This window comes from Pezoporus flaviventris, unplaced genomic scaffold, assembly GCF_033815535.1.
Source record: "Pezoporus flaviventris isolate CSIRO_AGI_PZ_B2104156 unplaced genomic scaffold, CSIRO_AGI_Pfla_v1 ptg000083l, whole genome shotgun sequence".
NCBI lineage: Eukaryota > Metazoa > Chordata > Aves > Psittaciformes > Psittacidae > Pezoporus > Pezoporus flaviventris.
The window spans coordinates 2,843,164-3,131,521 of record NW_026892631.1 but is presented as its reverse complement, the minus strand read 5'-3'; the positions used below and the strand labels follow the sequence as shown (position 1 = coordinate 3,131,521).

The window sequence follows — 288,358 nt, the reverse complement described above, 5'->3', positions numbered from 1 at the left end:
TGTGTTTTGAAAGGTATATGTTGCTCTGTTCCCTTTACCTTGGACAGGCCAACGATACTTGTTCCATCTGGGTTTTCAACAATCACTAGCATTTGTTTCACCTTGCTTGCAAGGCTCCACTGGCAAGTGCAACTATTTCCTTTTGTGGAGAACCTGTGTAATATTTCCAGGATCAACTTTATCTGTCTTTTTAAGGAGCTAAATGCCATGCAGAAGGGGAGGAAAGCTCTCTTCTGAAATTGTGTGAACTTTACCATGTGGGTGGCCACGTCAATCCAGGCCCCTTACTCATAAGGGTTTTGAGTTTAGCCTTATTTGCTGGTTTGGCTTTGTTACTGCTGTGCTGGGGTGGTGATGCAGCAGGCCATAGCCCAGAGCAGATCCCCAGACTCCTTTCTTCTCATGGCTCATCACTTCCTGCAGCTTAAGCCAGGTATGAGCAAAAGCTCATATTTGAATTCCATATTTGAATCGCCAGCTCTGAAAGGGGCTGCCTCAGATTCAGAGGTGTCCATCCCTTGAACCAAATGCAGAAAGAGGCAGGCATTGCAGGAGCTCTGAAGGTCACTTTCCTGGCTGTTTACCTGCCTTATGTTTGCTGAGGTGCTTTTGCCATCAGCGACTGTGACTGAAAGTGGGAAAGCTGCTTTGCCTTCAGACCCTGTCATTCCAATCCATTCCTGTTGTGGGAGAAGAGGCCCAAAACCTTCTGGACGATGGAGTGGTGCAGCACGTGTGGTCAACCTGCCACTGATTCTTGAGTACTGTGAAGGGAGAGGCTTTGCTTTCTCCCTCTAATGCTGTTCTGGTTAAAGAGCGTAGATCCCCATTGGGAGACAAGGGATAAGAAAGCAAGTGAATGGAAATGGGTGCAGCCGGGAGTTCTCAGACCTCAGATGAATGCCCAGACCAACCTGAGGTATATACAAGGGTGTGCGCTGAGCTGGGGGTGGTGGGAGTGCAGGAATGCCATGCTCCAGAAGGAAGGCTTTAAATCTGTTTCCCAAACTCAGGCAGAAAAGCAAAAGAAGCTTGGTGTTTATTTACCTTTCTACCTCACTATTTTGAGGTAAAATCCAATCTGTCTTGCAGAAGTAGCAGACTCTTATTTCTCAAAAGCCCTTCTGCATAAGTGCGTGAGAGAAGGGAGCTTGTTGGCATTCATACCGTTAATTACTCAAATGCAGATTTATGGAGAAAGGCAGTTATGCATTGATTAAATTGCACATCAGTGAAAAGCAGGTGAGCATCTCCTCACCCAACCAGTAGCACTGACTTATCGAATGTGTCTTGGTAAGTTAATTTAGACGACTATAGAAAACTACTGTCATTTGCACTGCAACAGCCTGTTATAAAAGAGTATTCACCGGCAGAGAGGTGAAGCCAGAAGTAATTTGATCTTTGCAAGCATCTGTTTGGATGATTATTGCTGATTAAATTTATTAACAACCACTGGGGAGCACACAACTCACACATCGGATTTACCTTGTGTGGGACGAGCGCTGTGGCAAATCTCTGTCTGAACTTGGAGCAGGAAAATGAAACCCCATAAATCTGGGTGTCGTTTGTTTCTTAGGGTTCACAACAGGTTCTCAGCAAACTGTTAAAAGCACTGGGTTTTTCTCTTTTAGCAGGGGAGGCAGAGAAAACTCTTTCAACTCAGAAGTTTCACAGCCTGCCCTTGGTTTTTGTAACATGTTGTGCTTGTACCCAGGGAGGAGCTGGAGACAGGAGAATTACTGACCCTGAAGAGGGTAATGATGAACTGTGAGTGGTCAGTGCAGTCTGATTCATCTACAGCCTTTATGTCTATCTATGGGAAGATCTGAGGACATCAGATGCTACACTCACCCAATAATGCCAGTTATTTGTTAAGGAGCAGATTCGTCACCATCAGTATGATTAGCAGCCTCCGAAATGAGATCAGGGCTTCATTGTCAAGATAAAGCATGTATCCCTGACCTGCCCAAGCTGAAAAGGACAGAGTAACATACATTTTTCAAATTGCAACCATATTTTTCTACAGTCTTGGTACAAATGCACAGTAAATCCTAGCCTGCTCAGACAGGTTTGAACCAGCTCTAGTTATACATGTGTGGCTATAAAGATCAGTTATGTGTGTACCTCTTGCTGTTAGAAGATCAGTTATGTGTGTATTCTCTCCCACCCCTGGCCAGCAAAGTTACTGGCAAAGCTCTCCAATTATGCCATACAGGTTACACAAATGTAAGTCCTGCTTCATGTAAACACTCTTACTCAGTGCCATGTCCAAAGAGGAAGACCTTAGGCCACAGGACTTGCAATCTGAGTAGATCAAGTGGGATGGTAGAGGTGCAAAGAGTGTTTTTCTTCAGGAGATGCAGTGGCTGTGGGATGCAGCAAGGACCCCCTCAGTACCCCAGTGCCTTGAGACACACAACCTGTCATTTACAGGCATGATTTCTTTGGTGCTTGAGGGATGGGCCAAAGCAGCAGCACTGTGCCACTTCCAGGAGCTGTGATGGAGAGGAAGTCTGCAGTTTTCTGCTACCTTTGGGGCATAGCAGGGCATGCCTGGCATTCAGCAGGAGCTTGGCATATGCCACTCACTGTGTGAACATGAAGAGAATATTCTTTGTGCCATAGTGAGGTAAGGGGGATAACAGCACTAACACAGCTGATCCCTGGTTTTCTAGCCTGCATGCTTTCCTTTGTATTTGGCCTTTATTGACGGGAATCGTTCACAAGGATGCTTTGGTTTGGCTTGTAACCTCCCCTCTTACTGGCATTTTTAAGAGATTTGTTAAACGGAACAAGGTTGCCTGCTGCTTGTGGCATGCTTTGTTCTTTCTCTTTTTTCCTTTACTTCTTAGGGCTGTTTGGTGTTTGGCTCTGTGTAATGCCAGATTTTGATTGTTCTCCAAGTTGCTTGGTGGAAGCTTGAAGATGTTGCTGGCCGTTTGGCTGCTTGGTTGTTTTATTGTCCCGTGTCTCAGTTTCCAACTTATTCCTGGGTTGTGTAGCACCTCTCACATATTCACAATATGTTTGCAAAGAAACAAGAAATTGGATATCCAAACTCCAGACTGGCTTATCTTGAGTGCTTAGGCAATGTGGATGTGGGCGCTTTGATTACCTCATCCCCTTTTAAAAGAAGCTGAGATCCCAGTCTCTGTCAGTCCTGCATCTGCCTCCTGGAACTGGCACAAGGACTCTCCGCCTCCCCTCTGACCATGGAGCTATGGTACCCAGAGATGCACCATGAATGTGTCTCCCCTGTGTCACAGCACCTGGGGCCAAAAGGAGGTTTCAGTAGTGTTTTGAGAGGGGGTAGGACCAGAGACACCATGTTCCCTTCTCTGTTAGTTCTTCTGTAGAGAGTGACATTTTGAAACAAACGAGTGGCAAATGCTTACATGATAAACTGATAAATTAAGGGCCCAAATCATCCTTCTCCCATTTCCACAGGGAAAGGCTTCAAAGTTGGTTTTGTAAGAGAGGCAGGGCATTCCCCAGCTGCCCTGGTAGAGTACACACCTGGAGCTGTGCCCTTCCTTATGGGTGACATCAGCCTGAGTGTTTGCCTGAGCAAGGCAATGCATTTATGTGACATACTGAAGAAAGTGAAATGTGCTCTCTGCAGGCAACCTCGTGCTGTAAAACCTGGGAGAACTTGAATGCTTCTCCTGCCCTGCAGTAAATGATATACTGCAGTCATTTTCCACGGTGAGGGAATTGCTAACCTAGTAGAGCCACCACTGATGTTAGCAAGCGTGAAGTTATTCTCCGTATGCATGTACTCGGTTAGCATGTCCCCTAATTTATTATCTGCTGGGGTGAGCTAGTCAAATTACAAGGGCATCACTATGAAAGCAGCAGCATCATCGGTTAGGTTATGTGTCCTTGGCCCTGCAACCAAGTTCAAGCTAACAAGGAGCTCAGGCTGAGCTGCGTATTCTCGCTCTATATATGTGTGGCTGGCTTAACTGCCTAATAACCGGGCTGCTGCTTTCTGTGTGCTGCAAGTCTGCTCAGAGCTGCAGCTGCAGCCTTTCTGTGCCTGTTTCAGCACTGCCAGCCACCTTAAGTGTCCCAATGGAGTCCTGTGTTTGTGCTTTCCTTTATTAATCTCATAGTCTTCTGAAGGAAAGACTGTTCATTTGTTTGCTTGCTTTTTCTGTAGACAAACAATACCCTTCTCCTCCTCCAAATACCACAAATAACCCTCTTCTCCTGTAACCCCAAATCCACCCCTGAACTCCCTCCTTTCAAATCACAGGGGGAATGAACTGCCTTGGGAAGTAGTTTGAATGAGGATTTCAGGATGGCCCATTAAAGATGCGGAAGAATCCTCAAATCTGGACTGGAATGAGGCTTCTGTTTCTCCTATGTAACTGAAGTTTAGTTGTAGAGTTCTGTCCTAAGTCCTGGTCTGCCCCTCCAGGATGGTATCAACCTGGTAAGTGCAAATAGTAAGTCCTGTGCAGGAATCAGGGATCCTTGGTTTGTATCAGAGGGAAAGGGACAGTGTTACATTGCTCAGATCCCACTGACTTGCAGGGAAGTTGTGCATTTGATGCAGCAGAGCCTGTAGCTTGTCACTCACACACATGAGCCCAGGTGGCTGAGGTGAAGCCTATGAAGATGTAGATGGCAAAAGATTTGTTAAAGTATCACATGGCAAGTGTGTATTATGTGTCTCGCTGTTCTGCTGGTGAAGGAGCCAGAAGATGAAGTCCTTAGGGATCAGTTACTGTATGTGTAACCCTTCTGCCAAGCCATGACTGGCAGCAACAGGAGCCAGATTCAGATTTTACCCCATCCAAAGACCCTGTGCTCAGGGGACTGATTTTCCTGGCACAAACAATTGCCTGGAGAAGCAGAAGGCAGAGGCAACAGGAGAGTGTCCAAATATATTCTTTTTTCCTGAAGAATGTCTAAATTATAAAGTTTAAACCAAGTCCCTCTTCCCCCTGCTTCCTCCCACTGGCAATCTCATTCCTGTGCCCTTGTTCTGGAGGGCTTTGGAGTTTTCTCTCTTTCCCTGCACCTTGGAAGAGTTGGATGAAAAAATGGAGCTGACCAGCTCAGGCTTCCCTACACTAACTGCAAACTGATGTCTGCTCCATAGAATCATAGACTGGTTTGGGTTGGAAAGGACCTAAAGATCATCCAGTTCCAACCCCCTGCCATGGACAAGGCTCTTTGTTAAAAAAAAAAAAAAAAAATGCAGTAAACCCCCGAAAATGTACATAAAATAAATGTCTTACAAGACCTGGATTTATTTCCCTCCCTCCTGAAACTGAGAGGTTGCTTTTTCTCCAGGCCCATTGCAGTCAGTTGGGTTGAACATTGCCCACGACAGCGAGGCAGCCTCTGCCCTGTGGTGAAGGTGATTGCAGGCACCCATACAAACTCCATAGTAGGAGGCAGATGCAGAGACCCCCAGGCAAAAAGGTGTCAAGGATGGTGGCAGAAACAAAAGCAAAGGTGATGCCCTTCAGGAGGAAGGCTTTGCTAAGCTTTGTTCTCTGTGCTTTAAGAAGAGAGAGAAGTAAGGATAAGATGCAGAAACATCTATGAAACACTTATAGTAAGAAACCAAGAAAAAGCCTAAAAGTAGCTTTTGGCAGCAGATTCCCTCTGGTGTATGGAGAAGCAGGACGTTCCATCTTGTCCCCACATTCTTCAAAGGTTTTACTGCTTTCAGTTTGTCTTCATACCTGGGATGATTTTAATGGTGTTGGCATGCAGATGGAGAATGTGTTCTCTTGGTATTCAAAACAGTCCCAAAGGGACAGGGGTGGAAAGGAAGAGAGATGCTGTGAGAGCAGAGCTCAGCTGAGCTGAGATTAAGCAGAAGGGAAAGGGGAGTTGAGTGGGGGGGGGAGAAAGGGAGAGGGGAAAAGCCAGGGAGATGTACGGAGATGCGGGGCTGGCTTTTGTGAGTGCCTTTTTGGGTCCCCAAATCCATCCTAGTGATGAGCACAGCTGGCTTTGTTGGCTCAGCATCAGTAGTAGGTACAGAGTCAGGCCCCAGCTCCCTTTATCCTATTTGTGGTACTGATCATTTGGGATAGTTTTAAAGGCAAGCAGTTCTTGAATTCATACATTTTATTGTTGTCCTTTTTCATCTTTCAGAGACAAAGAAAAACATAGTCTGGAAAGTGAGCATACCTAAAATCAGCCTTTGATTGCTCCCTGCGTGACTGTGCTGTGCAAGTTCCTACATCAGGTGCTCAGTGGTACCTCCTGGCTGCGTGAGATAGAGTTTGGTGGCAGTGCTTTGGCTGGGTCAGGGATGTAACCCTGCAGGCATTTAACATTCTCAAAGCTTGATTAACACTGAAGGGAAAACTGAGGTGCTTTAGCTCACTTCTCATGCATCAAATGCGTGTAAACACGCCGTGAATGCACAAAGAAGAATAGTATCAGTGATGTAACACTGAGGCATTGGTTCACTGACTCTCCAGTGTTATTCAACACATCTTCCTCAGCAGAACGATGTTACTGAAATGGGATTTTATTAAAAGCCAGCAGCTCAGTGTATTGTTCAGCATTCAGAGCAACATCTCCATTTCTTTTCTAATGCCGTGGTGCTGAAAGCACATCCCATTTCAAAAGCAAATGTTTAACTACAAATGTAATTTGGGAGAAAATAATTCTCTCTTTATTTTTTTGGCCTTTCTGAAATCTGCTCAAAGTGTGCACGTAAGCAGAGTACCCTTTCTTGCAGGGATTTAAGTCTTTCTTTCAAAGGAGCTGCATAACAAAGTTGTTGGAGTGATTTCTCCCCAGCTATTCTACTCAGTGGTTCCTAATTACCCTCAGCATTTGAAAGGTGAATGGTACTCTTATATAATCAACATTAATAATTCAGCTTAGCCCAAGAAAGCTTATTGCAGCTAGTCCTTTGATGCCAGAAAACCTCTACTAAAACATTCATTCTCAATTTAATTCATAAGCTCCTAATAAAGCCAGTCCAGGCGAAATCCTTTAACTTGGCTCCTGTGGTTAAAAATGTAGCTGAAATGATTTCAGGCGGTAAACAGGTATTGTGAATTTTAGGAGAAATTTACTTTTCAGCTGTGTTTCTGGTCCTCAGGATTGCCTTTTTTTCTTGGGTGAATAGAAGATTCCCTAAAAATTAGGTGTATGCAAACACACTTTCTTCTTCCTTTTTTTCTGATGCCTTCTTTCCCTCTAACTGCCCTCTCTGGTGGCAGTGATGCTGTGTGATCAGCGTAAATGGAGGCGAGCAGCCATGATGTTCCTTATAGCACAAGTGTGAAGGGCCACACAAGATTTCCAGAGTCACTTTCCATCACATTGAGCCACCACAACCTGCTGTTAGAGAGTCAACATGCTTACTGGAAGATAATGATCTTGTGCTGTTTTATTAATGGTAGTAACAGGAAGAACACAGTTTTGACAGTTTTGCCAGACCTGCCTATCAAAACTGCCGTGTAGAGAAACTCCAAAACCCAGACATATTTTACTAGCCTCCATGATAGAGATGACTTTCCATAGGAATGAGTTTTCTCAGGTCTGATGGTGACATGCAGATATGTAGGCGTTACCTAAGCACGGTCCCTGCAATCTGGTATGAACAGAGATCCTCCGAAAGCAGTTATTTCTTTGACACCACTGTGCTTTCTAAAAGCAGCTACTAGAGGCAGGTGAATGGATTTCTGTCAGCCACATGTCCAAGTTTTCCTGTTTTGATGTATTTCCTTATAGTGTAGCTCATTTCAAAGGGACGAAGGTGGGCATTTGTCTTCTGAGGGCAAAAGAGGGCGCTGGTGATGTGGCAGAAAGGTGAGGCTGGCAAGATGGAGTCTTTAAAGGTCCAATTGCCCGTTTGCAGCTGGGCCCATATGTCAGGCATACCTGTGTCTTAGAGATTCTCACTGTCTAAAGAAAGAGAAATAGCTCACTTATCTCATTGTCCTGTATGATTGTGACTGAGAATTCAAAAGTTAAGAGAGCCAAGGGATATATTTACTGTTTGAGCACCTGCAAAAATACCCCAACTCCAACCTAAACAACCTAAGCAAGAAAACCATCGCATGGAACATTTCTAAAGGGAAAACAAAAAAAGATAAGATGTCTCTGCTTGAAATACCTAATGTGTTTTGTGGGAGTGCCATCAATTCTTAAAGGTATCGTAAAGCTCAGCTCACCTTATCTGTGGAAAATGAGAGTTCTGGTGAACGTTTCTTCACACTTTCCATTTCAAGACTCATAATTACATATTCTGCCCTAGTGGTTGAGAGAAGTCATTTCTAATAGGTAGAAACACCCTCTTTGCATTTCTCAGCTTTTCCATCTCTGGATGGGCATCATATTTGCAAACCCCGTAGGTGCATCAGAAAGATCACTGGGTGTCAAGTGCTTTGATACATCAGGATGTGAAACGCTGCAGAGCAAAATGCTTTGATTTTTTTTCTTCTTGTTTGTGTAATATATCCATGAGTATTCTTGCTTTTGTGTAAGCAGATTTCTTGGAGTCTGTCAGAGCTTAAAATAAGGTAGTGCTTCTTTCAGACTTGATGGTTTGCCTGCCTTCAGAAATTTGTGACTGCATGCCTGGGGATTGAAAAGCATTTGACTGATTTTAAGGAAATGGTACTTTTATGATCTGTGAAAATGATCATTGTAGAGTTAAAAATGAGGACAGACAGCTGATGCTTGGGTTTCCAGCTAAGGTAAACCTGCATGGCTTGGCACAAACCAGGCACTCCTGGAGTCCATGGGTTGGAGACCCATCTTCTACAGACTGCTTAATACCCCATGTTTGGTGCTGCCCATCTCCTCCATGTGTTCTGCACTGTTGTGTTTTAATTCTTTGATAGGTTTTGAAGTGGGGCAGTTGGCCAACTGAACCATTTACCTCGTCTGCTTGGAAGTGGCTGTTTGTATTGTCTCTAGCAAGATGGAAACCAGATGAGAAAAGGCTGGAGCTAGACCCTCCACCCCACTGGCGGCTGGCACCTCTCTCCCTGCCTCAGCAGAGAGCTGCTGACATAGCCAGGGAGGGATGGTCTTGTACAGCTTTTCATAGCTCATCTTGCAGAGAAGGAAAGGCCTGGGGTTGTTTTGAGACAAGGGAATCCTGTCTCAAAGGGAGTCTCCAGACAATGAGACTCACTTGGCCCAGCTACTTCTTTTTATTGCAACAGTTGTTACGAAGTTTTTGAGAGTAGCAGCCCAGGTATTAAATATTGGTGTGTTTTTTTTATTTTTAAAGAAGTCTAGAAAACTTCTTTGGAACAAAATATTTATTTTATATATATATGTATATAATGGAGTTCATTTCATGTTTGTCTATTCAGCATTATGCTTCATTAGCTGTAGGCTTGTCATATGATGACGTGTAATCAATCAGTCGTGCCATTTGTGGATATTCTGCACATGAAGCCAGATTTCTTTGTTTTAGTGCCTGGTATGCACTTTTCAGTACAGCACTGAACCATAGATGAGACCAGTTGTTAGTCTCTGAGATATCTGCCTGCTCAGGAAACCGTGTGAAGGAAACAAACGGCCTTCTTAATTAGAAGGCTGTGGCTGCTCCTGATTTGAATGACTAAATATTCTTTTTCTCTCAAGTTAATATGTTATTACTCGCATGAGAAGTCTGATTGTTGTCAGGGGGAATTACTAGTTAGTGCTGTGTGGGAGGACCCGGCAGGAAAACCTGTGGTTATCTTTGGTTGCCATTGTCAAGGAATAGTCTTTACAGAGGTTGGGTGGCCTTGAGGGCTGCCATGTGGGAAGGGGGCAGTGTGGTGTAAATCATTCCTTATAGGTACTTCTTGCGAATGATTTCGCAAGGATGCTGGAGAGGGACTCTTCATCAGGGACTGTAGTGACAGGACAAGGGGTAACAGATTTAAACTGAAACAGGGGAAGTTCAGGTTAGATATAAGGAGGAAGTTCTTTCCTGTTAGGGTGCTGAGGCACTGGAACAGGTTGCCCAAAGAAGTGGTGAATGCTCCATCCCTGGCAGTGTCCAAGGCCAGGTTGGACAGAGGTTTGGGCGACATGGTCTAGTGTGAGGCATCTCTACCCATGGCAGGGGGGTGGAACTGGATGATCTTAAGGTCCTTTCCAACCCAAACCATTCTAGGATTCTGTGATTTATTATTGGTATGACTCTTGGGAAAAGAAATGTGCAGCCTAGATTTCAAGAGGAAAGAGAGAAGAATTGTAAGGTTAGATGGAGAAATGATGTAAATTAGGAAAATTGCTGTTAACTCCAGGAAATCTGTCTGACCCCTGAAAGAGGTGCTATTTCTACCTGCTGCTTTCCCCTGTGAATTTATTTCTCTGAGTACACAACTTTTTTGAGGGCTGGAAAAGATGAGTGTGCATCAGGAAGGAAGCTGTGGAGCTCCCTGCAATAGTCAAATCCAAAGGTAATTGTTAGCTCTGCATGAACACGAGCTGCTCTGGAGCCTGTGCTTCATACCAGTTCTTAGTGGCCAAGAGCAGCTGTGCATAGGCAGAAAATGCACACAGTGCCACAGCCAGTAGCCCAGCTATGTGGGTAGTCAGTCACCAGCTCAGAGAGAGCTGCTCCTCCTCTTCTCCCATGTAGCTGCATTCTAGCATCTTGTGACTTCCTCTTTGTGCATATAACAGTTAATGATTTTGTTAAATCCAACTGGAGATGCATTGAGTCCTCACTGCTCAAGGGTCATATGATGTTGAGAAAAATGCCAGCAATTTTGCTGCTGGAGAACGGGGCTATGAAATACAGTGTTATCATCTGAAGCACATAGCCCCACTATTTTGTTTTCTATCTGTGTCCATGTACACGTGACCTCTTTTGACTTTGAAGCGCAGCTGAACAGAGAAATTAATTTGCTTCTATTTGAATTTCAGTCGTGCCTACAGAGAAAGAATCTCTTTGGGATGAACTTGTAAGCAGTCACTACCTAAACCATACAAAGGTTGAGTGGAATCAGGTACATAGATGGAATTGCTCAAAGTCATAGGAAAGAGGTAAGATAGGAAAGGTTTCCTGAGTTTTATAACTGCTAGGCCATCATGCCTCCTTAATGTGAGTCATGTTTTCTGTAGCCGGGTCTTATGCTCTCTTTAGTCTGTGAGGACAAGCTACAAATTGGATGGCAAGGACTTGAGCAGGGGTCTCACACATTCCATGCAGCTGGTCTTGTGACACACTGGTCCTTGATCCCCTTAGCCAAGTAGCATCCAGTTTAGCCATGCTCCAGCCATTTGGTGCATGTGTACCACCACACTGGTGAGTATAACACAGGGATATCTCTTACATGTGGGGAAGAAGGGAAAACACAGGGACATGAGATGGGATGTTGATTAAAACCTTGATTCAGGGTCCCTGGGTTCTTTCTTTTTAACTCTAGTATGGTATTTACACCTGTGGGCGGGTGGAAATGGCAGCTCCTTCTGTTAAACTGCAGCTTAAGCCTGCTAGTTTTGATAAATCATTGGTGTCCACAGTGACAGATAGATGCAGGAGTAATCCTAGCAATGACATCCACACTGCTGTCCGTCTGAATGAGGGAAAAGCTCTCTTTTAGTCATAATTACATTAGTTTACACAGGAGCTCTGTTGTTTACAGAGTAACCATTGCTCCATCTGAACAAAAAACTGGCAAATGTTGTAGCGTGAGCATGTCATGGAGACCAGAAGATGTCAGAGTTGGGATGAAAGGACATCTGTGTATCTCACGGATATGTGCTCCCACACCATTTTCCCTAGCATTTGGCCAACTCTATTGATTTGAGCTGACTACAAGTGAATGGGACGAAGTTTTTGGCTCTCACTGTGTGCATTTTGCTCAGCTCCACTGGGAAAGCTTCTAAGACCTATTTGCTGCTAATCATTCTCAAGCAAGGAATGAATGGGAAAGTATCTTACTAGAATGATTTACTGTTCATCGTGCATGGTAAATGGAGTTATTCACTGGCAGTCACACATCTCTGGCTAATCCTCTTGAAGGTCACTCGTACCAGTCACCAGTCTCTCATCACAGCTACTACAGTGGGGAACAACGTGTTGAAGATAGGGAGCTGTTTAAAGAAGTGGGATCAGATCTATCCACCAGTCTGAGTTTGTTCTTCACCCTGATTCCTACACCTCACATCACCAAGGACTAGTAAAGGGAAGACCAGAAACAGATGAAAATGTAATAACACTGAGTTATTAAATCACCTCAGCCCACAAGAAAGGAGCTGTCAGTGTTAATTGGTCTCTGGGGAAGCTGGAGCAGAACAGTTTGTTCTGAGATGTCCTTTCTTGCCCAGATATTACACTAACCAGGTTGCAGGGCATCTGCAATGTTTTCCTCTTGGTACAAACCCATCTGACTGTAAGAGAACTGGATTGCAGCATGTTGTTAGCATTTTTATTATGTCCTATGTCAAGTTCTTCAAAAAATCCCCCAGTTTTGTTGTGTAATTTCCTTCCTCAGTTCCAGAGCCAGATAACACCAGAAGAGAGTAACAGAGTGATCTCACTGATGAGAAACATCTAAAGAAATCAGGCTATTGTAATGACTCGGAGGGTACTTGAGCACTGTTATCTTCGTGGGACTAAAAGAGACTTTAACTGTGTTCCTCTCGCAGCTACAGCAGAGTCTGCTGGTGGCTCTGTTCCCTGCCTGAGTGGGTCTGAGCACCACATAAAGGACTAAATGTCAACAGATCATTTGCACTGTACTAAAAATATACTTTTGTGTTTCAACCTAAGGCAGCCCACACTGCATCACAAACCTAAGGGCATAATGCTTGTCAAGGGGTGGCTGAGGTCTTCAAGCGCAGGAATGAGAGCTGTGGATAGCGAGTAACATGTTGTTCCAGCTTGACAAGGTTTTTCATCTGATGCGGACAGGTACAGAGCTGCTAGGAAAGGCAGTATTTCTTTCCCCTTTCCCATAGGTGTGAGACGGTCATACCACCTGAAAGGCAGAAAGTGATTAAAGAGAAACTGAGGGACTTGCCATCCCGATCTTTCTTTCTGCCTCCCTTTATTGCTTTAGATAATCACTCAGTTTTGATTCATTGCTTCTGGGCCTCGTCTTGCTTCTTCAGTGTCTCTGCAAAGGCCAGTCTTAACTGACTGGCTTGCTGCCATGGTTAGGGCTTGATCTTTTGCCTTCTCCCAACAGCTGGGCCGGGTATTGATCCCATTATTCTGAAAGGTGCTGATCTTAATTAAAGATACTGAATATTCCTGCTTGACAGCAGGCCACTGCTGAGATACACTGACAAGGAAAGTGGAGTAAATGGTATCTATTTACAGCATGCACAGTGCCTTGGTCTTTATACAGCTTCACTGATAGCACTCCTGTTGTCTGTGGGGCCAGAAGCTCAGCCTCTTCACAAGGGTGAACCTAAAGCTCTGGCACTCCTTGAAACACTCTGGTTATCCGCTTCTTTTCACTCTGGATTCAGAGCAACTCTGGATGAGTTATCCGTTTCAGGAGCCTTGATATAATTCCATTCTGTACTTCAGAAATTAAGTACAGGGGTGTTGGCTGGTGTGTCTTAGGGAGGAGGATTGAGTGAGTCTACCTTGAGAGAAGTAAAAAATGTACATGCAAGGAACATCAGTCTTGCAGAGGTGCTTTATGCACAAAATTACCCTCTTTGGGTTAAAATCAGTGCCCACAGTATATCCTTTTCCCCAGTTATCTCCTGTGGTGACTGCAGTCCTGGGCCACACCATGGTGGTTACTGACTTGCCCACCTCCTGTCCATGTGTTTGTGTACTGAGCGTTGTACTGGTGCGCCCAAAATGCAGGCAAATTTCAAAGGGCCCATGTTGCTGCTCTGCAGCAAAGCCATCTGAGGGTTTATTTTTGGCAGGCTGTTAATATATAAAAGGACATTAAAAATACAGGTCAGAGTACAGCAGTACCCACTCCTGCTCTTCTCTGCTGGGCTTAGTGGAGTGATGCTAATCCAGCCTCTTTCTCCTTCCCTTCCAGCATTCCATTTCAAAACCTGTTTCACATGCTTTCAGGTTGTAGGGATGTGGGAGTTTGGTTTGCTGCTTTGCAGCTCTGAAAACTGAGACCCTCCTCAGAACCAGAACCAGAACCGAAGCCCCCTCCTTTGTTTCCTCCCACAGACCCCTGTTTTTGGCAATGGGGAACAAACCAAAAGGAGCTCAATGCCACGAGTGCTGCTGCACACACAGACGTTGACTGTGATGTCAGCCAAGCTGATGCTGCAGCTGTGTTTCAGAGGCTTAGCACGCTGTTATCAGGGTCCAGCAGGCAAACAGCACCCTGAACTTGGCTGCTGCTCAGCTCCAGCTCTAAAATCCTCTTTCTCACCTACCTCCAAGTTAAAACAATAGAAGCTGCCTGAGGAGTGCAGGTGGGTATAACCCATAAGTGAAGGAGATGAGGAGTTTGGAAGTAGGCTAGACTATTTCTTCTTACAATGCTTAATTGCCCTCTAGAAACAATATTATGTTAAGTTGTTATGTTAAGTCACCTCAGTGTGTTCATCTTCCCCATGGCACCTGGCTCATCCTTTAGTGGCACTGTCCTTTCTTCTCCCTTTGCCACACCATGCCATTGCTGCTTCATTTGCCATCATAAATACATCTAAGCTGTGCCACTGGTGGGTTTCACATGGGTCACACCAGCTTTCCTCATATATCCTTGATTACTCAAGGCGTGCTGCTGGGGCTTGTTTTCTTTCCAGACCTATGGCCAGTTGGTGTCTTTGTGATGCTGTGACAGAGAGAAAAGGGCTCCGTACACGTCAAAATAGGGCCCATCTTTCCCTTCTGCCCCACATCTGCTCAGCCTCATCCTGCCAGTCTTGCTCAGACAGCTCTCTTTTTCTTATGGCCATCTCCTCTCTCTCTGAAAGTCCCTTATCACATGGTATTTTATTATAGAGAGGACAAGGTGAAGGAGAGAGTGAATTTAAAGTCAGCATTATACCAGACTTTGGTAGGAGGGATGATGAGAAGAGCCCAGGTGGAAGGAAAATGCAGGGCAAAGGGACGGAGAGGGAAAGGGAGAACATAATTGTAACCTGCCACAGCAGTGACAGATAGCAAAATCAAGCACAGTCAGGCTTCCAGTCCAGCCAGTTATTCTGCCAGTAGAGACATGAGAGCAACTAATACCATCTTTTGCCCCAGGGGGTTTTCCCCTTATTTGTAACACCATTACTGAGAGAGACACGACACTGTAGAACAACTAACTGCTTGCTTAGAGTCAGGAGGAAGGATTGGTGAGCTGCTTTGAGAAGGAGGAAGGGTCCTGAAGTGGGATGTGAAAAACATGGGGGGTTTTTAGCCTGAGTGGAGGAAAAATGTGATTGAAAGTATCTGAAGTGGACACAATAACTAGTTCAAGATAATGATGTTGAAAGAGACACTATGTTTCTCCATGTGATTTCTGTAATGATGGAAGCAAATCCATGCCCAGCCCTGGAATCTCTTACTTAGAAACCTTCCAAATCATCAATTACTGACAATATTCTTGGTTTTTCTTATTTTAATACTGAATGGTTAGGTTTTGCTTCATTCCCTTCTTTCTTTTCATGGCAGAATAATCTAGATTTTCCATACATTAAATTTTCATTTACTTACAGTATTATTTCATTTACTTAAACTATTATTTACTTAAGATGAATAAAGAAATTTCTCTGCAAATTTCAGGATGGTAACTGAGAGCCTCTGATGTGTATTTGGAGCAGGGAGGAGTCAAGAATATTCCAGATATTCCCCAGACTCCAGGCAGGATAAAATGCCAGATTAACAATGTACTGGGGATGTTAATGGAGAAGCTGGAGAGTGAAGACAAGCCTTGTGCTCGTTTCTAACACTGTTTGGGCCTTTATAAAACACTTTGTGCACATTTGAATTCCTCTAGGATGTCGTAGCCGGTGTCATTCTTACTAAAGGCTGGATCTGTTGACCACATGAGGCCGTGGGGCAGTCAGACCACCCATGGCTGTGTCATTTTCAATCACTTTATTATTTACCAGAGGGTAAATTTTACCATACGAGCATGTAGAAAGTTCATTCTTCTGCAGACAATTCTACAACTGTCTCTTTACAGAAATGATCCTAGTTCTCAAGTTATTTGTTCATATTTGAAACGATGCTGTACAAGAAGACATTGAGTACCAGCTCAGTTGTTCAGTGGCTGATGAACCCCCCTAAGTCAGTACAAAACCATTCATAAGTTAGAATGGGCTACATTCCAGTATCTGAAGGGGGCCTACATGGATGCTGAAGAGGGACTCTTCATCAGCGACTGTAGTGATAGGACAAGGGGTAATGGCTTCAAATTTAAATAGGGGAAGTTCAGGTTAGATATAAGGAGGAAGTTCTTTGCTGTGAGGGTGGTGAGGCCCGGGCACAGGATGCCCAGAGAAGCTGTGAATGCTCCATCCCTGGCAGTGTTCAAGGCCAGGCTGGACAAAGCCTTGGGTGACATGGGTTAGTGTGAGGTGTCCCTGCCCATGGCAGGGGGGTTGGAACTGGATGATCTTAAGGTCCTTTCCAACCCTAACTATTCTATGATTCTGTGATTCAACTGTCCTATGATTTTGTGATTTTATGTAAGAAAACTAAGAGCAATACAAGAAAACAAGTTCCACACAAGTTTCCTGTGCTGCAGAGAGGATGCATGTCTAGCCCAGATTTTCATGTCATGTACAGTTTGAGGCTTTTCTTACATATCCAGGCTGAAGCTTGATTGTGCAAATGCCGAGCTTCAGCAGCTCTGAAAGGCTCCTGATGGACTTGAAGCCCAGGCAGAGCACACTGGGAGATGGGGTGCTTTTTTCTCAACATTTTCCAAAGTTACAACATCTGCTTTGAATGCTCAGCTTTAAGTACTTTTCATGACAGAGTCCAAGAGACCACCCAGAATAGCCACCAGCCCAGTGGTTAGGAAACTCATTTGGTTCTGGTGTGACTCTTTTTCTCCTTTCTGGTTTGGAGAAGAAATTCAGCCTGAAGCTGGAAGGATTTGATCACATTCTATTGTGACAAGAAGCATTGTACACCCAGCATCGACATGAAGAAGGGGCGTCTTGGGTTGTAATGATGGTGTTGCTTTTTCTGCAGGGGATGAAAAAGTCTTACCAACAGTATTTGAAGCATCGTAACTCTGCTGCAAGAGACAGTATGTGAATGTTCTCGTTTAGTGATTGTAGATCACATTTGCTCCCAGATGTTAGTGACCTGTTTATTAGAAACAGCTGATTCTGGAAACCAAGCCACTTGCAAGATGACCAAATTCATACAGTGAATCCACAGTGCAGAAAGTTAATCACTGTGGTCTGAGATGTGGCAATTGGGCTGGGCTTCCTCTCTGCACAGTTGCTGCTCCTTAATGGAAGAATGGGAAGAGGAATTAACATCAACGTTATGCTCAAGTGCAGTTTTATGGTCCATAGTCCCATATAGTGGGAGAAATCAAATGGAATGGACCATTACCAGGATCTATAAGGAGCAGTTGCATGTTGTGATGGAGATGAGCCGAACTGGTCCCTGTGTTGTTCATCCCTTTCTCTAGCTTCCCTCCCTGTAAATCACTGCTGCACACGTTTTACTCTTACCCAACACATACGGAAATAATTACTCAGCTTTGGAAGAGAAGTGTTTCCCGTGATAAACCAATTCTCTCGTGGTACTTAAGCGCTGTGGAAAATTGACAACAAATAGACTCTGACAGGATTAAGGGTCCCTGGTGAGGGATTGGGTGGAATCTTGGGAGGCACCTGCAGCATTCCCCCCTCTGGCACCGCAGTGGCTCATCCAGGCTGCCCGACCGCCTGCTTTCCCGTGTGAAGCAGCATAAAGCAGCTTTGCAAAGCAGAGTAGTCACTGTGAGAGGCTGGAGGGACTTGCCATGCACCAGCCAGTGTCAAAGCAGGGTCACTGGTGGCTGTGGCTGTGCCTGTGCAGGGTGGGATGTTGGCCAGCCTTGCTAGACAGGAATAGTGCTTTGGAGTCTAATTAAAATAAATGCTGTTGAGTTGTGCTTTCTATACCTGTAGCAGAGACAGATATTCTTATTTTTACATTCTGTGGCAGAGTGCTGGGAATCTGTAGGTAACCATACATGAAAAGCAATGAGACTGTGTGCAAGGAGTCTAATTTCATCATTGTCCAGTGGAGGCCACAAGGATGATTAGGGGTCTGGACCATCTCTCTTATCAGGAGGGACTATGGGAGCTGGGTCTGGTTAGTCTAGAGAACAGCAGACTGGGAAGGGATCTCATCAATGCAGATCAATACCCCAAAGGAGAGTGCCAGGAGGATGGTGCCAGACTCTTTTCAGGGGTGCCCAATGACAGGATGAGGAGTAGTGGCCATAAACTGAAACACAAGTTTCACCTCAACACGAAGAAGTACTTTACACTGAGGGTGGCAGAGCACTGGAACAGGCTGCTCAGAGGGGTTGTGGAGTTTCCCTTTCTGGAGACATTCCAAACCCAGCACGGACATGTTCCTGTGTAACCTGCTCTGGGTGGCCATGCCTTGGGCTGGATGATCTGCAGAGGTCCCTTCCCAATTTAATGGTACAAGCCCTTACGCCCTGCCTTATGTACTTGTGTCCAAGCTTCTTTAAGCAGCAGTGCTAGATTTTGGGTTTTTAAGCCTTTTTTCCCCTTCTCTCCTCAAACACTGCTCTCTTCCACAGCGGAACCCCACTGCTTGTGTTGGCCATGTATCCTTTATGCAGTGAGACAGGCTGTAATGAAATTTATTAGACAGCATTATAGAGTGGGTCATTCCCTTGGTAGTTTTGAGTTCATACAACCAAGCAAGAGCCGGAAGGCAGTGGCACCATACACAGCTTAATGGCAGCCACCTGGACCCACTAATCGCTAGCCGCATGGGCTTTCAAGGAAATAAAGGCTTGTCACCAGTTGTGACAAGCCAAGGTGGTTGAGGTCAGCAGTGCTGGAAAACACTGCCTTGCTCAGCCCTGGCTATTGGCAGCACCTCAATGCTGTGGCGTGTGACCACGGGCAGCAAGCTGCTTGATCCCACTAGAGCTTCCTGCTGGTACCAAGTAAGATTCTGCATGTTGTGGGCTTGTTATGATGCCAAAGTTTGTAAACCTGTTGGTGCATCCAGGCTGTTTTATCCTGGGAGGGAAAACCCAGTGAAATGACTTTGTCCTCTGCAGTGGTTATCTCAACCCAAGCTCTACTCATTTTGAGTGGGTTTTACCCCTGTGTCTGCAGCTGAAGAGGTCCTTGAATGCCATCAGTAAGTGTTGTTGGAGGGTTTCTTCCCTGTAGTCCATTTGGGCCTGCTGAGCAAAACTGGAACAGGCAGCATGATGTCCAAGGAGTTATTGTGTGTGATGGCTTTGAGGTATAAATCCCTATTACAAACAATTTTCTACTTGTTTCTGAAGGTTTAAAGCTTTAAAAGCTTAAGGCTTGTTGCTGTTGTAACTGGACACGTGGCTAATGTCTCACAAAGCTGGCACATAAAATTACATCTGTAGAGACTTCACCTGCTGAGCCTGTATTTCAGATGTTTAGTGTAAACTACTAGGGCATATGCAGGCAAATCTGCACCTTTGTTTCCTTTCAGCAGTGTGCCAAATGAATGCATTTTAGTGTGCTTTGTAGGAACTGTGGTCTCTCACTTCTGCCAAGCAGATTTTGGTTTGCTTTCCTTGCTCTGTAATGCTTCTGTCTTGTTTTAGTAGCAAACCAAAGTCATCTTGGGTATAGACAGCTCAGTACGTATAGGCTGGGAGTTGATAAAGCTGCCAGGTTTTCCTGGGATTGGTTATCACTGGATTTTGAAGTTTGTTATGGAGGGATGCTAATAATAACTTTAAAAAGCTGTTCTTACTAACCAGCGGCTTTTGCTGCTACCTGTGAGGGCTGGAGAGGCCCTGATGGCAGCAAGGCTGCTCTGAGGGTCCCAAGTTTGTGGTTCCTCCATGATCCAACCCTTATTTAAGTGATAATAATAACATTCAGAAAATCCTGCAAGCTGTCAGTGGGGAGGATTAAGTCTGGTGTTTGGGCCTTGTTCTCTGGTGTCTAAACATAGTGTTTCCTGGGACTGTGTCCTGTCATTGATGGCTTTTCTGGGATCTGATAAGGGTTGACCTTGCTTTGCCTTTGGTTCAGTGAAGGCTAAGTGTTGCTTCCTCCCTCGAATGTAGCTTTTCCTATGGAAGCCATAGGGGCTTAGTGTTTCTGGCAGCATCTCACTTGGTTATAAATATTTAATGGGTTCAAGGCTGGCTGTGGGCAATGTAAAATGTGTTCAAGACTGACTCAATACAAATACACAGAAATTGAAAATATGGGAAATAACAATAAAAATGACATTGAGGTGCTATTAGTGCCAATGGGAGGTGATACCTGGGGGTCATTGGTACCTTTGGGATCTCACGCACTGCTTAAGTCCCAGCAGACATACATTTGCCTCTGTAGTGAGGAGCTGGATCTGCTGGTGTTGGCCCTGAAATCTGCTGTAAGGTAACTGAAATATATGTGAGGGTGCCTTGAAGCTCTTATCAGGTCTTGAATCTCATTAGTCCTTGTTGGGGAGTGATCCAAGAAAGCCGTAATGATGAAGGGATTTTGCTCTTGACATGGAGAAACACTTCATGTTAGGTATGTTAGATTTCTTAAGTGAATGCAATGGTGCTTATAACCCTCCATCCCTCTAGACATCTAGTAGGAGCTGTCCATGAGTGGGTTTCTGGAACCAAACCCTTCAACAGGGAGGGGAAAAACTGCTGGCATCATCCCTGTGCATGAAAAGTGAAGCTCAGGAGAGCTGAGTAGGAGATATCACAGACATGTTGATGGATCTGTGTGGCTTTAGTAAAAACCCCACCAAACTAACTTGCAAGAATTCAGATAAGGGCCACAAACCCAGGGCTGGGGTTTAAGAGGATGCCTTCTGATGGTGAAATCAGGAGCTCAGCCCTGGCAAGAGGAGCAGAGGTGAAGGGGAAGTCTGAAGAAAGTGATGGCTGGTAACTGAGGAGAAAGCCATGAGGAAAAGGTAGAACAGGGGTCCGCACCTGGCAGCCAAATTCAGCAAACAAAGTGGACATTGGGCACAAAGAGATAAGAAAGTAATTCGCCATTTGGATGAGCTGCCCTGGAAATTGAGGACATTTTATCTTATTCCAATCTACCTGCCTATCTAGAGGATGAATTTTCACCTAATCTGTCCTTCGAGATCAAAATCTGTCAGTAAAAGCTAAAAACTTGTAGGCTTGAGGTAAATGCCACTAGCTCACAGCAACTGGATTGTTGCAGGCAGTTATTCCATAACAGCATCACCTCTCTTCTGCCGTTTACTTTGGATGCTTTGCCATCCAAAGTTTGGTTCATGTTAGGATATTTATGGACCGCAGAGAGAGAAAATGCTGCTGTGTTTTTAGATCTGACTGCCCTCTGTGTTGACGGGGTGATACCGTTTGTACTGACACCGAATGGAGTTTCGGCCAGCTCAATAGATTTCTGCCAAAAATCTGTTGTTATGAATTACAAGCTTGTGGCCTTATGGTCAAACTTCTAATTGCAACAGCACAGGTTTTAGGAGTGCTTTGCATCTTAAGTCCTTATGTCTGGAGGAGAGGGAAATGCAGGCCAGGACAGGTCAATTCATCATGTAGTTCTTGCTTCTCTTCCCAAAAGAGAAATTGGAGAACTGAGAACATGTTAACATCTGCAGAGTGTTTCTGGTTTTGTTTTTTCTTGCTTTGGAAGTCGATGTTCACTGAAATCTAACAGAAACTCTTTTCCAGTAAAACTTTAATTTTGGGGTTTGTAAACCCTTCATTTAACTGGAGATGAGGATTTCTGGTTTAATAGCTTTATCTGAGGAAAGTGTTAGACTGCTGGTTTGTGGTTTGGGGGTGTATCTGGGTCTTGGGAATGGAGAAATCTGATTTTTTGATTGCTTTATTTCCAGTTGTCATTTTAATTGCTGGCAAATTATACACATTTTTATCAAGGCTTACCCCCTGAAATAATACTCTATCTCCCTTATGGAAAGGGCCCACTAAGCAGACTGTCTCAGCATAGACTACTGGTTCTGTAGTGCTGAAAAGTTACTCTGCAGGATTTTGTTGCATTTTCACAAAACTGGAATAAAATATGTCAAAGCACTGATCTGTTTTGCTCTCGGAATGGGTTTACTTGAATTCTGTTTTCCCCTCATTTAATCAGAAAAGAGATGATAACAACTCAGAGTACATCAAAATCTGTCATACCATACAGTCTGGAAAAAGCATAAACAAGAGGGCAATTAAGTAGCCCTGGCTTTTTAAGAGTAATTTGGCAAGAAAGCTTACTTAGATAGAGAACACAGGGTTTATGGTGTTGAATTCAAATGGCCTCAGTGCCACATGTGATGATTCAGCCTCAGCAGGCTGCTGCTCTTCTTTAAGAGTAGTATTCTTGGGTGATGCCCTTTTGGTTATGTCCCTTTGTTATGGCAGTGGCAGTGTTGATAAAGATCATATGAAGTCCATGGGTAGATTTGAACAGTGTGCATCTACTAGCCTTTGGGAAAGCTGCCTACCTTCATGCAGTCATGCAGGACTGTGAGAAAAGACAGGGCATGCAGGTAAGCCATAGCCCTGGAGAAAAGGGTTTGTGTGTATCAGGCTCTGGCTTCAGATAAAATATCCTCCTCCTTCTGTTGAGGTTCCCTTCCTCAGTGTGGGCTTCCTCAGCAAGGAAACAGGCCACCATAAACCTCATGCATTCCCAATTTCAGATGGTGGCAGGTGGTGGAATAAACGATGGAGCTAATGGAGCCCACGGTTAGAAATAGCCATGCTGTTTCCTCGCATGGCTTGGCAGGGATGAGTTAGCCCTCAGTCAAGAGGAATCAAATTAGATTGTAAAATACTGAAGCAAATAAGCTGAGATTACACAGCCTTTCCCCAAAATGACCTTTCCTGTGTTATACACTGTTGTTGCCCTTGGACCTCCTTCCCATCTACCTGCTGAGGAGCCCCCTCCATCAAGGGCTGGCATCAGAGCTGTTAACCATCGACCTGGGTGCCTGCCAGCAGTCCATCACTCCTCCACAGGCCATTAGCTGCCCAGAAATCCCAGCCTCAGGCTGTCCTTCCTGGTACAGTGAAGAACAGCTGTAAGCACAGCCTGACCTTAAATCACAACCAAAAGCCTCATCACAGCTTCAAACCAGCCGTGAGGGGAGAGGCCTGGGTGATGGATCCATCCTCCGCTACCAAGTTAATGCAGGGGCTCTCTGTCCTTTGAGTTTCAGTTAGTGCCTCTGTGTGTTGTGTAACAAGATGCTAATGCCCTATTAGAAATGACGAGGGGGTGGTAGCAATGCTGGTTGGAAAAACACGCCATTAGGAAAGGCTGACAGCAGCCAGTGACAAACCACAGCGGGCGGCATGTTTAGCAACCTGGGCTCCCCGCTGTGCAAAGAGGTTAAGAGGAAAGAGAGAGATCATTCATAAAAGAGCAAGAAGGTCTTACTTGCTGGTAAGTCATTTCTGTCACGCTGCTTCACACAGAGTGTGCCAGAGAGCAAACCCAAACCACAGTGGAAACAATAAGTGAGTGTGTGGGACTGTGCAGGACAGGTAGTAATTACTCTGTGTTCCTCACTCCACTTAGCTCCGCTTCTGAGGAACATGCACGTCTAGTAAAAATGCAATTAATACCTTTAGGTTTACTAGTTAACTGTATTAAGTGCCAGAGATACACACTGAATGAGTAGGTGTTTTCTATTCATTTATTTGAGCAGGGATTGCAGGGGGTTTTGCAGGAAGGCCATAGTTAGCAACTGTGTTTGAGATCACAGCATAAGCCTGGGAGAAAACATCTTCAGTCCCATTGCTGTACTTGCTTTTTCTCTTCTGATGAGGTTTGACTGCTAAGTCACAGCCTTTGTCTCCTATTCTGAAAGCTATTTGTTTATGGTCATGCTCCTTCATACCCTGTGTTTTTTGGTAACTTGGAGGTGGCAAAAGCTCCAGGCTTACTGAAGCAGCTCTCTTGGTGGCTGTAACATCTGAGGCTCAAACCCATAGTTGTCACAGCTAGAGCCCATCTCTAGAGCACTCTGTGCAGTGAGGGTGGTTAGAAATGTCTCTTTCAGGATGTGCATTATGATTTTTGTCTTGAACCACCTATTGAATGATGAATCTTTTATGTGCTGAGTTGCCTGTGGAGGTCCCTTTGTGGCATGGGGTAAATGGAGCAGGGCATTTCCTTACTACACCCACCAGAAGGCTCTAGAAAATACCTCAAAGAGCAAGTTAGGAAGTGGCATGTTGCTTAGCATTAAGGTGTGGTAGGATGCTACCCTTCAGGTGAGCAAAAAGTCGTTATTGTTGTAAAGGAAGAGACTTGTGTAGAACACTCACAGTTCTGCCATCTCTGCGTGTCCTGGTTGGTTAAAGTTCCCCCATAGCACATATGGAAAACTTCAGGAAGGCAGCAGCCAGCCCCGACAGTGGTGTCCCTCTTCAGTACGGATGTATTTGACTGTATTTATGGTTCAGGCTTCTTTTGTGTTACCCTAATACAGTTAGCATCTCTATTTCTGCTTCCAGTGCCTTTGTGGGTTTTTTCAATCCACTTACACTCCCCTTGGTCCTGCTCTTAGTTCACCTCCCTTGAAGCAGAGATTTGCCCTTGGATACTGCTTGACCTGCTTTGCCAAGGTGCTTATCTTCTGCAATGCAGATACCAAACTTCAGTTTAATGTTTCCCCAGGCAGTTTGTTGGCTGAGGCAGCACATGGGGAGGTTCCTTGGGGAGGTGCATTTGCCTTCCCTGATCCCTCCAGATATTTGGAGACCAAGTTGAGGAGTGGAGATCAGACCAGGAGGTACATGGAGGAGGGAGAAACAGCAACTTCTGCATCAGCAACAGGCCTCCTGCTTTGTGAGACTTGACTTGGATTCATGGGGATATTTATTACTGGTGAAAAGAAAGCCCAAAAGAACTTGATTTTTCTGCTCTCAGGCTGAAAAATCCCATTTGCATCCTGTGGTGACTTTGAACTGGTAGGAGAGCCTCTTATTTGATGAGGCCTGTCTGTGAAAGCCAGCAGTCAAATCCTTGCAGGAGCCTTTAGCTCCACACAGTGTATATAACCCCTGTTCCACAATATTGCTTCTCCTCATGGGGAAAGGTTACAGTGAAATGATAGTAAATGATATGGCATGTCTGCAAACTATTAGTTTGAGGGGCATTTGTTTCCATTCTGATTGCTACTCCATCACTCAGCACTGGCACTGTACAATTCCTGTTTCTTTTACTGCTCTTATGATGGGGGAGCTCAGACCAGCAGCCAAGGCCGATGCCAAGAGCATCTCATCAAATCTAGTCATGCAGATCCCTGTCCATGGGTTGGGCAAACCACAGAGTGTTTCAGGGCTGCAGCAAAACTGGACTCATTGTCCTCTTCCTGCCTTTAATAGCAGCTAGAAGAAATGGATCCCCAGATGCATTGCCTCTGCAGGTGCACCACTCCTCCACCCTCATCCCCTTCCCTTCTTGCAGGACATTAATGATGGCCCAAGCACAATATCTATGCTGTAAGGCTGCTTTTCCCAATTATTCCCCCCTCCATAGTGTCTGCAGTCGCTGAGGGGATGCTGGGATGCCTGGGCAAGCAAGACTTTCTTGGTCTGTTGACTAGAGAGAGGAAAGGTGTGTCCTTCCTTTGAGTCTTGCAGCACTTTAAATACACAGTTCCGAGTTTATCTCATTGCTTTAAAACGTGTGTTTACATTGTCCTAAATGCATTTTTTGAGGCAGTGAAGGGTGGCTCTGTGCTATTGCTTAGGAGACCCATGACAATTGTAGAGGTTGCCTTCCGTTTCAGCCAGTGAGAATGCATCATCTTACCCAAAAAGCTTTTGAAGCAGCTCCAACACCAGGTCGGTGCCGAGTCTTCTGTGCATCCCAGTGTGATACAGGACATAGGAGAAAGGATGAGCATTCACCCTTGCTGGTAGGTAACTATTTTGCTCACAGGTTGTTGTGCTTCAACCCTAGCTGGGGTTCAGTGCCACACAGACATTCACTCCTCCTCTGCAGTGGGGTGTAGGGAGAGAACCAGAAGCCAAAACCCCACCAGTGTGGCAGGACAGAGCTGTGCTTGTCCAGAGCACAGGAGGAGGCAGGATCTGGCCAGACGGCACTGACCTAGCATGCTGTTTCCCAACCTCACTGTTGGTCCCCATAGGAGGGAACTGATCTGGATGCCACTGAGCAGATCAGTGTGTGACAGACTGGAGGTGAGAAAGGATGTGCCCAGCTCTCGGCTGTGCTTGTGACGCACATTTTGCCTAACCACAACTGCTTTGTTCTAAAGGCCACTGTCGCAGTTTTAACCTGGTCTGTTCACAGCCTTTTCTGCTGACATAGCCATCTGGATGCTATTGTCTGTGCTCTGCCCCAGCCTTAGCTGCTTTACACCCTCCTGCTTCTCTCCAAATGGTGGCAAGAAGAATTTGGTGGTGAAAAGGGCACCATGGCAGAGCTAGGAGCTCCAGAGTTCTGAGTGACAAGGCCATGTGTGTTGGTTGTCCTTAGTGTTTTCCTGAGGAAGATGCCAAATAGAGGAGAAATCCTTGTTGGCTGGTGTTGCTCCTGGGGAGGAGCAGCTCCTGAGTCTGTCTTGGTAAGCCGAGTGAGTGTCAGTGATTTGGGAAAGGGTGTCTCTGTTGCAAAAGTGTGATGGCCCAGCAGTAGAACATCATATGCATTCATTTTTCTGCTGCAAACAAATTCGCTAGCTGCAGAAGTGTTGTCTCTTTCCCCCTACCACCCATCATCACCTCCACAGATCTTTTCAAGCCCTTGCAATAAGGGGTTCTTAAGCAAACTCCTCTTCTGGCCTTTCACATCCTTCCAGCAAGGCAGCCTCACAGCACCCCTGCAAGCACCTGGGAGTGACAAACTGCTGCTGTGTGAGGCTGGTCAGGAAGAGGATGATGCCCTCCAGGAGAGAAATAATCAAGGGGCTTGGGAATAAAAACCAAATCCACCCTTTGCATAAGAATTCTTTTATCTTCAGAACATTATTCTATCTTTTACATTGGTTTGCTTTACAAGAGTGGAGGATGCATTGACTTCACTGAATTGACTTTGGCTTCTGTAGAAGGAGCAGAACAACTGTCAGCTTGGGCCCCATGCATGCAACTGTACTATAGAAGTGTTGTTGCTTGTGTTAGAAGATCACTGCTTCAGGGTACCAAGAGAAACGCCATCCCTTCTCCAAGCAAAATGCTACAGGAAAAGCCAGCAATCATAGCTGCAGCTGCTGGAGAGCTATCCGCAGGCTGCATGTGAAAGAGAAGCACCAACCTGTCAGCCTCACTTTGTAGCACAGCTTTCCAAATGTTGGAGTTGTGATGTGCACATACGGTATCTCACCTCCAATAAAACCATATCTGGAGCCTGGAGCAAGGTGTAAAAGTTGTAATTGCCAGACTTGCTATTCATAGAAGTATGGTAATGCCATATAATGATGCTCAAAAATATTTCTACACACAAAACACTTAATGACCTTGTGATACAGTTTTATGCTTTAAGGCATATTTTATGTTAAAGACATGTACTTCTAGAGAAAGAACTTGGCATGCTTTTCAGATCCATAAACATAAGAGCTCTCGGACAAAGTACATGAGCCCGTGCTGTCTGCCTCGACATTCATATCTTTCATCTGTTGCACTTTGCCAAATTCATTTGTTGCCTTTTGCTGTCAGTGGAGATAAACCAGTGCTGATTTAGTGCACAATATTTATTCCTTTTTTTCAGCCTTGTGCTGTGGAGCCGCATGCTCTGCCCAGATAAACCAACACCCACCTTAGTCACTGGCCCAGGCAGCTATGGAATAAGCCAGTTGCTGTTGTGCCGGGAATTACACTGTCCTGCACCCATACCATGTTTGGCCTCTGCAATTAGACAGCGAGGCATGAATTTAGCTATTAGCTATGAATATATAGCATTAGCTATGAAGTTGCTATTATCAATGCTTATTCTGCTGACAGCAGTGTTTTATGACATAGGCGTAGGTGTTTCCTGCAGCCCCATGTGAGAACATGCAGGCTGGTTTCCATTCTGGTTTAACATTTAGGTTGGGATTACACAGAACTGCAGAAGCAGCAAGGTGTGATCTAGTGCCTGGGCTCCTGAAAAGCCTCAAAGATAAGGTGCTTTCAAACCCCCCAAGTAGACATTAAAATCAAAACAACAAAACGCAACCTTGCCCAAGCCACCTTTGTGTCTCCACACAAGGAGGAAGGCTCAGGTTTGGTTGATTGCCAAATCCAATGGGAAAAAAAAAATCATTTTTTTAAATATGAAATCTCTTTGCTATGGAAAAATACTTCAGTCTAGTCATTCTTTTTGTTCAGCTATTGTGAAAGAAGACCCCTGAGAGGTGGAGAATAATTTCCATTCCATTAGGGAGATGGGGAGGCTGGAGCGTGGACAGAGGGAGCCAGCATTCTCCACGGTCACAGAGCAGCCAAAGCTGCACTTGGAGAGCAGACCCAGTCCTCTTGAATTCTGTTTTCTTGCTCTTTTTTGTTTTAATGTTTTCTGTCACTTCCCAAATCATTTCAATCCCGTCCTGCTACTTCAGCAGAGCTAGAAAAAACAAGGAGATGGGGAAGGTGTTATAGATGCCAGGTGGAATCATCCATGTCTTCCTTTCAGATGCAGCTCATAGATGGTGTAGGAAGAAAGGTGTCTTCTCCTTCTATTTTCAAGGTGTTTATGTGTTTTGCTTGTAGCTATAAGGGGCTGGCTGAGGCCAAGTGAGCCTGGGGATGGGGTGGTTGCTCTCGCAGCCACTTAGGGATGTGTTTAGGCTCTGTGCCTGGTTCCTCAGCTCCACTTCTAGTGCAGTTCAGATGAGAACTGTGTAGTCAGAAACAGGCATCGACTCCAACACGTCTTGTATCTGACAGGTTTCGGCAGTGGATGTGTGAACTGGGATGAGGTTTTCCATAACAGGAATGGGTTTCCCCCAGTATGAAAATACATCCATAGTGACTATATACTTGCCCTGAGCTGACTGTTGCTGTCATCCCAGGGATAGGGATAAAAATATGGCTGGGTGGCATTTTAGTGTGAACAGTTAGTTATAAAAAGAAAGAAAGAAACAAGCAAACAAAAGCAACAAGGGGGTTGGGAGAGCAAGAGGAAAAGAAGCCCCAACTCAAACTGCAGGGAATGGGAAGCAATTCCAGGTCAGGCAGATGACTTTGCTAGTCAAATGTGGAAAGCTGTTTGTGTGGAGTTTCTCTTGGGAAAGTTCAAGCATTTTATTTCAGACTTTTAAGCAAAACTCTTTTGTTTCTCAATGGCTTTTGTTCAGGAGTTGAGCTAATTGCAGTTACAATGTAAAAGGGAAAAAGGGCTGGTAGGGATGGAGAAAAATGATGGAGCCAAGAGTGAGGAGTGCGGAGGGGCTGGTAAGAGCAGTGTTATTTTAGGTCAAGAGTAGTATAAGTTGGGTCTTCAGGTTTGTTTTTTTACTGGCTCTTCCACCAAAATGCCCTATTTTGCACTAATATAGACTGTAGCGATCTTGATTCAGAGATGATTTGTACAATGGAGTGTTTGTCAGAGGAAAATGAGAAAATCTTTGACATCCCTGCCTCACGCTAGGGCATCGCCTGACTCCAGTGTGGAAGATGATGGATGTTTCTTCCTGTAGCTTCTTGGAAATGAATTTTCCACTGTCTGCCTTGTATCTGATGAGGTCTCTGATGTGATACAAGAACACATCAAAGGCTTTTTCAGGCTCTTAGTTAAACGTTCAGGCTGGGCAAATATTGCTCTTGATTAGCTAATTTTAATTCCATATTTATATATATGTAAATACACCTATAAAAATATCTTAATATAAAATTATTAATAACTTACACTATTATTTTAATTAATCTAGCTATATTTTTTTTTGTATGTACATATATGAAAAACGACAAGTTCCCCTCCCAGGCATGGGAAACCAGTACTTTTGCCTTTGGTTCAGTTTGAATGTATGGCAGTTACTGAGGTGGCTGCTCCTTACATCCATACACAGATAAATGGATCGTGTTGTCTTTGCCCTCCCAGTTTTGAAATTGATTTGCAGAATTCCACTTTCTAATCTTCCCCTTAATCCAAGCTCATCCTTCTGTCTCAGGCCAGCTCCTGATTCTTTGAATGATCAAGTAGGTTTCCTCTCTTTGTTCCCCTGCTAAAAATACAAGCAGTTCAACAAAGCTGCAGTTACTGTTTTCCTGTCATCACGTCCTTCTCTTTATCAAGCCTTCAGATCAAGTGTGGGTATTCAGATGTGATGAAGGCGCTGCTTTGTGAGTTTACCCTTTTGGTTTGGTGGAAGTTGGGTAGGGAAAAACCTAAGAAAACTCCAAAAAAAGGAAAAAAACAATACTGACATAATATTAACAAGCTTTTTATTTAATAATATGTTGTTTGGGGTTTTTTAAAATCAGAAATCTGAACTTCTGGAGCTTTTTATTTCTCACGATGATGAAACTTAGCTCTCTGGGAAGCAGTTCCTCCTCGGTGCAGCTGTTTAATTTGCCTGTCTCAGCCTTTTAATAATGTTACTGCATCCTAATTGGAAGTCACTTGAAGGCAAGCAAGGTTTTGATTGTGATTGATTTAATAGATCGTTGTTGTAGCTGGTCTTGAGAAATCTATCTTGTTCTGGAATGAAGTTATAAATAGGCCCTGCTGTGTACTGCTGATCCTTGGCGGGTGTGGAGGTACAGTCCTAAGGATTTAATCTTGCCCCATTGTAACATGTGATGAATTATCCTGCACATTGGGTGCTGTTGTGGGGGAAACTGCAATGGTTTCTTCTGTGAGGCAGGGGGACCACAATGCCAGGAGCTGCTGCTTCTCTACCTGCAACCTGCTGTGGTGGGGCTCCAGGGAGCTGCAGCCCCATCTTTCACCGGGGGTGGGATTTGCTTAGCTGGGGTAAACCCATTTATAGTGCAGTCAGGACCCCCCAAAGAAGGTACCTTGACAGATGGGTTTAGCTGATGTTCTCCCCCTCCAGGCCTTTTGGCACTTTATATTGCATCTGTGGTTTCCCTGGGACAGCTTCCACCAGCAGCAATGAATTTGGGTCTAAATCAGTGTAGAAAGGGTCAGAATTTGGCCTTATCTCTATATGTAGAAATTAAATAGGAGTTACTCAGCTTCTCTTTCTTCACACCCTACTGGAGCACAAACCAGTCCTGAACTGCATTAGTTTATAACTGGCCTCTGAATACTGTCCAGATGCATAATGTGCTCTTTGATGGGCTCACATAAGACCAAGGTGTATTTTCAGCAGCCCCATCACTGATTCAGGAGCAATGAATATTAAAATGTCAATCAGTTTCTTTTAATTATGCCTGGAGCAACCTGGGAGAGCTGCTGATTTCGCTTTGAGAATGCTGTCACTCTTTGACAGGTCAGAAAGAAGCCTGTGCCTGTGGGATGCCTGACCTGCAAAAGCACCAAGGTGAGGGCAGGCTTGTTGGAATAAAGCTGTCTCTTACCCTGCTGTATCTTATTGCTCCTGGCCAAACCAGGAACAGCAACACGGGACCTGCTGTTTCAGTGATGTAAACCATTGCCTGATATCATAAGCATGGTGTTCATGAGCTAGCTGCTTTAGCATCATATGAGACTCATTGTATTTTCTTTTCCAAGCAAGTGAGCTTTGCCTTCTCCATGATTGGAGAGTATAAATAAGTTGTGTGAAGAACCTGGCTCTTACCTGCAGAAAGTGTTAAGGAACACGTCCTCGTCCATGGGAGCTTGAGTGGCTGTGAATTTGAGCTGTGAGATTGAGCTCTGTGTCTGAGCTGTGATGCACTTTGTGCTGGCAGATGCAAGGAGATTTCCCTTGTACACATGATGAATTTAACTGCTTGGTTACACATCACTTGTACTCATTCCTCTCCCAGCTGTTACAGGGCTCTCATGCTGTGCCAGTGGTACCAGCGTACTTCTCCATCATCCCTTTGGAGACACTCACATCTGTCTCTCCCCCTGTTGTGTTAGCTATTGACTCATTTGTAATGGCAGTAAATGAGAAATGCAGAGTGCTGAGTCACGTGGTAGTGATAACAGAAATGTCATTTGTGCTGAACAAATTAACACTGTGCTGCCTTTAACATGATGACTGAGATGACTGACCTCCTGTGCAGAGGTCTCTCAAAGACAGCGAGTGTTCTGCATGCTGACATTGCCTCCTTCCCCTAAAGCGTGTCTTACAGCATCAGCTTACTGCCTGGCTTCCTGAGGTGGTCATAACCAGCTATGCCAGGAGCTGGCCACCTCTGCAGCATCCATGCTGCCCTCCTCTGCCATCTCAGTGGTCTTTGTTGCCCTGGAGTTAAGTTGCAGGGTGAATTGCAGGACTCTGTGCTCATCCTTCTGTTCAGATGCAGGGGGATGGTGGAAAGATGCTGTAAGATTACCAGCAGCAGTATAGCTTGTTTGCTGTGCAGAACACTGGCAGGCTTCAGATGCTCACCGTTAGCTTGGTGCAGATGCAGTGTCTCAGAACATTGATCTGTGTCCTTGGGCATGGGGGTAGTGTCACGTCTGGTCCAGTTTGTTCCCTGGTACTAGATAATCAGATGACTCATGATGGAGAGCTGATTTTCCAGCTAGAGGGCTGGGATACTTAGCCATGGACCATCCTTAGTAACATAGCTTCAGCAGAGCTCCAGCTGCTTGCTTGGAGCCACAGTGACTCAGTCAGTGTGTACTGATCATGCAAGCAGAGCCAGCAGCTTCTGCATGACACAGGTGTCCATGAGGATACTTGGGATGTGCGGATGTAGAGGGCAGGAGAGCAGGGAACGTGGTGCCATAGTACTTGGGGTTTGCTGTGAGTGGTCAGGGAGCAGGTGAACATGGAAAAGGTCAGGACAAGGGTAATGTGTACCCATACTGAGAGAAGCATGACCTCAGGTAAGGTGCAGGGCTTAGTGCTGGAGTGGGCAGACCTTGTCCAGGCACAGGAAATGCAGATCAAGCGCAGTTCATTAGACCTGGTGAAATGGGAGGTGAAAAACTGATGCCTCTAAGGACAGGAGCTGGCTAGTCAGAATGGATGCAGCAGAGATGCAACTGTGGTGTGGCATAAGGGCCAGGCTGTGGCTGCCCCAGCACGTTCAGGGGCAGGTGGCACATGGAGAGCTCCTGGGGGCACTGCAGTGGGGCTGAGAGTGAAGAAGTGGCGTATGCTGTTGATCCTGGTAGCTCTTTCTCCCTTTTTGTGGGTCTCTGTTACGCTTGTTTAGCTGATGGATTGTAAACTGTCCTCTGGGCTGGGATGTGGCTTGGTGAAGGAGCCATTGCTGTGGCTCAGTCCCCTTCATTGGGTTCAGGTGCAAGAGAACACTTGGTGGGTTTGCTCTCTCCATCCGTGCTGAGAAACCAGGCTGGTGTTTGAAGCTCATGCAAACAGTAAACATGGAAATGGCCCATGTAGGTATTCATAGAGAGGAAATGACACTGGAAAGAAGCCTCTGCAAATGGTCTGAGTGCCAGAATGTGCACATGAACCAGGGGACGCTTAAGGCAGACTGAAATGAAGAGCTTGTTCCTCTTGTGCTTGCCTGACTCATGAAACCATTCCCTAAATCTGATGCAAGTGCTTTCATACTGTGTATTTGTCAGTAGCAAAACCAAAATCTGTAGCTTCTAGTTAAACAAGTCAAGATCTTTCTGCTTCTCCAAGCTTTAACCTCCTTTGCCAGAGACACCCTTCACATGCTGGGTCACCACCACATGTTGTGCAAGCACCTGAGCTTCAGGAGCATCCTCTGATCCCAGGGCCTTTAAGAATGCAAAATCCCTGAAGGTCTTTCAGTCAAAACTATTTATTCCTTTTTTCCTTTCATTTTTACCCAAGCTTATTTTGCAGTTACGGGCTGTGACTTTCAGCATGGCTGTGCCCTGGATTGCCCAGTGCTGGGGGGAGGTTTTCTACATGAATTGCTCTGTATAAATAAACCCGTGACAACAGTGATGAAAAATGCAGACTTTTGCTGTAAAAGTGCATCAGCTACTTCTTATTCTTAAAGAATTCCTCCACCAAATCATCACAAATCATTATGCCTTCCTCATTTTTGTGTTGTCTGACAACAATATTTTTTTTATAGAGACAAAAAGAAGATGCACAGAAAAAAAGCAATAACTATACAGGATTCTGAAAGTCTGTTGAGCAATTGCCCTCTGGAAGGAATAACTTTACAGCATATGCACATGAGTTTTAACTCTTGGCTGCCATTTAAACTATGTTAGTGTATCGGGTGTCACTTTGGCTTCTTTTGCTGGGTCCTACGATGCTGATAATTTGCTCTTATCTTCCCATGGTGTATATCAGTGCAAGCCACTTCACTGCACCACGGTGCCCTAGAGCCAAAGGCAAAACCTGAGGAGGATGGGAGGATGTTAGGCTGAGGCTAGAAATGAAGGTGTGTTGTTAGTGCCTTGGGGCTAAGAGAGGTAGATGTAGAGCAGGATCCTGGTGCCAAGTACAGTACCCAGCACGAAAAGAGGGTCCCCATGACCACAGCCTGGTTGAAGGGGAAACAGCTTCAGCCAGGCTACCCTTGTCTAACAGGTCTAGCACATCACAAGCTGCTAGGTGAGGGTTTGGTATTACTACAGCACACTGTCTTTCCACACTTGGGGTCTGAGAATGCTTTATGGGTGCTTGGGAAGAGGTGTTTATGCCTTGCCTTGGTGCAGCCATTCTTCATCAGCCCTGTTTCAGTACCCAGAGGATGCCATCAAACCGTGTGGTTCCTCTGTTCAAGCTGCTGCAAGATTTACTAGCTCTTCAGCTGCTGTTAATAACGATGCATTTGTCATGTGCTGTTTAATTAGCATGGAGCATGAATCACAATAAAGGAGAGGAAGAGAACCGAGGTAAATGTCAGTTGATACACCAACAACGTGGCTGTGAACATAAAATACATCTGTGTACTAGCCACACAATACCAAGGTCCCTATTAACATAGCATATGGCTGAATAAGCATTGGGAGAGCAAGGCTGCACTGATGCTGCCTTTTCCCTGTGGGCACAAAGAGCAATGGATTACCTGACCTTTGAGGAATAGTGATTTTTTTCCCCTCCAGACTTGACACCTGCACAGCATTTGATACCCGTTATCACTGAAGAATAAATCAAGAGCACAATGCCTGTCTTGCAAAAGCCAAGCCAAGGGCAAATCCTGCTGTTGTCTTCATTGATGTGTGTTGGCAGTGTTCGACTCTGGCTGGAGTTGTGTAATAAGCTTGTTTAATTTGCTTGCTGCATAGCTTTCAAAGTGATAACTGTATTGAAATGGCCAGGGTTTGGTTAATACCGATGGGCTTGTTGTTCTTAAGTACTGGTTTGGGATAGAGCTGCCCTAAGAGGTGCATGTCAAACCTGTGTTACCCACTGGGCTTGCTGCTGGCCAGCTGTGTGGTCAGGGAATGATGCTCCGCAGGCAAAGATGAGCCAACATTACATCCCTGTGTTTCAGAGATGATGGGATGAGCAGAGCTCCCTGGTGTCACATGGCAGATCTGTGGCAGCCGTCCTCTGAATCCCATGGAATTCCAGGTGATTTTTCCATGGTTGTTTGCTGTCCAGGCACCTGGCAAGTGATGGGAATGGCTTAGTGGCTTGTACTTTGAAACTTGTCACTGTGTGGGGAGCTGACAGCACACAGGTCAGGCCTCGTGGCTGTGACAGATGGTGGGTCCCTTTCCAAAATGTCAGTTCATTGGTTCAGCAGCTGAGGATGTGTCAATTCAGTACTAAAAAAACAAATAGAGGAATTTACCCCAAAACTGCCCAGGTGAGAGTTGTGTTGATGAGCTTTTCGGTGCCATTGACCTGTGTGTGAGCTGTCTGCCCTCAGTTTGACTGCATATGGACATTGTAGGGTTTGCAGAGAGGCTGAATTTGCATATGAAGAAAGTATAACAAAGCTGCTGCCTCGCTGCATGTTTTAATGGGCATTAGAAAGCGTTGCCTTTTAAAATGACAGACAAATGCTGTGAGTAAACTAGCAGTATTCAGAAAGGCACCTGTCTGAGTAAATGAGACTTGAATGTTTCTCAGAGTATCCAACCATGCCAATCTTCTCTTACAATTAGTGCACTGCTGTACTTAAGGCACAGTGGTAAATGACAGAGGAGGAGTGTCAGGAGTCAGAAGGCCAAATCCTGCTGTTCTCTCTTAGCCCTAACACTGCAGCCACTTACCTCAGTACAGTTATTCCCTGGATCAGCTTCATGCTGTGTGATTGGAGATTTCTGTGATGTGCCACCAACTCAGTGAGGAAGTAGGAGTGACTTAACTGGGATGCCCACTGTGCTACTCCCTTAACAGGTCAGTATACGCTAAGCAGACCAGTGCTTGCTTTCTGGCTCTCTCAGCAAAAGGACAACATGCTGAGGTTATTTTTCTCATTGTTTAGCCTTGCTGAACAATAGAATCATAAAATTATAGAGTGGTTTGGGTTGGAAAGGACCTTAAGATCATCCAGTTCCAACCTCTGCCATGGGCAAGGACACCTCACACTAGATGATATTGCCCAAGGACCTGTCCAACCTGGCCTTGAACACTGAAAGACCTTAAGCTTATGCTGGTGTAAATCTGGTGGTGCTATCTGGTGTCAGAGAGGCTGTGTTAACTCATTGCCCACTTAGCCTTGCCCTTTGCAGGCGTAGCTCTCGGGTCATGCTTCTCTATCCTGACACCTCTTTCCACAAACCATGTAGGAGCACAGCCCTCCCAAAGGTATCTGTCAAACCTGGTTGAAGTCAGCCAGTGGGGAGGGTAGGAGAAAAAGATCAGACTGTTACCTGTGTGCACATGGGGTACAATGGCAAAACCCTCATGTCTTACAAAGCCAGTAGGCACCATGTGTGAAGAAAGGTAGCACCCCTCGCCCCTGTGAAGTCTCTGTGCACCTAGCTCCCTTGCGGGCATGTGGAAATCTGTCCTAACTCAGCTATTCAAAGCGAAACATAAGGGTCACCTCAGTCTTGGGTTGAGTTCCTGCTGTGTCCTGAACAGAGGCAGGGCTCTTTCCCAAGGCCTTCCAAATTGTGAGCACCCACAGCCATGGGGTTTTGCTTGTGGGCCACACAGGGAAGCAGGGTTGTCTGTCTCCTGAGGGTGTGCCTGAGCAATGTTATGGGTCATTTTCCTTGTTTTGGGATGCGATGTGACCAGGGAGCTCAGCAGGTGGTGCTGGGATGGAGCTCCTGGCGCAGCTCCCACCCTGCCACATGATGTTTTGCCTTTGTGCTGTGATGCTGATGGGACACCTGATGCTTTGAGGCGATGTTCTCTGCAGGTTGCGATGTTGGCGGTAAACACTGAACCCAGGCTGAATAGTCCAAATGCTGTAGCACACTGCAGAGCACTCAAAAAATGACATCATGTGTGAAGCAGTGGCCAAACTGGGGAAGTTAGACTTTGCTTTTGGCAGGCAAAGAAGGCACCAAGACAAAGCACAGAAATGAGCTTTTGAAGAGTTTTCTATGCAAGACTGGCTGGGTAGGATCCTCTCATTTGCTTATACTTGATGTATTAAATAAGCTGATATTAGGATGAAATTGCTTGCTTCTCTGCATCGTGTTCTGGTCCTTCTAATGCCGTCAGTAGTGGGAGAAGAAAAGAGCTCCATCCTAAGTCCTTCATCTAGGCTGTGTGGTCTCCTCTGCAGGGGCAGGCTGGCACTGTCCTGCCTGCTGCTCTGTGCGCATGTAGTGACTTGCTGATGGATGTCACACAGAGCTCTGTTCACAGCTTGGGGCTGCTAAATTCTGCCCCTGAGGACCCCACAGTGGGCCAAAATTACCAGAGAGTAGGTGACTTACAGCCTCCTCTTGCCTCTACTTCTTTAGTGAGCACCCAACAGCAAGCCAGAGGCAGATGCAACCTATCCCTCTCTTCTAAGAGAAAGAGTTTTTTATTATTAATGTGAATTTTTCATGCATTGTCTCTCATGCAGAAGAAGTTTGGGTATGTTTTTTTAGAAAGCTTTCTTCCTAAACCTCTGTGGTATTAATCAGGCACAAAGAAAAAGCTTTCAAAGATAAATAGTGGATGGGAGGTGGGAGAGGGCATGCATTTCAGGTGACAGATTCCTGGGCCCTGATGTGTCATAGAATCATAGAATAGTTAGGGTTGGAAGGACCTTAAGATCATGTAGTTCCAACCGCCCTGCCATGGGCAGGGACCACCCAAGACCTCATCCAACCTGGTCTTGAACACTGCCAGGGATGGAGCATTCACAACCTCCCTGGGCAACCCATTCCAGTGCCTCACCACCCTAACAGGAAAGAATTTCCTCCTTATATCCAATCTAAACTTCCCCTGTTTAAGTTTTAACCCGTTACCCCTTGTCCTATCACTACAGTCCCTAATGAAGAGTCCCTCCCCAGCATCCCTATAGGCCCCCTTCAGATACTGGAAGGATGCAATGAGGTGTCTACACAGTCTTCTCTTCTCCAGACTGAACAGTCCCAACTTTCTCAGCCTAATCATATTTAGTGGTGGTGCATTTCTTTCTTGGTAATTGTGGTTTTTCACATGCTTTCTTTTCCTATATAGTTCCATTTAACTATCATTATTCATCACGGCTTGTGAACATGCAAACCGCATAATGGATTCTGTTGAACAACACCAGGCATACGGCTAAATGCTCGCATTCTGTCATTGCCATAACCCATTTTCATACAGTTCTTCCACACGTTTCTTCTTTTCTGCTGTGCAAGAGATGTGGAGCAGGGAGCGCATGTGCTCTTTCTGGTTCAGGAGCCATGTAACACATTAGTGGATGCTGAAGAATGCTTGGTGCCTAGTGACTTGTAACAAAGATTGCCAAGGCCCTGAGGACCATGGAAGTGCTTGGCCTCAGCGTCCCCTCTTCTCAACCCAGCCAACAAGTGGCTGGGTTTAGTGTGTAGTTGACAAAGCAAAGGCAAGCAGCCTCTGGGGTCCAGAGGAGTCCCCAGCCCTTAATGCTGAGTTTCCCAGATGAACTAGAGGGGAGATGGGTTTTTAAGCCCACGATCCCCACAAGAGGCTTTGCAATGTGTCGGGACTTGTATGTCCATTCTGGTTTCCAAGCTCTGCTTTGATGCCATTGAGCTATGGCACAGCACAGGGCCCTTCCCTACTTATTTTTCACCAGTCCAGGAAGCATCTTTATGAATTTTTGAATATGGTATAAGTAAAACCATTCTTGTGCAAAACAGACCTAAACCAAGGTGAAAAGATAGAGAGGACAGCCATGCAGATGGAGAAGGGTGTGGAATGCTCCACCCACTTCTCTAAGTTACAACTTGCAGTTCACATATGTAAACCCCAGTGAAAGAAAAACTGAGCTGTGTGAGAAGCCAGAAGTGGGCTCTAGCCTAAAGCACAGAGTCTGTAACAATGCTGATGCTTTAGCAGAGCCAAGTAACAGGCCATGTAAAACCCAAGCAAACAAAATTCAAATAAAAGGAAGGAAAGTCTCTGTTGTGTGCAGACTGTCAGTGTCCACTGTACCACAGCTGTTGGGTGCTATAAACCTGCCAAAATGTGTGCTTGAATCATAGAATCAACTAGGTTAGAAAAGACCTTTCAGCTCATCAAGTCCAACCATTACCCCAGCACTGCCAAGGCCACCACTAACCCATGTCACTGAGGGCCTCATCTACAGGGTGAACACTTCCAGGGATGATTCCCCTACTGCCCTCACAAGAGTTGATGCTTTGCTGGGTAGATGTTTATGTTGGGGATTGTATGTGGGATATGTTGCTGTTAAAAATGAAACAACCTTCAACAACACTGGGAAAACATAAAAAACAACCCCAAACAAAAATACCTCTTTTTTCATAAAAATTACATTCCCTCCTTTCTTTACTGTCTTTTGTATGGCCATGCCAAAAGCTCTGCCGTGACTCATTTCTGCCCATGGGAACATTTAAGTGAATACATGGAGTCTGACAAAGCCACAGTGAGAAAGCACGTAAGGGTGGTGGTGTGATAAGTGATGTGGTGACCTCCCATCTCTCACACTGGTCCCAGTTTGTCATTCAGCGTTAAAGACTAGCTCCAGATTGTCCTTGATTTCCTGGGAATCCCTCTGGACTGGCCATAAATCCTCCTGGAATGTTGTGGGTGGGTGGAGGGAGGACTCTGACAAGGATATACATTACTGCAGGGAAAAAAACCTAGGAGACAAAATTAGCACTACATTTAGACACCCCAGAAGGGCTTCACAAATTCAAATGACCATCTTCCCACGCTGCAGGCTCTCTTTAGCTTGTGATCACAGGCGTGGTAAGTGAGATGTACTGTACTTATAGTGGTTGTGGCCACTCTGCATCTTTGGTGCTACAGCTAAGGCTTGAAAGCTGAAGAACTTACTGAAGTGTCTCACAAATGGCATAACTGTTAAGAGGTTCTTGTTCTTAAGCTGAGAATTTACATATTTTAATAAAAAGGACATAAAAAGAAGTACATTGATGTTGGCAGGGTTGAGCAACCACCTGTCTATGAGTGTAACTTACATTTTTGCTCATTTGCTGGGCCTTTGCATTAAGCAGGCACTCTTGAGCTTAAAGACTGCTAAAGTCACTGATGTGTTCCCCATAGTACTCCTCTTCCAGGCTCTCTCTTCAAGCCTTTTCTTTCATGCCAGAGGAAAAATGAAGCAGATACTCCGAGGCTGAAGAAGGTGCTTAAGAATCTCCATGCTGATGGGGTTGTACCTGTGGAAAGTGGCTTCAAAGGGAGCTTTGGGGCTCCCATCCCTCATCCAGGGGGTGCAGCCAACCCTGCCCAGTCAGGCAGGAGAAGGGATCATGGAGCCACCACTCTGTTCCTGGACCAGTGGCCTTGGGAGGACAGTTGGTGAGCTTGTAAAGTGCCTGGGACCTCTGTAGGGGCAGCACTGTTGGAACCAGTTGTGGCTCAGCCACCAAGACCTGAAGTCTCCTTTTGGCACAGCATTTTCCTTGCCCTTTTGCCTGATTCACCCATGGTCCCCATGGCCATCACAGCCATGCTGCCAGTGGGGCTGCCAGCATGGCTCACATGGGTGCCAGGGCATGGTAGTGAGGAAAACCCACACCCCTCCTCAAGGCAGCGGTTGTAAGAGAGAGCTCATCTCCTTTATCTCTCTGTTAGCTTCCCAAGCAGCCTTGCCTGTTTTAAAAGCAGTTTAAAACAGTTTATAGTCTGCATAAAAAAAAGAAATTGAAAACACGGTGAGTGCAGAGGCTGTAATCTGACACATTTCCTTGGGTTTGTGAAGGTACCTGTGAAAACACCCATCCTAAAGCGAGCCAAACACTGTCCTGTCCTCCTGCAGAGTTTCTTACAGGATAAGAGGTATCTTGGGGGCAGCTGTGCCTCTGAAGCAAGTCCTCTGTAAGGACTTCTCTCAAAACAGACAAACAAACAAAACCTCATCCTTTTTATGTTACAGGGAGGTGAGGGGAAAGGATAGCTCCCTAGCCAATATGGGGGATGCGGGAACCCGACAGCGCTCATGCTTCCTTAACCATTACTCCCATGAAAGCCCGACACAGTGTGACTGCTCTTGAAGACAGCCAAGCACGTTTTCATGGCAATGCTGCCCTAGTTAAAAGTAATGGTGTAAAGCTGTGCGTTGAACTGAAGAGCTCAGGATTATTTTGGGGTTTATCTGGCTTTTTGCTTTTTATGGTTTTGTGGATCATACAGCAAATTTAGTTTGACTACTCAGTAACTATAAGCAGGCCTGTAGGAATTGTACTGTTTGGCTGTGTTGACTGTATTTCAGAGTGACTTGCAAATCCCGTCTTTAAAATACTGATGGAGAGTAAATATCCACAGATATTCTTAACTAATGCTTTCCCAGTGTTTGTGCCAGGACTGTGTTGCAGCTCGTTTGCAAGAACTCGAAGCAAAGTGCTCCCATTCTTCAGACTGTTCTTCTTAAGTGTCATAGATCTTTGTTTCCTCCTTTCACTCCGCACCTTAACCTGTATCTTGTTCTCCCTTTGAGTCAAACATGGTTCTTTTCACACCACACAACTGCCATACTGCCATCGGGTGACTTTGTTTCTCATATTTGCTCCAATGAGTAGCTGACACCTAATGCATGGTGCTGCTTCACAGGTATTGCGCAATAAATGCAAATGTAGCTCAGAGGTCAAAGCAAAGTGAGGTTCTAATGGCATAAATCGATAGACCCTAGGAGGTATGTGGCATGTGTTATAACTCCAGAATCTTTTATTTCTACTTCATGAGTTTCTGAGCAATAATGATAGCAATCATTTTGGAGATTTCCTCTCCCAGGTTAGGCTAATACCATTTCAGACATGGTACTGCAGATCAGGACAACAGGTTTTAAAAGGGGGTGGGTGTAGATCTGGGGGATGTTTGAGTTAAGAAAAAGGTCTTATTTTATCCTGCAGAAGTATTTGCACCAGCCCCAGAGGAACTCTTCTCCTTGCTCACAACTTGCATGCAGCCTGGTTGCAGTGGTGTCATGTCACACGTCAGAAGTGTGCTGGGCACTGGATGGAAGCACTGACACGGAGGTGGTGTCAGGCTGGCCTTCTAGGGACCAGGAGCAGCTTCCCAGTGTTTGCTTGTGATGTGCTTCAGATATGGTGACCTTCTGCTCCAGGCTATTCTCTGGGTGAAACCTGGTGCTGCCCAAGCTGAGGATGCACCCTTTGGTACCGTAAGATGGACAGTGCTGTATAGTCTCAACTGTTATGTGGTCTATGCTGATGTGCAAGATTGGAGCCTTTGCTTGTGATCAGGCACACATTCACTAGTGCAGGGAAGCCACGCTGGGGGCACTGTTGGTGGGTAAGAGTTGTCTCCCTTTCTTCAAGCTGAAGGACAGAGGAGCTGTGCCTTGTGGGGACCGTCTAGCCCAGTATTTGGTTCCTGACAGTAGCAAAAAGAGAGGCTGTTTAAAGAGAGCAAGAGCTGGCTGCTGTTCACATTCCCACCCCCTGTACCCTCCCAACAGTTGGGTTAAAGCTATTGAGTCTATTGATCCCTTTAGGACCTAATACTGATTTCTTGGCTTTGAAGCAAGCCTCGGGTACCTGGGACAATAAAGACATCATTCCGCACAGTCACAGCATGAGTGGCTGGTCTTGAGCTCTCTGACGCAGAAGCCAGAGCCACGTATTTGCATTCAGAGCTCGCATCTTATTCACGTTAAGTGTAACCTCACAGCAAGTGGTATCGGTGTTAACAATCCACTTCTTTCTCCCACATTAAGTAGCTGACAAGTCCTCCTGCTGGTCTTTCGGGGGAAATAGAAGAGATTAAGCTTTAAGTATTTTAAAATAACGAAGTCTTGGAACATATGAGAGGTGGCAGCATTATTGCCGTGCATGGATTCAGCTGATGTGAAGGAGTAGGCTAGCGGCTTTGGTCTGGGAGGTGGCAAGGGGTGAGACAAGTGTTGTTTGCAAGCACTTGTGAAGAGGGAACTGGCATAGCTCCTGCTGTTGCATATCTCCTGCCTGATGAATGAAACTGCTTACAAATATTTGTCATCCTTATGCCACATTCCCACCTCCTACACTCATTCCTGGGGCTCTTCTCTCCTTTACAGAGAGGGTCCATAAGCCATCCAGGGGGCTGCAGCAGTTCACTGAGTGCAGAGCTTGAGGTAGCCTCTGTAAGCAACACTGCTTAAAAGGCTGGCTTGGGTGTTTAGGGGAGCAGAGGGGTGCAGTTTGCTGATATGTTTGTCATCCAGGACAAGGGTTTACGTAAACAAACAACAAACACAAAGAAACATTTGCTCAGGACTTGAGTGCTGGTTGCTCCTCGGGGACCTCGATGTAAGCAGTGGTTTAGTGTTCCCAGAGAGAGCTGAGGTGTGTAGCTCAAGTTTAGAGCAGAGTAGAGAGTTAAAGGCTCTTTGGGATTCAAGCAGTAGGTTATGCTGCGTGCACAGGCACAGCCTTTCTACATACTTGTTAAATCAACAGGGACTAGAAATGGTAACATCGTTTTTGTAAGTCGTGTATGTTTGTTTCTTTAATCTTCTTTATTCAGGCCTGATCGGAAGGACCCTTTTAGGCTGCCTTTGATTTTCCCTGGTTTTGGATTACCTTTGTAATGCTCTGTGCAATGGGGACCAGAGGTTGCATGGGATCCATGAATCTGCTAGAGGCCCCACTGTGCACATGTGAATAAATGTGTAGTGAAAGCCCACCAGAAGTTCCAAAAGCTGATAATTGGAAGGGGATTCTCAGGGAACCTTGGGAATCCTGTTACCCTTCCCTGGCTGAGAGCAACCAGTGATGCCAGTATACATAGGAGGTCTGTCACAAATCTGTGGCTTAGCCATAGTTATCCTGAGCCTCATCTTCATTTGGAGAAGAAGGATTACTTTGCATATTGTCAGCCTTACTGCCTGCCCCAACTAACTCTGGGCTCTCACATCCTGAACAACTACCATCTAACGAGTCCTGCTCATGTTAATCTATATAATGGGAATAGGGGAGGGTTTCTCATCAGGACTTCTTAGCAGATTAAGTTTTCTGCTCCAGGGTGTTTCTGATCAAGTGGTAAAAAAGGAAATATACTAAGGAAAGATGGAATCAAGAAAAGGAGAGGAAAAAGACTTCTAAAATGCCTACTATAAACAAATCACAAAATCAGTTTTTCCGCCTCACAGATTACACTCCACTGTTATGAGGGATGAGTTATTCATGGCCTTGTCTGATCCTTATTTCACGCCCTGTGTGGTATGGTTGTACATGTCAAAATGCAAGCTGATTAGCATCTGTGTTCAAACTAGGAGAACTTGGAACCATTCTGAATAGTCTTTTATTTGAAAAGAAAAAGATAGCTGCTGTCCGTTTTCTTCCCTGAATCTCACGATACTGGTAAAGTTAACACAAAGCATCACTGAACAATATACTGATTTATTCTGGTGGAGAATGTAACCCTAGGCATTGTCATACTGCGGATACTGGAATACAAGGCAAGCTAACTGTCACCACTTTGAGGAGTGTTAATGAGGAGGCACAACCAGAAGAAGTAAACAGAGACAAATAGTGTAGGATTTCCCTTTCTGGAAACAAGAATCATCACTCACTGATGGTCCACAGAATTGGCTGAGCTCCTTGGGTTGGCTCAGCTCCTTGTCTCCAGCTGCTAAACTACATTCAGAACAGATTAAAAAGACATTACAGATGTTCCTTATGTTACTCTCCATATAAACAATGGCTTTTCCAGTTTGGTAATGAGAAGCTGCAGATGACACAAAGATTGGTAGAGGGGCAAGTGCTGAAGCTCTGGAGAAAGGTGATCCTCTTTTGCAGAGGAGTTGGACTTCCAAGTGAGGTTTTGTTGTAGGCTAATGGAGTTGGAATGCTCCGATTTGGAATGAAATTCATAACTTCTTATATTTCCCATGCAGGAAGACGAGGGTGAAGACCCCTGGAAGACCTGTGGCTCCCATTTCTCCAATTTTGTGCCTGGTTTCTATTACAGTTTTGTTGAAAATGAACTGTTTTCCCAAAACATTTGGGTTAGGGAAACTCCAAGGAAAATTCCAGTTCAACACTTTTTTTTTTTTCCCTCTGACTAGCACTGGTAAATTATGCTAAGGATTTTTCAGCTATGCTGAGCAGTGGGAATCGCTTTCTCAGTATGCCCCAAACAAAGTAAATATACTTACAGCCATTTCCACAGTAATGAACATGGAGAAATGCAAGCAAGGCTTATAGAATGAATAATGAGATCATAGAAAGCAGTAACCCTTAAAAGGATTTAGGGGTCTTCCATTTTTCCCATTTTAAAAATGCGGGCTATCTTTCCCCCTTTCCAGTCAGCAGGAACGCCACCAGAGTGCCACAACTTCTCAACTGTGATTGATAATGGCTTGGCAACTACTTCTGCCAGTTCCTTCAGGACACTTGGATGCATCTTGTCAAATCCCATGGACTTGTGCACCTTGAGGTTCCTTAGATGATCCTGAGTCTGATCCTCTACAGCAGGTAGCTCATTCTCCCAGTCCCTGCATTTGCCTTCTGTGACTTGGGCAGTGTGGCTGGAGCACTTGCTGGTGAAGACTGAGACAAAAAAGCCATTGAGTACCTCGGTCTTCCACATGTCCCAGGTGACCAGGTCTCCCATTTCCTTGCAGAGGGAGCTCACATTTTCCCTAGTCTTCCTTTTATCACCCATGTACCTGTAGAAGCTTTTCTTGTTGCCCTTGATGTCCCTGGCCAGATTTAATTCTGTTGAGCTTTAGCTTTCCTAACCTGATCCCTGGCTTCTCAAACAATTTCTCTGTATTCCTCCCAGGCTACCAGTCCTTGCTTTCACTCTCTGTAGGCCTCCTTTTTGTGGGTGAGTTTGTCCAGGAGCTCCTTGTTCATCCACACAGGCATCATTGACATAGAGAGTGGCACCCCTTCCTCATCAACCACGCCTGTCCTTCCTGAAAAGCCTGTATCTTTCCATTCCAACACTCCAGTCATAGAGAACCATGTATTCATGATGCCAGTAAGTTTTTAGCCATGCAGGTGTGCCCTTGTCTCTAACTCCTCTTGCTTATTCTTGTTTATTCTTGTTTATTGAGTTTTTCCTTGTCCTGGCAGCATTAGTTGATAATACTGGTGGGCACAACAGTGAAACAGTCTGGTTGTGTTGATCTCCTTTAAAGAAAATGTGCTGAAAAAGATGGTCAGAAAAAAATGTAGGAAATGATCCTTGTGTTTGGACAAAATATTGTTCAAAAAGACTTTGAAGAACTCATCACACTTCATTTATCAAAAAATAATATCTAGACGTTCCTTGGCTATGATGGAATACCCAATACACGGGAAATACAGCAGTTAATGAATCTAAAAGGATATTGAATTTAGTAGGAAAAACCCTATAGCAGAAACCGCTGACTGAGAGCCGAAGCCATTTGAACTAAAAATTAAGGGATGTTTTTACTGGTCTGTGTTGATCAATCACTGGGAAAATTGTTAATGGCAACAGTGGATTCTCATCTCTGGATGTCTTCATAAGAAGACAGGTTATATTTTAGGAAATGAATATATACCAGTTCGTACAGATTAGTGGGTTTAGCAGAAGAATATGTAAGTGAATCTGAAGGAACTGTAATGGTTTACAGGCTAGCCTAGGAATGGGATATGGGTGCCAGAGGGGTTGCAGCATTGTCCCTGTAGTGCCGAACCTGATGTTGCATGGTGCTGAGCAGCCTCTTGTCAGTGTCACAACAGGAAGGGGCCACTTCTAAAACAGTGGGAACAAACCTGATTTTTGTGTAGCCTCAGTACACACCAGACCTGCTTTTGCTGGTAAGCTTCCATATTCTGATCACAAGCTTCCATCACTGCTGGTTAAACAGCAGTCAGGAAGGCACATCAAGGATAGATGGTATTGGGTGATGGAGATTTAGCCCCTGTGACCTTGAGACTTGCAAATGAGCTATCACAAGTCAGGGAAAGTGCCTCTGCCTCTTGGGGAAAGGGCATAGATGGCATTGGTTTATGTCTCTTGATAACTTGCCAATATGTTTTATTGACAGTAGCCTCACAATGAGGTCAGTCAATCAATTTCCATATTTCCAGCATATTTACAAGAAATGCCTTAAAGCACTTTCCGAAAATACAGATGTCCCTGTGAAATCTTTACATAAACAAGAGGGCTGGAGAGGGAGTAGTCAATACAGGTTTTATATATGTATCAATATGTCATATTATACATTGTCTGTAAATGGATAGTCAGATTTTATATAATATGTGTAACCTTATAAAACACATACCATTGTAATGGAATCCTCTACTTGCCCTTTTTTTTCCCCCATCATTGTGTAAATGCTGGACTGCCCAAATCCCACTTATTCCTGGCTGGAGAAAGCAGTGGAGCTCTTTCTTCTCAAACCTCCTGATCATGATGCAGTAAACCGGCTTGTTTTCAAAATGCTATTCAAATGGACAAACTGAGGCATCAGACTAATATGCAGTAGAAAGGTTTAGATTCAAATTCTCTGTAGAGTGGTACTATGGTGGGTCTTTAACCAAGGCAACATCTGGGGACATCAGCCAACTGGGACTGTCATGCAGGAGTTAAACGGGAAACCAAAGAAAGAGCATTGGGGTCAGAGACAGTATGACTCTGTTTCTTGTGTGGTCTTGGTAATATCTATCATTGTGCATATCCAGATCTCTGAAAGATGCAGGAGATAATTGAGCACTATGTAACGGCAGAGAGCTGAATCATAAATTCTATGCTCAGTCAAGCATTGCTTAGTTTCTGTCTGAGTTTCATTTCCAGCAATTGCTAGACAGTCAAGATTGAACTCCAGACAAGCAGAGGTAGGACCTGGAGTGCATCAAGAATTATGTGTTAGTCATGAGAATTACAGCATGATCTATTATTAGAGTATCAGAAATAGCCCTCTGAAGTAAGGAAGAAGCTGAAAAGCATAGGAACAAGACCTGAGAAGGACCTCACCATGTCAAAATTAAAGGAAAAGAGGACTCTTCCCTTGGGGCAAATAAGTTTTTAGGGGCATGGCTTAGTGTGGACTTGGCAGTGGTAGGTTTACAGCTGACTTGATGATCTTAAATGTCTTTTTCCAACCTGAATGATTCTATGATTCTGTTCTATGAATGCTGCCTCACAAATAGGAAGGCTGTCCTATGTCCAGACATCTCTGCATTGCCTACCTCCTTCAAGGGCCTTCTTGGCCCTGACCTTCCCCCTCTCCAAGTGGGTTGGCTGCGGGTGAGTTTCCTAACCCTGAGCTGAGCTGGAGGCCCTCAGCTGCCTTTGTCTGGGAGTACTTCCTTAGCCTGCTGTTGCCCTTGGTCCTGCCTGACCAAGTGATCCTGACCCCTGGACTCAAATTTCTAGCTTGACCTTGGAGCTGCCTTGTCACTGTGGACTGGCTTGGTGGTCTGGACTCTCTGCAGACCTTGGTTACAACTTCTGGATAATAGCTAGCAGGGCTTGGAGTCTTGCGTGTTGTCTTGGTACTGTTGGCCTCAGAGGATGGGCGGCACACTGCATGTGCAGGATCTTCCAGCACAGTGGCACGTACAACAGCAGCAATGCATGAGGACACGTTGGAGTTGTTGTGAAATCACCAGCTCTGCCACTGCTCAGCACACTGCCTCCAGAGCTCCTTCCCAATTTATCTCATTCATGGTCTGTACCTCTCCAAAACTCACTTCTCATTCTAACGTGTGAAACGTTTTGGTGGCGCTTAATTTGGGCCTGCAGCATCACTGTTAAGTCTTTGTCATTGAAGGTCAGATAGAAAACCTTTGAGTTAAGCAGTCTTTGAGTGTTTAGTCACGCACAAGTGTTACCCAGCAGGACATTCCAAAACTGAAGACTGGCCCAGCACAGTGAACTTCTGTGGTGTACCTTTGTCATTTGGAACAGTGCACTCAATTGTGGAGTTGCATGTTTGTGTTTTGGGGTGTTTGGTTTGGGTTTGGGGTTTTCTTTTGAAGTGGAAAACACTACAAACCTATGGGCCTTCTTAATTACAGGGACTTGGGAATTGATTTTTTGACAATTTTTGCCTTGGAATGGGCCAGAAGTCAGCCAAGGGTTTATGGGTCAAGGTTAGCAAACAGTCTAATATGGGTACTCTTGTGGATCTCTGCTGTGGACCTCCTGAATAAGAAGTAATAGATGAGGCCTTCAAACAGCTGAAGGAAACTTCACATTCATAGGCCCTCAGGGGAGACCCAACCCAATATCTGGTAGAATAGGAGATTAGAATACAGGAGAATAACAGGAAAAGGATAAGATAACAGATGAGCTTGAGTGGCCACATTGCCTTCTACACTGAGTTGACTAGCTTTATGTACAAGCAGAAAACTTTAAATGCTTGGGTTTTTCTCTTATTTTATTTGTAAGGGTAGTCAAGCACTGGCACAGGTTGCCCAGAGGGGTTGTAGAGTCTCCATCCTTTGAGATACTCAAAACCCAACTGGACACAGTCTCAGGCAACCTGCTCTAATTGGCCCGGCTTGAGCTGGGGCATTGACTAGATGATCTGAAGAGGTTTCTTTCAACTTACTTAAACAGTTCTGTGTGAATTTATGCACCCTATTTTGATATTACAACTTGATTGTGATTGCAACAATTGATATTGTAGATTTTGCAACTGAAGAACCTCTCAATCCGTGTTGCACCAGTCAGCAGCAACTATGACTTAAATAAAAAAAGGTCATTTTCTAAAGCTATGATACAAATTGCATTGAAGTCATTCAGAAGTCCCACTGATTTCAAAAGGCTTTGGCTTAATTCCAATACTCCTCATTTAAATAACTATCTAAATGGCCTGATTTTCACGAATATAGGGAATGCAGCTGCTCCAGAGGGCTCCACTTGGCTTTGATCAGGCTCTAATTAGTTGGACTTGTTAAAATGCTTCTAAAAAGTTGGAAAATTTGTGGGTTTGTGTTTTTTTTTCCCTCCTCACAGTCAACAAACTGAGTAATTCCTGGAGGGGTTTTGTTTAAACCTTCCCCAGAGCTCAACCTTTTATATAAAATATTATTATAGAATACAACTTTGAGTATGAAAAATCGCCAGCATGGTGTAGAGACTGATCTGTAATCATAGGCTTTGGTGTCTCAGGCTTCTAAGGGCAAAATTCTGGGGTAAAGAGTGTTAGAAGGTATCGTCCAACAAATCTGTCCCATTGTCAGAAACCAGAGATGGAAATTACAAGATTGGGAAGGAAGCATTGGGTCTCCCTTTCCTACTAGTGGCAGCTCTGTGTGGTAGACAGTAACTCCAGTGATGAATGGGTTTGCCTTCTACTTAGTCATTTACTGCAGGATGTATGAATGATGATGTTTCTGAAAAGGACTGGTAATATAATATCTGAGGGTGGCTAGAGATCTGAGATTTGTTATTGAAAAACTGAAATGGGAATGCTGAAGCTGTTTTCTGAACGCTGAGAAGCTGAGAAGCCACAGGGAAAGTGATAGCAGTGACATTCCGGTGACATGTTCATCAGCTATTGTCATACCTTATTAAAATCATTGAATTAAATACCCTCAACAATTAGGCCAGTTATTAACATCTTCTGAATGTGTGAATCTTATTCTTAAAGAAGTTCACTGAGGGAAGTGTTATGTGTGAATTACTATCAAAATGTGTGTAATTTCTGTATAAATTATTTTGTCTTTTCTACAACTGAAATTATCCATCTGTTAAATGGTTATAATAAAACCCAAGCCTTTAGCTCACAGGGATATATTGGTATTAGCCATACTGCAGTTCCTGTGAAGAGCTCAACGTAAGTACAAGATGTTATGTTTTCTTTATAATACTTTACAAACCTATATTCTCTTTCAAATTATTATCACATCTTAAGACTGATATAGCCAACCTATGTGGTGTACATTTCTAATCTGGAAGTATTAGTAAGCATGGCTTTATCTGTATTTCTTTCCTATCTGCCACAAAAGCAAGAAGAAACTCTGATTGATGCATGTGACTATGAGGAAAGACAAAGGGGAAATATCCAGCCTGGTTAAATGTGAACTAGAAATATCAAACCAGACAGCTAGCTAAGCAGATAGGCAGATAAAAAAGATAGGGATGACCACGGAAATACACTGAGAGTTATACTTAGCTCAACTGGGAAAAGGCACTGAAGAAGTAAAGTCCCTCTTGAAGATATCTGAACGTGTAAGAAGTAGCATGAGATAAAGGATAGAAAGGTACACCTGCCCACTGTTTATTCTCCTAGTGAAAATTCAGGGTATAAAGATAACCTTAAGATAAATACTTTTGTTTTCCTGCTGTAATAACAGTAAGTGGAAGTAATAACAAGTGCCAGAAGAGACAAAGGTTGGTTCTTTAAATGGTCAAGCCAGACTGGCTGTGACCAGAAGGGACCCGTTAGAAAGATGGTGAGCAACAGCAAATGCTTCCTCTTCTCTAGAGACCACTGTCACTACAGAACCATGCTGATACCCCAGAGCAAATAACGTGCCTGCAACCTACCCTGAACCTGCGTGCAGCAACACAGTGGAACTCAATGTACTTTGTTGGCATGGTTTGAGAAATAACTTCCTCGAGTGAAAGCATATTCTATGAAACAAATTGTTCTTGACAGAAAAAGGCAAAATTCCGGCATTCATCATTTCCACCGTTGTAAACCCCAGTGAAGCTATAGATGTTTCAGATTTACATGAATGTAAAAGAGGGAAAGATTCAGACCATAAACTGCACATTTCTGGCTCACAGATTTTCAGCTTGTTCAGAAGGCGCAGATGCAGTGACTGATAAAACCAAAGCCTACGCTTTCTTGCTTCGCTATGCAGGAGGGGAAGTGGTTTTTCATCTAAAATGCGATGCCACAAAGAACTAACTTTTTCCATGTCTGAGTTATACAATGCTCTTTGTAGCCAGATCTTGGCACCCATCAAAATATGACTAATAAAAAGACTGCACTGGAAGAGATGTGTGCAGGATCCAGCTACAAAACGGAAGTCACCTTCATCTTAGTGTGGGTATTCCTTATCAGGCTGCTTCTGGGTTTCTTAATAGGGGGCCTTATTTATCCTCTCTACATGGTTTTAACTGCTGACTTGGTGCAGAAGCAAGATAACTGCTACATAAAGTAGCTATCAGTATCTTTAGCTGCAATGTAAACCTGAATCCATGGGGTACCTACCTGCTGCTATAAATGCCCATGCTTCATTGCATCCATTCACCCCAGTGGAATGGGTGCATGCAGTCTGGGGAGGGAGCCATAGAGAAGAGATTGCTGGGGGCTCTAGAACCAGTGTGCTTATAGCAGTCCCCAGCTGCTGTGTGTTCTTGCTTCTGATCCTCCTGGAGTGATGTCTTCTTGCCACATATTGTGATGGACTGGAGAAATTGTGCTCTTTCAGCTTCTGGTCTGACACAACCACTTAGAGGGACTGTGGCTAAACTGTGGGGCAGAAATGCTCTGCTGGTCCCCCATAAACCCGGCTGGAGTATGCTGAAGCTGCCTTCTGGCCTATGTTGATTGGTTTTCTTTCACATATTAACTAGGCTGTAGAGATGAGGAAGGAGAGAAAACCCTACATAGCTGTCCTCCTTCCAGCATGGAGTTGGGTCATCCGTGGTCCTGCAAGCTCCCAGGTCCTAAAGTTTAGATAAGGCCAAAAAGTAGCTAATACTGAAGTCTTTCATTTAGTTGTATTTAGTTACTGAAAACGCATGAGGTCTAATTTTAATTGCAAGTAAGGCCATATTGCACTAACCTGAAGAGGTAAAGGTACCTCTTAATGGTATAAATTAATTTCAGTTTTAAAGCACTGCTTTAATTCATTCTTTAGTGTTGAAGAGTGAAATATAATTGCATTGGCTTCTTGTTATCACTGCTGATATATTCAGACCATCTATGTGCATGCTGGCATATCTTGGCAATGGCTAGAGAGCATTAGTGCATGCAGCAGAGCTGTGGAGCTGACCTGAGGCTTCCAGAGGGCACCAGAATTAGGGTTTTTTCTCTGACATCATTTAAATGATTGTTCAGTTGATGTCTTAAAAGAGAAAGTTTTGAAAGATGCAAGTGGAAACTTTCTAAAAGCAAAAATCCCCTGAAGCCCCACGCACTGTTTCTCAGGATGCCTAGATAGCTTCCTGTTCTGACACTAGCCTGCTGAAACAAGGCGCTCTAAGAGTTCTCTTCCAGTTTCCCTTGATTACCCCAGCACTTACAGGGGTCTGGTGATGTTGGGTTTTCGAAGTGCTTTAAGATCCCTGATGAAAGGTGCTGTATAAATGCACCTTTTCTTACACAGGAAGAATATGATCTGCTAGGACTATGTGCGTGTGTACAGATTTATCTAATTGCCATGCCTTGGCTGCACATCTGGGAGGTAACAAAAGATGATTTCCATTCTGTGCTACTGGGCAGGGCTGGGAGAGCAGGTAGCATCATCTCACTGTATATATATATACACATACATATATTTCTGTATGACATGAAGAGCACTTCTTGTATGAAGAGCACTTCATGCATGACATGAAGAGCACCACTGTGTGTGGTGTCATCTCTGTGTGCCACTGTAACTGGTCTGCCGTAGCATCAGGGGGTTCTTCCAGCTGCATGGAAATATGTAGAAGTGATATGTATTCCATATGTACAGTTCTAGCTGAAAGCAACCCAATGGAATCAGCAGTACTGGTCATGGTCTGAGTGTGTGCATCAGATCTTCATGTATCAGAGAATGATCTAGAGGAGATGGGGAAAGACAAAGCAGTGGGGGGACAAGGGAATTGCTTAGGTGCCTTTTTCAGTTCTGAGTTTCTGTAATCAAGAGTCCTAAGGGTTCCTAAATGTCTGCTGATATTCAGCTTTAAGGAAGTCAGCGTAGTGGGATGCATAAGCTGAGGACTAAGTTTCTTTCCATTGCTCTAGGGGTGAGTGTGACCATGGAAAATGCACAGTCCAAGGACGTAAAGGGTGTAAAATACATCTACTTACATGCAAGAGGTTTCTCATCAGACTCTTCTCTGTTCCCCAGATTTCAGTTGACTATGTAGTAGATAAAAGTGTACGAAAGAAGCCATCAGTCCTAGATTATCATCTTCTTGCAGGGAAAGCATGAGCACAGATTTAGGAGGTAGACTACAGTTAACCACATCAATGAGCAAAAAGTCCCCTTGCTTATGCTAACAGAAAGATCATGCTTAGCATCTTACTTGATAAAGCACATTTCACTAGGTGTGTTTTCTGTTTGTCTTTACAAAGGATGTAGGGCCTTGAACATGTTGCTAAGGAAGCCCCATCCTGCTGCTGCAGGATGTGGTCCTTGTGCCCTTTCAAGCTGGGGTGGGAAGGCACAGGCCTGAGTCTCCTGGGAGTGGGTCAGCTGCTGGATCATGGGTTCTCCAAAGTCCTTTGGCTTTGGGTGCTCTGATAATTTTGCTGTTTGCAAATTTTTGTGTCCTTGATCCTAAATATAATGGTCTTTATAACATCTGGCATGTGTAATGTGCTGTACATAGAATGCAAGAATCATTTGCTTTTCTGCACTGGCAAGCAGCCTTCCCTTAGGATGGAGGGACTGTTATTTAGCAGCCCATAGAAATACATACAGCAGCTGGAAAAGAAGTAAATAAGGAAACAGGAAGCAAAGCTCTTCCAAGAACTGAAGAGGCAGGACTATTATTCAGCACTTAGTGATGCTCTCTATCCTTCAGGATGCTCTCGTGGGGTCTTCTGAAACGAGGCTAGCCTTGTAATATGGCATTTTTAGCTGTAGCACCTGATTTCTTTCAAGCTGGCACCACACCTCTACTATGGAAAGAGATTCAGCCAGGCAACTAAACTTGTGCTTCCTTCTGAGCTACCAATACATTTTGTTAGAAACAACCAGTCACTCACAATCCTTCTACAACAGCTGCAGTTTCTCCTCTCAGCCTCACACACTGTGCCATTATAAATAGATTGTCATATTGCTTGCAGCACTGAGTTGCTTTCTGCATTCCCAGTCCCTGGGTGGACTGATTGACTTGGGAAACCTGCCATTTTGGTGGCCCTCCAGGAAAAGCGATTACTTATTTTTGCTTCTAAATCACCTACCCAGGATGAAGCTACAGATGCAGTGTTCTCCAAACAACTGGGAGAAGTTTCACAATCGCTTGCCCTTGTTCTCATGGAGGGCTGCAACCTACCAGATGTCTGCTGGAAGTACAACACCGCAGAGAGGAAACAGTCCAGGAGGTTCTCGGAGGGTGTGGAAGATAACTCCCTAACCCAGCTGGTGAGTGAGCCAACTAGGGGAGATGCGTGGCTGGATTTGGTGTTCGCAAACAGAGAAGGACAGGTCGGTGACGTGATGGTTGGAGGCCGTCTTGGGCAAAGCGATCAGGAAATGACTGAATTTTCTATCCCTGGTGAGGTCAGGAAGAAGGTCAACAAAACTGCTACCTTGCCCTTCTGGAGGGATGACTTTGGCCTGTATAAGGTGCTGGTTGAGAGTCCCTTGGGAAACAGTACTTATGGACAGAGGGGTCCAGGAAGGCTGGATGCTCTTCAAGAATGAAATGCTCAAGGTGCAGGAGCAGGTGGTCCCTATGTCCCAAAAATCAAACTAGTGGGCAAGAGACCAGGCTGGCTGAACAGGGAGATAGTGCTTGTTCTTGGGAAAAAAGAGAATCTCTCACCTGTGGAACACGGGACAGTCACCCCACGAGGAGTACAAGGATGGATGGTGTGACTATTAAAGAGCAAAGGGTAATCAGGTCCTGAAACGTGGCTCCCAGGAAAGTGGTGGAGTCACCATCCCTGGAAGCGCTCACAAACTGTGTAGATGAAGCCCTCAGTGACATGGTTTAGTGGTGAGCTTGGCAGTCCTGGGGGAATGGTTGGACTTGATGTTCTTAAAGGTCTTTTCCTATCTAGTTGATTCTGTGATTCTATGATCCGTTGCCAAACCTGTGTAAGTATGTTACCATTAAAAAGTCAGCATTTAACCACAATTACCATAAAGAGGTATTTGATATGACAGTTGTTTCCTGTTGTGTTATATTTCTCAGTACACAAAGAGCAAATGAATGGTTTTAATTAGAGGAGGGGGGCCTTCCTAGCTGTATCTGCGCTGCTTTGAACACACAATGCATTCTTGCTTCTTTAACCAATACAGTGATTTAGGATTTAAAAGCACAGGCCACAAGAAAACCCCAAACCAACAGAAGGGTACCTGTTACAGAACTGGGGTGAGTCCCAGCATAGAACAAGATCACCATAATGACCTGATCCAACCTTAACTGAATCAGTGAAAACCTCCCCATTGAGATGAATGGGCTTTGTTTCATACCTAACCCTTTATAACCTTTCCAAGGTAAACCTATGTGCCTCATGCCTAGCCCTGCAAAACAGGGCACTTTGTGTTGTGTGGTTCTTAATGAGGCAATGTCTGCTGCATTTTAATAGCATCCTCTTAGGCATTGGCCCAGATCAGCGCTCTATCAGTGGCTGTTTATACACTTAACATTGAGTGCTCATTGATTAAAACCCAAACACAGCTTCACAAGCAGGGACCAGTCCGTCCTGACCAGGCACCAGCCTGATGTCCCCTCCATGCTCATTCTCTCCCTCTTTTTATCTAGTGCCTTGAATGGTGAATTTTTTACTTCATGGTGACAGAGCTCCAACGGAAGAGGTGGAGAGCTCCTCTTATCTCTATTTCCCTTCTTCACCAATACTGTTTCTAATCTGGACTGCATTTGGCAATTAAATGCCCCATGAGAAGGCAGGCAATAGGCTGACATGCTATAAAAATGCAGTTATACAAAGGCTAGGGCAGGAGGTGACATCCCTAAAGTTTCATTTTGGAGAGATGATGACCATAGGAGAGGACCTGCTGGATTCATCCCTCAAGGAAAGTGGAAAATGAAGGAGACCTCTAGTTTACAGCTGAGGCTTAGGGTGGATATTAGTAGGTTCCCTAGGGAAACTCTAGCTCTCATCATGCAGAGACTTTCTGATGAACCTGATAAACTTGGGGTCCAACGGGGATCTCATGAACATGTGTTCCTCTAGGGCTCGGTGGCAGGTAGAGGCTCTGGTTTGGATGCTCCTCCTCTGCTAAAATGCTTTATTGAAATGAAACCTAAATCCAGAGACCTCAAAGTGGTTTTGGGGGTGGGTAAATAGAATAATTCTGTTTATTTCACAACTTTGGATGAGGTAGGCAGGATTTCTAAATATAGCCATATGTCTAGTACCAGGCAGGGAAGCCTTTAGTGTTTTCCCCCACAGTGATTAAACAGGTAGGTGCTTGAGGCTTTCAGTGAAGATTAACCTGAATCCCACTGAGTATTTATCTGTACCTTAAGGTATATGAGAAATCTGAGAATCCAGCCTCGGGGGATTTGCCCAGAACCCAACAGAAGGCAGGTTTCGGATCTGGTAACAGAATATGGCTTTCCTCATCTGCTGCTTGCTCCATGAGCACTGATGGGCTTTAGCTCTGCTGCTTCTCTTGTCCACTCCTTCATGAGGGGTCTTGTTTGACCTGTATTTTAACAGTGGATTATAGACAGCAGGCTTATACTTTGTGAATGAACGTAAAGGAATAAGGGGCAGAAAGCATTCATAGTAGATGCTTACAAAGAAAGTATAGATATACCTATTGCTTTGATACAAATAAGAATTTAAAGTTACTTAATAGGCCAAGTACCATTTTACATCTGGCCTGTGGAGTGTTTTAGCAGGCTCAGCCTGTTTAGATTGAGCAGATACTTACTGCATACTAATCAGAATACTTACTGATTTAGCACATTTGATGTTTTTCATCTAGCTAATAGGAATCTCTTTAGTTGTTCTTTTCCTCCATAAATACTTTTCCTAATGTCCAGTGCTCTTTTTTTAATATGCAAGTCCTCTCTCCTGAATCCGAAGAGCAAAATTAAATAGGATGCTTAAGATATCACTTATAAATAAATAGCTCTACACTATTAAAAGCAGCTGGCTAGTAAGTACTGTAAAATCAGCATCTTTTTGTGATTTCAACCAAAGCATAAATGATCTTCATGGCTGGGAGTACCATCAAATCCAGGTCTGGGATAATTTAAGTGCAGAGATCCTAGAGTTTGTTCCAAAACCAAGGGAAAAAGAGATCACAAATCATTGCGTATCTGCTGTATTTTTCCTGCACTACCCTATTGCTGAGCTGCAGCACCTTATCAGCACTTCCTTCTGTCATTCCCTATTGCCAGACACCTACAAAATGCCTGCAAAGCCTTTGACATGGAGTAGGAAAGATGATGCCTGTCTCCAAGTTATGAAGATCATTTACAATCCAAATATTTGAAGATGTTGCTAGTTATATGGTAACCAGGACCTGTGTAACTCAATGCTTTAATTAAAGGTTTCTGTTGACTGAGGCATGGGTGATAGCTGATTTGAAAGCTATTGCTGCAGCTAAGTTTTATCTGCCTCTAAAACTGACGCCAGAAAACATGTAATTCAGAGTAAATATACATTTTAAAAAGCAAGTTGCTGGCTGGTTGCTGTGCAAATGCAATCAGCTATTGGTAAGCTGGCATGATGGGAGGAGTATCTCTGGTGGGGTAAACTGCACCCTAGGAGAAAGCCAGCTTCTTGCATTTTCTTTCATTTTATGGCTCTCAGTGGTTTTAATCTCTCCCAGCACTCTTTATCCACAGAAAATGCCATCTGAACAACTCTCTGTGGGTTCTTCACAGCTTCTGACATCCTCTGTGGTTTGGCCAACATTGCTGCCAGTGGTATTGGATTTGGAGGCTTGATTATTTGTGTTAGTGAGAATCAATGTGGGCAAGTAGGTAATGAAGGACTTGGGTTGGCAGTGCAAGGGAATCAGCTCAAACCTTCTCATTTTTCTTGTTCCCAATAAATGTGAGCAGAAATCTTCCCTGAGGGGGATTTTGAGAAGGCATCAGCTGCTCTGGAGATGAATCCAAACCTCTGGACCTTTTGAGGTTTGCCCATCACTTCTTACAATCAGGAAAGAAATGCATGACTCTGTGAGGAAGGTATTTTAAGCTTATTTTCTTTAATCTTCTGGGGTTTGTGGCTGTGACTCCCCTGAGGTCATACAGATATTTTTAAATGAATTCTCACTGCTTGAGTAACAGGGAAATAACATCTCGGTTTTCAACTTCTGTATTTTTCAGCTTTATAACTTTGGGCACTCCTCAAGTGAAGCTGAAACCTTGGGGCTGTTTCAAGAGTCCTTTTGTATTTACATTAATAACAAACCTTCCCTCTTGAAGAACATTTGCCATACTTTAAATGTTTATTGTTCAGCTGGGCCAGCTAACAGCTGTATTGAGCAAAGCCTCATGTGACAAGCAGTGCATTCCTGGGTGATTATAGTATACTGACGACGACTGTTTAATGTGTACATTGTGGTAGTGTCTGCGCAGCCTGAAGCACAGCTAAGGGGAACAAAAAGGAACCCTTTGCAATCTGAGCATGAAGTCATTACATAGGGATATAAGAAGCAACGGAGAGGTTGTTGCACCCCTGGTAAAATGTCTTTTGTCCCTCCTTGCATTGAATTTGTACCTATTTTCTGACTGGAGAGCGCTCAGCCTGGGCATGTGCCTGCCTCAGCATGGAGGCTTTGGGGCTGTTTTCCCCAGAGATGGCTCAGATGTTGTCTCCAAACCACATTTGCATCAGAAAAGGGAATCCCAAGTGTTGTGGGAGTACATCAGCACTGGGGGGGGGGGGGGGGGCGGCAGCAGGGAGCGATGGTGATCATTAGGACATACTCGGTTTGTTCTGATCAGTGCTGGTCAGACTGCACTGATTTGATGAGACAAAGGTATTTGTATTTCATTTCAACCTGCTCTTATTCTCACTCAGCCTATTTACATTGAAGGGAATGATAATATTAAAACACATCAAAGACAGCAGCACTGTATATTGTGGTATCATTGTAGAAGTGAGGTATTTCCACACTTATTTTACGATCATTTCTAGCTAGCAGGAAAAGTTAAAAATTGGATTTTGGGGGGTTATCATGACACAAACTTGGAAACATTGGAGGTGACTACAGCTTCCTAGCTAACTTGAATGTGTCCTTGAGTTCACATCGTTTCTTGCTCTGTCTCATGCCAGATACCAATGTCTGAAAAAATACATTTCCAGACCAAAAAAGTGGGGGGAAGCTATGGTTTGTCTCCTCATTTCTTCCTCGTTAGCTACCTCTGCCATGGTGAAGATGAAAGCATTTGGAGCAGATCAGTTCTCAGCTTTCCTAATAATAGAAATCTTTAGTCATCCATAGTGTTTAGATTGTTGCCCTGCCACGAGCTACTGTCTTACTAATGTCATCCAACAAGAGAGAGTGAATTACTTCAACTTCTTAATAAAAATAGTGTTAGTGCTTGGGATTGTTTCAGACGTGTCCTGTTTGGATGGATTTCTGTGCTAAGAACAACTTTTCTTCCTTAGCCCCAAAGCTAAAATGGAAGAAAGGGCTACATACCTATGATTGTCTTTTAGCAATTCCCAAATAAAGAAGGAAATTATAGTCAGGCAGGCCTTTTAAATGGATTCAGGAATCTCATCCGGACTTGTCTTGTGTGAGAGCCCTTTGCTTCCCTAGCCCTCTGTGGTGGACAAACTGGCTGTCCTCCTCAGTGGGACAAATCATAATCACAAATGTGGTTCAAGCTGACAGCTAACTTCTTTAAAAGGGGCTTTATAAAACGGCTGTACGAGGATGAACATTTCCAGTGAGGCCACAGAATGGTAAGGGAGATTTTGATCTGAAATTAGCTCCTCCTGATTAACTTTCATGCAGCAGGCTGTCGTGGTGCCGCCGAGAGTCTTCCTGTTAAAAAGGCTTATTTCAGGGGCAGAATAATGAATGTGTTGCAAAATGCCTGCTTTGGCAAGATTTTCAGTGTAAATTTGATGGCTCAAAATGATCAGGTATGATTCTTTTGAATTAAGCGTTGTCAGTATCCTGCTACCCTATCTTTGCAGGATATTGAAGGTTTTAAACATTGTCATGGTCCTATTTTTGTTAGGAAATGGGGAAATAAGGCTTTGGAGGCTGTCATGCTAGGCAGAAATTTGGTGCAGGTTTTGGTTTCCTTTTTGTTTCCTACTTTCTACAAACCAAAATATTCCTTAAAGGACTGTTTTAGTTCATTTAACACTAAAAAAAGTTTCAGTTTGGAGAGAATAATGTCTCAAAACCCTCGATCATGTCGTGCCTAATCAACTCAAAGAATTGATTTTTCCTGGGAGCAGTTACGTCAAGTTCTTTGGGATAAGCTGTTAACCATGGTACAGCTCAGCTCCTTGAACCCAAGAGGAATAAATCTCTCCCACTTTGCGTACAGCACTTGGTCTCTTGTCTGCTAGCATCTATGGGCTTCTACTCATTACCTTTGATTTAAGAGGGGATCTGTTTGGTGCTTCTCTGCTTTTTTCCTTCTTTACCTGAAGTGGTGACTTCTTATCGGGGACAGTGGGGAATGAGGTACAGTTTTTTCCTGAATAGCTTTCCTTTCCTGTTACTATCTAGGCATAATTAGCCCAGCAGGATCAAAGGCATGGCCATTTGTGTTTCCCAGTTGAGCAGGATGGAGCTCTTAATGGCAGGGAGGTGGTTGCCCATGAAACTGCAGAGCAGGGAGACAAGAGATGGAAATGGCTGTGAGCTGAAAATTACTCTATGAGGACATTGAGGTTTGGAAGAAAGATTTCAGATCTTTCACCAACTGTGAGATGGTTTAGAGAGAAATGAATTCATCAGGTCTTTGGCTGAGTGAGAAAATGCTCCATGGCAGTGGAGCCACAAGACTCTGAACCCTGGGGAAGGGAGCAGGGAAGCCTTTGCATCCCTGGCGCATTGATGCTGGATGTCCATTGGGATGCTCCAGCGCATCCTCCCCGAGGCTGCTGCAGGGGAGGCACAGCCACAGTGGAGTCTCCGCTCTGCACTGACCTTGCCCCATGGATACTGGAGCCTGTGTCTATTTTCTATGTGTAGTATTTAGGGGGAAGTGTGGTATGTTCATGGGAAGTGGCTGAAAATGAACTGGCTAAATCTGCTTGGACCTGCAATATATTTCAACACTGACCTTTGATCTGCCACTGTCTCGTGTGTTCCTTTCTCAGAGACTTCCAGTCTCACATTGATTTTAAGACACAGACAGTGGGCCTTGGGCAAACGTTCACTGGAAATTGGGAGGAGGCTTTAACAAACTCAGTGCAGCAGAAGCACTCTCACAATGGTAGCTTTTGAAAAGCCTTTCCCAGGGCAGTTGCAGCAAATCTGGAGCACGCCCTGATTTCCTTCACTTGAGATGCTGGCTCCGAGGCATGTTGTGCCATGTGAATTCTCTTCTGCATTTCAGAATGTCTGCTCCTGGGGTCTGGGAATGAATTTGGGAGCGCATCCAAAAAGTGGTGGTGGGTGTGTGTCACAGCTAGTGGGTGGAAATCCATGTCAAACTGGGGGGTATGAAGAAGAGGCAATGCCAATGCACACCCTAGATCCCATGTGGAAGGAAGGGAGATTTGTTTCCACAGGGTGCGTCAAGATGCTGACCCAGATCCACAGTGGTGGGTTTTACACACTGCTGACTGCGCAGGCAGCAGCTCAGCAGGAAACAGCCTGTACAGCACCAACGTCTCAGCACATCCCTTCCAGGGTGGTGAATGGAGAACCTGGAAGTCCTTGCAGCTTGACGGCTGGATTGGGAATTGCTTCTAACTTCCCATCCACTTCCCCTCTATAATTACTACTAGCCGTGGGATCTTGCCTCAAGGTCAGCTGCACCTTTAGGCAAGATGGTGAGCAGGTGGTTGTAGTGGGTAAGCCCAAGATCCCACCTCAATCACCAAAATCAGCAGGGTTATAGCAGTGTGGTGGTGGTATCATGCACACTACTGCGGGGCTGGCTGCAGGTGTGCCCAACTGCCTGTGCACTGCCTCGATCAGAGTTCACCCCTTTCACTTGCATCCTCATTAGTTGCTAGATGGCCAGTAAATGACTAGTGTTAGTGTTTCCCCACCATCAGTCATGTAAAACTGCCAGTGTTATTTTATGACTGATGCGGCTCTGATAAAGGAAATGGTGCTATTAAAGCACCCACATGATGCAGAATTTGGTCTGACCTAGAGCTTATTTAATAAAAGCTTTGTCTGTTGAGTTGCTTCCGCTTTCTGCTCAAGTTACAGGACCACAGCCTCCTTTCATTTTCACTTACCTTCAGAAATCCAAGCTCAGACCTGTGGGAAGCACCAGAGAAAAGGCTGGACTTCCTGCTATGGCAAGTCTAAAGTGTAACTCAGTCTTGCTGAGACCCATTTCCACTGTCATGGACTTACGCTTCCCGTTTTTTGTCCCCTTTTCTCCCGTTAGAAAGCGGGAATTATTGTACTGGCTGATCTCATCAAAGTATTAAATAGCTCAAGGAGTTGAGGCTTAGAAAGAGCTTGGAGAGGGGCAGCATCATGTAGTGCTCAGAAGCTGCATTCATGCCATCACTCAGCAAGACCCCACAGGGAAGGACACAGCAGTTTGGGTTCTTGCTCAGCCCTCTTCCCCAGGATTTGGAGGGATACTCTCAGCAGTTTGCAAGCCCTTAGGTCTGTGGGTGTGCCTGCACACATGGCCATGGGGCAGAAGTTCTCAGGCTGTTTCAGTTTTTTCAGCTCCCACTTTGATAAGGCAGCAAGAGGAGAGCCTGTGGTGCAGCTCCTTGCAGTGGGCATCAGAAACGCCACCGCTCCTCTAGTTTTGGCAAATGAGTCGTGATTGATGTTGTCCTAAGTGAAAATTGCTTCTCCTTATGTCCCATTAGATGCTGCGATGGAAAGCTTCCTGCAGATCCACTTCTGTAGCAACTTGGCCAAGGAGGAGTTGGGTCCCTGACGACGCAGGGCAGTGTCAGGCTGGCAGCAGGGGCCTGGGTTTTGGCACCACTATGGGTCCTCATCCATGGATGAGGTCACATCGTTTTAACCCTTCGTGAGGGCGGGAGGCAGCTCCCCTTGATACTGAAGGCCAGCACATTAGTGCTGCGTGATGCCAGCCGCGTGTCTGCCCTCAAACATCCTCATCGTGGCTGCCAGCATTGATTTCATTGAAGGGAAGCCCTCAGTTTATCAGGCCAAGCTCCTTTTTGTGCCAAGGTCTGCTTGGCACAGGGTAGAGGGGCATTTATCAGGGACTGTAGCTATGCCTGAGGTTTGCTGGTAGTTTTTAAAGCTGGTCTGTGAATGGTCATGACATCCACTTGGTGGCTGCAGCTACCAGGTCACCCAGGAGGGACCTGGTCACATCAGGACATGGAGGGCTGCAAGTGCTCCTTCCACCCAGCCCAGTGAGATGAGGGAATGATCCTGCCAGCACTGTGCTGGTGAAGGCCACCTCTCCATAGCAGAGAACTTAGCGTGGTCCCCGTGGCCAGGATATGTCCCCTTTACCTGGCTCAGGCTGCAGAAGGGCTTGGGAGCATGGTGAAGAGCTGAGTCTGATGCATGTGAATCTATTGCTTGCTGCCTCTTTGGTCTGATCTTCCCCCTGCCCCTGGTAGGACAATAAATACCATCTGAGGCATGTCTGATTCTTCACTATCATTCTCAGCCTGTACTTCTTTCTTTATCTGTTTGCCCAAAAATAACCTCTGCCTTCTCTCCTTTCCAAACGTTGTTCATGCAGGATGAAGGACTGGCCTTGCAGTGCGCATGTAGCAGAGTGAAGCACACAGCTTGGGTTTTGTCCATAGACAAAAGGGGTTGAGCTGCAGTAAAAAGGGGATTTCCAGAGGCAGGTTCAGCTGCAGCTACTGGGGATTTTCCAAGAAGGATGACCCAAAGCGGAACCTTGTGTAGACCTCATGGCATCTGTTTGGCTAGGTTGCATTGCATGGCCTGTGTATCATAAGGCACTGCAGGAAAAAGTTAGTGTTCTGGATTTAGTGTTGTTTTCTTCTCAGGTAGATTTCTTCCTTTTATTGCCCTCTTTGGTATGCTCGCTCGTGGTTGCTCGATGCTGGTGCAAAGAGATGACTGAAGCGCTGATGTAGAAATGTCCTGTGTGAAAACAGGGATAAGTAGAGAGGGGCCACATCCTCACCAGGAGATAAATGGGTGCAGAGTCTCTGCCTACAAATGCAGGCACCCCTGTTTTTATGCTGCTCTAAAGACCTGTCTTGGGGAAAGTCAGCTGAGCTACGGAGCTAATGTACTTGCTAGGGAAAGTGATGAGAGATGCATCTGCATGTCCCTGCCACCTCCCACTTGCTTTAATGGACTGTTCTCTGGGCTGGAGGACATCTGATGGACTCAGAGGTTGTTCCTCTGTAGGTGAACCTTCCCCAAGGTGACTGTTCAGGCCAGGAAGGCTCAGGCATAGGGTGTCCCAAGACCATGACGACATCAGGGAGGTGTTGTGGGACTAGCAGGAGTTTTACTCTGGATATAAGGGGGAAGATGTGACAAGAGCCTGGGTGATGCAAGCACTGCAAGACTCTTGCACGTCTGGTGCATCATGTATCAGGAAGCACTGAGCTTTGTAGACAGCTTTATTAATATCTCCCAGATAAGGATGGGCTGTGGTGGTGATTGCAGGTAAATCCCACTCCTCTGGGTGGCTGGGAGCCCTTGTCATGCTTTCAGATTCACATTAGATGTAGCTGAAACCTTAGGTGAGACAGAGGTGCCGCATGGACCTCGTGCTGGGTCTCTACATGACAGGGAACTCTGTGAGCCTGAAGAGTCCATGTGGATCAGCTACATGCAGGATGTGGAAGGAGGTTTGGAGGAGGATGTGAAGTGAGTATTGGTTTATGCTGAGCTTTAAGTACTCAAGGAAACTTTGCAATTAAAGAACAGACCTGTCAGCGCTCCACCCCCCTGGTTTCTGTGCACCCATGCATATAAATCTATATATAAAGAGTTATTTTAGAAGGCCGCTTACTCATCTGCCATCCTCCAAGTCTCATTCATTCAGGAGGGTGCTGCTGGTCCTGGTGTTCTGGTAAGCAGTAATTCAGTAATGCGGGCCACACAGTGCTAACAAAGCGTCACTTGAAAGTCAAGATTATAGCCAGGCTTCTGGCATGGCAATCCATAGAACGGTTAGGGTTGGAAAGGACCTCCACATCACCTAGTTCCAACTGCAGCATGACTGTTGGTAACATTTCCTTTTTGCCTTGCTCCTGCGTGGTGTTCAGTTCTTCCATTCAGGTGGAGACCAGTGGCAAATCTGTGGTATCTCCAGTAGGGCCAGGGTGTTTATTTCATTGCCAGACCTGGAGGACAGATTCTTGAATTCTGTGCACCACTCACGCACCATTGAATAATCCTTGTAATTATTTTCCCAGGTCTTGTCTTCTCAGGATACACATATCCTGAGCAGATACTAATGGCACATGTAAGCTGGAGGCAATGGCTCTGTCCTTGGTTCATCACAAATGCTCAAGACATGTGCTTATGTGGAGTGAAGCCTTCAATTAGTAGGTTATTACCTACCAGTAGGTCTGGTAGTAATAGCAAAATACCTTCTTTGGGGTTAGTAAAGGGATTTCTTGATAGCTTCCACTCTCCCTTTGTAATTAAGGGCATGTCCCAAGTGGCATAAAGATGGAGGACTCCCTTGAGGTCACTGGGGCTATTCTGACCAGCATGACAGGGGACAGTGGCCTCATTGTTACCGTTGGCCTTGGTTACTCATTTTTTCAGGTTTCCGCTCAGAGTTACTCATACCAGTTTTTCATATGGGCTATGTGTGGTGACTAAGCAGGGTTGGATGAGTCTAACATAGTTCTTTATACTAACACGTGTTGTTATTTTTAATGTACTGATTTATGAATAGTGTATATATTGGGGGAGACAGAGTATTTTACTATATATAGAAATCTCTCCTAATACCACATCAACTTTCAGGCTTACTATTTTCCATGCAGCTATATAGAATTGGATTTAATGCTCCACAGGGCTATGCAAAATCATGCACCAAGGAAACTGGGAGGCAAAAAAGGTTTTTAAATGCACTGTGATATTTAGCTCCTGATGTTGGTGCAGAAAGGAGCATCCTGAGACATTTGGCAGCACTCACAGTCCCAAGAAATACCATCCCTGGTCTCCCCGCTGTCGGAGGGTATGCATTACTTACTGATGGGTTATCATGCTCCTCTGACAGTCCATCAGCATAGAAGTGTATGAATCCTTTGGTTTTTTCTGCCAACAGAGAGATATCTTTGGAGGAAAACAAAACTAAACTGGCTGATTTGGGCAAGTAGATCTCAGCTGAAAAGTTGAGAGACCTCTATCCTGCCTATGCATTTATAGTTACCCATAGCCTACGCTCAGATCCTTTCTCTAAGCAACGGGCTGAAGGGGTGATGGAGCTGTGGTACTGCACCACCAAGAAGGTATTTTACAGCAGAAGGAGTGTTCTTGAAATCTCTCAGGACCCAGGGGATACTGCAGTGTCCATAGGACATCACCATGTTTTGTAGCATATTCACCTGACTGCTGTTAAACCGTGGCACTGTGAAGCCCTTAAGTACACGTTATACCCTCTATTGGTGGGGGCACTTCATCAAAACCTCTCTTCCACTGCCCCAGAAGGGTTAGGTATAGTTCTATATTATTTATCTATATCTATAGGTATATATCTAGTATTATCTATTATCTATAGTATTTTCTATATTATATATAGAAAATCCTCTCTCTGGGAGCTGGCAGGGTGTGAGCTGCATGCGGGTTGGAGGGGAGTACTGAAAGTATTCACTTCTTATATGCTGCACCACTTTTCCAGTGAGGCGTCCCTGCCCATAGGTTGGAACTGGATGACCTTAAGGTCCCTTCCAACACAAATCCATTCTGTGATCCTATAAATTATTACCTCACTGCCAGTTTTAATTTATAAATGGTTAAACCTCATGAATCACCTTTTGTTTCCCTTTTCCATAATGTGGTAGTGAATGTTTTTCCTTTAAAGTGTTTCCTGTGCTGCAAAGGTCTGACCATGAGTGATTGGCTCCAGTCAGTACCATCCTGAATGGCTGCAAATTGTGGAACATTGTCCCTTGATGGAGATGAGTGAGCTCATTTTGGGACCAGAAGGTGACTCTTCTTGTAGGCATTTTTTGTCATTAGCACGGGAATAAAGTCACAGAGGAGCAGGAAGGATCCCGTAATGGGAAAGATCAAACCAGAAGATTAGGAAATGGCTCACTGAAACCCGCCTGAGATTATCACAGCCCTTTTCACTTGGCTAACAGGCACGTGAAGTTAGGTCACCAGATTTTTACAGTGCTTCTCACAGTGTGGGAGCATCCCAGAGAAATCAGGAGGCACCAATGTGTGAGGAGGAATAACACTCTGTTTTACACTGGGCATCATTAACACGTGGAAGTTCCTTTTAGAGGGGTTAGGAGGCAAGCAGGATCAAGAGAGTGAATGAAACACTTAAAGGGCTAATGAGACTGCTCCTAACAACTCTGTTAGAAGGAATCACAAGCACTAATGAGTCGCCCTTAGGATCGGTTGCCAAGGCTTGGATAGCGTAGCTGTGCCTTGGCTGTCCACTGAGGGGTTCATTCTGCTGAATCTATTTGCTCTCAGAGGCTCATTATCAGTATCAGAGGGTCACTGGGATTGCCTGCAACACCAACGTGTTTGTATAGCGTGGAGGGGATCACCAAAATCAGTGTGTGTGTTGGTTGTTTGCACACATATACACAGCGTGTAAATTGAAACTATTTAAAATGCATCGTTGTTCAGACCTAACTGAGTTTTATGGCTGAGAAGTCTGAAGGCATGACATTGTCAAGGAGAAAAGTTGCATTTATCACCTTTTTGCTTGCAGGCTTCATTTTATATACTGACCTCAGCAAATACAGTAAAGAAGACAGCAGTATCAAGGAAAAAACTGAAAACAAAGCCTCCCAGCTGCTTACCCATGCATGTTCCCAAATCCTGCGCTGAGCTAGGGTTGAATTTTGCAAGACCTTTTCTTTCTAATAGGCTGAACAAGCATTCAGGTTAAAACAACCTCCTTTCCCCTTCCTGCTCTCTGCACTGTGTAAGATACACCAAAATTTGCAGTTGAAACTAAAATCTCTGACCTTTTCCTGATATCCGTGTTTCTTTGGAATACCTTAGTGGAATATGCATGTCCCAGTCCTCTGAGCTAGAGGTTCCTGCTGTTGCCCAGGAGGCCAGGCTGCAGGACATCTATGCAGCCAGGATGACAGCATGTTTGGAAGCTCCTATCACTCTCCTGAGCCCAAGCTGAAGTTTTATTTACACTAAGTTTGCCAGAATAGCATTAGTCATGAATGAAATATCCATAAGATCACACAGCGGCCTTCCTAAGCTTTTATTTCATCTGTTTTTAAAGGATGCATAATTTTACACCACAGTGCAGTCTTCTAAGAAATGCTGTGGATGACTTATATTTGCAGTGACAAATGGAACAGATGAAGAGATCCGTTGTTTATTGTCTGCCCAGTTGCACACATCCTTCGCCTGACGAAGCAATTCCTTATGTGTGTATTAAGTGCTAATTGTTTGTATTTGCTCGGGGTGGGGGGGACACATTGCTCACTCCCCTGACATTTACAATTACTAAGTTGGTGGTATCTAAATCAAAAGCCCAAAGGGGTGCTGATTTTGTTAAAACTATAGGTGGGGACATCACTGTTTCCTTCATGAGGAGCAGAGTTATCCCTATTACAGGCACCCTGTGCTACCTGAGCCCCTCCTGGGAACTAAGGTGTGGTTCAATAGGGGACCAGTGGACAGGACAAAACCCCAGGATGCTTGGGAGCTGCAGGACCCCTGTTCTCTTCTGTGCTTGACACCCTGATGACAGAGCAGCTGGAGGATGAGGGCAGAGGAGAAGCAGTGCTCAGGCAGTGTTTGGGATTAGAAATGCGTTCCCTGGCAGGGAAAGCTTTGGTGATTCATTATCAGAGCCTCCATGGGGCTGAAACAATTTTGCTGCACATTTCTCAGTCCCTGTTCTGCTCGTCCTGCAGATAACTAGGTGACAGGCAAAGACTCTGGAGAAAAAATAATGTTAGAGGCGAGGTAGAGCATCACAGCAGCAGCTGGCAGAGCTGCTGAGATAAGGGCTTGTGATGATTCCCATTACCCTTTGTTCGAGTGCTTACAGTTCACCCATTAAAATTAGTTTGTAGCTAAAAGCTGACATTGAGTTGTTCGTCTCCAACACTGGACGCACACAAGGTAAAGTTTTTAGAGTGTAAGTTCCCTATTCTTGACAAAATTTACCATAAATAGATTTGCCCCCATCTATTAGCTCTGCATAGACTTACGGATGCAGCTTGCGGATACCTGGCATAGAGCTACAAGGGAAATTATGCAGGTGTGGCCCCAGAATTTATTCTCTGCTCTCAGAATGGGCAGGCTGAGCGCATAACACATCCTAGAGCTTCTCCATGTGTGCCAGAGGGAGCAGCACACAAGCACACTGGTGTGCTCAGCTGTGCCTAATGGGACATGCAGCCAAGCTGAGCTGTGACAGTTGCTGGTCCTTGTTTAGCCTTGATGCCAAAAATAATTTATTAAATTTTATTTTTTTACCATAAGTTTCAATCCTTTACATTTTCATTTTTAGAACCTGTTTAGTCAATGATCTGTGCCCTTAAAAGGGTAATGAAACTCCAGTTCCCATCCCTTTCTGCCCTCCAACAGCCCCCGGGGCAGTGCCGCTGCTGCAAATAGAGGCAGAATCATGATGTAAGGCAGCCCATGTGGGCACGGAAGTACATCTTCAGTAATACATCAGGAAAAGTCCCTTCGGAGTGTTTATTTCTGAAGAGGTCATTCTGCACTGTAGGAAGTAAAGAAATAGAGAAGATAAATCTTCCTGAACATGCGCTGTGCCTGTACAGACAGGCAGGGATGTGGTAGCCACTGTTGTCAGCGCATATGTTTACTGCAATGCCTCTGGAAATACCTCTTGGAAGAGCTGTTCTTCCTTAGTGAATTTCCGTGGTGTTTCTGAAGCACTGTTTTTACCTGATAGCTGCTTATTGGAAAGATAGACTGGGGCCAGGATGTGGAGGGGAACTGGGATATCTTACCCCAGGTGAAGGGTGTAATCCTCTCTTTGGGATGGAGAAGAACCAAAAAGGATCAGGGAGATGGTGAGAGAGTTTTCTGAAAGGGATCGTAACTGCCTCTTGCTGAACATGAATTCCACAATGGATGTAGGCTCAGCACACCCATATCTGTTGCCCCACCTGAAGACCGTGATCTACTCCCAGCTCCTACAGGGGCTGCGTGACCGTGACTTATTTAGCACTCACTAAGAAAGAATCTTACACTTCATTCTATCATCACCTTTTATTTTTACACTCCTTTGATTAACATCATGAGTAATTACTCGCTGTGTTGACTCTGCATCTCCTTGTAGATGCAGATAAGCAGTGGACAGGGCGCTGACTCAGAGCAGGGGAGTGATCCGGGGGCAGTGTCTAATTTAGGCAGCCACAGTTGGGTGCCTCATCCGGGTGGTTTGGGTGCCTCAGCCACACGGTATTGCTGCCTAGAAAGGAAGAGGACTAAAATCCTCAATGAAAGTCCCTTGGTAGGATTCAGAGCGGTCCCAGTGATACCTGGAGTGATGGTGTTCGCCATAGTATTGCTGCATCTGGCAGAGGGTGAAAAAAAGCTGTTATTTACTTTCTTGCTGGCCAGATGGGCTTAGTCATAGCTGAAAACTACTTTAATCAGACTAATAGTAAATGTACTTGCTCAGCCAGGAGAAACCCTTCTCTCTGAGGAAATCCGCTTGACTTGTCTGATGCACCACAAATGATTAGCATGGCTTAGAAATATTTGCACAGTGCTCTGTCATGGTGTACAGGTGAATGTTTTACTTGCCTTTGCTATCAAACCTTTCTCTTCTGCTAGGTTACAGCCACTTACACTGGCTTCCAGGGTGCTTCAAGGCTGAGTCACCACCTCGTAAATAACATACAAAGCCCTGCAAGTTTACTGTATCTTTATTATTAGGTCTGTGCAATTAGTGGCCTTATTTTGGAGAAGAGGGAGGGGAAGCAGTGTTCTTTAAGCATGTTTATAAAAGCAAAACTCAGCGGGGCTTTAGGAAGAAGAGCAGAATGTGGAAACACTGGTAAAAAACACACCCAGGCATTGTTTATGCCGTCAGCCATTCCTAGTATGTTGCTGCTGATGCAGGATTCACAAAGAACTGAAATTCAGATGTCTTGGAACACTCTTACTGGTTTGATCTGGGGGATGAGAGACATCTGCCCTGGATTTTTCTTTCTGGGTCTGCTCTTCACCCTTTTATGTCCTAAACAGTCTGGTTTTAAGACACCTGGGATCTCTGTACCAGCAGTGACCCCCCCTTTGGATGGGGTCTTGTCTCTCAGATGGTTGCTCTGGAGCCCATAGGGCCAATTCCAGAGTATGGCACCATCTGACTGGCTTGCAGAGTGCTGGGTCCTATTTTCCTCACCTCATGCACTGGTCAGTGTGCTACTAATGCTGTGAGGACACACAAGGTCCATTGCTATGAGCTCACTCTAAACTGTTCTTCAGTGGCGAGGAAGGAGGCCAGCCTAGGGGCTGGTGGGGTTGTTGCCATGTGGGTGATGTGGGCAGTGCTGAAATATGGTGGACTGGCACTACCACTGCTTTCATCTGGAATGATTCTTTCCAGCCAGAGCTCAAAGGATGACCATGTGTTACAGCAAAAGGCCACCATGGTGAAGTGATGGAGCAATATGGTGTTGTGTGCTAGTGATCCTTATAATAGTGAGCCTGTCCCACACCTCCCTGAATCCACAAGTTCAGATGCTGCTTTGAGAATGTGAAGGGGACTGTGATTAAAGCTTGCCCATCCAGTTCCTAATATCTGCAGTTTGTTGCTGTGGAGAGAAACAAGGGCTGAGCTCATCAAAGCCACCAGCAGACACAAGTGAAGCTATGGTGATGCTCTTTGAGAGAATTCCTCAGCAGAGCCACATAACTGTGGCATGAATGTCTCACTGGGAGATGTTTTCCCAATACACAGCACCTGCTGCAGGGTGAGGTGCTTCCAGAATCTGGAGCCAGGGCCACTGCTTGCTGGTAGGGATTTGGTAGCCATGTGGCTTCCTAGTGAGAATGGGATATGTATAAAGGCTCAAGGAGCTCATTAGAGGTGAGGAGAACTGCAGGAATTGGACTGAAATAAGAAGGAGACTGGTTAGCTGTATGCCAAATTGCTTTCAGCAGGTGGCAGTGAGGAAAATGATTATTGGTCCAGCCAGCAAATGAATCTCTCAAGGAGGTATGTAAGTAGATGGTAGGTGTGGTGATAATTCTCAGTGGGCTGAGGAAGCAAGCCCACAGTGTGCAATCTCCGCTGCTGACATCTCTTGTGTGAGTCCCTTTACTGTGGTTTCACAATCCATCCGTTGCAGGATCAGCGTGGGAAAACAGAAGTTGTAAGTAATGCCTGGGCCATTAATATTAATCCTAAATAAACTGGGTTTCATTTTTAGGGCCTTGCCATGTAAGAGAAGGGCACTGCCATTCCTATTAGGAGCAGCCAGCCTAACCCCAGCGTGGGTAATCTACCTCCTAAGCAAATACAAGCATTTTGCGCAAGATCTGTATTTATGGCCAAACACTGCTTGCTGTATTCCCACAAGTGGACACAAAGAAGCCAGCTTCCTCTTCTCTCTTGGTTACATCACATTTTTTTTCTTTCTACCAAGTGCGGTGCGAGTCTCTTAGGAAGTCCCTCAATCCCATGAGCCAACTGAGCAGGATTTGCCTTAAAATCTTTATCAATTGCAAGCATCAATTACACTGATTAGCTGATTATACTGTCTCGCTGCTCTGTTACTGATTTGTGTGTTGAGTGTAGTCTGCCTGCTCAAAGTTTGGTCGCAAGCACAAACCGCAGAGGCAGGCTCACCCAGTAAGAGCTGAATTGATCTGTAGTTTTCTCCTACTGTCTTTAACCCTCAATGTCCTTCCTTCATCTCCCAGTGTTTTTTTTCACCTCAGAAGAGGGGATACCTGAACCACAGTGAGAGAATGTGCTGTTGCCCTTGGTACAATAGCTTTCTAGAGGTTTAGCAAGGCCAGTGCTTGGCACTGAAAAGCATTAGTGACCTCCCAGGAAAGAACTTGGCACATTCAACCTGTGAGCTGGTGTCCCCTCCATCACCTCCCCTGCAGGGAGTAGCAGGGGCTTGGCCTCCTGCACCCACTGTGGGAAGTCCCATCACCCACTGTGGTCAATGGGATGAAACTAAGGGGGATCCCAGGCATGTTGTGGGATCAAACCGGAGCTGTGCGAGCAGAAGGAAGCCAGGAGTGGTTTTCCAATGGGAGGGAGGCTCTGTGGAGCCAGGATATGCTTTTATTAAACTGTTATCCCTTTCAAGGGGGAAATCTCTGCAGTGAAAGCTGCATAAACTTGCATGGGGCTCACTTTGGTACAATGGAGTGGCATGGGGAGCACCCTCTGTAGTTAAACTGGTTTGTTTTATCAGCGTAAGGGAGATGGTGAGTGCAGTTACTGCTCACTGCCCCAGGGAAGCAGAGGAGGAGGGAGACAAGCTTGTCCTGTAACAAAGAGCACTTTGAGATGAAAGTCTGGAGACCATTCATGTGAATTCCACTTTCCCTGTTTCCTGACTTTGGCTGCACAGGAGTGACCAACCATGGCGGGAAGCATGGGATTTGTGAAACAGCCAGAGGGTGCTGAGGAGCCTCTGCTGTACCTGGGTTGCCCTGTGCTGGTGATAAAGCAAGCTGTGGCTTGTGCTGTGGTAGTCATAAGTAGAACAAGGTCAACTGCCTATTTCAGTCAACGTGACAGAAATAGAGTTGATCTCAATAAGATCCCAGCTCTTTCTTCCCTCTAAGTTCCAGTTTCAGGATTTCTGTTACCAAGCTGAGGATGAGGCCATTTTGGCATGGAGGGCAAGTTGCTTGAAGCCCAGGCATGAAGACAAGTGTTGCTTGAAGATGTACTTTGAGAAATGAGTCTCTAGCCCATGAAGAGAACCTATGTGGTTCATGAGTTGTTCCCATCCAGTCACAGGTGTGGCTATGCAGAAGCAGCAAGGGTCATACCAGGACCTGTTCTTCCTTTCTGTTGGTGGCCACACTAAAGGAGGGAGGTTGTTGGGCTGAACCATCGAGTCTGTATGAGCAACTGTTCTCAGGTTCATGAGTCTGCACATCCACTAAACTGCAAAAACTGTGGCTTTGTGCGGAGCCTCCCTGCCTGCTGCCAAGGAATATTGATGCTCCTTTCATTGGAGGCAAGATGCTGACAGCTCCATCGAATACAGAGGGAAATAGGGTGGGGTGGAAGCTGGCACTGAATACTAATCTAAATGAGCAGCAACCTCCAATACAATGCCTCTGCTGTAAACAGATTAGTTAGGATGTTCTCTTAGGATAAACATTTGGAGTGGTTTTATGATCACTCAATTAGTTTCCTCCGAAACACTTGAGTGCCAAAACGCAGCACTGATGACTGGTATGCTTTACCTGCATGTGTGTGTCCTCCAGCCCCTGGGCTGGAAGCAGGGATGGGACCCCAGGTTGAACTGACAAGTGTGCCGTGTTGTTCATGCCCCTGAGAAAGGCTGGTGCAGGCTCAGGTGGTGTTTGAGCAAAGGAATGAAGCTGATGGTTTCCCTGAACGGGTGAAGCTCTTCTGCTCACCACTGCCCCTCTGCTGCTTTGGCACAAGGGCAAAGGCAAGAACTGACCTGGTGTGAGGAGAGGAAGAGGGGTTCATACCTCTTCTACTGGTTCTTGTCTTGGTGAGATGAGCTCCCCATGTCCGGCACACAGCTGGAGGTGACTCAGGCACAAAATGATGGGTTGAAAAGTTGCTTGCAAACCTGGGCTGCTAGTACTGGTTATTTGGGCTGTGATTTGACCGGTAATCAGGTACTCATGGCAGTGAGTGGGGCTGGTAAGAGCTCAGCTCTCCTAGAAGTGTATCTGCTGTTTAGCAGGGCTTCATCAGGCTGTGTAGCATTCAGAGCCCTGACCTACAGAGCCTGACTGGTGTTTGAAGCCGAGCAGGACCAAAACTGAGGTCTGGGTGGAAGGTCTGATGTGAAAGCTTGCTCTGGAAGACAAGAACCTTCTCACGTAAGACAAGAGCTGCCCTTCATGAAGAGGGGCCTTACAGGGACCTGCTGAAGCAGCTACAGTGACAGTTTAAACAAGCATCTCTGAAGATCTGTTCTGGTACACTTCCAAGTGTGTATAAGCCATAAAGGTCATATTGTTGTCCTGCTTCACATCCTGCTTCCCCTTTGTTCTTGGGTGTGGAGGCAGAAATAAGCAAGACGGTATTCTCACCCCTGTGGGACAGAGGGAGCCGCATTTGCCCATGGAAGATGGACGGAGAGCACGCAAAAGACAAGAGCTGTCATTTCTGGCAGGCCCACAGCTGTCCTCCCTGGCACAGGAGGCTTTGCAGGGCTCAGGTTTGCCCAGAAGCCCACCTACAGCATCTCTCACCAGGGGCCTGGAAGGACCACCAGAAGCCTCCTGTCCCACAGTCTGAGCTGCAGCATGCCCTCACCTACCCTGTGCATGTCCATCTGCAGTTCCCAGCCTGCCCGGACAGGACAATCGGATATTCGCCCCTGGGAAGGAGACCTTGTACCAGCATGCTCTCAATGTGTCGATAGGGCAGTTTGGGTGCTATGAGAGCAGTGTTTGGCCGAGCTGGCTGTCAATACCACTGCTGCTTTCTCAGCTCACAGTTACTGTCAGGGCAGCAATTATTCATGCGCTTATTTTCCAATAGAGCTGGTGAGTAATTCACCTTCCCTGATCTCTTTGTGAAGCCAGGAAGAGCTAGGCTTTATGACCCCAAACTGCTGAACAGAGCTGTAAGAGTGACTCCAGCTGGGCTTCTCGCTCTGCTCCCCATCACTGGTGTCTTCCCCTTTGGCTCTCCTAAGGAGAGACAGGGTGAGGGATCTCACCAGTCTCTAAGAAAAGGAAGTTAGACCATGTCTGGCCTGAACACAGTTTATGAATAAAGACCTTCAGTAAGAAGTTCCCTTTTTCTTTTCACACTCTTACCTCTCCCCTCCCTGGCCCTCATGTCCCCTCCTGTGCGCCACATGTGTGATGCTTGTCCCTTCCTTTTAACATAGAATCACAGAATGGTTTGGATTGGAAAGGACCTGAAGATCATCCAGTTCCAACCCCCTGCCATGGGCAGGGACACCTCACACTAGACCATATTGCCCGAGGTCCTGCCCAACCTGGCCTTGAACACTGCCAGGTATGGGGCAGACACAGCTTCTCCGGGCACCCTGTGCCAGTGCTTCAATACCTTTACAGTAAAGAACTTCTTCCTTATATCTAATCTGAACTTCCCTTGTGTAAGTTTAAACCCATTACCCCTTGTCCTATTACTAAATGCTCCTGGTGTTGCTGTGTGCTGGTGGTATGGGAGCTCCAGGAGCACACCTGAGGACTTCTTGTGACTGGAGTCTGTTCTGCTCCCTATGGTACATGAACCCTAAAGAGTTTGGCAACTGTGCTCACCCAACAGGGAAATCATAAGAATAAAAGGACTGTAAAACAAACGGTCTACGTGTGTTCCTGGCCGGGCTGCAGCCAGGGGTGTCTTGAAGCTTAAATACAAATGAGCAAGTTGAACCCAGGCAGGTTTGGAAAGCTAGCCAACTTTACTGAAGCAAACTCTTATTTAACCATTCCCTTGTTGCTTTCAAGGTGGCATATACTGCCAGGTAAGTGGAAGTATGTTTATTTTGGAGCCCTGGGTAAATGCCATGTAGAGGAATGAAAATGTCAATCTGTAGCTGCATTTGTTTAATGGAATTATATAAACAAGGCTGTGAGGACAGATCATCTTCTCACTTGAGGGCCATGTCCTGAAGGTGTTGAACCACTTCCCACTTCTCCCAGCATGCAGCCATCCCCAGGCTGTGCTGGCACAAGGGTCACAGGGTGCTCGCAGGGCATTCCCCTGGGTTAGCTTGGAGTTACAGTGCCATAGCTATTGTGTTTTAATTTCTCACCTTTTATTTTATAGCAGCTTCCTTGCAGGCACTAAACCATAAAAAGCAAGCAGGAGTGCAGGGATGCATCTTTATATTTACTACTGCATCTCATTTTCCATATAAACTCATTTTGTGCACAGTTTTAAACCCACCCCCTTCTTCAGAAGATGAACAGTTTGTCTAAAAGGGGTTATGTTTCCTCATGTGCTAGAGGATCAGGTAAGAGGAAAGTTTGTGTTTCACAGAGGAAGGCTGATGCGGTGCATTAAAACCTACCGAGAATAAGAGTGCTTAAAAAAAAGACAATGGGCGAGCTTAAGTAGTTAACAGATACTTCACTGGGAGGGGAGATCTGCTTTTAGTCAGTGCCTGTGATACCTGCTGAAGTGCAAGATACTGGTTTGCAATTTAAGAACCGTGCTGGTTAGCACCTTTGCTTTCCCTAGGTTTCCCAGTTTTCTGTTCCACGGTGTAAGCTGTTGTGTAGCTTTGGGCAAGTCATTCAACCTCTTGCTTCCCATTTCTGCCGGTAAAAACGGGAACTTTCTTTGCTCTGTTTAAATCTCACTCTCAGGAGGGGCAGGCCACTGTCTTTTATTGTTGTTCCACAGGCTGTTGTGCTCAACGCCTACCTTTGGTCGTTACTCTGCTCCTAAAATTAAAGTAATACTACTAATGATAAGGTGGTGCTGACAGCAGGGGTGCCTAGTCCAGAGCATGCGGTGGTCATGGTGGAGTGATTCACCATCTCATACATGGGGTCAAATGCTTTCTCTACACATCACTTTGAAGGAGATTCCAATGTTTAGGACAGTAGATTTCCCTCTGTTCAGACATGGGGTGCATGCTGTACATGGCTGTGTTGGTGAAGGTAATCATATATATATATATATAAAATCTTTTTGTCATCCTAAACAAGAGAAAAGGCCCCTGATTGTAAAGCAGAAGATAAGAATGGTCGATGTGAAATACATCTTTCAATAACAAGGGACTCTTTGGTTTGAGAGCACTTAAAGGATGTCTGTGCTACTGGCGAGAATGTTGATGTCTTCTTTTCCACATCTGTTAAATATTCAGCACATGTTTTCAGCAATCTTTACCCTTTCTGCGAGGCTGAACGGGTTTGATTGGATTTCATGCAATTAGTATACTGTGAGGATTTGCTTCCATTCGGAGATGATTTCTCTTTGTCTGCTTGTGGTTTTCTGCAAATAACTGAGCAAGTGCACCCTGATGGCAAAAGCATTTGAGGAAAATGGAAGTCAAAATCCAGTGTGGGAAATGGGAATTTAACTGAGATCTGTCAGCTTTCATTGTAAGAATTCCTGTATGCTTTTCAGAAAACAGAAGTTTAGCTGTTAGGGTATAGATAAGTCGTGTCTCTTATGGGCGTTAAATCACAGAAAGCAAAAGCATTTAGAAAGCTGTTCATTGGATATGCTCAAGCAAAAAAAGAAATCACAGTGAGTTGTGGTTTTTGAGAGCAGGAAAAAGGCCAATCTTATGTCATAGGCTAATAAAATGTATTAAAGATGAAGTCAGTGAAAGTTCTGCAGGAAATCCTCTGAAACTGGGGATGAATAGTAACTTGTAGTCAACATTCTTAGAGAAATAGAAAGTTAAGTCAAATACGAGACAAAAATCACATTTGGCCTCCCTTTGTATTGCAAGAAAACTTGGCAAAGGCTGAGTATCCTTCAGAAGGGAGCACTGCTTGCCTTGGGTGAGCTCTGCACGGCTGCTCTGCAAGGTGAGCCCCTCCATAAACAAGTCACAAACCAGTTCCTCAGCACACTGTTAGTACTGAGAAATTTGGTCAGAAAGCAGAAGATGGCTAAATCAATGATTCCAAGTGTTTTCTAGCACATGTTTGCTTTAGGACACATCTAGCTTTGGGAGGACGCCCAAACACAGAAACATCTTTTCCAGCTCCCCTGGTTGGGAGGACCATTTCAGGTGGTGAATTGAACACAAGCCCATGGGGAGCTCCTTCCCCAAGCCCAAGCATGGCTTGAAAGGGCTGTTTTGAGAGAAGCATGAGCTAACCCTTCTCTCTGTAGTGAGCCCAGTGCCAACCTCAGCAATCCATGGACAAAGAGGAATAGAGAGCATGGAAATGTGGTGTCTCATGTTGACACCTCTAGGGAAATGAACCATGCTTGTGGGGAGAGTCCGACACCAGTGCATTTCTCCATCAATCTGTTTGCTGTCTCCCTGTTATGTAGCAATTTCACACTGGTATGAGAAGCCTGATTTGCCTTTATGCTGGGTATCATGGTGACTTAACATTCTATAAGCTTTCAAAAGGCAGTATCTCCAGACTGTGGTCTTTACTGGTGTGAAGATGAAGCCACTCCGTGACTGACTTGCTCCAAGTCTTTGCCTTCATGTTTGCTCTCAGTGGGAGCAGGAGGTGAAGCTGTTGCATATGAGAGCCTTCCCCTGGCTCCCCTTTCCTCTCCAGCATGCAGCAGAACTGATGCCCTGCTGGGGCATTGCAGCACTGGAAACCGAAAGCCTCAGTTTGTGCTGGATGAGGCACTGTCCGGCAGGGAACATTTAGTTTGAGGGATGGCTGTGAGGAAGACCCAACTTGCTGTTTAGTAACATGCTTGTTAGAACTGTTCATCAAAAAATCAAATATTCAATGCTTCTGAAAACTTGCTATCTGTTTTCATGGGATCTTTTTACTCAGAGTTGCTGAATGCTGATATTACTGCATTCTACGCTTTTTTTTTGTAAGAGTCCCCATTGGTTTGGTTGACACAGCTTGAAAATCCCACTTGAAAGATGAATTCTCCAGGTATGCCTCAGAACCAAAATGTTTGGAAGCTAATTTAGACTCTTATCATCCTGCCAACATCTTACCTGCTTTAGCTCCACTGTTCCTCTTTTAGCTCAAAAGGTTTGCATTTGCTGTTGTAGGTGAAACTCTCTGGCATACCCTCCATCAGGCAGGACATGGTGGGACACATCACTCTGGCAATGCCAATTGCCTGTCTCTGACTTGGTGAATTGATATTAATGGATTGATACATGATAGCATGTGGTTGCTGAACCAGGAAGTGCTCAAATAGATTGCACAATGGAGAAGGAAGAGGTGCAGAAATCTTGCACTGCTGCTGCCATGTACCCTCCTAGTGTTTGCTGAGTTAATCCATACGGCTGGAAAATCAATTTTCAGCTTTTGCCTTGTAGTGTATCTGTAGCATGGGTGAGACCTCATTATTATTTCACCCAGGTCAAGGTTTGAGAGAAAGGATGAAAGGGATTTATACTTGTCCTCATAACAGGTCCCTAATCTTGTCCTCAGGCCTGTGTTGCTTCCCTTTTTACACTGGGAGAGTCCAGTCTAACCAGCTCATGATCTTTGCCAGACAAGGATGGACTGGCAGCATGGATTTGATCTGAATTCGCGTAACACGGAGCAACTGCATCCATCTGTACAATGGAGAAGTCAGGCAGGTGGAGACCTACAGACCTGGCCAGCCCTGAGCTGCATGTAAGAGGCGTCTGCTACCCATCCCATGACTTAGAGCTGCTGTGCAGGGAGGTTAATTGTTCTGTACTTAAAATGTCTTGCGCAGGCTTATTTGTGGAAGTCGTTTTCTATCGAAAGTATCTGTGTAAGCTTGTTTTTGCTAGAGGATGGCTCAGAAAAGCCTCTGAACAGCAACCTCCTTGATGTGACACCACTTGTACAGCACCAAAGTGCTTATTGTGGGGCTGGGGGGGGGGGGACAGTCCTCTGTCCCGCAGTGCCCAGCACTCCGGGGGCAAGGGCTTTGCTCTCCCTGCCCTGCTTCGAAGGCGGTCGATGGAACACGTTTTGCCTGCGGTAAACGCTGTCCCCGGGCTCTGTGCGCCTGCAGTGGTTCTATCAGTGCCCCGAGAGGCTTTCGGCGGTGGCGTGGCTCGGGTCAGTGACCCGAGCGCTGGCGGCTCTGTGCCGCTCCGCCCTGCGGAGCCGGGGGACGGCTCCCTCCGTCAGCGCTTGAACAGCCCCCGACCTGCGGGGGGCGCTGCCGCTGCCTGTCAACGAGGGAACCAGCCGCCGCCGCTCCTCATTGGCTGCCGATGACATCACCGGGCGGCACAGCCCCGCCTCTAGCCCCGCCCCTCCGCCTCGCCTCCGCGCTGCCATTGGCGGGCGGCGCCGCCCGTCACCGTTAGGCCCCGCCCCTCCGCCGGGCCGTACATTTACGCGGTAGCAAAAGAGAAAGTAAGGAGGATGGTGCGGGCCGTGCGCGGCGGCGGGCGGGAGGCGCAGCTCTGGCGGCAGCCACCGCAGCCACAGCCGCGACGGACCGGGCCCCAGCGCGCCCCGCCGGTGAGTGCGGCAGGGGGCGAGCGGAGCGGCGGGGACCAGCGGCCGCGGCGTGGAACTTGGGTTTCACCGTGCGCTGCTCGTCGCGTCCCTCCGGCCGGTAGCGGAGCCGGGATGCGTCCCTCGGTTGTGCAGTTGTGTTAGATGCAGAGGCGCTCCTGGTGTGTGTCCATCTGTTTTCTAAGCAGCGGGAAGGGCGAGGGGAAAACGGGATGGGAAACCTCCCCGCTCGGCTCCTCGAAGCTCCCTCCGCAGCTCGCCGATCGCGGCGTCTCTCGCTGCCCCGAGAGCGGAGGTTGCTTCGGGGCCGCCCCGCTACGGGGTGTTGCTGGGCAGGATGGGGTGTCTCCGTGCCCCGTATCAGCGGGGCTGGATGGGGAGCGGGCCAGTGTCCGCCCGCTGTTGGGGATTTGGCGGAGTTCGGGAAGTTGGTGCTGGGATGTTTTCCAGCGGGAGCCGCCGCTGCTCCAAAAGTTGCCGGAGAAGGGGAGACAGTGCCTGGGCTTTCTTGGGTTGTGTGGCTCTTGCCGTCCTGCTTCCTGCCCGGGTGGAAAAGGGGGTTTTAATCCCGTGTGCTGTCTCTTATTAAAGGTTGGGCAGGCTGTGACCTTGCTGGGGCGCAGGGAACCCCTCTTTCTAGAAGCTGTGAGATGTGCTGGGGAGGAGGGAACGAGTTTCTCTGGGACTGATGGAGAACAGCCTTCCTGGAGCTGGGGGCTTAACTGAGGCTGGATTAACCCCTAACAGGGGGATGGAAGCTTTACTTTCTGTAAAGAACTCCAGAACCTAAATTTCCCGTTTTCTCCTGGGTGTTTTTTGTTTAGCTCTATGTTTTCAAGTTTGTAACCGACTCTGACAACTTATTCACCAGCTAGTTTTATTCCACCTTGGTGGAAAATTTGCATATCACCACTGACACATTCCATTCCTATGCGTTTCTCCCAGTTGTAGAGTCAGCCCTGTGGTTGCTTCCCTTGCAGTAAGCGGGGGAACAAGAGAACGTGCCTCTCTGTCATTATCAGTTGCATGCCTTGCTTGCAGCCTGGGGTTTCAGAATAGCTCAGCACCATTTGCATGTAGACAAATGCCTCCTCCTGGGTGTAGCTGCACAGCCCAGGCTTAGGAGTGTGTATTCTGCATGCCATGTGCATGCATACAGATAGCTCAAGTATTTGCTGTAGGATTGGAAAAAGGGTTTTGGTAACTGCTGTGAGCTGGTAGCTGTCAGAGGGGTTGGTCGGTTGTTACCTGCGGATGAGGGGTGTTGGTAAAGTAAGTTGCTGTATATGAGGGCTTATGTGATTTCATGATCTGCTTTCATCACCTTTTTCTTCTTCCCATTCCCCCTCCCTTTTCTCTTTTTCAGGGTGATCTTGAGTTCTTCTTAACTTGCTAGTGCTCAGCCTCCTCATGCCTCCATCTCCTTTAGACGACAGGGTAGTAGTGGCACTTTCAAGGCCAGTGAGACCTCAGGATCTCAACCTTTGTTTAGACTCTAGCTATCTTGAATCTGCCTCTTCTGCCAGTGAGAGCCACTCCAGTCTGCTCGGCACAGCTGTCGTGTCCCTAAAGACTGCTAATCTCACGTATATGCCCTCATCTAACGGCTCTGCACGCTCCCTGAGTTGTGGATGCAGCAGTGCCAGCTGCTGCACTGTGGCAACGTACGACAAGGACGCTCAGGCCCAAACTCAAGCGAGCACCAGCAGCGCCGGAGCCTCCACTGCCTGCCCTGCCAACCAAATGGTCAACAGCAATGAGAACGCTGGCAGCTTGAGCCCGCTGGGCAGCGTGGGGAGCCCGGTCTCGGGCTCCACCAAACAACTCGCTAGCATCAAAATCATTTACCCCAACGACCTGGCGAAGAAGATGACCAAATGCAGCAAGAGCCACCAGCAGAGCCAAGGGCCTGTCATCATTGACTGCAGGCCATTCATGGAGTATAATAAGAGCCACATTCAAGGGGCTGTCCATATTAACTGTTCTGACAAGATCAGCCGGAGAAGGCTTCAGCAGGGCAAGATCACCGTCTTGGACTTGATCTCCTGCCGGGAAGGCAAGGACTCCTTCAAGAGGATCTTTTCCAAAGAAATCATAGTCTATGATGAGAATACCAATGAGCCAAGCAGAGTAATGCCTTCCCAGCCACTCCACATAGTGCTGGAGTCACTCAAGCGAGAAGGCAAGGAACCCCTAGTCCTAAAAGGTAATCTTCCTCTTTGCCCACCTGTAGTGGTTCCCTTTGCAGTGCGTGTCTTCTGGTGTTAGCCTTGCTGATGGTTGAGCTTTGAAAGCTTGTGTTTACCTCTAGAAAGGCCTGCATGCCTCGAGCCACCAGTGGCAAAGCAAATGCTTTCCATGGATAAATCATGGAGCCAGTAGCAGGGAGATACTTGCTTTTCTCAGTTGTCCTTGAGTAGCAGAGGGGGTGGGAGCTGAAAGGAGGAGGAAACGTGCTTCCTGGTGTCTGTCTGTGCAGACAAAGAATTCCCCCCCCCCATGTTTGCTCTGAGTATTTATAACCCAAGGGGCAGAGGTCCAGGAGGGTATATTTCTCTTTTAGCTTGTCAGACTGACCTTTACTTAGCAACCTTATTTTAGTCCATATAAAACTGGACTCATAGGTGCTGGAGATGAACAGTGGGAGAGTAGTAGAAGGGAGGAGGAAGGAGTCAGGAAGCCACTTGGTCTGAGGCATTGCATCATGGACCAGTCAGCAAAACCTGGGGAATACTCAAGTCTTGTTTTGGTGGTATGGGGTCAGAATAATGGACAGAGAGAGATAATTCATCTAAAAAGTGATCTGAAAGTGTTGTGTGTACACTTATGTGTGCGTATATGTCTTTTCCTGTAAAGACTCCTGTTTTAATGTGGTGTTTGGTCTGTCCTTTAATGCTCTGGGGGAAACAAGCCCATTCAGGCAGCATCCAAAGACACTTCCCCTTTTTCACTTTATTCTGTAGCTCCTGTTTATAACAATGCTGCCCTCTAGATTGAATCTCTTTTCCCCTGGGTGTTTATGCCATTCAGAGGCGTGCGTGGTTGGCAGAGACTGGCTGTGGCACTGGAAAACTATGGGAGGTTAAGGTCCCTTCCAACCCAAACCAATCTGTGATTCTATGATTTGTTGATTGAGCTCTTTCTCTCTTTCCAGCTCTTACTGTATTTAATTCACTCAGTTTTTCTGTTCCAGGCTGCACAATGTGGCAAGAGAATTGATCAGGCTGATACTTGATCCCCATTTCTCATAGCTTTATAGGCGCTAAGGGTCCTGTGAGATACTCCTCTGTGTGTATCTTGTGGAAGCTTAAAATTGCACTGAGCTTTATCTTTGCTCCCAGTAAGTATATTTTGATTCTGGGCTTGCTTTAATAATTGTTAGGAGTTCCCAGTGTGCTCTTATTGAGTCATGATGGTGCCCTTCATCCATAAAAGAGGGAGAGGAGGTTCTTTGCAGTGTGAGGTTACCGCTGAAGTCCTGCATTTCTGGTGATAATCATTCTGTTGTACAGCCTTTGCCACCAGGTGTATGGTTGTAGTCTGTGAACCTTCCTATCCTTAGAAAAGTGAGTTTCTGAAGGTGTTTTTCCTGTGTTTCTCTGAAAACACTGGAACTTGTGTAGACCTCAAACTGTCAGTTATTTCCTAAAGTCAGATCCTGGCTGAGATGGAGCTGCAGAGCTGTTGTTGGGCAGAACATTGCTGTTGGGCCTGTAGGCAGGCTGTGGGCAGCCCCTTCTCCCACCACCCACCACTGGGTTTAACAGAGTCCTTGCGGGATTGCTTGGGCCGTTTTTGGTTTTCAACCCTGAGAAATGTTAGGATCTGCCTCAAAGACCTGCTTAGCAGGAATCCCTTCCCCAAACCGTTCTGCTGACACATACGGATGAGAATACAACCAAACCCTTTGCTTTTTGGATTTAGTTCTTGGCTGGGTCAGAGCAGGCTTCATCTCTGGAAGCATGGAGAGAATAGCATCCCTGTCACCTTAACCCTCCTCCCCTCTTTTGGAGCGGGGCTCCCTCTGAGGTTGGATGGAATTGAGCGCAGTACAGAGCAGCATTTAGGAAGGCTGTGGTGAAGTTTCCAAGCTGAGGAGCAGTGCTGGAAGTGCTCATTGTTTGGTTTCACTTGTCAGATAGGGTTTTTTCCATCATGCTTCAGCACACGCCTGGGTTCAGGCTCCGAAATGAAGCCGGGGGTAGCTGGGGAGCCCTCTTTGCTTCTGTTATTTCCAGCGCTTTCTCTCACTCACTGCAATCTGGTCCTAATTTATTGCCAGCCCATCTGATCCCCCCCTGTGTTGTGTTTGCAAACACTGGTTGCTAGCCTGCCTGTCCAAGTTTATGTCCCCCTGATCCGGTGCCACCTTCTCCATGTTTGGTGCTGCCTGTCAGCCCCGTTGCCGTTTGGGGTGAATCCGATCGACAAAGCCAAGGGTTGAGTTACAGCATGCTGAGGGGAGCGATGTGGCCCCATGTGCATTTTGGGTTTGGGTGCCTGTGTCTTTTTAAGCAGCAGAGAAACCCTGCGCTGCTTCCAAAGGCCAGGCTGTGATCTACAGATAAATGTATGTATGGGGCACCTTACTAGGCTCAAGTTAAAGAGAGGTGGCCTGATTTATTTTTAATGTAGTAGACCAGTATATAAACTAGCACTGTGAAAAGAGAACATTGGGGTTTTATGTATGCTGTGGTATGGGGGTATTTTAAGACCTGTGTTCCTCCCTTCCTATCCTGTGTGTCTCTGGCTGTTTCCTTTATCATGGAGTGCTTTTTTTGTCATAAATAAAATATTTCCGTAATTCTGATTTAAGCTCCTTAGAAGCAAAGATTTGCTCATTTCTTTGTTCACAGCCAATAGCACTTGAAGCAAGCATAAACCCCCTATTTAAATACACGAAGAAACAAACATCTATTTCACAGTGCTGCTAAATGGGCTGCAGCAGGCTAAGCTGTCAAGGCCGAAGCTGCTGCTCCTCAGTCTGTTTGGATACAAAACAGGAAGAAGGCAAGTTTTCCCCGGTACCCACACACCTTCATACAAGACCATGGTATTGCATGAAGCTTAGAGGCCTCCCTTTTTGTGGGTGCTTTTTCCTTTTTAGGGAAGGAGAGGAGTTAAAAAACCAGTGATGTGAGCCCAGCATCCCTTCTGCCCGAGGCCAATAGCAAAGCTGTTGCTGAATTTGGGGAGGCAGAGCATGGCGATGCAGCCCTGGCTCTCCTCAGAGGAGTTGTGTCCATTTCCTTTCTGCAAACCCAATGGTGAGGTGTCTCTGCCTTCCCTGAGCACCCCAGCTCGTAGCAAAAGTGGGCTGGAGCCTTGGGGGTTTGTGTACTTGAGTTTGCCACTGGATTTAAAAGTAGGAAGTGGGAAATCCATTTGCATTCAGATGAAAAGTAGTATTTTTCCTAGAATGAAATGCGTAGGTTTGTAGTTGAGCATCTCTGTTTTCCAAGTTAAATAGAATCTGCAAATGAAACAAATGAAAAGCTGAAGCATCTGTGCCCATGCATTTCAACGGCTTTTAGCACAAGAGGATTTGCCTTTGTTTCCCTGGCTGGTGTCGTGGTATTGTCTTCATCCTGCCCGTCCTCCTCTGCCTCCGAGCCCCATCAGCAGAGGAGCCTTGTGGACCTGCTGAAGTCTTGTGGTTAGTTTTTAAAGGCTTCTGTATTTGACTGCAGGGAAACAGCAAATTCAAAAGCAGAGGTGCAAATTGCAATTAGGCAAATAATCCATTTCCCCCCTGCCATGTGCTTTAAACCAATGGCTAGACTGCTGCAAGGGGGTAGGGAGCAACCGGCTGATGGTGATAACAACTGGCTGCTTCTCTATTCTTGTTCTGGGTCTCAGGAGCTCACTTATGCTCTGGCTTTCAGTCTTCTCATAGCTCATCTCACAGGGAAATAAATGAAGTGACTTGCTCTCATTACAGCAGAGAGTATAAGACCTGCCAGCAAACCACTTCGTGCTTTCTGCCACGGTCTAAGAATAGCTTCAGATCTCTTACCACACCAAAGTTGCATATCACAAGTTGGAACAACTATAAAGAGATTGAGACAGCTGTAAAAGGAATAGGTACCTGGCTTATGTTGTCCCATGTTCATGCAAAATACTGCCTTCCGAAGTACCTGACCTGGTTATAATCTGTTGCAAAGGCAATCATTAATTATGATTGTAATTGGATAACTTAACGGTGTTAGTGTTACTTTAAGCCCTAACTGGATGACAGTGCACAAGTGTATTGGCGACTAGAACTTGACGCAATGGTCAACAAATCCAGCTGACCAACAAAACACGTGCCTGGTGCCTATTTCCACCAGAGTTCTCCACTGAATAATTATTAGGTCATGGTTCTAATAGGGAAGTGTGTATTTTTAAGTGTTAAGTAATGCGTGTGAAGCGTCCAATGCGCTTCAAACTAAAGCGCGTTCCCCGTGCGCTGCAGAGGAAATCTGGCCCCATCAGTCACTGGGGAAAAAACTTCTGCTGGCTCTATTAAGGCTGAGATTTCACCTTCACTTTTCAGGCTCTGGTTGCTAGAGCTTAAAAAAGTATCTTTCTCCATTGGAATAGATAATTGCATTGGTTGTAACACTTGAAAATCAGTTGTGTATGTCTGCACCTTTTGCATGTAGATAAACTGGAGCAATACTGTGATTGTAGACCACAGGCTTTTCTGTATTTTGAAGGGATGCTTCTGCAGGGGAGTGTACCTCTAAACTTTGCCTATTCAACAGTAACAGAATGGAAAATGTGGCATTTCCTCCCAGATGATGGCATCTGAGAGTTGGGAGTGCTGGCTTCCAGAGTGCCTGTCACTTTCGAACTGTCCTCGGGGGGGGAAGAGGGCAATGACACTGCCTTGGAAGAAAAGGAACAGGAAAGAGGCTTGTTTTGGTGTTTGGTTGTGGGTTTTTTTAAGCTCTTCAGCTTGTCATACCCTTGGAAAGCAAGCAAAGAGTCAAGAAACAAACTGTTACATTAGGCAAATCTCTCTGAGGCTTGTAAAGAAAAATCTGACCCCAGTTCTGTTCAAACTGGAGGGACATTCCCTGCAATTTTCCAGATAGGTAGGTGTTGGGATTTTAATTAGCTGGATGCCTCACGTGCATGCCTGCTGGGGGTGAGACACTTTGCTAGTAAAATCTTTATAGCGTTGCTTGCTGGTGTGTCTTCTGGCTTTTTATTCTTAAGGGGAGCACAGCCTTTTTGGGAGGCTCAGGGTGATAGAGAAAGCTGTATTTGAGGTTTGAGTGGAAACTGGGTGTTAGCTAATGCAGATGGACCTGTTTGCCTAGACGTGGATGTGAGTTGTTTGCCTTCCAAAGCAGCAGCCGATGTTCTTACTGTGCTTAGGAGCACAAAAGTTTGTAGTGAGATTACCTTGGCTTTACGATGCATTTGAAGTGGGGATCAGCCGCTTGACTTTAGGCTATGACTGTTTACTGTGTGGAAAGCCACATTATAATTAGGGTTTTATTTATTCAAGCAACTCTGAAGTGAAGAAATGCCATAAATAGGTGCGGCATGTACACAGTTTTAACATCTGTCTGTTTTGCAGGTTTAGCAGCTAACCAGGAGGGAAATATGTCTCAAGTATTCAGTATAGGCTTGCAGGGTGATGGAAGTCACACTGTTTAAAGAAATAGACTACGGGAATCCATGAAGATGAGCTAATGCATCGTCCCTTTGCATGTGAGATAAGATTATGTGTGGTCCTTAGCCTTATTGGGAAGTCTGGTGGGCCCGGGAGAGCACTGGCTACAGCAATCACAAGGCTGAATTGTCGTGAGCAGTTGTTGGGCTGGAGCTTTGTTTCTAGGGGCTCACCTGAACCTGTCTTCAGTGCTTTTTGAACACCTCTGCACTGTAAAACTTAAACTCTTGTTAACGTTCTCGTTATCACCAAGTAAGCTGGGGTTTTGTAGTTCTTTTTCCTGTACTGCCTTGTGACTTTTTGCTAGAGGAAGGTCTTTGCTTCAGTTACTTAGTCTCTGTGATTAAGGCATCCTCCTGTCCGGAAGCATATCTGCCCACTGGAAGTTGGTTTTGATGTGTCCTCCCCTGCTCTGGGAGTTGTTGGTTCCCCAGGAGCATGTGTCCCTCCAGAAGGTGGTTCTGGAACTGTACAGCAGCATTTTAGGTCTTGGAAGGAGAAGAGGGGGAGATGGGAGAAGTAAGCGTGTCTCCCATGTGGCGGAGAAAGGGGGTAATCCGTCTAGAGGGATAACTGTGCCTAGATAGCAGCGCAGTCTTGGGGCCAGGGGAACTCTGGCTAAGGCTATGCAGTGGTTATTCTCCTGCTCTGTGACAGCACACACAGCAGACTTGCTGTGAGGCCATGGGTAAGTTATTTTAATCCGTCTGGGTTTTCTTTTTCTGTCCTTTGCACTGTTTGTTACACTGAGCTTATCTCTCTTGTTGCCATCAGTGTGAAGTGTGGTTGACCCAGGTTCATCCACCATCACCGTGTTCCCTGGGAGCAACACAACTGCCTGTTGCAGAAAGTGGAAGACAGACTTAGGAGCACTCCTTTCTTTTCCCTTTTTGCTACAGTGATAAACTGCAGGCTCTGATTTTTGCCTCTAGGTGGTTTTTGTTCTTTTAAGGTTTATTTTCTTATCTGTGTCTTCTTGGGTGAGCAGGTTATCTCTGTTCTGAAGGAAAGCTCTACACTGCCAGTGAAGAGATCAAGGTCTAGAAGGGGCACATGTTTATGATCTCCTGGCAGTTGTTTTTAGAGATGCCCTATAGAGCATGTCCCAGGGGGGAGTGTGTGCAGAGAGACCTGAGCCAGCAAGTCTGGGGGGAGCAACTGGGACCTTGTAGGTTTTGGTACCACTTGGTCCCTGTTGTCATGAAGGTCCCTTCTAACCCATACTATGATTCTATGCTGCTTTGTACATGTGCATTACTGTGCTTCCAAGATGATGGATTTGAAGAAGGAAATTGGGAAACATAAATTCAGAGAATAATAATAAAGTGATGTGAACATGTTGGCTGCAACTGTTACTATGATCTAGCTTTAAAAAGTGTACAGCGTGCCTGGGTTAATTCCCACTTGACTCACTGAAACAGAGAACTGCTTCTAGCTAAGGGTGATAAAGAGAACGAATGTTACTCCTTGTACACACATAAATTATCATACATATATATTTTTTGACAATGGCTTAAAGAGATTTGGGAACTAGAAGATAACTTGCAAGCTTCTGTCATAGCAGTTGAATTGGTTGTCTTAGGTTTATTACACCAAAGTGTGATATTAAGCCTTATGTAAGCAGTTGACCAACAATGTTTTAAAGGAAAAGCTGTTGTTAGAGCAGTTAACATGTACAGTGTTGGTGATGGGCTCTGATTCTGCTTGGTCTTTGCTAAAATAATGGGAGTGGAAACTAAAAACAAACCTTTTGCTGCCACTTAGAATTTGCTGGCATGTTTTAAGTACAAAACCATTTAATGTGATCGTTTAACATGACATCAGTCTTAGGTTCATAAGTGTTTGTGTTAGTCCTCAAGGCAGCACGCCATTGCTGTTGAAGGATAGCAGGGTTTTTATGCTTCCTAGGAAACATTAGTGTTAACTTGCCTGTGGAGGCAAGGAGACCTGGGCTGCTTTTAATCTGGCTGAACAGATTACTTGTTTGATTGTTATTTAGCTCTGGATTCTGTAAATGTGTCTCTTCTTCTTCACTTGACTCTGGAGTATGTGGGTGCAAACTGGGTCAACTCTCTCTTGCCCTGGGGGATTTTTAGGGTCTTTCCTCCCTGACCATTAGAATTGGGGTTTAAGTTCTGGCAGGGTTGGCCCTGAAGTCTGTCAGTGTGGGGGTTGGCTGGCACCATGCTAGTTCCAGTAATTTGCTGCTATGTGAAGACAGCGCCCTTTATTTTCTCTGGGTTTTCTTCATGTACTCTGAAATACCTTGCTGGAAAGGGTCAAATCAGAGCCAGATACTGTTACTATTTCTAGCCAAAAAGATAGGAACTTTTCATTTTAAAAAGCATAGGTCCATCAGGAATGGATGGCACTCTCAAACGCTGGTGTGGTATATCAGCACCCTATTTTCCTTTGATACTAATGCAAATGTTGCTGGCGTTTCTCGTGTAGAGGGGCAGCAGTTTAGACCGGGAAAGAGCCTGTGTTCATCTTCAGGAGAATGAAAGCAGCCTGCTCTTTGTTGTCAGAAACAATGGTAATGTGTCCTGAAGAGGTTGCCCTTAAAAGGGTAAAATGAATAAATGGATGGCTGAGCCATGAAAATGTCAGTGTTCTCTAAAACATGTGAATTAAACAGAAACGTCCAGTCCTACACGTCCAGGATTACACATGTCTGACATGCTACTGGGACCATCCTTCCTCCTTGGATATGCTGAGCCAAAGCTCTTTGCACCGCACTGGCTATTGGCTGTCTCCAGCTGCTTGAGGGATGCGCGTGGTGATGGGCAGGGAGAGAACTGGGAATAGATTTAAAAACAAAACAAAACTGGTGTCTTGGGCAGATCTGGTCTGCTCTGCCTCTGTCTGAAAGCAGACCTGTAGCTCTCTCTCAATGTAAGACCATCTGTAGTATCTTTATAGCATTAAAATAGTTTCTGTCCCCTCCCCCTCGCTTCCCCGGCTCCTTTGTACATAGCTGTAGCATTTCTTGATGACCTTTTTGTTAATATGGTTTCCAGTGGGAGCATTTCACAGTAGAAGTATGTATTCCTTCAGGGTTTATGCTGACATTTCCAGTGATTATTTAATTGGACTTCATGTTAGCCTACATCCCCATGGGAATGCATACTTTTGCTATGAGAAGTTGTAACGTGTCTAATTTTGAGTTTCTGCTATAAACGCTTGCCCTCCAGGGAAGGCAAGTCCAGTCCTTGTCTGTGGCTGCAAAATTGTCACCACAGTGTGTTTGGGATGTGGGGTTTTTTGTCGTGTTCCTAATTACATTCTTGTATAGCTTAATCCTTGTACCAAAATTGAGAGCGGGCCTTCTCCTTTGACCTTCCTGACTTGCTCCCCAGTGATAACGCAGCACTCTGAAGGATGCTGACGTGTGTTTTATTTTCCTGTGAATATATTTTTGGTGTTATTTTTCCTTTCCTTTCAAATGGGCAGACTCAGCATAGGGGAATTTCCAGTTACAGGCTAGAACCGCTGTCTTGAACTCACAAATGTGGTCCAGAAGTATTCACAGCAGCTTCTGGAGGCTGGTGAGTAGTCCAGAAGGTGGTGGCATCTCTTGGGAAAACTGGTGAGTAACCTAGGGAAGGGGCGTGTGTGATTTGTATGGGTCCAAAACTTAGGATCTGAGGAAAAACTTAAGTTTAAGGCGCAAAAGTAGAAATGGATCTCAGGAAGTGTTCCTTAGTGGCAGGTTTGGGAAACAAAAAAGTAAATATTATTTATTTCTAACTGGAACTAATTTGGATGATGTGGTGGTCCTCTGAGGAAGAAGAGTGAAGGGTTGGGAGCTGATGTAGAGCCAGCATCTCTGGCACAGCCTGACAGGGGAAGGGGCTGTAAAGGCCAACAGGAGAGGGTGTGTTGTGACAGGGGGTATGAGCATCAGAGACAGCATGCAAATGCATGGACGTGTGCCTCAGTGCTGAGGAGAAACCTTGCTTCTTTATCCGGCGTCACGCTCTTGACTTCTGTAGGGACCTCAAAGCAGTTGTGTCAGGGGTGTGCTTGTAACTCCTCTAGGGCAGAATTGGTGTACAAACCAAGCTCTCGGGATAGTTCCCATATGGAAAAAAGACTGACCTTGCACGTTCTGTAGAATGCAGGGTTTTGCATGTTTTTGAAGTGCCGTTGGCAACTTGATTAGAGGGAGAGCCTAGATTAGATTGAGTGTGTCGAGGTAGAAGCTGTTCTTTGTGAGCTATGTTTACTTTTACTTCTTTATGTTTGTTTAAAGCTTAATCTTTTGTGGCAAGGCTGATGCTGAATGCTGTGTGGGCAGCAGGGAAGGAAACCCTGTGCAGGGTCTTTAAACCTCCCTCAGACAGGTGAGGAATACGGTCATAGAACCAGGAAGTCAGACCTGTTTTACTTGCTAGGAGCAATAGAAGAAGAAGAACCTTCAGTTATGCCTTTGATTGTGGAAATGGGTGTAATGTGTGTTGTTGAAGAAAGCATGGAGGTTTATGTTGTAGAAGGATGGATTTTATTTTTGTCCTTCCTCCCTCTGCCCCCTTTCTTTAGCAGTGGGAAAGGTAATGTGTAAAGCAGTCTTGGTGTCACTGTGGTCTCCTTGTACTGCAGAGGATGGGCTTCCTTCTGCTGTGGGCTTAACCTCTCATAAATCTCCTTCCAGTGCTCTAAATCTGAGCAAACAAGAACCACCAAACCACAATTTCCTTGAAATCAAAGGAGCAACTCCTGATGTCACCTGGGTGAGTGTTGCCTGATAGGTCCCCACCTCTGTTGACAGAAGGAAGTTGCCCTTCTCAGCTCAGCTTCCCATTGTATGGGCCAAATACAACATTTTCAACCATGCAGAGCTTGGTGTGGGCAAGCCCTGAGCGCTGCTCAGCGGCAGCTGTGGTGAGAAGGACATCTGCCTTGGAGGGCAGAAACACTCCTACAGCGAGCTGCTTGGATAAACCCCGTTGCTTTAGAAGAGGTGTGGAAAGCAAAGCCCTGCTTGAACAAGGAAAGAAGCTGTCTTGGGTTGTTCAGGGAATTTGAGCATCTCTTCTTTCGGTACCTCAGGATGGGCACAGGATGATCTCCAGTGTGCACTGTGAACCGTCCTAAGGTGGTGTCAGCAACGGCAGTGGGAAGGTGCTTCACTGAAAGGTGGTCTTGTCTCTTGTGCTCTGTGGGTACAGCCCCACTATCTCCATGCCTTTCCCTGCCTAGTACCCAGTAGTCCTACCCCTGCTCAAGAGGGAGTATTAGGTGCTTTTCTTCTGCTTTTACTCTTTCCATGTTATCTGGTGTTGTTGGACATAAGGTGATAAGGAGTCTGGTTTGGCTGAGATACAGGGTTTGTTGTGCAGAGCCACAAACTTCTGCAGACATGGCTGTGTTGTTCAGTGGTATGAAGAGGTGGTCTGGGTGGATGCCCCATATCCTGGGAGTGGATTTGGTGTATATTGGGTGAATGCTGCTTCAGCCTGTACAGCTCCTTTTCCCTTGGTGGAAGGAAGCAAGTGGTGGTACTTCAAGCCTGCCCATATTGGAAGGGAGCAGTGTCCCTTGGAACATCCCTGTGCTGGAGCTCACTGCTTCACCTTGCATGGGAAAGTGCTCCTACCATAGATGTGTGACCTGGGACAAGTCATTGCCTCCAAATAAGCTCAGCCAGCCTCACCCTCCATAAACGTGCTGTGTGAAGGTCAGCACAAGGAAAGCAATGCTGCCTACCTGCTGAAGCTGGTGGAGACTGTAGCCCGAGGCAAAGGGGAATATGTGACAGTAAGGAAAAAAAGATAAGCAAACACGGTGTTCAGAGGTAAGTGCATCTCACTTGGTTCTACTTTCCCTCGCCCATAGTACAGGAGCAGCCCGAATGCTGGCATTAAAGCAGTGGTGGCTCAGCATCAGCGTGCCACCCTGCAGCAGACCTCTGGGCATTGATAATGGCACAGCAGGAGTGTGCCTGCAGGCCCTGTACTGTCCTGCCAGGTTAAGGGAAGGCACAGCACCTTGGTGGGCAAAGCACGTGGGCAGTACCTAGCCTCTATTTTTACATGCTGGAGTCATGTTTGCTTAATCTCGAGGCATCCTGCACTTTGAATCAACTTGACACAAAGTCATCTGTTCATTAATAACACAGGAGCAGTTTAATTGTTGTCTTAGTGGAAAAATACATGAGACTGTCATCAGCTGTTGCTTCTGGCAGTGCTTTTCTGCAGTAATGTAAATAAATGAGGTCACAGGTTTAAAGGAACAGGCTGTACTTGCACAAATTGAAAGCGTCATCTTAAACAGATATGCACCAATTGTCTGATAACTCCGTCCCCCCAAATGCTCACTGTAACATGTCGACCTTAAACACTCCAACACAGCCTTAGGGGCTCAGTTTGCTATTGGTACTGACAGGGTTCATGCCTAGTGGGTCTTTTAACCCTTGGCTTTTCCTGAGTGAAGTTTTTGGTGGCCAGAACCCCAGTATCCTGAATTCTCTGCTGCTCCTCCTGTGGGACCCCGGCAGTGCAAGAGGAAGGGAAGTTACAGACCAAACATCTCTTCTGCTGATGCTTCACAGCATCCTGCAATTTCTGCTCTTGCTGCGCATGTGCATATGTGTGTGTGTTGGTTTTATTTTTTTCCAGCTGGCTTTGTGGTATTGTAATCGAGGATGAGTGGATCCAGAAATGCGCCTGGACAGCTTTGAAAGCGGTATAAAAGGTCTATTTGTCTCCCGGGACCACGTGTTCTGTCTAAATGTGGATCCCACATCTGCAGCCTGTCATGTATTAAAAATATGTTCCTGTTTGCAATTGTAGTGGGAACACCCAGTACCTGCCACGCTCGGAACAAAGCGTGGCCGTGCCGATGAGGTAATGCAAAGGTATTGCTTTATGGTGAGGGTATTATTGCATGATAACTGCCTCACTAGAGCGCTCTCACAGAGGGGAACAAGGTCACTTACTCCCTTTATTGTGGGGTTAGAGCCTGTTTCTAGGTAGGAAACATATTACATATTGCAGATCTACCAAAATATACTGTAAACCCACATCCTATTTGCTTGTAGTCACACCGCCACAGAGCAACAGTGATGGTTGAAAGAGGTGCCAAAGAAGATACAGAGGAGAGGCAGGTGGTACTGTACTCCTTGTACTGTAATTCTCAATATTCTAATAAAAACAAGGAAAAAAAATCACAACAACAACAAAAAAAACAACGCACTTCTGTAATACCTGTATAGGTAAGGGTTGTTGTTCTTGCTTTCTTCAAAGGTCATGGTTCCTTGTAAAAGCTGGTTGCCTAGTTCCTGCCATACTTTTTGTGTCAGTTCTGCATCCTGTTTGCCCTCTTTCTGACGGCAGATGACAGACACCATGTTTGGCACGTTTTTTGTGCAAGCACCATGCTGCTTGTCGTGTTCTGTTTGTTCAGAGCTGCTTTGGCTCCTGTTCATCTGCTCACCTGGCCTTGTAGCGCTGATATGAGCCCTGGGCTCCTGGGTGGCTTTGGAGCTGGGAGATCTGTGCCCAGCTGCTGCCCTGGTGCTGTTCAGCAGGGGGTTTTGAGGAGCATTGAGAGATATTTATGGGCAGATGGCTGCAAAGAGCTTTAACAAACAAGTGTGAATAGCTGGAGCATGTGCAGTGCTGACTTGAAACTTCCTACAAGTTTTGAGGTCTCGGACAACCCAAAGTCTGCTGTCACTTGCTGCTTTGGCAGGGCAGGATGCTAGAAGAACTGCAAAAATATCTGTTTCACATTAGTGGCAAGCAAGAGCTCTCAGTCTTCTGCTGTGTTTTGCTGCATAGGCAAAGCCGTCTGCCACATGAAGTGTCCTGCTTCATTGAGTCATTTCCTTATGGAACAAATACCTTGAGTTCCCCAGAGTGCTGGGCATCCTTGCATGTCCATCTTCATTAGGATTTGAGTAGGTTCAGCCTCCACTTGAAAGCCTGCCCAGCAGCTGTTTTGCAGCAGAGTGTGCACAAAAGCACTCGATGTTAACCTGCATCCATGTGTGGGCTGTGTCAAACTGGCCTGGACATCAGCCTTTTTGCTGTTCTTTGATTATTAAAGCTGTGTGGTATGTTTAAAGCATGACATTCTGTAGAAGTGGACATTGGCAGCTTATCTAGTTGTTTTATCACTGAAGGTGGCTACAGAGCTGAATCTAGGTTTCATGGCTGGTGCTCAAACTGTACTGCTATGTATGCTAATGTTCTTTCCTGGTGGGTATATTATATTGCCTCTCTGCTTATGCTGCCTGTGTATGATGCATCCTGCCCTGCCAGAACAGCAAGTGACAGTAGATTTGGATTGTCCAAGACCTCAAAACTTGCAGATGCAAATAGCAGCTAAAAAACTGCTTTTAAAGCCTAGCTTACTTCTGTGTAAGTTGGAGGCTTTTACTAGGTTGTGCTTCTCCACACTCCTTGTTACAGACCCCTGTAATGCTTCTTTCATGTCCCTGGTTTGGGAAGGCTTGAGCAACTTCAACCATGAAGCAGCTTCTGTTACAACAGAGTGGAGTCTCTGCATCGTAGAATCAGCTGGGTTGGAAAAGGCCTTTAAGATCATCAAGCCCAACCTCTACCCCAGTACTGCCAGGTCCACCACTAAACCATGTCGCTAAGGGTCCCCACGTTCCTCAGCGGTTCCTCATCACACTTGTGCGCTGTGCCCTTCACCAGCTTTGTTGCCCTTCTCTGGACCCACTCCAGCAACTCAATGTCTGTCTTGAGCTTCCTTGTAATCTGGAGTTGCTGTCGATAGCAGTGATATGTTTTGGTCCTTGTTGAGTTCAGTGAATTGACTCTTAGACCAGCCTTGCAGCAGCTACGTGTTGGCCTCCTCTCCAGCTATAGCCTCTTCCCACCCACCTCCTCTCCTCTACTGCATGAAGACTTTTAAATGCCAAAATAGGAGGTTCTTGACAAGGGAATACAGATGCACTTGATTACCCTGTGCATTGTATTTACAGCTAGGAGCAAAGGTTGTGTGTGTGGTGAGCATGGCAAGAGTGGATTAAGGGAATGGCACTCATGAGATGTCTGGATCCTGGTTTGGGACCTGCATGACTCGTATGGCGGTTCAGGTCCAAGCTAAGATCCTGCTGTTGGCTTTAGAGTTCAGCTTCCCTGTGACTGTATCTTGCTGTATCCTCTCACTGGGTACCAGTATTCTTGTCCAGTCCTCCCTTTCTCATGTGCCTGAGCTGGCTCAGGTTAGCAATCATCTTCCCAGTAATGTGTTGTTCCAGGGACATGCTGAGAGCTGCTTGGGTATGGTACTTTAAAAAGTGCTTGAACTGACTCTGCACGATGTAATGGTCTCGTCCTCTCTCCGTATTCTCATATACTGGACCAAAGCTCACACTGAGGAAATGTTGGTAACAGGAGTAATGGTGTCTTCTGGCCAACAGGGCAGGCAGAGGCCCTGAAGGGAGGACATAGGTGGTGAGGAAAGAGCTTGGTCTGGACTCCCTAGCTCTGTTGTATCTTACAAGGCAGCTGGTGAAACAGGATGGTGTCTGCTACACCACTAGTGTGCCCACACCCGAGTGATGAACCAGTGGGATCGTACCTCTGTCTGTGGCCACTTACTCCTAGAAGGATGCTGAAGAGGTGGAAAGTGAGTATTGTCTCTCGTTTCACTAAAGCAGCTTATTTTTCAGGGGTTTTCTTGGGAATCCTGTCATGCTCTGGTGGCTGTCTAAAGCACAGTATTTAAGCTGAATGGATTGCTTGCACATGCAGAAGGATGGATGTGGGTTAGGTTTAGTCTGTAGCGCAGGCTCTAGGCTGGAGCTGTTGGTTTGGGTGAGACCTCAGGCATCTTCAGACCATAGACTTGTTTGTTTTCTTGAGTGGACTAAGAAGACTTTTCAGACCCCATCAAAAACGGTTGGTGCAGTTGGCAGTGGAGCTCAGATTCTCATCCTTACTCGTCTCTCTGTCTTCTCCCCTGTTGTAACGACTTTGTGAGTACAGATCTTTAAAGTAGATGTGTTTGCTCTGTGTCTTGTAAACAGCCGGAACAGCTGAAGAGAAGCATGCTTTTAAGGTGGGGGAAGCACTCTGCATTTTGTGGGCAATTCGAGGATTTCTGGGACAGTGAGTTACAAACAGCGTGTGAAGAGCAGCAGTGTTAAAGGGGCTTGGTTGTAACTTAGCCTGGGTGCCTGGTGCCCGTTGAGTACTGCACAGAGCACTGAGATGCCCACCTTATGGGCAGGTGTGTGGACACAGTGAGATGCAGCACTCAAAACATAGACATCAAAGCCTTTTGCTGTGTCTGAGTTGGAGTCCTTGAGACAGCAAGTCTTCCTCTGTTTTAAAATATCCCTTTGCTAAATCACTGTGAAAGAGCCTGGAAAAGACAAATAACCCTTTATTTATTTACTTTAAAATAACATTGGGATGGTGACATTCACATTTATTTTGGCTAGTGTAGCTCTTTCGAGTAACTTCAGTGTAGCTCTCCCCCCTCCTGGGTTGCGTTTTTTTGGCTTGCGTTTAACAAAGTGCAATTCAGTTTGAACACTTGGCCCGTCCCGATGCGGTGCAGGACTCCAAGTATCCTGGTACAGCAGAAACGTGCACTTTCGTGGGCGAGGAGGGAGGGGGGATGGATATATCACTGCATTGCTCCTCTTTCCGCCTTTTTTTTGCTGGAGGAGCCACCTGTTAGCATTACATCAGCGGCTCCCAGGAACTCTCCTCCTACCAAAAAGGCCTTAACACAGAGTGGTTCTTCTTGTATTGTTTGTGCTCAAAGAGCTGATGTCATGCCAGCTGATGTCATTGTGTGCTCTGTGCGATCGCTATGGGAACCGGGCAGGTGGGGAGCCTGATGTAATCGCAGAATGAGGTGTAGAAAGAAGGTCTGGTCCTGGTGTTCCAGCTCTGCCGAGCTGGCAAAAGGAAGGCTGGTGAAATACTGCTGAAAAAAGACAGCAAGATGTGCAATAGAGCCAGGGAAGCACGAGCCAAAAGAGTAAAGCAAATTCTCCCTTCCTGCTCAGATCCGTTTCCCAATCCGTATTAATGTCCTAAAAATAACTCTTGCTAGATATTTTTGGGCAACCAGAGCAGAAAAAGGAGAGCTGTTTACCACATGTGAAGTGAGCACCTCAGGTGCTGTTGGGTTAGGAGAAGAGGTTTTCTTTTGTTCTCCTGCACAAATGCTTATGTGCTGTTCCCTGGAGCGATGCCAGTGTGAGCTGTGCCCACCTATCATAGAATCACAGAATGGGTTTGGGTTATAAAGGACCATCTAGTTCCAACCCCATTTGAGAATGCCCTGCAGGGCTGCTCCTGGCAGGCAGGTCTGCTATGGACAGGGAAAGCTAAAAGCCTGTCCCAGCTGGCTCATTGTGCTGCTTTGGTGTGATGCTAGCCTGTTTGCTTGTGGTTTTGATTATTTCCTTCTTGAAAAAATGTCTTTTGTCCTGTCCCCTTGCCTCTCCCACAGGTTCATAGGTGAGGCAGCCTTAGCACACTGATTGTAGAGGCATAGAATGGTTTGGGTTGGAAAGGACCTTAAGATCATCCAGTTCCAACCCTCTACTATGGGCAGGAACACCTCACACTAGACCATGTCACCCAAGGCTCTGTCCAACCTGGCCTTGAACACTGCCAGGGACGGAGCATTCACCACTTCTTTGGACACCCTGTGCCAGTGCCTAATCACCCTCACGGTAAAGAACTTCTTCCTTATATCTAACCTGATCTTCCCCTGTTTCGGTTTAAACCCATCACCCCTTGTCCTATCGCTATAGTCCCCGATGAAGAGTGCTTAACCTAAATCTCTGTCTAACCTAAATCTCCCCTCTGTCAGCTTAAAACCATTCCCCCAGGTCCTGTCTGATGTTGCACAAAGATGTGTTTGCCTCTTCCTTGGCATCATCAGCCTCATGGCGGGGAGAACAATGTGTGCCATGTGATTCATGTGTGCCAATGTGATTCATGGTGCCCTCATTGCCGGCAGCCATGCTCTGAGCAGTCATCATGACAGTGGTGGTAGGGACAATAGTGCCAGCTCCCGTCCTTTGCTCTGAAGAAAGGTGTCTCCAAAGTGCCGCTGACCTCGGGTGTGTAACCAACATATCTGCTTGGTCTCTCTCCCCAGGAGGACTCAGCGGTTTCAGGCAGAACCACGAAAACCTCTGCGACAACTCCCTCCAGCTCCAAGAGTGCCCAGAGGGGGGAGGCGGGGTCGGTGCATCCGCCGTGCCCCCCACGCTACCTCAGTCCATCCCCACCACGCCGGACATCGAGAATGCTGAGCTCACCCCCATCCTGCCCTTCCTCTTCCTCGGAAACGAGCACGATGCTCAGGACTTGGAGAAGATGCAGAGGATGAACATCGGCTACGTAATCAATGTGACCACCCACCTGCCCCTGTACCACTACGAGAAAGGCATGTTCAACTACAAGCGGCTCCCGGCCACTGACAGCAACAAGCAGAATCTCAGGCAGTATTTTGAAGAGGCTTTCGAGTTCATTGGTAATTACCCTTCACTGGAAATACTCTTGGTGATTTCTTTTTTTACCTCTTGTAAGGATCTAGAGTGAATTTCGTGCTTTGCTGACTACCCTGAAGGCTCTGTGAGGCCAGATTTGCTTTTGGTTAGGTTGTCAGAAATGCTGAGCAGCACCTTATGTTTCTCCTTCTTCTCACCTCTGGCATATCCAGTTAAGTAGTCTGGGGGTACATCATCAATAGTGATGCCTGCCTCCAGGCTGCCAAATTCAGGAAACACCAGAAAACTGACACATTTGTCATCCCCTTTTCGTTATTCCTTTGCATTCCTAGTTCCAACAGTGGCTTCCAGCCAGTTTTTCACAGTGACTGTTCTTAATGATGGCTGAGTCTTTTCTAACTTATTACATGAAAACACTGACAAACTTTCACACTTCACTTGTTCTACCATTAGATTTATGACTTCAGAGTGTGTGAGTGGATTGTGATGTGTAGGCTATGTAAGAGGGTTCACCACAGAACTCATGAGTCCATAGCAAATTGGGGAGGTTGCTGAAGAAATGACACAGCAGCGTTACCCGTGTTGCTCTGAACCTCACTGCAATCCACACAGCACAACCGTCTCCAACTTTAGGGGTTTCATTCATCTCTGTTTGGTCATCTAGGCTAAAGCCAGGTGGCCTCTTTAAGCAAGGTTGGTCAGTGAGGACATGAGCTCGTGATACTGAAAGCTTTTGGGGACCTTCCCTTGTCCCTCTCTAAGTCTTTGTAGGCACAGCTTTTGCAGTATAATCAATGTCCACTTGTGCTTCCCCAGCACAAATATGTGTCCTGAGAGGTTTTCTGAAATATATGAGCTGGGGAGATATATATGCCCTGGTACATAATTTTACTTCCTTGTGCTGAGGCTTCGCTAACCTCTTTACCAATACTTCAGGCTTGATGTTGGAGGACTAAACTAAGGGAGTGTGCCTCTGTGCTGTATCACAGCTTAGGTCCTTAGCTGACCCCATGCTGAAGTGAGTGCAGAGCTGTTTTATGCCTTGCCCTGTGTTTGTGGCACTTGGGTCAGCACGTAGTTACAGTGCTCCTGAAACTCAAGCCTGTTTGTGCTGTTGGGCTCAGCAAGGATTGTGCCCCAGCTGTGGGACTAGGTCCCAGGGCAGGATGTCCAAGCTCAGCATATTCTTCTGAGCCCATCTGCCCCTGCCATATGCCTTGGCATGGGCTCTCTGGTCTCAAGCAGACAGCTTGCCGTATTTCTGAGGTTGGGTTGGCAGGGGCTCACTGTGCGCCGATGCACGCAGTCTGTAGCCATGCTACTTCATTAAAGGTGACAAGGCAGATCACTGCTGACACTGCAGCTCAGATGGAGTGCAGCACTAAAGCTTGAGTCTTACCACTGAGAGCTTCTATCAGGAGCCCTTGGGCTTGTCCTATACAGTGTAGAGGACCAAAGGATCTCTACATAAAAGCAAATCTTCCTAGTGTTCCTAACACAACCCTAGTGCTGTCAGCTCCCCAAACTGCTGATTGCTATGTGCGTGGGAAGGTGAACAGCCCTTTTTGGATGAAGAGAAGCCCTCTCTGAGGGCAGGGGAGAGGGAACCTCACTTTGATCCTTTGGGAAGAAAAGGTGGGTAAAGAAATCCAGTAAAACCTTAAACTTTGAATTCAACAAGATGGGGAGGTGCAATAGGCTAAGCTTACATAAAGAAATTCTAAAGCTCTGTGGAGGTCCTTTTGGGATCCTATGAACTGCAGGGTTAGAGCTCTTGAAACCACTAGAAGATAGAGTTTGGCTTATGACCTTACCAAGGGCAGAGAAAGCAGCCTTGCTCTGTAAAGGTTTGGAAAGTGTTCCAAAACCCATTTTACTTTCCATTTTAATAATTACAGCTTGAGGGTCTGTCTGTGTTCTTAATAAACAAATATTTCTCCACTGAGAGTTTTCTTCCATAGCAGATTGAGCCAGCTGGGGAAGTAACTAGTCAAAGCTTTCCCTTCCTCGGGGTAAGCTTTAAATTGCATTTGAGAAGATTTGGAAATGTTTAAACTGCACATCCTTGGCCTATGTTTCTTTAAATATGTCTTGAAACAACCACAACCAAACCCAGGTTTAGCTCGAACTAAAGCCATAGGAAGTGAAATCATCAAAAACTCTTTGGGAAAGTGTGTCAAAATGCGTTAGAGAGTTTCAGCTTTCTGAAAAAGTAACTGGCAAAACTCCCTAGAGGGAAGTTGGCTTCATTTATGCTTTCGCAATACAGGTTGAGCATGTGGGGTTCAGGATGAACCATAGTCTTGGTGGGGTTGGGTTCATGCCAGAACTTGCAAACGAAATTCATGCTTCTCCTGCAGGTTAAAACAGAACAAATAGATTGAAGTGTCACATCCTGTGGGAGATACCAAAAGCAAGCTGTGGAAGATGAGGATGGTGTGGTAGTAACTCTCCTCCTTCTTGTGTTCTATTAGCACATGATTCCAGGGGCTCTGTCCTCCCTTATCCTGCCCAGGTTGCATACCTCTAAGTGATGTATCATGGTGAATAGCATGATTGTGTGTAGCCAGCTCCTGCTTTTGCAGAGACACCACAGTAGAGTGCCCCACTGAAGCTGCTTCGAGAGTAGCTTTGCAAAAGACTCAAAGAACAACAGGGCTTTGAAACAGGTATCGTTAGGAACTGAATCTGAAAATACCTGGTTTTTGAAAAGGTAGTGCCCAAGTAACGCAGTGGCATTGTGACAGAGGTGGAGATTGAGCCTGAGCTGACGCATCGTAGGCTTTGAACTATGTCAAGCTGCTCATGTTCCCTGTCAGCTCAGCAGTGTCTCTCAATGTGCAGTTTGCCTAATAAAGAGATAAAAGGGTACATGAGGACTTCCAGTGTTTCATGTACAATAACTCTGAAGCCTCAAAGGAAGATGGACTGGAGGAGAAGGGGCCAGTGCTGTGCTTGTAATCAAACAAATACAGGGACTTTTCACATTAAGTTACTCTTAATTGCACTGAGCTTTTTCCTCACTTAGAAGCTGGCAGACATCTTACTTTCTCCTGTCTTTCTCATTTCCAGAGGAAGCTCATCAGTGTGGAAAAGGTCTCCTCATCCACTGCCAGGCCGGTGTCTCCCGCTCTGCCACCATTGTTATCGCGTACTTAATGAAGCACACACGCATGACCATGACGGATGCCTATAAATTTGTGAAAGGCAAACGACCAATCATTTCCCCAAATCTTAACTTTATGGGGCAGTTACTGGAGTTTGAAGAAGACCTAAACAATGGTGTCACACCGCGCATCCTCACACCAAAGCTGATCGGCGTAGAGACTGTGGTGTGATGGCGAGGATGCAGTCAAGGAAGGGGCTTAACCTATTCTTCACCTGATTGGGGGCAGTGATGGGTGGGAGGTGGGTTTTTCTTTTTAGCTTTCAAAGGGGGGTTTTGTGGCAAACTTTTTGTGAATAAAAACCTTTTTTTTTTGTAAGGAAAGGTTTTTAGAGATCCAAGAACTTTGCCGTGTTTGGGATGCTGTTGTGATTTCCTTCCCAGATGCTGGCAGAGCAGGGAGGTTTTGGAGCAAAAGGAGTACTTTTTAAAATCAAAACAAGATGAAGAAGAAATACTGGGCTTCCCCCCCCCCCTTTTTATTTTTCCCTTCTCTCCAGCTACTTGTAGAGTTTATGGCTAAGTAGTCTGTGCAGGTTCATAGACTGAAGAAACCTAAGTTGAAGACGAAACACAAACAGCCAAAACAGAGCAGAAATAAAACCCCTCCCTGAAACAGAAGGGCCTTCGTTCTGCAAAGGCTTTGCTAAAGATAACCTAGCAAAATGCTCACCGATGCAAAGGAAATTGGAGCAGCTTCAAAAGTCTGCAAGGCACTTTTCACACTCCTGACTCAACCTAAAGACAAAATAAAGAGAGGTTTATTTGGCGTGTTTCATGTTCCAGTTCTATTTTTCTATTTTGGGGTGTAAGGTTTTAACAGTAAGGGGACTTTGATCATTCTATGCCATATGCCTTCACTGGCTTCTTGTGCAATAATAATTTGGGGTTTGTTTTGAGTGTTCAAACCACATACTGTTGGCTGCCTACTAATAATTTTTGAAGTCTACTAGTGCAATGGCAGCGGCTTGGTTCAGAAAGGATAAATGAGAGCAATTATTTTGTTCCTTTATATGATTTTGATCCTGGTTACAGTGCCATAAACCTTGTTACATATGTATATCAGAATGTACAAAGAACGAGCAAAGTTTATTTAAAACTATTTTTCGCACAAAGTATTGGTGTGTTTTAGTTGTCCATGTAAAAAAAAACCCAAAAATTTGATTATAAAACAAAAAATCTTTTGGAAAATGTGTGTCTTTTTATTTCTTTAGCAGTTTTCCATTTTCTTTCCATGGGATGGACTTTTGTTCTGTTGTATTTTTTCGTTGCAGTGTACATCTCCCTTTGACAGAACTGGCATCTCTTGTTTGGCATCTCCTCTTCCCTGTTTTGTTCCTGTCCTCTGCCGGTGGAATGTGTTCTCTTTTTTTCCTCCTGTACTCCTGCATCCTTAATTTTCTGTAACCGGATTTTTGTCTGCTGGAAGTGCATCAGTTTTGGAGCTGTTCAGCTGAGTTAGCACTATTGGTGAGGGACTTTGGGACAGATGTGTTATTTCTGCAGCTCAGTAGCCATTTGGAAAAATAAGAAATAAACTTTCTCCACCGATTCCTGTTCATATTCCTGCAATTAGCTTATCTTCTGTTACAACACTGTCTGGTTTCTGGAAGTCCGTTAGTCTCGTGTGTGCTTTTCCCTGGCCTCTCTATAGCGCCTTCCTCTAGCAGTTCAGTGATTCCTTCTCCTGGGATTTTCCCCTTTCTCTTGCCTATTTTTCCTTCATCCCCCTCCTTTTCCAGCTGTGTCAGTGTTGTGTGGTGCATATTGTAGGGCTGATGTTTATGCCTGGCGGTGTCCCTGAGGCACCTGACTTTTGCTTTCCTTGTATTCTCTTTATTTTCATGGTATGGTATAACCTGATCTCTTCTGGACTGTTACCAACTCTGAAGTTTATTTGTGTGAGCCTAAAGTCACTTAGAAAACATTTCTCGTATCACTCTGTTTGTGCAAACTGATATATCCCGGGAAATCGGGTAGCAGTGAAGGTTTTTCCTAGATGGAAACTTAGATGGGCGAACCAAGTTTAAAACAGGACTTGCTGGAAAACTTATGTATGATCACACTAGACATGTATATTTTTGTGGACATTTTACTTAAAATGTTGTTACTACACAGATATTTTCTTGAAACTTATCCCTTTATTAAATTATTTTTCTACTGGAATTGATTTTTTTAATTGCTTTTTAATACAGTGTTGGTCCTTTTGTTGAGATGCACTTGGCAACATAGTGCCCTGTGGCAAAACTTCTTGGGCTATGATAGCTCCTGGGGCTGAGTGGTTGGACAGGGAAGTTGCTGTTTTGGAGTCTTGGTGCTCCAGGAGGAAGGATGGTCTTCTCTTTCCCCCTTTACTTTCATTAGGACCTCTTTGTTTGAGGAGGTTAGAAAAACTTCTTTGTTCCTTGACAGAGAAGTAAAAGTAGTTACAGCAGGGCTGAGGGATGGATGAAAAGTTGGTCTTTGCAGCATGTGTTCATGGCCATAAGCTCTACCAGGAAAACAGGTTATTCCTAAGCACAAAGGAGGACAGTTTTTCCTATTATTACTGTTTTCTTGTCCCTGGGCTAAATGGCCTGATGTGAACATCTCCAGCAGGAGTAAGGAACTACCACACCAGTGTGACTCAGAGCATCCTCTGGTTCACCCTCAGCCACCACACGCTGCCTTGGATCAGGATCAAGTTCACAGCTATGTAAGTTCCTGTGTTTGGTTCTCATTTAAGCCGAAGTAAATCCCTCACAGCCTTGAGTAAGTTACCAGTAGGGGAGGATCTGATGCGCTTGCCTTGGTAGGGCTGAGCAGTGCTGGTGCTGCATGCATAGATAGGGAGTTTGGAAGCCTTGCTCAAAAAAAACTTGTCAGCTTTTGTGCTTTTCATGGTGAGAAGTAGTGCCTGGTTTCGTTCTCCAGTGTCATAAACTTGGAGATGATGGAGCAGGGCAATGTGAGGGTGTGAGTGAGTGGAGTTTGCTGTGGGGTCTGGCAGTAGCAGAGGTGGGCTGGAGGAAACCCTCCTTTGTGCAGACCTGTTCCCTTGGAGGGACTGGAGCTGGGCTGGAGGAGAGGAGCTCAGGAGGGTTATGTCCCACTGAAGGCAATGCTTTTATTGAGGCAGAATTTACTTAAGTTAGTGATGGATCACTTGACATCTTTATGCCTGAGGGCATGAGAAATTCAGTTGGGGTTTGTATGAGACCTAGGAGCCCTGTTTGTATACACGTGTGTTGGGGATGCCTCCTTGTTGGGTACCTGATAACTGCGCTGCAAGTACGTGGCTGTGTATCAGTAGAAAACCCCTGTCTGAGCATCATGCTCCTAGTCAGGGAGAAAGAAAAACAGATTTGTCCTCATTTCTAGGAGGAAGCAAGGCTGAAAGGAGGGTGAGTGCCACAGTTGTGAAGGGGCTAAGCAGATATTGGTGTTGCTTCACCACAGAAACCTCCAGAAAGGTTATTTCTGACTTCAAGGTCAGAATTGAGGCTTGGTCACTGATCCCTTTCACTTATTGCTGGCTGCAGTGCATTCCCAGCCTCTCCAAGATGAGGCACTGTTAAATCAAAGCCCACACTGGGAAGATCATTCCATAGCCCTTGATGTGCGCACATGGGTGTCAGCATGGACAGGACCTGCTTTTCCCCGCTCAGTGTCAGCACTGTGTGTGAGGTGTGCTGCAATAGGTACAGTCCTGGAGAATGGATTACCTCATAACTTTGTTTTCCACTTGTTCCCTTTGGGAGCTTGGGGCAGACCCTGAGTGCTTGTTTCTGAGAGCATTTCCATCAAGACCTGGGTCTTGTGAGCAGGTCCCCGAGATGCAGCTTGCAAAGAGTATCAGGGTGTTCGGAGCAAGTATTGCTTCTGGCTGGGAATTTCCTTCTCTTTACAAACTGGGTCCTCAACCAAATGGTGAGCTGTCAGTGTGTGAGAGTGCTAATGCTCGCTGTAAATCTGTTAAAGCTAAAACTGGTCAATTCATTGATCTTGCAGGCTAGCTCAATTTTAAGGTTGGACTTTCAGATCAAGAGGTTGGTTTAGCTTTCTGTGCTCAGTATCACATAAGCTTTATCCTTCTGGGTCGCACCAGGGATTGAACCAAATCCCCCTTTTTGTCAAGTCAGTTGATTTTCTGAGGTTTCCTATGACTTCGCCTTTCACAAATGTGCTAACATCCTTCAGGGAAGCACGAATCAGAGGTCCCTTCTCTACCCGCTTGACACATATAGGCCAGGAGTGTTTCGAGATGAAGCAGTAGTGTAGGATGTGTGTTGTTACCTTATGGTCACAGGATCCGCCACCGACTTGTTGTAGGGAGATGTGTTCAAAAGCACACACAGGAGCCAGTGAGGCTGAGATAGGAGCCACAGGGAGGGTGGGAAAGTGCTGAGCACACTTGTGGGAACGTTTTGGCCTCAGGTCCCCCTCAGCCCATGGTGGAGCTGGCTCCCAGCAGCAGGGAAGCCTCTGGGAACTGGAGATGCTGATTCAGGAGGGAGGACAAAAATAAAGCATGCTGTCTCTCGGCTGAATTAAGGGGGTAATCAAAGATAACAAGCGGTTGATGGCTGTCTCATTAGCAGGTATCTGCTTTCCTGTGGCGTGTTTGCCTGCTGCCTCTGTAGGTAGCACAGGGGAGGTTGGTGGTGCAGAGGTTTTGAGTGGTTTCAGCACAGCCTGGCTTCAGGAGCTGATAAATAGAGCCATGGTTTTACTCCTGAGCATGCAGCAAAGGGAGGTGTTCCCAGGAGTGGTCCTGGGTACTGCCAGCCCCCAGCATCCTCCCACTGCTGGGTGCAATGTTAATCTCTGCTCAATCAGGTGCTGCTTTTGTTGAGGTGTTTCTTCTGCTCTTTCCAGTCTACTGGACTCTTGTCCCAGTGGAGCAGCAGATGGAGGAGCAGGCTCCTTTCTTGTCTTGCTTTAGCTGTCTTCTGCATCTTTCCCAACCCCGCACTTCCTTAGACTAGAGACAAGCAATTTAAATCCAGTCATTTTCAAGCCATACTCCAGCGGGATGAATGTTTTCAGTGACTCTGGTGGGCTCCTGGTTTGATTCAGGTATTATCCAGGCAGCATCTCTCCTAGGTAGGCCAGACCCAATACCTTCTCCTGCAGCAGTTCCTGCCTGAAAGGTTGCAACCACCTTGTTCTAGAAACACGGGATGCTGCTGGGATGACAAAGCGGGTATTTCATTCACCTGTGGGTAGCACTTGGGTGTGTTGTTGGTGCTGCCCAGGGTGGGAGGCTGGTTCACCAGGACTTGCCCAGTGTGCAGACAGAAATGCTGCTGCTGGTTCAGAGACTGATCTGTTCTTAGTATCTTTATGGAGCCAGTATCCTGGAGTATGCAGAGATGTGGTCCCTTGCCTCAGAAGCTATCTGAGCTCATGTTGAGTTTGGCTGGATCCAGTCTGGCTTAAATCTTCCACCGTGAGATGCCTGTTTGTTCAGCTCTAGTGTGAGTTTGTCAGTAGTGAGCCTGTGAGCTCCTGCCTCAGGTCTGGGTTCATCTAAGTGACAAGGAAAAATAACCTGAAATCTTATTCCAGGGGATAAGGACTGCTGTATCTGGGAGGGGAGAGTTCAGTGCAGTGCATAAACACTTAAAAAACCCTAACCTGAATCAGGGAGTAAAGTTAAAACATGGAACAAACTAGTTCTGATAGATAAAAGCACTAAACCAGAGGTTAAGTGTAATCTGACTCATATGCCTTGTCTTCACACTTCTGTACCTTAGCTCCTTTGATTGTCTATATATAAGAGGTGACACTGGAGAGCCTGGATTTATCATGAAGATTTATTTGTCATGGAGAGATGAAGGAGCTGTCTGGCACTTGGGCTTTTCATATCAAGTTGCACTTCTGGCAGATGCCAGTGGAGCATTTAAAGAAGATCACATTGTAGAGCAGAGTAGTAAGTTGCTATAAGGATGGACAGAGGTTTGTGGGCTCTGAGTAGAGAGACACTGGATTTGTTACTGGTCCTGATTGTGTACAGATAGATACAAAACATGTAGCCAGAGGCATAAGCAGCAGCTTCTGTGAGAGCATGTTTGTCATTTGTTAAATCCATTGGGGTGATGGAAGAAGATGCTGGTGTGAAAAACATGAGATATTGGCAGCTGGCTGAGGAGCTTGCCAGCAGCTGTTTGTGTTTTCAGAGGTCTGAACAAGGTCTGACAAAGCTTTGCCCTGCTAGCATCCATCTGAAAGCTCTTCTCAAGGCATCCATGTCCAATGCAGTGCTGTGCATCTGCCTCACATTGCTTTGCTCTGTCTTGTGATACTTCAGCTCCTGAGACCAAACTCTCACAGCTATCAATAGCAGTTTGTAGGGATCTGTTTCCAGGGGGATGCAAACAGCTGATGAGGAGAATATGGACAGTTTGTGCTCTTTCTCCAAACCTTCCTTGGTTTTCAGCTCTCATCCTGGAGTGCTGAGGGCTCCACTGAACAGCAGGTCATGGTGTGGAGTCCAGCTGTGTTCCAGCTGTTTTATTGCGTATTGAGGATTTGGTACGCAATCACAGATATGGAACCTATGTCAGCGAATGTAGGGAGAGAAAACGTTTACAGCTCTATAGGAGCTGTATGTAACATAGTATGTTGGCTATAAGACAGGATTGGGCTTCTTTGGGAGTTCTCTCTGCCCCTGTGTATCACCCATACTTGTAAACGACACTGTGGAAGCAGGAGGCAGGACCTCATCCTTTACATGGGTGTTATCCATCCCATTTTGTAGCTGGGGCAGATGAGAGGGATGTCCATGCTTGCGCACTGGAGCGAGGAACAGAGCCCAGGAGCTAGAACTTCTCTTGCTTTACCAATGTCACAGAGCCATCCATTTCTTAAAGCTTCAGCTAGTTGGTGATAAATATGATTTGCTTCAGGTGCTCTTCTCCTTGTAGCTGGAGCAGATCAGATCCTTATTGTGTCCAGGTGTCCTATATACACTGAAAACAATGAAGTCTCATTAAGTGTCATTCACTAAACCCTTTCCACTGCTGTATGAGCATTAGCGAATGGTCCTCTGTACTGTGGTTCTAAATGAAGAGCAGTGCATACATATGGCAGTTTACTGTCCTATCCTTAACAAAGCCATGATTACATGGAGATACAGAAGGGGATGATAAACTGTTTTGAGTTCTCTGCCATTAAGAGAAATGGCACCAAAATAGTTGTAGTGTTGTTTCTAGTTGCAACGGATGAGCAGCCTGGCTCATTAATCCTCCCTATCAGCAGCACATAGCCTGTCTGCACCAGAATAGCCCTGATCTCAGCAAACCTGCATCCAGCCCTGGCCTTCTGTTTTCGACGTATTTGGAAAAGACAAGCTTCCAGCACAGCCCCGAAGGGACTTCCACTTGGCTGGGCTGCCTTTCGGTGGCAGAGATGACCCAGGGCACAAGGGGCTTTGCGTGGACAAGAAAGCCAAAGCTGGGGTGATATTCCTGCTTGGGGCAGCGACTGCATCATGGGATGCAAAGTGCTGCCTGCCTGGTGTTAGAGGATGGAGGAAAGTTGTGCAAAGACAGGGATCACAGAGACAGGGCAAGTGCAGATGTGTTGGTACTACTGTTTTGGCTGCTAAATAGGGATTTAGTCTTCTGCACCCATGAACTATGCAGATCACCACGTATTGTGCAGGCAGGAGATTTGGGTTTGGGACACTTTGAAAGCTAGGAATGTTTTCTCCATCTCTATTCTTTTCATTTTAACTGTGTGTATCCAATTGGCTTTGAAGGCTGAATGGCCAGGCAGCAGCATCTTAGAGCATACCCTGATGTGGACCTGGTGGGAATGTCGCAGCCTGGTTCAAAGCAGGCTTCTGCAGAGCCCCTTCCCATTCACCACCTTACAAAGAGCTGCTTCTTGCAAGCCATCCAATTCAGGTTATACCAGACCTCATGTCCTTCCCAGCTGAATTCCTGAGATATGGCTGGATAAACCACTGGGGAGTAAGGAAATAAACTCCTGCTACCTTTGCCTTGCTTTCGCTAGGGTGACCGCACATGGTACATGAGGAAGCAGAGGAGCCATGACTTAGTGCCATCTGTCAGAGTGTAAGGGTCATGTATGGGGAAACTGGGCAAAAGGATTTCTGCATCATCCAAAGATCCCAAGGAAATATACTATGGTATGTTTGCTTCCTTAACCTCTCCTGTTCTGTGTTTCTGTTTGCCAGATGCCTTCAGTAGCACTCCCAGCACATGGGTTACACCCACAGAATAATGATGCCTTGCCTTTCTTCTTCAGCTGGAGATGGTATTTCACTTTCCTTCCTTTTTCACCTTTAAGGTAAAATAAATCAGGCTTTTAATGATTGTTGTATGGTGGAAAAGGCATAACCATGTTGGTGAAAAGGACCACATGTGGCAGATGCTCAGAAGCAGAGGATGGCACACAGGGAGAACTGAGTGCAAGAGTGCGTCCCTCCTTGGCTCAGTTTGAGTGATGATGGTGGGTCTCTGCTGAGTGGTGAGGAATCAGGAACACCACCTCTGGCAGTGGGTAGCTGGACCTCTTGAGGTGAGCTGCTGACTAGGGAAAGAGATGGGTCTTGGGAACTGGGCTGGAGCAAAACAACAGTTTTCCTTCAGGTGTTATTGCCCTGGCTCAGAGAGCAGCAAACAGTGACATGGGGGGTTTCTACATGTCTAAAGTCCCCTTTAGTCCCCACTCTGGGTGGCAGGAAGGGCTGGGTTGATGTAGGATACCTGCAGAAGACAACAGAGGCATTGTGTGACCCCCCCAAGGGTTTGAGATCCTTCTGGAGTCCTCATCTCCTCAGGGATGCATCCTGGTGCTGGTTGGGTCCAATGGCGTCCTAATGCTGGGAGATGAGGCTGGACGTCCAGCCCATTGGCAGCTTTACCCACCTTTAAACCCCTTGCAGCCCTTTCACCGTGAAGGTTAAATTCTGCTGCCTCATGGAGGGGACCCGGGCACTTTGTCATTGCCCTGCTGGCTCTGTTAGTCTCACTGTGGTTTCCTTGCACTGACTGTGAGAAGGCTCAGGTTTCAGTTCCTTGTAACTTGACTGAACTTGAGCTATCTGAGGCTAAAATTTTCCATGCTGGGTGGGTGTCAAGCACCCTTTTGCGCTCATCTGAAGCTGATTTACTCCGTGTCTGTTGCATTCTTAGGTAATTCTCTTTTAACTTGAATGGACTTGAGAATTTAAGAATGAGATGTTTTGATTTTATGTATTGGGAAAATGAAAATAATTTAGTTTTCATTAGGAAAACGATTAATTAACATCAAGGCATTGCAGGGAAGGCATAATCCTAATAAGGTTTTTGTTTAGAAAACAACTGGAAAGAAACCCTTTTGATAAGGTCAGAGTGTGTCACTTTAAGCATTTTAGCCATGAAATCATTCAACTGCTCACCCCAAACAAGGACTTCATCTTCTGAATGCATATCTGAAGTGAAATCAAATTGTTGTTGTAAAGAAATGCTTTGACTTTAGTCACAACTTTTGGGTCATCTGTAAGTGAACTGTTTTTATAAATGGCTCAGTTCAGGCAGGTTTTGACATGATGGCATTTCTTCCAATAAGGAATGTCAATATTTCCTGGTGGATAATAGTCCCAAGTAGTAAATGTGAGCAGAGAGAGGAGCTTTGCTTTGTTTGATTTACAGACTTTGAAGCACCTTCAGGCTGTGGAGGTGCTTCCCCATGGTCGGTGTGGGTCACTGGTGGGACCACTGGTGCACAGCACCTCCACTACCTGCATCATGAGTGTAACACAGACCTTTTAATGGTATCAGTCATTGTGCTGACATCCTTTAATGTGTCTCCTGCTCTTCCAGATGAGTCCAAGTGTTCACTCATGGTTGGAGCCAGGTAGGAGAAGGGTCCAGCCTGGCCCTCGTGAGAGAGAGACCACAGAAAGATGCTCCTGTACCCTGTTTGTACTGTCTTTAGGCTGTTCATTCTGCATCATCGACTCCTGGTCATGCTACTGCTAATCCAGGCTTTATGGGGGTTATGGTTGACAAAGGAAGGTCTGTATCAGTGGCTGATAAAACTTGCAAGACTTCTGTGTCTTGCCTGGAGGGTTGACAATGTATTGACTGTGTGGCTGCAGAGGGGTGACCAAATAGACGCGTATCCCTGAGCTGAGTCTTACCGTGAAGGTGAAATTCTCTATAAAGAGAATAATGATGTATTCTTACACTCATGAAAGATCTTAAAAAATATTGACTTACAGAGGACCCCCAAAGTTTAAAGCTTTCCCAAACTACTACTTCAGTCTCTTCAGCCTGCTGGACTTAGAGGGAAGTGGAGCTTTCCTTCTACATGGCAGTTTCCAACAACATACTCTATGCCAGTGTTTCTCTTCTTTCTTTTCTCTCTTCCTAATGTTTGTTTGCCTGATCCCCTTTGGAACACTCAGACTAGAAGCACTCAGCTATCTTTACTGGGAAAAGCCTTCACTTAATGGGCTTAAAGAAGCAGAAGGCGGCCTTATTAGGGCTTTAATCTGTAGCCTTGGGAAGTGCAACTCCTCCTTTGCTATGCACTCGGGCATGTGTTTGGGCTGGCCATTCAGTGTTGGGTCTCCACATGAGGGAGCCCAGATGGGACCCCTGGAAACTGTTGAGTCTAAGCTAACATCGAGAACAAACCATGCTGCTGAGGTTGGTGCTGTGGCTGGAGCAATGCCATGACAACTATGTCAAGGATGGTTTCCTGGTTTCTGGTCCTCTTTCCGGGCAGGCAGGCATTTATATGCTCATCCTCAGCATTTTTGCCTGTAAAATGATGGAAGGAATGGTTTACCTCTCAGGGCTCCTCACAGGAAGCTTGGATGGAAGTAGTAAGGTTGGAGGCTGTCAAAGAGGAGCTGTGGCCTAAGGAGTAAATGCTGGTGCACTTCTCTGGATTCAACCCAAGAGCACTTGGTGCTACATGTGTTCAGGGGATAGGAATGCTTATTAACGAGAGCAGGAACATTAATATGTTTGTGAAAGAGTATTATGCAACTGAAGTCAATGTCGTGCTTTGATTTGCCAAAGAGCAATTCAAGATGTAGGGAGTATCAAAGTTCATATGCTTGAAAGCCAATTGATTGCTCATGGTTGACTTGTTCAGATCTTTCCTAGTGCTTGGCCATGCCAACAGCTTTGTGCCTCAAGTGTCGTGCTTGTTCTGAGCTTGGACGAAAGCATATTCCTCATATTGCAAGATGCTAGTAAGAAATCAAGGTACTCCTGAATACCAGGCTAAAGGCAACCCATGACTTCGTAATTCAGAGCATTATTTCAACTTGGGGGGAAATCGTTCCTGTCATCTTTCCAGCTGTATGACCCCCCCATGCCTTTGTGCACAATTATCCCATGCAGAGAGGCAGCAAAAGGGTTTAGGTGTTCATTAGGGATGATTAATGCTACATTAAACGAGGCTTGTTTAATATAGCCAAGGAAATTGTGAAAGCAAGCAAGAAGCATGCTGAAGTTTGTTTCTCTGTGATAAAAGAAAACAAGCAGTAAAAGCTAGTACAAAGACTTGCAATACAATATAAGAAAATCAACTAAAAATGTTCTGAAAAGAGGAAAATGGTTCATAATTATGATGAAAACAGTCCTGTGGAGAAGCTGCTATCTAAGGTCGAGTTAGAAGCAAGCAAAGTATGCCCAAAAGGGATTTTCACATCTTGATAACTCAGATATATATTCTTTAGTTGGTAATTTACCTCTTATTCCTTTAGAAAGCATCTGCATGTTGTTTGCAGGATAGCTGCCAGGGACATTTGTTTCATTTCATACATATAATTCCACTGATGAGGTAAAAGGTATCATTTAAAATAATTTGCCAGCAACATTTCCCTATTAAGATGTAAATTTCAGAATTTTGTGTCTTGTTTGTACAGTTTCAGTTTCACGTGGATGAAATTTGGATCTCCTTTATAGCAGTTTACAGATTTTTTCAAAAGCCATTACCGAAGTGTTTACAGACCTGTGAACACAGCATTAGCAATCTGATTTCCTCAAAAGCACCCTTGCAATTAGCAGTTTGAGTAAATTAAGACTCACACAATGTTTGTGCCGTGGCATTTTCTGCACGTGAACATTGAACAGCAGCCTCAGGAAAGACGTGAGTGGTTTCTTGAAGACCCCAGTTAGCACTTGTCTAGTATTCAGCATGGCATAGCTGAGCAAACATGAGTTCAGGAACCAGGAAGATGGAAGATGTGGGACACCTCATGTGCTGGTGACCCAGTGAAGGGAGCATGGGCATCCTCAGCTCCCCAGGAGAACCACAGAATGGTTTGGGTTGGAAAGGACCTTAAGATCATCCAGTTGCAACCCCCTGCTATGGGCAGGGATGCCTCACACTAAACCATGTCACCCAAGACTCCGTCCAAGAGACATGGTTTCTCACCCCCCTGAGACTCGGTGGTGGGAAGTGATGTAGCTAGAAAGACAGCCTGGTGCTTCCACATCCTATATCAAAGTCCAGGTGACGGATGAGTTTGTAAACCTGTATTTTATTTTACTTTTTACTGCCTGAGGGCTGAAGTCCCCAAAGCTTCCAAGATGAAGCAAAGTGGAACCCTCTCAAACTGCTGATCTCAAAAGTGAACTCTGCCTGTTCCTTTGCTAAAGGAAGCTTTAATGCTCTTTCTGCACAACTCCTGTTGCTCTTCTGCTCAGGTTCTGGCTGTGTTCTGTAAATGGAAATTTAGAGATGAAATTTGGAAGAAAAAGATCATTTTTCTTTCTTTTTTCCCCTGTAGATTCCCCTCCTTATGAAGTTTTGACCTCTCGGTTGCCCTGTTCCAGACAGAATGCAGTATTTCCCAGAAAAGGTGGTCATTCTTCTTCCTTAGCAGCCCCACTCTAACCCAGAAAAAAAAACGTTGAAAGTTCAGATTCCAGTCTGGTTATCAAACCCGCAACGTTGGAGTGATTACGAAACAAGTCTGCCTCTCTGTACCCATGCTTGTAAAATTACTCACTGATTTTGGGAGGTCAAGCCAGAATCTGTGCATCTATTTGGAAGTGGCTACTTATAAACCCAGATATCTAAGCCTTGTCATGTTTAACACCAGTTTTTTGTCCCTTGGTTACTTAGTCCCTGATTTCATGGATGGTGGTGAACATGGTCCAATCCAACTAACCTCAATCCACTGATAGCATGTTTTTCCCTCTACTGGTAGTTCATGCTGTTAGTTTTGCTCTTGCTCAGCTTTGCCCCTTCATCATCTTCTCCTTGACTGACCCTGAGGTTGAATAACCCTCCACAAACAATTAGTTAGGCTGCTTTCTGTCATCCTAACCACATACGAGATGGCTGATTGACCATTTGTATTTCAAGCTTGTTCAGTAATCCTTTAAAGCATTTCTTTTTGAATGCCAATAAGGGGATAATTATTTAATGCAGCTATTTTATTAATGTACTTTACAACATTTTTTGCCTTAATTGTGTCGAGGTTTTTGTATCCTTACTGCATTGCAATCCTGATAGCAACACTGGGATTTGAAATCCCAGTGAATAACCTAACTTCTAAGTTTGAAAGAAAGAAACCTTGTTCCTTGCTTCTGAGCTACTCTGACCTGACAAACTCAGTTTCTGAAGCACCATGTTCTTGTTATCCCCCCCCCTTCTTAATGCATGTCATGGTCTTGAAGTTTATACTTGAGAAAGTAATTTGGCTTTGAGTTTGATTGTTAACTCTGTAGCTTTGGGTGGCTCAACAGAAGGATGATGGGGTAAGTCCATCTATATTAGGTCACCTATCATACCCAGTCCAGCCAGGTTTCCAAAAGCTGAGATATCTGTGGCATATATGAAATGAGTCAGTTCATAGAATCATAAAATGGTTTGGGTTGGAAAGGACCTTAAGATCATCCAGTTCCAACTTCCTGCCACGGGCAGGGATGCTTCACACTAGACCATGCCACCCAAGGCTCTGTCCAACCTGGCGTTGAGCACTGCCAGGGATGGAGCATTCACCACTTCTTTGGGCAGCCTGTGCCAGTGCCTCACCACCCTCACAGTTAGTTACGAATGGATTTCAACATTAGTAAAATCCAACTGTAAGCTGGAACCTACAGTCCTCCGTTAAAAATATGCTGCTTTTTATATGTGTATATATATAAATGTAAGCAGTTTAATGAGTGTTGGATCAGCCTGCAGAGTTTTGATTTAAAGGTGGTGTTGTTCTTGGGCTGTGTGCGTGGGCAGGGAAACTGAGCTACCTTTCCTTTTGTTTATTGTAAAGTAATATTGTGCTACTGCCAACCTGGAGGAAGTTCTTCAGCAGTACCACTCTTGCACTCTCACCCTCAGTCATCATTTGCAGTCTATAAATGTTCCATAAAAATAACAAACAAATCTGCTGCCAGAATCTATAGTTTCATAAATCCTGAAGCAAACCTGTGCCATAGTAATTGCTGGCAGCCAGGGCTGAATCGTGTTTCTGCGTGGCATAACATTAGGGGTGAGAAAGAGTTGGAGTGAATAACTTGAACTAAGCACATCTAAGACATTTAAATAAAGATGTAGCTTTTTTGAATAATAAGCTTACCATGGTCCTCTGTCCTCATCTGTCCCTGGTTGATCGTGAAGGGGGGACTTGGTTAAGAGGACATAGGTTAGGACTGGGATTGCACAAGAAGTAGCATTTTCTAACTGGTGGGAAAGGGTAGAAATAGGCAGTTGGAAATGAGAATTTCCGTCAGAGGAAATAATGGGTTGATAACAATTCTTATGCGGTGCTTAGAAAGTGACTTGGAAATGGTCTGGAGCCTGGGACATATTCACCTTGCCTGAAAATGCACCAAATACTGGGATAACTGTTCTAGTTCATTCTGAAGTATGTGTTCCCAAGAGATCCTGGCATTCCTGATGCTTTGCCTTATAAAGGGAGGTGCTCAGGGGAAGTGAGATACTGTTTTATGCACGTATGAAGTGCCAGTGCTGAGTTACTGAAGTCTGTGTTGCCATGTGCTTGTGTCCCTGTGGCAGGCTTGCAGACATTCCTGACCTGAACCTCAGTGACACAAGGATGGCGAGATGTGCCTCTGTTCTCAGGCAGCTGCATTCCCCAAGCCTACAGGCTGGGAGTCCCAAGGGCATATGGGAATCCAGCCTTTCATTATAAATGTGGCATGAACTTGGAGTAAAGCAGAAATTAAATGGGAACTAAAATGCGTTAAATACTGGATGTCAAATAAAAAGCAGCCAGCGACTAGTGCAAAGTACAGACTCATCATAAAATCATATTTAATTAGATGTAATAGGATCAAAACATCGCAATTAAAAGTCATAAAATGGCAGTAATTGCAGGAGAGTGTGACTTGTAGAATGGCTGAAACCCATGAAACTTGGTGATAGTTTCCATACGTGCTCTGATAGAGGTGGCTGAAGCAGCAGCTGTAATGAAACAGCTGTCTTAGAGCTACCTGACAGAAAGATGTGGGCAATTCACAAGCGTTTGGGCTTTGATTAGACACCAGTGGCTTATTTACAGGAAACAATGAGCTGTTTTCCCAGGATGGTCTCCAGAATGACTCTCGGAGACATTCAAGGCCAGGCTGGATGTGGTTCTGGGCAACCTGACCTAGTTGAAATGTCCCTGCTTATTGCAGGCTGGTTGGACTGGATGAGCTTTGAAGGTCCCTTCCAATCCAAACCACTCTATGATTCTCTTCCAGAAGATGAGGTTGTGGCTGTGGCTAGGCAGAGCTGTGAGCACTGGTCATGTGCCTGCAAGCTTTCATCCCGAATCCACATTTTCCCCAGCTTTGCAGAGACTAAACAGGTAAACATGCAGGCTGAAGCTCCCCTGAGCTTATACTGTGTTTTCCTGGAGGGTTACAACAGAGCATGACCACAGAGTGAGGAATCATCGTGTTCCTCTTCCCCTTTCCTTGCAGGGAGGAGATCTTTCTGTTCTTGGCAGCAGAGCAGTGTGGTTACTAACTGAAATGCTGTGGTTGCCTCTGGCTCCTTGGCATGAGTATGGTGATGTCCACATTGTGTGGAAGTGCTGCTGTGAAGAGGACCTATCAGGACTGATGGTATGGGCCATTTCCCACTGCTGGGTAGGGTGAGATCGATGCTGGTTGAGGGAGATCGCTAGAGCCAAATTTGGGTGGTTGGATGCTCCTTGCTGAAGAGGCAGGGAGACTCTCCTACTAGACACAACTTGCTGGGGCAGTTAGGTCAGGACATCTTCTTTTCCTTTCCACAAGGTACTTGGCAGCAAAATTTCCAGGTGAAAGAACACACAGAAACAGTTTGGTAAATGATTCTGGTGTGGCTTGTTCAGTGGATGTGTTTGTTCAGTTCTTTCATGCTGTCTGCAGTGGTAAAGTCTTGTAGAGCCCAATTAAGGAGGAATGAGGCAGATTTGGAGGTACTGGGACTCTTCTTAACTTGATGGTGTACTTGTGGAGCAATAACTTTGAGCAGAGTGGATGTTACCATTTGGCCTTAACAATTATGTGCCTGTGTATGACAAAAGGCAGCGTTCCCAGGGAGAGAAGACCAGGAGAATCGGAGGTTGTTAAGAACCCCAAAGCCAGCAACCAGAAGATGAGATCATTAAGTCTGAGGGTAATGTGGTTCCTGGGAAAGGTTTAGTAACTAATTAATTCTCTTTTTCTGCTTATGCGGATGCTCTTTTGGGTACTGCCAAAGGGTGATTAAAGCACATCCATTGCTTCATGAAGTGGAAGCTTACCAAGTCCCTGAGTCTGGCTCAGTTGATCTGACGTGCGTTGGGACATACGGGGCTCGGTGTGTATGTATTCCTACTGGTCAAGGGACACTATGCTCTGCATTCAGGCTCCTTCACCTCCTCAAAGATGCTCTTTCATTATTTGCCCTCATTTAAAGGTGCACTGTCACAGGGGATAAGGAGGCAGCTGTGATGAAGCAGTGACAGAATTACTCAATGCCTCTGGAGTGTTTGTGGGTAGAGGGAAGGATGGAAAAGCAGAGGAAGGAGGTAATGACTATGCTGTCTTTCCAAGAGCGGAGAAGGCACAAGGATGCAGAGAAAGATTGACTTGCCCTGAAAATACATTAGGAGATTACATGCTGATCTGTAAAATGTTTGGGCTTCAACTGTACAGGAATTAGAGGGATGGTGCCCCCAAATAACAGCTACTGGCATACTTTCATTTCACACCTGCCATTAAAATGTAGCATGCCAAAAAGTGCTGTGCCTCTGCCTAGACATCTAATTATATATAGTAGGTATAGAAGAGCAAAGGCAATAAATACCTGCGGGGGTCTGTGTGTGGCTTTGTGTGTATTAGTACATATTCTGCTGTTGTCTTCTAGAAAGTTAATGAAATCTGAGCAGTGAGAAATCAGCGTTATGTTTTGGCTGGCAAGCAGCAGTGTGCTGATTTTCCTCTCCTCCCCCACCCTGTGCAAATTATGAGGTATGTGGATTAGTGACATAAGAATGAGTAAGGGTTTTCTGTGTTTATATACATAGAATCTAGTCCAAGTACATTTACTGAGGGGATGCAGTTTTTCCTAGCCTTAAATCACACACATAATGGCAGCAATTCTTGAGCCTTTCAAGTAGGAAAAGCTCCTTTTCCCACCTAGCCATCAAGAACTGGGGTCCCAGCCCTGTCTGTCCCTAGCCCCCTTAAAGAGTCCCAGGAGAAGAATGTTGTGTATGGTTGGTAAATTCAGTGGAGACACAGTCCTACTATTGCTGCAGGCAGCTCTTATGAAAGTGCTGCTGCAAATAAATACAGGTGCCTTTTATATTTAATGGAAAAACTGTCCATCTGTGAGGTGTGAACAGGCCCTGTCACCACCACCCAGAGAGGAAGGGACACAGCCCTGCTCCCCAGACTTTGTTAGCTCACCAGCTACATCTCAACAGCCTCTACAGTAGTTTAAGATGGTAACCTCGTTAGGAAAGACCTAGTCAACCATGCTGTGCTATCTTAAATTCCATCTGCATAAAGGATCCTCATGTATTTCAGCCAGGTCTCCAAGCCACCTGAGACCTCCTCTGGGGCAAGGCACATCTCAAAAACCTAAAGGAAGGTTTTTCCTCTGACACAGAGGAAAGCTATTGCTTGTGGCCCTTTGGATGAATGGGAAATATGTAAGATGAGGGACCGGATTTTGAGATTAAACATAACAGCAGAGGGGTCTGGAACAGCAGCTTGCCTCTGTGTTGTATGTCCTATGACAGAGAAAAATGCACTACTGTTTCTGGATGTATGTGTGAAATATTACAAGGTGATGTGATGTGCACTGCTGTTCTCCTGGGGTGGGAAAGGGGGGAAGGACACAAGTTGTGGTACTACATGGGGGATGCATAGGTAAGAGCGAGTGCTTGAGACTAATTGAACCTGCCACAGGATGTCACATTGATGTGCACAGGTGCATTCAAGAGGACATTTATCTGGCAGCTTCAGATCTGACTTGTGGAGGCACCTCTGAATGCATGGTTCGGGTAGTGGAGTGCATGGTGTTTCCCACTCTTCTTGGAGAGGGGATGAAGCATGTGTGTGTTTGTGTCCCCAGCTCGCCGGTATTGTCTGCCTGTTTTCAGGCTGCACGCTGTGATTCTTTATGTATTAACACTGTGATTCTGTATGTATCAACACTTGGCACCTTACAGAAATAGGCTTGCTGCTGATGCACAGGGAGCAGCAGGCTCCTAACTGTGACTGCTCTACTAACAGGAATAGAAGACAGTTTTTAAGCCGTTCTGACTTTGAACACTGTGCTGCGAGCCTATCTTTTATATCCAAAATAGCATCTCCTTACAGAGTCTCCTTTGGAGTGGCTCTGTATCTCCACTTGCCTTTCCTCCTCTGTGCTTAAAGACTGATTAATTAATCAGGCTTTTCCTTGCTTGAATGATGAGAGTTTCTGGCAAGCAATCTGATGTTGCTGTCTTCATGCTGTCCATTGAAATTTAGGGAAAACAAACTACTTGGAAATCACTGTCAGTGGTGCAAGACAGCTTTTGAGCAGGGGAAATTGTGCAAGACGTTAGACAGGTGCTTTGTCTGAATGAAGCTGATTTATTTTTGATTGAAGACTGAATAATTCTGTGATTGCTTTGACCCAACACGAGTTGGTCAGACTTTCTTCCTTTTACACCTGTGCACTGGAAGGTCAGCAGATGGGGTTATACCTGACCACAGCGATGTGAAAAATTTCAACTACGAAACTGAATTTTCACGTTTCTTTTTTGTTTCTTCCCCCCCTCCATCTCTGAGGGCATGCAGGGCCCTGGGGTGCTGCACAGTGCCATCACTGACTAGCCCAATGGCAGGTTTTAGGTGCCCAAAAGGTAGGAGCACCATGAAGGCAAGCCCACAGAGGAGCAACTGGGAGGGGGAGACACTCCAGCCGGGCAGGGCTCTAATATGCACATAGCTGTTGCCTTCTCTGACTTCTGGTTAACCTCTGCATGGGAGTTGGAGCTGCAGCTGCCCTACAGTGCCAGGTGACTGGAATGGGAGGCCCAGCTCCTCTTGGGAGAACCTATGATGAGGCATGGAGATGACCCATTCAGCAAGAAAGGACATAGTGGTATGTCCTGGAAGACATCATCTTATTAGGAGGAGAAAAGAACCAGGGGATACACATATAATAGCTCCCATGAATATTCGCTGAGTTAAATGCAAGCCTCATATGTGAAATTCCACTGTGGACCTGGGTCTGATTTTGAATCATGCAGAGGTCACATGAGGTTTTTATAGGGACTTTGAACCATTTCATTATTGTTTATGACTTTTGGGGGTGTTTTTTTTCTCTTGGTTGGCTGGGTTTTTTTTTAATCTCCAAATTGACTGGGATTTGTGCCTGAAGCTTTTTGAGCTCATGCTTCCTGAAAGCTCTGCCTAGGAAGATAAAGAGGAAGGATTGTTTTGATATCTTGGTAACAAACTACGTCCTCTATCAGTTTGACTTATTAGATAAGAGCCCGGTTTGGTGTTGGGAAGCATGTGCTATAATCTCACCTGATTGTATTAGGCAGCCTTTGCTAATCATTTCGTCTCCTTCTGCCTCTTCTTTGTCGCTTGTAAATTGAGGCTGATGATGCTCGCCTCCCTTTGTAACACACTTTAAAACCCACAGAAGATGATTGCTGTGGATGATCAAAGGGAAGTCTGATTGCGCTGTTCAATACATCAAAAATGTGTTTTATTACACGAGTTCTACTACTGGAAAGCTTGAATTTGCATTTACAGTGGTATGAGTCTGATTGAAAGCTCACTGACGTCAATGCAAGGGTTTACATTGATTTCAAAGGATGTTAAATGAAGCTTTATATAAAGATGCATGCTTCATTTTTTTTTTTCCTTTCTTCTGACTGCTGTATTTGCCTTTTGCCCAAACTGGCACTTAATTCACTTGAACTATCAGAGGATATTTAATGGATATCAAATATGGCAGTGGCTGTTCTGGTTCTGCAGCAAGAACAGGGAGAGGGCCTCCACAAACACTCGGAGAAAAGTTCTGCTCATAGTCATCTTTTGTTATGTTGGGCTTCAAAGTCTATTAGAAAATAATAGAGCTCTTCCTCATTTCCCAAATCACAGCAGAAGCATCACTGTAAGATGAGAACTGGAATCCCAAGCTTCAGATGAGAGTCTTTCTCTTCAGGCTACAGAGCTGTCTGCCTGGTCTGTCATGGTAAATCACTCCCAGTGATTGAATGGCAGTCATTCAATATGCTAAGAAGAAACAGCATGCTTGGGCACATAAAATACATAGGTATATGTATTTACCAAGGAAAAAAACAACCCATGATGTAAGATCTTGAATTGATAGGCCAAGAAAAGATCAGCTGTCCCTTCCCATGTGTTTACACTGTTCAAGGAGCTTTTTATGCAGTAGGGTAGGTGTAAACATGAAACCTTTACCCTTGACATTCAGACTGTCCATACATGACCTACAATCGCAGTGAGGCATACATGTATTAGTGAACACTTCTTAGACTGCCTCCAAAGACACTGCTCTCCCTTCAACACATAGAAATAAAGCAGTTAGAGTCTTCCTCACTAGATTGTTTTTCCTGCCAGCCAAGCCTTGATGTTTAAGATCTCCAACTATCCCTTTAGAGGCAAGTAGTAATACTGACAATTTTATTTATTATTTAACTGATTGCAGTTATACAGGAGCTTTATTGTCCTATTTTTTGTAGCAACTCAAAGACAAATGCTGGGGTCAGCAGAGAATCAGACCAAAAGCTGCAAACTGTGGCTGGGACATGAGGCTGCCATGGACAAAGAGATGTGGACAAATTTGCCATGGACAAATCCTTAACAGTGGAATGACAGCTCGAACATTGTCTTGGCAATTCCCTTGTGGAACTTTTGAAGGAGAGATGGTCACTTACTCATTTTCTTTTGGTGTGTATTCTGGTTCTTGACTCTAACCTGAATCCAGGCATTGCCTGGCTGGGATTGCTGAATTACCCTAATTTCAAAGTACCTTTCTCAGGGTCAGTCCACCTGAAATGTGCTCTTTTCCTACTGCAAGGTAGTTTATTCACCATTCATTAGAATAACCACAGTTAAAGACAGCAGCAATTATGGATAAGGTTTGATGAACATCTACACTATTTTCTCAAGCTTCAAAATCAAATTGCTCTTTTCATCGTTGCACTGAGGAATATGATAGATCAGAGACATTAATAAAGACATTTGCAAGCCTCAGTTCCTTCAGAAGTAAGGCTGTAGTCTTATGGGCAGTCCCAGAGCTTTTTACTTCATCTCATGCTTATCTTTCAGAGAATGGCATGATCTTCCCTCCCACCTCTCTGCCAGGCCACTTATCTCTGACTTTTTGCTATAGAACAACCCTTTAAATGAAGGGTTCCCGTGTTTTTTATCATGACCTGCTTTGCTGTTGATGTTTTAAAGAGGCTGTTGTCTCCAAGATATTTGCTTGAATATTTCATGCTTAACTTTGACTTACTGACACTGCAGTCACCGAGGCAGTCAGTGGTAAAAGAGTTCTGCAGTAACTTCTCTCTGAGAGTCCTTGAGTTGGGCATAGCATTGTGTAGACAGGGGCAAACTGGGAGTGTATTGTGCTTAGTTAACTTGAATGTCAGAGAACCTTAGGCATTTTGATGTATGCTTTTCATTTTGCCTTACAGTACCTTCTACTTGTATTTCAGAGATGACTAAAGCGAGACACAAAGTGTTAATGGCTTATTTGTGGAAATGCTATGAGTGAGTGATGCAGCTGGCAGGAGGCTCCTGGAGTTTTCCCTCAGTTCCTTTATCCCAGCTTGAGTTTAGGGAGCCCCAATTCCCCCCAGCAGGCAGCAGTTCTTCCTCTGCTGTTCACCCTGGGGAAAGATCTTAGCATTGTACAACAGGATGAGTTCAGCTGGCTGGAGAGCCAAGTGTTTGGCTCATCGGAGCCGAGGAGGAGGCAGAGCATCAATCCCAGCAACCCTGGGCTTGCCTTTAACTCTCAGAAATGCCCTGAGTGTGTTTTATGTCTCAGGTGAGCTTTAGGTCTCTCTTTCAGGTACCAAAGAAAAGAAGATATCCTATCTTAGAGATTTGTTGAGGGAGCAGGACCTGAGTTTGATAGACTGGCACAGCAAAGCCAGCCTACCTCAGGAACAGAAAGAAGGAAGTTTTATTGTCTTAATTTCCCTGATGTTACCATTTCTGCTGGATTAAACAGACTAAGTGTGGCCAGGCTACAACAAGCAGGTTAATACAGAGCCTGGCTTTCAGGTGCACAGCTTGCTGGTCCTGTGATACCTAGTTCTTAAAGATTGTGATTAAAAATCTTTTTCCTGGGAAAATCCACAATCAAAGTGGAATGTCTCTTCCTTCACGCTTTGTCTGTCAGCACCAGAGCAAAATGGGAGGGTTTTAGGGTTCAAAATGTGTCTATCAGCTTAGATGTTCTATTATACCCTTATGGGGAGCAATGGGGAGGTGGGGAGTGGCTGTTTTGGCAGTTAAAACCTGTAAGAGCAGGGGAAATGGATAGGAAAGCTACCACAAGCACCCAGCATCAGGGCATGGAGGTGTGGGGAAGCAGGACAGGACAGCTCAGAGGGTGCTGGGACCAACTCTAGTCACGGCACAGTACAACTGCTGGCCACAGGCTAAAGTTTCCCAAGGACCCCACAGCTGCCCCTTGTCTTCAGAGGGAGCAGCACATCATGCTTTCAGAAACCTGCCCCACTTGATCTCAAAACATTGGAGACTGGGAGAAAGGGCATTTTATGATATGTGTCAGTTCACCTTTTCCTTTTTGCCCTGGCCTTTTCAGATATCATTGCTGAGGAGGAGTTGAGCCATGTATTGAATCCTAATGTGGATGTTTGCTGCTTCCAAGAAACGACTCTTTCAGCAATTAGCATAGCAGATGTGCAAAGGTATATCCATATGGAGCTACTGTGAGGCCATGGGGTAGCACAGTAGCCTCAGAAATGGGTTAAAAGGATAACTTTGAGGGCATTATATTGATTTCAATTTTTAACTTTTGGGTTACAAGCAGAATTGCTTGGAGCATATATATGGATGTAAGTGATTAGCTCTTGTCTTGCAAAGGTCAAGACAATTCCCCAGAGGTAACTATAACACAAAGTCCACTGTAGAGCCGATTTGGAGCATAGCTTTCAGATGACCTCTTTTTGGTTTTTTTTCTTCTTAATTTAAGATTTTTGATGAGGGAATATCCATCACAAACTATGGGATACAGAATCCAAATGATCAGTTATTCCACTTTTGCTGTGTGTTCTATTTCTAGGATGAATTTGCCTAGCTGCATCTTTTGTCACTTGATTCCAGCTATATTTTTGGTTGCTGGATGTAAGAGCCATTAGTTATGGCAGTTGTGCGAGTTGTTGATTAAACTGTGATGAAAACATTTGTAATGTTCTCTTTCCTAAATTAAATAGGCTGAACTGTGTACACCCCTCATCCATTAACTGTTTTCATTATTCACTGATCCCTTTACAGTTTTTCAGCTGCTTTCTAAGCATGTGGGTACCATAATGGAGCACAGCAGTAGTTGCAACAGAGCCAAATGAGAGGTTGTTTGGCTTCTTGATATTCCCCTAGTTGCATGCTTTAAATATACTGATCACAGTAGGTCACAGTGGATTTGACAATTGCCATAAACATTAGCCTTTTTTAACAGTTGCTGGTTCCTTGGTGTGTGGCCTTGGTTCCTTCCTTTGGTGTTCTGGAGTGGGAGCTGTTTTCTTGTACTTGGATCACCAGCAATTCAGGTCACCAAGCATCAGTGGCTGTCCTTACTGTTCTTTAGAGCTTTCTCTCATTTGTAACCCTGGATCAAGAGTGATTTTGCTTGTGCTGCGTGGTCACTGACAGAAGATACTAAATAATACTGGAGGAGGACTGCTTCCTACAGAAACCCACAAAACCCCACCTATGTTTGGAAATGATCTCTCAGTGACTACTGCAGCTGAAGATCTGAGTGCTGTCTAGATTAAAAGCTGCTTGACATGTGCCATATGGATATCTGGTGGTGTTATCTGGTCCAGAAGCAAACTATTGCGGAAGGGTAAAAACTATATTACCTCTGTTATAAAGTCTTACACCAGTTATCCTCTTGTCTTGGCCAAAATTGGACTGCTCTGGTACCACATATGTATTCTTGTACTCTCCTGGAGCTTCCCTAACACTTAAAGGTTTGAAAGTTCAGCTTCAGTGATCTAAACAACCCCTGTGACAGCTGTCTTTGAAACCTGAAACCACGTAAGCTTTCGTTAAACCTTTTCCTGTTATTTTATAATGCAGGTGATTTCATCACCAAACGAAACAAGCCAATGTTTTTCTGTAGCAGAGAAATAGCTATCGACTACTGCTGTATTTTCTTTGGTACTACTAATAACTCCACTGTTTCTGTATCGTTTTCTTTTCTTAGCATCCTCGGAAAATCCCAATCCTCCTTATTTAGTGCTAAATTCAGTTTCATTTTTCAACTGTCTATAATCTTCTATTTAAATCTGTATTACCAGTTAACAACTTCCTCACTTGGCTATGTGTTACAGTTTGGAGTTTTTATACTGTTTCAAGTGTACAGTTGCTCACTTCTCTTTAAGCCAAAGGCTTTTTTTGAGGGAATGTGGAATCTTCATTTGTAGGTTATTTAGTAAAATGCTCTTAAGTAACGATAACTCATGTTTTTATGTGTCTTTTTTTCCCCATCTCACTGTCAAATATTTTCAGCTGCGTACAGTGGCAGGAAGTGGAGTAATATCAGTGGTTTGGGCTGTACGTTTGTGATGTTCAAAATGAACAGCCCAAGCACTTGCATGTACCAAAATGTAAACACTTGGTTTCTGTTTTGGTCTTGTGTTTCTTTGTTATCTGCCAGATCTAGTCAAGATACAGCCTTTTTGAGTCAGGAAATGGTTTGAATTGTTGTTGATAACTTCAGAAATATGGGTGTGTGTTCTGGCAGTTTGACACCTCCAAAACAAGATCCTCATGCTGAAATCCTGGTTGCAATGCTACAGCTTTCTCATGTATTAGAGAGGGACTCTTCAGGAGCTCGTTGCCTTTGTTCGCTCACATGATGTGGAGGTCTGTAGGAGATAACGACTCATTAATCTGTCCTGTATTATTTCAGAGCATTGACTCATATTTGTATTTGTTGCTGCGATGTCAATGACAACATAGCACTGTATTTGACAGAAAAAGCTACTTCTTCCAATTAAAACCTCTCTGTATACACAGTTGTAGCTAAGAACAGATCTTACTGTTTTCCCCAGGCTGTCACAGATCTTTTTTTCTATCTTCTTTATTCCTTCCTTTCTCTCTAATAACCTGTTTCTGTCTTGTGATATTTACATGCTGCTCCCAATAACATTTATAATGTATAAGCCTCACTTCCAGTGCACTGAAATATCAAAATAATGTGCAAAGAGCATGACGCAGTCATTGCAGCTTTGATATTGCTTTATTTTTAGTTGTCCTCCCTACACAGAGCAGCACGACATCTTCTGTCAGCTCTTGCTACCAGGTTTCTTAGCCGGCATTGCCTGAGGCCAAAATGATTACAGATTTGTACTTTTGAGGTATACTGTTCACTGGGGCCTATCTGCTTAAGATTGCAATGAGATGTTAGCAGCAACGACTCCCAAAAGAGCTGGGTTTTTCCCACTAAATATATTAGCTGCAGATTAAGCAACAGTTTCACTTCAGCCTTTTTGCATCTTAATCAAGATGTGTGAAATGACGTTGACTTAAAAGCAACAGGGCAAACAGTAATGAAAGAAATATTTACTTCTTTCTGGCATTAGTTCCAGTTAGCAGCTCACTAGCTCTCATTGGCTACTTTTCTCAGCAATTCAGGGCTTTTAAAAGAGAACAGAAATGTCACCAGCATGGAAGCCAAATCACCAACTTTAGACAGCAGATGAGTGGCAGAGTAGGAGGTAGGGTCACATTTTCTAATCCCAGTGTCTAAAATGTTGCTTTATGCCTTACCTTGAGGAGGCTAAAAGGTATTCTGCCAGTCTAATGTATACCCAACAGTTGCATACCCAGAGCTGCTCTCCAGTGGGCTATGGGAAGCAAAAAGACCAGCCACTGCAGGATGTGGTTGGTTGCCACGAGGCAATGCTGTGGGGACAGTTGGGATGCAAAACTCTGTCTGCCCCATCCTAACCTTCCCAATAATTGCTCTGTGTGAAATTTTCCCAGTTTCCACTCCCAGATCACCAGCGATTTTGTTGTATATTGCAGGAATTGAATGAGCTGAGGCTGCTGAGGGATGGTATGTATCACGGGACACTGCGGGTGCTATTTCTGTGGAAAGGCTTGAGGCTTGTGTGTGTATTTCTGTTCTTACATTCTGTATGAAACCTAATCTAAACCTAATCTAAATCACTTCAGTAACAGTTTGGAACTGCCAGAAGACTTCTTTGAAAACTTTCATGAGATCAGGTGGTTTTTATAGATAAAACACCTTCTGACTTTAGTAGAAATCAAAAGTCCTAAGTTTATGCCATGCTTTCTGAATTCCGGGGCGGGGGTGCTGTATTTTTAGTCATGCTATTAACACTGCAAACTCTAGCCTGTCAGCTCTCCAGTGAGCATTTAAGCTTTTCTGAAAACCTGTAGAGTGTTGGCTTGATGTACTTGACTTGGGATGCCCAGCTCCTGGGCTGGTTTGGTCAAGCATACCCACAGCATGGCTCTTGCCTGCACTCTCACTAAGTGCAATGCCAAGTTCTGCACTGTCTCCTCTAACACAGCCTGCTGGACACAGCCAAAATTGGTAGGCAACTCAAAATACTCAGTGAAAATGTCCTGGCCTTTTCCAGTGCCCATATCTATGGCATATGGGAAATCTCTGCCATTCAGCCATTTATAGTCCTATGTAACATGTGAAAAATTAAATACCTAAAGAAGACTTTCTTAGAAACCAGAGTATATTTGGCATGCTATTTTGACAATCAGTGTTTCAGGGTAAGAATATAAAGATATGGACCACAGCCAGAAAGATAAATGTGTATAGAAACAGCATAATGTGACTGAATCCTATCCAAGACTTCCCAGTACTATGACAGAATAAAGATATATTTCCCTCAGTCAGAGAACTGGCTTCGAGGGATGTGTCCCATGGAAGGAAAATGCTCTTACAAACCCTTGGAGTTAGGAAGGTGTTAAAACCTCAGCCAAAATATGAAGCTGTATTGCATTAGCTTTGGAGAAGTGCAGATTGCCTTTCCTTGGCTAATCTGTCATAGCCATCTGCTGGCTTGCTGTTGTCTCACAGCAAACACAAGCTGGTTTAAGTTAGTTCAGTGGGGGGGTTTAGTTGTGTTTTGGGTTTTGTTTGTTTGTTTTCAATGGAGGGTTAATCTAGTTTACACACTGTGTGCTGTTTGAGGAGAGAGTGCGCTCAAGGAATGTTCAGTTCGTATGCCGTACTGCTCTGTGTTGGAGCCTGCAGGCTACTGGGAGCAGTTCATAGAATAATCCATATTTTAGTGGATTATAAACTCTGAAATGTGACAATATTGGTACTTAAAACATGTTCTGGTTTTGTTATTCTGGCAAAAAAGAAAAAAATCCCCAGGGTGGGCAGAGCCTTCGGTGATGTGGTTTAGTGTGAGGTGTTCCTGCCCATGGCAGGGGGTTGGAACTGGATGATCTTAAGGTTCTTTCCAACCCAAACCATTCTGTGAATCTGTGTTATTGTTGCCCAGTCTATAACAAATCTTCATGTGAAAACAGGCCAGCGGATTAGAGTAGGTGGCTTCCTGGCCAGCATGCCCCATCAGACACAGGATGGGTTTGTTCTCTCAGCCCAGCCATCATGCGGGGGGTGACAAATGTACATGAGAGTTTGAAGGAGGGCACCAAGCTGAGGCTCAAGCAGTGATTTAGGGAATGCAAGCCCTGAACATGGGTCGTGGGCATTTCTGGTGTAAACATGATTAAGAAGCCATGGAGAAATCACTATTTTTAATTAACTTATGAGGAGGAGTCAGAACCATTTGGGCAAGAAGATGAGATGAGAATTGGAGAGAGTAAATAGGTCAAACTCCTCTGTTCACATTGTTCTTGGGACTATCTCACTTGCATGGCTTTATGTGGATAAATAATACAAGCTTTGGCATTGCATACAGGTTGCGTGTGAATGTAACACCCCCTGGAAGTGGAGAGTTTTGCATAAAATCATTTCCCCCACCTGTATGCCTTCAACTCTCTTTGCACATGTTCCACCAAGTTGCCTTGACTGGATGTGCCTGTTACCAGCTCACTTTCTCTGCTGGAGGGAAGCAGAACCAGTTATTCAGCAGCCAGCAAGCCAGCTGTAACAAGAAACTTCATAAATGTCATTAATTTGGAGGCCTGCTCTGCAGCTACGAGTCACTCCAGTTATGTAGGTCCTGCACCTATTTATAACTTAGCAATCTGTCGCTGGGGGCTTTGTGCAATTCTTTGCTACATGCCACATGGGTTGTAATGTAATAGCTGGGTATATTATAAGATTTCCTCTACCACTTTTGAGAAACAGCAGGTGCAGTGTCAGCACACAGCTCTGATAACAAAGCTCAGGTAAGGTGGGAGCTGCTTCGCATAATGCTCCCTCCTGGGAGCCAGCCGGCTCCATTGCATTGTTAGAGATTAAGAAGATAGCGGTTTGTTACCTGCTCCTCTGTGTCAGTGAGCTCTCAGATGGAATTGAACATAAAATCTGAAATGTATTGATGGAGAAGTGTCACTTTGCAGTAATGAAGAGTTGCAATGTTCCCTTATAGTGTTTTCCATGTAAAACCTGGGGAGATCTAACGTCAGTGCCTGTTTCCTACTGATACCGTAGCAGTGCTAGGTGCTGTGTGGATGAAACCCATTTCCCCCCACAAGAAACCCCACAATCTGAGAAGAAATAGTCCAAGACATGCAGTAGATGACAAGGAAATAACAAAATGATGCTAGTCAGCACCACGAACAGAGGATCTAGGGCAGTTGGCAATCTATGAGCTGTCAGGTTCTCAGCGGGTAACTTGTCAAGAGAGCACTGCAACAGAGATGCTTTGTAGATGCTTATATGAGTTTCTCAAAAAGAAAATAGTATATTTTTCCCAAGACAATGTAGACTACAGGGAGGACATGTGGGGCTTTGGAAGTCAAACTGCCAAATAAAATCAGTCTTGGAGGGGCAGGGGGTGAAAAGTGTGGACTGTTTGCTTACGGAGTCCCATATTCTGTCAAATCCAGAAGCAAATGAGACTGGTGCTTGGAGAGAGGAGGGGTTTATTTTGCTCTGTCTGCATGAGGAAACTGAGTGGTAGGAGAGAGAAAAGGATGTGATCTGGTCACTTAAAGGAAATTCTGTTGTCTGCAGTGATATGCTCCTTTTAATCTTCCACTGCTGCTTTTATGTTTTGTCTGTAAATATAAAGCTGATGAGGGGGCTTGCATAGTCGAGCCAGATGCCTTCACATCTGCTTCACAGCAACAGAGATGGTTAAAAGTGATTAGTTGGAAAGCCAATATTTCATAAGTTTCTGGGATGAGATATACCATATTATCAGATTAGAAAATGCTCAAGTTTTGTGTGGGGATAGATTCCTCAAACGTTAAGCATTCACCTATCATGGACCTTGCATTGATTGGGATATGCAGTGCAGAGCATTGTGCTCTGAGGGATGCCAATTATGCCTGTCAGAGCTCTGTGCAGCTCCTGTGGGCTCATTCTGCAGTTCTTGCAGTCAGTGGGAGTATTGGCTGGTGATGCTAAAACAAGAACCCCTCTGGTCTGGGAAAGGCTGGACTTGGATCAGCCTCCTGTGTTGAAGGTAGACCCATCACGCCTGGCCATGTGCAGCACCACGGGAAGGGGAATACATTGCATCTATTATTGGTAGTGACTTGAAGGGATGCCAGCTTACAGGATATCCCCCATGTGAACCTTTGAGGATAGAGGGAAGGCTATTTTGAGCTGTGCCTGCCACATTACCCAAGAAAAGGTTCTCAAACCCACCCCAAAATAATATTTTTTTATTTCTCCTTTTATAAGCCAAAGTTACAGGCTAAGTGGGGCAGGCAAAGAATTCCTCTAGGAAGGCTGGTGGAGGTGGTGTGGGACAAGTACCTGGCAGGGAAGAGAGAGACTGGTATACAGTGGAGAAAGGACAGTGGCACAGGAATGGTGAACTTGGAGGAAATGGAGGGAGCCCAGGAAGGTGGGGGAAAACTGAGACTGGAAAAGGAGCCAAGGTAAGCGAGGAGTCAGCAAGTGAGAGGCTGAGGATAAATAAACCTGCTCTAGAAAGAGGCTGGGAAAGAGCAGGGAGGAAGGATCTGAGCACTGGAGCATGGATCTGAAATGTAGCTAAGCCTCTTTCCTGCACTGCCAGAAAGCATCTGCAGAGCCTGCTGTGAAGACCTTGCTAGCTGAGTGTCATGGGGTGACCCTCTGTAACTGAAGAACAGAGATCTCCTTGGGTATCTGCATCCTCCTGAATCTCAGTGGAGAGACCTGGTGAAGGCAAATTGTCACAGCATGTGGTAGCTGAGATATGGGACACAGCATGGGGAGAAGAGGAAGATTTGCCTCAATAACTCCTTACTGAACGCAACAGAGGCTAGGAAAAAATAGCATAGCATCATATAATTAAGGACTCTGCTATAGTAAACAAGATTAATCTCTCCCTCCAAAGAACTTTCTGAGTTTTTGACTTTTTAGCCTCAGTGCCTTTTGGTAGATATTTGGGGATGCAATAAAGCTGTGAAATGCCGTACAGCAGGAGAGGACAATAACTTTTGCCCACTTTGATGTTTATGGGATTCACAAAAAGACCTCCATTTGACAATCCTTTGTCCTGGCTTTTGAATCCCCTGGTGTTTGTTTTCTAGCATGATGCAATTCCACTTCAAAAAGAGTTTCCAGCTCTAGGGAAACCCAGGCTTTAAACCAGTCAGGCAGATTTTGCCCTTCTCTCCCATGACATCTCTTCCAAGTGAGTATTTTTTTGGTTTGGCCTTTCAAAACAGACAAAAGAATCTGGGGAAATGTAATGATGTCATTTGCATTGTGTCATAAAATGTCATAAAAGGGCAACAATTCATGGGAACCTGCCTGATGCTACAATAACATGAATTTCTCCTGCCTGCAAAACGCTTTGAGGGATGATGCAGCCATTGCAGTGCTGGATGCTATGGAAAGGGCAGGGGCAACAGTTTTGGTGATATTTAACACAGGTTTTATGCATTCCTTTATTTTCCCCTGGTCCACTGGCACCTGAACATTTTGTCCTTTAGAAAATGGGGAAAAGCTGTCCCCAGGGCACTGAATGCTTGGGGTATGTTTGTGGAGGATGGACGTGATTTGCTGTGTGCAGATGCTGACTCTAAATTTGGGGCGGGAATAGATTTTGGTGAAGACTAGCCACCTGGAGCAAAAGAGAAGTGGTTTGATCCAGCACACATGCTTGCTGTATTTACTCAGCATTACAGAGAGATTGAACTGAGATCCATAGGGGATGCTGCTCTGCCAAGCATCCAGGCACGAGGGGATGTCCACGATGAGGTTATGCTGCAGGCAGGAACAATGGAAAAAATACCCTGTAATCCCACCTCTGCCCACACTTCCACCCACAGGCCTGACACAAGAAACCTTCTCAGCCATCCAAACAGTCATCATGGCTAAAACGGGCTGCATTGTTTCCAAAAACTGGATGAAACACCCTTATTTTTATATGGGGTGATTTACACGAAGATCATGGTGTAATCCCACAGCTGTCAGATTCCCTACCAGGAGAGCAGCCACGCACATTAGCTCCCAGGCTGCAAGGTCCTAGGCGTGATAATTTCCAAAGCCTGTCATCTGAGGGGGAGCTGAGGGTTCAACAGCAACAACCAGAAAAAGGGCCAATTGTTCAGAGGCAAATCTTGCCACTTCCCTTCAGCCGAATGCACCGATGGCCAGACAGCAGCAGCGTTGTGATTTATGCTATTGGTTAGAGTTACGCTGCCTAGTTGTTTCTACACTCAGAACAGAGCAATTTAAAAAAAAAAAAAGCATAGAAATGAACAGGCATTAATTCTGTATGTTTTTACAGAACTTATTATGAAATCCTGGGCAATGCAACAGAACTCGTCTTATGTAGGCAGTTCTTGGTGTCCTTTCTGCACTGATGTCTAAGCCTGCTAGTTCTAATTGGAATTATCAGTATGGTTTAGAATCCTGTGGGCAGGTTTATTGCTGTCCTGTGATTCCAAAACTCAAAAACATAAGGGGTACCAAAGAAAATTACATGGGTGCTTGGTCTGATCTAGCGCGGCTGCTCTAAACATCATTTTCTGCTTCTTTTTCCTCCCCTGGGAATGGGGTTAATGCTATGACTGCTTTGCAGTGAAGTATGCGGCTCTAGCCACCCCATGTGTCACAGGAGGCTCCTGGGACTAGCTAACCTGTGCTTGCATTCCTCGTCCCAGGTCCAGGCTTGTTCCAGGACCTGCTTGACTTCTGTCCTTTGGCGTAGAGTAGGTCAGAGTTCTGTTAGGAAATGCATTGGGGCTCACCAAAAAAGGCCCTAAGGAAAACTCTAATGGCCTAGGCACACCTAGAGTCCCTACCTGCAGCTGGAAATATCAGGCTCACCCTAAATCAGGTCCAGCTAGTGCTCTTGGTAGTCTGTAATGTAGAATGACAGCTCTCCTGATCTCGGAGCAGCTCCCAGGCTCATCTGCCCATCTGTGAAGATGCAAGCAGTTGTATTTCCTCTGGGAGATGCTTTAGCTCTTCATGAAAATATGAGATCTGGGTTTCCAGTTCTCTCTAGCAGACAGATGATCCTGAAACAAGGGGCTGTGACATCTACAAAGAGCTGTGAAAGACTAGCCTTTTCCCTCCTCCAAAAGCAACAACACAGATAATGTACTTCATGGTATTTTCTGTAATCCTCCCCCTCCTCAGTGGCCATACTGCAGTAGGAGTCATGAACAGAAGACTCATACAGGGGACACAGATTATCCACGTTGAAAACATTTTGCTTGCTGGGGGTTCAGTTTCAGTGGAAGACATACAGTTTCATTTAAAATGCAACCAGGCCATGGACTCGGTATGAATTTTGTGTCCTCACTATTCTGGTTAATGCTCAAAGCAAGCTGACTTGCCTGTTTTCATCAGGGTTTACAGTCCCCATGTATGTCCACTGCTCGGATGATTTCCCTTTCCTCTTTTTATCCCAGGGAGATCTGATTGTGTCAATCCTGTTACATAGCTCAGCAAATGGGTTGCTGATCTTGCACTCACTAGGAGGGATATTAAAGCATTAAAAGTTGTAAGTAAGAACATACATCCTTAACAAGGGGGGGCAAGAGGCTTTGTGATAACCAGCCCTTCAGTTGAAGTCAGCCTGCATAGCCTGGCACAAGCTATTATGCTCAAACCAGGAGTAGGAAGGGCTCCTCTTCACCCCAAAGGGCATAAAGTCTTCCCATCAGAGCTCACATATCTCTGGTTTGTGTGTATGTTTTATGGGGCAGCAGTCACATATTACACTGTCCTCTATTTACTGGCCTCAGAAGAGGGTAAGGCAGCGCTGTTACTGTGGTGGCCACAGGATGAGGGATGTATCACACAGTGGGAGGAATTTGGGGCTTTCTTGGCTAAGGAGGTGATAGCTGTGACAGACATGCCAGGAGCTGGGTCTGCTCTCAGCACACCATATTTTTCCTAGCAAGAGCGTAACTCATTCCTGGAGGCACCTCTTTGTCTCAAAGCAGCACTAAGCTTTGCTTACAGGGATGAAGCAAATGAAAGACCCCTCTTGGTTTTCTGTACAACCTTCTGGCTTGTACCTAGCCTTATACATCAATCTCAGGCAAAACATTAAAGGACAGACCCCTCTGAATTATACAAGTAACAATGGATGGCCACATAGCACCAGTCTTACTTGCAGGAAAGTCAAATCTGTGCCTCTCGCTCAGCTGTGATGAGTGACCCACTCCCCCTCTTGCGAGACCTCTGGGAAGGACTGCACTTTCTGTTGAAAGGAAAATGTTCTGCCTAAAACTGATGAATTTTGTTTAACTTTTCCTTAGGCTTGTTTTATTTTTTGCTCTGGGATTTTTAAAACATGCTTTTAATTAAAAAGACAGCTTCCTGACCGGTCAGTCCTCACTAACTGTTCAAAGGCTATCCAAGGTCAGTTCTAGTTCTTCCAAAGCATCCTCCAGCCCTTCCCATCACATTTCACTGTTTAAAAGAGAGATTTTTGTCTATTCCTTTACCTATCCTTTTGGTGCTGGGAAGGTGGCAATATAGACAGTGTACTTGAAGCTGGGTGGGTTTGGTGTTCAGAGCCTGTCTGTCCAAATGCTACCAAAGAGATGACCTTCAGCATTAGCATCAAACTTCAGCTGAAATGCAGGCCTGACAATGTGTCAAAGTACAGTAGCATAAATAAGATGTTGGCCATAGATCTCCTGATGACAGATGTAAGTATAAAGTGTGCTTTCTAAAAATAGTGTACATGTAGAAGGTGCTGGAAGTGCTGGCTACCAGGGAGGCTTATAAGTAGGTCATAGATGACCAGAAGAGTAAAATAGCAACATCAGCAGCACTGATTGTGGAAGTCCAATGTTTCAGGGCACCTGTACACTCAGATTCAGCTAGGGGTGAGGTGGCACCTGTATGTGATAGATCCTTCTTGCAAGGGCATGATGCGGGATGGAAAGTCAAGCTAGGATTACATCTGAAATGCACACAGGATATCTGTTCAATGAAAATGAGGCACTGTCATTTTTTTCCCCCTTTTATTCCCCTTAAGAGAGGCAGAGTTTTTCCCAAGACTTCCTGATTTATTTTCTAATCTGCTGTTTTGAGATAGTTCTTCATTTGCTGCTGGCCTGTTCCTTCCTTGAGTAATGCTGTAGATGAGTTTGTATAGCGATTAGTCTGATGGAAGACGTGACAAACCATCTGATTCAAAAGTATGCCCCCTCTTTAGAGCCAAATTCTGGTGCTTTGTATTACTAGTTCTTCCCTATTCCTCTTGGGTTTGGTGAGGGTACTGACAGAGTAATGTACTAATCATGCTGAGCAAATGTGACGAGACCCGGCTGTCAATGAGTACTCTCTCTGTGCCAGCACAGGGGTCTGCCCTCATTGCAGAATTGGCAGCCAGAGGTCCTGATACAGCAGACACACACAGAAAGATAGCCTGACTGTGCCTTACATAGCCTGAGAGCTTGAGGGGTCTGGCCTTGGTTAAACCAAACATCTCAGGTAAAGGCAGCATAGAGTGAAATAAAAGCTGAAGCAGGCTAAGAATTGAGCAGAGGCTGCCAGTATTTCATATGTAGTTTTACCTGACAGTAAAAGATGTGACTGGTATGAGCTTACCCTTCAAAATGTTCTCCAATGACTCCTCTGAGCTCCCTAATAATCTTTACATATTGAATACTTGAAAAGTATCCTCGGCCATCTTCTGTGCCTTGCACTTTTCTGTGGCACTTGCTGAACTGATACATAACATATGGATCTACCACTGGAATGGGTGAACATGTTCCACTGGGTAATTATCGTGCTGTCTCCTATTATTTTAAACATAAGAAACTTGATTACGTCCCCTGTGATCCCATTTTTCATTTCCCATTTTGCCTTGCACCTGTATTGAGACTTTGTCTGTAGGTAGTGTAAGGGTTCTTCCATTCTCTCTTTTATGTCCAGTGAGACCTTCAGTCAGTGAGAAACTCTAACCAGTCCTGCTCATACTGCTCGTTTCATAGAGCAGGAGTTGCAGAATTTCCCTCAGCAAGAAGGGGTTAAAGTATTTACCAAAATAGGAAATCCTGCATTATTTAGAATTATAAAAGTTGGCAGAAAATAGGAGCTGCCTTTTTGGACCTGGAAGTCCTTTAAAACCATTCTTGTAAAATCAGTGTGGTATAAGAAGAAAACATGAATGGAGGTTTCTTTTATGGTCTCTTAGGGATTTCTACATCAAATAGAGTTACTTGACAAGTAGATAGGGCTGTTTTTTATGTGTAATCACAAGTCTCAAAGCGCAGTGTGATCAACAGCACACCAGTTACTGAGGGCTGAGTATGAATAGACAGTGGGTTGCATTTCTTAGGGCACAGCAGCCCTTAGATTAACTCTTTCACTGCCTTTCTGCCATGCATTTGCTCAAAGTAAAGGATTGCAATGTAGCAAAGGATTTCGGGGCTGACACATGGTGATCATGCATTGGCTGGTGATCATAGCCTGTCACATGTTTGCTTCCAGTCCCCCCACATCTCACTCTGTCAAGGAGGAACATCTGGATCCCTCTATAGTGGCCCAAGGAGTCTGCAGCCCCTGTGCTTGTACATATAGAATCACAGAATCATAGAATAGTTAGGGTTGGAAAGGACCTTAAGATCATCAGGTTCCAACCCCCCTGCCATGGGCAGGGACACCTCACGCTAAACCATATCAGCCAAGGCCTCGTCCAACCTGGCCTTGAACACTGCCAGGGATGGAGCATTCACAACCTCCCTGGGGAACCCATTCCAGTGCCTCACCACCCTAACAGGAAAGAATTTCCTCCTTATATCCAATCTAAACTTCCCCTGTTTAAGTTTGAGCCCGTTACCCTATCACTACAATCTCTAATAAAGAGTCCCTCCCCAGCATCCCTATAGGCCCCCTTTGGATACTGGAAGGCTGCTATGAGGTCTCCATGCAGCCTTCTCTTCTCCAGGCTGAACAGCGCCAACTTTCTCAGCCTGTCTTCATACAGGAGGTGCTCCAGTCCCCTGATCATCCTCGTGGCCTCCTCTGGACTTGTTCCAACAGTTCCATGTCCTTTTTATGTTGAGGACACCAGAACTGCACACAATACTCCAGGTGAGGTCTCACAAGAGCAGAGTAGAGGGGCAGGATCACCTCCTTGGACCTGCTGGTTCACGCTTCTTTTGATGCAGCCCAGGATACGGTTGGCTTTCTGGGCTGCAAGCGCACACTGCAGCCGGCTCATGTTCATTTTCTCATCCACCAGCACCCCCAAGTCCTTCTCCGCAGGCCTGCTCTGAATCTCTTCTCTGCCCAACCTGTAGCTGTGCCTGAGATTGCTCTGACCCAGGTGCAGGACCTTGCACTTGGCATGGTTAAACTTCATGAGGTTGGCATCAGCCCACCTCACAAGCGTGTTGTGGTCCCTCTGGATGGCATTCCTTCTCTCCAGGGTATCAACTGAACCACACAGCTTGGTGTCATCGGCAAACTTGCTGAGGGTGCACTCAATCCCACTGTCCATGTCAGCGATGAAGATGTTAAACAAGACCGGTCCCAACACCCATCCCTGAGGGACACCACTCATTACTGGTCTCCAGCCGGACATTGAGCCGTTGACCACAACTCTTTGCGTGAGGCTATCCAGCCAGTTCTTTATCCACCAAGTGGTCCATCCATCAAATTGATGTCTCTCCAATTTAGAGACAAGGATGTTGTGTGGGACAGTGTTGAACACTTTACACAAGTCCAGGTAGATGACATCAACTGCTCTACCCCTGTAGCCCCATCATAGAAGGCCACCAAATTGGTCAGGCAGGATTTCCCCTTAGTGAAGCCATGCAGGCTGTCACCCAGCACCTTGTTGATTTTCATGTGCCTTAGCATGCCATCCAGGAGAATCTGCTCCAAGATTTTGCCAGACACAGAGGTGAGACTGACTGGTCTGTAGTTCTCTGGGTCATCCATTTCTCTTCTTGAAAATGGGGGTTATATTTCCCTTTTTCCAGTCATCAGGAACTTCTCCTGACTGCCATGATTTCTCAAATATGATGGCCAGCAGCTTCGCAACTTCATATAAAGATGATTAACTTGGAAGTATTCATTCTTCTCATCATTGATTCTGCCTGGTTCTGAAATTCTTTCTGCACATGATAGAAGTCAGTTTTGTTGACATATATGTGTGAGTATATGTTTGTAAATGTCTATCTATCTGCATATATTATGTATGTAAGATGTATTTAGTTTTCATTGTATCCCAGGCAAATATACTATGAACAGACCTATACTCAGCTTCATAGCAGCGTCCTTTTAAAGAATACATAGTCTATTTTCCTCCTGGATGATCTATCAAAGGCAGACTCCTGCTCATACTACCTGCTTCCATGGCTCTCGAAGCAGTTTTTCCAAGAGTGCCATCCTTGTTATTGCGTGAGTAGTCACTCATGAGTAAGAGAAGCAAGCCATCACACATTATTCTTTTCTTCCATTAGCAGAAAATTGCCATTTCTGCGCACATCCCAAGTCATAACTAGTTCTATTTCAGGCTGCCAAAATGGATAAATGACTGCCTGGGCTGTTGCCACTGATATTGCTACTGAGCCACCTGGATGGCTGATATTTCTCCATGGAGCAGTGAAGTCGACATAAGGCAAGTTGTCTTCTCTACAACACCCTTTGCAGCAATGCACTATTGGGAAAAGAATACAAGAAGTGTAAGTAACTGCTGAACTGAGGAGGAAATGGGGTGGCGTTTTTCACCAATCTGCTGAGAGTGATGGTGTTGGGGAACATCCTGCCAGTGGAGGGGTTTTTCTGTTGCAGACACCAACTGCATTCATAGTCACTGTGATTACTACTATAGTCACCCTTTAAAAAATGAAGAAGTGCTGTTTAGTGATTCAGCTGTGGAGAATGCTGGTTTTCATATACAGCGTGGCCAAAATTTCCCTAGATGGGTCTTTAAACCCATCTCGTAAATGCTGCTATTTAGTGACTGGCACTCTATCAGCATGAAATAAACTGGAATTTCTGGAGAAGTATAAAATTCTGGCACCTGAATTCTGTGTCCCAGGTGCTGAATGATCAGTTGTGATTTTTCAACAAAGACTGAAACCAAGGAATCTGTGTTTCCTTGAGCTTCCCCAATTGTGTGTTTAGCTAGCAAAATAGGAAGTGATACATGTTGTATGACTCTTCTATGGCCAGCATGAGAAATGATGGTAGAAGAGTAGGACCATATGGGCTGGAATGCCCCATAGGTTGAACAGCAGTGGCTAGATCCAGGACCACTATTTCCTGTTCAGGAGCTGTTGAAACACTGGACTACATGGCCACTTCTGTGTGAGCACAGAGCTATGGTTAAACTTTCGTTTCTCCAGAGTTCAGATGTAATATAAGGTGAACATCTCTTCATGCAGTAGTGTGGTGGAGCTGCCAGATTTGTTCATCAGTAAATAAGCACAGCTGAGTCTTTCTGAGACTCACCATCACTGAGCACTCATCTCATCTCTTAGAAAGGAGAGGGAACAGCAAACAAACAGCACAGTTTAGCACTGAGTCACTGTTTCAGGCTTTTCTCTATTTGTGTATTTTAAAGCAAGGGGATGAGGAGGAAGGGCTGGGAGAGGAAGTTGAGATGAAGAATTCTCTTTCAGGCTCTTTAAGACTGCAATATTTGCATTTCCTTTTCAGAACCTGTTCTTGCCTCTGCTCTGTAGGTCCATGATTGGTGTCGGAGTGCTGCACACACAGCTGGGAGCATCTCTGCTGCAGAGTTTTGCAGTCTGAAGGAGCACAGCCCCCTACATTCCTACAGAACTCAGTTCTCAAGAGGCTGTTTTAAACAGTTTTGAAATACCAAATGTACAGTAGTGTTGAAGTGGATACTTTTAGTCTTTGGGGAAGTGATGCTGAGCCATCACTGGGGTATTTTTACTGCAGGAAAACTCTGGTTTAGGAAAATGTCATAGCAGGCTATCAGTTCTGGCATAAACCGCTAGCAGGTGGGCATCATGATGGGAAGTGTTAAGTGGGTTTTGCTAGCTCACTGGTGCAGCTGAAATGTTCACTTGCTTACATAAAAGAGAAGTGGGACCTGCCCTTGGGCTGGAGTGAGAATTTGGGTTTGGCGCAGGCTGGAGAACACGTAACAGGAACAACAAAGCCTGAAGTAGATCTTCAGGCCGAGGTTTTACACAGCAGAGAAGTTAGGGGAGTGTTGTTTTAGCATTCTAAGCCTGATCCTTAGCCAGTATGACTGATTTCAGTGCAGCTGTTACAGAAATCAGAAGAAAGGAGGTGGAAGGGACTCTGACATTTCATGCCTGCCTGTCCTAGGATTAGCATTTTAGGACCATCCTTAAAAAGCAATTGTTTTACCTGCCCTTGAGTTCTGATGCAGCCTCCTGTTGCTACCCTTGCAATAATGCTTTGGCTTTAAAAGGCTTTAGCTTCAGAGTTGGCTTTTTAGACCATCGCTTTTTGGCCTGACCTGCGTAAGGGAAATGGCTTTCCTCTACTCTTTTGCAGTGATTCTTTCCTTTCATATGGCTTACATCCTGTCTCCTTTAATTTTCGGTGGGGTTTTATTGCTTTCCCCAGCTAAGCCAATGTTAATATATCTGGAATTAGAAGAGATGGTTTGTGTGCAGAATGTTGCCACCTTTTACTGGAAGATGTTGCAGAAGTTGCAAGATTTTTGAGTGGGGAAAGGATAAACAACAGCCTTGACTTGGGAAGCTGTGGATACATCCTAGAGAAACTGGCTAGGCTGTAGTAGACTGACTTCAGTCTTTCTGCTCAGATTAAAGAAGAGAAAGGGATGTTCAGAGCCACAGACCTTACAGCTATGCCCTTAAAACAAAACAACAAAAGGAAAGAAAAAAAAAGGAAATGTTAGAATATCGTGTTTAACTGGGTATAAGTGCTTTATTCTTATTCAGTCAGTTGATCGGAGCTAGCCCAGCTAGAGCCGCAGCCGACACGCTTCGGCGACCGCGAGGGTCAAGGGAGATGAGGAAAATCAGAGGGGATAGCGCAGAGGCATCGCGACTCCCACCATCTCCCGAAGCCCCCGCAGCCCTTGCGGGAGAGCGGCTGACGTGCGGGGGCCGTTCCCACGGTGACGGTGACCACCCCCCTGCCCCTTGCCTTGGAAGAGCCTCTGAGGGGGCAGCGGCTGCCCGCCAGGCGCAGGGAGGAGCAAGCAGGTCGTGTTGCTGACCCTGTTGCTGGTGTCCGACTGCGGACCAATATGGTCGCCTCCAGAAAGAGAGCTTGCAGTAAGGTGACTGCAGCAACTCAGACAGAGACCACGTCCCAAACCATGGCTGTTCAGGTCTCTGGGTGCAGGGAGTGCCAGAGCCTGCTGCTGCCGGGGGAGGGAGGACAGCATTCCACCTGCGTGAGGTGTGAGCAGGTAGGAGATCTGCTTAGCCTGGTGGCGAAACTTAAGGAGGAGGTTGAGACGCTGAGGACCATCAGGGAGTGTGAAAGGGAGATCAACTGGTGGAGTAACTCCCTGGCGTGCCAGTCTGAACGGTTCCAGGGAGATACCCCCCAAAAGGGGAAGGACCCCCTGCCTTCTCACACAGAGGGGGATGGCCCGAGACAGCCCCTGCCCTGTAACTGTTGCGCAGAGGTAGGGGACCAAAAAGACGACGAGGGTTGGAAGCGAGTTCCAGTTTGGCGTTGTGGGAAACCCTCCTCCCTTCCTGCCCTGCTTCCCCATGTGTCTGTTCGAGGCCCTGGATCTTGAAGGAGAGGTAGGTGAGAATGTGGTGCAAGGCCAGCCTACAAGGCCACATAGGAAAAGGAGGTCGACTTTGCACCTCAAGACTGCCTCTGATAAGAAAGAAAGAAGGGTCATTGTAGTAGGGGATTCCCTTCTGAGAGGAACAGAGGGCCTGATATGCAGAGTTGACCCTCATCATAGGGAAGTGTGTAGTCTGCCTGGAGCCCGGATCAGGGATATCACCAGGGCACTCCCCAACCTGATGCACTACTACCCACTGCTGGTCTTCCAGACAGGTGAGGGGGAAGCTGCTTCCCGCAGTCTGAGGGGGATGAAGAAAGACTACAGGGCCTTGGGGCGGATGGTGAAAGAGTCTGGGGCTCAAGTGATCTTCTCCTCACTCCTTCCATCTTCCACTGATGATGTGGGACAGAATGGGAAAATTCAGTCCATAAACGATTGGCTTCGAGACTGGTGCTACAGGCAGGGCTTTGGATTCTTTGATAACAGCTTGTTTTATAGGACACCAGTCTGGACAATGACAAGTGGGAAAGGTTTATCTCACAGAGGCAAAAGGATGCTGGGGCACAAATTAGCAGGGCTCATTTGGAGAGCTTTAAACTAGATTCGAAAGGGGATGGGGTTGTAGCTGGGCTTGCCCCAGTGGGCAGCGCTCCAGAATTAATGAAGACTGGGAGGCCTCCTATAATCCTAGGGTGAAATCGGTGTGCTCAGCTCGCTCCCTGGAATGTCTGTACACCAATGCGCACGGCATGGGAAATAAGCAGGAGGAGTTGGAAACCTGTGTTAAGTCAGGAGATTATGATCTGGTGGCAATTACAGAGACGTGGTGGGACAGCTCACATGACTGGAATATAGTCATGGAGGGCTATGTCCTTTTCAGGAAAGACAGGCCAGCCAGGCGGGGTGGTGGGGTTGCTCTTTATGTGCGGGAGCAACTACAATGCACTGAGTTCTGTCCAGGGACAGATGACGAGTGAGTTGAGAGTCTGCGGGTGAGAATTAAGGGGCAGGCTGGCAGGGGTGATACTGTTGTGGGTGTCTGTTACAGACCACCAGATCAGGGTGAGGAAGTTGACGAGGCCTTCTACAGGCAGCTGAGAGCGGCCTCACAGTCACAGGCCGTGGTCGTCGTGGGGGATTTTAACTTCCCTGATGTTTGCTGGAAGGACCACTCGGCAACCCAGCCACAGTCCAGGAGGTTCCTCCAGTGTATGGAGGATAACTTCCTCCTGAAATGGTGGATGAGCCAACCAGGAGAGGAGCACTGCTGGATCTCATCCTCACTAACAAGGAGGATCTGGTCGAAGCAGTAAGGGTTGAAGGCTGCCTTGGTTGCAGCGACCACGAGGTGGTGGAGTTCAGGATCTTGTGTGGTAGAACCAGTAGAATAGCAAGTAGAATTGCAACCCTGGACTTTAGCAGGGCAAACTTTGGCCTTTTCAAGCAATTGCTCGGGGAAATCCCATGGGCAAGGCTGTTTGAAGGTAAAAGGGCCCAAGACAGTTGGCATTCAAGGATTGCTTTTTCCGAGCTCAAGATCAGAGCATCCTGACATGTAGGAAGTCAAGGAAGAGGGCCAGGAGACCTGCGTGGCTAAATAGGGAATTGCTGGGTATGCTCAAGTGGAAGAGGAGAGTTTACAGGTCATGGAAAGAGGGGCTGGCCACTTGGGAGGAATATAAGGCTGCTGCTAGAGGATGTAGGAAGGCAGCTAGGATGACTACAGCCTCCTTAGAATTAAACCTGGTGAGAGGGGTCAACGGCAGCAAAAAGAGCTTTTTCAAATACATGGCAGATAAAACTAACACCAGAGGCAATGTAGGCCCACTGATGAACGGGATGGGTTCCCTGGTGACAGAAGATACAGAGATGGCAGAGTTACTGAATGCCTTCTTTGTCTCTGTCTACTCTGCTGCAGGCAGTCCTGAAGAGCCCTGTACCCCTGAGACCTTAGATGAAGTCAGGTCAATGGAGCGGTTTGCCTTAGTCGATGAGGAATGGGTTAGAGACCAGTTGAGCAATCTGGACATCCATAAATCCATGGGTCCAGATGGGATGCACCCGTGGGTGCTGAGGGAACTGGCGGAAGTCATTGCTAGACCACTCTCCATCATCTTTACCAAGTCTTGGGAAACAGGAGAGGTGCCTGAGGACTGGAGGAAAGCAAATGTCACTCCAGTCTTCAAAAAGGGCAAGAAGGAGGACCCGGGTAACTATAGACCGGTCAGCCTCACCTCCATCCCTGGGAAAGTGATGGAACACCTTATCCTTGGTGCCATCTTAAGGCATATCAAGGATAAGAGGGTTATGAGGGGCAGTCAACATGGCTTTACCAAGGGGAAATCATGCTTGACCAATCTCTTAGCCTTTTATGAGGAAATAACACGGTAGATGGATGATGGCAGAGCGGTGGATGTGGTCTACCTTGACTTCAGCAAAGCATTTGACACAGTCTCCCACAGCATCCTCACGGCTAAATTGAGGAAGTGTGGACTGGATGATCAGGTAGTGAGGTGGACTGTGAACTGGCTGAAGGAGAGAAGCCAGAGAGTTGTAGTCTATGGGGCAGAGTCTAGTTGGAGGCCTGTAACTAGTGGAGTGCCTCAAGGGTCAGTACTGGGACCGGTATTATTTAATATATTCATCAATGATTTAGATGAGGGAATTGAGTGTACTATCAGAAAGTTTGCTGATGACACTAAGCTGGGAGGAGTGGCTGACACGCCAGAAGGCTGTGCTGCCATCCAGCGAGACCTGGACAGGCTGGAGAGTTGGGCAGGGAATAACTTAATGAAATATAACAAGGGAAAGTGTAGAGTCCTACATCTGGGCAGGAACAACCCCAGGTTCCAGTACAGGTTGGGGAACGACCTGTTAGAGAGCAGTGTAGGGGAGAGGGACCTGGGGGTCCTAGTGGACGACAGGATGACCATGAGCCAACACTGTGCCCTTGTGGCCAAGAAGGCCAATGGCATCCTGGGGTGTATTAGAAGGGGGGTGGTTAGTAGATCAAGAGAGGTCCTCCTTCCCCTCTACTCTGCCCTGGTGAGACCCCATCTGGAATATTGTGTCCAGTTCTGGGCCCCTCAGTTCAAGAAGGACAGGGAGCTGCTGGAGAGAGTCCAGCGCAGGGCAACTAAGATGGTTAAGGGAGTGGAGCATCTCCCTTATGAGGAAAGACTGAGGGAGCTGGGTCTCTATAGTCTGGAGAAGAGGAGACTGAGGGGTGACCTTATTAGTGTATATAAATATATAAAGGGGGAGTGTCACGAGGATGGAGCCAGGCTCTACTCAGTGGCAAACAATGATAGGACAAGGGGTAATGGGTACAAACTGGAACACAAGAGGTTCCACTTAAACTTGAGAAGAAACTTCTTCTCAGTGAGGGTGACGGAACACTGGAACAGGCTGCCCAGGGAGGTTGTGGAGTCTCCTTCCCTGGAGACATTCAAAACCCGCCTGGACACATTCCTGTGTAACATTATCTAGGTGTTCCTGCTCCGGCAGGCGGATTGGACTAGATGATCTTTTGAGGTCCCTTCCAATCTCTAGCATACTGTGTACTGTCTTTGTCTCTTTAGGCATCCTGGTAAATTATAAAGCAGGGATTTTCCCAGAGCTGTAATTTAATTTGACATTCTAGTGAAGGAGCTTTAAAGTGACATTGCATTTCAAATATGAACATGTTACCTTCAGCACTGCCCCTGCACCCACTGGGGGCTGTGGTGGAAGCACTTTCAGATCCTGGCTGCCCAGCACCCACGTGTGCCTGCCCTGACCCAGCTGCAGGGTCAGTTCTGCAGGAGCCACTACTGCCCTGCTGCTGTTACCATCCTTGCTATTTCCCATAGCAGCTTTAGGGCAGCACTGGCAGGGCTTTTGTTGCGCATGCAGTGGCACATAGGGGAGTACAAAAGCTGAGCAAGAGAGTGGTGAGGGCTTTTGACTACCTGCCCTGCTTCTTTGGGTTGTTCAATAAACAGTTGGTCATTTCAGATGCAAGCACCAAATGCTTTTAGCAGTGTATTAAAATGATCACGCCTCATCTTATACCTGACATGTACATAGTTATTCACACATTTGAAAGCAAGGCTATGAATTAGGTCTCACTGCTCTAGCTGTGAAAGGTTACCATTTTGCTGTTGGAAAGGGCATTCTGAATTAAATAAAACATGAGACCAAACAAGGGCACTTCTCCTGCAGCCTTTAGTAAATACAAATAAGTTCTGACATTTCTATTTTATGAGGGAACTTGCAGTCCAGAGAGGTCAGCAAAGCCTGTAGGTACTGAAGTCTTATTCACCTCCTACTGTAGGTGCCAAGTCCGCGCTGGAGGCCTCTGCACAACTGTGCTCTCTCTGGCAGAGTCTAAACTTGCCTTCACACAGCCTTATTTTGAAACTAATCTGGTTAGAACAAAATGAATAACCCAGTTTATGAGAAAAATTCCTCTTGAGTCTTTGCCTGGGCCCTATGCACCATGTGCATAATTAGATCTTTGGGGTTGTTTTTTAATTTGCTTTCTTTCAACTCCTTCACAACAATCCGGTGAGGGGAAAATGGGAATGAAGTTGCTAGTCCTAAACTTCAGTAGGGCTGAATGCATGAAGAAAACTGTAGGGTCAGGCTGTAGCTCAGCGTTCCTGGATGAATGAAAGGATGGTTGAGGGAAAGGTGCAACAATCATCCATTGCCTTGTTATGTCTATTAAAAGTATTAGTCATTATTCCACCTTCTAGTGCTCTCTGCCTGTGCAGACTGTTCCAGGGTGTACAGCAAGAGCCTTGAATTGACAGGTTGCTGTAAGAAGAACAGATTGTCCAGAGAAGCTGTGGCTGCCCCATCCCTGGCAGTGTTCAAGGCCAGGTTGGACACAGGGGCTTGGAGCAACCTGCTCTAGTGGAACGTGTCCTTGCATATGGCAGGGGGTTGGAACTGAGTGAGCTTTAAGGTCCCTTCCAACCCAAATCAGTCTGGGATTCTATGAATTCATCTTGATTTATGCCAGTACTCCAGGAGACAGCTTGCAAGGCACACATGCAGTAAATTCTCATCTGCTCTGGAGTGTTGAGGTGCTGCTTCCCCACCACTGCCATACACACTAATTAGATGCAAGGCCAGAGAATCTTAAACAGGTCCCATTCTACAGCTGGAGAGGTGTCAAAAGCATCCTCCTGGTAAGCTTCCTGACACCTGGGTCCTGCCAGCAGGACGGAAGAGCTTGAGAAAGGGGTGGCAGCTGCATAAGCAGGGGGAAAAATTAGTCAAGATTTTATTCAGATGAGTGCGATGTGATCGGTGTGTTTAGCTTAACAGTTGTTTATATCTCATGGGGTTGATTTCAAAAGCAGGTGCTATTTTGTTTCCATTATGGCAATCCACTGTATTTATTCTGCTTAATCAAGTGGCAGAAGGAGGACATAGGTTTGTTCCATTCACTCACCTTTAAAAATGTGTGAATGATGCATGGCTGAATGGATGGGTGATGCATCTTTCCTGGTCTTCACTGTGTTAACTTACTCATTTATGTTTTTTGGCTGGAGCTGGGCTCAGCGAACTAGGTGAACCAGGAGGGATGACAGGCAGAGCTCTGTCAACGTGTGGGATGTTTTGCCTTTCCTACAAAACCATGACCTCACCGCAAAACAGATTTCAGTGTGAATACAGCTCTTTTCCTGCAGCACATCTATGGGTGTGGGTTGACAGCTTAATCCTTTTGTGTGCACATGCAGGTTATGCAGCTGAGGAATGGCAATAAGCACAGGATTAACTACAAATCAGAGAAGAAACATTTCCTGCCTATATGTGTAGCCATTATTAAGCTAAAGTTGCACTGTCTTCAGGAAAGGGAGGCTAATATTTGGAGATGGTGGTTCCCATCTTCTATAGAAACAATATTTGCATTGAAGAGACAGGTGCTTAAATTTATTTATTTCTCTATTTAAAGACAAAGATTTCCTAAATAGCCTCTACCCTAAATAAGACAGGTTCACAGAGCAGTAAAACTCCTGTAAAACTTATTTGTTTTGGCTTAATTACAGTTTTCCCCTTGAGAAGTACGTGGCTGGAGTAACACATTGCCTAACCAAGTAATTCAAATGGCTGCTTGCAAAAAGTCATGATGCCAAAAAGCCCAAGGCATTCAGCACTTGGAACAAAAAAGAGAAAAGCTCTGTTTCCGTTGCCTGTTGCTGTACCACATATGAAGGTGACCCTCTACAGACCTTTTCCCAAGTTGTATAATGGAGCAGGGAATGCTGGAAGTGGTTTGTGCGAGGGGGCTAAGTCTGGCACAAACTTCAGTTCCTGGTAAGTTACCTGTTCCCAAAACTGCTGGCACCGCATGTCCTACCTGGGGGCTTGGCGTCTGGTGCACAGTCAGGGAGCCTAACCTCCAATGTGCCTTTGACCTAGAAAGACAAAAATACCTTGGTAACAAAAGCAGAGATTTTGTGAGATGGCAGCCTCTGCCATGAGCAAGAGCTGGTCTTGGTGGGGACAGGCATCAGGAGACATGTAGGGGCTGTGGCACCGCTGAAACCAGAAGCATGGGGCATGTGGGAACTCCTTATCCAGAGCTCTGCCAAGTTCTTCTCCCTGACTGTGCCCCTCTCCACTTCTCTCTCTCAAAACCAATGTAGATGTAAGGATAAAGATAGTGCTTAGGTATGATCTGGTCAAGGCCAAATGCCTCATCGTGCTTGTAGTAAGCGTGGCTAAAGCCCTTCCCAAATCTTCGCTCACGAAGCCAAGCCATCAAATCAAATGTCCCTGTTCATTACTAACAAATGAACTGTGGAACATCATACTGTTTCTGGTAAACATTTTCTGGAGGGACTCTCTTACCAGGGAAAGGGGGAAAGTCAGAGCCTTCAACCCATGTCTCTTATGACCTTCTTTTTTTTCCCTCTTGCTTCTTTCAACCTCAAATTTCCTTGACCTTTCATAAGCTTTTAAGAAAATATGTTGGTATAGGAAATCTGGCTTAAGGGAGAGGGTTGTCTACCAGTTCTTGCCTTTTCACAGTCACTTCTGAATCAATGCTCATTATCAACTAGATTTAATAAAATGATAGCTGCCACTAATGTTTTTCCCCACATAAAAGAAGTTTGATGAGAAATGGAGGCCAGGGAAGAGCTAATGAAGGAAAAATAGCTGTTGGAAATTAAGGAATATATGCTTATAATTGTTTCCTCCCCCCCCAGAGAGAGCTGTATGGAAAGGGACACAAATAGTAGGAAACAGGACTTCTGCTCTACCCTCTGCTTGTTCTTTTGCTGTTCTCTTTGACTTCTAATATGGTTTTTATATGGTCTGAGCTCTATGCTAGTGATGGAGGTGACAGTTAGTGAGGGAGCAACAGAGGCTGGGCTGAGCTGTCCACTCTTTTCTTCTGGGAACAAGTGTTTCTTGGTAGCGTTAAGAAGTCAAAGGTTGGAGAATCCTCATGTAATACATTTTGAAAATTCATATGTCCTTTGTATGTTCTTTTAAAAAACATTTTCTTCTTATAACTGAAAGGAAATGAAACTTTGGAATACGATCTGTTTAAAACTGAAATTTCACTATACGAGTCACATGTTTCAAGGAGAATATGCAAAGATATTTTCCAGTAAATAATTTGGCAAAATGAATTTGATGTCATGCAGAAGTGCTCTTTAGACCTGGCCATGATGAGTTAACCCCAAAACTAGAAGCCAAGAGTTCACAAGTGCGAGCCTTTTTCTGACATTCATCTTTGTGTGGAGCTAGCTTGGTCACTTGCAACCCCTGAGGGTTTTCTATGTTTATTCCGCAGGATGAAGATGCCTGCTGGTGGGTGTGGGACTTATATTTGTGCTCTTAGATGGTGATTTTTGACTGTTTTTGAGTAACACATATGAACTTCTGGAAATGCTGCTGTTGCAGTCAAGAGATTTTGGGCATTGGTACAGAGTGGGAATACACACATGTCCCTCTCTGCCCAGACTTCCTCTGTAGTTTTAACAGGTCACTCAAGCTTTGAGTGCTTCAGGCGCTTCAGATATACTTCTTCACATCATTTTTTGGGAACTCTCTAAAGCCTTTATTGTGTGGTGGTGATAGCACACCACCAGGTTTTCAGTTCCTTTGTCTGAGTCCCAAGCATGTGTTTGAACTGTGCCAAGACGCTGATAGTGCAAGAGATCTCTTTTGTATGAACTGTAAATCTGTGATTCCCCGAATTCCTTAGGCAGACGCGTACCGAGTACTGCAGGTTGCTCTTTCTGCTCTTCCAGCCTGCTCTTGCCCTGACCTGCCAAAGAAGACCACACCTGAAGCAGAGGTCTGCAAGTGGGAGGTTGAGACATATATTTCCAGGGATGCGTTAGAAGGAGCACAGCATGTTGTTGGAACAAACAGTGTGTTTGCAGCTGCCAGGGCTCACTGAAATACAGCATGAGATCGCCGATTTCATCCCTTTTAGGATAAACCTTCTGTGGTCACTCCTAAACCAGTCAATCTGTGGAGTCCCAAACTTACAGTCTCATCCTAGCTTTGGATCACACTGTGTGACCCAGAGGACTGATGTACATCACATGTTGTTGGTAAGGCTAGATCATACCCAACTCATAGTCTGAGCATTTTTCGTCAGGGTTTGTTGATGAAACATTGTGAGTAAGGAAATTAAAACTCTCATGTCAAACAGAGACAGGGAAAAGGTGATTTTCCAGGTGTAGCTGTTTGGGATTTGGGATATTGAAAGGAGCAGCGTTGCAGCCCAGCTTAAGAAGTGGAAAATCTTTTTTCCACAAGCAGCTGGGAAGGGCTGGGGACATTATCATGTAGGTGGATATACTGGAAACCTTCCCTTAAAGCTCAGGCAATTTGAAAGAGTCACACATATACAAAGAAGTGAGATCAAGTCACACTTGGAAACGCTATGTAGTCAGTGTCTGCACTGATTTGGAGGGATGTAAACATAACACTGTAAAATAGTGTAAAGCTCTAGGGGATGTGCCTTATAGCAAGGAAGCACGAGTTTCAATCTATTAGAAAAGGGTGAAAGACCATTTGTGGATGGTCTTTGTTTTCCTAGATGATGCATCTGATTTTTGAGGGCTTTTATAATTTAACAGGAAAAAAATAGGGGGTCATCCAATGAGTGAATATTGAAATTAAAAGCAAATAAGAAAAGAAATACATGCTTTAACATCAGGCAGCTCTGGAACACTTTTCAAAATGAAATAACCTAGATGGACCCACTTGATGGGGAAACTCAAGCCCTGAAAGATATGTGGGACTTAGTGGTGTTCATTCATGTAGTAAGGAAGTAGGAAGGAAGACAGTTATGTGATGAAATCCTATGTCCTGAGTTGTTAAAAGGGCCAGTGGATAGCTGTAGCAGTCAAGCACACACAGAAGGCTTTCTTCACCAGTATTTTAAATTCCCTGTTGAGTAAGCGCTCCACTGCTCTAGAGGCACATCACTATTATCTGTATTGATCTATGGTGCTCAGCAGGAGTTTATTCCAGGAGTTATTTCTCTTGCTCAGTTAAGTAATGTTGATTCATCTTGTTGCCACAAAACTGACTAATAACAAATGCTTTCCAGGAACCAGCCCCAGTAAACCAGCCATAGACATTGTAGCTCAGATACAATTAAACTTATAGAGCACACAGTTCACCTCCAGTTTAATTATTTCTCATTTTATGTAAATGAGATTTCTTCTTGCAGTGAAACAAATTAGTGTTTTCTCATGATAGTGCCTCATCTATTCTGCCTGTAGTTTAACTTAAAACAGAAGATTCCTCAAAATTCGGGGGCTGAATTGAAGAGCTAATCTTTTGTTACTACTCTGGACACAGTACATTCCTTCGTGATCTGGCTGTGCTTAACCCTCTTATTACACTCCCGGATTAAGGCTGTGTATTTGACAAAATCAACTGAGTGTGACATCTGCCAGACATGTAACCCTGGAGGCAAATATCCCAACCTCTGGGGTAGTTTTCACCCAAAATTCATTTGGCTGAATTTGCAGCTAACTTAGGACCTTGCTGCTTGATGTGTACTTCTGGGATGAAAAGATAAATCTTTTCAATCTGCTGCCTACCCATCTGCTTCTATGAATAACACTCAGTTATGGGTGTAACATAGGATAAAAACAAGTGGAAGTTACTTGTGCCTCTGTTTTTCTCTGGCACTCAAACACAATGAGTTTGACTTTGCATAACTTCTGTGACTTGGAGGTATCAGGGCAGCTTCTTCAAGAGCTGGAGCACAACAAGAGTAAAGGAATTGCTGCAAGGCAAGGCAATGCCTATGGTCAGGAATTAAATTCAATTCTCTTGCATTAATGCAGTGCCTAAGCCAGAAATACATTCCCTTCTGTATGTAGATCCCTCTTCTTCAGGATGCAAAGCTGTTTGGCCTGATGTCCCCTGAGCTGACTCTCAGGACAGAAAAGATGTGTCTTTACCAGCCATGCATGTGAAATCCTGCAGATTTGGTATAGCCTATATTACTTTAACAAAAAGGCAATGGAAGAAATAGTGTGCAGTGAGTGAAAAAAATACTGTCCTTCCCACATACTTGGGTGAGACTACGACTGGGAAGGACAAAGTCATGCTGGGGTTTACCTGCCTATCCAGCTCTTGCAAAAATGTGAAGTTGGTAGTGGTGTTAAATTCAGCAAAGAAAGCAAAATGCTATGTTTATCATCAGTAACACCCTTATTCTTCTCCTGTTGGAAAGCAGACATACAGTCAACAGTCTCTTCAAGCCACATTGACTGGTAAAATAGCTGTGAAAATTAGAACGCTTTTAAAATGCTCAATTAGACTGTGTGCTTTCACACAGAAAGAATGAATCAGCCTTTCCCTGCCTGGGCTTCCATTCTGCAGTAATTCTTCACACTTCCTCACACTGAGCCATGAATGCTAAAGTTCATCCTACAGTTCCTTTACAGCCAATGAGAACGGCTTAATGAAGCTCTATCAGTCTAAACGCCAGTGCCCACTGCTTATGTTAGTTGCTGGATTCCTTGCTGGTTTAGCAGCATGGAAACAAATGTTTCTTAGGAGCTAACACTGCCAGTGATGTCCATGTCTTGGAGGCTGCTGGGAGGAAAAGGCTTGGTTTTGCCCAGTCAGGCCCAATCTTTCAGACAATCTAAATCAATCACAGCAGTGTATACATATACAAGTCACTCGGGAAGTAGGTTCTGTGCTGGCTCCACACGCAGACAGCTCCAGCATGGTGTGTGCCCAAGCCAGTGGGGATGGGATGGGCTGCCAACTGAAGGGGAGCAGGGGGGATGGTCCTGCCTCTTGAATTTGGCCTTTTACTGAGCACCATTCACTTGAGTATCTGCCCACTTCTTACACAAAGGCAACAGCTGTCTCCTTTAGAGGTTTCATGGAGTTTGGGCCCTTCCCTTGTTTTTTTTTTTTTCTTGGTGCCAAACCACAACTCTTTCAGTTTTATAATAAGAACTGAGGTCTTTAAATGGGCAGGGAAGGTGTTTTGGACCTAGCAGAGTATGCTCAGAGGGTTCATCTCTCATGCTCCTGGTTCACTAGAAATAACCCCAGGGCTCACGTCAGCGAGGAAGGGACTGAACGGAGCCAGAAATGCTCTGATGGCACGTGGTCCCTGAGGACCACAGGCAGCTGTGTGATCATGGGGCAGCTACTCATCTTTCACCTTAAAAACTGCAGCCTGAATGCTGAAGACTTGCAAGGTAAACAGAAATAGCCCCAGTGAATAGAAACTGCTGAGGGGTCTTTTGTGAGAGCCGGGTGGAGGGGTGGCTTTTGAATGGCAATACTGACCACGTATGATCCAGTTGCCACCTATAACCGTCCTGATCTGAGGGTTTTATCTCTTTCACCTACTCAGTTTTGTGCTACTATATTCTGCCTGTGTCGTTCCTTAGACCTGTTCAGCTGATATGGTTGATTGTGACAGGACTGCTAAAGCTTCAGCCTCCTTGTTGTATGTGTGATATGGACCGTTTTGTCCACTGCTTGCCCTGGTAAAGCTTTTCTTTCAGACATCATATTACCTCCTTTCACCAGACCATGTGCACCCTGCAGCCATGGACCAAAGCCCCACAGTGAAAGTACAGTCCCTGTGCAAAGTACCTGTGCAAAGAAGGTTGCAGGAAAGCCTGCATGGGATAATGGCTGGACTTGATATCTTAAAGCTCTTTTCCCACCTGGTTGATTCTGTGATTCTGTGAGCTGAATGTGTGCAAAGGGACAAAATACATCGGTGCTGCATGGTGGCAGGCTGCTTGCCAGTGAGATCCAGCCCATGCCATGGCAGCAGCGAGTGTAAACACAAGGACTGGAGATGTGTGACTGGAGCAAAGACAGTATTTGGTCTGGCAGAAGGAGAAGGAGATGTGGAGCTGCATTTACACCAGCTGCTGATCTTGCCATTAGAATCCTTTTTATTTCTATTTTTTTTTATAAAACACGTGATGAAAACACTTCTGAGTAATTTGCATTTGTATCCTTGGTGTTCTATAAAAACAGCTCATTTACATATAGAGAAGAGACACTTATATATAATTGTCTACTTGACACATGATCTGCAAAGTAAATATTATGTTCTTCTGCTTCTGTGAGCTTTTATTAACAAATACAATAACAAAGCAGAAAAGACAGAAGTTTGGGGGAAAATTGTATATGTATTGTGACTATAACCTTTCTGGTTGTTGTTGGGTTTTGAACACAAGATAACTTAGGCCAAAGCTAACTGTTCCAAAATCAGTGACTACTCTTGTTTCCTGCAGTTTGAGTTTATTATCTTTCATTCTTTCTTTGGAAGTAAAATTAAACAGTTTATTTTTGCTCCCACATAACTGAGAGTTTGCCAAAGCGTAGGCAAGTTGCTATCTAAACTTCGTTTAAATAAACACAACCCAGCTTTCTTTTTACCCCTTAAAACTCACTTGCTGATAGGCTCCAGAAAAAACTCCAAATGACAAAATGAGGAAAAGATGGGCATGTTATTTCTCCACTTGTAACCTAGTGTTGCCTTTATCTGTAGGATTTTCAAACAAATTGACTTCCCGTCCTATCCTTTTCTGATATCTTTTCTGCAGCTGACAAGAGATTTGCAAGTAAATAGACCTTTTTCATAATCTAAAGCAGATTTTCCATTTCACAGTTTATGTGTCTTTTGCATAAATATGTATTTTTTTTCCATAAGGCTTATAGGAAACATTATCTGACATTCCCACTGGCCAGCTTCCTAAAGGTTTTGTTTTTTTCCCATTGATTTAAAAGCATCTGTAGTCTTCCCACCCTGCCTCCCTATCTCTCCTCCTCCTCAGCAGCCTTGCTTGTCTCATTTCATGTCTGTTTATGAGCTCTTTATTGTGTAAACAGATTTTTTTAAAGGGGAGTGAAGTGTATTTTAATCGAATTGTTTTTCCCATGGGAGTTTCTGCATTACTATTGTTAGGGCTGTTGTCACAGTTAAGTTTACCAGATACTTTGCAGTGGACAACCTTACATTCACTTGCTTATAGTCTGCCAGACTTCAGCATGTCCTTGTCAGGACTCTACATTTTTTATCCATGCAGATATTTTATATCCATCCATGCTTTGTTCCATCCAACGTGTTCAGTGATATGAGCTCTTTGCAAAATGTAGGGTGTAATTAAAAGCTGCATAATAATGAATGAATGTGCAAAAAGGAGCAAAATAACGTTTGAAAGGGGTATTTAATCCTAGCATCTCCTGCCGTTAAAGAATTGGCCTTTGAAGTTTGGTTTTCAAGGGGTTTTTTGAATACCATTTGTATTAGATTTACTTAAAACAAATTGCAAGGGTATGGCAATTTTCCAGGATCCCTTTTATTATGAGGTCAGGCTCAGATTGCCGGCTCATACCCAACACTTGATAGCTGTGCTTGCAGACAGCATAACTGGTAAGAGGAGAAGTTTTCTTGTCATCTGTGATCCCCAGGCAGTGAGATTGCAGAGCAGCAACTCAAGGTCTACAGAATAGAATCATCGGGAGGCAAGGTGTATGGCTCCTGCAAAGTGCATCTCCCTTCTTCCTTCCCTCTGACAGCCCCACTTCTTGCTCTGCTGATGACATCCATCCTGTGTTGGGTCCTTATCATGTCTGACAGCACTGGGGGCTGTACAGATAACACGGAGTTGGTATTGCACGTGCATCTTATCTGAGTGGGGAGATCAGACTCACTCACTCACACACTCAGAATTGCCAGTGCCCATAAGGGGAAAATCATAGAATCAGCTGGGTTGGAAAAGATCATCAGGGCCAGCTGTTCCCCAGCACTGCAAAGGCCTCCACTAGTCCATGTCACTGAGGGCCTGGTCTACACAGTGTATGAACACTTCCAGGGACCATGACTCCAGCACTGCCCTGGGCAGGCTGTTCAATGCCTGACCACCCTTTGGGGAAGGAATTGTTCCTTATCTCCATCTAAACCTTCCCTGGGGCAGCTTGAGGCCATTTCCTCTTGTCCTGTCACTTGTTACCTGGGAGAAGAGACCGACCCCACCTCACTCCAACCTCCAGTCAGGCAGTTGTAGAGAACGATAAGGTCCCCTGGAGCCTTCTCTTCTGACATTTATAAGCCAACGGGAGGGCACTGTCACATTGAGTTTGTGCGGCTCTGGCTGGAGTGGGTAGATAATGAAGCGTTTCCCACAGAAAGCTTCAAAGACAGTAGGGAAGGCTAGGGAAAGTGCTCCTGTTGGAAAATTTTCATAGAATGTCTCATTCTGGGACAAAATCCACAGTTTTCTTTTTCTGTGACTTCATCTTTTTTGATGGCTTCTGTCTCTGTGGACCAGCACTGGACATACTGTGTTGTTTTTTTTCATAACACAGCAGACAGAGGTTTCCAGACAGGCCAGATTTGCTATGTTATGTGCAGGTAGATCCTGCCTACCCCACCATGTCAATGTCTCATTACCCCCAGCTTAGAGGCAGAGATCACAGGGCAGCCACTCACGGCAGCAGAGGGATGAAAAAAGTGCAAAGTTTGACCATTGCTGCAACGGATCTGCCCAGGAAAAATATCAGGAATTCCTATCAGTTCCTGTGAGGATCAGTCTGGAGAATCTGAACTGAAACTTATGAAAGCTGAAGTGAGAGAAATGAGTTTGACCTGACACTCTGACCTGAGCACAGAGGGAAGTTCTGGCTTGTTCTTCTGGAGTACAGCAGCACATATAGAAACCTAGCACTGCAAAACTATTGTACGTATTGATAACCTGGTAAGGGAACTTCATGGGCAACAGAATAAATGGTCATGCAAGTACCCACCACAGCCAACTGCTATGCAAATCTGCCTGCAGGGACTGCACCTCTGTGCCTCTCCAGGCAGATTGGCACAGGGGTAGCCAATCTCTCCCTGTCTATTAGTCTGCTATTAGGCAGCACCATGTGTAGGCTATTATTCAAACCTATTAAAGACTGTGCTGGCTTACTGCTCTCCCTTTGATCACCTCTGGCACTTGGGTTATCCCCTTCTTCCTTGTGGAGCCATCAGTCCTGCAGCATGCAATGCACTTCATACAGTAACTGATATTTTGCCCTATGTTTGTGGTGTGGTAACTTGAAATGGAAGGAATTGGTGGATAAATTTCCCTTTTTGGGAAAAAAAAAAAAAGGGAAAAAGTATGTAGTTCTGAAAATGTTATCCAATCTGATTTAGAAGTTTGTTTCAGGTCTAACCCTGCTTTGGCTGTAGGCTATTGACACTTTAGGTTACCTATTGTAAATTTTAGTAAGGAAATAGGTGCCTTGATACTTTCTGTATGTTTAGGAGGTTGATAAAATTGCACTCCAGAGCTGCTTAGATGTACTTAGGGAGTAGCACTCATTGTCGTAAAGACTGAGCAATCTTTTTGTTTCCAAGGGTGTTTTCATGCTAAGCGCTAGAAGAGAACCAGAGGTATTTGTGCTTGTTTTCTGTATTGTTGTTACTTACTGTTCATACACTTTCTCAAGCCAAGTGGAACTGCTTTCCCACCAAGCACATCTTGGTCACTGAACCTCCCCAGCATTAGTAGGTGTAGTGGTGCAATGCCTCCATTATAGCATGGTAGTGGTCCTCTACCTCAATGGAAGGATCTTCCTTTGGATATGCCAAACTCAGAGGAGCAGGAGCTTGGAAAACAGTGAAGAAGGAACACCTAGGAAGGCTCTGTGATGATTTCAGATGTGATTATAACCGGGGGAGTAAATTGCATATTGGGTTTGTAACAAAATGAGTGTGAGTGGCAAATCAGCATCACCTCCTCTGATGAGAAATGAGCCTTGCAGGCTAATACAACAAATGCAATAAGAAAAATAGATTACAGAAGGATGAAAGATAGCTCTGGAGCCCTCTTCCTTTAACATCTGTGTCCCTCACCTCTGCAAAACACTTATAATTGAAGCAACACTCACGTATGTCAGGTCTGAATTTGTCGCCAGGGTAAGTCAGGTCAGCGATAGGGAGGGTTATGTGTTCAGTGATGTGCCATACTGCTCTCCACCAGCTTTGCCATATGCAACAACGCCAGCACATGACTGAGAGTGCCCATATCAGCATGAGAACTCAGCTAATGGAGGACGGAAATAGGTTTGAAATAATTTGTTTGAAGAAAGGTAATTAATATGCTCCCCACTTTATTCACTTCCTGCGAAACTGTTCTGCAAGAGCTGTCAGACAAGGCTTTCCATCAACATGGTTTGTTAACCTTTCAAAACATGTCTCATTCTTTGAGAAAACACGTGATGTTGGTGAGAAACTGCTGCAATTGGGAAGTATCATAATTGCTGAAAGATGAAACATGAAAGGATGGATGTACACTGAATACATAGCTTGCTGAAAACAGACTAGTTCTGGTTAACTGCACACACTCTCTAGGTCACAGTGGCTGCACAATAGACCAATAGCCATAATGGAGTCCAAGTGCCTGTCTGTGCTGGCCCTTTGCTATAGGCTAAGATACGGAAACTGGTCTTGAATTGGGCCAATAACCACACACACTGTAAATGTGGCCCACTCGGTCCTGCGGAGACAAAACTTTGTCCCTCTAATGGTCCGTCGAGGAGAAATTGTCTCTAGGCACTGCTCCATGATAGTAATCATGCTTCTGGATGGAGATAATTCAAATACAAATATTTTCATCTTCCAAGTGCTCTGTTTAAATGTAGTGCCCGTTGCCAGTGCAGAACTTGACTCTGCAAAGTCACTTCTCTTGCTGCTTTGAATGTCAGAATGGCCACTGATATCACTCACTGGTCCTTTAATTGCTACTATACCTGCAGAAGCCAAAATGCATTATGTGCACAGGTTTTACTCTGTCTAATGCAGATTCACATAATCACGAAATCATAGAGTCATAGAATATTTAGTGTTGGAAAGGACCTTAAGATCATCAAGTTCCAACCCCCCTGCCACCTCACACTAAACCATATCACCCAAGGCCTTGTCCAACCTGGTCTTGAACACTGCCAGGGATGGAGCATTCACAGCCTCCCTGGGCAACCCATTCCAGTGCCTCACCACCCTAACAGGAAAAAATTTCCTTCTTATATCCAATCTAAACTTCCCCTGTTTAAGTTTGAACGTGTTACCCCTTGTCCTATCACTACAGTCTCTAATGAAGTGTCCCTCCCCAGCATCCCTATAGGCCCCCTTTGGATACTGGAAGGCTGCTATGAGGTCTCCACGCAGCCTTCTCTTCTCCAGGCTGAACAGCCCCAACTTCCTCAGCCTGTCTTCATACAGGAGGTGCTCCAGTCCCCTGATCATCCTCGTGGCCTCCTCTGGACTTGTTCCAAAAGTTCCATGTCCTTTTTATGCTGAGGACACCAGAACTGCACACAATACTCCAAGTGAGGTCTCACAAGAGCAGAGTAAATGGACAGGATCACCTCCTTGGACCTGCTGGTCACACTCCTTTTGATGCAGCCCAGGATACGGTTGGCTTTCTGGGCTGCAAGCGCACACTGCAGCCGGCTCATGTTCATTTTCTCATAAACCAGCACCCCCAAGTCCTTCTCCGCAGGGCTGCTCTGAATCTCTTCTCTGCCCAACCTGTAGCTGTGCCTGAGATTGCTCCGACCCAGGTGTAGGACCTTGCACTTGGCATGGTTAAACTTCATGAGGTTGGCATCAGCCCACCTCACAAGCGTGTTGTGGTCCCTCTGGATGTCATTCCTTCCCTCCAGGGTATCAACTGAACCACACAGCTTGGTGTCATTGACAAACTTGCTTGAGGGCGCACTCAATCCCACTGTCCATGTCAGCGATGAAGATGTTAAACAAGACCGGTCCCAACACCAATCCCTGAGGGACACTACTCATTACTGGTCTCCAGCTGGACATTGAGCCATTGACCAGAGACAAGCAAACATAACTTCCTGGGACAGATGCAGCTGGAGGACAAAAATTGGCGTATAAGAAAATGTTTCGATTTTACCCTTACAAGGGATGATTGGAGCAGATGTTTACATCTGGTCAAGTTACAAGCACAGTAATTCTGCAGCTGAGAAATACCTAACATTCTTCAGGAGAGCAGAAGAATAGCTTGTAAATCACATATTCAGAGCTACTTTGCTAATCAACACTAAGCAGAAATGCAAAGACTAATGTTAAGTGGGCATTAAAAACATGCCATTATTATTGGGGATGCTCTTCTGAGTGAAATGCACTAATACAGCTAACCAAGCAACCAAACTAAATTAGGCAATTTCCCTTCTATTCAGTAAGAGAATGAAAGGGAGGAGGAGGAACAGGAGCCTTAAGAATAACCCCCCAGTGTAAACAACATTCAAAATTAATGTTACAGGTTTTATTATTACTTTAGCTGCCTAATCCCTTCCCTTTGTGAATAAAAAGCAAAGAAAATACTTAGCATAGACAGAATTCTCTTTCTCTCTTTCATTTTTTGTACATAAAAGGAAAGCAGTTCTCTGAAGTAATCGTATTTTTGACATTTGCCTGAGAAGCCAGAGATGCAAAGAAAAATGCATTCATGTTATGGCTAGCCATTTCCTATTGTCTGAGGAAAAAGAGATGGGACAAGCCAGTAAAACAAACAGAACAAGAAGAGACCCAAACCCACATGCTCCTGTGAATATGATGTCTCTCTCCTGGCTGGCACCCTGTGCTTGCAGCCCTGGGTCTGATTGATGTCAGATCACTGCAACTGCCCATAGGGACCAAAGCAGCACTAGGGAACCCATAGACTTGGGAAAAGGAAGTCAGTTGTTCAAATGGCATGACCACCCTTTGGAAATCACTGGAGGTGACAAGTGACAACAGGCAGCAGCCTTGCCTGAGGAGGGGGAAGGAGGGATGGAAGGGGAAAGGACTGACTGAAACATCCCTAGGGGAGATGCGTGAGCAGCTGCCTCATCCTTCCATTGAGTGTAACTGCAGGGAAAGCAGAGCACACTGCATCAACCAGGCACGTACCATCTGAGCTCAGTGACCATTCTGGGCACCCTCACTCTGTGCAGCCTGCCTGCTCTTTCAGCACCACCTGCCTGGCCTGGGGGGGATGGCTCAGAGGACAGGGTGGAAAATAGACTTGTCTGTGGTTATGTGATGTGCAGGATATGGCCGCTAATATTTCATCACTGTTGCTCTGGTTCTGGGGTGTTGATGGACCTTCCTGCCCATCGCCAGGTAACTCTGTGGCTAGGAGGTTTGTTTGCTGCCTGCTGTGCATTGTGCATCCTAATGTGCCTCATCCCCTTGGCAGTACCTTCCCAGCTCTGCAAAGAAAGAGAGCAGCCTCTGGGTTTGGTCATAACCAGGAGCGTGGCAAATACAAAGAATCTTGTTGGTCCTCATTGAAGCAAACACTGAACTCTTTTCTTTTTGGTATAATGCTTTGTCACTAACTTTACTTAAAGTGTAGAGGTTAGGTCCTTTCAAAAGTATTAAGAACAGAAAGTGTTCCTTGTTTGCACAACTGAACAAGGAATTTTACTAGGATAAAAAAAAAAACAACACAACCCAATTTGCCATTAGTTTGAGCTATAAAGTCTCTTTTCTGGCTCTTACTAATCCTTTTTTTCTTTTCACTGGTGCTTTTCATGTTGACTTAAAGAAATGTTACAGTTATCTATGCATCCCACAAAGTCAGTGTATATTTATTCACTTTGCCTCCTTCCACATCTTGCTAGCAGAAAAAGCACAGTAGCCACAGGGGAGAAAATTAGCCAGACAAATTCTCCATCTGTCTCTTTTTCTGTTTCCCAGGGTTATTTGACCGTGCATCTTTTTGTGGGTATTGGTGGATCATTTCTGCATGATGCAATTTAAAACAAAACAGCCCAAACCTACAGCTTCGTCTACACAAACTAACCAGATGGCCTTAACAAGGCTAATCTTGACTGTAGCTTCACTGGGTTGTGTGCCACAATTTGCTTTGTCTGAGGGAAGATTTTCACATTTCTTCCTTATGGTGTTTGAATTCCTGTGTCTGCAGCTTAAGCAGCGTTGTGGAGTGGGCCCTATGGCCCCTGCAGAAGCATGCTGCCAGGGTGATACTTCCAAAAGTGGTGGATGAGGACAGCGAAGGGAAAGCCTGTGTGCATGTGTGTGTGTATATGCATCTATGGATGCATCACCTTCCCTTAAGCAAGGTGCAAGGATTAGGGATGTGATCAAAAGAAAGGAGCAGATGGTGAGACAAAAGGCAGAGATTTTGCAGAAATTGAGGACAGAAAAATCCAGGTCAAGAAGGTGCTGTGTGAAGAGAAGGCAGAGGGCTGAGAGACCATGAATGTGAAGACAACAAGGGACAAGAGTAAAAATAACCCCCAAGCTGCAGGGGCTGTAAGGCTGCAGAATCCTTGTTTTTTGCACATTAAATTCCATGATGACACTTATTCACTTCATTATGAATTAGTTCGAAGTTTTCCTCTCCACAAATACTACTCTGAGGTTTTGATTTGGACATGTTTTGCATGGTGTCCCACACAGGGCTATGAGGGAAACCTGGCTCTGATTGGGCTCCTGCTTCCATTGCCTGGTTCATCCATTTCATCTCTTCTCCCTTGGCTCTCCTTGCCAAGGTCACAACAAGATTGCCAAGCCTAAAGCCAAACATCCGGTATCTATTCCAACTCAAAGCTCTTAGCTCCTCTGAGTCAGTGTGCTCGTGTCAAGAATAACCCAAAAGAGATATGGAAACCCCAAAGTCACTGCCATAAATCACACTTGTCCTAGTGCCATTTCCATCTCTGAAAGTGGCCTCCTCTTTGTGTCATGTCCTGCCAACATTCCCAACTGTTGGCCATTTGTTTTGTAAAGGGCAATGTGAAGTACACACTCTAGAGAACCTATCCAACACCAGAGGTATGATGTTCATATGGACAAGCTGAGACAACTCATCTCTACAGCTTCATCCCTGGGAAAGAAAACGAGCCTGGAACTGTGTTAAAGGAGTTGCAGTTTGTTACTGGGAAATGCTACTTGAAATTTTACTCATGCCTGATGCTTTCTCTGGCCGTAGTTGCAGCATATTGCAGAGCTGATTAATTTGTCCACTGTGAGTGATGCTCATAAATTTAGCCTGTTTTTCTCTGGTTGAGCTGTGGATAAAATGATCTGGATTTCTTCAAGCGTATTTGTTATTCATAAGGATTCTCAGAATAGTTTGGACCAACAGTTTTCAGCTTGCAACATGCTTGGGCTGATGACTTGCAATTCACTTTCCACTTTCCACAGTTTGTGATTTGTCTTTCAAGTCTGTTTGCCAGTGAGTGAAAGAAACTTTAGAAATAGCAGAGTAATGACTATTGAATAATGATTTTGTTTTGTATGAGGATTTGGCATGAATTTGTATAGATTTGGGATTTCTAGAATATTTTTATTAATATCTTATTTTCCTCATAGTATTGTGACAAGCTCTGGTGTAAATTTGCAAAGCCAGCTGTCTTCAATCCACTTGTCCCTGGAGTATATCATAATAACTATGTATTGAATTATGACAAGTTGCCTTAGCCAGTGCCAGCTCCACATTAATCACTGTTAATGTTTTATGTTCCAAAAGCTGAAAATATGTCAAAGGACAGAGCAAACTAAGACTTTCTGTATCAGTTGCCAACTTGAGAGTTCCATTTTGCTCCTTTTGAATCTGAAAGCAAAATTTCCAAATTGTTGAGGCTGTTTCTTAGTTCACTGTTGTCTTGAAGGTGTTGTGGTACCTCCTGACTAGAAACGTTTCTCTTTTTGTTTTAAGAGCTTAGCAAAACAGATTTCCAGCATTGTAAGCCAGGCCAAATCTAGGCTATGTTACAGGCTTACATACCATTCCTTTCTCCTGACTTGAAGCAGTGTGTTTTTTCACTACAGCCTCTTTCAACCCTTGTGAGTCTACAAGCACAGTGCTATATGTTTTAAAATACCTTAAACATAACATCAGAGACTTAACTTAGATGGTTAGTGGGGTTTGCCATCTGACTCCCTGGTGCAGTTACTCCTGCCACAGGTATTGTAGCTCTCTTCCCACCCACTGAAGGAAGAGGTGTGTTTTCATGTCTGTTGTTTCCGTGTTCCTGGGAAGCTCCAGCCAGAGATGACCTCCATTAACAGATTGAGGAAAGGAAAAGAGAATCTAGGAATATGGCTTATTTTCCATAGCCATGGCTCTCCCTAGTTCTTTTATTCATGTGCTTTCCATATGGCGCCAGTGGCAGAAGTCCTTAGTCAGAAATCATGTTTTCTCTGGTGTGGCTGTTACTCTGATTATTACATTGATAGTGACATATAGTGAAAACAATGGAAGAATCTATGCGGAAGTAACCAGAGCTCTATCTACACTTCAGCGGCATCAGATAACAAATGAAGTAATTGCTTGGGTTGAAAGATACTTTGTCTTTTACTACTGTTTTAATGGTCTAAATTAGCTGTACCAATACTGAAACCCCAAATGACACAGGTTTTCCTTCAGAGCATTAGAAAATGCTCTTGTAAAAAGTTCTTGTTTACTGCTCTCTCTAGCATTGCTGTGTGTGGGAGTATATGTTTTGGGTTTGTGTCAGCAATGGCAAAATCCTGACACAGGTATATATGGCTGGGCACATGAATAAATTAATAGCAGGTAAGCTACAAGAAGAACATACCACGTTAACAAATTTACATTAAGTAGGTGTGTGTCTGCTCTCCTCATAATCATGATGTTGCAAATCCGCAGACATCAGTACCTAGAAGATATGTGCTAATGTGGCGAGCCCTTCCTCCCCAAACTCAGTCAGCTTTGCCAGCTTCAAGAAAAAGATCTCCTCCTGACAAAGCATAACTGGCAACACCTTTCCTGTTGTGAGACCTCTATTTTGCTTCACCTGCTATGCTGTGAATGTTATTTGCACTGCTGTGGTATCTAGAGACCCCAGCTTTCAACATGAGTGCCCATGTAAGGCACGTTGCTTGCACAGGAAAACAGAGTGAATCCTTGCACAGTACCATACCTGAAGCTGTAAGCCCTGCAGTAAGGACACAGACTGGTACCTCTGCATGATGTTGCATCTCCCCAGAGTAGGAAACCAGCATGGGTCTGGTCTAATGTACGGTTCTCAGCATCCTGCTCCTCAGTGGGGCATCAGCATGCCCCTCATTGTAAGAAATGTATGGATGTTACAAGACAGCGTGAGAGAGACAGAGCAATTTTGCTTCTCCCTGGTACCGCCCAACTAAAGTTAAGCAAATCCTTTCTTCTCACAATGCCCCATGTGCCCTGTTCTTAAAATGGGGATTGAGATGAAAGTCCTTTTGTGGAATCCTTGGAAATGTGCTGCTGTTTGCTATCGATGCATTGGGTGAGGTTTTATAACATGTGGATCTGCCAGCATTAAGGCTAGGTTTCCCTGAGCTTCTATGTGCATAGCTCCTGACCACAGCAAGGTCCCTCACAGCATCTCTGTGTTTATTCTTCTGCTGAAGTAATGCAAAACTTCAGGCTGGCTTTCAGATCACAGTTTGCTGGTTAGGTTGCTTTACCCAGTCACTTAAGGCATTAGCTCCAAGGAGACAAGTTTCTGAACTCCTGTGAAATTGCAGCCATTTTTTCCAGCTGTTCAGGAGAATGGTTGTCATTTCCAGCAAGAGCCTTCACTGGTGCTGATGTAGTGCCAGCATCCCTACAACTCATTCATTTTTAAAACAGTTTCATTTTTCTATTTAAGAATGTTTCAAAACGGAGGGACCTTCTACAAGATAAAATGCAAGCAATTCATAGTCCAGGTTGTGCAGTAAGAATGAATTATAATTAATAACAGATATGCGAGTATTGCAATATTACAGAATGTAGATTCAGAGAATTTTTTCCATGTGTTTTGAAATGACCCATTTCTCTGCATGATTCATGAGCCAGCTATTGAGGAATATAATTGGGTCATATTAGAATTAAAAACAGGTATTTTGGTGAGTAATGCGTGTGTTCATTCTGCAGTTTGCTCATGTATGGCTAATGCATTGTCACTCTCTGTGTCAGTACAATACTGTGTGATAAGAAAGGAAAGATGGCAACACAAGTAGAAAGGAGTGAAGTAAAGTGGAAGTACAATACTGTGTGGTAAGAGAGGAAGGACGGCAGTACAAGTAGAAAAGAGTGAAGTAACTTGGATAAAGCAGGAGACAACTCACTCTGGGCCTTCCATCCAGCCTTAGCTTTTTTCCAGGCTTAGAAGCATCACCTCATTTCTGTTTCGTATAGGTATCTAAACCCTATAGTCAAACAAATCAGTTGTAACCACTGCTTTCTGCAGGGGGTCAATCTGAAAATACTACTTTTTCCTTATATTGTCTAGAAGTGTCCTCCTAGCCATCTCTGATATCTGGTACTCAACCACTACTAGACAGGACAAAGCTCAGAGCCACATCTAAGTTTTACTCATCAAATGTCTTTCCGTTGTCTTGTCAAATTATTGTTTCCCCAAATAAGAGCATACCTTTACTTTGCTCAGAAACTCAGAAAGTTCAGAAATCTCCCAAAGTACAGGATTTCCAAAACATTTTCATTTTTTCTGAAACTTCACATGCACTTAGTTGTATGTCACTAGTTCCTTAAAAACATGTTCCTCCATTTCTCAGAATGAGCTCAGAAGGAGGGAGAAGAGGAACCTGACATGTGACTGTAAGTGCAAAAGAAGATATTCTCCAAGCAATTTTCAACTCAGTGGAGATGACAGAACATCTGTGGATCGTAGAGAAAATTTCACAGGGAGAGGAAGGGTGAGCAAGGAAAAGAGAAACTGTCTTTTATCAGGAACTTTAGTTTAGTTTAACCCATTGATAGAACTGGGAGTAAACTTCAACTTCAAGTGGCTACCCTGAATTGAAAACCTGAGTTTGGGCACGGTGAGCTGATTATTCAGCTGGTCTGCTGTGCATGTCAATTCATCTTCACCCTGCACTCAGACATGCTTACCAAGGGAATCTGCTTGCCTGGCAGTCAGCCTCACAGAGCCATCACCAATGGGTCTGAGTTGTCATTGTGTACCAGGATAAAAATGACCCAGAAAATGGAGATGTGTATTTTGTCCTGATGAACTTTCCTTGGGCTAGGGCTCAAAGTAGCTTTATACTTCAGATCGTTCATTATCAGCATACTGCAGCAAACTGTATGGTCAGGAATTATACAACCACCACTGACCATTATCTTTTCCCATCTTCTTCTATCCCTTCAGTAGTGCAGAATTAATCGTTCCTTTGTAAAGATAACCGAGAACACCATGTGGAATCTCCTTCTCCACAGCTTGCTTTCTAGTCAAAAGTGATTATATAAAAACAAAATGCTATTGTTTTAACTTTGATTGATTCAGGCACGCTTGGCTTACAGCAATTAAGCTAATATAATGAACAAATCAGCAGTTACATGGCAACTTAAGCTATAGCCTAAATGTTAAACTGCAAATGCGTAATGCTGAACTTCTTGCTGGGATTGTTTGAGGACCTTCTAGTTTAAAATCCTGATCAGAACCAGACCTCTAATGTGTGCCTGGGCAGCTGATCCAACTCACATCTCCTCATTCACTGCCACTATCATCCTGTCCCTTGCCTTTGAATACCAAGACAGAGAAGCAGCCTGACTGTGAGATGCCTTTCTTTTAGTCTTTGTCAGAGAGAACATGTGTTCCTGGTACCCCTTCGTGACAGGGAACAGTCAGGTTGCACACTGCATCTCCTGCCTTCCCATCCTTATCTTACAACATCTCGCTTAAACCAAAACTCAGTCATCACACTCAGAGGGACACAATTCAATGACAACACTGGGGATAGCTGAGCCCTAAGGGTCCACAATAGAAACGAAAATGTAATAGTAAGCCTATAGATTTTGGCCTCTTCCTTCCATGCCATCAGGCAAGGCAGTCAAGCAGAGACACAGCTGTATAAAACAAAACTGGGTAGAAATGCGGACTCCTTAACTATAACCTAGGCTTCTCCCAGCAACCACCTGGAGATACTTCCTAAATATGTACTCTACTGATGTAACTTTAGATGCTGGTGGACACAGTTGTTAACATCGGGTGCAATCATGGGAAATTTTCTCTCCCTGGGCTTCTAAGAGAGAGGTTTTGTCATATCCGTGTATACATCAGCTGATCTTGACAAGTGAATCACCTCACCAAAGGGAGCCATTGTCCAGCCTCATCTCTGGATTTCATAGTTCATGCTTGCCAGATGTCAGAAAAATACATATGATAGATGTAGATCAGAGCTCTTCAGTTTACCCTTGCAAGCCCCTACGTGATTGATCATCAACCCTCTCTGCACTGGAAATCTGCAGGCTTTTGTTCAGACTTTATCTACTCAGCTGCTCCCTTCCACCAACTTCATTTCATTTCTTTCTGGTTCACGTAATTTTATAGACACTGGTGAAAGTCATTTTGAGGATCTGGAGTGGATTTCTGCCTTTGGCTCCTAATTTTCAAAGGTGCTGGGGATGCCCAAAATGTATCATGTATCTCTGTCCATCTCCATTCCAGACAAAAGTATGCACTGGTTTCAGGAACTTGCTAAAACTGGCTTCTGTCCCTGAACAGGTTAATCTCTAGTGTGGTTAGGGTGAAATAAAACAACAGTGGCAGGTCATTTTGAATAAAACATTTGAAAGAATAAAGAGTCCTTACTGGCAGAGGCACTTTAGTAAGGTTAGCGATTTCCCAGGTCAGGCTGGCTTTGGCCATAGTTTGTCTTAAAGTTGAGTTTCTGAAAGTGTGATGTCCTGTCCCATCTCAGCTCTGGGCTCGGCTGGTGCTGTGCCATATCTGGCTGTACTTGGGAATCAGTGGGTTTGTATTTAAAGAAGCAGAGTACTCTCAAAGTGGTTGAATAACGCCTTCATGCCTGATCAGTTTAATTTTCAATTTTTCTTTATAAAGCGTAACAGTTGGTGAGCAATGAAATTATTGCCTGCAATTGCCATAGACTACATACAAGAATCAATGCCAGAGTCCTCAGCTGTGACCTTCTTTGCCCTGTCCCATTATCCACTTTTGGGGAAAAGCTGTGTTCAATAAACAGCAGTGAAGCTTCTGGTGTTGATGGCTTTGTGACGCTGCTGGAGATTCATGGGGCCACTGCGCATGAAAGTTTAATGATCACATAAATTTCGGGTGCTGTCTCCCCTGCTGCAGAAAACCATCAAATAGATTGATCTCAATGCTCTACTGCCTCCGTAGGCATGCTTCGGGCTTATCCATGCTGGCTTTTTTCCCCTCTATTTAATGCTTTGTTTAAATCACTGCTTACACCCACAGCTGAGGAAGAGAGGTCATGCATCCAAGCACAATGGGGTTTGCTGTTAAAGCACACCATAGCTTCTCACTTACAGGGAGCTTGTTGTGACATTAAACTTCTCCAGTGAAGGCACCCAATGCCAAGCTTCAGGAAGACTGCTTGGTCATGGAAGGAGCAGGAGCTCTGAAGTTCTTCCTTCGCTCCTGTGGCCTGGCTGCCATCTTTTCCACAACCTGCTTAAAAGGCATCAGCCAAGGAGATGAGCATCTGCTCATCTTTCTACTGTAGGTGGAAAATGCATTAAAGCCCAATTCATGCAAAACCAGTGGACAAATTGACCAATTTCATGGTCAGTGTAGCGGTTAGTGTGTGCAGTATTTATGCTGCTCTTCAGGTAGCATTTCCTGCCATACATATGTATTTTGCCCAGGCCTTGCTTGAGCTGTTCTGCATCTGGCTGACCACACTTTTCCTGAGCTGAAGCCTCAACCCTAATGCAGAGCATAGCAGGAGACTCCCTGTTCCAGCACTTTGATAGAAAACAGAGCAGCATTTCATTTGCCTCAGTTTGTGAGGTAAGACCCAACACCCACAAGAATATCAGTGGTTTGTATGGCCTCACTTATAGCAAAAGCAGAACACTCCACACTAATGCATCCTGTTCCCTGGCCTGCCATCTGCAGCCAACAACTATGAAGCAGAACACCCTGATGGGCATACCCCCCTCAGAGGAGTCTCTCTGGGTCCTCAGTGGCATCTGTAGACAGATCAAAGGGGGAAAATTGGCATCTAAAGCTGCAATGCAGCCCCAGTGTGCAGGGGGGCTTTGTAGAGCCCTGGTTGTAGTTGGAAGGACAGGAGCACCACTGCTGTTGTGGCAAAAGGGCAACCTACCCTCATCTTCCACAGACAGAAGACAGGTTTGCTGCAAGAAGGAAACACTGCCTATAAACTGCAGGAGCACTGGTGACTTTCTCACTGCAACACATCAGAAAGTGAAGAGAACAGGCAAGGAGTTGCAGCACAAAGGGATAAGCAGTATAAAGGTACATGGGAGTGGTGAACAGGGTCAGGAAGCAGAGTTCCTTCTTCCCAAGGCCAGGATGTGCTAGAGCATGACAGGAGGGAGGTGGTGACAGTAGACCAAGGTCTGATCAGTTCTACCTGTAGTGGCTGCTGCTCACAGCTATTGTGGCCTTGGAGCAGAGGGGTTGTTAGCTTGGTCTCATCCTCTGCTGTGGGATTACAGCTCTGGTAAAGCCGAGAATTGGCAGTAGCTTCTTTTTTGGGATCATTTAGGACCAGCTTGCCCAAGAAGGTGGAAATGGGCAGTACAATGCCACTTCTTTCTCTTCAAGAGAGGGACATGTAAGAAAAAAATGTCATAAAAGGGCACCTGATGCCTGTAGTGGAAGGGAACTGCAGGGAACAGAAGTGAAAATCATAGAAACAGGGAGAGCAGATGAGAATTTGATGAACAAATCCCATTTCTAGGGCAGAAAAAGGCATCAAAAATTACCATCTGTGCAGGAGTTTCTAACAATTGGTTTGCTGTGAAAGAAGGCAAAGTGGCTGCCACCTTTTAAAATAACAATAATAATAAAAAGTCCCACTGTGCACTTCACATTAGAGGGATTTTTTTTAATAGCTTTTACGTAACCTCCAGATTTGGCCCATTCAAGCAGCCGTGGTTTAGGTGAGGGAAGGTAGCCAGGCACAAACTGTGCTCGCTGAATTGATGAGCTGTATAAAAAGCTCATGAGACATTTTCCCTCCTAATTGATTACAGAAGGCTTCTGTGACATGTGTCACCATCCACCTTGAGAAGAGCTCCACATCCCACGGGGGATGTGGAAGAGCAAGCTGTGCAGCCCCTTGACAAATCAGCTTGATTGGGAAAGCACAAACCCCTCAACACTTGCTGTGTGCTGCTCTCCCTCCTCACCTTTGTGCCTCTGAAGCACTTTGTAAGAGGAGACTGGAAGAGCAGTGTAATATCTCAAATACAGCTAAAACCTGGTGAATTGTTCAGAGTGTTATGGAGTAAAAGGCTTTTTCCTCATTCTGTCTATATAACTCTTTTTAAAGGATTTTCGCTAAGTTCTGCCCTGGTTGTTAAAGGAAAGCTGCTCTGATCTCAGCATGTGTCTGCCACTTCAGCATGCCTCTTTGAGTGGATCTTAGGAGGCTGAGAAATATGGGGATGCAGCTATTGCTAACAGTGCCTGCATGCTCCTCTCTGTCTGACCTGTGCACTTTATCATCCTGGCTTTTGCAGAACTTGTTTTAATGCTTCAGCTGGATAATTTTCCCATTGATTTGCTGTGATGTTGAAGGGAATGGCACTGTTTCCCCATTGCTAATGGTAAAAGTTATGTCCATTCTCCTCGCCAGCTGTGACCCTGCTGAAGAGCAGCAAGGAGAAAAGTAGATTTTGTTTTTCCCCTCAGCACTCTGCTTTTCTCTCCTCCCTTGCTTTGATTGGTGTTGATGGCACACCACTGTCCAGGGCTCCTATACACCTGCAAGCTGCACAAGTACAGCTGCAGGTACCAGACCTGCCTGTTGCCTTCTTGTAGAGGGGCAGAAGTGAGATGGGGAAGGAGTGAGGGGAAATGTTTATTCTTTGTGCTCAGCCTCGCAGGACCTCAGAGGTACACGCTCCTCTCTTTTCAGTGCTGAGATCAGTCTTGAGAGAGAGGACAGCTGAAACCAGCTCAGAAAATCAACAACTCTGAACTTTCTGTCCTGCACTTGGCAAAGGTTTTGATACAGAGGGGAAAAAAAGGAAAACATGGGGAAGGATTGGTCTTTTCTGTCTTTTTTTAATCTCTCTCTGTCTTATGTCACTTACATCCCTGCTTGCTATAATGGTTGTTTTTATCATGCCCATAGAAGTGGGTTTTGGAAAGAAGCTCTGCACAACAACTCTTTCATATCAAAGTAGCAGCATATAGTGTGATCAAAGCCACCTAGCTTTCAAAGGCGTGGTCATGGCCATTCCTCATGTGGCTAGCACAGTAAGGTCATGGTGGACTTCATCAGAAGTTCCTAATGGATCTTGGTCTCAGTCAGGCTCAGGAGGAAGTTTGCTGAAGTAACCCTAGGCATTGGTGTTCATTGCCAGAGCTTCAAAGAGTCTGCAGACATGTTATATCCAAGGCCACCTCAAGCATCAACCAGTCGTCCTCCAGGAGTTAAGCACAGGAAGCACACTCTGTTTGAGGTCTGTATACCGCATATACAGGACCAGTCCCATTCTCCAAGTCAGACAGTTTTCACCCATCACACTGTACTACATGGACCCTGTGCTAAATGGGGTGAAGGTTGTGTCACACACCCGTGCCCCAGAAGATGCCTGGGGAATGAAAGGCAACTTCTGCTCATCTTGATATTGAAGGAAAAGAATCTGCATACTGTTATTTTTCCTACTGTTGTAACCATGTGACATAGGAAGGGAGAGGTTCCACAATCCTTCGGATGGTTAATGGGACCAGTGCAGTTTCAGTAAGGCTCTGAGGTCATGACGATGAGGTGTACAGCGCACTCCACTTTTCATGACAGAGTTTACCATCCCCAGCTTCCAGAGAACTGTTTGGTTTTGTTACAATCTGCTTCCCCTTTCCAAAGGGCCTTTTGCAGTTACTACAACATTAAAGCTAGAAGCTGATAGAGATTTCAAGTAATTACTAGCGACAAGTCTAAATAGATAAAATAGAATTTGTTTTCCAGCACTGAATGCATTCTTTCGAGAGGATTGCTAAGCAGTTCCTTTGTACCTTTCTCAACTGAGCTGCAGAAAACCTTCTCCTTTAAAGGAGATTATTCAGTTGGAAAGCAAGCCCCACTTAGTGTGTAGCTAATGCTTAACTCAAGATGTGCTTTATATTTAAAGGCATTAGCCTGCGAGGTGTGTACTGCCTGAGGAAAGGAGAGTGACGTAACTACTGATGGATGCATGGGGGACAAAACTGATGAACAGCACAAAAGAATGAATCATACACACAAGTCTCATTGTTCAGGACTGCTCATTTCTAAAGCTGTTGTAGTTATAACTGAAAGTGTGTGTTGTAAAGAGGGCAGGTATTGCACACACTGGGGAACTGGAGCATGATGTGGGGATTGCAAGCGAATGGTAGCTGCTTCTGAAGGCTCTCCCTCAGTAAAGCGCTGGCAATATTTTAAGAGATGCCTTCCTTAAGAACATCCTTGTTGTAAACTCCGGGCTCTGTGAACAGAGATGGGTAAATTTGTTAATTCATGCCCTTTACACAAAAATACTTTTAACTCCTCTTTCTTAAGCAAAAAAGAGTACAACTTATTTAGCGAACAACTTATATCACGTCTTGCAGCAGGGCTTAGGAGCTGTATATGGGGGCAGGGGGAAGAAAAAGATTTTTATAGCAAATCTAGAGTTTAATTGTGCAGTCTGGGTTCTGCTTGTGTTGTGGATACTTTGGAAATCCTTTATATTGTCTCTGGGACAAGTCAGTACATCCCAAACCAAAGTGGGCATTGCGCACTGCTGTGGGATCTGAAGGGGAACGGTCTTTGGTTCAGTAGGGACCAGTGGTGCTATGAAACTCCCCTCAGCTGGGCAGGCCTATTAACCAGGCATCCCCTTGTAGCTCATCTACAGTTTTCTTTCAACCTTCACTTTATGATACTCCAGCTTGTTTGCAGCAATGTGTGTGTTGATGTGACACACATTGTCCCAAAACAGCTGTAAAGTTCACATAGGGAAGAGAAGAAGGAGATTACAAGGTCTGATCTTCATCCCTGGGGTTGCCTTGCAGACTGTGAAACAGCTTGGATCTGGCAAAGAAGTAAAAGAACCAGGGAAATCAAGAGTTACTGACTGACTGCATTGTTGATGTGGGACTTGAGGCTCATAAAGCTTTCTCTCTCCATATTATGTCCTGTCAGGATGTTGGGAGATGAATGAGACCCACAAAATGTTCTGTGTGTCTGGTCTCGGGAGGCAGTGCTGAACTGTTTCCCAACAGATGGTGACCGCTTCATGGATGTAACTTGTCAAATGGACTCAAGCATCAAAGGAGAGTTAGGAAAGGAAAAAGGTGAGAGGGAAGGTCTAGTTAACTTCTGCTTCTCCTGACCTCATATATGAATTAAGCATGGGGCTCAAAACGACCGTAAGGATCCTAGCAGTGTTACGGGATGCTTACTGAGGAAGTACTGCTGTTCCTCAGGAGACCAGTCACACTACTCACCTGCCCTTGTGTAAACTTTAGGAAGGGATTACTGGGATCTAAGTCCTAGCAAGAAACACAGAGGATGTCTATTCCTCATACTCATTAAACTTTCAAGAGATGTTGAAATACAAAATTACACACTCCAACCAACCTGGGCAGACAGAGAAACCCTCTCTGTGTTAATAAAGGTATTCCAGTAAGGTTTGCTGCCTTTACAACTTTGAACATCCAGACTAGTTTATGCTCACTGTATAGAGAAGAAAACACAAAACAGACAGCTTTATTTATTTTACCAATAAATGAAATGGGTTTGGGTGGAAATATTAGTGCTTGAGCCACAACAAGGAGTGAACATCTTTAATCTTGTAGAAGTGAAGGAGTAAAATTTACTAACGATGTTCTTCCACTGCTGGAAGGGACTTGCTAGAAGCAACCCAGAATCAAATAGGCTTCTTTAATATACCTGTTTTCACATTTGCCCCAGTCCATCACTCCAGAATTAGCACCGATGTACTGAGGAATTGTGAAACCTTTTACTCTGGTACCTCTGCAAGAAAACGAATGCTTTCCTGGCTATTGTACTTCAGCTGGGAAAATGTGAATAATTCAGAATTTTCCCCTTTCCTGTGTTCTCCTTTCTTATCCACCTTTATTCATGTAGTTTTTCTGATTCCCAAGCAGTTTTATACATGCAGTGTGTATCATGAATTTTTGGCCAAAGGGAGGTTTTTCATGGTCCCCTCAGAGAAACTTTGAAGTCTTTGGTGTAGCCCTATAAGGGTAGTGGTGTGGAGCAGTTCATATGCTTTTGGGGACCTGCACTCTTATACTGGTGGAGGGCAGGACTCAGGGACAGCCCAGCCACTGGCACAGACCATGACAAGGCACACCTCAGCTTTCCTAAGGGATGTTAAGGTCACTAGTTGCCTGGTGGTAGAAGCAAAGCTCTGGAATGAGAATGGGACCTTTGTAAAACCTTTTTGTGTCAGCCCTTAGCTGTGCCATCAACTGCCCTTCTCCTCTTCTGGGTCTTCTGAGGTGTTTCTCATCTTCTCCCTTACCTGTGTGATCTCTCCTTAACTTTCCTTTATTTCTACATAGTTTATTTGAGTTCCACATGAGGAGTTATGGGGGGAGAATATGTTAAAAACCAAGATCAGGTGGCTGAGACTTCCTATTGTCTTGGATTTTTGTTTCTTTCAGGTAATTGCCTCATTTAAATCCTGAATGACTGCTCCACATCAGTTCAGACAATTAAGAGTATCTCCAAGCTCTGCCTTTCTGCTAAAGAAAACACCTCAGTCCATTTTGTCCACTGATATGTATAAAAAGATGGAGAAACTGAAGGGTGCACAGCAAGCTTGCAGAAATAGTACAGAATATTCTCAGGTTCTCCATACAGTGTACAGAGAAGCACCTGCATGGCATCAGATTTTTCTCCTTTCCTCTCACACTGTTAGTAGCTTGGTCATTTTGCTCTGAATAGCAGTGTGAAATACAGTAGGACTGGGAAAATGGACGTATTTAGTTTAACTGTACCAAGTGGGACCTCTTCAAGGATTCATCTGTTTAAGATTCAAAAGCATCCCGAGGGCATTAGGATGACGTAGACACTTCCATCTTTGCATATTCAGCTTGAGATATCCTATAGAAGTCAGTTTTTTGAAGGTCCCTATTATTTTCCCTGCTGCCAAATGAGCTCCATAAAGTTGCCTCTGGAGACCAAAGTCATTGTTGGGAGCACAGACCACCACAGCACATCACACAGCCTGTGCATAACCAGGCCTTTCCCTTCACGACACTGTGCCAGTAACATAGAAGTGAGGGGTTTTTAATCCAGAGGCTCCAGTCTGATGTTTAACACAGATGTGTTAAAATCTTCTGGAAATCGCCTGGGAGGTTTTGTTCCTTTTTATTAAGAGAGGAAAACAAACCCTGAGAGATGTAAGTCAGGTACTGCCATGTGTGACTGTTTAATAACAGGCTTTGTGAGGCTGTAATTCCTGTGGTACCGCTTGGCTTCTTCTTGCTATAGGTGGTTAATTATAGCATCCAGAGTGCTCCCAGCAGTGGAGCAGAGGGACATAGCGCATGGCCTCTTTCTGTTGACTTTCCCCCTCAGCCTCCACTCCGCCTCTTCCCCTGGAAGATAAAGAAGCAAATCCCAATTTAGTCATCAGGGTCTGAGACATGCAGTGAATAATTCAATTCCGCATCTTCACAAACGGGCTCAGCTGTATAAACAAACTCAGCTGTTCCTGCAAAGCATACAAATCCACTTCCCAATGTTTTTTAGGCAAGGGATATTTTGCTGTAGTTGAAAGATATGGGATGTAAAGAGGGAGAGGGGTCATGAGTGCCTTGCTGGTGAAGGAACAGGGTGAAAAACTGCCAGACCTGGGACTGGGGCACTGTGAGCCACCAAACCAATGAATTGGGTAATCTCACAGCCAGGAGAAACTGTGAGCTGCGTGGTTGAGAGGCACTGATGGGACCAGGAAAAACAGTGCCATTAGGCTCCTACAGTTCTTCTTGACATCCTGTTCAATGCGCCTGCTTTGTAAAAGCCACCAGACCCCCAGAGGTATGAAATTAGTCAGGTTCATGAGACGAATGCATAGTTCCAAGAGCCTGATGGCCACAATAGACATGCGGAGATTTCAATACATGTGTGAACAGTCCTGGACCCCTGAATAAGCACAGCTGCATAGCAGGGCCAGGATGATCTTTACTTTCATTAACGAAGATGAGACTCAGTATGCAGAGGCTGGCTGATCAGCAAGGGCAGTTGTGCTGTAACTTGACAGCCTGTTGGCTTATCCACCTTGGGATGGATGACCGCAGAAATGTCTTTGCACTTCCCCTTGCCTTGGGGAAGTGGGCTTTGGGCCGAAACTCTCTTGGTGGAGTTCAGTTCATTCATGTCTGCAGTATGTGTGCACACACACAAATTTGGCTCTAGCATGGCCTCTGATGATCCTTTTGTCTACTCATTGCAACTCATCTGTTAAACACTAGTATGTGAATCCTCATGCTGGCTGCATTTATCAGATAGTAAGTACTGTGAATCAACTGTCACCTCCTGCTAAGAAAACTGCAGTATTAATTGAGGGCACCATCCTGTGTGAAATCATAAATGAGATGTGAGGAATGACCATCCCATGGGTATCAGTCAAACAGCAGAATTAACATTTACACAGGCTAAGTACACATCTGCAGGCTCTGCTGGGGTTAATTTGCCAGTTCTTGTGGGTTTTAAATTTAATCTTTATTCTGGATGCTGGGAGATGCCTTTTTGACTTGAATCCTGGTGCAAAATGTAACCAGAAAGTCAAGGTGTTTGATGTAAAGGTGAGATGGTCTTTCCCTCTACATCTTTTATTTGAAGAAGTGGGATTTGGTTCTGATTACCAGCCCACCCAGTGTGTTGCTGCATAGGTCTGAAAAAAATCCATGCATTGAATGCATGGATTCAAATGCATGCATGAAAATAGAAAACAATGATTTTCAGGCTGAGTAGGTCACCTCCTTTCCTGGCTGGGGGTTTGCTTGTGCAGTCTTTAGTTGCCTGTTTCAAAACATGTCAACTCACTGCCTGGCACACACGATGAATGAAGCTGTGTGTCAACAGTGTGAGCCTGGAAGATCATGAAGCTTCAATTAAAAGAGTTTATTTGCAGCGTACAAACATGCAAGGACAAATTTTTAAGTAGTAATAAACTAAAGGGGCAATTAGTCTCACCCAGAAATAAATCTCATGACTAGGTGACACAGCAGCAGATAGGTAGAGTACGGTGATGGAGGTGTATCTGCAAGAGAGCTGCGCATCAGATCACCTCATTCAATTTACTCAGACTGGATGTGTCAAGACATCTGGTGATGTTGGACAGTGACAGCTCAGAGCTGGTTCCTCTGCCTATGTCATTGCTGTGGGGCAGATATGTCCGATGACATCTTTGTGCTGGTCATAGCACGAACAGCTTAGCTGAACCCGTCTGTGAGCTCCATAGAGTATCCCGTGATTGTGCCCTTCAGCAGGCGGCAATAGGAGATCTCCAGCAGCATCTCACACCTCCTTCCCTGCCTGTGCATCTCAGCTCCCTCCCAAAGAAACCAGGGAAATATAGAAGACAGAGCCAGGCTGTGGCCAGCCACTCACCAGACCCACAGGTACAGCCCCTGCGTATTTCAGGGTGTCTGTCTGAGTTTGGGACAGTATTTTCCTGCTCACTGCACTTCTGCAGGGAATCCTTTGTGTCTGGCTGAAAAGCGCTTGGAGGACAAGTCCTCTGAAGGTGCAAAACAAAAGTTCAGTCGATGCTGAGCCTGGTTAACATCCCAGGATGTAAAGGGACAGGTATGCACTTGAAGTCTCCTGTGCGCAGTTAAATTGCTCTGTGCTTTGGGGGCCGAGAAACTGGGCTGGCTCTCTCCTGAGAAGTGTTTCACATTAGTGCCCCGTAACGGCTCCGGCAATAAAAGTAGGTATTTGCATTAGACTGAGGCCATGGGTATACGAATGGGTTAACCCACAGCAGCTCAAGTTGTTCCAATTTCCAGAAAGCTGTGAATATATGATTCAATTGTAAGGAGGCATTAAGCCACCCAGCAACAAGAGATTTACTCCTGGCTTGGTTGTGGGCTGTTTTCTCACATGATGAAACACCTAACCTTTTGGTACGCAGCTTGCTCCCTTCTCACAGCTCTCAGTGAAAAGTCTACTTATTGGGCTGCTCCTGCTGCCATGCACTTTGCTCCAAGGTTCTACCTCAAGTTCAGTGTCTCCCTGTGTGTGGCCAGAACCTTTGGTGTGTATTGTGCACATAAAGGTAAAAAGCCACCCACCTAGCTGAAAAGCAAATGTCAAGTGGTGTTACATATTCATTGCAAAAAATAAGACAGAGTCATGTTGCCTGACATCTGCCTCTGAAGTAAGTCTGTATGGTGTAGTCTTTCTTCTCCTCTCTCCTTACACTGAAGGAAGAGGTATGGTTTGCTCTTTGCATCTATATAGGGACAGATGGATGCAAGTGGGCTCTCACATCATGTTTGGGCAAGGCCTTCCTTCTCTTAGTGGCCTAGAAGGACAGGGAAGGAAAACAACCTGATAGTCATTCACTTACTCTAGGACACCCCTATGTTCTGTGGACCAAATTTGTCCCTTCTTGCCTTAGTTTCCCCACTCCCCACAAGCCTTACAGCGTTGGGAAGGGAGGGTTAAGCCACCACAGCTGCATGCTAGTGGCAGCCTTTCCCCACATCCCTTAGCGTGGGTTCTCACTGCTGTGGCTCCCACCCCTGCCCAGCCCTGCTTCTTCCCAGTGCCTTGCAGGGATCGGCTAATAGCAGTGTGAAAGTTCCTGGTCCAAACCCAAGCACTTGTTCCCAGGTAATTATTTAGCACCATATCAGCACTTTGCAGCCCTGATTTTCCTGACTGAGAGACAACTAATTAAAAGAACAGGCACAGCACAGATTTACTGCCAAATGGGTAAAACTTAATAAACAGCAATGACATGTTGGTTTATTAGTATCTCCCTCTGCTACATTTCACTTTTCTTCTCTGAAATGAGATGGGATGGGCAAGAAAGGTTGAAAGCACCAGAAGGGGAAAGCATTAACACTGGAGACAAGGAAGCCATTAAAAGCAGGTGGGATACTTGCTCTGTAGAGGTTGCTATGTTGAACCAGGGAGGTGCAGTAGCATCCTACTCATGTGCTCTTGAAGATGCTCAGCTGTAGCCCAGAGGCAGTGGTATCAGGCAGATGTAGGTATTCCCTTTCCCACTTCTTTTTTGCATCCTGTGTCCACCCCTTCCAGGAAAAAGCTGTTTTTTATCCCTAGAGCCAGCACAGAATACGAATAGATGGAAATTGCCAAGAGATATTGGTTCATGGGGTGAGCCCTTGCCATGCTGCGGGCTGGCTGAAGCCAGTGCCCCATTTGGCTGGCTCCAAGTGCAAGCTAGCTGGGGCAGGCAGGGGAGAGATCTTTTCCCACACAGGGTGCTGCCCTGAATTTTTTTCCCCTTCCCTCATCCCAGCTGTCATCACCTTCCTCTGCAAAAGATGAACATCTCGTTGTAAGCAGGATTTTTCCCCCTCCCCCACGAGCAAGCAGGATTCCTGGGTCTTTTCCAAAGGCTCCTGTGCCACATCTGTTCCCTTGGAGGATATTCATCCTTGGGACAGAGTCCCACTGCTGCCGGATCACCTACTGAAAGCTGGGATTCCTGATCTCTTCAGGAGGCTGAAGGCTCCTTTCTGAAGGGTCATAATCCCCACATTTGGGGAGCCAGGGTTGTCCCTGCCCACCTAAACCCATCTGTTTGAGTCATGGTTTCTGTGGAAGTGTGTGAAGTGTTGAGAGGTCTCAGAGGAGGAGTGGATGGCTAGTTCAGAGCCCCAAGATGATCTTACAGAGTCATTTGAAAGGCAAATTATCAGTGTGAGAGGGATCTTAGTTCATCTCCTGTGTCTTCATGCTTGTGGAGTCAAGTTAGAGAGGGAATAGGAATACTGGTGTCCAAGGTGGCAGCCATCTCAGAGACTTTCGACCAACCTTCACCCCAAGTGGTCTATGCCAGGACTTCCCTAGCCCCACATGTCATGGGTACATGGTTATGCTTGGCATGTCTTTCTGACCTGGCAGATATATGAGTATTTAAGGTAGAACTACTTCTATTGGAGAAAACTGTTTTGAACATTTCCTTGTCTTTAGTGTTGATGCCCTCCTTTTCGGGTGGGATACTGCTTTCAGGCTTTGTTGCCCATCCCATCATATAGAAAATTACTCTTGAAAGGGAGTAAAAGAGAAATATAAAAGTCTTGGTCTCCTGGAGGAGAAAAGGCTGCAAGTACTGAATGTAGGCAGGTCATTCCTCCAGCTGTACAGTAGGTTCCTTTTGCAGGTGTGTTTGTGAGGACATGCAGCATATGTACAGAGCTAACACCGAAAGAGATGGAGACTACCTAACACCTTTTACACAAGTCACACAGCTTAACAGTTACATACACAGAGCACTGCAGAGAAGCTGCCTTTTTCCATAGAGCTTTAGTGGGAGAGGGGTTAGGAGATCATTTTGCTCCTAACAAAGTTGCCCAACACCTGCAATGCTATCAGAAAGATGCAACAGGAACAAGCTTCTCATGTGGAGGAAGGAAGACACATACCATAAATCCAGGGAATAGCCCCAGGTAGAGAAGCATAGCTGTTTAGAGAAGGAAGCCAGCTGGATCTTACTATATGGATCACAAGATAGAGGTAAGAGGGTCCTAAATAAAACACCTGGGAGAAGATATGTTATATGAGGATGGCAAGTTGGTTGGTGCTGTTTCTGTTTCACTGCTGGAGGATAGTTGGACTACTGAGGTTCAAAGAGATGTTCTCTTCTGTTTTTCGTTAGAGGAGCTGTTACTGATTGTAGAGTTTGTAGCAGGAGTCTTCTTTTATCAGGTTGAGCTTTCAGTGAAGCAGTTGGGCTTTGGGTTGCAGTACAGTGTAATCTTTCAGACAAGGCAGTCTGCCTTATTTTACAGACTCTGATTAGAATATCTTCCCTTTTCCTCTGGTACTATAAAGGCAAATTATTAAGTCACTTAACACCAAAAATGTGTTAACTTGATCTCTATACTGGAAAGTTACTGGGGGATGGCAGAGAGGAAATAGTCACGCTAAACCAGGGTGTTAATGATAAATGTGTCATCTACACATACAGACTACACTTATGGTCGTCTCCAGCTGGCTAACAATAAACAAATCTCCATTAGAGTTTGAGGCAAGCCAAGTATGGACACTATTCAGCTTGTATTATGCAGGGGATCAGAGCAGGTTACAACAGCTTATAGCAATGCTCCTCTCCAGTCTTGAAATCTGGTCTTACAGTTGTTAATCACTCTGTGGTTTTGACCAAAATTAAAAACCACTGTGTTATTTTCAAGCTCTCCAAGAAAGAGAGTAAAGGAATGTAAAAATTGAAATAAACTGAGCAAAACAGTTGAGATAGCACTTTAATGTGCTTGTACTCAGAGTCACCAGTTAAGAGATGTAGACAAATAGAAGAAAGTCTGAAACAATAGAAATCATAGAACAGTTAGGGTTGGAAAGGACCTTAAGATCATCTACTTCCAACCCCCCTGCCATGGGCAGGGACACCTCACACTAAACCTAAGTTTAGTAGGCCACCTAAGGCTTCGTCCAACCTGGCCTTGAATCATCCAACCTGGCCTTGAAATCCAAGTCATATGGCCATAGAAATCCAAGTGTTCTCTTGGATATTTTTTCAAGGATACCAGATTTCTAAGAACGAGGCAGAAAACCTCCAAAGAAACCACTCTGGCTGCACTGATGAAGTGCTTAAAACAAAGTAATTAAAATCCCCAGGTTATTGCTAAGACAGGTCGAAGAGTTAAAAATTAACACCAAATGTGCCAAGCATGGCTGGTCTAGGGTTTCTCGAACACTAATACTTGCCTGTTGGCTTTTCTCACTGGACCATAACCTGCTCCTTGAGTTGTTCTGTGCAGCATGTTAATGTTTTTCTGAGGAGGGACAGGAATGTGACCACCACTTCTTTACAACTTGCAGGGAAGTCCTATCCTGGACAGAAAGTGATCTCTTTCTCTCCTCAGCAGCTGGAGGACTTTGTACACTATCTGAGAAGAGGTAAGCACTCATGTTTGGTCCTGTTGTTTGGTATTTCAGGTGGTGACTTGTGTAGGCCAAAGACTGACCAAACAGGGTGATGATGCTGCCGCACAATACGGACTTGTGAGCAATGTGGGGTTCAGAAACACACATTCCCATGTGTATTCATAAAGGCCTTGCTTGCTGTGTAATACAGCAGCTTTTCAGGGAAGATAGTTTAAGTGGTTTTCTTTTGCCAGCTCCCAAGTGCTTGAGTTATCAGATAATAACTTGCGCGTACAATAAAAAACACAAATAGAAGAAATCTAAAGTCAAGTGGAGGCCAAGAAAAAGAAGCCATGAACTTGTACCACCTGTCCCTGGGAATGGGGAATGCTGGGGACAGGTACAAAACCATCTACACGTCTCCTAGTTTGTAATCTTTTGCAGACTTCAGTATGTATAGACAACAAGATGGAAATCAGTTTTGCTTCAGTGGGCAGTGCTTACTGCTTGTGCAGGACGGATTATTCTGAAAGGAGAAGTCTGACCAAGTCGATGCAATTATTCCCCTATACTTAATTTTTTCCTTTCAATAATGTTACTTTCGGGTAGCGGGATTGTTGGGTTACGCTCAGGTGCAATTCGCTGCAGTTCAGGGACCGTATTGCTTAAACTTTTAACAAATATTACCACCTGCTGGGCACTCTGCAGCAGTGCAGCGTCTGACCGTTTATTCCCACAAGGAATGGGGCTCTCCCTACACAAGCAAGGCATTCGCTCTTCTGGCTTGGAGACTTTTCTGACTTTCTACCAAAGAAGACAGATCCGTTGGCTTGATCAGTCCAGCAGGAGCTGAAGATTGGTGTCTTCGGGTGAACTTAGTACTGAGGGATGTTGGTTTGTGTTTTGGTTTGGTTTTTTATGCTTAGAAACCCTGCCTGTGGTTTTACACAAAGGGGTTCTTTTACTTCTTGGTACATTTTGCTACTTAAAAACGTAGGCAATATGTAGGGCCCAGGGTGTTGAGCCAACAGCTGATCCTATAGGTTACCTTGATCATACACCCTGAGTAGGGAGAGCTGTTACCTTGCCTCTGCTGGAGCTGGGATGCAATGGGAGAAATAAGCTTCTGCCATGGGACACCTACTATCAGTTCAGCCAGTGCCACAAGTGGTCAAGCTTAGCCACTGGTCAGTGGTGGTTAAAAACACACTGAAAAAACAGTTCTTGTCATTCTCCTCTCTCTCCTAGGCTAGAATTGGGGAAATATTGTACTTTTCAGGCTGGTTTAGCAACTAGGGCTGCAAGAGTGGGATGCAGAGATTAAGTATTCCTTTATAAATCTCCCAGAGGTTTTCAGTCCACTTGTGGACATCTGGTTTCTCAGTCACTGGTTGGTGAGCAAGCAGGATATTGGCACTTCAAGCATTCCTTCCACAAAGCAGAGCTGGTTAGTACCCATGGCTCTGCAGCCATTACCAGTTTATAAATAATTTTTTATACCGTGGTTGACTTCTCCAGCTTCTTTGTGTTGCAGCTACTTCTGGACTGGTCTAGGGCCAAGCCAAAAGGGCTGTGGGAGGAACAGCTGTCCTCGCTCTTGGACTAAAGGAAGCTGCTGAAAGCTCTTTTGTTTAGTAATATTCACAATAATAGAGTTTGGTGCTTGAAAGATGGACCTACAAGACCTGGCTGATCAAGTGAGGCTTTGCTGGGACTCCTAGGGCAAGTGGATGCTAGAATGCTCTGCGATATCTATTTTTGAGGCAATAGCAGCAGCAGTCTACAGATAAGAGAGGATAAGGAAGGCAAAGCAAGGCAAGAGCTTCAGGGCAAGGGTCTGACTGTGTTTACGGGGGGGGTATTTCATTCGATTCTTGATTTGTCAGACATCAGGCATTCACCCTTGGTTGTAACAGCTTCTGCTTGCAAGGAAGTGTTTTGAGTTTAGGCTGACTTCTGGCTCCAGCACTGAGGGCAGCACAGAACTAGTCAGGACTCCAGCAGGCCTTGCAGCCCCTTACCTCTGTGTTGCTCCAGGTGCTTGGTTTCTGCTTTCCCTCAGTGTGCTCTTCTTTGTGCAGTGATTTTGTGTGACTGCATTGCCTGAGGTGACTGATGTTTACCAGCAGCTACAGCCCAGCAATGGTACAGACACAATGTTCTGCATGAGCATCTGTCTTTCAAGGAATACTGCTTCTGGCAAGAGTATATCAAGCCCATTTCATGGGTATTAAATGTTTTCCTCTTTCCCATCAATATATATATATATTCTTAGCTATTTTTGAAAGGTACGTAGGAGGCTTTCCTGGTTTCCTGAGGATACCAGCTGAAAGCAAGTGTTAGAGCACTTAAGAGCCTCATTTTCCACAGTTGTACAAAGCCTCACAGGACTACTCAAACTTGTGAGCTCCTCATGTTTAGGAGCACCAGAAACAGGTCCTGGCCCAAACCACTAGTCCATAGAGCAATAGCATATGTTTTTTCCTCCTTATCCTCATAAAGATTGTCTTACCTGACCTGAAGAGCCCAGATCAAGTGGCCACCCCACCATGCAGGGCTCCCTCCCACTGTGCCCACCCAGCATCAGGTTGATTATGCTTGGCAACCTCAATGGCTATAAACCCTCTCCAGGAGTAGAAGAGGTGTGATGGGCAGTAAAGCTGCCAAATTTGGGGGTTGACATCTGGGAGCCTTGAGGAGCTGTTTCATTTACGTGGTTTGGATCCGAGTAAGTGAATTTTGACTATTTCCATTGTGCTGGGGGCAGTGTCCCCTGTGAACGAGCCAGATGGTGTGAGTGCATTTTCCCTCTTGTGCCTATGCCTAGCAGTGGTCCTCTCCCCTTGCCCTTGGCAGCCTGGAGCAGTCCTCCTGGCCTGGTGGAACAATCCTGCTTCCCAATGCCCTCCTGTGCTCCTTGTCACCAAACTATAAGGTATTTTTCTACCTCTAGAGGACACTGTGGCCTTCCATATGCTCACTCCTCTGCAGTGCTCTGGAAGCAGCAGAGATGGCACAAGCCCTTGGTGGTCCCATCATACCTAGGTTGGGGAAGGGGATGGTGGTAGTGCAGGCTTGAGTGGCTCTGCCACCAGCTTCTGAGTGTGAGGGACACTTGTCCCTCTTCATGTAAACCCATGAGGCTGGGCTGCCTAGGATGAAGCAGGGGCTCAGAAGTGCTTTTTAGGTGTGGAGGGACATTTTCTTGTTCTCAGCACACATCTGTCCAGAGATCCTCTATATTTTGCCTTTTCAGTCCACTGCAGGGATTTTCTTCCTTCTGGGTCTTCCATTTTCATCCCACGGCTGTTCCCCTCACCAATGGTAAAACACAAGCCCAAGGAGGTCTTCTTGTACTGTAAGGCTGCTTTCTCATCTGTTCACAAGCCTTGATGACTTAGATGGGTTTGGTTTTATCCACTCCACACCAGCTCATTCTGGTATTTTGCATTACAATAGACAAACAGAGATATGGAGTACATAAGCAGAATGAATTTTAAAATGTGATAGTGGTTGGTCGGGAGTAGGAATATTACCTGGGAGTAGATAGTTAAGTGTGTGGTCATAAAGCAGCAATGATGCTGGGGATGATGCAATATGGCTCCATACTGCTTGTGCTATAGGTGTCCTGGAGGCACATTGCTCTTCCTTGAAGTCCTTCCAGATTTCACGCAATAGTTTGTTTAAGGCTGACCACCCAGAAGCACACATCAGAAGAGCCAAATCATGATTTTTCTATGCCAGGCAGGCAACTGGGGAGGTCACAATGGTAGCAACCACCAGAAGCAGCTTTGAACATGAAGGTGGACCCTTCTCAGCATGTGCATAAATACTATTAGATGCTCAGTATTGTCAAGGCTTTTATTAAGTCTTCTGATGCTCCCTGAGGTGAAGAAATATCCTGACTTTGAGAATCTGAAGGTCGGCAAAGCTAACAGTAGAATAAGGTTATTTAATCGAATAAAAATGTAGGCCAATCTGGAGGAGGAAGATTTCTCTTCCATGCCAAACTTTGGCCACAGTTTATGCATCCATGGATGAAAAGGACCTGAGTTCTTCCCACAGATTCTGTCCTTCCCATGAAGTGCATCTCCAGCTTTAAGTCAAATCTGAACTATCTCAGGGTCTTTCCCAGAGTGTCACAGTGAGATCACAAATCCATTGGAACTTGCCGCTGAAATCGAAGCCAGGCAAGAGATACCAAAGGATGAATCAAGATAGGACCCCAGTTTGCTACTGAATTTTGGGCTCTGTATATTGATGGTGACAGACTGTGGGCTGCAGAGCATGAAAGCAGATGGGGGGGTCACGGGTGTGCAAGGGAAATGAACTTTTTACATGCAGATAAGGATGACAATTTTCCTCAGATTGTCTAGCTTGGAATTTTGAGGGAAGAGAGAGCGGGATGTGGAAAGCAATGGTTTCCTGTGCATAGCAGCTTTTTCTAATTGCCAAAGTTGGTACCATCCTTGTATTCCAAGCATTTTGTGAGGAGCAGCAGTGTAAAAACTGTGCAAGTGGCAAACCTGAGCACAAGGTAACGGTGGTGAAGGCAGAAACTTGTTGTATTGCTCCTGCTTTGACACCACAGAAACCACTTGCAGAAGTCCTATGAAGCAGGAAGAGATGGGATCAGTTTCCTACCAAATGCAGGCACTCGGTTGCATTAATGTGCCATCATAGGTATATCCAGTTTCCCAGTGCTGCTTTGCTGTCCTGTGCCCATGATCCATCTCCCCTCTGCCAGAGAGGTGGACGTGGTGTGCGGTGCGTAACGCAGGCACTGACCTTTCCCACAAACGCCTTTCTCTGCAGCTCTCGGGACATCTGCTGGCCCTGGAGAGTCTTGAAACAATGCAGGTTTCCTGGCCCTCTATGTGGTTTTTCCTCTTATAGGAAAATAGATGCTAGAATATCTGCACTGTTTAGTGGTTGCTTTGTCCTGGTGTTGGCACGTGTGCAGTCTGTCTGCAAGGGAGCCTGTAATGGTGGAAAACCATCAGTAAGATGATTTAAAGGGGGATATGTACGGACAAGCTATTTTGTTTCAGCAATGCCTTGTGTGGAGAGGGGTTTCTTCTCACATGAGTTGAGCATTTTTCTCCCAACAGTGGGTTTCCTCAGGGTTTTTAATCTCTCTTCCCTCACCCGTCTCTGTGCTTGTACCATACTCCATCCAACAGCACTCATAGCTGACCTGCTGCAGACCACTGCCTTCCACCCACATCTTTTCCTGAGCTCAATAACTTACTTGACGAAACACTATCCCTGAGACAGACATCTGTTTTGAAAACTGTACTGGCAGAGCTATTGCTTTCCTTGTTAGCTTGTGCCCATCATGGGATATACTGTGCTGGCCTGACTTCAGGGCCACTCATAATTTTTCTGCTGCTGTTCATCACATTATTTAGACCATTTTCCTCCTGTGAGGACACACATACTCCATATTCTAGTCATTTCTTACTGAACTAAGCAAATCAAATGCTTTAAATTCCACTATAAGGCCACTTCTGCAGCTGCTGAATCACATTTGTGGGTTGTGTTTCTTTTATTCTCTCTCCCTCTCCCTCTTTAATTTTTCAATATTGTTTTTAAAATGTAAACCAGGACAGAATATTTCAGTATTTGTTTTTGCCAAAACTGCACAAAGCTAAAGTCACGATAGGATATTTTTAATTGTTTTAAAAACCTGTGGTCTGTGAAGGATAACATTTAGCATTCTTCCTCAGTATGGTTCTTTCTACCTCAAGTATACAGACTAAATCCTTTCCCCTGAAACATTACTGTCTGAGGTTTGATTAAAGCTGTTGAGGAATGTGTGTAAAAATGGTTCTGGTAAGTGATTGTTCATGGGAGCTGGGAATCATTACTGTTTACATATTTTTACATTCCCCAAAAAACTTTGATGTGCAGTGTGGAAACTGTTTTCTACAGGAGCATGTGAGTCAAGCAGAACAAGGTCGAGTTTTAGGGCAGGTTCCTCTAAAACTGAAAGAGGGAATGTCTTTAAATGCAGGTATTTATCCATGTGCCAGTGCTCCCTAGTACGAACAGATGGAGAGTTCCCAGCCATGCTCTTTCTTTGCGGCTGCTGTCTCACAGGGCATCCTCTGACTGACGTTTGATTGACAGGGAAAAAGCAGGATTTCGTGCTCACTACTACAAGCTCATTCATTTGGTAACACTATCTGTGACCCTCTTTGAAATCCCCAAAGCAACTGTTAATAGCTGGGTCCCAGGAAAAGCGATATGGCAGGAGCAGCCCATGGGGAGGCCAGTTGCCTAGCATTGTGCTCAGTGTTGTGAAACAGTTGGCCGAGCCATCAGACTTGCTCAGCTAAATGAATTAAGTAATCGCACAGCCCTGCAGAGAATATTAGTGAGGAATTTCCATATTGCAGCTCTTGATATTCCCGCCTCGCAGCCCCGTTACCACAAATACAAGTCTTTGGCTGAGCAGGCAGTAATTTGATATTAAATGAGGTTCTTATTAAGCAGATGCAATGAAACGGGGCAGAGTTTTATGTTGCATTAGTCAACTGAATGCTTTTTATTAGCATTCATTAGGATGAAGGATAACTGAGTGCAGGGTATTCTTTAGCCAAAGCTTGACCCTTCGGAAGGAGGGTAATTAAGGAGCTAAGAGCTTGGGAATAGGAGCTAGGCCACACGCAGCAAATGTACAGCAACTTATTCTGGGAACCACTTCTACAAAAGAGGTGGTGAGGAAACTTGGGGGATGGCCTGCTCTGTCTGGGGATGGAACTCCTTCTTGTGTCATTCTCCAGGTGTTAATTTGACAAATCACAAAGGCCTTTTGGAAAGTAAACCATTTGTGCAGGCACACGTTGCTCTTTCTTGTGGATTGAGCATATCGGGCTGTCAGCCATGGAAATAAGGATAGGGAAGGGTTTGGATCATGAGGCTTTTTGGGAAAGGTAGTACAAGATGAGATGAAAGCTCTGGGAATTAATTCTGGCCTGGTAGCAAATGTGCACAGACACATGTGTTTGTCAAAGTTGGTTCTACCAAGGTGGCAATGACCATGCCATAGCTTTCCTCACAGGGATGTTCCTGCTTCATCAGGGAAATGGAGCCAAGAACTGCTGGAAAAGCCACCCAGAAATCAGAGATGCCTTTCTGCCAGCCCAGGCTGGGTTTGTAACAGTAAGCTGTTGACTGCACGGTCCAACTTGCTCTTTTTAAGTTTCTCTTTATTAAGCTTTGTCTCTGTGCCTGTGTGCTGCAGTCAATAACTTGTTCTGCCTCCTCTCTGTGCAATTTTATCCCTCATTACTGAACGCTTTAGGCTCTTCACCCATGAGATGATTTGTCAGGCTGTTTGGGGTTGTTTTTTTGTCTTGGTTTTCTGTCATCTGCCAGGATTAAGCAAAAAAGGAGAGTGATAATTTTATGAGAATTCCCAATGCTTAGTGTGCATGTGAATTTGTGGTGGGTGGCTTGCATCTTGTTTGCAGTGAACCAAGAGCTCATTCCCTCTGGCCTGGACTTGCTCTGGTCCTCCTGAATTTGAAAACATCCCCCAAAGCCTGATTGGTTTGGAGGGGATAAAATTCAGCCAATGCTGAGGTCTTAGCAAAGCTCCCCTCCTAAATAAATGTGGTGATAAGTGACCGCTGTAAGTTCCGAGTCCTGATGAAGATTCAGGGGTACGTACTGCTGATGGCCACTTGTGTAGACCATTCCCTAGCTCTGTGAAAGCGGTCCACTAGTAGGCTTCAGGGTCTTCTGTTACTCCAAAACTGAAGCATGGGTTCCACCTCTGAAGTGAGACTAGGGACCCAGGTCAGGGAGCTGGGTATACTCCTCTTTCAAAATAAAAAGGAGGATGAAGCTTTTGAGTAGAGCGAACTGCACTAGCAAGCTCTCAGGAATGCCTTTAACACTGGTTCTTGCAATGGCAACCATAAGGCAGCTGTCATTGGCAGTGAGAAGAAGAATAAAGAAGGAAGAAATCATTCACTGGGAGGTTCAATTCTGATTGGAGCTGGAAGAGTCTATTATTTTCCCAAACTATGGGAAAGGAAATGTCTTGATTTAGAGGATGAAAGCGGGCTGCACCTGCAGTGGAGTCATGACAAGAGTTGCGTGGAACCAGTGCAAACCCCTCAGCAACCTTGGATTGGCACATAAGAGTGTCCCTGGGATTTATTTTGCACTTCCATGGCCCATACCCCCTTGTAGTTGCCAGGACCTGGCGGAGTAGCTGCTTGCATCCCACCAGCTGGTGTGTAGGAACCTGGAGGTAGACCTGGCTCTCCCACAGCAGCCATCATGCGGCTTGGCCCTCCAAGAGACAGGCTGTGTCTTTGCCACCATATGTGCAGACACAGAAGTGAGCACACAGATATTCGAAGACTATTTCCTTAAGGGAAAAAGTTTCTTTATTTTTCTTTTTTCTGTTCTAATTTACTAATGAAAATCAAACACTCACAGGGAAGCATGGAGCATGTAGAAAGATCTAGGGTAGGTGGGAGAGGGGCAATGAACCAAGCCCAAGCATGGAAAGCTAAATCTGCAGGGGTAAATTAGTAAAACCACACAGTTTGCTAACTGCAAGGGTTTTCTTGGATTGGTGTAGTCTTTCAATTTTGGTAGATGTAAGGAGAAGTCCAACATTTCCTTTTTATTCTTATTTAGCACTTGCTCCTCCAGCAAGCCCTGACTTTATCAAGTCTCTTAATGCTGCTGTTAGCAGATGTCTTCACACTGATAATTTAATCCAACACAAGGGGGTTCCATAGGATATTCTTGTTTGAGCTGACAAGCTGTTAGTTGTTTACCTTTTGGTCAATACAATGCTTGTAATCAAAGAAGGCACTTGAAGCCTCTGACCCTTTCCAAAGGGTAAGGAACAGAATTGTCCTTCCAGGTTCATCTTGGGAAATAAAATGGAAAACCTTTTTTTTTATCTTTATCAAGCCATGGAGCTTTCATAGGTGCCCAGTCACATGGTTGTTGTAGTTAATTAATTGAGGAAGGTTTCAATGCAATCTTCATCTCTGTGCACCTGTTTGTGAAGCTTTAAGGAGATTGATTTACAGTACCTGCCTGAGGCCTCTGATTCACCCTCATCCTCGTGTTCTTTGCTTATAAAGATGTATTGATCTCACAGCATCCATGGGCAGAGCAGTTTCAAATGTCAGTACGGCTAATAGCACAGACCAGAAACGTATTTGGAAAGCTCTGTGGGTATGGTTCTCATCACAAACTTGTGTGACATGTTTCATTTGGGAAAGATAAGACTCCTTATCAAGCTTTTAAATAAATCAAACACTAAAATACCATCTTTCTTAAAATATGTCCCTGCTGGCATGAATACCCTGGAGCGAGAGGTTGAAGTCTGTTTTCCCAGTTATCTATGCCAATGAATGTTTGACTTCTGAAAGTTCATGGAAAGTGAGCACATCTGAACTGAATTCGGTCTTAAAGGTAAATAGTTATCTATGGAAATAAGTTTGTGGTATTCACCCAACTCCTGGAAAAAAAAAAAGTAAAGGTGTTCCTGTTTCATCATTAATTTGCTTTTTAATATTTCTCTTTCTTCATGTGATTCCCCTATTGCCTTTCTCCTTGGTACCACTCCTTAAAGTTTATCCTCTTCTATGACAGCGGCGCTAAAATACTGAGTTGACAAAACTGGACAGCCCTAGGTTTTCCACTTTCAAGTGCTCTCTGTGGGTAGTGTAGCCTGTGGTGTTCACTGTTTTGATAGCTGCTAGGTCACATTGCCTGTCTATCCCCTGGCATTGTAGTAGTAACCTGGCAGGTCAGCTATTTCAATGCTATTCCCTTCGCTACCTGGCACCAGCCATACAGCATTTTTATATACTGAATTATTTATGGACTCATAATTATTTAGCATCAATATGTCAATGTTACAATGCCCCTGTTGGCTATAAAGGAGCGAAATCTTTCTTTAATTAAAATTACATGGTCTGTGTCAACTTTCCTTGGACCCAACCTTTTAAAACTGAGTTGGGATTTTGAATTCCATCCTACCAAATACCTGTGTTTTAAGCAAAGACTAAATACAGAGCTTTCTTTCAGTGAGACTGGTCTTGGAAGCCAATAATTTTATGTGTTTTAGGGAGGTTTATGTTATACTGGGGAGTTTACAATGGACTTCATTGAACTGTAGACCACAGTGGCAGTACTTTTTTTATAAGCAGCGTCTAATAAGGAGGAAGCAGCATATAATTCAGACTGTCAGTGTTCCTGTCTGAAGACAAAAGCTTAAGATGCCTCAGTGATGCCTTGGAAAACTGCTGAACCTTGAGAGCAAGCTGGTAATAAAGGTAGTAGATGATTTTGTTTTAAATAATGCACAGCTGTCCTCTCTGAAAAATATTGCATCATTTGGCATTGTAGCAATACACTGAACCACCATAGAATTTAATTACGCGACCACCCTGCAAGCTCCATGAGTCAAACTCAATCCTGGCATAAGCGGGTGCAAATCCCTCTGGGAATTGCACCCGCTTATGCCAAAGCTAAATTTGATCCAGTGTTTTTTTCCCATTCTCCCTGAGAGCTTGAAGGTATGGAGATCCATTTCATACTCTGCTATACTTGGAGCTATTAGCTTTTTTCCATGCACAGAGCAACTCTATACATGATGCTGAACTGAATTTAGGTATAGTTTTCAGGAGAAAAACAAACAAGAAAAATGTCTCTTGAATGCAGCAAAGATAATCTCTAAATATTTAAGGTTATTATAACCAGAAACAAACTGTCATTTTCTAAGTCACATCTGTCATGGAAGCAACAACTGGGGACAGGTATGGCCCTTTGTAGAGAGGGACCAGAACAGATCAACCATCTCTTACATGTTTAACAAGACTGCTCACATGCCTGTGATATGTAGCTTTCTATCTGACACTAGAGAAGTAATCGAGTCTGTGTTTGCTTCAGATATTTTCTTTATTCCAGGTGTGAGGCTTCCACTCTTGTTCGAAACTCTCCTTCACTTCTTGAGCAGCCTCCTTTGACAGGGGAAAAAAAGACCCAAAACCACATTCTCTGAGAAATTTCCCATGTGCTCCGTGCACGTACCATACAGCTTCCCTGGCGGATCATCTTTTCCCCCTGCCTTGTTATGCCTGCAGGTTAACTGGACATTTAAGACTGTGTATGATATCTTCTGAGAGTAACAGCCACCATCAGGAGAAGCCTTGTTCTTTCCAAATACTGAAAAACAAGAATCACTAGTGAGTAAAGAGGCAATGAAAGGCAAGAAACACATCAAACGAGTACCCAAAGTTTATAGAATAGGCACTTAGTTATGACCTTCCTACAGTTACACAGACACGTGCACGCACACATCAGCCCTTAACTTCAACGGGAGTTGCTCACATGTGTCTCAGGGACAAGATCTGTCCAAAACTGATTTATGTCCAACGGAAACTTGGGCTCTGATTCAGGTTCAAATCAGGTTCAGGATGGAAAATCCTGAACTTGGAGGCAGACCCTAAAGCAGCCCTTCAAAGAGGCAAACAGACCAGACCAGCTTTACTCCCTAGCTGGAGCTCTCTAGCCTTGTGCTTGGGTCTAGCACACCCCTCTGCCTCCCTCCTAACTGAAACACAATTATTTTTAAAGGGATCTTTATTCCCCCCATGAGGATACAACACAGGCAATTGGCTAGGAATGATGCCTTGGAGCTCAGCCACACGGGGCAAGTGTGAGTCTGCACATGGAGGGAAAAGGGGAAAGCGGCAAGTGACACAGACCCTTTAGCTGCAAGAGCCTGGGAGATTCATCCCAGAGACTCCCAGAGGTTTAAACCTCCTCCACTTAAAGGGGCCAATACCATGTTGTTTTTTACTGAACAGGCTGCTGTTGCTGGTTAGTTGGAGGGGGTTTTGTTTGTTTTGGTTTTGCTATTTTTAACACGAGTAGATGTCATCGTGCACTTATTTCAATATTGCCTGTCCTGCTGACAGTGGGGAATGAACTTGTGCGGTGATTGCGCACGACTGGGCAAAGATTGGACTTTGAGAAAAAAAGGTCACACAAATGTGACCTGTCCTTTTCCTGTCAATATAGCAAAGGTGCTTGGATTAGATTTATCTGCTTCTCTTCCTCGGGCACATTGCTCGCTTTGATGAATACTGTTAAGTAACCAAATTTAAGTGCAGTATGCTGTTACAACTAAAAGCATCCAGTTGAAATTCATCCTACCGCAAAGCCCAGCCTAAACGGCACAGCTCCCAGGCTGACATCCACCCCAGGATGCCCAGTCTCATTTTGGAAGATACATTTTCATATTTATCTAGTAAAATCTTGCAAGACTTCATTCAACTGATTATTTCTTTTTCTTTTGGCTTATAGGCACTGCTCACACTGAAAAATACTTGTGGAAACTCAGGAAGAGCCACCTTCTCACCAGATTTGGATGACTATGCAAACACAGGTGTGCATCTTATTTGGAAGCATATTCCTCCTGTGCTTCTAAACACTGGTATCTAACTATTGATTTCCAAACACTTGTACCCCTCAAAACTGATCTCTTTTTGAAAGAGAACAAACACCTCTAACACCTATTTGCCAACGGGACTTGATTTCCAATAGTTAAACTGTCCTTTTCCCAGCTGTCTTCCAATTCCATGGAGCAAATCTTTGTTAAAGATCATTCTTGTAAAAGATATTCACGTTTTTTAAAAGGTTCTCAATACATCTGTGAGAAGTGTATGAGCAGTTTGACTATATTATTGCTCTCAAATTCTGTGTTCCTATCATGTCACAGAGGCATTTGACATATACTGGTTTGATGGGCTTCCATGTTTCTATACTCTTCCTTTAGCTACCATCTGAGCACCCCTATTAAGCAACAGTGCATTCAGGTGTATCCTAATGGCTGGAAGCTTAAATCTTGCACTTACCTTACTCTATACATTTTCTATTTCAAGCCATAGGTGACCATTAAAAATTATTTTGAAGTGAGCTTACTTTAGCTCCCTGGGGTTGTTTGTTTTTTTTTTTCTTTTTTACCATTTTTTTCCTTCCTCCCTCTGCTCACCCTGCAAATAAAACCCAGGAGTTTAATGGTGGAAAAACAAGCATAGAGGGTGTATATTCTGTGCATTAGACAGTACCATTGTAATCCATCCCAAGAAAGAGCTACCTATGCTGCATTTCTACCCCACTCTGCTCACTTTCCTCTGCCAGAGTTGTGCTTCTTGCTGTGTCCTGGCTTGGGCCAAAGTTGTAGCCTTTCCATTCACCTTTTTGCAACTTCTATTCTTGAGTAAATAACTTTCACAGTTTCATGGATGACTCTATATCAACCCTGAATACTCGCTGTCATGAAGGGAAGACACCAGATCAGGGAGAAGGGTTAATAAGTTAAGTTAATAGTAAGTTAATACTAAAAGTGAAAATGTGCTTGTTTCTTGCTGATGAACTGCCTGGCCTCATTATCACCATCATACTTCCTTCTTCTGTTTCCTGTTTTGAGCCTTGCTTGTTGCATCATTTTGGATCAACACCACAGGTTTTTGGGAACAAGGTGCTGAGTTAACAAAACCCTTTCAGAGTAGGCAGAAAAATTTGTCAGGCATCAGAATTTCCCATTCATTTTTGCTTATACCCAGGACAACTGACCTGACTGTGATATCTGTGTGCTTCAGGCTCCAAATGTGATAGAATCAGTGGAAGGCTTGTTTTCTCCCTGACTCAGGCATGGATCTTCAGAGGGATACTGCCAGCAAGGTGCTAATAAGAGCTGACTGTGGAGGATTGATTTGTGATGCTGGCATCCATCCATCAGGAATGATGACAGATCCATCAGCTTGTTTTATTTTAGCCATTAGTAGGGAGAGCAGCTTCTTTAAATAGCCCTGAAGTAGCAAGTGAAACTATTACCCAAATAAAAGCAATTGCCTAAGTGTTTCTCTATTTATACAGCTGGAGTACTTTAACTTAGTATCAGTGCTGCATAACTGTGTAATTAGCAAACTTTAATAGATATGTTAGAGGGAATGACTTGGTGAAAATATTAAAGAAGACTCAAGCTGCTGCATTGTACAAGGTGTTCATTAACTCTATTAGATTTAGCCCTTGGTGTCTGTCTATGGGCTGCCTCTTACTATTGTGACTGGAGTCACCTAAAATCAGAGTTCTTGTAAGGCTGATGCTGCACAAAATTGCAAGGAGATATTATCCTTACTGCAAAGTTCTCACAGCCCAAACATTTGGCACAGGAATGAGAGGTAAATCTGCCTTCTGCAGGTAACACTCAGATAGAAGCAGGGCTGCATCCCTCGCTATGGGAGAGAGATTGAAATGCAACAGAGAAGGGCAACAGAGGTGTGAAAGGGCCTGGAGCTGATGAGGAGCAGCTGAGGGACCTAGGGGGTTTACTCTGGAGAAGAGAAGGCTCAAGGGGGACCTTATCACTCTCTACAACTGCCTGAAAGGAGGGTGGAGTGAGGTGGGGTTGGTCTCTTCTCCCAAGGAACAAGGGATGGGAGAAGAAGAAATGGCCTCAGGCTGCGCCAAGGGAGGTTTAGACTGGATTATTTGGAACAATCTCTTCCCCAAAGGGTGGTCAGGCATTGGAACAGGCTGCCCAGGGCCTTAGTGAAATGGTTTAGTGGTGGCCTTGGCAGTGCTGGGGTAATGGCTGGACTTAACGTTAAAGGTCTTTTCCAACCCGTCTATCCTATCCTATTCTATCCTATCCTATTCCATTCTATTCTACTCTATTCTATTCTAACCTACTGACTTCCAATTCTGTGCCCTATCTGTTTGCTCAGTCAGCTTTGAAGGCAGTGTACAGACTCCATTTCCCAAGGACTACTGCAAGGAAGGCCAAGTGGTCGAATAAAAACAGCTCATTCCCACTTTTAAAAGCTGGTGGAAGAGAGGAAATGAAGCATTAGGCTTTTGCAGCCACCCCCCAGAAAGTCCTGGGCAACATGGAGAAAAGGGATTTAAAAGCTGGTTCTAGGCTTTACTGCAAGACATCCTGTGCCAGAAGTGGCCCCACCACACTGTTCTGGTAGCAGCCCGCACGTGGTGCAAAGCTGTGTCTGGCTGGACCTGCGAATTGGTTCATAAAGCAGAAGAGGTTTTCAAGAGCACCAAGGGGCGGTTAAGCAGTTACCTGTCAGCAACACCTTTGAAAATCTCTCTTAGCAAAGCTGTAAGTTCACAAAGGCACGAGGCGAGTTTCAGTTTGGAGCCTGCCCCCCTGTTCAGCAGCAATAGGTGTTTGCTGGAAAGCCACCCACAATTTCAGATGTGATGCTGCAACCTCTCAACTCAATGAATAATGCTGAACAGTGTGAATTTTATTACTTTGGCTCTGAAGGTCCTGCAGGCTCCAAGCTGATAGACAAAATCTCCCAAAATACCCAGTGAAAGTGCAAAACCAGGATTATCTTTGCATCCAGTGCACCCCTGAAACTTACTGGCTGCTTATATTGTTAACTGCTACTGCTGGGAGGAGTCCTATAAATACCCTTGACAATGTGTGGGGTTTAAGGGGAAAAACACTGTGTGAATAATGATGCATTTGTAGCCTAGAGGCCGTGCAAGATCCCTGCTTGCTGTTTCTTACTGTGTTTATTCAGGAGAAACTATCTCCAAGAACTGGATTAAAGAAAGCAGCATATGTTCTCACTGATGTTGAGATGAGAGGTGGTCAAACTCTTTGTTATGTAGACAAGGGCTGAATGTAAACAAATCTTCCAAGCCAACATGTTTGGGTTCCAACCATGGAAGATTCTTTGAGGCATATGTGTCATTTTGGAGGAATACAGGAGAGATACACCAGTTTCTCCATATACAGTACATCCTTCACTCCAGCAGCCCACATGCTTTCCTGAAATAGTCCCATGTGGTTTTGATTATAATTCTTGTGTGACTTCTGGTTGAAGACCAGCTTGTCAACATGACCAGGCTGCCTCAAACAGATCCTACTGTATTTATTTCCCTGTAAGAGAAACAGCCAAGGGAGGAAAGAAGATGATACAGAGGAGTATTATGTTCTTTTGAGGTTTGTTTGCTGCACCTCTGAGTAGAAAGACCACAGTAAGGAAGACAACTTTGAGTTAAAATAACACAGAGATGGAAAATTGAAGGATTCCCTTCTGAGCACACCTATTTTTTAACTGCTTTTTTAAAAACATGAAGTCCACATTCTTGTTTGCTCCCTTGATTCAAAATCGAGTCTTCTTGATTCGTCTCAATTTCTCCAAATCACACAAGGGACAAAATACCTCTTTTAATCTTCCTAGCAAAATTAGTTAGTGATGTGGTGCAACAAGCTTTTGTACTTCTGACATCTCAGCATCTACAAGCACAATCTCAGTAAACACTGGAGTGGGGCAACTGACACTAGCATGCAGTTAGGCAATGAGCAAGTACCCATATTACCATATCTCTTCTGGGTTTTAATTTGTTCCTTTTGTGTCAAGATTTAAACACAGACATTTCCATCTGGTTGCCAGGGTTATCCTCCATTAATGAGTTATTTTTATGTAGAAAATTCACTCTGAAACATTTTTTTCCAATAAAATTGCTTCCCCTGACCACAAGCATGTAATACAAAGGCTTGCAAGAGCTGAGCCAAACAGTGTGTTTATGCCTTTTCTTCCTTGTGCCTCTGGCAGTCTCCTGTTCCAGATACTTGTTTGTTTGCAGAGATGGACTCGAGGAGTCCAGCCTGCCTGAAAGATTTGTGTGACTTCAGTCACAGGCCACTAGTTCAGCCAGCTTTTTACCTCTTGGAATACCATAAACACAGAGAAGCACTTGTTCATTAAATCCTGCAGAATCCCAATAGAAGTGACTGCCCAAAAGGGCAGGGGGACCTTTCACATTGCTACAGCTACCCAGTTAATTTGGACTGACCAAGAAGGAGTATGCGAATGGAAACAAAACATATTTGACCATAATTAATGTTCTGGTTCCATGATAATATACAAAGTACCTGCAAAACTTCCTGCTAAATTCTGGTTGTGTGTTTTCCCTTTTGTGCAGATGGCAAAGAGTCAGGCAGAGCACAGCTGGAAGTCTGTAGCAGAAATTGTCTTGATGCTTTGGGTAGTCACTAAGCAGCACAGATGGATAGCTGACTGGACATGGGCACTCTGGCTTCTGTATCGCAGGCACAAGATGGGGTTGGGGGTCCCGAGATGTAGGTACTGGTCCTGCTCTGCCATTAAATATTAAGCAACCACCTGGAAAGCCATCATGTACTAGTTCAAGTCTCATGGTGTTACTGAAACAGGACTGATGACTACAGTGCAAGCTCTGGATCCTCGCAGAGCCTGGGAAGCTGGATGTTGGGTGTCTTTACATCCTACCTCCTATTTTAAGTTACTTCCTTTTTCTAGCATAATTTCCAGGTGGAGGGATGTATTTCTGTGCATTGAGTCTCCTGTTTTCCTTCCTTGATAAGAATTTTAAATAGCATGCAAGAATAGTCAGGGGTAGCTCTTTAAAGTATTTAGAAATTATTCTCTACATAACTAAGAGAACTTGTGACCTTGGAGCACCCCCTGAGGCTATGGGCTGAGCTGGGTGGCAGTGCTTGGTCTCAGCTCCATGGTGGCCACCCAGTCCCTTTGGCAGTGCTTTGTTCTCATGCTCCTTCCCCATGATTTCCTAAGCTGGAGTGAGATGCCTTCAAGGATGCTCTTGTGGGTGTGATGAAGCTAACTTGAGCTACAGGCTGACACCATGCGACTCCCATGTGGATAATGGTAATCTCTGTTCCCTATCCCTCATCTTCAAAATATTAAACAGGACCAAAACAAAAAAAGAACTGTGAATTTACAAAAGCTACATCAGGGCGAAAGAGAATTGGCATGTTTGGATTAACTCCTCTCTTTCCTCCCTTTTGAGAGGGAGAGCCTGCAGTATGTTACCTCAGTCTAGGTTTCAATACCTTCAGGTCTTTATAGCAGAAGGCTGCAATGAAAAACATGCCAAGCTCTAATTTTGGCCTGATGCAGGCCGTATCATCTCACTTGGGCTGTTGAGAAGATGGTATGATTTGACTTGGATATATGCCACATCTCACTGCTGATCCCATCATGCAATCAGGCTCTTAATCATTATCAACTTCCCTGTGGAGGAATGATTTTTATCCAATGACACTTGTTAGCCAAGGCCCATCCTCTCTTCTGCCATGTCCACCTAGAGTCCTTGCAGAAACAAATAAGCAATGTCTTTTTCTTTACCTCTGTTTTTTACTCTTACCAAATCTCCCTTTTCTTTTTCCTCTTTCATTGCAGTTAGGATGAGCAGCAGCACAGAATATTTGTTCTGCTGTAGCAATCAGGTACTTTAGACACAGGTGTCCTTATATGTTTAGCGTCTTTTTTCAAGCTATGTTCCACATGCATGCTGTCCCATGGGCTGGTTTTCATTGTTGAGGGATTTTATTTCGTTTTTGTGGACAAGCATTAAGTTTTTCACTCTTCAACAAAGATGCCATAGATATTTCTGTGTATCTCTGTGTTTTCAGCTACGTGTTGGTTACCTGTTTTACTGGCTATTCTTCAACCCAGAGAGTAGTTACTTTCATAGAAACATCAATTGTGACGTTGGCATGGGAAGCAGCTCTGAACTTGAAGTCTGTGCTGGGGAACAGGTTCCCATGGTTGCCTTTCCTGTTCTTTTGCCAAAGACAACCATATGATCTGTACCTGCAGTTCTTTCCCCTCCCTGTATTTTTGCAGCTCCATAATGAGACTTTTGTGACCCAGAAACTTCTCGTGAGAATAGCTCTGCTGAACATCTTAATTAGAAATGTCATTTTCACAGACCAGAACTCATGGGGCAGATTAAGCATGATTAGCTGCCAGAAAAGCACTGGAGACAGTGATGGTTCTTTGCACATGTGACACACGAGAAGACCTATACCATAAAAGAGTTCAAATTATAAGTCATTTATTTGGCCTGTAGGCTTGAATAATTTTGTATTGGGTATGGCAGGGAAGCTGACTCTGTGTTTGGTATGGGGGTTACACGTATATTGTATATACGAACACAGAAACCAGGTATCTTTGCATTAGTTGTTGGTACTTATCTTTCTGTGAACTACAGGTAGATAAACTGCTGCTGGAAAAGCCCTAGTATGTGCAGGTGCCTGGAAGCCATAAAGCAGCTTTTCTACCCTGATCCTGCTCCCTCTCTTAACACTGCTTTTTGGTGTGGGCCAAGGAAGTAACCATCCACTCTCCTCTAATGTGCTGGGCAATAGTAAGAATAAGGATGGTGGAAGAGAAATCAGCTGCAAGCCCAGCAGCCCTGTGCTACAAGCCCTTTCATTTTGCATGTTCTGAACCACCAGCTAACCCTACATGCCCTGGCATTCCCAGAAGTTCATGCTAGTCTTCTATGAGACCCACATGACAATCATCATCAGCTGAAAAGGGCAGAGAAAAGTCCTACTTCAAAGCCAGGATGACCCTAAGTGGGACAAGAATACAGGGAGCTGAGCTAAGCTCGTGAGGTGCGTGACCACTCTCTTCCAACAGCACACCATGAGTAAGAGGGTGATGGTGGCCTTCTATACCTAGCATCCCCCAGCCCCTGGCCACCCATAGCAAGTCAGACTTGTATGTGAGAAAGGCCATAAGGAAGGCTCCCATCTCTTTCCCCTTGTGACTTGTGGAGATGGGAGCGGTCAGTGCCTACTTTGCATCTGCATGGCTCCTTTGTCCCGTAGGACATGTAGTGGCCCCAGGTCCTCGGGTTTTATATGAATGGAAAGGGAGATTGTTCCTTGTGAACCACAACATGCACAGGTGAAGGGTGTGAACAGCTCATCACTGGGCACAGGCTGCAGAGAAAGAGCTTTGCCCCTCTGGTCAGCCTTACCTGGCTCCATAGGATGAGGGTGCTCTGTCACCATGCCCAGGGCACTGCAAATGCTTTGATCAGACCTCAGGTCCTACTTCCCCAGGGCCTAGAACCTAGGATGCAGCAGGAGGTCTCCTGGCAGTCTCCATATGGCCACAGCCATGTCTTTCCCTGCCATGCTGCCAGCAGCCCCACAGCATCACTGGCTTTGATTTAATGTCAGTCAGGATGGGTCAGGTCCTGGGTACCATTAAGAACGTGTGGCATTGGTATGTGTTGTGTCTTGTAGCCAAGATTTTTAATGATTTTTCATTCAGACTGAGGATGGTTCTACCTTCAGGCTCTCAGTCTTCTCAGTGCTGCATGTAGAAACTTCCTTCTTTCCTTTGCAGCTAAGAAAATAGTTGTGGGGATCAAATTCTGCCAAATAAATTTGTGATTCCAAAATGCCTTTAATCCAGTTCACTATATAAAGGACATATATTCCTCTTTTAGACTATTTCTCTTGGGAAGGGAAAGGTGAACGGTTTTATTGTGGGTTTTCTTTTTGTCTATTTTTAGGTAAGAAGAATTAAAATAATGTTACAGAAACTTTCTATAAAGAATAGGAAAAATGATTGAGACTGGAAAATGCCAATTGCTGAACCGGGACAAGGGATTTTGTGGGAGAAATTGCAAATATAGTTCTCTGACTATTTCTTTGAAGTCTGACCAGTATCTATGACAAAGAATTAATGCAGGAAAATATTTCAGTTATATTAAACTAGCCATGCAAAAAAAAAAGAAATGCAGCAGATAATTCTTATTGCTTGGAATATAGAAGAAACTGCCAAAGTCAGCAAGCCAAGCAGGTACATAAATTCTACTGGGAGCTCAACAATACATTTATAGTTGAACTAATAAGCTCTAGGTAGAGTCATATTTCCTGAGTGTGCATGTGTAGATCTTGTAGGTAATGTGGATTTTCCTTTGAGCTGGACAGAGAGCAGTTTTCTTCTCCTGCAAAGGACATTTCAGTTCATCTTAATTTTCCACCCAGGGAAGAAAGCTATAAATGCACTTTGATTAGAATAAAAGGGAGAGGGAGATAAAGAGAGAAAAGAAATGCTCTTGGGTACCATGTCTTCTCACTCACCCTTTCTGACTGCCAACAGTACGAGTACATCTTGCACTCAGGGTCTCAAGCCTGCCCCTTCCCTGCCTTTCCTCCCTCCTTTCATTAGCATGCTTCAAAACACTGCTTTGATTCTGAACCAGTGAGTCTCTCACTGAGGTGGAGTTTAAGTGGGGGACCTTCATGTCCTATTTAGTGCCCTCAACATCAGTTCTCTTTCTTTGATTCGTTGTTTCCCTCATGGAATTAAGAACCTTTGTTTCCAAAAATGTGGTTGAAACTTTTGTGCTTGCTAAAAAAAAGGTTTCAATAATTTGACTTTTTTTCTGTAAAAAAATAAATTAGAAAGACCCCAACAACCAAACCCAAACAAAACCCACCTTCTCTTTCTTAATAAATATCTGGATCTGGTCAACTTTTTTTCTTTTTCCCATGTTTTACTCCATATCTTTTCTTGAGTGGCACACATAAAAACAGGAGACTCCAAATGCGTGGACCACTTTGAAGTAAGAGTAGCTGTTTATTGGAAGGAGGCACAGAGAGGTTGTAAATGAATTCTTGTCATGTAGTTGTGGTTCTACCTTTCATACCTCTTTAGCCACGCTTGCTTTTGCTCTGTTTAGCAATACAGAACACAAAACCCCTCTTCCTTCCTCTTTTCCATGAATGTTATGTCTCAGCATCTGGTGATCAAGTGCAGAAACCAATCTGACCTAAGTGAAGGGCTGTGGGGTCTACTTTTCTGGATCAGGACCTAGCAGTCTGGTGTTGCATTGGTTATGGTGATACCTTATTGTCCTCTGGTTTCTTCTAAGGCATTTGCTATGACCTTGCTGCTGGGCCCTTACTTCTCAGAACTGTAGGCTTTCTTACAGTCACAGATGTGTCTTCTGTGCAAGTCAAGCCATCAGTTGATGCCTGATGTATGGGTGTGTGGTCACAGGCTGGTTAGCAAAGCCTCACCCAGGGACCACCTCTGTTCTGCTAATCTCTGTATGACTTTTTACCCCTATTCTCAATTCTCATCTTTTTTCTTCTCTGCATACTCTGAAATAACCCTAGGCAGAGAAGACTGTGGAAGAAGGGAAAGAGCATCTGCCTGAGGTACAGTACAGTTGGTGACGCTGGGATGTGCACAGAAGTAATGGGATCAGTTGAAAACTGTTGGAATGATATGCCAGGCATATAAGCATGTCTCATAAGTGATTTCTGCTGGTCAGGAGGACGGAGGACCACAGGAGGAATGATTAGCTAGGGGAGCAGGGTGTTTGAGGACAGGCTTTTAAGGCTGTTCTTAATGGATGGTTTAAGTGGTTTTAATGGATGCTGAGGATTTGCTTCAGAGGAGAAGGATTACAAGTGACAATAATGGAAAATCCAACAGTGTGTTTGGTGTGGCTCATTTTGGGGAGTTATTGAGGAGTTTTATTTAAGGATGTAAATACAGAGAAGTGTCAAGAGCGAAGACGTTTGCCATTCACTCCTCATATATATATTTGCACTGAGAGGATGAACTTCCCTAGCTGCTGTGTAATTGATGACATCCACCACTGCAAGAGCACTGTGCTAAGCAATTTTGGCACTGGGCTGGGGCTAAGAACGCTGTTTGCTCTTCTCTGACTCCACAGCAAAGACCAGGGAGATATTCTCAGGGCCAGGGCTGTTGGACAGGATGCCAAAGCAGGCTGGGCTGTGTGAGCACACAAAACCAAGAGGAGGTTTAACTGGGGACACAACTTGAGCCATGTGCTGCTTGTTGTTGATGACTGTGTGTGGCTCAGGCACCTTCTTCCAGCATTTCCCAGCACTATGCCTGGATTTGGTGTACTCTGGCAAGGGGCATGGCCAAAGAGGCACATGTGAAGATTGTGGTCTCCTCTGTACCGTTTCTGTTTGCATATGGATACTTTGATCTGCATCAGTGGCATTGCAAACATCCAAGGAGCAGTGTGCAGGGCAAGATGCAGACAAAGCAGCTGGGGCTGCCAAGGCACAGTAGCTGCTGCTCTCATTTCTCTGCCACATATGAAAGTTGAACCATAACCCTCATATGACAAATGACCATGAAGGCTCTGGCTGTCACTACACTTGAGGGGGGTTGTAACATGCTAAAACTTCCTTGAATTCACTTGCGCTCTTTTTTTCTTAAAAGTATTTCAGAAATAGATTTATGTTAAGGTTTTTGTTTTAGTTAGCTTAAAATATGTTGCTTTCTTTTAAATACTCTGCTTCATGTTATCATTTGCATAAATATAGGGTTACTTTCAGGAACACTTGAACTTCCACAGTTAAGGGCCATAACGCAGAAAAGGACATGCCAGCTTTTTCTGACACACAGTGGCTTACCTGGTTTTGTCAGCAGATGGCCACAAAACGAGATGAGCTCTGTGCACAGACAGTTTAAAAATGTCCTCCTCTGGGCATAGGTTGCCAACCTCCAAACTACCAAAAATCATCATATCCTTTTGGCAACAAATTAATCATTTCAAAGCTGGGCTGATGGTCAGCCTGAAAGCTGCCACAAGATTCCCTGGTAGGCTGAAGTCAAACGATGTCTGCAGCTGCCATAGCTTTTCAAGCAGAGCTAGAAAAGACTGCTTACCCTCCACATCTAATCCTCTCCAAACAGTGATGGCATCTCAAATAAAAGCAGCAGCATCCAATACTCCTGACATTGCATGATTCTTCCACTAAGTAATTTGGATCTTTGCCTACTCTTGAGAGGCTGATTTAAGTCATAAGTTGCATTCTTTCTTTTTTCTGCTTCTGAAGATATGAGTGATTCATTGTTCAGAGGTATGAAGCTAACATGATTAATCATCTGACACTGAACTGCTTTTTCCCAAAGACTTGGCTAGTCTGTGCTTAAGAATATCGTATGGGTGAGATGATCATGACTCAGTCCATGCAGGTTTTCAATTGTGGTGCTGTAAACTCAAGCAGAACTCTGATGAGTACGTTGGCAGGAAAAAGTCAGACTGTCTGAAAGGAAGCAGAATTAAGGAGGAAAAGCATTAAGCTTTGAAAGATACCATCAAGGCACGTGCAGTGTGACTTGTTCCAAATGCATTTTTGTAATGGTTTTATTACTCACCTAAATCAAAAGACATGTGAGTGACTTTACCCAAGCTGTAAACCTTCCCCCTTTTTTTTTTCATGTTACCTGAAAGAAAAAATGTGTGTATTGTTAATGTGATAAATCAAGGATGCTTCCAGCAGACTTTTAAATATTCATCTTTTTTATATCTTTCTTTAGGAACCTACCTTGATTTGATGCCATGTAACAAAATTGCTATTTGCTGGGCAAGAAAGTAACAGGTTGCCTTTTCAGGGCACAATATTGAATATAAAGTGAGGGGATGTTTGTTCAATACCATATTTCATGCTGAACTTAGATGTCTATGTATAGGGTGCCTGCATAGCCTCTGGATCTTAGTGTCTTGGTGCCTTAGCTGGTGCTTTCTCTTGATCCTATGGGTACTCAAGCATTGCACATAGAAAAGGAGGTCATGTAGCTACTCACGTGCAAGGAATTAGTCAGAATGGACTATCGTAGGGTCCCAGCATAACATGTTTCTTCTCTTTCTGCCTTGTAAATGGAAGATCTTTCTTCTCCTCGTTTATCTGATACAGGTAAATAATGCAGGCTTTTGTTGAGCTGGGTCACACTTTAACAAGGTGTCTCAATCTGCTCACCCCATTTCTACACCTGGCAGTGCTGCCAGTACAGTCCAACGAAGTGTCCCATATTGCTTCAGTGGATAGTGATTTCTGGAATACCTAAATCTCTATAGGACAGCCAGTCCCATCCCAAACACTTGCAGAGTAGCCAAAGGGCCAGCAATTGCTGTTTTCCTGTTCCAGCAATCACGGCCTGTAAAGCTTTAACAAAAGACTAGATGTGGAAATGAGGCTCTTTGATAAATGGTACTATTCATCATTTTGTTCCTCAGCAACTGGTTAACTGGGTGTCTTTTTTCCCCCAAACTTTTCCACTGGTGAAGTCTTTGCCAGGGCACAGGCAGATGCTTTTAGCTTTGTGTCAGAAGTGTGAGCAAGGAAGTTATTCCACATTATTTTCTTATGTCTGAGCCTCTTAATATTTAGCTGCATCACTCTTTTATTCATCATCAGTTTCATGATGAAGTCTAGAAATAGGTTAAAGCTAACTGTAGTAATATCTGGGAAATGATTAATTCTGGAACAAATGTGACAAATTTCATCTTGTGTTTGGCTGAACTCCGCCTGAGTGAGTAACTGCTTCAGGGGAAATTTCCAATTGTCCCTCTTGAAAGTCAATCTCTTTGAATTAATTCGGCATCCTCTATTTTGATTAAGTATGTGTCAGCTTATTGTCAGTGGGACAGAGAGATATGGGGCTGTTTGTTTTCCTTTTGGTATTATACAAACAAGCTAATTATGACTCATGCAGAATACGTGCTCTCAGAGCATGATAAGGGACATGAATGATAAAGCATTAACTGGACTATGTGCAAGCTTCTCTTGTGGGTTAAACAAGGAGGGAGTAAGTAAACAAAACACAATACTTAGCAATTACTCCTTTTGAAGGGAAGTGGCTTTCTTTCAAATCTTATTTTATAACTGAAATAGGAAGAGATGAAACAAAGACAAGTCCTCTATGCAGTACGCATCACAAGCCCAATCTGATAGCTCATCCTGACTCTGATGTTTTCTTACAGATTCCCATTTTTAAGCTCATTTGCAGCACAATTCCTTCCTATCCCCAGTACTAAAATTGATTTGTCATCATTTGGAACAAATGTGTATTCATTCTGTCCTATCACCCTGAAGCATGCTACCATGGCTCTTTCTAATGACCAGAAGCTGAGTCTTTCCTGCCAGGCCCTTGTAAGAAGAAACCATCAAGACATACAGTGCGTAGAATATCTTGTGAGCCACAGAAGAAGCTTATGTTTCCTCTTCTGGAAAAGAGTGTTGTCACTTGGTGCTAATTTATTTGCTTTTCCTTGTGTCCATTGAACAAATGCTTTGACCATGGCAATCCATGCAAGACAACAAACCTACCCCAGGGTGTCTGAGTATACAGAAGAAAAATAACACAGGAACTTGCAGAAAGAACAACCAGGTGCAGGTGGAGCTGAAGCAGAACTATTGGTGACAGATGTTCTTCCTGGCTTGCTGAAGGAGTACGCACCAGACAGCATCTTCATCATGCTGCATGACATCTCCTGCTTTGCAGAAGTGAGACATTACATGATGACTTTTACAATTGCGCAACACTGCCAGAGGAGGTGAAGTGCTGCAGCACCTCTGCCTGTAAACACCTTCTCCGTAGCACCACTGATTGGCAGGGGGACCATAAAGAGACGGAAGGCTCTTTGGAGAAATCACGCACCAGCAGGTTATGCCGTTGACTTGTGAAGCTTGGCACCTATCCTCCTTATAAACACCTCCTCCACTGGGCAGTAGGTTGGAAATAATAAAGTAACCAAAGGTGATTTGACAAGAGCAGAAGATGAGACAGATGTCCACACCTGCATAAAAAGAGCTCTGCTACTACATGTGATATTGCGCAGGGTGGGCTTTACCTTCCTAAAGAGTTAGGACTTGTTACACTTCTCTGTACCTGCGTTAGCAAATAATGTACATACCTTAAAGGAAGGGTAGCAAGCACCTCCAATACTTTCTTCCTCATTTCCAGATCTCTACAGAGTAAAAACCAAGAGATAATGACCCTAAGTTTTAAGGAATTTTCGCTCTTTTAACTGCCATAGGTTTTTCATTCCCTGCAAAGCTATTGCCAGATAGGTGTGCACGTCCTTTGGTGGGTATCCAAAGCTGCTGCTGCAGTACGGAATGTGCATTTAGTTTTGGTATAAACAAGAAGATTCTGACCTTGCAGACTGAAAGTTAGCCTAGATGAGTATTTGTATGATGTAACCCTATGTTTTTCTGCGGATATTAGTATCAAGTGAGATAAGATGTTTCAAAACACTTTAAGTTAATATTTGCATTAGCAGTCAAGAGGCAGAGCTATGTGCTATATGCAGTTTCCCTTCTTAGCTCAGAATCCCTCTTGCACTGTTGGAAAACCTTTGTGCTCATGATCCTTCATTTCAGAGGGAGGTAACTCTGGAATAGGTGGACTCTGTGCTAAAAAACTTTAAGATAAAACTGTCAAAAGCCAGCAAAATAAAGGAGACTGCAACATGGTTCAGACTGCCTTCGTTAGAGCTGGAGCTGAGAAACAAACAAGAAGCTGATGCTTCCACCTCTTCCTATTGCTATTTCAGAACAGGAAAGCCTTTATCAGTGTGCAGTCCTTTGCAGATCAGCCTCCATCACACAGACTGTAACAAGTTTGCATTTTTAATTGGGATTTTTCCTTTTTAATGAATTTTCAGTTTTTAAAGTTAATAAGAAAGAATGCTTCATGCATCTCGAAATAAGTAGGCATAGGGTGCTGTAGGTTTCTTTGCACTGCTCAGCAGTGCTATTTGAAGATCCAGCAATAGTTTTTAAAAGGAATGATTAATAGGAATTGTGAGGAATTGACAAAACATTTCATGAATGCCAGAGAAAAACACGGAATATCTTGTCACCAGCTTTGGACAAAATTGCTACTCTTCTCCATGACGAGCAGCCACTTGTAAGGTAAAAAGCCACTTGGTTGTTAAAGAGAGAAAAACATTTTTCCTTGCTCCAAACCAAAAGCACCACGATAATCAAAATGCTGCCATTTCACCTCAATGTTAAAAAGGTCACAGTTTTGGCTGGAGGCAAAGCAATCTGCTTTGTCTCTTGAATAGCTTGGCTTGGATTATGAAAAATCCTAAACTTGGGCAGTAGAGGGGGGAAAAGGGAGAGCCTGTTACAGCCTGGGGAAGGAAAAGAGATCTAATAACATTCATTGCTTCTTTCTACAGCATTAAGACAAGCAAGGGAAAACAAATCCCCTTCCAGAATCCCCATGCTAGCTTGAATGCATTTCCAGTAGGCTAGTTGTGCTTTTCTCTTGTGCCAGGAGTGACCAGTGTGAATTGTGCGGTGAGGATGTTCCTGTTTGCCAAGAAAAAAAGAATGGATGTGCAAACAAAACACTAAAACTAACCCCAACCGTAACACCTAACCTTAACCATAACCCTAACCCATAACCCTAACCCTAACCCCTAACCCTAACACTAACCGAAACCACAACCACAAGCCTAAACCTAACACTAACACTAACCCCAATGCTAACCCCTAACCCTAACCCTAAACCTAACCATAAAAATAGTTCTAACCCTAAACCTAACCCTAACCCCAACTCTAACCCCAAACACTAACCCTAAACCTAACCCTAATCCCTAATCCTACCCTAACAAACGACCAAACCCCTAACACTAACCCTAACCCTAACACCAACCACTAACACTAACCCTAACCCTAACCCCTAACACTAACCCTACCCTAACACTAACCCAAACCAGTACCCTCACACTAACCACGAAATCCAAACCAAACCATAACACAAACCCTAAAACCTAATCCGAACCCTAACCCTAACCATAAACCTAACCCCTACCACTAACACTAACCCTAACCCTAAACTCAAACCCTACCCCTAACCCTAACCTGTAACCCGAACCCTAACCCCTAACCCTAACACTAAGACTAACACTACACAAACCCTAACTCTAGCGCTAACCCTAAACCCTAACGCTAACCCTAAACCAAACCCCTAAACCTAACCCTAACCCTAACCCTAACCCTAACGCTAAACATAACCCTAACCCATAAAACTAACCCTAACCAAAAGCCTACCCAAAACCTAACACCAATGCTAACACCTAACCCTAAACATAACACCTAACACTAACACACACATCTAACCCTAAACCTAACCCTAAACCTACCACTAACCCTTAACCCTAATGCTAACACTAACTCAAACGCCTAATTCTGACCCTAAAGCTAAACCTAACGTTAACACCTAACCCCAACCCCTAACCCTAAACCAAACCGTAAACCCTAACCCCTAACCCTAACACTAACCCTAACCCCTATTCCTAACCCTAACCCCAAACACTAAAACTAACCCTAACCCTAACCACTAACCCCTAACCATAACCACAAACACCTAACCCTAACCACTAACCCTTAACCCTAACTCTAACCCCTATCCCTGACCCTAACCCTAACCCCTAGCCCTAACGCCTAACCCTGACCCTAACCACTAACCCTAACCCAAATCCAAAACAAAACACAAACCCTAAGCATTAACCCCTAACCCTAACCGTAAACAATAAACCCCGAACCCAAACTCTAACCCTAACACCTAACCCCTAACCCTAAACCTAAACTTAACGCCAACTACAACCACAAACAAAACCCTAACACTAAACATAACCCTAACCCCTAACACCTAACCCAAACCCCTAACACAAAACCTAAACCCAAACCTAACCCTACCCTAACCCTAAACCCAAACCCAAACCTAAACCTACCGTAACCCTAACCCCTAACCCTAACCCTAACCCTAAACCCCTACACCTAACCCTAACACTAGCACTAAACCTAACCCAAACCTAACCGCTAAACCTAACCCTAACACTAACCCTAAACCGCCAACACTAATCCTAACGCTAACCGAAAACCTAACCCTAACCCTAACCCTAAACCCCTACACCTAACCCTAACCCTACCCCTAAACCTAACCCAACCCTAACGCCTAACCCTAACGCTAAACCCCCAACACTAAATCTAAACCTAACCCTAACACTAACCGTAACCATAACACTCACAACTAACCCTAACGCTAAACCCAAACACTGACCCTAAACCCTAACCGAAACCCTAAACCCCCAACACTAAACCTAACCATAACCCTAACCGTAACACTACCCCTAACACTTAAACCTAACCCTAACACTTAACACTAACCCTAAACCCTAACCCTAACCCTAAACCCCTACCAGGAACGCTAACCCTAACCCTAACCTTAAACACTTAACCCGAACCTCTAACCCTAAAGCCTAACCGTAACCCTGACCCAAACCCTAACCATAACCCTAAAGCCCTACACCTAACCCTAACCCTAACAATAACCTTAACCCTACACTAAACCTAACCCTACCCCTAACCCTAACCCTAAGCCAACCCTAAAACCAACCCTAAACCTAACCCTATTCTAACCCTACACCTAACCCTACCCCTAACCCTACCGGTAACCCTAACAACTAACCCTAACCCTAACCCTACCCCTACCCCTAACCCGAACCCTAAACCTAACCCTACCCCAACCCTAACCCTACCCCTAACCCTAACCCTAAAACAACCCTAACACTAAACCTACCTCAACCCTAACAATAACCCCACATTAACGCTATCCCTCCCCTAAACCTAACCCTAAACCTAACCCTAACCCTCACACTAACCCTACATTAACCCTAACCCTAACCCTACCCCAACCCTAACCATAAACCCACCCTAACCTTAACCCTAACCCTAAGCCTAACTCTAAACCTAACCCTAACCCTAACACTAACACTACATTAACCCAACCCCTAACCCTAAACCCTTAAACGTAACCCTAACCCTAACAACTGACCCTAAATCCCTACCCCTAAACCTACACCTAACCCTACCGCTAACCCTAACCCTAACAACTAACTCCTAACCCTAACCCTAAACCCCTCAACCTAAACCTAACCCTAAGCCTAACCCAAACCCGTAACCCTAACCCTAACGCTAACACCTAACCCTAACCCTAACCATAACCCTACCCTACACCTAACCCTAACCCAACCGTAACCCTAACCCTAACCCTAAACCTAAACACTTAACACTAACCATAACACTAACAACAAACCCTAACCCTAACAACTAACGCCTAATCCTAATCCTAACCCTAACCCTAAACCCCAACCCCAACCCTAACCCTAAACCTAAACCCTTAACCCTAACCCTAAACCCAAACCCGTAACCCTAACGCTGACCCTAACCCTAACCCTAACTCCTAATCCTAACCCTAACCCTAAATCCCTAACCCTAACACTAACCCCTAACACTAACTCTAACCCTAACGCCTAAACCTAACCCTAACCCTAAAACCTTAACCCTAACCCTAACCCTACACTAATATTAAACCCTAACCCCTAACCATAAAGTAACCCCTAACCATAAACCTACCCCGAACCCTAACCCTACCCCTCACCCTAACCCTAACCCAAATACTAACCCTACCCAACCCTACCTCTAAACGGAACCCTAACCTTAACCCTAACCCAAACCCTAACCCAAACCCTAACCCTAAACCTACCTCCTAACCTGAATCCTAACCCTAACCCGAACCCTAACCCCTAACCCTAACACTAACCCTAAACCCTAACCCTAACCCAACCCTAACGCTCACCCTAACTCTAACCCTTACCCGAACCCTAAACCTAACTCCTAACCCTAACCCTAACCCTAACCCTAACACTAACCCTAACCCTAACCCTAACCCTAACCATGTCGTGCTTAGCAGTACATAGCTGTATCAGAGGGAGGAGGGAAGTGTTATCTCTGCATCTGAGCTGGAAACTTCTGGGGTTTGCATTGCAGATGGCTTTACCATGGCTGTCAGTGGTGGCGGTGGTGACCTGCTGTGTCCTGGCAGTGACCACTTGGAGCTCACCTTTGAGGGAAAGGGAATGAGAAGTTGCATGCACTCTGATGAGGAAAAGCCTGGCCTAGGAGAGGGAGTGACCCAGATCCCAGATCTCCTGCACTGGGCAGGCCAGATGTGTGCTAAGGGCAGATGAGGAGGGTGCAGTGTCATCCAAAAGGTTTCTTCCTACAAGAAAACTGAGCTGGGGAATAACAGAAAAACAAATTATGATGGGCCTGAGGGATGGACTGAGAAGAATCGGGACTGGGAGGAAGGGAGAAGGTTTGTGTCATTGTGCTCATGCCAGGCTCCTAATGCCCTGGTTTAATCAACACCAGTTTCTAGAGCCACTGGCACTCATCATCCTGAGCTAGGAAACCTCTGCTTGAAAGGGGCTCCAAAGCCAAAGAGCTGAGAGGACCAGCTGAGGAGCCTACCAGGACTGGGGACAATGTGGCCCATCCAGCTGGGGTCCATCAGATGGGGGTGGGGAGTAAAGACCTGCACATGAGGGAAAGAGATAGAGAACAGGCCAAGAGCTGGGCGCTGGAAGTGGAAGAAAGAATTACAATAGAGAGAGTTGAAGGCGTAAGCCGTTCTGATTTCAGATGGATTTTAAGTGCATTGCATTCTCTTGGACATGTTGTTTCACATCCCTTCTTTTCCTAAGGATTTCCTAGCTCTTCTGTAGTCCAAGCGGATCTAGAAACTTGGGGGAGAGTCACCAGATAAAGAGAGACCTTGCCTGGATTATACCTGTGTGTTTGTCTTCAGGCAAAATAGAAACTTTTGGGGGGTTTGCTGGGGTTTTGGGTTTTTTCCCTCCCATTCCTTCTCTGAAATGTACTAAGCTTCTCCTGCTCTTTAGGCAGCTGCCCCTTGGGATAGGAAAAGGAAATTAAACAGCTAATGGTTATGCTTTAATTAAGCTTTATTGGATTTAACACAGCTTATGCTCTGCGTATGTGCTGCAGAGAGTTAGGCACTTCAAAAATCCTGTCTTTGCTATTATGAGCTTATGAGAAAGGAAGCCCAAGGAAGATCAATACATCCTCTGTGTAGATTACAAATGGTTCATGACGTATGTCCACAGGAGCTGTTTTTAGTGAGGGTAGTCTAGTTATTATGGGTTTGACATGAATTTGGCCTGGTGCCCTGAGGGAATGCAATGTAGGCATAATTTGGTCTTCCTGTAATTGTCTATTTAACTTGGCAATCCAGAGTAATTTTTTCCTGTGAAATGAGACCGAGACGTCACTAAAGCGGCGGTCAGATTAATTAATGAGACATAATAATACTCCTAATAAAAGCTCATGAGCTGAGTCCTCTTCCCTCCCCTTTCCTGTCCTCCCCTGCTGTCCTCCCCCTGCTGAGAATGCAGCTTCCCAGGAATCCATGAGTCACACTTCGTAAAGGAGTTTCTTTAGTTGACGCAAACAATACAGTGGAGAAAAATAATAAGTGCAGAACCATCTGTTTGATGAAGTCCTTGACATTTTATTTCATTTCCCCCTATTGCATATTAAAGGAAGTAAATAGAAAAACATTTGCTAATTATACCACTGTTTACTGATTGCTGGGGTGGCCTTTATTGTGTTTATCAGAAGTGCTAGCCTGTCTTGCAGTCCCAGCTTCAGCATCCTCCTTTCTGCTTTGTGCAAGAAGAACACAATAACAGCCATGGGTGCTCAGTACAGCTTTTGAGCCTTTCACTCCCAAGCAGCTCAGACGGGGCTGGAAACGTGCCTCTTCTGTGCAGGTGGGAAAGGTGATGGGACTGCATGGTTTTGAGGTAGTGTGCAGAGCCTGAAGCTGGGGCTGAAACCCTGTCCCTGAGGTTGGATGTTTGGAGGGAATGGTTGCCATTTCCTTTTGAGGGCCAGGATTTTTTGCTTGCTGTCTTGGCTTTGTGTTTGGGATAAGTAAACTTGGCAGGGAGGCTGAATGGCAGTGCTTCACTGAGACTTTGATAGCAGGAGCAGCAGCTCCTGCCTGCTGCTTTGAAAGAAATATGAACAGGCTGCTCTTGCTACCTCCTTCCCAGTGTGCTGGACCATGTGCTTGTTTCCCTGTCTGGTTCCCTTTGTAGGTAGTGTTATGGCTTAAAAGTGGTCCCTGATGTACAAGGGATGAACAGTAAAATGCAGAGCCTTATCCCTCCTTCTGTCTGTGATTTGGATTTGGCTTAATGGTCAAAGCAAGCCAATGCTATTTGAAAACAAGTTGGTGGCCAAAGTCCAGTTGCATTAGGCAGGTATTTCCTTTGCAAAAGTTAAGCTATTGGCACTCATTAAAAGTGATAGCAATGAATCAAACGGCTGTGAACTAAAGCAGTTTTTCTCCCACCACGCCATGTAAGGCCAACATGAGAGCAACTTGGCCTGGCCCGTTGCTTGGAAGGGAAAGATTTGCAGTGCTGAGGAGGACACAGTGACCTTCTCTAGGGATGAGGACACTAGGAAGTTCACAAACACCAGCTTGCCTTTGGATGAGAATTCAGTGCTGATGAAAGAATCTATTTCTGGTTATTTCCTTGGGTACAAAAGACTTGATGAATTTTCCAGTCCACCATTTGGCCATATTTAAGTAATTTTTGTTATAATTCTGTGAAGATTCTATCAGTAGTGCTGATCGTGGCTGGTTGTTTTGACTCTCTTCTCTAACATCAGCTCATTCAGACATGTTTATGTTCCCTGTGCTGAAAACTCTCAGTTCAGAATACAAACAGTGGAAGATATATTTCTCCATGGTTCTAACCGATAGTAGCACACACGTGAACTTGGCTCCAAGGGGTGTGCATTGTACATTGGTGTGTTCTCTCACAAGTAATCATGAAAGGCTTTATTTTAAAGCTAAAGGAAGAAGTCTTAATGCTTGTGAAGGAGATACCTGGGGTTCACACTGCCACTTGACGCACCCAGCATTTGGAAACCATTCTTAGAGCATTCCCCAAATGGCAAAAGTTGTCTTCCAGAATCCAGGATAACAAATGTGGGGAAATTCAGAGCTGACTTACTGGCTGGAATCTGCTTATTACATTGACTGTTGACTACACGAAATAACATAACTTATACAGATAACTTCATAAAGCAGTCATATCTTCTGACAAGTAGAGGTGTGCAATATGGAGAAGCCCCTGTTGGTTCCCAGTTTGTTTTATTTGGATGGATTTTGGTGTTTGCAACACTGGTCTTAGCTGGTAGATAAAAGTGCCCGTGTTTCTTTCCTTGTGATAACATTCATCCTGTCTAATGGTCTTTTGTGGCATCCCGCCTGCAAATCCTTTTTTGAAATTTGTTTATACATGGCAAACAGCTTTTTGGTTGTTATGGCTGATTTTGTTTGGGTTTTTTTGTTTTTGTTTTTTTTTTTGTTTGTTTTTTTTGTTATTTTTTTTTCATTTTGCTAATAACGTTCTGTTGATTCATGGGGAGGAAAACATATCTGCTTCTTGAAGTTACATGTAAGGTCTAATAGTCTACTACTAGGGCTTCTACTTATTTATTTAAAGCCAAAAATGGAGGATGTATGATGCAATTTCATCCTATATTTCTCATATGCAAGAATCTTCAACCAAAAGACATAAATCTTGCGTATTCATTGAACTTCCAGTTTTTATCTTACAAAACTATGAGCTAGGGCTGAACACTGAGCACTAGGAGCTGGAGCTCAGGGAGCCCCAGAACAGACCAAGGATGCATCTCACCTCAGCACACCACCCTCCTCACAGAGATTTTTGACTCCTTTCTGCCCTCAATCTGATCTTTTCCCTGTGTTGGGTGCTGTGCTATGGCTTCTCCTGGGGTGCCTCCAGCTGAGTAGCAGAGGCTGGAAGACACTGAAGAGGCCATAAATCTGTGCTACTGTGAGAGCATGGTTGTGTCTAAGGGCTTGTTTAAAATTTAAATCCCTTTTACCTTCAAATCAGACCCATGGCATGTTAGAGGCAGATTGATGTGAAATTCAAATCCTAAAGGTAACCTTTGAGAGACACCTTTTAGACCCATCAATGTAGTATATTTGGAGTCAGATTTTGTTGCTAGGAACTAGTATTGCTGCCTAAACTATGGAAATCCCCAGCACATTAATGGTTTGGACTTGGTTTTTGAAGTCTCAAGGACCTTTCACTTGTACGTAATACCTGGGATGAGACCCAGACCTTGTTCTAACATAGAATAATAGAATCACAGAATGATTAGGGTTGGAAAGGACCTTAAGATCATCCAGTTCCAACCCCCCTGCCATGGGCAGGGACACCACACACTAGATCATGTCACCCAAGGCTCCATTGAAATGCATCCAAAGGTGTGATAAAAGGTGAATGGGACACCCACTGTGACCAGAGAGCTGATTTTCAGAATTAATTATTTCTGTGTGAGTGCCTGATGGCTAGCAAGGATGGAGGAGGCAGATAATCCCTTCTTTTCATCATCTATGCCTTACTATTTCATTTATAAGAGAAGCTGCGTGCCTGTTGCTGCCTATCAGCTTAGTCAGAGGTGAGGTTCTGTAGAGAGAAGCACAAGGGTGAGGTGCAGCCTTGGGTTGTGGGACAGACAGAGCCAAAGGGGCTGTGGGAGAGGTGAGGAAGAATCGCTGACAGCTTCCGCACTCGTTGATTAGTAGAGCTGGCATGCCTTCAGAGGAGGTCAGCCTTCGCTCCCATGCCCAGGGGAGAACAGCCACAGGCACTCCCGGCAGAAGGAAAAGGAGGAAGGAAGGGGGCTTTATTCAGCTACAGCAGCTCTGCAGGCGCTCTGCGGACCAGCTGGATCCCACCTAGTGACGGACAAGGGCTGTATCATTCCTGCAAAAATGCTTTACCTGCATGGGCTTGACTTGGATGCATTGATGTAGCTCCTGGGTTTGACATTCTTCTATTTGGGAGCTAACATAGGCAAATCCATTCCTTTTGATCTTCCATGCAGCTTTTTGATGGTATACGTGCAGCTTGATGCTTTCTTTCACAGATGTCAGAATCAGCTGCCGCATGGGATCTCCGGGAGAAACTGTTTTGTGTGTTTTTAAAGGAAAATTACCCAATTTTTTTGATGGAGTTAATGTGGAGATGGTGACCTTTACATTCAAAGCTGTTACACTGCAAATGTTCCAAATACATTATGTGCTCTGCTAACACTGCTGACAGGTTCTGCATGATTAATAGTGTTTATAAAGCATGTACAAGGTTTTGGGAAGCCTAGGACAGAAGAACTGGTATGGGATTTATTTTGCACTAAACATGATAAATATACAGTTGGACTTGGAGTATTTTATTTTCTTTCTAGAAATGACTTAATGATGGAAGAGAAAATCACTAATTCATTAAATGAGATGTTTAATTTTTCTTGTAAGAAAGTAGTTGGTCCAATACGTACATTTAGATTGATCATATTTAAGAGAAGACTGACGTTTTTAATACATGGTTTTTACTGGCTGGTTCCTGCTTCTCTGGAAAGCCATAGGAACTCTTCCATCAATTGCACAGGGCTGCTGTATTGCCAGGGGCCACACACGGCTTGTGAAGGAAATTTCAGGGCGATCCTGACATGTAGGTAACAGAGGCAGGTATTTAAATAGAGAAAAAGGTCTAAGGTTTCCTATTTGTGCTACTGGGAGGATTTATTTAACAGACAGACAAACAAAAGTTGCTCTGCCAACTCAAGAGACATCTCTGTCTCTTTCTCAGCTTGATTATGTAACAAAGCACCATGGTTTGCTCTTGAGCTGTTCCCCATTCTCACAGCACATCCAAGTACAGGATTCGCTCCTACTCCGCCTGGTGCTGTAGCAGGGCTCCCTGCCCTCCTGAACATATTGTGCTGTCCTGCTTAAAGCCAAGGCCCTGCATTATGGCTTCAGTTTAAGAACCTGCGTAACTCAACTGCTGAGGAGCCTTTGCTCATTTTAAGTGGCATAAGTTCAGAAGAAGCAGCCCCTCTTATGCAGGTCAGTGCAGTGGTGAGAGGGGCTCTGAGTGCCCATGCAGGCACCCACTGAGCTCCATGTGGAGCTCTCTCACATGCCGGGATGGATGGACTGACTCGCTAGTTGGATCCTAAATTGTGGTAAGGTAATGTTTACAGCCACAAATTTTCAAGTCAAGAAATGGGATTTCTACGTCACTTTGTGCTAACACTGCACCAGCATAGACACACTTAATTGAATCCAATGGTTTCTTATTCACAGGATAAGAATGTAAGTAACATTAAGGCTCCTTTATACTGTTCTGGCAAGGCAAAAGCACTTAGAAACATGTGCAAGTTTCGTTTACACTCACTGCATAGCTTCTTGGGGGCTGTCTGAGTAGAATGAGGAGGCCTTTATGTAAATGAGTAGGGTATAAGAGTCAGTCTTGTGCCTTTCATTCTACCACACACATTAAAAATAATAATAATCCACAAATGTTTTATGCTTCAGCTTTTCACTGAGCCAGAACTTGCCAGAAGTACTCAGTACTTTCACTGTTAACTCTGCGTTAGCTGCCATACTGATTTTAGAAGGCTCAGGGGAAAAACAAATGCATCTATAAAGGCATTCTAATTTTTAACATAAGCTTGGGCTTTGATTGTAAAATGTATCTCATTTGGTCATCTTGGTTTTTAAACTTCATACCATTCCCTAAATTCATCACTTGCTGCAGCTGCTCAGCACTTAGCACCTGTACATTTACCCCTGAGAGACTCCAGACTGAACCAGAAGATTTTATTGGCATTGAGGCTAATGGCTGAACTTTCAAGATTTGTTTTTCAAATAAATGTGCTTTTTTCCACATTATACTTTCAGCAAGCTGAAATAGTTAGAGGTTGCTTATGAGAAACCCACCATAAGGCCCTTTAACTTGAGGATCTAAAGAGAACCAGATTGAATTCCCTTTACAGAGTGAGGTTTTAAAGCACAAGCATTTAATGAGTATCTCATTTCTACATTAAATACTGAGGGTCTTTTAAGCACAGGTTTTGACCAATCTTAATGAAGAAAAGCAAGGGAGGTGTGCCCCTGTATTTCATGCTGTACTGTGAAATGTGGAAATAAGACTTTGTGTCCATGATTCTTTCTTATGTTTCAAGGCATTTGAATTTTGTTTTTCCAGTCTGTATGTGTTATTTTATAAACCTTCTTATCCTTGGTAGTCTGGGAATGTTTAGATCCCTTCTCTCACATACACAGATATTCTGCTTATGCTTGAGTATATGGTAAAGACCTTTGTTATTAGTAAAACAAAAGGCAGTAAGAACAGAATGGCAAAGCGAAGTCCAAAACACTGCCCCTTCCAAATGTTAGGAACAGTTGGAACACCGATCTGGAGCAAAAGCCTTGTGGAGCTGATCTGGGTGAAGAGTTGGATCCTAAATGCCTGTATAGGATGAACCATGGGTGGGTGCTTGGCCTCCAAAGCTGCTTTCATCCTTCTTGGCTCTCTATCCTAGAAGTTCACTGAAGAAGGAGGGAAGAGAGAAATACGGTGGAGGTTTCCCTGGGTGTCTAAATATAAGCAAGAGAAGCCTAAATCTCAAAGCCAAATGGCTGAAGTCTGACAATATAGGACCTGCCAGTGCTTGACTCTTTCTGGTGTTCAGCACATGCCAACATCAAGGCAATTGCACATTTATTTGGGGTGGGACTAGAACTAAGGAGCCCAAATGCAGATGGACTTCCACAAGGGCAACTCTACAGGGTAGATACTTTCCAGCTAACCAAAATCCTCCTCGTGGGAAAAATCACACATCAGGAATAAACAAAATCAGAGCTAATAACTATTCAGGCTTCTGGTATGGTTTTAGTATCTATCTAATTATAAACAGCTGTATATTATCCATAATGTAAGCAACGGTAATAAGTTTTCATCGTTTTGGTGAAGTTTGTGTTTGATTTTCCCAGGTCTGCTCAAACCTGTCATATATCAGTAACAGCGTTCAGCGAGTTTCTTGGTCTTGTTCAACTAAAATCTCATATAAGATAAAGACTAAATGCCAAAAGCTGTATATATTACCTTTCAAATATTAATATATGCAGCTGAAATAAAAGGCAATTTCTCCATAATGCAAATATTTTATCTTCTATGTCTTATTTTTTACAACCTTTTCCCCTTGTGGCTTCCATATTTTTCACCTGTATATGCTTTTTGTTGCGGAGAACAGTGCTTATGAAATATTGAAGTATTTAGTTTTATCTTATTAGGTCCCTTTTGTGTTTGAGCCAGAACAATACACAGTATCAACATTTTTAATTGTTATTCAGAGATTCTTGGATGACTTCATCATGTAGTATGAATTCATCATGAATCATTGCAACTTAAGGGAACACGAGGGAAGAGGAAACTATTATTGGGCAATATATTATCAAATTAACTGCAACAATTTCCAAGATCTCTTCAGGGAATATTCTGCACAAACCGTACTTTCCTTTCAAAGAATTATGATAAGTGTTTCTTTTTTTGTTTGTGATCATGCTGTAAACTGCTGTTAGAATTTTCTATAGAAAATAGTTTGTCTTTATTCTTGGTATAGTTGAAAATCTGCTCTCTCAGGTTTGCTTCAAGGAGAAAAGCAACTCATCCTGACTTGATGCGACTGTGAGATGAGGTCCCATTCCAAACTCATGCCATTTCAGACTCCTGGGCACATTTGTGCAATATAATTGTATATGAGTTTCCTTCTCACCCTTCAGAATTTCTACTGTCCTCCAACAGAAATACCTTAACTGCCATTCCCACAGAAAACCATACACATTTTGGCTTCCTCTATGCATTGAAAGCGCCTAGCATACTTTCTGAAAGTAAGTGCAGGTTAGGGACGTGTGTGTGAGATTAGATAACAAGATTTACTGCCTCCCCAAGGGAATTAATCGAAGACTGTTCCATAACAAATGCATTAGTCATCATTAGCCCCACCTCAATCTCAGCAGCAATTATTGCTTCTTTTCTTGATTCTCTGTCTTTTCCTGATTGACGTGCATGTTGAAAGGCCTTGCAATAACATGGAATTCTTCGTGGGATGGTTAATTTACTGATATTGCATATCCTGTATTCAGAATCCTGTAATAGATTTTTCTCAACTGTTGCCCACATGGGAGCTCATCTGGTAATATTTTTAACCCTTCCTCAAAGTGGACTATTCACTCGTGACTGCCCTAAAGAGATTTCTGTAAAACAAGGAAAAGTACTCACTCTTTCTGGTGCAGTGCAAAGGAAAAATCCAGTGGGTTGTGTGGCACCTTAGAGAGAGGCACTTTTTAATGGGATATAATGGCCCACTAGGAAGATGTCTTGTATCCTTACTTAAGCGACTGCATCTTCTAGCATATTCAGAACCAGAACTGGGTCAGGGAAGACAGAAAGGATTTTGAAGGCTGTTTCTTGTTTGGATTTTTTTTTGTTGTTGTTAAGATCAGTACAGATGAGGTTTGATGCCAGTTAAGCCAACTGCATGTACCTTAGTGCAGAACTGGTGCAAATGGGAATTCAACAGAAATATTTTCCTTCTGAGACATCCTTATTCCCTGTGGAATTAGCCAATACTTTTAGAGAGAAATCTGCTGTCAGTGTGCATGGAGAAAGAAGGCAAAAGACAGCTGCCAAAATCTGTGAAATCCTATCCCACGCTTCCCCATACTCTGTTTCTAAATGGTCTCTTAAAGACACTGTTTTAGGAGAAACAGCAAACAGTCCCCTTTTTTCCTCTTGTTTTCTTTCTTTCTGTCTGTGCCAACAAACTTTTCCAGGGCAAGACCTGAATCCTCTTTGACCTCTCCCATTTCCATATTCCACATTTCAGTGGTGTTTTGAATTTTGGGTCTGAATGTTTTTATTCCCCCCTCTTCCATCCTCACCCCCATCCTCAGCCTCCCATCTGGAATCCACTTTTTAATGCAAACCTAAGCTTTATTTCCATCTTCAATTAGTAGAAATGAGAGTTTAAATGCTTATTTGGGGCTTATACTCTCTCACCTCCCCTCTTTATTTTTTGGAGACCCTAGATTGTCATTTTCTGCAAGTGACTGTGTTGCATGCCTCTCTCTGTTTGCTTGGACTTTCAATATTATACACTAGGTACTAAAGCACTCAAGGGCCTTATTGAAGGTAGTAATTCAAGGTCATGCTTATTAAGATCAGGACACTGATTTAAGCAAAGGGTTCATGTGCGGCACATGAAGAATACACTGAATTGTGGCAAGAAATATTCCTCTTATGGGAAGACTTTGTGAGTCACAGTTATGTGTGAGTTAATGTCATGGTGCAAAGTCTCAGCCTGCACCTGCAGTGCTGGCAGTTTGTCAGGATCTTCAATATTGCAGCCAGGTATCAAACAGTGTCTGTGTGCTATTGCCAGGCTACTGCCTTAATTCATCCACTCATCTGCTTTGATGCTGGAAGCGCTGCCCTGCCAATGTGCTTCTCTTGTTACCCTCTAGGAATCAGTGGAAAATCTCGTATCCTATTTGCTCAGTCATTTGTCTTTTCTATTTTGATTTTTTTCCCCACTGATGCTTGACTTTTCTGCATATCCTTTGGCAAAAGTATTTTCCTTGTTTATTTCTTCTCACTCCTCTTGCTGCCTTAGATTGGGAAGCCTGCAGAGTGGAGGGTCTGGGATGCTGCAGGTGCTGCCTTAGTCCTGGCTCATATGCAGGTTGCTGTCTGAACACTACTGCCACACAAATAAATACTGGCTTCTTGACACAGTTTGACAGCACATCTTAACTCCATATGTGACAGGGCTGGCACGTCACTGCCTCATCTCCATGCAAACACTGCTTACTGTGAAGCAGAACAGTGCTGGTACCTCTACACCAAAGCAAAGCTGTTGCAGCTCTATTCACTCCTTCCCAAAACCCAACAACAGTTTGGACCAACCCAGGCATTAAAGCAGCTGCTCTGGATTCTAGAGCAGTACTTGACCACAGGCCTATGTCTGAAGGAGAGGTTTATCATGCATAAGTCTTGGCATCGCATTCTTTTTAGTCAATAAATTAGGTTTCTGCCTTGAAAGCTGAACCACTTCTTCAGCAGTAAAAGAAAACAGAAGCTCTTCTTTGCAGGGATTTTAATTTAATCAAAGTTTCTCATGGAATCAATGTTGTTTGTCTTGCTGTGTGTGTTTGGGGGTTTCTGATGGTTTTACCTATATAGGGCAAGCTGTTTCATCTTTTGCTGTCAGTCTTTGCTAGCACTCTTCTCCCTTTGACTTTTCTAGCATATATATCACATGATAATTTATATCATAGTAAGAAAAGCTAAGGGAAGGGTGTGTCATAATATCTATAGCCTCTATTTTGCAGTCTTTGGCAATCTACAAAAGGGAGATTAATTTTTTGGTTGGTTGGTTTGATTTCTTTTAATCTTTCATATTCAGGTGATGAGGAACACCCACCCAAAGCTGAAGTATAGCTCAAATATTGCTATGGTACACAAACACATACACTCAAACTATACCTCTTGCACTCAGCAGAACTTTGTAGACACAGTATGTTTTCATTGCTGTTTCCTAGAACATATTAATAGACTTTTAGGCTGCAGTAAACCCTTGTGATTACTTACTCTGATCTATTTTATTACAAAAGCCATAGATTCCATCCAGTGATTCTGGCCTTTAGCCCAATAAATTGTTTTCAAGGTAGGGCATATCTTTTCAGTAATGTATTTGCTTTTTAGTTAGAGACTCCAGCAAGTGGAGAACTTACCACAGCCGGTAGTAATCTGTTCCAACTGACTTATTCACTCTTTGTAAAGGATGAGCATCTTCTCTCACTGCTGCAGGCAGCCAAAACTGAAGCTGGACTGCAGAAATCCTCTCCAGTTTTCAAGAGTACCTCTGCTGCTCCTGTAAATCAGGGAGCAGCAGCATTAGGAAGGTAATCTCCTCTGCTAAAGGAAGAGGCTGAGAGGGAAGGTGTCCCTGTAGCATCTTTATCATCTTTTGCTGGTGTGAAACCAAGGGTAAATGCAGAGGAGGTCTCTGAAGTAGCCATAGGCCTGACATTGGGTGTGTGGAGTAAGGAAAAAAAGTAGGACCTTTGTCTCTAGGAGTTGACTGAAAGACTGGTTTCGCTTTGAAACATAGCAGTGATGAGACACAGCATGGGGCAGGAAAGAATTAGATTGGTGCAATGAGAAGGGAAGGAGGAAATCAATTGGCTTGTGCATCCCAGAAAGCAGGTGCAGAGTGTGGATCCAGAGGGTAGGGTGGGAGACTGGGAAAACAAGTGGTAGGTCTTGGGGAAAGGGAATACTAACAGGGAAGAAGAAAAAGCATAGGGAAAGAAAGGGAGGGAAAACCTACATGATTGCTGAGACCACCATGTGTTTCAGCAGATGGTGCTGCAGCCTTTGGAGGCCCTGAAGGAGGCAGGGATGAATGCAGGTGAGGGGTGTCAGGGCTCAGCAATGTGGCATGTGCTGGTGGGTCTCTGCTCATCCTTAGCAGAACAGGGGTTCAAGCCCCCCCCCCCCTCCCGCCTTGCTGTGCTTTCTTTTAATTGAAAGGCTACCTGCCACCATGTCCTGAATTAACAATGACATATTACTACAAATATAGCCTTTCATAAGGGTTTTTCCCCTCCCAGCTAAGCTGCCACGTGTGTTTGATGCACTAGTAAGCAGGTCTTTCCCCAGAAGCAGGGGATTTTGGGGGATAGGTGAACTGATTTTCGTGTAGGACCTAGCCTTCTTTACCGTGCTTTGGTAATCCTTGAAGTAAAAGGCAGCGTGTATGAGTAAAATGAGTATGAAAGCTTGCTTTCTGCACAGGCTATCAGCTAGCTACAGTGTGCACAAAGCAAGCTCACAATTTCTCTTGCTGTCTCTCTTACTTTGACATTAAGCACAGATAGACTCTACTTTAAGGACTTACAGAGAGCTGTTAGGTGATCTGGCATTTTCAATTCACCCTGATCGCCAAGAACCCTGTCCCAAGTTGCTTAAGATAACCAGATGTTGAAGTGACCTCAACACTTTTATAAGTGGTACTGTAGTTTGTTCAGAGCTGCGCGACGTTCTGGGTGTCCTTTATTCTCCTTTGGCTCATGTCTCTGGAGATTTCCCCCTAACTTCAAAAAAAGAGATCTGGCCCATTGCTATTTTGGAATTGTGGTTTTATTCCTTGCCCTAATAAATGCAAGGCTGATTGACCAATTTGATGGTAATTCATTTTCCAGGCAGCACTTCTAGCTTTTTTGTATGCAACTTGGCAGCGTGCTCTTCTTGATAAAGCGTTTTGGGCAAAGCTAAATAAGAAGGGGGAAAAGAAGGCGGGAGGGAAGGCACTTGCAAAGTGCTGGAAGATTTGGAGGAATTCCTCTGCAGGGAAAAACAACAAAGGAAGGTACCAGGAAACCAAGTATTAATTTCCCGCAGCACCATTAGCCTGACACCTGTTAGCCCTGACCATTACCCAGAGCTGAGGGGGGAAAAGGCTAATCTCTACCACATTTATATCAACAAACTCAAACAAAAAAGCTGCCTAATTATCCCATTGAACCTGTGTCAGCTTTAAGGCCGGCTCAGTTTCCCAGGCTGGCTGCCTGCCAGGACCAGCAAGCTGGGGTTCATAAGCTACATGCTAATGACAACGTCCTTTCATTCCAGCAGCGGCATAATTGCCAAAAGCAGTTTACAGGCTCATTATTTTTATGGTCATATTTCAGATGATGAAGTCAAAGGTCAGCCCAGGGTTTAGTTGGCGATGCATTGGAAATTGTTTGTTTAGCAGAGATTGCATCTCAGTGATAGTGGCAGGACACCTAAAATAGATGCCAGTTTTTCCTGGGCTGGAAGGGGAAGATGACTGAAGAAGGAAGGAACACTGATGAAGATCAAGTGAATATGGCGAAATGTTTAGTGCCTGGTTTGTTTCTGATGCTGCTGGTGTTGTGCTTCTCAGTAGTCAGCCTGGCTTGGTGACCTGACACCCAAAGCCTCAGGATTCATTTGCTGATTTTAAAGATTTGAAGTCCAGGTCTCACAGCCGACATAAGATGCAAAGTTAAATTTACAGATTTTGGTCCAATTATTGATTTCCCCAAAACATTTCAGCTGAAAAGAGTGAGAGGAATGATTGTTGCAGTGTTTTAGCTTCCTTAATTACAGGAGCTTGATATTTGGATTTGAATTTACCTCTGTCCAAAACTCCAAGATGTTTTGGATTCTTTGCTTCCATTTGGTCAATGGCTGCACCTGGTTTCTGTGGCAGAGATCTGGTCTGGACTAGAGCTTTCTCACAATGGCACTGACAATGGCTCGGGTCAATTGCCTTTCTTCAAACCAAAGTTAATCTCCTCTGGCCATCCTTCCACTCACAATAAATCACACTTACCATGTATACAATTTTTCTTTTTAAAATAAGCTCCCAGCAAAGGCAACCAGAAAAAGGAGGAATTTGATGTCTTCAGGGTTTTGGCCAGTGAGAAAATTTGGCAGTGAGACCTTCATAGAAATGTGCTGAGGAAAAGAGGCAAGTCAATCCTCAGCTTGTCTCCAAATGCCTTTGGAAGAGTGCACAAGGTCTGAATTAAAGGCATGCCTGGATTTCTGCCTGTTTGTGCTAGAATTTCCTTGCTGTGTTCTGCGTGGGCAAGAAACTCAAGCAGGCCATCTCCCGTGCTATGGAGGGCATGGCTCAGGGCAGCTGTGACTAAGGGCATGTTGTGCCCATAGTGCTCCTGAACCAGAAGCAGCCACTGTGAATTGTTGCTGGAGAACAGGGAGATCTCACATATGCACAATACTAAAGCCTGCAACTTCAGTACACATGTGCATGTGTACAATAAAAGTGAATCCTTCAAATGCTTACGTTAATACACCAGCCTGAATGAGTGTCCCAGGCCTGGGTTTTGCCATAATATACCTTGGCTGCAGGGGCTGACTGCTGAGATGTAAACACGTAAAGCAGTAAGAATACAATTAACAATGACACATGGAGAAAATCACTGTCATTTACCATTAGTCTGATGAATAATGTGGATTTATTATTTTTTTGGTAACTTGCTTTCTCCCTGTCCGTGCTGGAGCTGTGTCATCCCAGCCTCTCGGGGAAGAAAAGCAAGATCTACATACTTTTCTGCTTCTGTGGTTTCTATGGCTCTCAGTCTGGCACCAGCACACAGTTCCCAGAGAACATCACACTGTTGTTCTCTGGGTGGGTATGTAAAGGGAGAGGAAGTGAGTGCAGAGGGAAAAAGCTAATCTGAGAGTATAAATGTAAGACCATAAGGAAAAATAGGCATCCTTTTCCTTACAGCCCATTCTTCTGTCCTTCAGCATGGTGCTTTCCACATAGACCAAATGACCGCTACCCAGCAAGCTCTCATATAGAGACTTCAGGATGAATATTGTGCAGAATATTCATATTTCAAATGCAGAAATCTCCGTGTCTGTCTGAAATTGGAATCCAAACATTGCCACTTGTCTCTATCTCAAATCCTTGTGCTGCAAAAATCACTGAAGATGGTTTCTGATTCTAAGGAAACCGCAAGCAAAATGAATGCAGAGATCACACATTCAGACACAGGTGTGTGATGTGAAAGGAAGGGCACTGAAGAAGTGTTACTAAAACACTTCTTCCAGCTTCACTGTGTGTGTTATAGAAGCAAAGGAAAGCAGCAACTCTCTTTAAGCTACGGTTGAATTGTATTTATTATAGTAAAACTAAAGCAGCTTGGTGCATTATATAATAATAAAAAATGCCAGTTTATTAAGTCAAATAGTAAAACTATAGTCAGTCTCTGCTCTAACACAGTAACATAGCAAACCATGCTGACTGCGGGTTTATAGTTCCTTTAGCATCTGCACTTAGTTACAGCAGTTTTACTATCTACATTTCAATATACTATTCTGATTAAAACTCCTTATAGTATTTTTTATTAGATTTTCTGTCTACATGTTTGATTTACCAAGACATTGTGAAATAGAGAAAGTTGCTTTGAAAGTTTCCTTGATGTCTTAAGCTGTTGGTGAAATAAACATACAGGAACAGGACAACAGGAGGAAGTGAAAATCCTCTTGAACCTCCACTGTAGCATATCAAATTGTGGGGGCAGCTTATGCACAGCAGATACTATATCTGTGGTAGAAACCAATTTTCCTGGGTTGGTGACTGAGGTGAAGGAGCCAGAGTAGCCTTGGCTGGGGCCAGTTGGCTAGTTCTCCTACTTTGGTGTTGCAACTCACATAGCCCTGCAAGTGTTGTAAGGAGTTACGGAGCAATTCAGTTGCGATTAATGGCTAGAAACCTCTACTGACTTCTCTGCAGGGACAGTTGACTTATGTTTGAGCTGAGCATGGTATTCTGGCTCAAAAACTGGAGGCATGGGTTAGTCGGGGAGGTAAGGAGACAAAAATATCTAGATATTTTAGATCCCCTGGCTATAGAGTTGGAGACTCCAGTGAGGATCACTCATCTCTTCCAAAGTCAATACATGGACATCAGTGTTGTATTGCCTATATTTTAGGTAAGGCCTTGAAAAGAGGGAGCCAGTGGACATTAGGAACCTATTACAGTGCTTCTTAATATTTTCCTGCATTTCATCAAAGTTTCCCTTCTCTTGGTTGCTGGCTAGCCGTCCTCATCCATCAACATGTTTAGTGTTCTTGTTAAAGTGTCCCACACCAAAGTATCTCTTCTCTGCTTCAAAAAAAAAGCCTTGGCTTCAGAGAAGCAAGTGGAAAATATCCTATTGATGTCAGTGGGCAGGGAAAGAAATAGGACAAATACCAGCTTGTAAAGATGCTGCCTGTGAAATGACCCTGGTAATCAGTGAAGCTGCCTGGATTTGTGGAGGTTGCCATGGTTGGAGCATGCAGAAGGGACTGCTCAACCACAGTCTTGCATGGATGCATATCTTGGGTTATCATGAAGAGATAGCCCCCCACTTCTATTAATTCCACTTCTCATGGAACAGCACAAACTCCCAGAAGTAGAAGTCAGTAGTCTTTCTCCTTTACTTGCCAAGACACTGCAGGTGTGCCAAGTTTACAGCCCTCTGCTTGATCCTTATGGAGTGCACCCGTTCCTCTCTGCCTAGCAGCGAACAGTAATTATGGAGCCTTCCTCTTTCATATTTCCCTCTTTTTCACCAACACTCCCCCAGGGTGGCAGGAATGAGTAGTGAGACTCCAGTGTTTGTCAGCCCTCCACTGATGGACAACACAGGTGATGCAGAGAGCTGTTTTGAGGAGGAGGGTATGGACAGTACGTTTCAAAGGACAAGAGAACCTGAAGGCCATCCACCTGAAGGAAAATATAAGAGCTAAACTGAAAACTTATAGGATGCTCTGGCTCTAAGAGGCTGTCAATCCAGCATTAGCAGTTGTACAGTTTAGATACTCATTTGTTTCAAATCATAGAGAGCTATTCCAGGAACCTCTCTGCCTTTCTTTGATACTTTTACCCTGGGGACCTTCTGGTTTTGGCAAAAATAACAAACAAGGGGTTTTACGGGTCATGCTATAGCTTTATAAAAGTCAAGATGTATTTTCTAGCACCAGTGCCGTGTGATAGTTGTGAGGGATCAAAGAAAGTTTCCCTGGTTCTGTGTTAGAAGAACTTAGATGAAGTAAAAAATCTCATTTGTATCCTTTCTTTCTGCCTTGCTGCAAAGCTTCTGAAGCCCAGTCGGTCTTCCCATCTGCACTGCTGCTTCAGACCGAAAAACCCAGTATGTGGTGCTTTTGGTCTAGTCCTAACAAAGAGGCACAGAGTGCCAGTGGAGGTCCTGTCACATGTTTTCTGCAGATAAAGAGAAAGGGATGTTACAACAATGTAGGATGCTTCCCTTTACCTGCAATACAAGCTTTGATAAATTTTGGGTTTCTTAATCATTTCTCCTGTATTTTAGGAGAAATTTGGTTTCGGTTTTGGTTGTTTTGCGGTTTGTTTTTTTTAAAGTGATTATATTTTAAGCAGCTGTATTTTCATTCTCTTCTGAAAGAACATTTATCATGCAGCTGTATTCAGGTCAAATATTTTCTAGGTTTGGACCCATTTTGTGTTATTGCAGTACAGGTTTTAGTTGGCCTATATGTCAGACCTTAATACAAAAAACGAAAATAAAGGGAATTCTAAGTTTAAGAAACCAACCCCATTCTAAACCTACTTAGAGTGAAAGCTAAGTTTGATCACAGACATAGGCACAAACCCCAGTCTGGTTGCTCTTAGACAGCAAGTGAATTTTTTGGGGGGGAGTGGTGTTTTCTGCTCCTTGAGTCATTTCATTGACAGGCAAACTGCTACTGGTGATTTTCTATGGATCATCTATGAAAATTTCACCAAACCAGGCTCTTGTGAGATTTCTTACAGGCTGGCCATGTTCCAGCACCTCTTCTGGTTATGGTGGTGGTTTTTGACAATTGCAGTAAACACCCTAAACTAAATTTTCTAGGGACAGATAAGCTGATTTACTATATAGGGGGTTTAAACAGGCAAAGGTGTGAACTAAAACTCATCTTGGTGCTCCAGATAATGATGATAATGTAAGAAAACCTTGCTGCCGGGTTTTATTTGAAGTGAATGTGCTACATGTCCCTCTTCCTCTCCATCTTTGAGGAATGTTTACAATTGTTTCATGAAAAGCCCAAGTCCCAAAGCTTATCTGCAACTGAATCTTTTGTTTGCAACTGCTTTAAAATGAAGGGGGAGTCCTGTGCCTTGACACCAGTAAAACCATTAGATAAACAAACCTTTATTTCCTACATTTCCTTAAGACTTCAGATCCTGTCTTATTTTTTTCTTCCTCCTAATGCTCTGCTCATTAACAGGTTCATTTGATTCTTTCCTTGGGAATTCACCAGAGTTTGCCCTCAATCTCAGGGCAAATAGTTTATAAGTGACCTGCCGGATGGTGTTCGTTAACTGCTTCAGTCCCAACGGGACACTGATATACCCTTAATTAGGATGTGAAGGAAAAAACCTCTAAGTGCTCCAAGATGACTTGAGAAAGTTAGATGAGAAAGCCTAGCTGTTCATCTTCCAAGGTTCAAGGCAAAAGTGGAAAGGGAACAGGAGAAAAAATCCCACATCAGGACTGAAAAGGAAAAGCAGAAGCATTAGAACAACAGATACATGCTCTGCATCTATTTTCCTAGTGCACTATAATATAAATGAAGAGTTGAACTCTCCTGAGAATTATATTAAGGCACAGCATGAAAGCATTTTCATGTCTTTTCCATTCCCCTTCAGGTACAGATACCTGATACAGGTGCTGAGCATAGCAGCAACGCTCCTTGCCTTCTGGAGAGTATTTATTTATTCAGACTGGTCCTCTTGAAAGACAAAAGCCACAAAGTACCTTATGCTGCCAATAGGGCACCAGTCTGCTGAACCAGCTGCAGTTCAGCGATGCACAAGGTTTCAAGCCCTAATACCCCTTTCCTGTGAAAGGCTGGAGAATTGGAGTAGAAGAACTTTACTTTGGAGCTGTAGCTGAAGAAAATGAGCCCATTCAGCAGAGCTGCTGGGAATTTGCTTGCCTTTGAGCACCTTAAGTCCTGCACCCTCATAGAAGCACTTTACTGAACCGCGTTTGTTGTTCCAGCCATCAGTGATATTACGTGTCTCTCTTCTGCTTGTTACATTTGGTTGAGATTTAACACACTAGCATATATTAATAAGCCTGTAATGTAATAACATCAAGGTTATTCCCCATAACACAGAACAGATGGTGGCACCCTGGAAAATGATGCTTTTTCAAGCAGTTCTGTAAGGGATTGGTTTTTCTTCTTGTCCTTTCTTCTTAAGAAATTTTCTTCACCTCCCAGTACTTTTTGAAGAGGGTGATTTGATTTCAAGGGTCTCTCTGCAAGGCTGCTCAGTGGTTATGGTGCAGAGGTCCCAAGCCAGTGCTACATGAACAGCTCAGGAAGCAGGGTGGTCTTGTGGGCATGGGGCTCTGCGGGGTCCATTTCTTACTGGCTTTCTTATTATTCTGCAGATAGCATTGCTTTACATCTGAAGTATCTCAGATGCCCACGCAGCATGGCTTTAGTACACCTTTAAGGAACACCATTCTGTCCAAGCTCCCTTAAGTGGCCCTGAAATCCTTTTGCAGATCTGAACCACGTAGAGCTCAACCACAAAGATCTCCTAAGTGGGGAGGATTGTTGTATTTTAGCTTCATCTGCTCAATTCTCATCAGCATTAAGCTTTGCAGATGTAATCCTAAATATTAACACTGGGCTGTGGAGAATCATCTTCTATTTAGGGATCTTCATGTGTTTCGTAAAGATTAATTTACCTTCCTATCTACCCTTGTACCCAGCACATTTCTAAAGGCTTGTCCCAATTGCTTGTGTGCTTTACAAGCATGCTGAAGACCTGACTGCATGCTATGCATCAATTTTGAGGATAACATATATTTGATCTGCTTGCTCTCTATTTTCACTCTTCCAAGTTTCCCAGAGAGGGACAAGTAGCCCACCCTGTAACCTTTGCACCTTCAACCTCTCTTCAGCTATTACTAATGGTCCTCATTCTCCTCCTTCCTCTACTTGAGCCTGGTCTTCCTGGATGGGAATGACCTCCCCTCCACCCCCACCTCTTTTATTATATCCAAGACACACTATGCATGAAACTGCAAACACCTGGCAGACATTCCAGGGAGCGATCTGTAGTGCGTCTCCTGCACTGCACAGGCATCTGAGCTGAGCCTCATTTTAGGGATCCCAGAGGTCCTCTCAATCAATAATCCATGTATTTTTATGAGAGCTAGATTACGGGGATTTGCAAAGGGGGTGATTAAGTAATGCTTCAAAGAGCAGTTACTACTCACACCTGCAGCATTAATAGGGATCTATTAATAGAAGCTGCACCATTTAGTAATAATCCCTTAATCACAGAAATGCCCCTTGATTTATGCGCTTCAAAATAGACAATACTTTCCATATATCCAACCGGATTTAGATAGATGTGACTTCAACATCTGTCTGAGTGATGACATTTCAGCTATGCAGACGTCATGCAGGGGGCCCAGAACAGTTAGCTAGAAAAGGGATAACAATCATGCTCCTTCCACTGCTCACCACCTGCACGTTCACGCTGTGTGGAAACAGTTTCCTGTGCTGATCTATCTCAGGTGGTTATCTGCAGGTGCCCCAGTGAGGCAGTCTGAGCACTGTCAATCACTGCCCGGCACGGGGGAAAACAGTATTAACTCTTGCTGATATGAGGAGGTTAGACACAGGTTCAGCGTCTAGGATGCAGCCTGTCCTACCACAGTCCCAGAAATACAGGGCTAATGGTTTTCCCCAGAAAAAGCCTTTGAACTTCATATAGGATGCACATAGACATCACACAAGTAAGTGCAAGCTGTCTGAAAGGCAGATCTCTCAAACCAATAACATCTTGTACTTAACCAGTACCTCTGCTTAGCTCTGTGCTGCCATCTGAAGCATGCAGAGCAATCAGAGAGCTGAATTCATCCACTGCTCTTGGGCTATACTGGGGCTTGTCTTTGATGTTTATCTTCCTCATACTGGTTGAATTGGAGGTTGTGTAAAGCTCTTCCTCTCAATAAACTAGCTCTTTGTTAAGGTGGCTCTGCTCTGATGCATTGCTCCGTGCAGCACAAGTAATATGGGACCCGAAAATAGACCTGTATAGATGGCTTTCAACTTTTCTGAAGGCAAAATATTAGTATTGAGAACAAATAACTGTGCCAGATTCAGCCCAGCTAAGTCCAAAATGTCCATAACTCTCCATGAGCAAGGTGGTTATTGGGAGTCTTCTCCTAGCTCAAGAAATAGTCTCTCCCATTCTCGTTTGGACCTGCACTTTTCACTTGAGTGGGCTTCCTCTGGATTGATGCCATCATCCCTGAGAGCAGAACAGTTACTCAGCAGCCCCGGACAGCTTAATTAAGGGCTGGAACTCAGCATAAATCCATGCAAAACTCTTTATTGTTTGCTTTTGTTTTGCTTTCAAGGCAGAGATCATGACGACAGGTCACTCCTGGATATGCTATAAATTATCTGGGGGGAGAAAGTCATTTTTCAGTGACTTGTAGCTGTTACTCCAAACCAAACTCTGATACACTTCTGGGTAAAGCCTGTTGGGAGTGTCCAGACATTTCTAAACCCTCTTTTCTTATCTGTTTGAGTGGACTCAGACTAATTCTTCTGTCACTAACTAAGCCCTAGTTATATTCAGTTCATGCGGACAGCCAGCATGAGTAGTCCCTTTCACCAGAGATCCTGTCCGTGTGCAAAGGCAGAACTTTGCTGGGGGCTTATGGACCTGATGGCCAGATCTCAACCATCACAAGAAAGAAATTATGCTGGTGTGAAAATGAAGGCATAATTTGGGAGCTAAAATGAAATGAAGTTAGCCTGGGTGTATCTGTCCTGTTCTCAAGGCTGGGAGGTATTTAATCAAAAAGTGACTTTCTAATGCAGTCAAGTTTAAACATAAGTTAAATGGTCTTGCTTGTTTTCCGTCACTTACTTTGACCACAAAGTGTGGAAGCTTATCCACTTCTTCCTACCCCATGCCTCGCAGCACTGCACACTTAGGCATCTAATGCTATCAGTGGGAGGCTGCTCTACCTTTTCTTCCACCCATGATTAGTCATTTTGAATGGCAGAGACACCAAAAGTGTCCTGTTTATTAGCAAGGACTTTCTGACAAACACTGTGGTACATAAAATAACGTTGTGAGAGACTTTTGGAAAACTTCTAGTCTTCCTCCTGTGCCCAGAAAGATCAAGCATACCTGGACTACTTTTGTCATTTAACTAATTGCTTCTTAAGTAGGACAATCTCAGGCTGTATAGCGGGGCCATAATGTGCAAGGGAACCCAGAATGGATTAAGCTAGCCTGAAATATGCGTAATCATGAGATCAAGATCCTATGCAAGAAATATGCAACGAAGTAACACTGAAGAAAGGTACTCCTCTTCTTCAATACACATCCTACTTTACTTTCCAAAAAGGAAGGAAGAATTAGAGAGCAAGGAAAAGCTATCCTTACTCTCTGGAATGCAGAACATGGGCTAATAATTTGTATCCTCATCAAACAGAATTTGCTGGTGGCTGCTGAGATGGCCTTTTTTTTTCTGGTGAGGTTGTCTTTCTGTTCCTGCTGGATTGTGCTCTCAGCAAGTCACTTGTCAGTACTTTATGAACATCTGTTATGGGGCTGCAGAGCTGCAGAAATCCAATTTTTACAAATCAGGTAAATCATAAGGCAATTCTGTTGGTCTGTGGGGTTTTGAGATCCTTTAAATGGTTCTACTTGGTTTTTATTTTTCTTATTTAAATGACTTCTGTCCAGACTTTTCATTCCATGTCGGTCATGATGACTGCTGGAAGAGTTTCCGTCTGCTGCTTGTCATTATAAGCGATGTGCTGCTAGGCAGAAAGCTGCAATTTGGCTGGTTGGTGTTTGTCACTGCCTCCGAGAGGAAACCTCTTATCTAGAAGCTAGGGGGAGAGCTTTCCAAATTCACTGTCTTACACAAGCCAACTAGAGCTTATCGCTCGCCGTGTGTCCTACTCTGTGGAGCCCATCCATTTCAGGCTGTGAGCTGTTTTCATGGAAAACATTAAAAATTCTCATTCGATGAGGGAAAGAGGGTTCTTTCGCACTCTGCTTTTTCGTAGACCTCTCAGTTTGCAAAAGGCTGAGCAATCACTACTGGGAAAACCTTAGTATAAATAAAAAGGTAACTTCCCCTGCAGTCTCCTACCCTTCCTTTAGGTGGGACAGAAACGCAGCTACGCTGAGTTAGAATGCCCAAGAGAGATGAGTCTTGGGTGCAGGACTTTTAACAAGTCTATTTTTAAACAAGACCCCTCTGGAAGGTGGCAACGGGTTCCCCTGGGATACAGATGGCATCATACGGGCAGGAGGGAGATCTGCAGCCACACAAACATCCCTCGGACAGCCATGCCCTGAGGGTGGTAGGTGGGAGAACAGCAAAGGCAGCAGTCTCAGCCCCTGCATAAGGGAAAGCTGCTTTGTCCTGCACTCGAGTAATCGATTCTCCTTACCTGAGCCTAACCCTCCCCCCAAGAAACACACATAAATGGAGAGGAAACAGGATCCAGCCCTCCCAAGGGGCAGCAAGTATCCTTGTAAAAGAAGGCTTTTATGAGATGAAGGGAAAGAAAGTTGTAGGGGCTCCATCTGTGCAATAAAATATTTAAATATGTTCTGAGACCAAATCAATAATTCTTCATTTAAGCCAAGCTTGCTGCTGTTTTTCCTTTTCATTAAAATTACCCAGTATTAAAAAGACAAAAGTTAGTAATCCAGCCAGCTTGTCTGGCTTTCTACACAAGTCAGCCACTGACCACCACGGCAATTCCAAATCTCCTGCCCTGCCAGTTCATGCCTCAGTTTACCTACCCATCGGCAGGACAGAAACCTCATCTCACTGAGAAGCAGTGATTGTGCAAAAGGGTTTTAGATAGTTGGATATTGTGAATTGGAAGCACACTGGAAAAGGACTTTAAACACTGAGTCAGTAGAGGTATGGTGGTTAAGGCAAACTGAAGATCTGCCTTTTTTGATTGTTACATCACATCCATTTAGACTGGATTTTCACCTCATCTTTACTGTTGTTAATAGACCAGAGCCTTCTCTGCTGTGAAGCAGCACAGCTCTGTGCTTTTGGCTTTTTTGTACCAATTGAAGATCCTGCCACAGTAAATAAGAAAAAGGCTCCAGCCTCTTGTACTGTAAGGTGAAGGCAAGAGGTGCATTGCAAGTTATAGGATTGTTCTAAGGGAGCTGTGTCCATTTCAGAAGCCTCCTGCCAGCTTGGTAGCTTATTTCCAGGAGAATATCTCTGATTATATCAGTTTATGCCTTGAAGGCTCCTGAACGTACTTGATTTTGTTCACTTTCTCAAAGCGCAAGTGCAGCCTTTCCTCTTGCATTTTCTTCTTGTACCTGGTTTGTTTTTTTCTAAACCTGGCTTTTCTGGGTGACAAAACAGAAGGTCAAATAACATGGTATTTCCTATAATACAAAGTTTAAAATGGAGTTGAAACATTCTGTGGCAGTTACTACAGGAGGACCAGTGTTCATGGCTCAAGTCACATGCATTTAACAAGAGACACCACCAAAGAAGGGCTGCGCTCACTGCTCAGCTCCTTTATGGATGATTGTGACCTCTCAAAAGCTCCTCCTCAATTAAGGTTTAATCCACTTATTGACTTCAAGAGCCAGCTGACTAAGGTTACAGGGACAACACTCAAAGTGAGGTTTCTTTTTATGATCCAAGACATTGCTGCATTGCTTAGGACAGCATTCAAGTTCGAATTTCAAATATCCTGAAGCTTGAGGGGGGTTCATTTCTGGGGTTTTCTTCATCTCCTTCACTCTACAGAGCTGCTAAAAAATTTTAGGCTCTCTTTTTCTGGTGCTTTTGGCTTTTCCTGAAATGAGGACTCCAAGGAATGAGGACTGATGTTATTCTGCAGACAGGGTTTCCAAGAACATCATAACATGAGGAGGCCTTCCTGTTAGGGAACACAGGTTGCCTGAACTAAAGGTACTCTGACAGCTGTTACTGTTGTGTAGTCTGCCTGACACAAAAGGGGATTCTCATTGCTGAGCCAAGGTACACACTGCTGCCAGCAGCTCCTCTTCCTCCTCACTTTATCCCCTTCATTTAAGTCAAGGTTTCCAAGTCTCATGCTTTCTTATGTATGCATACGTATACTTCTACTTGCAGTTGTGTCTGGAATATGTCAGTCCTGGAATTGTTAAGCCAGATATGGGTGAGATAAATATAGCCATTGTAAAGTTATACCAGACTTCTGCCAGCTCCCAGAGTGCAGGTGAGAATGTGAATGGTTCAGTTGGACCCTGAAGTTAAAGTAAGAATAAGTTTATTGGTTTCATTCTCACTTTTTATCTAAAGAAGCATTTTCTAAACTAAAATAGTTACATTGCTAAGATCTTCGGAGTATAAAATAGACTTGGACAACAGAACCTAGCAATACTACATGTTTACATGTTTACTTAACTGTGTACTGATCCTTGTCCCTCCTAAAATAAAAATGTTACACAGTTGCTTACTAAACCCTAATGCATTTTAATATTAAGGAACCCAACCTATTGCTTTGGCTGCTGCTGTAAAAAATGAGATCACTGTTGGCTGCAGATACACACAAGAGTGGGACTGTTGAAGAGTGTCTGCTGATAATAAGGCTATCTATTCACAGCTGATAATACTAGTTAGCACTTCTGTAGTGCTTTTGTGCACACTCTCAACTCACTTCACATGCAAGTAATACTTTTCAATCCCCTTACCACACCAGGGAATGCTGAAAGAAATCTTATTTGGGTCACCCCTATAATAGGCCACGTCGAAGCCAAGGAGAAAATTCGCTGATACTGACTGGACAATACTGTTCATTTTAAGCTTTTATTACAATGCATCCAAATCATCTCCAACATTTTCATGGCATTTCCTTTTACAACGTTTTGCACAGATCTGCCTGCTAGAATAGAAAACACTTTAAGAGATTCAGTATGTTGCAAAGTTATGTTCCACCTACAGCACATCAATCAGTGCGTTTGTTTAAGCCTAAATGCTTGAAATGTGCTTGCCTTATCAGAAGTGTACTGACTACACTAACAAATGCCTTCTTCTGGAAATATAACTCCACAAGGCCCATATGACCTGCCAGCACTGTCCATTCTTTGTACTAATTATGGGCTCCTCCCTAGAGGTTGGAAGTTGCTTTTGGTTTGCTTCATGATCCAACCTTTCAGATGCTAAACCAAACCACCTGTGCCTGCAAAACAGATAGAGATCTCAGGCAAACTGGTCATCTTTCACGATCTTTCCATTCCTTCCTCTTTGGCCAGAAATACAAAGCCATTAGTCTCTCCTAGACCGTCGTGGTGCCTCCAGCCCTGGAAGAGCAGAGACATTCAAGCCTTGAAGGATGTAGTGAGGGAAAAATGCAACTGAAAACCTGTTTTCTTTTTAACTGGTTTCAGAAATGATTTGAGCTCTGACAAAACTGTGTGGAGTTGTTTTACTTTAACTTGCTTGCCTGAGCCTGTGGCATATGGACAAGGGCTGCTACCTTTGCAGGTGATGAAAAGAACCTGATGTTGTGTTAATTGCAGCATTTCTGTGCCTATGCTGTCAGAAAAGTAGATCTAATCGAGGTCTTGGGGGCTGGTTTGGGTTTTTTTAAATGGTGATTTGCCTAAAGAATTACTTTGCAGAAATACACTTATCTTGATAGAGGTGTACTTGGAAAGGTTTCTTAGGGTCATTTTTATCTGAAGTCACTCCCAGATTTATGGAATATATATCCGTAGTCACTCACAGAACAAGAGACATCCTTTTTTCCCATATGCTCAGAGTGAGCTCTGACATGTCACCCTCTCTCACGCCTGTGCAATGCCTTAATAACAGATCTTCTGCTCCTTGTCTTCTGCTTTGTATGCAAATGTTTGAATGTTTTTGTTCCCTGTTCCACAGTAGGATTAAATTTCCTAGATAGGGAAAAGCACTTGTTACCCGATGTTACTTCAGTGGGCTGTACAATACTTTGTAGCCAGCCAGAGAGTTCAAATCCCAGCTCTTTTAGGGCATACCCAGTATGCCCAAGGGGTTCAGAAGGCTTGACTTACAGCACCACGTTTGCTTCAACACCACAGCATTCGTGTGTGTGCTTTCAGCACCATAGAGCCTTTTCTTTGCACTCGCAGCGCACTGCGGCAGCGAAGAATGGGGATTCTGGCCCATAACCAATGTTTTTTCTCATGAAAAGTGCTAAGAGATCATTAGGGTCCACCCAGACCAGACAAAACTCTCGTTTTTAAAACTTCTTCTGAAACACCCACCCACTGTGAAGTGAATGGGACTGAATTTATCTTGAGGAAGATAAAGGCTGAGTCAGCCCAGCTGGGACATGGACCTGTGGTTAGAGAAAAGTTAGGCGTACCACATTTGAAGGTTAAACCACTAAAGCATCCCCATGAGCTAAGGTAAACATACCATCACTTACCCTTCCTATCTTTTGCTTGCCAAGCTATGTATTATGTGCATAGCAAAATATGCATATAACTCAACTGCTGGAACAAACATGGGAGACTTGAAAAAAGCCTAAAAGGACACTCTAGATGTACAGCAGAAGCCCACCCTTATTCTTGTAAAAGGCAAAGCAATGCAGCCTCAGTTTCCTAGAAGGGTCTTCCATCTTTCTATCTCCATGAGAGACTGAATTTGAGCCCCTGCCCCTAACCCACCTTTTCGGTAGAGCAGACTACTTTCACCTCAGCAATGCTGAGCATAACGCAAGCTGTTTCTTTGTCTGAACCACCTGATGGGGGAGAAATATAAGGGCTGGGAAGATTGTTCTGAAGGGAATACAAGTCAGCTACATTTAAGCCTGCAGAAGAGAAGCTTTTCAGGCTTAGTGCCTAATATAACAGGAGAAGAAACCAGGTCAGGAGCCATTGCTCTCCAGAAGCTCAATCCTCCTACTTAAGAAGGAAATAATCATTGACTGCAGTGGGACAGTAACGAAGCCTTTGAGAGAGAAAAGGAGAAGTACCTTTTTCAGGGCTGGTGTAGAAAAGCCTCCTGCTTTCTCCATGTTGTGTCTCCAAGCAGCTCTCTCTGCCAGCAGCTGTGTTTGCTCTGTCGAGACTCACCCATCCAGAGTAATTCACCTCCATCCCGTCACTGAGGAGCTGATGGGAAAAAGAGGTCAGGCGGTGAGAGCCATGAAAAGAAACAGTTATCCACAGATGGAACTGCATTCCTGTATTTTCCATCTGCCCTCCAATACCTGGGTCTTTCAGCTTTCATTCAGGAGCCAGTGTTGGTGACATTCTTTGCATGCTCACCTTTACCCCCTGTTTTCTCCTCCCTTCCATCCACTGCACCATGTTGCCTTACCTAATTTAATGTCTGTACATCAGATTCGAAACACTTCTGCTCAGGAATGTCAAACATGTGCTGAATAATTTAATTCTGGTATAACACTAGAAACAAAATGGTCTTTATTTTTAGGCAAATTATCAAGTTCCAGGCTTTGTTTTGTTTTTACAAAACATTAATATACATTAAAACTGAGTACGTTTTCCAGGTGCATGGTTTCCTCTCTGAAAATGATTTCTTCTTTGAGTGTATGTTTAAGAAAAGTCTGTAGGTGCAGCTCTGCTCACAGGATCCTTTCTCTTTAAATGTGCATGAATATGTTTGCATTGGCTGTAGAGACCAGGCAGTATACAAGACGTACTCTATAACTTGTGCTTTGCCAGGTGAACTTGAGCAAGTTCATCCCTTACCCTAGGTTTCACTTTTTGGAAAGTGAAATGGGATAATATGGAAAACGGCTATCCAGGCTTGCAACAGAGCCACCTGAAAGCATTGGGTTAGGGTGTCACAGTGTACATTATTCCCAGTCTTCTACCATGTCAGGAGCTGCAATGTAAGACACAAGAGCTTGCCTGTTTTTTCAAGGTATACATATTTGCTTCATGAATCATAGAACGGTTTGGGTTGGAAACAACCTTACAGATCATCTAGTTCCAGCCCTCTACCATGGGTAGGGATGCCTTCCACTAGATCAAGGCTCTGTCCAACCTGGTCTTGAACACTGCCATCTTCCTTGGGCAGCCCATTCCAGTGCCTCACCACCCTAACAGTAAAGAACCTCTTCCTTATATCCAATCTAAACTTCCCCTGTTTAAGTTTTAACCCGTTACCCCTTGTCCTATCACTACAGTCCCTAATGAAGAGTCCCTCCCCAGCATCCCTATAGCTCTCCTTCAGATACTGGAAGGCTGCTATGAGGTCTCCACGCAGCCTTCTCTTCTCCAGGCTGAACAGCCCCAACTCTCTCAGCCTGTCTTCATACAGGAGGTGCTCCAGTCCCCTGATCATCCTCATGGCCCTTCTCTGGACTTGCTCCAACAGCTTCATGTCATGTCCATGTGCAACAAACCGCAGAGGGCTATCAGTGGGAACGGGCCACCCTGGACAGCCTCTGTGGAACAAATGTGCCGCCCAGCTGGAGGTTTGGTTTCAAAATCACCTGCTCTGGCTGAAAATACAGGCCAAATATAGTGTCCTGTCAGCCACTGCCCTGTAATTACTCCAGGTCATCTGCACCTTCCTTCCTGCATTCTAATTGAGGTTTAACAGGTTTTGTCCTTGGTGTTTGAAAAAGAATCAAGCCAATTAGTGTAAAATCTGTGTCAATTAATAACCACAAACGCTTTACCCACCGTTGGGAGTCTGGCTGTGAGGTTAAATAGCTATACTCACATGTTCAGTACACACCTCTGCAGGAGCCCGACACCACCTTGTTCCAGCAGCAGAAGGCTGCAAAAGGCAGCTCTGAGCTCGGTCACCAAACATAGCTGTGAGATATGCTGGCATTCCTTGTGCAATTCTAAGGTTCAGCCCCCAGTGCTTCCACCCCTCAACAAACTCAAACTGAGCAAAAAGAGCATTGAAGGTTGTCTCAGGCAGATTGCAGATCAGGCTTTAGCCTTTCTCTCACTCTATTTCTCTTAAAACCCCCACAATTTAGGACACTTGTACAGTCAGCGGAAAACGGGAGAGAGGTATTCTCCTCCTTGCCTGCTACTAATAAGAAAAAGATTTCCTAAGCATGAAAAGCATTAGTCTCAGCATAATGTTTCTTTTATGCAAGCATCCGTGATTGCAAGGGAACTATGGTGTAATGCTAATGCAGAAGCAATGACCAGAACAAACCTTTAGAGTAATGGTTCCAAAGGCTTTTCATGGCTTGCTGTAAAGTATGTATTAACTTGGTTAAGAGACAGCCTTGTGCCATATCCTGAATATGGATATGTCTAAGAATTTCCCTGGATACTCCCTGGAAAGACTTACCATTTCCATCTCATGGTAATGGGACAACCCACAGATCTAAAGATGGGCATTTTCAAGGGAGAAAATGCTGTGTGAGACTGCTGTCTTCCCTACTTTAGTCACGGCCACATACAGCAGAAGTAACTCTGGCCTTCAAGTTGCATTTGGGACTTTGTTTTTTCTGGAGTCGTTTGCAATCTTGAAAAGACATCCAATTTACTAAGCAGAGGCTGTTTGTAACTGTGGGAAGCAAAACTCATTTCTCCATTGAGGCCGATTCTTCTGTGCCTTTGCTCTAACCACTTCTTGGTTTGCTGCTATTTTTAACTGCAATGTAGCTAAAATAAATAAAACTTTTGCCTACAACAGAAAAAAAGGACATCTTCAGCCTCCAAAACAGAGGTGGTTATTGTCATTGTGATTATCTGTGGGAAGCTGAGATGACAGTTCTGGCGCAGCCCAAATCGCCTTGACTTCTTTTGACCAGAAGATTTCCCCTTTATGCCCACCCATGCCTTCTGATAACTGGACAACTTAAATGCAAGCACACCAGAAAGAGCTGCCTTAAGTGCAGTAATTCTGTGAACAAATATGCAGCGTCAGGCCACTTGGATAACTTAGGCCAGGCCCATCAATTATGAACTATCATCCTCCCAAAAGAGACTACACAGAAAACATTAAGTATTCAGCAATACATCAGCAAAGCTAAAACTGTTTCAGTGTAATAACATGAATCACTGTTTGGCCGTACGCTCTAGTGTCTGATACTTTCTTAAGAAGCCTGTTGGAATATCATGGTATTTGCAGCACTGGGAGATATAACTGGGTTTGTATTGTGGCTATTACATGATAAATGGCTAAATATAACCTTGTAGATCTATGCACTGCAGCAATACTACACATTGACTTCTATGTTGGCAGTTTTTCCAAACAATTACCAAAGGCCCAGTAAAATCCTGCAATAGTAGGCACCAGCAGAGCCTGAATGACAATAAGCCATTGGTGTTTCTATATAGAAACACATATCCCTCTCCTAAATCCAAATTTCTGCATGCTGGTTTGCTCTAAATCAAAGCTGTGACCACAAAGGGCTGGCAAGCAATACTGGTGTTTTTCCATACTCCCACTATTCATTGAATCTTTATTTGCTATCTGTTTTGTTTATGGTTTGTTGCCCTGAGAGTTAGCCTCTAATACTTGTCTTAGAAGGTGGGAGCATCTCACTTTTATGCATCTGAAGTCAGTAAATGGGGACCTTGGCTGCTTTTTTGTTAGTGTTGGTTTTGTCATTACTGATAGCACCACTGAAAAACAAGGCAGAGTTAAATGACCACTGAGAAATGAGTTCTTTCTCTTAATATAACACCATTCTACAGGGACTTGGAAAAGGATTTAGATGAGTCGTGTAAAGTAACACTGAGCACCTTCCAAGTGCAGTGCTTTAGTGAAAGTTGTTCATTACTTGTTTAATAAAGATCATGTGCCCTGTTATAAGCATCAGAACTGCAGTCCATTAATCTTGGGAGAAATTTTCCCTCCAGTTCAGATCCTGACTTGAGGTGGAGGGAAGGGGGGGGTGGGGGGGTGGGGCAGGGAATGGCCATTGAGGGGTTTTTTCCACTTTCAGGAGAATGGCATGTTCCTCAGGGAGACAGTAAATTGAAATTAAGGCTGTTTCAGTTGGCCTACAGGATATGCCTGCAAATGTAGACATATCGGAATGGTGAAAAAGTCTGTCTGTGCCCATTCATATAAAGTGAATGGGTTGTAATGTTCTCCAGCCCTTGGGAACGGTGGCTAGATTGAGGAAAGAAGGCAGGAAGAATGAGATGGATTTGACATAAGTATATTTAAGTGCACTGAAGGCTTTCTCTCCTCCCTGTGGTTTAATGGTATATTCCACCGGGGTCTACAAGGAAGAAAGAGAGTGAATCCCTACAGCTTTCCTTTTTAAGGATAACAAATCTTAAAACAGGTGTGAGCACAGAAAGATCCTCTTACTTGTTGTTTTTAAGTCCTTCTCAGCCAGCCGGCACTCTGTGTGTATTATTATCATTCAACAGAGTGAGCGCCGGGGAGAGGGGACCAGGAGGGGAAGAGGAGCTGGAAAAAATAAATGACTGCAAATGAATAATATGAACTAAGTATGCCGGTCATGCTCTATGAAATTTATTATACTGTGGTTACCAAGAAGACATATTAGCCAGAGTAAAAAAGAACAGAAAATAAAAGGTTGCAGTGTAGGGAAATACCTTCTTGCCTCTTGGCAACGTGTGAAACATGGGAATGAGCATGACGGGAAGCTCAGGCTGCTGAACAGTTTCCCTAGCTGAGGGGGCAGGCTTAGGCTGTCTGAGCACTGAAAAGCGTTCTCTGAAGTTTCTTTCAGTAAAGTATCAAGTGTGCGTGAATGGGCAGGGGGGGACCCCTTTGATGTTTTGTCTGTGCCAGTGAAGCAGTGGCTTTCCTCATGGGCAGTGGTCCAGGTTGGGCGCAGCAGAGGCAGCAGCACTATCTCAACTTGCATTTTCAGAAGCCACTAAAGGAGGACCCAAAACGGGATGCTCATTGACCAGGACCTGCTTTCAGGGATTCCCACTTGCTGTGCACCCTGCTGGGGATTTCAGAGCAGATGCCTGAATGTGGATTCCTGCTTAGAAAGAGGAGGTGAGCACCGGCTGGCATCTCTGATCCCTGCCCTCCTCCTCCAAGGAAGAGTTAGGCAGACAGAGCAAGCTCCAGTTGTTGCTTTGAGGGCCCTAGAAAGGTTTATGAGTCTTTCTCACCTGTGGGAGGGTATCATCTGAAGTTAGGACACAAACATTAAGGGGTATTAAAAGCAGAGTAGGTCTCACTGAGTCTGTGGGTGTTTGGAAATGTTTACTGGGAGACTTTGCCAGGGATCTCATAATCCATGTGAGGACTAAACAGTGATTTTAAGGAGAGCAATCAGCTGAGCTGCAGGGGTTCACAATATGTAACTCTTAATAAACAAGAAATAAAACTTTCTTATTCCCATTCTGAAATGTTTACTGAAAAGAGGAGAAAATAAACCCCAAACTCCAGAGCAGGCTGCCCCAAGTGGTTGGACCTTTGAAACTTGGAAGGGAACTTTACAACCTTTGCCCATATGTTTCTGCCCCCCCTTCACAAGTCTGGCAACTTTGCAGAGGTTTCCCCTTATAGCTGTGAATTTCACATGGAAATGTAATGGTTTCATCAGGAGTTTTGCATTTCAGCTGCAATAAAAGAAGAGATAGGAATCAAAGACAGTTGTTCCAAGGGAGTGGAGCCTGTAGTGTATAATTACGAGTCCCTCAGCCAAGGGCAAATGCTTGAACTATTTCAATTCTTTTATTACTCTCTAGAACACAGCCAGTGAAATGTTGCTAACGTACAAGGCTGCAATTGCCTCTCTTGTGTTCCCTTCTCCTTTTTGCTTTTGTTCGTCTCTTGGACAGGCAGGGAGAAAGCAATGCTCTTTCCCTGGATATAGCCCAGCAACACTATTTTTCAGTGAAAGGACTTTTCACCTCTAGAAAGTTAACACCATTTTAATCCCAGGTAAGATTTCATGGGTTTACCATGAGCTACCTGAGAAGATTTTTGGCCATGAACAAGGAGGACCACCATGATTACCTTGCCTGCAAACCTGAGGAAATATGTCACAGAAGCTAAAAACATCAGTTTTGTTGGATGCAACCCTATTTTATTACACATCATCTTTGCTAATTAATTGGTCTTTGTGCTACCGTTGACACAAATATAAAACAGCCCACCCGTTTAAATTTCATTGTTGTTGACACAAGTGGGAAGACTATTCTGAGGCCGGGTTTCTAATGAGGATTTGTCTTAGGCCAGCTAAAGCGGACCTGGATTTCATTGCTCTGGTTTGTTTCAACAGTTGTCTCCATTACATGCTGTAATTCCTGCATGTAGCTTTTTCAACCTGGCATAAGGACAATAGGTAATTCAAATATCTATATTGTCCCTGCACCCTATAATGGTATTACAATGACAATTTTATTACTCTCATAAAATTTTTGCAACTTCCCCACAGCACATTGTAATTTCACCAATGGTTATAAAAGGTCTTAAATTATATTTGTACAAAATTGAGATGAATGGGGTTTAGTATTAATGCATTTCTCATTGTGTAACAAGAATTTTTGTCCCTTTCCTTTTGCCAAGTGCAGAGAAAAAGCAACTCAGTTCAAGTATTTGTCAACTCCCATTAGAAATATTTAATACTAATAAAATTTATGGATTTAGTTTCCAAAGGATACTGCCAGCAAAGTTCATGATTACTAAATCAGTACTTAAATACAACCATTGTTCACCTTATAAATTTATATATGTTTTTTGACATATATAAAGTGCAGCTCTGGAGGCTGAGTCAGCAGTGGAGAAGCTTTTTTCTTAATTCAAGGTTATAAAATAAAAGAGCCTTATTATGAACAAATCAGCAACGATATGTAAAATGTTCCATAAATGTTTTCTAGGAATGGTTGGCAAAATACATTCAAATTAAAGAGCAGGTGAATCTTGCTCTGTTCCTCCAAACAAGGCATTGTAAATTAAGCCACAGGTAATGAGAGTGATTGTGTTTTTATAAAGTTTGCTGTGCTGATTTTAGAGAAATCAGCCTTACTAATGATCAAGAAGTGAAGTGTGAAGTGCTGGTGTTACCAGTTTGAAGTTTCAGTCTTCCTGGTCAGTTATCTACGTTAAGAAGTCTTGTTGAATTGAAAGTGCAGCAAAGTCCTAAGCAGTGAAGTGCGAAGGTACAGTTTGAGTTGGCTGGAGTCCATGCAGCTGTGATGAAACAGGAGGGGAAAAAAAAGATGGCATCAAGGGAAGGGTAAACTCTGCTCTTGACATCTGCAGCACTGAAAAAATATTGCAGAGGAGGAGAGAAAGAAAGATGAACATCTTGATTTTTATTATGCATAAATGCAGCACCATTTCAGAGGCAAGAGTATGAAAAGTTTCTGTTCATGCTCTATTTTTGCTTGTCATTTTAGTCCTTTCTGGAGGCTCTGAATTCAGACAAATCCACCTGCAAGGCACTAATGAATTTATCGTTCAATACATAGTCAAAGAAAATTGACTCCAGCAGACAGGCTTTAACAGAAAAAGAATTGGCTCAGGCAGGACAGAAGATTACTAAAAATACAGAGAGCAGAGCCCATTTTATTTGCAAGAGAATCTTCTGCAGACTTTTAGTGTTTTCAATTTTGACTACATTTGTTCAGCTGGCTGCAGCTTTTGATTTCTGGATGTTTTGATATTCTTTTATTATTATTTTGGGTAATAACTCCAGCTTCTCTGGCTGGGATGCTCCTTTAACTTTTTGTTCCACATATGAGGAGAAGAATAATTGATGCTGTAACTCCCTGAGGCTCACTGAGCTCCTGGGAGAAAAGGGGCAGCAGCATTTCATCTGCAGAAAAGTTGCTTGAATGAAAAACAAAAAGCTGAAGCCACATGTTTGCAGCAAATGTGCTTTAACTAATGGATCCCAGCATATTATTAACTCACAGTAACTCATAAATATGACAAGTGCTTTTTTCACTTTACACCAGCGTCCAATTAGAGCCAAATGACGAACAGTCATTCGCAGCTGAGCCGGTATCCCCGGGCGGTACTTATCTCCTGAAGGATTGTCTGCAGGCATGAGGGAGGTGAGCAGGGAAGAGGGTGGCAGGAGCAAGCTGTGAACACGAGGAGACATTACAGCAGAGCTCTTGTGCGCGAGGTGAAGAGCAGAGTGTCGTCCATCATGGTTCCTGGAGCTGGGACTTGCAGCCATAAAGATGACAAGGAGGGGGAGAAAATAAGGCTTGTGGGGCTGTGTTGGGAGCTGGAGGGAAGGGCTGAAGAAGGAATTATAGAAGGAAAATTTCCTGACAAATTAGCTTGTATTTTCTGGTTTCATTTCTGACACGCGGAAGGAAATGCTCTGTGTTTTCTTAAGGAAGTGCAAATTTCTCCACTTCATCCATTTTAAATCCTCGCCCTTAGGCCTTTTGTACTGAAGCATAAAGTTTGGAGGCCTTAAATGGTCATAACGTTTCCCTGTAGAATTTGGCCTGAGAAACCTACTAACAATTCTGAAAGGCTAAAAAGGAAAATCATTTTACAGCAATTTGGCAACACCCCTTTATAGGGGGGTTCATATGGAGCATCAATTTATTCTCATGCTTTCTTTACCATATTTGATGAAATATAAGATGCAATTGGAACAAGCGGCTAAAGAAAAAAGGCCATAAACTTTGAAATGGTGTTGTAAAACACACAGTGTGTTAACGTGAAATAAGTTACAGACTTAAAAGAATTTACAATGGCTTGCTCATATAATAGTAATACAATGGGCTTGCAAGTTGCAGATGGTTTCTGGTAAATCTGGTATTTTAATACACGTTCTCCTTCAGTGAAACTGAGATTTGGATCTGGATAATAATAACTCAGTGACACTGGAAAGCAGAGTTAAAGGAAAACTAGTAAAAGGGGGAGGGGGAGAAATCAAACTAAAACAGAAAGCTTAGCAATTGTCCACCTAAGTGATACTCCAACTTATTTCTCTGTGAAAAAAAGTGTTCAGTTTGCAGGTGAGTCACAAAGTCAAGTTTCTTCTGCTTTCCCCATCTCATTCAGTGGCCCTTGTCCTGTGAGTGGGATGTGTGTTTCCCAGGACTCTCCACCCCTAGGATGGGGTGGGAAGTTTGGTATGAATACAGCGGGAAAGAGAGAGTAGCTGGAAGAGGAGATGGACACTCAGCCCCTGTGCTAACATGTATTCCTCCCCTGCACAGGTCCCATTGCAGCTCTGGAATGCCACAGCAACCAAATCCTGTTGCCAGGATGTTGCAAATCCTGTCTCCAGAGGGGCAAGTTCCGAGGCCACAGAATTCTTTTTGTTGCAGTTTTTATTCATATTCAGGGTCTTGGATGAAAGCATGGCCACAGCCTTATAGCAGTGTGTAGTAACAATGATTTAAAATTAAATCTGCAGAGCTGTGGCATGGAGAAAAAATAGCCGCACCTCATCTGCATCTGTCTGTATATTTCTCTGTAATAAGAATCAGTTATCCTTAAAAAGGTACAGGGTATTTCCTTAGAGATTTATCAAAAGATAGAAGATCTATATTTTTGTTGCCTTCCTAGAGAAATCTGTTTGGGAATGAACCATTGCTACTTGTTGTAGGGGAGAAGTATTAATGCCTTGTGATTTGCATAAAGGGGTCTTTACAAGTTGCACAGAGAGGTTGTAGCTGCAGATATTCACAGCCAAGTTTGATGGGGCTCTGAGCAATCTGATCTAGTTGAAGGTGTCCCTGCTCATTGCAGAGGTTTTGGACTAGATGATCTTTAAAGGTCCCTTCCAACCCAAACCATTCTGTGATTCTATGATTATATTCTACAAGGATCAAAGTGCTTGAGGTTGTTTGCATCCTGACAGTGGACACATGAATTTGTAATTGGCAAGGACCGCAAGATTTCTTACATGTGCTGTGCCTGACAGCATCATTTCCCAACAGTGCTGGTTTAGAGCAGAAAGGTAAGATTTATCTGTTTCGTTCCTTAGAAACCTGGGCTCAGCCCAGTGTTTGTGTACGATAAGTTGGCAGAGAGAATGATGTGGAGCAAAGCCATTGGCCCTCAGTAACCACCAGATTCTCTCTGAGGGCTGTATCTGCAGGGCACATGGTGGAAACCTTTTTCTCCTGTGTGGATCTCTTCCACAGGGAAGCAGAGACCATTCCCCCATGCTGCCAGTATGCAGCTAGCCAAAGGCTATGACTACAGCACCGTGTCTATGGTAAAGGTCGGCAGCAGAAGCCATGTAGAGCTTTCATCCCAAGTACAATCAGTCTTCTTTATGCAGGCTCCAGGCTCATGCAAAGGTTTTCAGTTTCAGTGCTCTCCCTTCTGCCTTTATCAGTGTAGGTCCTGCACGCTGGAGCCTGAGTTTCCTGAAATGGGGAGTATTCCATTTCTGGGCATATTTGCACTTTTCCCTAGCAAAATGGGGATGTTCTGCTGAAAGGAAAATATAATTTGTGCTTAGTTCTTTGCTGCCTCTTCAAAATTTGTCATTGGTTCTTCCCTCTCACTTAGTCTGGGTATAGTACAGATGTAACACGCATTGTGCAATGTGGATGCATCAAAGCAGGAGAGAAGGGTCATTGCACATATTTTTCAAAGAGGGAGCAGGCAGGGTCCTTCCACCCTACTCTAGTGGTTGCAGATCACCTTGCCCATATTTCCTCTGCCCTCAGTGGAGGCACTTTGAGAATATGATTTCCCTCACTCCATCTTCCTTTGGCAACACCATGAGGTTTCCAATGTGACTGGGACAGCTCTTATCCAGCAATATGATTTCTGCCCCAAGAACTTGTTCCTGTTGCATAAAGACCAGGAGAAGCAGCTCTAAGGAAACCCAGGGCAGATCACTGTCTTCTCCCATGAGGACAAAGCAACCTTTTGATGGAGAAAAGGAAAATCAGTGCAGTTGACTCAGGCCACCATAGGTACCCAACTGAAGGTTGTCAGGCTTCTGTTAATGACTGCAGTCTGGGCTTTCAAGTAGCTGTGGATGGCATCTTTTCTTTGGGCCATATTAGGTGACTAATTCCTGCAAAGAAGACAGTGCAAGAAGGCTTAGTGCACTGTTTTACATAATAGCTCTATTGAGTCTGTTTTATTATGAAAGGAAACTCTTGCGTTCTGGAGCAAAACTACTTTTTGAAGTTGAAAGAAAATACCGGAAGCTGCTGAAATTAAACTGAGGAGAAAAACATACCCCATTATTTTCTTTGACCACATTGTTTTGCTTTTTAATAGATGTTTGGAAATGTTCTGTTTCTAGATTTAACATTTGTATGAATCTGCTACCGGAAACAAATGTCACAGAAAATCTACAGCAGCATTAGGGAAGTCAGGAAAAGGGAAATCAGTCAAGTCAATATTGATAGGGACAAATCTCTGTTTAGTTTAGCTTTATGTCCCACAAAGAAGGGGAAGGGAGGAGGGAGTGCCAGGGAGGCACACAGAGAGAGTGAGCCTTTCTGCGTGTAGTGTTTGCCCTTATGGGAAAGGATTTCCAGGATTAGCGTTCCCGTCCGGGTTCCTGAAAGGGGGATAAGGAAAAAAAGAAATGTGATCCGTAAGCGTCTTCTCCCAAACACTCTGAAAGGCAACCACATACTGGAGTCATGTGTTGTGTGTATATGGACATGTTAAGTAATCTCAGACACCTAATTGTTTTTCAAATGCCCTTTTGCATGGTTTAGGGAGAGGGATGCAGGGAGGAAACGCATACACCAGAGCAAAGTGAGCCTTAATGCCACAAGGCTGCTCCTTGTTTACACCAGTGGGATGAGATGAGAACTGGGCATTGCATTTAATTGTACATCGGTATTATATGAATCATGTGTATGCTCTGCTTTTCACACTCTCTCTACAATCTGATTCAAGCACATGTGCACTGTATTCAACAGAGACCTATTTTTTACCCTTGTATAGTTCAGGCCTGAGGTCACCTACGAGACAATATGAGACAATGCCAGTACAATATTTTTTTGTATCAGACTTGCCAAAACACCACAACTCTCCTCTGTGTTTAAAAAAGAAAAAAAAATAATAAAGAAACCACAAGGAATTTTTATTTTGTACAACCCCAATCAGAAGGCAGAAGAAGCTGCCAAATTATATGATAGAAACTCCTACGCACAGAACCCAGTAGAGCTGTAAACTAAACTTCTGTAGCTTTTCAATTGTAAATCCAGATGCTTTTATCCGCAATTCTTCTCAATGACCTTTCGCTTGAAAGTCAATTTGTCAGTCTACTCACAGCGTCTGAAGAAACCATCAAAGCCACAACACCAAGTTGTTCTGAAGATGTTGCTCCCTGCGCAATGGCAAAGATGCTACACTTGTTTCCTGAGCCCACATCTTGCTCCTGCTTGCAGGACTTGAATGTGTTCCTCGCTCCAGACAATAGCAGCAGCACAGAGCCTTGCCCACTACAATCTAGGTAGAGGAGGAAGGGAAGGAAAATTACTAGGAAGCACAATATCAAAGGTATTTCTAGTTGTTATGCCTGATCTTCATCAAAGGTGTCCCCTTTGATAAATTTACCCCTTTCTGCAGCTGAACACCATTGGTTACTCTGAAGGCAAACACCGCTTGAATGCAATGGAAATAGCTGAATAACTTCCATACTGCTATAACACAGATGAATTTGGGCTCTGGTTTCAGGGATGGGTACACAATACAGTGCTGGGCTTGGTTCCCTGAGCTGAGCGCTGACTCTAAAATCCCCACCCAGGCAAGGGATGCTCATGTCAGCATGCAGACTCAGTCACTGCAGCACCCGCTGACAGAGAAAGCACAGAAACATCCATTTGGAAAAAGAATTCAAGAGCTCAGTCAGATGTTTCCTACACCTCTTGGGCCTGAAAAACAGGCTCAAGAATTTCCAAAGTTCAGGCTCAATTATATTTCTGGTGCTTTTCAAGTTTGTATGAGCCAGAAATGTGGGAAAGCAATATTTGGTGAGGGTTGGATGCTCTTGTTTGTTTTTGCGGCCAACACAGGACCTGCCAAACTGTGAGGATACAAAAAAGAACAAGGAAAGTTGCACGCTGTGGGAGGGAGTTTTAATGTGTGTTTTCTAACATGGAGGAAATTTACATATAAGTTTTAAGAGTAAGCTTCTGGCTGGTTCTAATTACCACCTACCAGCTGATTCCATCAATCCTAAGGCTGGTTTCGCTCCCGAGTGTCGGTTATTTTTACTGCTATTAATTCCTATTTGAGTGCTGACAATGTAATCAGCCCGATGAAGAAAACAGAACTGAAACTCCTACACTGCTGAGGTCACGGGCTACAGGACAGGAATCAGCAGATGATCTGAGTGGGCTTGAAGAAAGTGCTGATATTTTCAGAAGATATTTCCCTCTTCCCCTTTTTAGATAGCACCTGGGGAGGGAAAACACATATAATAGGTGGGAGGTGCTGTTCATGTGTCATGAGAACAGAGGATTCAGGGACACAGAGGAAGGAGCAGAAGGCATGAAGAGTCTCCAAATGAAGAAAATTGGAGAGATAGAATCAAAAGTGTCAGCTACTGCAGAGCTGCCCGGGGTGAGGGCACTTCTGGTAAGGAGGAGAGCAACAGTTAATGTTTGGAAAGCACGATCATCAGACTGACTAATTCTCCAGTTATTGATGAAAATATTTAACACTGGATGGGGAAAAGGTCAGCAAATATGACAGTTACCCCCAGAGATGCAAAAATCAGTCAGGATAGAGCCAGACCTGCCCTCAGCTGTCATCCAAATCTTATATGGAATAGAATGAAAAACTTTTCAGGTTTGGAAAAGGAAAGAAAAACTGGGTGAGTCTGGAAGCAGAAGTACAGGACTATCGTGAGGAAATCTGTTGCTGGCTCAGTCAAAAACAAGCAGTACTGGAAAGCTCATGAGAGAGTCTGTGTTTGTATGATTCTAGTCTGACTCCTACAAGAAAAAGGGGTCAAAAGTTTATCCAAAGTTTAGCCAGTACCTGAACTTTCCAACGCTGAGCTGAACTGAACCTCTAACCCAAATCACTCCTCCAAATGCGATATTATTTAGATCACTTTTTCAGTTAACCCACTTCATGCTCAGCTATTAGACTGCCTTCATCCTGCCTGCGCTTGCTTACTAACATGCATCTTTGGAGTTAAGATTCCTACTGTGGGGATGCAGAAATTGAGGCCAGGGTCACTGTGAAAGACATTAAACCTTGCCCTCCTCCTGCTTGCTTTCCTTGTACTCTTTCTATGTGGTGCCTTGGCATGCACATTAAACCATTTTATATATCCCTTACACTCAGGTACGTGACTCAGCAGGGGAGATATGGGCTGGACGGCTGCTATCACTCAGGCTGATGCTTTCCCTGCCAGACCATCGATCTCACTGCTACATGGTGCTCTCCTGGATTGCCAGTGAGTCTTACCCAGTGCCTTTGTCTTTAAACTGTCCAGCCTTGGCAATGGGGCAAGGGGGTCTCTGTGTGTACCTCCACTGCAAGAAGAGCCCAGCATGAAAAAGCTATGGTGTCGCTGCGGTATTAGTGCACAGTCATGGTGCCTAGTAAATAAGCCAGGGTCTAAATATGGGAGGAAGTGTGAGGTCCCAAGGGAAGACTGGGATGGGGACATTGCTACTTTTACCTCAGAGTGGCTCCACTGGCACTCACAGGCCCTGCCTAGGGCTTTTAACCATTATCTATACACCACCAGTGTAAGGAGAGCAATAAATTCCACCTCTTGCATGTCTCAGTGCAGATACAGTTTGAAATAGCAGAACTGTGTTGCAAACCAGCCAGGCCAGCCTAAGAGGAAAAACAAGTTCTTGTAAAGCAACCCCCATATAGCTTTGTCAGCTGTAGGGACTTCAGGCAGCAGTTATATGTGCTGAGGTGATGCTCCTTTATGGAAGCTCCATACTCCACAGCAAAAATCTGGTGGGGTTCCACATAGCCATGAGATTCAAATAAAATCCTCAAAATTATTTAAGCTGTGAGGTATTAAAACCCAAAAAGTGAACTCTGAGGCTGTGTAAATTCCGGATCCCAAAGTCACCTCAGAATTTAGTCCTTAGGCTTAATCTGTAGAATGACACTTGTTATATTGAAAGCAGAGAGGCTCTGAGATTTATTCCAACAGATACTGGAAAGGTATCTATTTATAAAAGAAACTTCTCAGGTTCCCCCAGGCATTTGTATTTTCCCAGCTGACTTTTGTGTTTCAATAGCAAGAAGAGATGCAACCTATAGAGAGAGATGCCACTTTTCTTCTGTCAAATACTGCACATTCCAGAGTGCTTGCTCATGCTACATCCTTCCCTACGGAGCTGCTGCCTAACTTTCCCAAAGTCGATATTAATATCACAGACCATTATAATACAGTTATTTTCATGGAAGCCTGGGAGGAAGTCACGTGGCATTAATTGGTCCCTGGTGCCCATAAGGGCTTCATTTAGTTTGTTGGTTTTACTCTCACAAGCAGTGATGAAGTGAAAAGCTGAGGAAGTAACAGTGATTGTTCTAAATGAGTATTTTTTAGTACCTGTTTTGTTAATGAATCATTGTTCCACTTAATTGGATGAACATATTTATTAGGCAGTACGAGGACACATGCACACACATTCTCCGCCAGCCAAACTGAGTTTTCATACCTTCTCTGTGCCTGCAAGGGCTGGACTGCCCCAGGTACTGGTGGCAGTGTATTCTGTCTAATACCCTTGAACCAGGCATCACCCCAGGAATGATGCCTGGAATTCTGTGTCAGGAAGGAGCACATTGTGATGGCTATACAGTCATCTTCCTCTGTCTATGTGCTTTATTGAGAAGCTCAAAACAGTAGCAACACACATACACACAAGATCACTAGAAGGGTCTTTCTTGACAACTACTTCTGCTCCTGTTACCTTTCAGTTCAAAGCAAATAGAGCTCTTCCACTGGTGCCACCTCGTATAAACTGTATGTGCCTGATTTTGAGACAGTTAGAGCCAAGAATGTAAAACTGTTCTGGTTATATAGCTGTTATATACAGTGCATGTGCAAGTGTGTACACTGGAAAGCAGGGCTCTCTGTGTCTGACTATGTGCAGCAGAAAGGAGAGCATGATCCTGCAGGCAAAGGACAACTCTGAGAGCCCAAAGAGCTGTAGTCCCATTGGTGACATGTAACTTCTACAAGAATTAGTTAACTCCCTTACTTCTGATAATTTATGGTGCTGTTAGGATGTGTTTATAGCTATTTTGCTAGAGATGGTTAAAAAAGCTGATTCCTGTCAAACATCTATTTCAATGGAAGTTATGTATGGTAACAGTTTTTTTGTCACAATGTGTCCTTTTTGTCAGATTTTTTTACCTTTCATTGAAGAGTTGAAAACCCTCAGAACCAAAACATTTTGGTTAAAACCAGCAACAGTTATATTCAATTCAGAAATGCTGTTGTAGTACCTCACAGGAATAGTAATTTGACTGCCCCATTCTTCTTCAGGATTTAGAATCCCCAGCTAAATACCACCTCCAGTATGCATCTCAGGGGGGACAGTCACTGTGAACCATTCACACAAATGGATACCTGAGGCAACTAATCCCCACAAGGTGCCACAGCAGCATTTCCTAATTGAAAGTTTCCTCTTTTCCCCTCCCTCCCCTCAGAAGCTTTCACCTTTGGAGGTATTTTGGATGAAAATCCAGGTTTTCAAGTATCTCTGAGAAAGAAAGTATTTTTCCACCATTTTTAATGGAAAAAACCCTAGGGTTTGGTATTTACATATTTTTGTGCCATATTTCTTAGCCAACAATCAATGTGAAAGAAAACTTCTAGCAGAGAGAGTAAAAGACTGCATCCCTCTAATCCACTGAATTTAGAAACTATCCTGATGTTTGTGAGCAATGACATTCTGAGGCATACGGTGGTGGATGTTTTAGCAATAGCACACAGCTTTTGCCATGTTCACTTCAGGTGCTTCCAAAGCTCTCCCGTTGCCAAAATCTTCAGCTTCCCTTTTCTCATCAGAAAAAGGCTCCAGTCTCATCTTTGACACAGCTTGTACACTACAGACATGCCCAATCAATACAAAAAGTCTTAATAGTATTAGGAACTGTATAGTAGTGCTGATGGAAATGTTTTTGGTAGGCTGACACTTCATTAAGCGTCAATTTCAATATTCATTAAGCATATTGAATAGGCCTCTGAAAAGTTACAGATTATCCATGGCCGTCTTCCTGCCTTTTCCCAAAGCCCTGCCTTTTAGAATATAGAATTGTTTAAAAAAGGAATTTAAACATCATCGAGTCTAACCATTAATGGAGCGCTGCCAAGTACACCACTAAACCATGTCCCTTTGCCACATCTACATGTCTTTTAAATACTTTCAGGGATGGTGACGCAGCAAATGTCCTGGGCAGCCTGTTCCAATGCTTGACCACCCATCTGAAGAAGAAATGTTTCTTAGCATCCAGTCTAAACCTTCCCTGGCACAACTTGACCCCATTTACTCTTGACTTCTTTTGGGTAACCCATTAGAAGTAAAAAAGGCCTCACAAAAGGGAAGTCTGATTTTTTTTATCTGAAATCAGCCATTTCAGTTCAATTCCATTCCATAAAGAACTGAAAGGCTTTTTTGTTTTTATTCCAAAGCCAAATGAAAACAATTTTTGAACTTCAACAGTTGTTGCAAAGTGGAATTGTCATTTTGTGGACAGCACCACTGAGCATATGGTTTTACTGTCAAATAAATCTCGTTTAATATCAAAATGAGTAATGTTGCACTGATTGTGTTCTTTGGTGTATTTTTAACTCACTTAAATCCTATCTCTTCTCATCTAAACAGACCTTTCAGAGAATCAAAGAGTTTTGCTGCAGAATTGAGTCCATTTTGCTATGCAGCATATTTTGTTATGCAAGCTATCCATTTTATTATGGCCTTTGCTTTGCAAGGACCACCACAACAGGAAAAAGTCTGTTTGCTTCCCCTTCCTGGGAGCATTGGACATGTTGCAAGAAAGCCTGTTCATCAAACAAGTTATAGTTCAGTTTTGCTGTTCCAAGTAATATGGGTAATCTGGAGAAATATTCTTAATTTTTTCCTAAGGGAAATTATTCCCTCTAGGTCTCAAATATAGGGTAAAAAAAAGTATTTTAATATATTTGAACTCATGACATCTCTGTGAAGTACAACAGTGTAACTACATCCCTTACACCTAAGGGGAGCTGAGGTTCTGGGGTGTGAAAAACTCACATCCTTGAGTATTTTGGTGCAAAGACCCTGACATTAAGGGTCTTTGCCCCCTTGCATTTCTTTATTTTTTAAAGAGGTATAGGATAATTGTTCTGCAGTTTGCTTGCATTCAGTTTTATTTTGAAACTTCTTTCTGAAGTAGGAGCTTCACACATACAGATCAGCGTGAACAAGTCATTTCACCCCACTCTGTCTCAATTTCCCTGTCTGTACAGTGAGAATGATGAAAGTTCTATAGAAGTATTGAGTACGTATGGGCAGAAAGAGTAGTTCAGTTAAATTTCACCTGACACAGAACAGACTGAGTGCTTTTTCCTCTGTGTCCATGTTCCTGTCAAACGATGCAGGACAGTTAGTACTCATAAACTAGCATCACACTTTGAATTGCTACATCTTTGGTATTAACAGGCATAGCTCCGTCCACAAAGCTGCACCAAGCAACCAGCAGAAGACATACAGCTGTAGCAAGGAGCAAAGGCAGGCAGCACTTCCCAGGGTTTTATGCTGACTTGAGCTCCTTTTGTCCAACACTTGACAAGGGGCCCAGGCTAAATAGGAGACCATAGGGCAAAGGGCAAAAGAATGATACTAATTCACAAACAGCCTCATAAAACTACTCTTATTGGCTCTTTAAAAAGTTGTAACTGTCTGCCAAAAGACCTACACATGGATGAGGTCACCACGAGCAGTCAGCAAGCCCTGCTATGCAAGAGAAAGATCTGGTCATGTTTTGCTTAAATCAATAGAGAGGTAGGTACAACAGAGGGGATCATAGCCTGGCTAGCTATTTTCTCGTCAGGCAGTCACCAGGAGTGGACAAATTTGTGCTTCAGTCTTAACTTAATGGTGTCCATAGGTTAAAAAAATACATGTGATCCAGAGAGTGTTTCCGTAAGATGCTGATTCCCAATCCAGCAAACCACTTCAGGATGTGAAAGTATCATTGTTTTCATTTGTCATTACCTGCTGTTTCATACAGAAAGGGCCTACCTTGCACACCCACTACTACTGTGGGTCAGGGTGCTCTCTGGGTTTCCTTTTCTTCACATAAACTATCTCATTAAGTAAATAAAGAAGATTGCTGAAGAACACCACCTGCTTTTCTGGTTTCAGTGGGGGAAAAAAAAAATCACTTTTCTCCCCACAGCTTTTTTAATCTCATAAATACATCATTTGAATAGCGGATTACTGCTCAGTTCCAGATCATATTTTATTTAAGTGTATCTTAGGCTTTCATTTTTGTCTTTTGTCATAACTTCCTTGTCCCACATTTATCAAACAAAGCTTAACTAACAGCTCATTTTTGTTTGTTTGGTGCAGTGTGGGTTTTTGCCAACCACAAACATAATTTATTTATTTATTTGGTTTGGCAAATGGTAAGGCTTTTTTCTCACATAACTTTCCTTGCAGTTCTCTTTTACTCTTGCTAAACACATCACTCCATTAAGCAATGAAGCCTGCTACCTCTATATACCCACCTCCCCCCCAAGGATCACCTCATTTATCACAAAGATTCAGCAGTGAAACAGTCATCATTTTATTTTGCTGCTTTCTTCACGGGACTAAGAAGGATAGTTTTATGAGGTTGTTTGTGAATTAGCATCTATAATTTTCCCTTTGCCCTCTGATCTCTCTGTCTGAGACCCTTGGCAAGAACAGAACAAAATGAGTGGAATTGAATATAAAACCATGGGAAATGCTGTGCCTGAATTTGTTTGGCTCAACAGCTGGATGAAAACAACTTAAGTGATGTTAAGCTTATTAATACCACGTGAGAATTAAGGATTTCAACCAATGAGATAATTAGCATTTGTATGCTCTGAAGCAAATAGAGAAAACCAGGCTAACCTAGCTCTTCATAAACACTGGTCCAGTTTAACGGGGTTAATCCAAGCTTTGGATGCTCACGTTTTGATGCAGTAAACAGTTGAGCAAGTGGATCCAAGAGGACCAGAACCAATCAAGTCAGGTCTAAGCAATCTCTGCCAGTGCAAATTTTCTGAAGGCTGCAAGAAATCAGCTTATTAGCCTTTTTCTCAGTAAGAACACTGGCATGGTGTCTGCAGGAGTTTCCTCTCTTAAACCTCCTGCTTTACAGTCTTATTGAGATAACTGTCACATTCAAAACTATTTAAGGGAAAGGGAAAACAAATACTCATACACTCATACACTCACACGCACAGACACTCCCATGTACACACACAGGGAACAGGATTGCATAAACTCCATTTCCTTAGGAAGCAGGACTAAAATTGAAGTGTTTACATGAAATAGCAAAGCAAAGCAGCCAAGGCTTTGGAAGGCTTTCAGCCAGAATCTTGTCTTCTGTAAATCAGTGTGGAGGGCAATAGAGCAGCACCAATTTGCACCAATTTGGGGCATCTGGCCCTTATTCTTGACTAGTCCATTGTATATCCAGTCTTTGCAAAATGAAAATGTCAGGTTTTTGAGACCAGGATCAAAGATGTGTTGGAAAGGACGTTTACTAGGGAATTGAAAACCCACAAGGGATAGAGCATGAAGGCTAAATAATATTATTTTAAAGTAATGGCTACAACATTTTCAGGAAGCTTGCTTTCCCTGGATACATCCCATTTTAAGGCATCACTGTTCAGTCTCATAAAGAATGCTGTTGCTTACAAAATAACCTCTAGTTCTTCTTGCTGTTTCCATTACTGCATTGATCAATTTGAAATGTCTGTTTGCTTGACATGACGGGGAGTGCAAATGATCTGAAATGTGATATAGTGTTGCAAGATGATTTGAACCACTCTTTACATCTTTCTTCCTTTTTTCAGAAGGATGACAGTAAGCCAAAAGTGTAAATGAAACCTGATTTAGGGAAGCACCTACCACAGTTATGGCCTGCCTTGATTCATTGTTGTAAGTAAAGTTACTATGTTCTGTTTCATTCAATAACGAAACAAAACAAAACAAAGGAACTACCAACTAAGTTTCTCTGACCACAGTTCATTAAGCCACCTTTGTTCCCGAGAGATTTGTCTGTCTTTGCAAGATGCTGAATTTCTGTATGTGTAGTGTTTCTGTCCTAGAGCAAACTATTGTCAGGCAGAAGCCTGAGACAGTGGTCCAAGTTACACTGACTCCTACATTTCATGTGCTTCCAGGAAACTGGAAGCTTCAGCTAGTCTTCATAAAGAAAGCTAGAGTCTTCATAAAGAAAGGGAGAATGAGGTTCTAGGTGAATTGAGATTCATGCCCTTTATGGTACAAAACCTAGCTCTTTAGAAACAGAATATCTTCTAAGATGTCAAGGAAATGTCTTTATAACATGTTCACTGTACACTCCAGAAGAAGAAGATTAAAAAGCAAACCTGACCTTTAGGTCATTCCTAAAGAGTGTTGAGATGGGTACCCAACTATTTCTTTCTAAGTTGGCTGTTGGTGTTGACATACCATACTATTATGTTAAAAAGTATTTTGATTCACTACTTGAAAGCAATTCTGTTGTGTGGAAAACAAGGCACCTTTCCTCCAGTCAATGAAAAAAGATACCTAAAATACAGAACCAAAGCCAACTGTTTTGGTGTCATCTTTGTCATTGTCTGATGGACTGATTTGAACCATAGCTCCCAGGACCTGCCCACTGTAGGTGAGATTTTGAACAAGAAATCAGGTATGGTTATGCGTGTGTTTTCAGAGAGGCCAGGCACCAGATTTAGCAAAAGTCAGTCATCTGGATAGCATGGAGATTGCCTGAGCAGGTATTAATTGTTCTGCACAGGTCAAACATATCTCTTGTAATGCCAAATAGAAACATAATTCATAGTCAAAGCATGATATGTATGAAAACAGTAACTCACATGAGTTTTTGTTGACCAGCAGGCTATAGGCTTTTCTCAGCTCATTCTTTGTTTCTTCATGGTTACAGGAACCACAGCAGATAAATTAAGATCATACCCACTTGGCCAGATTCTGGCCCAAGAAATCATACTTCCATATACTAGAATCTGTAACCAGCTGATTGTTTATTATAGTAAAACATGAATGAGCCTAATTCCTTGCCCCAAGCTCGTCTCAGATTCAAAGTACTTCAAGTCCCCACACCCTGTTGGTTTTGCTGCTCACTAGATGTGCATTGGAATCTGGCTGACCAAGAAGTGATGGGAATGTCTTCTTCCGAGAAGATATTTCATATGCTACAAAATAGTTTAGATTCAGCCAAGCTTCAGGAAAACATAAAATAGAGCTGACATTAGCTCGAAATCCAGGATCCATGCACCTTTAAAATTCTGGAGAAGTTCAGGCATGGAGCCTAACTTGGGCATTTTCTCAGATACTTCATAACAGCAAATTCATGCTGAAAGTGCCTCTGAGGAACTTCATGATGTGACTGATGCGCATCTTCTGAACTGTTCTTCCTCCTGCAGGTGATGCCACCAGCCTGAAAGAGCATGAAACAGCCCTACTGTTGTTCAGTGCTCCCTTCACTGCTGTTTCCTCATGAATCCAAGTACTACGTCCACAAGAACATCTTGTTGTCCACAGCAATTAAAAAGTATGTATGTAAGTGTGATTCTGAGGAACCACTTGTGCAGACTCTTTCCTATCTTTCAGAACATTTTCAAAATCTCTGTCCCAGTTATTAGAAGAAAATGAAGCTTTACAGTTAGAAAAACTGTCTGAAAAGATGCAATGTTTGGCTTCTTTCCTTAGATCCAGAATGTACTATGTGTTCCTTGGATAGTGGACAACAGGCTGGATAGTTCCAGATAAGGTATCCAATAACTTTATTTTGTGTCCCCACTTTTCTTGCCCTTGTTCCAGAGAAAATTGGAGAAGTGCCTGTGAAATAATTTTATTGTGAGGAGAGTTCTTATGAAAACGTCCTGTGCCATTTTTCATGGACCTCTAAAATGAACTCCCTAATTAAGTGCAAATGGGAAACGGACTTGGAGCAGGTTGTCTCTAATCTTGGACAAGACAGACACAGTAGAGTTTATGAACTTGATAGACCAAACCTGCCAAAAGTCAATTTTGCTTTTCTTCCGCACACTGCACATAGAGTATCTATAACATGTTGCTGAAAATTATGAAAAAGGGGGATTCCTGAGACATCTGTTTGCACTGAAAGTTAAAAAAAAAAAAAGGAAAAGCAGATGATAATCCCAGATGATAAACATTTGTGCAGATTGATCTTTTATGCAGTAGCTTTTATCTTCTCCTTAAAGAATCTTTTCTTCTTACTGAGTTGCAACATAATTTAAGAAATTGCACTCATATTAAAAAAAAATATGTTCCTATGTACCATGGAACTTATTTCTACTGAACTTACATGTAGGGAAACTTGGTTAATAGAGAAGAAGAAGAGACTAAACTTAGTTTGGTAAACTGCAATATGCAATTATAGGAAAATATGATTACATTAGAAATGAATATTTGTATGAATGCAGATACAGCTAACAGACATTTTCCATTTTAAAAGCGATGGACAAAAATTTATGACACTGATGTGCCAAGCCAAAAGGGAAGTGATATAATAATAAAGAACCCACCATATGGGTTCAGTCCTTCTTCATGGGTCTGAGCAATGACAGTCCAGTCTCAGAGAAATTCTTGAAGTGCAAGGTTGCAAGTTAGACTTGAGAACACCCTAAGAGGTGGGGTAGGTAGCCCTATAGGTTGCCATGAGGTTCTCCTGGGTTCCCTGCTCCCATGGCAGACACCACTACAGTGGCCCGAGCTGGAGCCCCTGCAGCTCAGTCTCAGACTGTAGGGCATTAAAAGTAATGTAAAACAAGAAGACTCCAAATACAACTGTGAATGCTAATATAATTGAAATACAGGCCATAGAATGAATTCAGATACTGTATGAGAATTTCCATGAGTTTTTTTCCCAGACCTCTGGCTACTGCTATATGACTGTGTTTCTGTTATTTCCCACAGCAGTGAAAACTAGTAGTAGCTCTTCCGGTATTGGTGTAAACCTGATGGAAGATCAGACTCGGACGCAAGAGATTTATTAATCTGTTTTACCCAAATGTATATAACCATCATAATCTGAAATGTGTTTTGTACCTATTCACATACATCCAAATGCTGTTAAGAAATACACACAGGAAGTCTCTTCACCATCCCTTGTAACACATCTGCTGGAAAGATCACCTTTCATCAGAAAGGAACGCTTTCTTTATGAGTGACTAAGCTCCTTTGAAATCCTTTTTTATTTCCCAGGGATGTATTCTTCCCTAGAAAGAAATATACTCTACCCTACAGGTCTCTCTTATTAAGATCTTCATTTGACTCCTTGACTTTACCCTTCATTAGTGACTTTCAGGTTTCTAGGTAGCAAGAACACAGGGCCATTTTACTCTTTGGGGTCTGCAAGCAGAGACAAGCTAGAAAGCAGAATTACAAATGTGTGAGGAAACTGATGCTCCTACCATTACAAGAGGCGGTTGTGGCAAATAACTGATTTACAACAACGTGTCGTGTCACCAATGCAAGTGACATGAAAAAGAAGTTCTGCAGTATTTTAAGATGAAGAAATAGGGCAAGTAATATCAAGTGATGAGGTCATTAGAGTACATTCTGGGGTTTGAATTTGCTCACACTTCTGCACTGCAGTGCATGTAAATGGTTGTATCTATCTTTCTTTGCACTCAAGCATAAAGAAGCATCTAAACATGAATGCGTATTTTATGTAGCATATCTAAGGACTGTGTGGGTGATTTCAGAGTGTTCTGAACACAAGGGGAGCAGGACTTCTTCTCTAACACAGATTTACTACCTGCCACTTGGCAGAAAAAAGTAACTTTCCAATTTTAGCACTCTCTCTTGCAAAATACTGAATGGCCTCAATTCTCCTGATGCCTAGAACTTTGCACCACATGGCCCTAGCTAAGGTAATATGATGTGCTTAAACCAAATGGTACCTCACAAGTATACAGATGGTACTTTCACTGAAAGTCAGTGGTGGCCACACACGTGCAGGCATGAGAAGATATTGCTGTAGAAGCTGCATATAGAAACTACATCTAAATTTTACTGTTCTACAAAACTGCTCCTTAAAGCTACTTTCAATAACAAATGTCATCATTTAGTCTAGCAGATCAAAACACGACGTGGAAGTACATCTGTGCTATTCAAAGCCCTCATGCTGCCAAACACCTTAAATCTAATCTAATTTGGTTTATGTGTACTTATTAGCACCTACATCTGGGTTACATCACTAAAATCTTTCTTAGGACATTGGCATTTCACCAGTAAGTCTATTTTAGCTTGATTTGTCTTGACTTTGTCTTTATTTTGGTTCTATCATGATCTTTCCTTCCAGATTTAATATAAAGGGGTCCCTGACATTTATGGAACAAACACCTGCTGAAGTCCCGTGGGATTTTGAGTCCAAGAAGAACAATAAAAAAGGTTTATCTTGAATGTAAGACTTGGTAAACTGATTTCTTGTAATAGACAAGAGTGCATCATGATTCTGGATTTATGTTGTTTCCTGGAGACAGCCCTGAATGTCAGGTGTCATGAAAGCGTGAGAACACTTACTTAATAAACAGAGATCCCTGTGACAGTCTCTCCATTGATTTTTTCACCTCATAAATATGTCACTTTAGCTCCATGCTCTTCTTGAGAAACTTTCCATCTACTCTGATGGAATGGAACTATCCTGGAAGTATTTAGACAAAGTTAGGCTTCCATTTAGGCTTTTTCTGGAGAGAAGAAATATTAATTTAAAAAAAGGAAAAAAAAAACAAAAAAAACACAGAAAACAACAATGCAGGTTCCATTTTGGGCTCAGGTATATTGGATCATCATGTCCCATCGTTATTTTGTCCTGAAGAGGCCAGCCCATGATCAAGTGTTGCCATGTGGGAGAATTCAATCACAGTTTGTCTCTGGGCTTTCAGAGCTGCATATGCTTTGGCAAAAGAGTAAGAAGTGGAATAGAAGAGACTGGGAATCTCTTGCAGGCTCTGTTACAGATTTCCTGTGACACTCTATAGGCAGTCTTTTAGGTCCAGACTTTCAAAAGTAATTAATCAGATATTTGGCGAATTGATTCTGAAAAAGTGTTGGTTTGTACAACATCCAAATGCTAAAGTTGCACACCCTTAGTTCATGGCTCTTACGGAATTCTGCAACATGCCCTATAAATGCCGACTTTGAATACCAAACAAATATCTTCTTAATCATTTTTTGTTAATATGATCTTTCCTTCACATCATAGTAAAGATAAACTTGATGCTGAATATACAGACATTCTTCAGAGCAGGGATTACTGAAAGACTTCCAAATAGGAAGGGCTGAAGTGTAAAACTGTTCGGTTTGGAGGAAAATACAAAAGAAACACAATGAAGAATTTTAAAAACTAATATAGAATGTTGCTGCTTTTTGCACTTCTTTGTACTTCAAAAGGGCCAGTGGATCATGTTCTGGCAATGAGATGTGCTACTGGGCTTAATGAACTTCTTGAATCCCACTGGGCAATTCCCACAGCAGACATGGAAATGTGATGTGTGATGCAGGCCAAACTAAGGTCCTGCAAATGTGTTCTCAGTCATTACTCATCTTATGGGAGTGCAATGCACTCTTCAAGATTTGTAAAGTGCTTGAGATTTTCTTATACAGGGTGTGAAAAATCATAAGTGTGTGTGAGTGCACGTGTGTCTGCACATGCTTCTCTGAGAGGGTTTTAATTTATGGACAGAGACTTTTGCACACAAATAAACACAGTCATACATAGTTTCATGTCCTCTTGAATTAACCCATCTGGCCAGACTTCACCGGCATGGACTGGATTCATGCAGATAATGAGAGAGAAAAATAGAAGGATTAGTAAAGCAAAATAGGAAGGACAAATGATCTTAGGGAAGATGAAGGTGTCGTCACCTAGTCTGTAGAAAATGTATTTTAAATGTCAGATTTTGCTCCAGTATCTACCTAGCACAATTCTCAACACAGTTCTAGTCACAGCAGTATCTATGGACTCAGTACCATGTGATGTGGAAGCTTGCACACCCTAACAAGTGGTCCCCTGGGCACCTATTTTCTCTTTCCTTTGCTTTTTCAGTACTGTCAGCACAGCAGCAGTTATGCTCAAGATTATGTGTCACGTTGAGTTACAGCTTGATCATGTCACTTTTCTGTCATACATTGACATTGGGTTCAAATTCAGTGATCTTCTATGGAAAATCAAAGTTATAAAATGAGGTCATTCCCATGTGAGTAAACACAATAAATAAAGGATATTGATTAAAAAAATGGGAATGTAAAGTTAGTTTAAATATTGCCATCATGGGAGTTTTGCCCTGTGTTTAAAGAGCACTTGACAAAGCCGTTTCTATACTTAAAACAAGCTCTTAGCAAATGAGACAATATTTCATCAGGGTTTATTTAACGTCATATTCAGTCTGATTGAGTTTAGTAAAGGAGATAAATACAGAGTTTAATTGTTCAAATATAACCAGCTGGTACACAGGCAACCTTTTCATTGCTGCTTCAATAGCAAAAATATGACTCCTTTTGCGCACAGAATATCAGAGCAGCTCACAGAAACGGTGTCACCAAAGCCAGCTTACTGACTACTTGCCAAGAGAATTCACCCTAACCCCTAGGAGTTTTTGGTCCTCATGCTGCTGTTGTCAGCAAGCTGTGGAAAAGGATCGAAAGGAAGATGTGCGCCTAGAAATTGGAAATGGACTTAAAAATCCTGAGTTGGTAGCTGGTGAAGACCAGACCTGCCATCAGCTATATGCCGATATGAAAGCTGTCTCACCTTAGTTTTCACCTGAAGCTTTTCTTTTATATGAATTAAATGCACAGATTCAAGCAATTAAAAAAACGAGTTGAAAAGTGATGCTTGAACCTTACTCAGAAACTTAAAGAATTTCTTCTGTGTCCTTTCCCCCAGATTTAATAAATTCTCTGCCTCCTAAGCACAGGGAAGTTCAACTTTGCTGATCCTGACTTTAACTCTGTAATCTTCAGCCCATTCAATTGGTTTCCTGCTAGCTTCAGCAGCTCCAGTGATGTTTTCTTAACAGCCATCTTTGATACGTGCTAATCTGTTAACCTCTTCTTTCTCCTCCTTGTGGCTGTTACAGTAAGAGAAGTTAAGAGTAAGGACAGTAATTTTTAAGGGAAACTGTATTCTTGGTTTCACTTGTTGGTGCATGAAGTCTTGGGAGTGTGGGAGTGTGACCAGCTTGATTTCCAAGTACACAAACCATCTGCCAGGATCTGAGTAGACTTTATCAGGCAGAAGGCTCAGTTCTCAGCCTGCGTCTGACTAGTCCAAAGGGCTTTTCTCTAGCCCAGATCAGGATCTGCAATCATTTATAGAGCTGTTCAGGAAATTTAATTTCTTTTTCTCTGGGAGAAAAAAAAACCAACAAAAAAACCAAACCCAACAAAACAGACTTTATTTTATTTCAGTAAAATCATTCACAATCAAAGAACAGAAAACACAGCCTATTAAATCCTGCTGTTCGAATTACTGAAAACAAACCAAAAACCTCCAGAAAAGTAAACCCATATTTCACTTAGTAGGAACCTCAAGTACTGCTCCTAGGACTGAGTTTGTTTGTCTTAAAGTTCCTTTTTACCAAAAATTTTCAACTAACTCTCAATGACCAGGGCCTTGGACCTACTGTTGAAAGCAACAGGAGATCTGGAACAGGATCGGCCCTGCAGTGATCAAAATTAGGATTTCTCTAGATGATCTTTTGTGTAGGAATACTCTACACTAAAGCTACAGAAGAGAACTGCAATGGAGCATAATAGAGAAATCATCCAGAAGACTCTGAATAGCAGGCAGGAGATTGTCTCAGTGTAGACATCTGCACATTAACAGCGATCCAGCTAAAACAAAGCTTACAAGAAAAACCCTTTCCTGTTACATACTCTTTTTGGTTTCGGACAACACAGATGAAGATGTGATACCTGTTCCTTTCCACAGCACTCAGGACAAACAGTACTCACCTTCCCCTGAGGTCTCATGCATCACTATTGACCTGTTCCTCTTAAACCACTAATCTGTGACTACTTCTGAATGAAATAGAATATTAAAAGAGATTTCCTCCTGAGCCCAGTAAAGAGCTTGAAATTCTTCCAACTCTGCTAGCCTGCTAATCCTTAAATTATAGATGTTTTTTTAATCTGGTCTAAGTGGGTGTCTCTGCTCTTAGTCACTGACAGACATGCCTTAATTTTGGTGACTGTTATCCTGGAATTCCCTCAGCTGTACAGTGAAGGATAAGCTACATCGCTAAGCTCATCATATGGCCACCATAAAGAAGAAAAAGAAAACTGACTTAGATTGTAAAAAATGGGTTCTTAGGAACAGTTCTCTAGGTTGGCTCTGCAAAAAGACGTTCCAAAAGCTTAGCCTTCAAGTGGCAATAGTTCTTTGAGTCTTTTAGAAGCTATTGGCCCCAGAGTTTTATTTACACTCAAACTTAGTGCCTGGATTTTGCAAGCTTAATGATCTGCCTGTGGCTTGCAGGGCCAATACTGGGAGCCAGCAGGCATTCAGTCCATTGGAAAATTGGGCCCGTTATCTAAATCCGGCCCACAGAAATCTAATCTTAGCCAGGAGTTTGTACCATTTGTCAGCACACAACTCTTCCTTCTCCCCTCAGAGGTTTTCCAGATTGCTTGTATCGCGTTTCATTGGGTACTCCTCTTATTTTCTGAGTAGCCTTACGCCTTTTTTTGGTTGGTTGTTTTTGTTTTTGGACAGCTCTGTCAAGAGATTTCATAAGGTAACTTCATTAAACTTAAGGAAGTTACCACACTGACAGTTTGCAGTGTGTTGTGAAAGGTGTAGTGACTTGGAAAGTCTGACTCGTTGTCAAAATGAAATGTGCTAGTGCTGTGTGTAAAAACCCACTGGCCCCTCAGGGAAAACAATGAAAATATTCAGCAAAGACACAAGCCTGCCTTTGTATTGTGTGTTTTATATTTCTCCTCTTCTATCTTTTTGCTGTGGAGGCCCTCTGATAGAAAAATTAGGCTTTGGGGTTTTATTTCCTTGGTAAAGCAGGGCACAGAACTTGTTGCAGTTGCAAATCAGACAAACATGGGAGTGTGATGACTAATTAATAGCAGTTAAACTGTCATTTGCAAGGTATCTGAAGTGTCTAAAGGAGTTGCATTGCACAGCAGCCTTCTATGCAGAGTCCAAACATTGGTCTCACACTGACTCACAGCAGGGCCATAATGTGCTCCTGGCAATTCCCAGGATGTTTGGAACTAAAGAACATATGTGCTATTGCAAGTTCTCCAAGTACCTACATCTATGAAAATGTTCACTATCATTGAACCTGTTGTAAGAGGTTTCTATATCAAGTGCTTTGCTTGATCTACAAGCGATTATACTAGTTCCTACAGCTTCCAAGCATGTTGCAAGGGAATGAAAATCACCTTTTACAAGCCAGTGAAACTGACAAGGAAGAGAGGCAGTGGAATCTTGCCTGCCCCATGCTCATCACCACCACTGTGGAACAGGAGTAGTTGTTGGTGTACTGCTTGCTCTTCGGTGCTCCTGATGCCGAGATGAACGCTGTTCTTTCTAAAGGGCTTGCCTTTTCCTGTACACGGTTCCCTGAATCCGAACAATGCACAAGGCCTTGTGCAAGAATGAACTCCATCTGAGTGTGCCTGAAAGGTATAAACACCACCAAGCTCCAGGTGTTCCCCAAGGAGGTAGTTACTTCCTCTCTTCCAGTTTCATGGTAGATTTCCCCATGGAGATCCATGGAATTGATCTTTGTGATAAGTGGTTTAGTAGGGACCATACACAGTTCTTCAGAGGACCATGTCTCACCTTTACTTGTACATTAAGCCTGTAAGAGCAAGCTGAGAGACTTTCTGGCCAAAGAAAGGAGTTGCTGCCTAAGCTTATTTCTCTTCCTGTCACATCGCAATTTTGTAAGAAGACTGATCCATGCTTTCAAAGAGCAGGAAAATCCAGACTTCACTGAAGCTAATGGTAAAGCATTCATTTTTAGCAAAACCAGGGTTTCTCTGTCCAGTTTCTACCTAAATGTATGGGATACACTGGAATTTCATACTGCACTTTGAGGGGAGAAAATCCTTCCTACCTGCAGTAGCTGATCAGGTTGGATCCTGAAGAAGGGTTTGCTCACTTGACTTGTTTCTGAAAAGCTGCCATCCTTTTCCCAGACTTACATTAGACAAGACCTCATTTATTTATGTCCAGTCTCATTTGCTCTCATGGCAGCTCTCTGGAGGTGGGGATGGTGCTGACTGCACCATGAGTGAAGTATCCGTCCGTGCATTTTAGCTCACGTATGCCTCTGATGGATGATCCACCATTAAACAAGGAGTCTGTGCTGACTCTTGAGAAAGAGATTAACAGGTAAAAGTTCAAGATGTCTTGTGTCTGGCAACGCTTTCACTGCTGTGCCATTAGCAGTAACACAGATAAATAGCAGCACAAAATCTTCAGCAATAAGGCAACATATTTTAGGAAGGAGGAAGAATAAATTACACAAACATAACATTAGACCTTTAAAAGGCTGCATTGTGCAAGCCATTTTGTGTACTCAAAATGCTTTCTCCTTTCAATTTTTCATTGTCTCTTCAATTTGTACTCATTGTTCTTAACAAATAAAGAAGCAATACCAACAAGGTTGCATTAGATGAAGTTAAAACCAGTACGAGGTCAAAGCCAAATAAGATTGTTAGAAATGAATTCGTCCTTTTGGTTTTTTTTTTTATGAAACCAGTTATCCTATATTGATACAGCAAGAGGCTAACGCTATAACCATCTGAGAGCAGATCGTGTGTACCCCATGGGGGTGCATCAGGCCCTGCAGCCATGCCAAGCCCCAGGGGGAAGATGGGGCTTTCTGTCAGTTGCTGCTAATCCACTAGAGGCCATTGTGACACAGAGTAAAGGGTGCCTGGCAGAGCATTTCACACCAGTGCTGCTCAACCATCCTTTTTGTCCCGTTCAAAATGATGAGTTAAGGACTTTAGTTAGTAGATATTCAAGGGGCAGCGGAGTGGAGAAGTGATTCCTCTGGATGTTGCGAAATTTCCCATGTATTACAGAGGAAATTCTGCTAGGCAGAAGCACGGATTTGCGCATAAAGTTCGTGTTTCAGCAGAGTGTATCTTGTCGTGGCATTTTGAACAGGACGTGCAGTACTGTGCAATTATTTGCAATCTAGAAGAAAACATCCTAATGATTTTTTTTCCTATTCACAGCATTTTCAAAAAGCAGCTGCCCAAGGGCTGTTGAGGAAATGCTGTGACAGCAGTTAGAAGTTAATTAGTTTGTACCCATCCATGAAAATGGGAGAAGAAAAGGGTGATTTTTGAAGGAAAATTGTGTTTCTGCTGGGGTGGATGATGAGCTATCAGGAAACTTCAATTTGCTAGTGATGCAACTGGGGAAAGGGAGAAAAAGAATCAAATAAGGGCAAATACAACTGTCAGGAGGATAACACAACAGTGAGAAAGGAAGAGATATCCAAAGGGGCAAGGCCCCTGGCCACACAAGCCTGTACATCTGAAGGCAGTGGAATCATTTCTAACAACTCCTAGGCTTGCCATCAGAGGAAAGATTTGATTTCATTTGTCACTTGTCATTTCCATTTACCTCTGCAGCTACCTGAAGGTACATCAATAGTATTTGATGAAATGATGTAAAGAGGTCAACCAAGTCTGGTGTTGAGTTGAAGAGAAACCCTGCAAAACTGGCTAATTAGTATTAGTGAGGTAATTCTTCATCTCTTTCTTGTTATGTACTATATAATGTACATCACATCAAAATGTTAAATGTATATATATACATATATGAAGATACTATTTCAGAACTCAGTATAGGAACATTTAACATCTGCATGGAAAAGAAACACCGAAAGGTCTGAGATAATGCAGTGTTATCATGTCAAACAGATTGTTTCTTGTGGATGCAATATCGTAACCTTGCTTGTGTTGGGATTTAGGGATCGATGAACTAATGAGCTCTGATCTTCCTGATACTGGGACAGATCAGGAACAATTCCACTGACACCAACCAACTTGACAGTTACCCAAGTTGTGGTATGTGCAGGATCAGGCTCCACATCTCAGGGGAAACATGAACATTGCCTCTCTTACCTTTTACCTGAAGCACCTGGAAACACATTCATGTGTGGAAAATACTTCTCTGGAAAACAGGACAACTTCTTCTATGTCTGAAGGGACTGATCCCACCTGTTTTTAAGGCAGCGGCTGCTCATTGTGTGAGGGTGTTGGGGAACTTGGTCAGAGAGTGGCTGTCAGCATCGAGTCTAAAATTAAGAAAAGGAGGAAACACTGATTTATTGCCCAAAAAGTAAATCTTTTATTTAAGAAACAGAAAGTTTGCACACACGTTTTTAGACAAGAGTTTTTCAAGGAGTATGTGAGACACAGAGAGCAGAAAAGCAATGCTTGTGAGGTAGGCAGGATTTTTTAAACAGAAATACATTCACTTAATGAATAAAGCATCAAACCTGCACTGCAAACCCTGTGTTTTTAAAGGTTTAGAAAGCTAATATAATGTGAATCTAGCCATATAATCCTGTGTTCAAAAAGGCGAAATAATAATAACAATGTAACCTCATCCTCTGTATTTCCTCATTTCCTTAGGGCCACGGTTTCAAAAGGTCTTAAAAAACATAGCAACAATACATTCCAACACTTCCCTCTGATTATGGGAAAGCACCCTGCTCTCCAAGCCTAGGTAAGTGTTGACGTGCTCAGTACCTCCAACCTTTTCCTCTACGAGCAGTTAGAGGAATGGGTCACACGTGTGTGTGGTAGGGGTCAGGTCTTTATTTCAGCTTTTGGGCCTGGCCCAGCAAGCATTTCAAATTAGGCTTGGGGTTTTGTCATCTGAAGAAGTTTCATGGGTTTTCACTGAAATACTGTGTCATGCGTAGCACTGCTACCAATGAGATTCTGGGGAATTGAGCTCCTTCTGCAAACATAGATATTAATCTGCATTTACAAGAGGGCGCGTTTCCTTTCAGACTAAAAACTCATCCCCCCAAGTTGGTCTTTTAAATGACCTGTGAGGCCCCCATCCTGCGATAACACCACCCTGCCTTCCCCAGGCAGATTCCTCTATCTGCACGGCAGCCTTGGACTCTTTCTGGGGTTGTGCACGACCTCAGGGACCTATCAGCATGGAGCTCGCTGGAAGATGGATGGCTCCAAGAAAACTGAGGGAAGAGTCAGACTTGGTTGGAAATGTTTAGCAGCTTCTCTTGGGAAAGCTGGAAAAAGCCTGAATAACTGACAGGAACAGGAGCAGGCATGGACAGATCTCTAATGCAAACCCTGGCTAAATTTGAATAGTCCTGTGGACGTCAGTAAACCACAAAGAAAACGCTGTCTTTTAATAGTGATCGTGAGCATTTCTACATGTGCTGAATGTTTAATTTGAGATTCTTGGGTAAATTTATAGGTATTTACTTTTTTCAGTGCATGGGTAAGCTGCGGTATTATGGAGGATTTGGCAGCTGATTCTCTGCAGATAACAGCTGCAGATCTGGATCCATAACCTAGGAATCCTGATTACTAGATAATTGCTCCACAACGCATCCAGAGCATAAAAAAAAAAAAAACAATAAATCATCTCTCTTTAAACAATGTAAATTAAATTGTGGTTGTTGTTTTGCTGTTTTGCTTTTTTTGAAGGTATTTGGGTCTGGGTTTCTCTTGATTTTGAATCTTCTAGGACAAAATGAGCTCTTCTCTAGTGCTACCGTACTCTAGCTGTGGGAAACCAATTTACTTGGATCCATTCCTTGATTTTAAAATAAGGGATGCGAAATTGTTTTGAACTGTTTTTTCACCAACTGACTTTAGTTCAGGTAAACCCTCTGAGGGATTTGGCTATGTTTGTAATTTTGTAATAAATATTCAATTACTATCAGAACAGCCCCTCTTCAGCTGGGACAAAGCCACACCACCACCCCATTCTGGTGACTGCAGCAGCACATGTTATGACAGAAATGCTTCAGTCTTGAGCATAGCTACTTCCCTATTTTTTTTAATTGTCTATTCGTGCCAAGAATATTTGCCTTTCTTCTTCTTCTTCTTCTTTTATACACATGAAACAGAGTTCTCCATTACATTGAGCTTCAAATCTGCATTTTCCAGTGCCTGGAGAAGATCTGTTCTCAGCCCACACTGTAGCTCTCTTGGGTAAAGTTTTTAGTACACAGTGAGGAGTGCATCACGCTTCAGCCATAACTGGAATGTGCACAGCTTTGTGAAGTTTCTCAGAATGACTCAAAGAGTGGAAGCAAATAAAAAACCACAGAGATATTTGTATCTTAAATGTGCTTCAAGTAACTGCATTATTACCACAGCACCTCCTAGGCTTCCCGTTTTTGCAGATTGCACATTGTCACCACTTCCTAAATAGCTGTGTTTATTTATTGAAACTCAAGGGGTTTATTTAACATCTCACATAAAAAACAATTCTCCTTATCCAAGTCATTTAGGCCAACATCTCCAAAGTTTGGTGCCTATAGCAACCCACCTTAATCCTTATTTAGACGTGCATGCAAGCAGCTTTATTTTTAAGCAATATGAAGCATTTCTGGAAACCATATTTCTAATTTCTTTGGTTGCCTGGCTTTGAAATTAGGACCCAGCTCACCAGTGCATTAAAAGCCCAGCTGATATAGGAGTCCTTAGTCATGGCAGGGGCTGCAATCAGAGAACTCATATAACTTTATAAGTGAAGCATAGCCTTGAGTGAAGTGCTGGACTTGAGACTATTTCTTATGACTGACACACATGGAGTTGAGGTGAGATTGCAGTAGAAATGAAAGCTATGTGGTCATGTCTCACTGGGGATGGGGGATCCAGGGTATAATTCCCATAAACCTTTTCCAGGATCCCAGCACTGTCACTTCGATTTGGAAATGTTAATGGGCACATTATCATGTGCTCAGTCATTAAATTGCATAGCCAGTGAAGGGAAATGTTTTGGGAGAAGCTAGGAGCTAGTTGGAAACATTCTGTAAGAAATACCAGAGATCTCTTCCCTTACAAAAGGAGAATGCATTAAAATTACTTTTTGTTTGTGACAGACCACACACTTGCTCCCATCATATTAAATGTGGTGTAACTGGGTTGGAGGCTGTAAGGGTAGGTCCAGTGGAGCTAAAAATGTGCCTCAGGAGGCTGATGGCTGCTGTGTCAGAGAACCACAGCAGCACTTCTGGTGTGGGCAATGAACAGCAGTGAGCTGGGGAAGTGGCAACTTTTAGATTGTAATTTTGCAGGTTTAAGCCCCTGCCAAGTCCACAGTGTCAGCCAAAACCACAGCATTGCAAAATGTGCCTTAACAGCAAGCCAAAAAAATCAATATGCCTTCCTTCTTTTCCTGGAGCATGACAGAAAGCCTGTATAGTCAATAGGTGTCCTAGTGTCAGTCTAAGTGGGCACTGTATAAAATCCTGGTGGACAGAAATTAACAGAGGGAAAATAAGGAATCCACACGCAAGGACACCTTTATTATAGGAGCTCCTCTGTGAAGGAAGCAGATGGGGTTTATGCCATGTAAATAGATAAAGCAGTCTTGCACGTAAGACATTAGTAGCAGTGCATGTTAAGGACTACCTACTTAAGTTCATTTCTGCATAGTAGATCAAGTAAGGAAATACTGAACTGTAAACCTCTGCTAATTTACAAAAGGGCACAACAGTAGGTAAAAGCATAGCAAATTAGGAGAGATTAGATTGACAACACTGTATAAATCTTGGTTGGTAACTGTACTTGGATGGCCAAGATCCTAAGAGCACTTATATAATAAAACTGTGCTCAAGGAAATATTTGCAGATTGAAGGGAAATGATAAGAGAGCAAATTATTTACACAATTTTATTCAGCTATCTATGACTGTGGTTTATAATGAAAATGGGAGGCCAGATTTGATCTCTAAATGGGCGCAGCTCCACAGATCTGGCTTGTAATTTGCAAATAATTTATCTGAAGATAAATAACAATGTATAAGGTTACTCATTGTTTGCATGGATTGATGATAATTCATATATATACACTTTCTTGCACTTTCATGCATACAATGATGGAAGTTCTGCAGACAAAACCAAAAATACAGTCTCTCGAGTCAGACTGATTCTACCACCGTGTTACTGAAATTTCTAATCATCATCTCATGACAATAGTTTCAAGGGATTTGTGAAAAAGTAGCAAAGAATACACTTTTCTGTAATTTACTATTTCCTGTAATTCATCATACCATTTTTTCCCCAAATTGCTTTGACTTTTTTTTCAGGAGTATCATATATCACAGTCCTACTGCTAGTGACCCTTTTTCAACTGATATTCTTCTGCTTTTGTGCATTGTTTATTAATTGCTGTTTCATTGCAAAGACAACTGTGAAACTAAAAGGCAAAGCAAGAAACAATGCAATAGGGTAAGACAGTTGACTAGAAAGTACCCCTGCAGGGCTTTCTTGGTTACCAAAACAAACCAAACCAAAGAGATTTAGATAACTTAAAACTTCAGTATTACTCATCGAGTACATGAAGTTCTGTAGTCTGGGTTTCACAGGTCAAACTAGATCCATTCTGTTTGTATGGTATCTACTCAAATCGATTGAAACCACTGGCAAATGTTAAGGGTAGCCACACCGAGTACATTAGGAATGGATTCATCTTTGAGAACCATAACTAATGATGTTAAAGTAAAATGAAAATAATAGTGGCAACATCAAGGGAGAAATGCAAAGTAACATATAACATAAGGGCTGGCTAAGGTTGGAGTCTGCAGTAACTGCTTCACCTATGAAGCTGAGAGAAGTGCCACAAGCTCTCACTTTTTGAGTGGTTTATTTACTAAGCTAGAAGATGAGAAATAATCATTGATTTTGATAGGGTTGCTAGACATAAATAAAAAGCATACCACAATTTTATAAGGACAGGAATTACTGTCCTTCTACAGAGGAAAATATGAACATATTAAAGGCAGTATTCCAGAGTTTTTGTATGCTTTTGTATGCAGAGTTTTGATATGTGTTAATACCTTTACAACTAAGCCACTTGAATCCAAGGACGAGAAAAGACAGATTAAGGTGCACATCTTTTTAAAAGCTGCATTTTTGTGATCTAGCTGTGTACACTTGGAATGATCTTTCAGGATTCCCAGCAATTATGTAAGGAATGGCTGTAATTTTTTTATTGTGGCAGAAGATGATCAAATAATGAAGGAGCTGGCTGGGAGCTGGAAATTTTTCATTCAGCTTCCAGCTCTGACACACTCTTCCTGTATGACCCTGGTTAAGTCACGCAATCTCTTTGTCACCCAGTTCCTCATCTGAGCCTTAAGTATGTGAAAAAATGAAGGATTTTTGATTATTTATCTCTCTGAAAAAGCATCTCTAATGTCACACCTCCCGAGAGCATCCTGATCCACAGCACAGACATTAACATCTCTTTGTGAACTGCACATTAAATTGCAGTCTGATTAACCAGAT

The 288,358-nt window shown here is 44.2% G+C and overlaps 1 protein-coding gene and 3 long non-coding RNA genes across 5 annotated transcripts; 3 read left to right on the top strand and 1 right to left on the bottom strand.

Annotated features, from left to right (window-relative positions):
- Positions 1–82,736: 82,736 nt before the first annotated feature.
- DUSP10 (dual specificity phosphatase 10) lies at positions 82,737–108,348 on the top strand. Its single transcript, XM_061475506.1, has 4 exons — positions 82,737–82,893; positions 84,257–85,096; positions 102,662–103,039; positions 106,089–108,348. The coding sequence occupies exons 2-4, from the start codon at positions 84,301–84,303 to the stop codon at positions 106,352–106,354; spliced, it is 1,440 nt and encodes a 479-aa protein (XP_061331490.1). The 5' UTR covers positions 82,737–82,893; positions 84,257–84,300; the 3' UTR covers positions 106,355–108,348.
- Positions 108,349–108,607: 259 nt separating this feature from the next.
- On the top strand, positions 108,608–266,220 carry LOC133280464 (uncharacterized). Of its 2 annotated transcripts, XR_009747179.1 has the most exons (5): positions 108,608–108,877; positions 126,735–126,828; positions 189,648–189,725; positions 263,948–264,059; positions 265,982–266,220. It is a non-coding gene; the product is annotated as an uncharacterized LOC133280464 (long non-coding RNA). The 2 variants fall into 2 exon arrangements; XR_009747178.1 differs by lacking the exons at positions 108,608–108,877; positions 126,735–126,828; positions 263,948–264,059; positions 265,982–266,220 and adding an exon at positions 202,047–203,110 and having other exon boundaries at positions 189,517–189,725.
- On the bottom strand, positions 188,395–189,726 carry LOC133280465 (uncharacterized). The gene is made up of 2 exons (XR_009747180.1): positions 189,639–189,726; positions 188,395–188,506 (listed from the first exon to the last, which is right to left on the bottom strand). It is a non-coding gene; the product is annotated as an uncharacterized LOC133280465 (long non-coding RNA).
- Positions 266,221–268,663: 2,443 nt separating the features above from the next.
- Positions 268,664–284,496, top strand: LOC133280463 (uncharacterized). The gene is made up of 6 exons (XR_009747177.1): positions 268,664–270,756; positions 271,966–272,392; positions 272,551–272,611; positions 273,781–273,876; positions 283,492–283,585; positions 283,875–284,496. It is a non-coding gene; the product is annotated as an uncharacterized LOC133280463 (long non-coding RNA).
- The last annotated feature ends 3,862 nt before the right edge of the window (positions 284,497–288,358 follow it).

Excerpts from the sequence above, each read along its gene's own strand:
- DUSP10 (XM_061475506.1), top strand. The coding sequence starts at position 84,301 with ATGCCTCCATCTCCTTTAGACGACAGGGTAGTAGTGGCACTTTCAAGG. Across the intron at positions 85,097-102,661 it reads GGAACCCCTAGTCCTAAAAG|GAGGACTCAGCGGTTTCAGG; the intron begins GTAATCTTCCTC and ends CTCTCTCCCCAG. Across the intron at positions 103,040-106,088 it reads AGAGGCTTTCGAGTTCATTG|AGGAAGCTCATCAGTGTGGA; the intron begins GTAATTACCCTT and ends TCTCATTTCCAG.